General features: G+C 37.4%; 1 protein-coding gene, 2 long non-coding RNA genes and 1 pseudogene across 4 annotated transcripts; 2 read left to right on the top strand and 2 right to left on the bottom strand.

The window, feature by feature from the left end:
- Positions 1-66,747: 66,747 nt before the first annotated feature.
- LOC140846576 (uncharacterized) lies at positions 66,748-248,322 on the top strand. 2 transcript variants are annotated; one of them, XR_012125814.1, is made up of 3 exons: positions 66,748-66,913; positions 106,838-106,936; positions 248,264-248,322. It is a non-coding gene; the product is annotated as an uncharacterized lncRNA (long non-coding RNA). The 2 variants fall into 2 exon arrangements; XR_012125813.1 differs by lacking the exon at positions 248,264-248,322 and adding an exon at positions 125,161-126,384.
- On the bottom strand, positions 158,002-159,209 carry LOC108386733 (cullin-1 pseudogene; annotated as a pseudogene).
- On the bottom strand, positions 203,800-216,293 carry LOC140846638 (uncharacterized). Its single transcript, XR_012125973.1, has 3 exons — positions 216,189-216,293; positions 205,664-205,908; positions 203,800-204,881 (listed from the first exon to the last, which is right to left on the bottom strand). It is a non-coding gene; the product is annotated as an uncharacterized lncRNA (long non-coding RNA).
- An 11,412-nt stretch (positions 248,323-259,734) lies between the features above and the next one.
- LOC108398423 (dol-P-Glc:Glc(2)Man(9)GlcNAc(2)-PP-Dol alpha-1,2-glucosyltransferase) lies at positions 259,735-277,822 on the top strand. The gene is made up of 3 exons (XM_017662414.3): positions 259,735-260,048; positions 261,107-261,304; positions 270,555-277,822. Exons 1-3 carry the CDS (start codon positions 259,878-259,880, stop codon positions 271,608-271,610), a joined length of 1,425 nt encoding a protein of 474 aa, XP_017517903.1. The 5' UTR covers positions 259,735-259,877; the 3' UTR covers positions 271,611-277,822.
- Positions 277,823-286,867: the final 9,045 nt, after the last annotated feature.

Genomic DNA, 286,867 nt, shown 5'->3' with positions numbered 1-286,867 from the left:
ATTCACCCCAGGAGGCAGTTGTCTGCTGTTCCCAGCCTCTTTCAGGCACTAGCAGAATCATTCTCACGTGTCCCCTCAAGGATACCACCACAAGCTTAGTGATGTCACTCTCTCTTCCTTAGATATCAGAACTCTCCTCCATGCACTTCTGGTCCTAATAGCACCCAAGACACTTCCTTCAAAATCTGAGCACCTATTTCACAAAGTCTTATCTCTGAACTCCTAATTTCTGAGAACCTCAATCTTTTCTTTTATTCCACCAGCTTTGGGGTGTTAGTTGATTCCCACAGTTATTATCACCAAGTTATTTTAGCATCTCTCATATCTCTTTCAATACTTCAAAATGTATGCTACCCATTTTCTATATTAAAGCTCTTTTGTGGAACTATGTAGCTCTTTTCTATTTTCCTGGTTGGATCCAAATGCATCTAAACTTTTTCTTAACAATTTAAATAATTTGGCTCTAATAGTCAAAGATTGAGTGGGAATTGGGGTATATTAACTTTTATCCTTGGAATACTAAATCAGAATTATGGGAAAATTTTCTCCATTCTCTCTCTCTATAATTTCTATCTCATCTCTAACTATATCTCTATCTCTATCTCTGTATCTATAGATGTAGATGAAATTCAGGAGAAACTTTACTTTGGAACTTGATTGTTACTTGTACCACCTTGCACTGCTTATTATTGGACATGATCACAAGCAATGAGTGGTGTCATAGTAATAAAAAATAATAAAGTATTATTTATTTTTCTACTTTAAAAACAGGTTATTTAAGAGATGGACTAAAACTGAGAATTTTTTTAAAGACTAGCATTAAGGGAAATAATTTGACAATGTTTTAAATATTCTGATCTAGACATTATACTTAAATGTTATATTAAACAGATCAAAAGAGGTTTGATGTTTTTCCCATATGGGAAATTTCAGTGACAAGTATTTTACAGTTTATTTTCTATGCATGGCTATTTAGGACTCATATAAGGAATAGTTAGATTGTTCGAATGTGATCAATACATTTCCTGCTTTCCTTGTTTTATTTTTAATACAAATATAATATGCCTGAAAACAATTGGTATCCATGATAACTATCTAAAACAAAATAAAATTGTCATTCAAGGGAAATGGAAAACAGTATCCATCATATTTCAGTATTACGGTATAACTTATGAGAGGTGAATAAATTTAAAATATTACACTTATCTCTTTTTTCCCCGAAAGGGCCCTCTGTGGTGGATATGGCACCTATCTGTAAACTCTATCCATGGTTTACAGTATAACATATTGGGGAGATTTGTAGTTAGATGAAAAACTAAATAAAGCACACACATGTCATGTCTATTTTCTACATGAAACATCAGGCTTTTAAATAACCACTGAAATAAATTTACTCAGAACTTTTTGGAAAAGTAATACATAAAAATAGACATTTGTAAAAAGGATCTCCACTTCCATCACTCTTACTTAACATGGTGTTGAAAGTCTTAGCCACAGCAATTAGGCAAGAAAAAAAAAGGCATTGAAATAGGAAATGAAGAAGTAAAACTGTCCCTATTTGCAGATAACATAATATTTTGAATACATTGAAAACCCTAATCCACCAAAAAACTCTTAGAGCTAATAAAAAAATTCAGTGAAGTTGAAGGATACAAAATCAATATACAGAAATCTGTGGCTTTCCATACTCTAATAATGAACTATCTAAAAGAGAAATTAAGTAAACAGTCTCATTTATAACTGCATCAAAAATGATGCAATTATACCTAGAAACAAAATTTAAAAAGGAGGAGAAAGACCTGTACACTGAAATCTATAAGACACGGATGAAAGAAAGTGAAGAAAAATAAATGAAAAGATACTTTGTGATCATGGATTGGAGGAATTAATATTGTTAAAATGGCCATACTATCCAAAGCAATCTGCAGATTCAGTGCAATACCTATCAAAATTCCAGTGGTATATATTACAGAAATAGAACATCTTAAATAAACAAATGGGACTATTAAATGAAAAATTTCTGCACAGCAAAGATAGTCAGCAATCAAAATGAAAAGGCAACCTACTGAATAGGAGAAGATATTTGTAAATCATACATCAAATGAGGATTAATATCCAAAATAGATCAAGAACTCATACAACTCAACAACAACAAAAACAAACAACCCAATTAAAAAATGTGCAGATGATCTGAATAGAGATTTTTCCAAAGGAGACATAATGATGGCCAATAGACACATGAAAAGATATTCAAAATCACTAATTATTAGATACATGCAAGTCAAAACCACAATGAGATATCACCTCACACCTGTTAGAATTGCTACTATCAAAATGACAAGAAATAACAATGTTGGCAAGGATGTAGAGAAAATGGAACCCTTGTGCACTCTTGGTGGGATCGTAAATGGGTGCAGCCCCTATGGAAAACAGTATGGAAGTACCTCAAAAATTAAAAATATGACTATTGTATGATCTAGCAATTCCACTCTGGGTATTTGCCCAAAGAAAATGAAAACACTAATTCTAAAAGATATATGCACTCTTTTGTCCACTGTAGCAATGTTTACAATAGCCAAGATAGAGAAACAATCTAAATGTTCATCAGTGGATGAATGGATAAGTAAGACATGATATATATGACATATATATATGATACATAATATATGTGTTAAACATATGTATATGTGTATACACACACAATGGAATACTATTCAGCCATAAAAATGGGAAATCTTGCCATGTGTGATAACCTGGTTGGATCTTGAGGGTATTATACTAAGTGAAATAAGGTAGAAGAAGGACAAATACATGGTTTCACTTATATGTGGAATCTATGAAAACAAAAAAGAGGAACAAATAAATCAAATAAAACCCAAACTCATAGACACAGAGAACAGACCAGAGGGAATAGGGAGAGAGGGTGAAAGGGGTGAAGCAGGGTGTTGATTGTTGAGTGATAGATGGCAACAGGCTTTGGGCGGGGTGATCACTTTGCAGTGTATACAGATGCTGAATTATAATGTATACCTGAAACATAATTTAAAAAAGTGAAAAAAGAAAGCTAGAAAAATTAAAAAATAAATAAATGAAAAACATAGTTATACTAATGGATTCAGAGAATTGGTGCTAAAACTATGAGACTTTAAGAGGACAAATCTCTGTAAGCAAGATAATTTAAAGGAAACATATAGTTATGTATTTTATGAAAAATGTACATAGTTGGCATTCTTGTGCACATGAGTAACAGTATATAGAGTCACAAAGAGACCAAATACCTTTGGAGAGGAAGATAATAAAATACAAATTTAAGACATATATATTAGTGGCAGGTGCTTCTTGTATAATGAGTGCCACCTCTTTCCTAATAAAATTCCTTAAGTCATCAGCATTATTTCTATTGCCCATATGATAAGACTTGGTATAATGAAATTTCTATAAAAGCTATGATTTACTACATTTTGAATGCATTTTACCATTTTTGTTAAACAAATAACAACTTCACCTTAGCTTTCAGCAGAGGGCACTGGAACACATCAATATTATTTTGCTTTTCAAAATAATCTTAAAGGAAAATAGTAATCAACACATGCAACATGGTTTGAGAAAATGCCCTGCAGTTAAATAAGACAATTATAAATGGACAACTGATAAACGTATGGACATTTTCTGTCAGTATTTTACACTATAATGAATTTGTAGAAACTTCCGTCTGTGTTGCAATCTTCAAAATATCTACTTTGTTCTTTCACAACATGATGTAAGTAACCTATTTTAATTTGGTGACAATGTAGCTTGTTCATTTATATGGATTAGGTATCTAGGTATAAAAAGTTGAACAGCTCTTTAATGAACTAAGTCTTTCTGTCTCTACACATAATAAATGGATTTGCCAGACCTCAGAAACTGACACTTTTTTTTTCTGTACAAGTTCGTTAAAATATGTATGATATGGAAGCATTCTACCTTTGTTTCTGCCATAAGCCAGTGAAAAAGATAAAGCTCCTTTATGTCATTACACTGAATAGAGATGCCAAAATATCTCATGGCTTTAATTAAAGCTTTTATGAGTATTCAAAGGAGGCAGCCTTTCACTTTAGTGAGGCAGCTACAAGTTACATAATATTATAAAATAGGGACTTCAGCTTCAAATTAAGACAAAATAGATGATTATTAAAAAAAGACAACCCAAATAATAATAGTGAATAATTATTTGGATATTTTACCTTTATCATGAGCATGTTTTCAATGAAAGCAAGCTATATGGTTATTTTAATTATTTAATTTTGTATCAGTCTGTACAGGATGTAAGAATCAGTGATCTTGTGAAATAATAATTTAGAAGAAATTTTAGTATGGTTTCTTATTCATTCTCAGGACTCCACTGATGAAATGGTATGGGAAGTCTAATTTTGTTTATGTTGTAACAACAGTGTACATTTCATAATTTATTATCCTTCATTGAGTAAATACTAATGAGTGCAACTTCCATGTTGTGTGCTCTTAAGGTTTGAAAAAAAATGGGCATCTGTAAACTCAGAATGATGCCACACATTAAATTAAAAAAACTCAAGCAGACATATTTCCTTATTGGAAAGGGACCCAATTTATGCAAATGTACAGCAGGGAAATGTATATACAGCGAGTTTCAAATGTTATTTTTGCTTTTCATAATGGATGCAGTGTGATCAACGCACCTTAAGCCAGGCTCCTCACGTGCTTCTTACTTCACTCCATGGGAATAAATTGCTGTCTGGGGAGCAAGCAGGAGAGAGAGAGAGCAGAGAGGTAATTTCCTTTTAAGTTGCCAGCCAACATCAATCCCAAATAAACAATTACAGTGTAGAAAAAAATACAGAAGCATTGTTTGATAAGACTGAAGGAGAGGTTTTCTGGCACTTTGAGAAACCATGGAAATAAAGAGGCAAAGATACCCTTTTTCTAAAATAACTTTACTTTTTTAGAGTAGTTTTAGGTTTACAACCAAATCGGGATAGAGGTACAGAGATTTGCCAGAAGTCACCTGCCCCAACACTTGTATAGCTTCTGCCATAATTAATATCACTTACCACAATGGTACAATTTTACCAAGGATGAACCTTCACTGACATCATTATCCTTCAAAGCCCATAGTTTATCTTAGGATTCACTTTTGGTGGTGTGCCTTCTACGGGTTTGGGTAAATATATAGTGACACATGTCCATCATTGTGTCATACTGAGTATTTTCACTGCTCCAGAAATCCTTTGTACTCTGCCTAGTCTTTCCACCCTTAATACCTCCTGCAAACACTGTTTTTTTTTTGCCTTTTCTAGAATGTCATATAGTTACACATTATGCCTTTTCAGATTGGCTTTTTTTTTAACTTAATAATATGCATTTAGTGTTTCTCCATGTCTTTTCATGGCTTAGTAGCTCATTTCTTTATAGTTCTGGACAATCCGTTGTCTGGATATACTGCAGTTTGTTCATGCACCTACTTAACATCTGAGTTGCTTCCAAGTTTTGGCAATTATGAATGAAGCTGCTACAAAACAGCCATGTGCAGGTTTTTGTATGGATATAACTTCAGCCACTTTGGGTAAATACCAAGGAGTGCAATTGCTGCATTGCATGGCAAGAATATTTTTAGTTTTGTAAGAAACCTCCATACTGTCTTCCAAAGTGGATGTACCATTTTGTATTTCCTCCAGCAAAGTATGAGGTTTCCTGTTGCTCTACATCCTCACCAGCATTTGATGTTGTCAACGTGTGGGTTTTGGCCAGTTTAATAGGTATATAGGGATAGCTCTTGGTTGTTTCATTTCCCTGATGGCATATGGCTGTAGAGCATCTTTTTGTGTGCTTATCTGCCATCTATGTATCCTCTTTGGTGAGATGTCTGTTAAGGTCTTTGGTTCATTTGTAAATTGGATTGTTTATTTGAAGAGTTTTATGTGTATTTTGGGTAACGGTCCTTCATTAGATGTATCTTTTGCAAATATTTTCTCCCAGTCTGTGGTTTATCTTCTAATTCTCTTGACATTGTCTTTCACAGAGTGGAAGTTTTTAATTTTAATAAAGTCCATCTTATCAATCATTTCTTTCATGGATAATGTCTTCGGTATTGTATCTAAAAAGACATCATGATACCCAAGGTCATCTAGGTTTTCTCTTACATTGTCTTCTAGGAGTTTTATAGTTTTGTGGTTTACATTTAGGTCTGTGATATATTGTGAGTTGATTTTTGTGATGGGTGTGATGTCTCTGTCTATATTTATTTACTTATTTAGTATGTAGATGTCTAGTTGTTAGAGCATCATTTATTGGAGAGATTAGATTTGCTGCTTGATACTGTAGATTTATTGTAAATCTGGAAGTCAGGTAGTGTCTGTCCTCCAACTGAACTTTTCTCCCTCAATATTGGGTTAGCTATTCTGGATTTTTTTGCCTGTGTGTATAAACTTTGGAATCAGTTTGTTAATATCCATAAAATAACTTGCTGGGATTTTGTTTGGGATTGGGTTGAATCTAGAGATCAAGTTGGAAAGAACTGATATTTTCACAATATTGAGTCTTCCTATCTATGAAATTTTAAATGACAGAACAAAAGTACTGATAAATTTTGTAGCGGACTTAGAACTAGCTAGGTTCTTTGCTTCCTAACCTGGGTGACCAAAAAAAAAAAAATTTGTAAAAGTAATTGAAATGCAATAATATTCAACATAGAAAATGCTGTTGTTGCTTTAAATTTTTAACTTGGCCTGTGATTGAGTTATATTAGAAAAAAACCAGTGTTATTCCTAAATTAAGCCCTTATCTCAGGCTTACAGAAAATAAATCTTTGATCTTTTTATAATTTACCCTGCTCAGAGAGCCATGTCAATATTTTGGAAAGAATGTATGTATGCCTGGGAAAAGAGTTACTGCTTCCCATTTCTAGCGTTTCTTTCTTATTCCCTAGCTGAGTGCATAGAAAGCTAAAAATTGCCTAGAGTCCATAAACTTGAGTTGTCCTTAGAACAAGTGCAAAATAACCAGAAAAAAAAAAAAAGCCAAAATGAGATGGAAAAGAAAGCCAGAACACTTGAAATTTTCTTTTTATGTCCGCTGACTCATTCTCATTAAGACTATCTTCTGATTGTTAATAAGACCACTGTAATTTTCTTTTAAGCTCTGCTCAAGTGGTCCCATGCTTATTTTTATAGCTAATGTTCAGTGTTCCTTTAATAGGACTCTCAAACCAGGTTTGAAGTCAGTGGTAATTTACAAAATTTCAGGTGTGAAGGAAAATGGGGAAGTCCAGAAATAGTTGGCATTGACTGGGTATTGTCTTATTATACAGTCTTATATTAAAACTTAATTTTAGTAGAATCAGGGATTGAGCAATATCAAAAGAAGATTATTAAGTTGTAAACTCCTTGAATGCAATGTTTTAATACACTTATTTCACTCTTCAGGAAAATTTGTTTATTCCCAAACTATAGATTTAGGTAGATAGGTATAATGAAATCAGCAGTGATTTTCATTTTCTTTACCTACTAAGTTTTACTTTCAAGTGAATTGGGTTATTATTATCAAATCAGAGAAGGACAAATGTATTCAGGAATTTAAAAAAGCATCATCTTTACCTCCTGCCCTCACATTACACCATTCCTCATCATTATCCTGCCTAAAGGAGACATTCTTCTATTTTCAAATGTCTCCAGACTAAAAAAGTTCTTTATTCTCTGATCACTTGTGTATTGGCTTGGCTAAGCATAAAAGACACGTAGAAGAAAAAGTACCTGTTTTCTGAGACCTTATGTTTGAAAAATGTTCATTAGTAGAAGGCAGTATCAGGAACTGTTTTGTCTCTATGCATTCTTTTCCTCTTGATGTAGCAAGATCAAGTTAAGCTGGCTAGCAGGTGAGAAAAAGAAAAAGCACAGCTAGCTCAACAAAGACCTGATCCGCTGTCAAATATCATTCCTGTTACCGGTTCTCCCTAACCCTTGCCACGCCCTGCTCCTCTGGACTTACCTGAGAGGTGACTGCCTTCTTGTTCAAGAAAAAGTTCTATCCTAACTTTTTTCTCCTCTTCTATTTGCCTCTTTGTTCTTTTTTATCCAAATCTCAGCAGGATCTCAGATGAAAAAGAAATTAAATATAATTTGGCTTTAAACTTTAGGGGAAATTGCCTAGGACATACTAGACAAGTGAATTAATATGATTTACCTACCTTATTTTCTTTTATTGTGGTAAGAACACTTAACATGAGATGTATTCGTTTAATGAAATTCTGAGTGTATAATACAGGATTGTTAGCTATAGGCACGATGTGTACAGCAGATCTCTAGAATTTATTAATCTGGCATAACTGAGGTGTTTTTACCCTTTGAATAGCAACTCCCTATTTCTGTCTCTCCCAGCTCCTGACAACCACCATTCTACTCTCTCTTTTTATGAGCTTGATTATTGACTATATATGATACTTCATGTAAGTGGAATCATGCAGTTCTTGTCGTTCTGTGCCTGCCTTATTTCCCTTAACATAATATCTTCAAGGTACCTCACTTATACATATACCCACCTTTGTATATCACAGCCTCTTGGCTAACTTTCCTGATAATGTCTGTAACTCTCACCTTTCAGATGTCTGAAGGGTACTTTCAAACATTCACTGCCTCTTTAGATCTGTGGTCATCCCTGTAAGTCATCGCTATTCCAGGAGTTATTAATGGTCTCCGTTGTTAGGCTAGTGACTGGTGTTCAGTCTTCATTTTCCTTGACCCTGTAGTAAGTGGCACCTCCACCACCCCATTCTTCATGACCGCACTCTATTGTCGTTCTTAACCTTCCTGACTTTACCTTATTCTCTTCTCTGTTCTTTTGACTAACGCTGTTTCCAGATCCCAGTCTTCAGCCTGCTGCTCTTATTTCAGTCAGAGTGCATGTCTTGTGATCATTAAGACTGTAGAGAATATCATAATATACTGGAAAGACTACAGGACTTAGAGTCAGACGGAGTTCCAATTCAGGTTTCTTCAGTCACTGCGTATGTCATCCTAGGCAAATCAATGAACTTTTCTGGGCCTTCATTTTCTCATATTTTAAATTAAAGTAATGGTAGTAGTATCAGTCTTGCATATTTTTTATGAATTTCATGAGTTATCATATGTAAAAAGAATAAAAAACTTTATTTTTAAGTGAAAACTCTTTGAAGACAAAGATTGTGATTTATTTATCTTTTTACAATAGTTGCCTAGTAGACTACATTTCTTAAAAGAAGTGATAAAAAGTGAATGTTTATTATACATGGATTTCTAGTTTTAAATGCTAATTAAGATATTTTAAAACCTTTCCATTTCACTCAGTAGACATTGCTACAAAAGGTACTACAAACAATGCATTCAACTATATGTTGTAGGTAGTATAAGACGAATGAATACTTTTTTCCAAGGAGCTCACAGTCATAAAAATCACAGAATGTTACGGCCCAAAGAGACCAGAGACCTACCTTCTAGCTCAGCCTTTCCATTGTACATACATGAGGAAATGAGGACAGGGACATTAAATAACTTTCCCAAGGTGAAAAAGCTATTAGGAAGCATAGATCTTGAGCTCCAAAATACAGTGGAAAGACAAGCACGTGTATGGATAACCTAAGTACCTGGGAGATTGTGAGGTGTGCTTATGAGAAAGACGCAAACACTGCTCCGTGATTTTACGGGACTCCGTGTGTCATGATGAAGAATACTCCACCATAAGACCCTCCCAGATCACCGTTCCCTAAGTGACCTTGTCAAAGTTGTGTAAAGACCGAGACTACACATTTTCCCACTTGTAGAAATGGCAACATAATAAAGATACTGTATTATTGTGTGAGTTTTAGACACCAAAAAGCACATACTAGTGGTAATTATTATTTTTGAGATGAAGGTATAGTGTTTAATAAATTAAAACAAATAATGAGATTTTATTATATCATAAGCTAAATGCATATGTGTATATGATATGTAGACACACACACACACACACACACACACAGACTTAGTATTAATTTCTTCAACTTAAAAGTTCAATATTGTGGTTTGGTAACCTAACGGCAGTTGAGGTACTTCTTCTCCCTGGAAATTAGAAGGCAGCATCTCCATGACGGAGGAAAGCCTACACCAGAGATGGAAAACTAGACTTCTGCTTGGTAAGAAATGTTTCTGGGAGAAAGAAGGGAGGTGAAAGATGAAGCGTAGGATGGTTCATTTCTTCTCCATCACCAGACGTAAGTCTAACTCGATGCATTCCAAAGACCAAAAGAAAGAAAAGCACTTGAGCTGAATAACAATGTAATGGGAAAAAAAGATCAGCTAAATGAGGAATGAAATTGAGGTCATGCCTTAAAATTGCATAAGTTCAATTGTACAATTTCAGCTTCCTGAAATCGGCAAAGTAATGCATCTTAAAGCTTTATGTAAACTGTATTACAAAGTATATTTTAATTGTTCAAAGGATGACAAGTGGTAATTCATTCTTTCGTGGAATTAGCACCATCTTTTCTTCCTCCTACAATTTTTTTATTTGTATGGTTGGTAAGACGTTAATTAAAATTACGCAGCTTTTAATTAAAGAGGAGGGGGCGAGGCGCGTAGATTCTTGCTGGCTTTGGGTTTTTAAACAAGAAATAGGCAGTTAATTTTAGACAGGCAGATGTTAATTTTTCACAATTCTTCTTATGTCTGAATGATAAATTATTCTCAAGATACCCAAGCTCTAAGATGGATGCTTCACCGATTAAAAATAGCAAAGAGTGATATTTCTAAGGCACAATCATCAGGACTTGGTGATGCATTGAGTAAAGTGTGTGTGAGAAGTGTCAAAGATGACCTCCAGGCTTCTGATGAGTGACAGAGCCCTTCACTGCTTCTGGAAACATCGGAGGAGTCAGTTTGATTTTTGATGTGGCAGATGATTTTGAGACAACCGCATGGAGCTGCCAATGACATGGCCGGATGGATCCAGACGTCTCAAACTCAGTGAAATGGAGAAGGGAGAACGTAGATTAGAGAAAGCTGTGAATTTGTTGACACTTCTTTGCAGGTCTATTTTCCCTCCTATTGTATCTGGGCAGGCTCTCTACTTTGACAAATAGAACATACTGGGAGTGTTCTGTGGTCGTATCCAGACCTGAGCCTTAAGAAAATGGTACCTTCCAATTCCTGTCTCTTAGAATATTCTCTCTGGGGAAGACAGCTGCCACGTAAGTTTGACTATCCTGAGATTGCTGTTCTAGTAGGATGCCTGAGTCCCATGTGAAAAAGCCGTGAAGAGAGGGACTGCTCTTCAAGCAGCCTCTGCTTTTCCAGCCACCCCAGCCCAGCTGCCCAGCCCATGAGTGAAAAAGCTATTTTGGACATTCCTTATTACATAGCTGTAGAATGCACGGCTAACTTACCATCTGTGTGACATGGAAAATAGGAAATTCATGTACTGAATGGATGGGTCTGGCTGAGGAAATTGCAGACAGCGTGTCCCCAAGAATGTCAACTGCTTTCTTTTAGTTGATAATCATAAGATAAAGATGGAAAGCAGTGATGTAAAGATGTAATCATTCACCTGTTACTAGGAATTTAAAGACAATATAAAGGAGCCATGGCTTTCTGAGTTAGAAAACAAAATGCATTTTATCCCCATGCTCTTCTGGCAGAGGATACTCAAAGTAAGAAAGGGCATCAGAGCGAAGATTGAACCCAGGGTGAAATCAGGAAAAGGTGGTTTGCAGGTGAAGAGGAACCCGAAAGTGTGATAAATGTGGTCGTAAAAGCCTTTGTCAAGAGCTCAGGAGGATGTACGAGCGTGTCCTGTCACCAGGCAGGATGGTCTCTAACAGCCTTAGTGGGCAGCCTGAGCATCTACATTTAGTGCACATATTCATTTTTGAATGAATGAGCCAAAAGATCAGAAACTACAGAGAAGTGCTTGACAAACATCTCTGACAGGTGGGAAGTGAATCACTGTTTCACGAGGTGCAAAAAGTCAAAGGAGGTGGGGCGTACTCAGCTGTGACGGACGTCCCTGGGTGCAGGGTCCAGCAGGAATCTGGTCTTTATAATTAACGAGAATGACTAACACTTCCAGAAGTCTATTCTTAGCCTGGCAGGGTTACAAATCAAAGTCTGGAAATGGGCAAACATTTCTGAACCTACAGGTGTGAGAAGAGCAAACACGCTAGTCCCCCTTACTGGCTGTTTTGCTGTCCACACTTTTGTTTACATGCTTGATGTGGGGCACTTCACCTGCATCAATTTCTGAACTTCATCTTATCATACAGGTATTTTCTCCTCTGTCAGGAAGGATGGGTACAGGACAATTAGGTGTTTTGAGAGAAAAAGACAGAGACCACTTTCACATAACTTCTATTAGAGTATATTGTTATAATTGTCCTATTTTATTATTAGTCATTGCAGTTAATCTCTCACTGTCCCTGATTTATAAACTAAACTTTATCGCAGGTATGTATGTATAGGAAAAACATACAGTGTTTAAGGTTTGGTACTATCTGCAGTTTAGGTATCCCTGGGGGTCTTGGAGCATATTCCTCCAAGGATAAGGGGGGACTAATGTATAACTTTTGACCTAAACGAGCTGAAGAACTATAGTTTTGGTGAATGTGTAGAGCTAATTGGGGGCATTCAGCCTCCAGGGGTCAAAAGAAGTTTGCTGCAAGTGAGCTTCTAGTCAGGATCAGTTGCATGTGTTGAAGAATAAGGCAGAAATGGTCAGAAGTAATACCATTTATTGAACTCAGGTTCAAATTCTTACTACTTTTTGTGACATAAAAGACAAAACATTCACTTAATGATCATGCAGTAAAACAGCAAGAACGAGAGAAGTCGACCTAGTGTTAACCCGTGGGCCTCATGTATGTTTTTATTTGACTTCCCTCCTACGATTTAGAGAGTCGACATTATTTACACAAAGTATAAATGAATTAATTCCTTAGTGGGTGTTTCCTTCCAAGCCTTAATGTATATTTGGTGTCAACAATATTTAGATGTTGTCTTGGTAACTAAGTATTTTGTTCTTTAATGTGTACTAGCCTTTGTGATTGAACTTTACTCCCTCCTTGCTGTATTTCTAAGAAAAATATCAAATGATTTACAATCTTGAAACAAGAGTTCCCCAGTATATTCATTTTATGCCATCATATTCAACTACATTAATTTCTTATTCCTATGTCAGGGGTTGGCTCTCTAAGACCGTGGCTAATGCCTGTCTTCAATTCGAAGAAATACCAAAGGACTGAAACTGGTCTAATACTGATGAATGCAAGCTGGGGGAGGTAAGAGATATGAGTACGCCCTGAGAGATATAATTGCTATTTTTTCTTCTATATGGTGGGGTCCTTACTTGTTACGTTCTTGTTAACAGGCTGTCCTTGTTACTTCAGCCATTTTCAGAATGAGTTTCCTTCATCCTCGGTGTAAATAATTACCTCCTAGTGTCTTTTCTTTCTAGAGATGAGGCTAGATTGGGTAACTTGAATAAAATACGCTGACACAAGAAGAAAAAGGAGAGTAAATGTAGAAAAAAGCCACTGTTCTAAGTTTTGCACTGTGTGTCATTTTAAAGTATAACACATTTTAAAGCCATGTAGGAAAGTTCACAGTTCGTTAGAGTTCCTCAGATGGAAGGATTTCTTTCAGTGCACACATCAATGATATGATAATTTTAATGGGAACGCCTGAGCCCATCCAAGCCCATCACAGTCTCTCCCTTCCTTCTCTTCTAATCCTATTTCCCCTTTTCCAAGCTTCTCCATTTACGTGGGTTTGCTCCTGAATAATCTGTTTTGCTTTGTTCTCCAGTATATTCCTGACCCCAAGTTTGCACCAAGGTACGCACTACCTCAAGGCAGTGTGATTTCGTCTTGGCTGTGGCGTGCTCAACATGCTTGGAAACATTGTATTTCATGGCACATTATTTAACTAAAATTTCTCTACATTTTTCATTTAGTATTTTATGAAATATAAATAAACCTTGACATAGAATCAATGATTCCTTGTAATCTGATCCAGGTTTTCTCCTCTTCCATAAATCTTCCTCTATTTTTTTTTATTGAAGTACAATTGATACACAATCTTACATTGTTTTCAAGTATAAAACACAGTGGCTCAACAGTTACCCGCATTATTAAATCCTCACCCCAACTAGTGCAGTTACTGTCTGTCAACATGGAAAGATGGTCAGAAGTATTGGCTCTATTCTCCAGGCTGCACTTTCATCCCTGTGACCAACTTGTATTATGATTGAGACTTTTATGCCCCTTTAGCCCCCTCTTCCTCCCCACCCTCCGTCATGGTTACCACCAGTCACTTCTTGGTGTCTGAGTCTATGAATCTACTGCTCATAAACCTTCCTCTATTAACAGCCCACACTGAGTTATCACTTTCCTAAACATTAAAGAATGTCTTCCTTTTGACCTTTCATGTTCCTGGTCTTACATTCATTTCTCAGCCCAACATGCACTAAGCATCTATGATGTGTAAGATACTGTGTGTAAAGAACTCTGCTAGACCTTGGAGATGCAGAGAGAAGTAAATTGAAATCCTTTGCCTTCAAAGGAGCTCCAAGTCTAGTGGGGAAAAAAATACCAAGAAAATCCATAATCATAAGCTTCCAAAATAAGGCAGTGGGTATTAAAATGGAGATATGCTGTATTTTATCACATTCTTTCATTAAATACCCTAGTCCAGTATTGGCTGGACTAAAGGGTCTTTGAACTAAATGCACTAAAACAGCAAGACTAAGAGAAGTCCATCTAGTGATAACCCGTTGGCATTATATATGTTTTTATTTGACTTACCTCCTAAGATATAGAGAGTCGACATTATTTACCCAAAGTATAAATGAATTAATTCTTTAGTGGGTGTTTCCTTTCGAGTCTTAATGTATATTTGGCTTGAAATATTTAGATGTTGTCTTGGTAAGTAAGTATTTTGTTCTTTAATGTTTACTGCCTTTGTGGTAATAGGTAAGAAATGAATTATCAGGAGCAGGTACTTCATGCTCATATTTAAATAAATACAGTAAATACACTGCATTGAAAGGTGCCATTCTGATCTAGGCCCTGTTTTATAATGGCACCTCTGCTGCTGTGGCTTTTCTTGCTCCCTCTTAAGCTATGTTCCCTCCCTCTGTGCCCTTCCATTCCTATCCAAAGGCAAGCATTGCTTACTCAGTGTCTGTCACCAGTTTTTTCCTTCCAAGGAAGATTCCAACTCTGGGATCTCAGTCAATGAAGTACACATTTTCTGAACCAATTGGTAAAGAGGAGCAGGTTCTGTAACCTTTCCCCTGCCCATGTCTCCCATTTCTTTTCCTGCTCCATTAGCACAGATGCAGGGGAGTCAACCCAGGGCTTCTGTTCCTTAGGGGGAGGAAGCCAGGATGTGATCGCACCCCATCTGGCTCAAGAATCTCTCTGTGCAACAGCAGTAGTGTGTCCTGCTTCTGTAGGTAGAAATAAATGTGTTTCTGAAAGAAAGTAATTACTGCTTTATTGTTTTTAATATTCCTTATTATATATTTAAGCAGCTTTATTGAGGAGTAATTGACAGACAATAAACTACCTACTTAAGTATAATATGATGTTTGTCATATGTGTATACCAGTAATATCAACACAGTCAAGACAATGAACATATCCATCACCTGGAAAATGCATTCATGTTTCTTTTAATTTGCTCCTGTTATCCCTTCTTGACCCTCATCCAGTTCCCAGGTAGCCACTGATTTACATTCTGTCACCTTAGCTTACTTTACATTTTCTAGAATTTAATATAAACAGAATCATACAGTATGAACCCTGCTTGTCCGGCTCCTTTCACTTTATATGATTACTCTGAGATTCATTTATGTTATTGTGTTTTAATAGTTCAATCTTTTAATTGTGTATACCGATAATTATTGTGCATAGAAATAGTCAATTTCTTTATTACTCAGTATTGTATAGATATAATTATTTCTTTATTTTCCTGTTGACTCATTTGAGTTAGTTCCTATTGTTAGCTATTGCAAATCAAGCTGCTATGAACATTTGTATATAGCTCCATTCGTATGCCTTCATTTTTCTTGGATAAATATTTAGGAGTATAATGGCTGGATCTTATGGTGATATATATTTAACTTTTGAGAAAACTTCTAACTATTTTCCAGAAGGATTGTACTTATATTATGTTCTCACAGTGATTGAGTTTCTTTGATATAAGTTTCATTTGATGAGTTCAGCCTTTTTAATTTCAGCCATCCTTACAGATATGCAGTGTTATCTAATTGTGGGGCTGATTTGCATTTTCCTAATGAGATAGATGTTCAGCATCTTTTCATGTGCTTATTTTCCAATCACATGTCGTCTTTGGTGAAGTGTCTGTTCAAATATTTTCCCTGATTTTAATAATTGGGTTGCTTATTTTGTTGTTACTGAGATTTAAGAGTTGGCTTGGACACAATCTTTTACTAGATATGATGCAAATATTTTCCTCAAGTCGTTGCTTGCCTTCTCAGTCTCTTAACTGTGTTTCAAAGAAGTTTTTAATGTTGACAAAGTCCAGTTTTTCAATTTTTACTTTCATGTGTCATGCTTTTTGTATTGTATTTATGATATTTTTGACTAACCCAAGATTATAAAGATTTACTCCTCTGTTTTCTGAAATGGATGTTGGATTTTATCAAATGCTTTTTCACTATTGAGGAAATCATATAGTTTGTATCTTTTTTAGTTTGCTCATATGGTGAGCTGCATCGATTGACTTTTGACTGTTAAATGAACTTTTTATTCAAAACGTAAGCCATAATTGGTCACAACGTAAGTTTTATATACATTTTACTTGGCTTACTACAACTTTGTTAATGATTTTTGCCTTAATGCGCATGAGTATTGTTGGTCTGTTGTCTTTTTGTAATGTCTGTGCTCGGTTTTGGTGTCACGATGATAAAGGTCTCTCAGAATGAATAGGAAAGAATCTATTCCTCTTCAACTTCACAGAAGTATTTGCGTAGGATTATATCTTCCTTTAACATTCATTAAAATTTACCATTTGGCCTGGAGGTTTTCTTTGTGGCACTGTTACAAAGTACAAATGCGATTCCTTTATAGATGCAGGACTCCACAGAATGTTGACTCTGTGTCAGTCGGCTTTGGTGGTTACTGTCTTTCCAGGAAATATCCATTTCATCTAAGTTGTGGGATTGATTGGCATAATGTTAATAATATTCCCTTATTATTCTTTTCATATTTGTGGAGTCCATAGTGGTGCCATCTCTCATATCTCTGGTAGTGTTGTTTCTTCTCTTTTTTTTTCCTGATAATTTTGACTAAAGGTTTGCTAATTCTTAGTGATCTCGAAGAATTAGTTTTCAGTTTCATTTATATTCTCTGTTGTTTCTCTGTTTTCAATCTCTTGATTTCTGCTCTGGTTTTATTTGCTTTTATTTGCTTACTTTACATTTTATTTGTACTTGTTTTTCATAGTTTTGTTTTCAAAGTAGAAGCTGGGGTCATTTATTTTCTTTTTTTCTAATGTAAGTATTCAGCGCAATGCATTTTATCTTACATACTGTTTTAGCTTTATAACACAAAGTTATAAATTATTCCACTTATAAAAGGAATCTAAAATAGTCAAACGCATAGAAGTAGGGAGTAGAATGGTGATTGCCAGGGGCTGGGGGCAGGTGAAACGGGAGTATTCGTTAAAGGTAGAATATTTCAGTTATACAAGATGAGTTAAGTCCTAGGGACCTTCTGCGTAGCATAGTGCCTGTAGTTAACCATGCTGCATTGTTTACTAAAGTCTTTGCTAAAAGGATATATCTCACATAGAGCTCTCATCAGGAAAAATAAAGAGGATAGAAGGAAACTTGGAGGTGATGGCTATGCTACTTCATAGATTATAGTGATGAGTTCACAGATGTACACTTATTTCCAAACATCAAGTTGTATATGTTAAAGATATACAGCTTTTGTATGTCAGTCACACCACAGTAAGGTGGTTTTAAAACAGTGTGTAAAATAGTTGTTCATTATTTCTTCAAATATCCTCTCTCTGATGGTGGAGGGCAAGAATTCATATATTGGACCACATAAAGTTGTTCCTCTGGTCACTAATACTTTTATTTCTTATTTCTTGTTTTTTATTCCCCTGTTTTTCATTTTGGAATGAAATATTTCCTTCAGATTTCTGTTTGCTGGGCCTTCAAGCTCACCAGTCTTTTCTCCTACAGTATCTAATATGCTGTTTATAACGTCTAGTGTATTTGTCACCACAGGCATAGTTTTCATTTCCTGACTGTGTGTGTGTGTATATATATACACACACTCACATTCTGTATCTCTTTTTAACAGGCTCACTCTTTCTTCTGGGCATTTGAACATATGGGATTATAATGAGTGTCTCATTGTTCCTCTCTGTTAATTCTATCCTTTGTTCGTTCTGAGTGGATTCTGTGAATTGGCTTTGGAAACAAAATTTCTGGAGACATGGCCAAACACGTTAGATGTTACAGAGAGCTGACCGAGGCTATGTGCTGAAGAGAGGCCATTAAAAACAGCAGTTGGAAATTAAGATGCCGGGGTGACAAGATGAATAATTTCAGTGACTTGAGGAGTGTAGAAACCACATATGTAGCAAGATTCAGAAATGACTGAGAGTTGGAAAATCTGAACAGAATATAGGTTCATCTTTCAAACACTATTATATGATAATGAATGGAGAGAAATGGGGCTGGAGCTGGGGAAGGAAAGATGATCAAGGAAAACAGATCTAAGGACTGGGAAGACTTGAACCTGTTTGTAAATGGAATTTGAGAAATTGTATTGAGAAAGATTACAGATTCAGAAGAAAGAAAAGGCAATTGATGAAATATCCTGGAGATGGAGGTGGGGGGCAGAGTCAGGAGATGGGGAATAGGACCAAGAACACAGAGAGTCACCTTTGCAGAAAGGAAGAATTTGGCAGCGTCGAGGTTGGGTGGGAATTGAGGGAGTGTCACGGTATTTGTTTCTCAGGTGAGCATGGAGTGAAGAGAGAGGGGGTGGGCTGGAGACAATGGCATGGGGGGATGGTAAGTGACTGGGATAGAATAACAAGGAAGCCTGTGATGAAAACAAAGCTTAGAGAGGGATATTGATATGAATAGTCCTCTCTACATCACCACTGTTAGCAGAAAACAGCAGAGTCTCAGTTTTGGGATCCATTTTTGTTTATTTGCAAGTACAGTGAATTTAGATACTCTTAATTTTTCTTCTTGATTACATAAAATGAAAACATAATTTTTAGAGATGTAAAACATTCATTTTCTAGTAGGCATAACAGATTTTACAGCTTAATTATGCTGGAGAAGAGTAATATTCTCATGATAATAAATTTTAGTTATCTGCCTTCCAAATTTATTATTCAAAGCAATTTAAATGAAAGTATATAAATATATTGAAACATTTCTAGATTAATACCTGGAGAAAGTTAAACCTTGTGAGGAATCAACATATAACTTCTTACTTTACGGCATCTATTATCTAACATCTAGTTGCTTGCATTTTAACTAAAAATAACATTAGACATGCAAAAGTCAACAATTACCTGTTGAAAACCTCTAAATGTTCATCTCAATGGGACCTTAGAGTGGGAAAATGGTCACATATTAATGATGAAAATGATAATAATAATAATAGCAATTTTGAGGCTTTATTGAAGTTGATCTTTTAAACTCCATGAAGTTTCTGGGTTGGGAAGAGTCCCAGAAAGTAATCAATTCATGAGTATCTGGAGTGAACATTAGCTGGATATTAGCTGGATAAAGCTGGTAGAGGTAAGGAGCTGGTACATAAAGGTGTAAAGAGAAGAAAACATATCCTATTTTCCCAGAGGAGTGAGGCAGGGCGTGCAGGAACTCAGTCTGATAAACATCAGGTCTTAGCTTCAAATGTCATCCGAAGGAACTTGGGCACTTTATACATGATGGGGAATCTTCAAGGTCCTTTGGGCAGAGATATGACATGGTCAGGCTTGTATTTCTCTGGAAACAGAAGTTGAAAATCATATAGAATCAAGGTAAAATATATACAAGGAATTTTTCAAAGTTTGGTTCAAATATTTGTTGTGGAAGTAAAAATTTAGCCATTTGTACATTTAATATTTTATTTCTAATTCAAATATTATGGTTTTCTGCAGCATTGGTAGATCGCTGTAGTACAATCACCCACACCAGGATCATCTTCTCATTGGTTGGGAATACGATCATCTTCTTGTTTTTGAGGCAAAGAGGATTATTTTTTACTTCTTTGGTTTGTTTTAAGAGAAAATGAACTTGGCAAGCGCTTCATAAAACTCTTATTTGGTTATACATGAATAAATTTTAATACAAATGGAACACTGCATGACTACTAAAATTTTCATAACACTTTTTACTACTAGTTTTGCTAAACATGAAAAAAGAATTTGAACTTTGCTCCCAATTGACGTGTGTTCTGGGCCTATGTGCTGCGTTGTGACTCACAGAACCCTTGGTAGAGAACTGGGCCCAGGTGTTCCCATGGGCAGTATGCCTGCCTGCACGTTGTCCTTCCTTCATCACCCTGCTTGTTTCTCCCTTTCCCTGGTTCCCCTTCTGTTTTATAATCTTCCTTTTCCTCCGCCCTCCATTCCTTCCAAAAATTCTGCTGTTGTTTTTTTCCATCCAGTTAAACTTCCAAACTTTAAAACAAATCCTAATGACAAAAAATAGATAACAGTAAAAAATAAATAATAGATAATAGTAAAAGAATCAGTAATTCCAGCCTTATAAATGTATTAAGCATTTTATGAAAATTGAATTTTGAAAAAATATGTATTTATCATATATTATTCTTTATACCCTCTAAAACTTGGCAATTCATTCTTTTCTTTTGTAGAAGATGTCAACTTTATGCAAAACAATTTGCTAAAGTACAGAACAGGGTTCTAATGTGAACACATAATTGATTCATTTTTTTTCAAGCTAGTTGATACTTGGTACAAGATAGGTAAGGACTATGCTTTCTGGGAGCTTGGGTTCTGCTGCAGATTGGGAAGTGAGATAAACAAGTGAATAAATCTTAAAATACTAACTAGGTAATGATGATTTATTATCTTATATTGCCTAGCAAACATCCCACTTTCACTTGTGCAGTGAATACAGTCATTGTCACCAAACGTTACTCCAGGTATCCCTCCACCCCGGCTCATTCTTGCTTCTGGCACAAATTCAGGAGCTTCCCAAACACATTCCCACTTGGGACTTTGGATATCTTGGACCATTAGAATAGTCAGATGTGGACCACCAAACTATGCATCTTGCAGAGTAGACAACAGCTGAGGTCTTCTCCAGCTTTGACACAGGCAGAGATGATTCCAGTGGTTAGTGCGTGTGTCAAACTTCCTATGTACTAACCTGAGTTCTTGTTATTCCTTCCAAATTTTCCGTGTATACCATCTTCCTAATCCTTGTTAAAGGAAATCCTATCTTTTAGCCCAGAAACCATGGATTTATGTTGACTCCTCTATTTCTCTTACATTCAATTAGCAAATATTACTCTGCTTTAAAATATATCCAGATTTTGATCACTTTTACCACCCCCTATCACCATCCTGGTCCCTATCATTCTCAACTCTTGCTTTGATGCTATAAGGGGCTCTGAACTGGTTTCTCCCTGCTTCCGCTCTCCCCCCACTGCTGTCTCCCCTCAGCAGAGCAGCCTGAGAGATCCTGTTAAAACTTCAGTTATATCACATCACTCTGTTCAAAACACTGCAGTTGCTGTTCATCTAACTCAGAGTAAAAACCATGTCATTTCCTTACTCTACAGGGCTCTTCATAATCTCACACCATCTTGCCTTCTCACCTCTCTGCTCTTCTGTTTTTGTGCTTCCAACACAAATGTGCCTCTAATAATGGTTCAAGCTCCTCTCACCCGGGGCCCCTGGACCCGCTGTGCCCCCCAGGCTGGAATGCTCTTTCTCAGATATTCACACGACTCGGTCCCTCATTCCTTCCTGTCTTTGCTCACATGTCACATTTTCTGTGAGGCCTTCCTTCACCCATCTCAAATGTCAGGGCCCTTCCACGCCCCATTTTATATTCTTCTCTTAATGATCATCATTATCTACTATATAATTTACTTATTATGATCTGGTTTATTGTACTTTTTCTCTGCCATATATTTTCCATAGTAGTTGCGTCTTTTCTATTTTGCTTTTCTTTATCACCATTGTCTAGAACAGGGACTGGTACATAGTAGATATTCAACAAAAGGTGCATGCTGTTTCAGAATAGGCCCTGGTGGCAGGAAGGCGGACAAGGACTAAATGCTTTTTTTTCATGGGTGTCATGTAGCAAAGGAAGAAAAACAAAACAGCTATTTTTCTGCATTAAAGACTGAATGATCACATAGGGTTTAATTCAGACCCTTGAGTGCTTAATAAATCTCATTCAGATGAAAAACAATTTGTGGAAAGGAGGCATTTGTTGCCTTCGACATATGGCCGTCTTCAGCATTTCAGAGTCATCAGAGATCATTCCCAATCACATAAAACCTGAACTTGAATGCTGATGAATTGCTCCTGTTTTTTGCTCTTAATCATATTTGACTTACTTTACTGTGATTTCAGTTTTTACTTATTTTTCCCTCTCTTGGGGCACACCCTTCCCTTAGAACCTCAAATCATATTTTGACCCTGACATTCAACAGCAGCTCTCTTTCTTGGCTTCTTCTGGTCATCCCTGCAGTGGCCTTGAATAAATACCTCACCTGCACAGCTGGGACCCTGGTACTGCATCAGAACATGGTCAGTGCATAGGGAAACACTTCAGTATTTCTCCATCCACTTGTCTTAGAACGGGAAATCAAAGAGTTCTTTAAAAGCATACCCTAATCAGCAGGTAGAATGCATTTGTGGAAAATCAAAAATTTGTGCTAATTACACAACTAAAGTTTCAGAAATGGAGCTAGTATTTTTGTCCTGTCAGGTACACACACAGAAATAAAAGAAATAAAGTAAATAAATGCAGTTCCACTGTTTGCTGACCTCCTGAATTTTGATAGAAGTGAGAATTCTGTCGTTCCTGCTGTCATCTGTTGCCAGCATCCTTCCTACTGTGCTACACGAACTTCCTGTCCTGTGTCAGGGCACCAATTACCTCTCTCACCATGGCTCTGCCTTCCAGTCTCAGCTACTAAAAATAAAAGCCCAAATGAGGCAATGAAATGATGGTTTTGACATATATGAAGAAATGCTTATTTATTCTCCATGTTCTTATGAATGAATTTTTGACAGAGAAAACTTCAGCCATCATTTATATCAGTAGGCAAAGTGCCAGGACTATATTTATATCTTTAAATACAGGGAAACTTACTTAGAACAATGACTGACAGAAGTTCGAAGGAACCATGGTGGTGCCAGGAGAGAGGAACAGAAATGACAGGAAAGGTACTTCCCTAAAAGAAATACAATTAAGGTAATTTTGATTCTCCAGTATTTTTCACATGCCTTCTCAGTTCATATTAATATGTTTCTCTACACTTGATTTTTATCAACTGAGAGAGAGTAAACTCATCTTTTCAAAAGGGCCTAATATTTGACAATTCTAAGGACTATGGAGCTATCACACTTCTGCATGTCTGGCGAGTTTTGCTGCTGAATATTACAAGTGAGTCATGTACAGTGCGACCATATACTGACTGACACACTCCTAACTGACATGCTCTTGAAATTGAAAAAGTTGCTGTTAATCAGTAAGCTCAGGCAGCAGGCAGAAACTGGGACTGTCCTGAGGAAATCAGGACATGTTACTGTTCTAACATTTCATGGGGCCTGTACCGATAAGGAGTATGAGAAGCTATGTTTAAGAGCTTATTTAGTAAAGTGCTTTTGGACAAATACATGTTATAATTATATTTTGGGGTCTTAAGAGAGACACAGAAAAATTATGTTGCATTAAATCATTGCTAAAAATAGATACCGGTAATATCAGTGCCATCTGTAAAAAGCTCTATTGCATGGTGAGCTCTTTTAGATATTTGCAGATAAAAATCCCTCTTCTAAATTTGAGGTCTACTTTCCTGATGTAATGAGATTAAAACTGTCTTACTTTCTTTGTGATTTTGAATGTCAGAAAACAGAGATAAATTTTACATTCCTCTGCTTAATTTCAGTATAAATTATAGGTACATGATAACATTGGAGTTGTTTCTGTGCAGAGTATATGCCGAGATAAAGTCTAGGACTCTTGCAGGACGTACAGAATGATTCTGATGTCAAGTCCTGGTTTATAAGTCCAATCATCATTCTCATTCCCACTCCCCACAAATAACGAAATATATGCTGCTATCTCATCTCCTTAAGTCTCTTTGTTTCTCCTCAAATGCTAATGAAACAGTGACTGAATTATACCTGTACATTGGCTGATGAGAAGGTTAAGCCTACTATGTATTATATTCTACATTTTTCACATTACTTTTGAAATATCTATATCTTAATGGTTGTTCATAATTTTCTAGAGAAAGGGCCCAGATTATAAAAATTATTTTTATTAGAATGGACTTATACTTTTATTTATAACAGTTAGTGGTTTTTACATAGTTTTTTTTTGAGGTATAAATGACATACCATAAACTGCCCATATTTAAGTTTGGTTTTACGTTTTAGCGCATGTATGCCCCTGTGAAATTATTACAGTGTGCACGTGAGCATGATGAAGGTATTTACTGCCCCCAAAAGTAATTCTCCCCACCATTCAAACTTTCACCCTAACCCCAAGCAAACATGGATCTTCTTTTAGTCACTATGGATTTTTTAAAATTTTATTTACATGCACTCTGATTATCTGTCTTCTGTCACTCAGAATCATTATTCAGAATTTATCCATGTTGTCATGTGTACCAACAGCCTGTTCCCTTTCATTGCTGAATAGTATTTCATCATATGAGTGGTGGGGACTCAATGTGATCCCCCCACCCCAACTTCATATGTCGAAACACTACCCTCTTCCCCTCACTGTCCTATGTGATGGTTTTAGGGGGTGAGGACTTTGGGACTTTATTAGCTGTAGATGAAATCATGAGGGTGGAACCCCCATGGGTGGGGTCAGGGCCCTTGTAAGAGTCAGGAGAGAAATTGCTTCTCTTTTCCACCTTCTGCCACTTGACACAATGAGAAGATGGCAGCTTGCAACCCAGAAGAGGGTTTTGGCCAGAACCGGACCTTGCTGGCACCCTGAACCCAGAGCTCCAGCCTCCAGAGCTGGGAAGAATAACTTTCTGAGGTTTGTGAGGCGCCTCGTTGATGGGATGTTGTTGTAACAGGGTAAACCGAGGTGACGAGGGTACCGACATTTGTTAATCCGTTATTCTCTTGCTGGATATTCGGGTGGTTTTGGCTAATATAATATTATAAACATTCAGATTCAAGTGTCTGCGTGTATGGGTGCTCTGTTCGCCTTCCTCTTAGGTAAATATCTGGGAGTAGAAGAGTGTATATTTAAGTTTTAGGAAAATGACAAATTATTTTCCAAATTTTCGGTACCATTTCACATTCTCATCAGTGGTGAATGAGTGAGTGCTCCACTTCTCACATCCGGCTAAGATGCGGTATAGTCACCCTGTTCCCTGTTAGCCTGGGCAGTGTTATCTCATTGTGGTTTTAATTTCCATTTTCCTAACGACTACTCATGTTAATCATTTAGTAGGTGCCTATTTACTATTTCTATGTCTTCTTAAGAGAAGTGTCAGTTCAAATTGATTGGCTTTTGTTTTTATTTGGTTGTTTGCTTTCTTATCATTGCATTTGGAGTATCCTTTATATACGCTAGATACAAGTTCGTCAGCATCTGAGTCTTTGGCTTTTATTTTCATTCTTAACTCAGTCTTTTGAAGATTAAAGGGCTTTATTTTGATGATGTACAAATTTGGTGAATTTTTGTTATATCTAAGAAATCTTTTGCTAATGCCAAGTCACCTGTATTCACCAGCCTTTTGCAATGTAAATTTAAATAGTCAGAACCAATACTGTTTTAGTAAGGAAACAGATTGTTGTCTAATATGGTCCAGCCTTAATGTCTAAGGTTATTTAATTTCCTTGATTTCATTTTCTTTAATCTAATTTTGCTGCTCTTTCATATTAAAACATGGACTACTGCCTGAAACACTAAAGCCCATAGAGATGCCAAGTGAAATCCATCAGAAAAGCAGTGTGAGACACAATAACAGTCCATGCTTCACAAGGGAATTCCCTCAGAAAACAGCGATGCAAAGGTGATTCATCCTGGGAAGGTAGAATAGATCAGAAGCAGTTTTCTTCACTTGTTTTTTAAGTCGTAGAATGAAGATAACAAAACATTTTAAATGTTAGTGACTTCATTTTTGGGAAATTTTCTCTTTTGGTTTACTTTTGGCACCAATGCTGGATGCATTTCCTTTTGCAGTTTTGTGTTTAGTAATAAATATGGATGTTTGAGCCTCTGCAGAGCCCAAACCAAAAAAATCTCCAAGGGCAGTCTTGAGTGAGCATCCCTACCATACTAATTTGAAGACATCATGTTTGCTGATATAATTAGCTCATTTTAGATGAAGATTTAGGCCATTTAGATTATTGTTAATATTTATTGACAAATAGTCAATGTTCACCAAAACAATGCATTAGGTATAAATTTATAATCAGTGTTGTTTAGACTATAAGCCACTGAGGCTTCATTATGTCAACAAACATTCTAATTTTTTAACATCATAAGTACTATTTATATTTCTTATGCATTTTATACTTTACTGTAGCAAATTTAGTGTCTCTCTAATGGAAAGGTAATATTTACAAATAATAAAGAAGGTTGCAGTCAATGGCAAATATGCAAATAATCTAGTTTGTTTACTGTCTTGGATGGGAGTGAATGGACATGCCTCCCACTGAGATAATTTCCAGAGGAAGGCAAGAACTCTGAGTTAGTTTGTTTGTTTGTTTACTGCTTTATTTTGCATGTTTGGGTATTTCAGATATGGAGGACAGAGTAGAGTAATAGAGCCTAACATACTAAAATCATTAACAATCACTTTGTTAAATTGCTTTCTTTTTCTGCCTTGTCTTTTCTTTACCTTCTCCTTCCCAAAATTCTTAAGACACAAGAAAGAATCCCCTTAAAGGGCAGATACCACCACAGGCAAAAGAATTGGTTCTGTATTCAAATCGTGTATGTGGTACTTACTAAGAGCATGACTCTAGGAAAGATATTTAATTCTTTGTTTAATCCAGTTTTCTCATTTGGAAGATGGGTTGGTGATAATATCCACTTTTTAGGTTGGTTATGGGCTACAGACATTGGGTCTGTCCTCCCAGAATTCATATGCTGAAAACTAATCCCCTAAGTGATGGTATTTGGAGGTGGGCCTGTGGGAGGTGACAAGGTCATGAGAGCACAGCCATCATGAATAGCTAGTGCTCTGATTAAAGAGACCCAGAGAACTCCACTGTCCCCTTCCACTGTGTGAGGACACAGTGAAGTCCGTGTGTGCACCAGGAAATGGACTCTCACCAGACACTGAAATCTGCTGGCACCCAGATCTGCGACTTCTCAGCCTTCATAACCAGGCAAAATAAATCTGTGTTGTTTATAAGTCACCCAGTGTATGGAATTTCATTATAGCAGCCTGACCAAACTAAGATACATGAGAAGGAAATATTTTATACAAAGCATTTAGCACAGTTACTCATATATTATAGGGATTCTAAAGACTTGAGCTGTCATACAGATGCTTTGTGTAATTAGGTTAATTAATGAAGATGTAAATGAGGAATTCAGGAATGGAGGTGTTACAGAAAACTGGAAAACCTGGACTGGATCACTGATGGAAGAACCAAGAGGCACTCGGAAGTCTTGGAGGGCGGAGGTTTATTTTATGCCAGCGGGCTCAGGGGAGAGTGATTTCCGAAGGTCTGAGCCCTGAGTCCAGCAGGGTTTTGCCTTTTATACATTTACTACAAAGCTAGGGGGCGTCAGCACCCAGAAACTGTTGCAGTAGGAACTATTAGGTCACTATAGGTGTATTCAGGATGCTAATTATATTTTAATCTATTTTTGTAAAGGTTACCTGGATACCGTATTATAAACTAATGGGCTTCCATGACTATGATTAACAAGTTGTTCCATTCCACTGAGTCCTGGTGGGGGGTGGGAATACACTGTTACATTGTTTTAATCTCAAGCACCCAAGCACCTTGTTAAAGCCTTAACAGAAACTTTGTGACCTTGTCTTCCCTGGCTTCCTACTAAACTCAGAGAAGGGGAGGAATTTGAGAACTTTCTGAATATTTCCTCATCAGAGGAAAAAGGAGAAAGCAAAATACTGGTCCTAAGGGATAACAAAGTTGCTGTGTTTCAGAATAAAAATCAACTCTGATATTCCTGACAACTCACACCCAAAAGGAAAAAGATGCATTATAATCACCCTCCTTATACAAAAGGTGGAAACGGTGTATCAGAAGAAGGATAGTTATTTTTGATATCATATTCTGAAAAAACTCTCACCCTAGATTTTCTATTATGGACGTTGAGTGGCACAATGGGTATTTGTAGTATGAATATAGAAGTAGATCTCATGAGATTGTTTTTGAGGGATAATTTCTTTAAAATTGAAGCCATAGCATGACAGAAAAGAGGGTGTTGTGAAAAGCTAGGACCTTGTGCTTCAAGACTAACGCAATCTAGAGTTTATTGTGTCTGGAGAAGGATATCCACCGGGGTTTCCAAAGGGATGCTCTCAAGTATGACTGATCGTCAGGATCAGCTGGGGAACATTAAAGAGAAGAGATTTGCAGGTCTATCCCAGAGAGATTCTAACTTTGTAGGTGGTGAGTGACTTGCCATGTGAGGCTGAGAATCAACTCTTTTGGGAACTACACATTTCTTGAATGTTATTCCTAAACATTCTTTCTTTTTGGTGGGCTTTGTTGGCATTAAAAAGCAGACATGAGATCTTATTGTCTGGTTGTTTACATAGTATGTTGCTGCTTAAAACAACATTGTTCTGTTACGGAAACAGAATAAGCTGGGTGGTGCTGATTCTGCAAGATGAGAACTGAGCCACCGAGATCACGTTTTTTGCTGGACTTCACCAGCAAACGGCAGCGCACCTCTTCGGTAATGTAGGCAAAACCGAGATTCTTTTCACAAAGGGTGTTGCATGTAACCTGCCATCACCTATAATCCTCAGTACTGCCCCTGTGGAGGGTCTGATTCTGCCTTGTAGAACCTCCTGAGGGGCCTGCCAAGATGAATTAGATGCTAAAATTAGATGAATTCATGAGCCACAGGAGTTAACTCAGTTAACCAAAGGAGTCAAAGGAATAATTAAGTTTTTACCATGGCTGAGAGAAGGGTAGTTAGGTCACGTCCTTGTTGTGACATGCTGTAGTATTACAGGAATTTAGAGTTCATTTAAGGAGTCAATAAACAGGCGTGGAGAAGTCACTGCTCAGCGGAAGGAGCCTAAAGAAAAAAAATATTTTCTCTGATCTGTAGTGTAACAGAGGGAAAACTGTAAAGTAGGCAAGTAGAACAAGTTCGGCATTTAATTGGCAAAATTAAAACCAATACATTGTATGTTTACTTGCATCTGTCAAATGTAAATTCACAGATCATACGAACACTTTCACTAAAAAAAAACACCACATGCATATTAGTCTTGTAGCTCTTGTGGCTGAGCCAAATGTTAATTCTGTGTGTTTCCAATGCCATTTGACAGTCAGAGACTGCCTTGCTTTGTACTTAAAATGTCAGCGTTTGAGACCAAAAGTTGAAAAATGGAAAGAAAATTTGGGAGGAATATATTATGTTTTGTTGAAATTCAATTTTCTTCTTCGATGTCCTTCTATTGAAAGCATCCCTCAGAAGACAGAGGCTTTAGTGTGTTGTCTGTATGCGCAGTTTATTCTCAGAGTTGCATCATTTTGTGTCTGCAGGGGCATGGTTATTTTGAAAACTTGGTGAAGTGGAAAGAGCAGGGAATTTGAGTCAGACCAAACTGGCTCCAGAACCTGTTCTGACACTTATCAGGTGTGGAACGTTCCCCAAATTACTGCATCTCTCAGTCACTCCTCTGAAAACTTGAGGAAAAATATGCAACTTTTATAGTTGCTATGAATATAAAATAAAATAATGTATAAAATGCCTAGAATTGTGAGTGATTAATGAATTGTTTCCTTTAAGTTCATGGGAAATTTTCAGAAAGATCTCCAGAGAGTTTTGATCCAAACAATATTAAAATCTTACCTAGTGTTTATCTAAATATCTATACAGTATTTCTTCCATTCATAACATATATGATTTTCACAGTTATGTTCTATTATTTTAGGCAATCTCTTCTGATTAGAGAACATAAAACACTTTCTATTAAAACTAATCGATCTTTTGAAAATCCAACTTACTGAAGCTTCCTATGCAGGTTGCATTTCTGGAGCCCTGCAATGTGCAAAGCTCTATATCTATTCCCTTCCAGAGACATCAATGCAGTTTCTTTGTCGTTATTTTTATCTGCACTCTTGACCCTAGGACCAAGGAGCAAGGTGATCTCTACTTTGCTATTGCTCTTAACTGGTCAGATGACTATCTACCCATAGAAGAAATTTAGCACCTCAAAAGGACACTATTCATTAGCTCACATAGGGCAGAATTCTGAGCATGGTGTCTCCAGCTCTCCGTCTGGAATCAGTGTTGTGTGTGCCAAGTTCTCATCTGGAACCTGGGTTCTGTTTCCAGGCTCACTTACTGTAGGTAGAATTCAATTCCTTGTAGTGGTGTGCCTGAGATCTCTCTCTGTGCCGACTGTCAGCCTGGACATCTCGGTCTGTAGAGGCTTCCCACAGTTACTTGCCATGCGGCCCTGCAAGCAGGATACAGCAAGGGTGTTAGCATTCTTCCAGGCCAGCCTGAGCATCGCTGATTTTCTCTTCTGTGATTAGCAGGGGAAAACTGTTTTTAAACGGCTCATTTGAATAGGTTGTGCCCCAGCCCTGAGATAATCTCAGTATTTTAAGGTCAACTGATTTCATTCTTTAATTACATCTACAAAACACCTTCACAGCACTACTTATGTTAGTGTTGGTTTCAACACCTAGGAGAAGGTGTATGTACACCAAGGGTGGGAAAATTCAAGGGCCATCCTGGAATTCTGCTACCAAAGGACCTACATTTGAAGTCATTTTCCAGAAGCAATCATTCAAATTCTCAAATTTCTAGAGAGCAAATGTGGCTTTTGATTGTCAAGAATAGAAGTTTATAGAATTATTTTTTCCTACTGAAGTAATTCAGGATTTAAATTAAGATTAAGGAAATCTAAAGTCTGTTCAAACACTAATTCTGTAGCTCAGCAGGTAAACAAAAGAAACCTGTATGGTGTTAACTGAAATAAATGGTGGAAAATAAAAGGCAGCCTCTGGCTAGGTTAAATCCCTGATTAAGCTAAAACATCCATTATTTTAAAAATAGTTTACGTATTTGGTTATTACTCATAGCATGCTTTTATATGAATGTTCCCCTTTCAAATGCATTGATTTCTTAAATGAATCAATTATCAAGTTGGTGTATTTCTTTATAAATTTATATGCTTCTTTAAATTAAGCATTTCCTGTTAGTGGCCTTTCAGTAAATTTTTTTTGCATGTATGATGTAATGTTTTAAATACATGAAGCATCTTTATGCATACTATATGAACTATCATAAATATAATAATTAATTTTAAAATTCTGGAAGAAAGTGCACCAATAAGCTACCTAAGGTTTTGTTAGGATGGTGAGAAAACTGGTTTTCTCAAACACTTAAAATATTTAAATGAATTTTTGATACTTCAGAGATGGAAGAATTTTGAGTAACTCTCTTAAAATTTCCTTTTTTTCAAATAATCTCCCTTTTCTCTGTCAAAATGATTTGTTTGGTATTATACTTAAAATACTTACATGTTCAACACATCATATCAAAAATTTGTTTGTTTTTTTGAAGATATAAAACTCAATTTTCCTTTCCTACAGTAATATTCCTATCCTAAGTTCATTTAAAGAGAATCATTGGTTGTTAAATTTGAGACATTTTTTTTTCTGATTCTTCTCACATCTAGTCATTTCCTATCTGATACTGAGTATTATGTATAATACATTGAAGAGGCTCTGGATTCTGGATTTTCAGTGTTACTGAAGATTTTTTGTTATTGTGATTCTAGTAGGCAATTTGAGTAGATTCATTCAAACTCTTGTTTTTCTTGCAGTCAGTACCAGCTGGGATCTTCATTCAGATATACAGCTTCTAAGGGAAGTTCTTCCAAACCCCATAGGCAGCCCCATGGTTTCCCCAAGTATGCATGGTTTATTGGCCAGGGAAACATTGATTTGGGGGGTTTGTCCTGTCTGTGAATCTCTTCTCTTCCAGGACACCTTCACCTTAATTCTCGGTGCCTTTGCCAGCCCTGAACTCTTTCTTAATATACCACAAGTAAAGATGTGACTTTTCTGCCACCTGTCAGGGTGAATGAATTGATGAGTGACCTAAAGCAAAATGTCGCACAATCTTAAATCTCCCTAAGTATAATTCTTGTCTTTTGAAGCTACGTGCCTATATTAGTCAGGGTTCTCCAGAGAAACGCAACCAGTAGGCTGTATACATGAGAGGAGGTAGTGGAATCGGCCCACACAACCGTGGAGGCCAAGAGGTCTCCTCATCTACCAAGGCGCTCAGTGTAGTTCAATCTGGGTCAAGGCCTGCGGACAGGGGAACCAACGGCGGAAGCCTGAGTCCAGCGGCCCCAGAATCAGGGGCCTGGTGGTGTGAGTCCTGGTCTGACCCTGAAGTTTTGAGAGGTAAGAGAACCGATATCCTGGGACTCAAGATGGGTTTCCCACATCGAGCAAAAAGAACAAATTCGCCCTTTCTGCATATTTCTGTTAGGACCTTAATAGACTGTATAATGTCCCCCCACATTGGTGAGGGTGCTCTTGATTCAGTCTATTACTTCATATGCGATTCTTTTCCAGAAGCACCCTTACAGACACACCCAGAATTAATGTTCTCCCAGTTACCTGGGCATTCTGTAGCCCAATCAGGTGACATATAAAACTAACCATCACAATTTCCCTCCAGGTTGTGCCTGTTTCAGTTCATTCTTCATTGCCTTCAAAAGGCCGTTTATTTTTGAATATTTTATCCAATTTTATAATTGTGTTTTATGGGAGAATAATTCCAATCAAATGACTCCACTATTACCTTAGTTGATCTAATGTTTTATTTCATATATATATATATATATATATATATATATATATATATATACTGATGTATATATTTTTTTCATTTTTAGCATTTCCATTTGTTCACTTGGTCTTTTTTTGTTTATTTGTTTGTTTGTTTTATTAAGGTATCATTGATATACACTCTTATGAAGGTTTCACATGAAAAACAATGTGGTTTCTACATTTACCCATATCATCAAACGCCTCCCATACCCCACTGAAGTCACTGTCCATCAGTGTAGTAAGATGCCACAGAGTCACTTACTTGTCTTCCCTGTGCAACACTGTCTTCCCCATGACCCCCCCATACCATGTGTACTAATCATAATACCCCTCATCCCTTCTCCCTCCCATAAATTAGTTTATGGAAAGCAATATGGAAGTTCCTCAAAAAACTAAAAATAGAAATACCATTTGACCCAGGAATTCAACTAGAAATTTACCCAAAAAAAACAAATTCTCAGACTCAAAAAGACATATGCATCCCTATATTTATTGCAGTGCTATTTACAATAGCTAAGGTGTGGAAGCAACCTAAGTATCCATCACTTGGTATTTTTTAAAAAAAGGTTCTTCACACATACTAAAACTGCCAAAACCCAAAACACTAATAAAACCAAATGGTGGTGAGCATGTGGAAAAACAGGGACTCTCATTCATTGCTGGTGGGAATACAAAATGGTTGAGCCACTTTGGAATAGATTTAGCAGTTTTATACAAAAATAAACATACTTCTACTGAGTGATCCAATAACTGTGCTCCTTGGTATTTACCCAAAGGAGTTGAAAACTTATGTCCACACAAAATCCTGCATGCATATGTTTATAGCAGCTTTATTCATAATCACCAAACTCGAAAGCAACCAAGATGTTCTCCAGTAGGTGATAGATAAATAAACTGTGGTACCTCCAGACAATAGAATATTACTTGGTGCTAAAAAGAAATGAGCTGTCAAGCCAAAAAAAAAAAAATGACATGGAGGAAACTTAGATGCATATTACTAAGTGATAAAAACCAATTTGAAAAGACTGTGTATTGTACAATTCCCTTGTGACATTCTGGAAAAGACAAAACTGTGGAGACAGTAAAAGGATCAGTGGTTGCCAGGGGCTTGGGGGCAGTAAGGGATAAGGAGGTGGGGCACAGAGCATTCTTAGGGCAGGGAAATTGCTCTGTAGGATGCTACAGTGGTGGCTACATGTCATTATACATTTGTCCAACCCAAGTAATGTACACCGAGAGTGAACCCTAATGTAAACTGTGGACTTTGGGTGATTATGATCTGTCACTGTGGATTCATGACTTGTAGGGTCAGTGTGGATTCATAGTGATGAATATACTACACTGATGAGAGATTTTGATATACTTATGGGGCAGTATATACTTGATATACTTGTGGGGAAAGATATACTTATGTGGGGGCAAGGAGTGGGAACTTGTAAATTCCACTGTTTTGTTGTGAGCTTAAAATTGCTCTAAACAATAAATTCTATTTAAAAAGTTTCCCTTTTTCTTTAAATTTCCATATCTTAACACATTATATTCATCTTATTCTGTGTAGACTCTTTAATATATATATTGTAGTCATTTTAAAGCTCTTCCCATCTAATAATAAGATCTTGGTCATTCTGGGTCTGTTCCTATTGGCATTACTTTCTCTAATGGGTCACATTTTCCTATTTATCCACATGCTCAGCAATTTTTAAATGATATAGGGGCATTAGGAAATTACATTTAAATACATTTAGCAAGTTATTGGCAGATCACCTTGATCATGTGAAGACTTGGATTTTGACATCTTTAGCGCAGGTCTATTTTTTTATTTTTTAACTGTTATATAGCCATTACTGCTGGTACTTGGACATGGTTGCAGCCCCCAGATTTCGACGGAAATCTTAGTTGCTAGCCAATCCCCTGTATACCTTGACAGGAATTGAGCTACACACTTTATCAGCTGCTAGAATATCTGTTCAACTCTTTAATTCTTTCCATTATTTGTTTCTGCTAGAATCCTTGAAGGCTTTTGCCATTTATGTATAGTTCAAGAGTCAGCCACGGAATTAAGGGAATTAATACCCAGATTTTTGGTCTATCCCTCTGTGCTTCCCTTTCTGCAGTTTCTCTTCAGTTTCTTGTTTCTTTGGTAGTCCCAGAATAACATCATCCTCACAGGAAATCTGGTGCTCTCCTTTGGAGCTCCATTACCATTAACTGCATCTTTGTGTGCCCTCGGGGGAAAACGTGGCTCAAAGATCTCACACAGTGGATTCTCCGTCAGTGGTCATACTTCTTCTAGCGTCTGGCTTCTCTTAGTTCTTTTCCAGTGCCTTTCAACAGAATTCATGGGTGTGTGTATTTTGTTTTGACCACTTTATTATTGCTGTCAGTGGGAATGTTACAAGCTGTTGTGCCAAAAGCAGACGCTGGAAGCTTATAGAAGAAACAGATTTGAGACAATGTTTCTGCTTCTTTTAAGTAATTGTATACAGAATATGAACTCTTAAATCTCACCAATTTTTCTGGAAATTAATAATGGATATGATAAGATTAAGTTTGAAATGGTCATAGATGATGTTTGAAAATCCCTGGGCAGTAGATATACACATTGTTTGGCAAAAAATTCAGGAATAACAGAAGGTGATTGTAGGTTTGTCATTATTTCCTAAAGTAATTGGTAAATAAAATTGATATTTATGTCATTCTTAAGTGAATAGAGGGAAATCACAAGTCATATAAAATAATTTTAAGTTACCTATCTTGACTCTAAATTACAAAATGAAATGTACTAGGCAATGAGGGGACATAAAATGCTGTGTGTTTCCAGGGGGCCTGGAATTAAAAAAATTTTTTTTAATTGCCACAAGCTGGATGAAGACATTCTACCTAACTCACTGGGACCAGGTATACATGAACTATAATGTAATTCATCACCAGTCCAGCTTGTCAATGTAGGATGCCCAAGGCTTTAGTTTTTGCAATTTACTTTTTTATCCAGTCTCTCTCTCTCTCTATATATATATATCTTATATTATTCCATGTCTTTAAATGACATTAATGTGCCAGTGACACCAACATTTATCTCTCCAACCCGAGATTCCCCCATGGACTGCCCCGGTAACATCTCTTCTTCAGTGTTAATAAGTATTTCAAACCTGATGTGTCTAGAAATGGATTCTTGATTCAACCCTTTCACCAAAACTTGCTTCTTTCCTATCCTTCTCTATCTCTATAAAGGTTAAACCCTCTTTTAGCTCCCTGATGAAGTGCCTTGCCATCACTCTCGGCTCCTCTCGGTCCTTCTCCTAGTTTCTCAGCAGGTCTTTTTGGCTTTACCTTCAACAAATGTACAGAGTCCAACCAGTTTCCATTGTACTGTTATCCCTCAGTTCCATGCATTAGTTCTCAACAGTTTTATTGCAATAACACTTTTATGTGTGACTCTTGTTCTCCCCTCGCTCCTCTCTGTTCTTGTCTCCATAAGAATTCTCAGAGACATGCCCATCTTCAGACTTCTTCTGAGTTTAAAGCTTCACATATTTTGTTTCCACTTTGCTGTATTTCTTACCTCTCCTGCTCTAAGGTGACTTGGTTTCCCTCCAAAGTCCCTCTCTAATCAGATCTGTTCTTCCAACCTCCTACCAGGCCTTTCCTACAATTTCTCTATTTTGATATTTTAAAAAATCCTTTAATCATCAATAGGTGGGACTACATTTTTGAGCTTTATAACTTTATGGAAGGGTACACTAAGATTTTAAATAAATGAATCTTTCTTTTGCTTTCTCATAATTTAAAAAGATGACTTGAGAATCTTGCATTATGACTAATTCTTCTCAAGCTCTATATGTATTGCTTTATTGTGTTCTGGTGATTAAGGTTACTGAGGCCAGAATGATTTTTAATTTAATTTAATTTTAAATTTTTTGTAACTTTGTTTCTCCTGCTTTCGTGCTGGAATCATTTGAAATTGTCTCTACCTTAAAAAAATCAGTATATATTGTGATATAGATCTCCTTTCTTATATTTTCTCTAAACTTTCACTCTGATTCATGTACATGGCTATTACACACTGTTCATACTTTCCTCAAGTCCCTTTTCCATTGACATTATTAGCAAATATCTTCATTTCTGCTTCACAAAGAAGAAAAGGATCATTTTTAAAACTTTCTGAATTCTTGCCAGACTTATCTTTAAACATTTATTTCTGCACTTTACCAACTTGTATGAAATCACAGAAGAAAAGTATTTCCCTATACAAAGCCAATATTTCTTCTTTTAAATTGAAGTATCATTGATGCACAGTATTATATTGGTTTCAAGTATACAGCACAGTGGTTCAGCAGTTATCCATGTTATTAAATCCTCAGCCACACTAGTGCAGTTACATATGTCAACATAGGAAGATGTTACAGAAATCTTGGCTATATTCTCCATGCTGCACTTCCATCCCTGTGACCAACTTATATTAAGATTGAGAATTTTTGGAATACTTTAAGAAGGGTGGGTATTAGCTCTTCTTTAAATGTTTGGTAGAATTCAGCTGTGAAGCCATCTGGCAATGGACTTCTGTTTGTTGGAAGTTTTTTTATTATGAATTCAATTTCATTGCTGGTACTCGGTTTGTTGAGATTATCTGCTTCCTTGGCTAGTCTTGGAAGGTTATATTTTTTTCAGATTTTATTTATTTTTTTCTAGCTTGTCCAATTTATTTACATATAATTTTTCATAGAATTTTCTAATAATTCATTGTATTTTTGTGTGTCCATTGTGACTATCCTTCTCTGTTTCTGATTTTTTTTTGTGTACTCTTTTTTTTTCTTGATAAGTCTGGCTAGGGGTTTGTCCATTTTGTTCACTTTCTTAAAGAACATGTTCTTGATTTTGTTGATTTTTTTTTCTGTTTTGTTTATTTTTTCTCTGATCTTTATTATGTCCCTCCTTCTACCAATTTGGGCTTCAGTTGCTCTTCATTTTCTAGTTTCTTTAACTGTGAGTTTAGACTGTTTGCTTGCGATTGTTTTTGTTTCTTGAGGTAGGCCTGTATTGCTATGTACTTCCCTCTTAGAACTGCTTTTGCAGGATCCCACAAATTTTGGACTGTTGTATTTTTGTTTTCATTTGCCTTTGTGTATTGCTTGATTTCTGTTTTGATTTGTTCATTGATCAATTGATTATTTAGAAGCATGTTGTTTAGCCTCCATGTGTTTGTGGGTTTTTTGTTTTTATTGTGTAAGTTATTTCTAGTTTCATACCATTGTGGTCTGAGATTTTGCTTGACACAATTTGAATCTTTTTGGATTTATTGAGGCTTTTTTTGCCACTTAGTATATGATCTATTCTGGAGAATGTTCCATGTGCCCTTGAGAAAAATGTGTATTCTGTTGATTTTGGGTGAAATGTTCTGTAGATATGTTAAGTCCATTTGATCTAATGTGTTGTTCAGTGCCTCCAATTCCTTATTCATTTTCTGTCTGGTTAATCTGTCAATTGATGTAAGTGGTATGTTAAAAATCCCCTAATATGAATGAGTTGAGTCAGTTTTCCCCTTTAGTTCTGTTTGTATTTGTTTTACATATTTAGGTACTCCTATGTTGGGTGTATAGCTTTTTATAATGGTTATGTCTTGTTGTTGGACTGACCTATTTATCATTATGTAATGTCCTTCTTTGTCTCTTGTTAATTCTTTGTTTTGAAATCTATTTCGTCTGATATAAGTACTGCCACTTCTACTTTTTCCTCCCTATTATTTGCATGAAATATTTTTCCATCATTTCACTTTCAGTTTATGTATGTCTGTGGGTATGAAATGAACCTCTTGCAGGAAGCATGTGGATGGGTTTTGTTTCTTTATCCATTCTGCCACTCTGTGTCTTTTGATTGGTGCATTCAGCCCATTTACATTTATGGTAACTATTAATAGGTATGTACTTATTGCCATTTTATTGTTCCTGTTTGTTTTCACAAGTCCTTTCTATTTCTTTCTTCATCTCTTTATTCTATTATTATTTAATGGCTTTCTTTAGTGTTGTGATTGGATTTCTCTTTCTTAATTTTTTTGTGTGTCTATTATAGGCTTTGGGTTTGTGGTTAACATAAGGTTCATGGATAGTTTCCAAACTATATAACAATCTATAATAAGTGCATGATCATCCTATTTCAAGCACAGTCAAAAAGTACTTCCTTTTTATTATTATTCCTTCTCTAAACTTTTATGTATTAGATGTCAATCTGCATTTTTTGTGTATCACTTGACTGATTTAATGTATAGTTGCTTTTTACTACTTTTCTTTTGTTTTAATTTCATACTTGACAAAGCTAATATTTCTACATGATCTCATTCTTACTCCTGATCTCCTGATTTCATTCTTCCTAACTCAACTGGCTGTAAGTTTTTATGATTTTAAAACTTCATTATTGGGCCTTCCTCTCTGTATCTTATAAACTTCTCTATTAAAAAATACTTTTTCCTTGGAGATTATACTTTCTTGGAGATACTTGTTTATCACTCTCATCCTTTCTACTGTCATCACTTTGAAAAATATCCTCACCTTTACTTCTTCATTTTTTATTTTCTTATATACTCACTATAGTCAAGATTTCATTCTACTGCCATTCAACTCATGTCTGCTGTTACCAGATATTTTGTTAGTAATCAGTCCAATGAACATTTTATTTCTTCAACTTCCTGTATTCATTCATCAAATATTTATTAAGCAGCATGTACAGATACTATTTGATGCACTAGAAGTACACCAGATTCTCATTATGACTATTTTTTAAGTCATTCAAAATATGAACTATATCTGCTATATAGCTCTTATTTATTCTGCTATATAGCTCTTATTTATTAATCACAACATCTGGGTCATTTTTGTGTCTGTTTGTACCAAATATTTTGTTTTCAGATTAGGGTAATAATATCTTGCTTCTTCATATATATATATATATATTTATTAGTGTATCCAGGACAATGTAGGTGATATGTCATAGGGAGTCAGGGTCATATTGCCTTTTTTAATGGTGTTGAGTTTAGTTCTGGCATACAGTTTACTTTTCCTGGGAGCCTTTATGTTTTTCCCGATTCGGTGGGGCAGTCAGGTTTTGAATTAACTGTATGCTGTGGCCATTGCTCTGTGCTATGTTCCTTACTCCGAAGGTAGACTTTCTGGAGTCTAAGCTAAATGTTCAGCCAACTTGTTCTTCCCTCCCTGGGCTGGATTTTCAGCATCTCCCATCTCTGTGCGATCGCTGCTATCACTGTCTGTGCTCAGCCTCAGGGTAGGTGATCTCTGCTAGGATCATGAAGTCGCATTCTGTGCATGTTCAGTTCAGCCCTCAGCCAAAGAACTCTGGTGAACCCCCGTGCATGCCTCTTGTACTCCCCTCTGAAGAGCTTTCTCTTCTCCATTTCCTTGCTTTGCCCATTCTAGCTGTTCAGCAGCCATGAGCTCTGATCTCTTCCTTTTGAGCTTAGTAATACTGCTGCTCTGCTTGGGCTTTACCTTCCTGTGCCACTTCAGAAATGGCCTCTATGCAGGAAGATGGAGTGGATTCCGATAACCTTTCTTTCCTCTTACATAACACAGGCCCATACTGCTGACTTCCTAGTACCTAAAAACAATTGCCTCATATATTTTGTTGAACTTTACAGTTGATTTTTGGCAAAGGAAAAGTCTGGTAGTAGTTACTCTTGCCTGATATTAATTAAAATTTTTATGCTACATTTTATAGTAAAAATACATACCTGAAATTTAGAACTAGGGTACAAATCTAAAGTCAGTCATATTCTGTCTCTGGGACCTTGAACAAGTTGTTTATAATATGTAAGATTCAGTTTCTTATCAGTACATCTTTTACCTTGATTTAAAAAAGCATTACTGACTCTTTGATAATTGTTTTGAGCCATAAATGGGATAAAACTCATAAATCGTTTGTAGAAATTCAGGAGCTCAGCAAATGCCAGCACGTTCTTGGCGTACTCCTTCTTTCTTCCTCTTTCAGGACCCATAGTCTGGAGGTATATGAGAGCTGTAGCCAAAGGCAGAGTCATACTTTTCATAGGTCATAGAGTCATGGTTTTGTTCAAAGAAGGAAAGAAGAGTTGATGAAGCATTTGTGCTTGGTTCTCTGTTTATGTCTTCTGAAACAAAGGGAAGTTTCTCCAAGATGCTGTGTCCTTCACTCTTGCAACTCAGATGAGATAGATAGCATTCACTGCTGCTTCAATGGAGAGAAATTGTGGAGGAAAAAAGCAGTCCTTTCATTTCTTCTTTGTTCTGTACCCATCTAAAGCCTTTTACCCTACATTCCTGCCTTCCCTCAGTGGAGCGGGAAGGCGGGAATATTATTTACTAAGGCATAAACTTGATTGAAAAATATATCTTTCTGAAATTATTGAATACAATGAAATCTGTATTTGCATTACCTGCTTTTAGGTGCTTTAATTGTGGTTTCAGGAAAAAAGAGAGAAAGAGAAAAGAAACACTAGACACTAAAATGTAGCTTGCAGTGTGAGAATTCTACTTTCTCAATAAGCCCTACTCTGCATTCTTTGATATTGTCTGACATTCTTCAATGTTACTTAAACTGCTGGGCAAACACAATCTCATAGCCTTGCTACTAAAAGATAGATGCCACTAAGCCTCCGCTGCCAAGAAATGTGCCAAAATGTACTGAGCTTCAAAACTGTTTGTATCCATGCTGGTTGGAGTTCTTTAGCTTTGTGCAGTTTCTATTATAACATTTTAGATTTATGTATATGTCTTTCAGATTTTACAGAGAGATATTTGTTTTAATGAGACAGAAAACTGGTAAATATAATTATTTGTGCTCTATGGGGGGGAGAGGGAGGGAGTTGTAGACTTCATAATTATTTTAATTGAATTCTGCTGCTCTCTTTGTGCTTCTTGTATTAATGAAGAATTGGGTAATTATGTTTAGAACACAGCACATTTGCTTGTCTACATACTGAATTTTAGTGATGTCTTCTTCTCAAATGGATTGAGAATAATGCTGAGGTACTGAAATCTTGTGATATATAGATGGAATGGCTGAATTACATCATGTAATCTTTTTTCTTGGCCAGTTGTAAGTGTGTGTTTGCATATATGCGTATTCTTATATTGGGAAATGTGTAAATATATAAATATTTATATAATTTTATATTTATCTTATTGATATATAACATTCATATTATATATTTTCTTATAAATAAAAATAAATATGCACACATATATATATACATATATATATATATATAAAACTTCCTATGTTTAGAAGAGTATATCATTCATTGATATGCTCTGATGCAAGTACATATCCAGTGAAGACCTATGATCTCCTAGAAAATGTCAGTTATATTTAAAACTAATATTTTATTATATGGTCTATATGTTTTGGAGGTTGGTTAGCTCTACTGTAAAAAGAATGACATTAGTATATATAAAAACAAAGTCATGATTTTAACTCCCAGAAAAACTAGAATTACATGAAAATGGTTAATAATCAGTGGCTATTAAATCTAATTTCAACTAATTAAGTCCCAAAACTAAATCATTTACTCATGCATTAGTCAATCATTCAGTTATCCATTTGGAAAAATAAGCAATAGCTCCCTTTTAAATGGATCCCATTTGGAACTATGAAAAAATTTGTAGTTCCTATTTTTCGTGTGCCACCTTACATCAGCCATGTTCATTTTTGCCACCACTATTGGGCTCTTCCTGCAAAGGATGCATGCAGAGGACATCTGTTCCCTCTCTGCCACAGGATAATGTCAGGAGGCAGACCTAGCTATAGTGGGCTCCATTCCTTCCCATCAGACTCCTAGAAGCCTGTGGATTAAAGTTGGAACCAACTTCTCCCTGTATCCTTGGAACACTAAGCTGTGCAAAGGCTTTGATTAATTTTAATCTAATGGCCTTAGGGTGCTTCTATACTAAAGCCTTGAAAATGTTCAGAAATGTTGAAACAACCATGATCATCTCTACAGTTTATTTTTGTCTCTTTTGAGGCTTTTCAACTCAGTATTTTTTTCTGCAAGACAGCAAACTTTGTAATGATGATTAACAAGAACTTTGTGATACTTACATGGACCTGGCAAAGGATGGAACATGCTTTTCTCAAAGCACACTGATCTAGACAGATGGAAGTTCAAGAGCTCATGAATTTGTAACCAAGTCAACTTATTCCTTTTGATTTATTGAAAAAGACAGGAAATATACCTAGACATGTGCGTAAGCCTTCCTTTTTCTATTTTGCAATAAAGAGTGAGGTGGCATGCGGCCAAGAGTCCCAGGTGTCTCTGAACCGCAGTCTTTTCCTGCCCCTCATTTCCCCTGCTCTCTTTGAGGGATCTGATCAACTACAATGATCTCAGTCTTTCAGGGCAGGCATTTCCCCTCTTTCTCCTAAGAGGAACCCAAGTCGTAAATTAGATGAAATTATGTAATTCATCTATCATAAATATTCATCTTGGATGACTCTTTTCTGTAATCTAGTGCTTTATTATACTAAGAAATTGAGGGTAATTGTGCTTGTCCTAACCTACCTTGAGGAATGTATAAAAATATACCTCCTGACTGTAATTAACCCTTATTTGGTATTTATATGGAACTCTTAAAAACTGTCTCATAAATACAAGTTATTGTTCCATGAATCTGGCAAGTATCAAGTCTTTGCATTATGTATAATACACACAATTGGCAAACGATTAGTATTTAAATATATTAAAAATACCTACATATCAGTAAGAAACACAACAGAAGCATAAATATTTACTGACCTTCCTTATCCAGCTAAGTTGCTGATAGTGGAAAGCAAGTGCTTTGTGCACCAGAAAGAAAAATGTGCATTCCATTCTCTGACCGCTGTTATCAACTGCAATTTCAATCAAGGCAAAACTAAGGATATTTGTAATTTCCATAAGCATAGTTTCCATGTCTTTAGCTAATGCATTTATATGAGATTCTGGAGAAATAATAAGTTGACAGTGTAAAAATCACACGGTCAGTTTTGGACATGTAAAGGTTGATTCATCACTGTGATACTCAGTTGAGAGAATGAAGTCAGTTTTGAGTAGAGGGCTTTGGAGCTCCCTGGAGAGGTCTGGTTGGTGAGACAGATATTGGAGTGTGATCTTAATATGGGTGGTAATTGAATCCACTCAATTGAATGAAATCATCTTGGGAAGAGGAAGGATAGAGAAGAAAAAAGGACCATGGACCAAGCCTTGAGGAGCTAAAACATGTTAATGATCAGGGAGAGGAAAATGACCTTGCTAAAGAAAACAGAGAATGAGAGGTCAGGGAGTAGAAGAATTAGGCACTTCATGTTTCTGTGCACCTACTATGCGCCAGGCACCAAGGTGAAGAGATAAAATGATGATTCCAAGCTGACAAGGTCTCTCTCTCGAGGTTTACAACCTAGTGAAGGAGTTGGACCTTAAACTAATGGTCGTACTACTAAATATGCAATTATAAACTGAAGCACATTCTCTAAAAGACATAAACATAGTCTTGAAGGAAGCTTCTCTAGGCTGCGGGGCCAGGGACAGCTCCCCTTGACAAGTCAGGTCTTGAGCTGAGATTTGATTAGGGACACAGGGCAATAGATGATGGGGACGGATGGAGGAAAGAGCATTCCAGGAAGAAGTTGTATAGGAAAAGTGATAAGAAGCCTCCTTGTAGATAAGAGGTCACATGGGGATAGTTGGTGGATTTAAAAGTCCAGTATGGCAGAATGGCAGAGAGCAAGGTAGAAAGCAGGGGGAGACAGGCCTTCAGAGAGAGTCAGGGGCCCTATCAGTGAGGGCTTCATAGGCTCTAAGAAGGATTTTGATCTTTGTTCTAAAAGCAGTGGTAAACTATGTATGCTCTTTAAATAAGCAGCATCCTGTAAAGGGGAAACTGAAAATCAGAGACCTAGGCTTGTAGGAAGGTACATGTGGGCTTGGTGAAGAAATTGAGAGAAGACAGTGAACGGTGGAGAGAGCAATCAACATTGAGAAATACCTTAGACTTACAGACATGAGGTTATTGCTCTCCTTCACGGAGCTATGTCGGGGATTTAATTGGAGAGGATGGAGAAGTGAGTGGGAGTGTGGAAAAATACTAACAGTTACTGCCTGGGCTTCAGCTAAAGAAAACCATTTCTAATTCCTGTATCCTTATGGAGGAATAAAACCTAAATATTACCCTCCCTAGAGAATCTATATCAAAAGCATTAAGGAGCAAATGGGAATGTATGGAACATTCTATAGGATTGCTGAAGGGCAGAATTTTCATCTCATATTGCATAGCGAACAAATACATATCCTCCGTGGATGTTCGTAGGTCCATTTGACAGGAGGGATAGGGGAGATTAGATCATGTAGAATTTCTTGTGCCTTAATAAGAATATTGGATGTTTGTAGGTCCTGTGGGAAACTATCAGAGGATTTTAACCAGAACAGACACAAGATGTGCTTCATTTGCTTAAAGGACTTCCTAGGCTGTTGGGAGGTCCATGAATTGTGCAAATGTGAGAACAGGGACTGTGATAAATTGGCAAATATTTGTATCTGCTCTCCAAGTCTATAAGATTCCCAAGAACTACCAAGACCTCACCTTAGGACTCGCAAGCTGATACCTGTAGGTCAGATCAGGCCCAAAGTCATGCTATGTCTGGCCTTCAAGTGCTTTCCCAAAGCTGAATGAATGACATTTACAAATAAGAAGATTTCAGATAAAAATTCAAAGTCTTAGCTTCTTTTGCAGTAGCCAGAGTTTTGGGGCCAGTCAGTCTTCTTGGTAACATCTGCCTGGACACAGGCAGTTGTTCTTGTCTTTCATCATCCATTTATTCATAGTTGCTTCATTTTCTGTTGGCCCTCTGATGCCGAGGGTGTGTGTCCGTTGCCATCTGCTGCCATTCTTCTGCTACTTTGTCCCTTACATAGGTCTGCCTCCCCTACTTGCCTTAAATGCCTGAACTGTCCAGGCATTTGAGTTTTTGATTCCATTTTACTTCTGTGTTTAGTTTTGACTAGTGGATTAAATATTATTCATAAGACAATCTCCATAATATGTCATGCATGTCTTCCATTTGTCCCATAAATACCCATTATTTGCTTTGCTCTTCTCTGCTTTCTGCTGTGAAATCTCTTTTCCGAGCCAATCCTTATTGGCGACATTAAATTACTGACTTGGAAGAAGGGTCAGGAGAAGAGGAAACTAGCACGGAAAGTGATGGCATAAGATATTAATAATGTTATAATGTGTTCATTCCCTTCTCAGTTGTATCAGTTAGCCTATAATCAGGAGACAGAAGTCACACTGGTTATTTTAACAGAGAGAACTTATTATAAAGAATTTTAATTATTAGAAAATTATAAAGGCTAAGTGTGCGCATTAAAATATCACAAACTTAGCAGCTGCAGGGAGTCGTTAATCGTTCATTTACTGGGAAGATAAGAGAAGAGGTTGGAATGATCTTGAATTATTAATACTTTGAGGCACGGAAGCAAGTCTCTGAAACCCAGTACTGGTTGGTGCCTTGGCACTCAGAGGTTACCAAGGGGCCGGGACCAGACCTCTGGGGAGGGGGTGCCAGCCCTCTGGTGCCAAAGTCTTTAATTGGGGGATAGAAAAATTTGGTTATAAGTGTTGGAAAAACTGCATACAAAATACAGCAGGTGACAGTGGAGCACATAGGTTCTGCCAGATGAAAAGAAAGGCATTTTTACTAGAATGACACTGATAATAACAGAAAACCAACAGAAAAAGGAAATATCGGTGTCTGGTCCCTCCTCTGGCTTGGAGTCCCCAAACGGCTCCTTTGCGAGGCGTGACGTGGAGCCAGCCGTGCAACAGGAGAAACGTGCCTTACAGAGAACCAGCAGGAGAGCAAAGAGTGTGTACAGGATGGGCTTGGGGTGAAGAGACAATAACCTAATAACTAATAAAATAGTAAGTCTTTTGTCCTCACCGTAGTTTTCCTCTGTGTCCACCCTTTCAGCTGTCACAGGAAGTGTCCTAGGTCTCTGTCCAAAATTTTAACGTTCATGACAGAAGGGAACCCATGGCTCAGCAAACAGTTTGTATCCTAGGCTGTCGAAGAATTAGTGAGTTAGTGAATTACTTAGGGTAAACACTAAACAACCAAAACAAATACTCCTCTAGGATATAGAAGCTTAAACATGATAGAAGTTTATTTTTTCTCTCCTGTCATAATAGCCTCAGGTTGAAAACTTCAGCTTTTGGGGTCAGGAGATGGCTGTGCTCCACTTGATCATTCACAGATTCAGGGACCTTCCTCCTTATCGGGTGCCATCCTCTGTCCTCTTACCTTCCTGATTGAAGCTGGGTTGTGGGCTCAGCCATGTTCTAGCTCAGGGAAAAGGGGAATGGAAAGGAACTGCAGTCAACGCTTTCCTAATAAGCTAGTAAAGAAGTTTACACGTGCCATTCTTCCAACTCATATGCTACTGGGAAAAACTTAGTCCCCCAACTAGGAAGAGCTGAAAGAGGCTGGAAGTGGAACCTGGCGACCTAACTATCCATGAAGAAGGGGGAAAAGGATTGGGCGGATGACTTGGAGTTTGCCCTGTAAGTGTAGATAATCAGTAACTTTCCATTTCCCGCAGAAAGGTTTCTTTCCTAATCTCCCTCCACCTCTTTCCCTGGACCTTAGGATCAGGGAACTGGTATAAATGTGGTAGACCCAGAATCAGAGACTAGCTGTATATGTGTTTGAACAAGTGTCTTTGCTTAAATGCAGCAAATGATGATGGCATCTCCCCATCTTAAACTCTTGCCATGATTTCTCTCTCTATAAAATTATTATGGAGTGTTTGAAACTTCTAACAAAGAGAGAAATGGATGCAAACAGGACCTTTGCTTCTATGGTTTTATGACTACCAGGGTTTTCCTCTTGGGCCCCTTTTTCTGATTGCCAAAAATATTCCAGTCCTGGCTTATCTTAACTTCAGCATGATGAGCCACAAATTCTCTTTGCAGGTATAGCCTAACATGTAACCTTCAACTTAATCATTTCATGATAAGCGAAGCCAAAATAAGACCATTCTGCACCTTTATACTCTGAAAGGCTACATTAGAACATGATGGTTCAGAGATGGCAGGCTCTTTCCTGTTTCCCTTTGGAGAACAGCCTTCTCCAGGCTCAAAAGTGCTCAGGCCACCACGTTTCTGGCATGTAAGATGTGGGCCAATTTGGTGACTGTGAAGGTTTTTCCTCTTCCTTGGTGACTACAGGTAATAATGTAAGAACTACTATAATTACTAATTCTTTTTTAAGTGAAAGGCCATTATTAGTTTTTTTTTTTAAAGAAATGTAAAGTCCACAATGATGACTTTAAATCACCCTTCATTTTTATTCTCTTTTTAGCTGTTCTTCTGGGAACCAGAATTTAAGTCTGGCCCTCAAATGCTAACAAGGCCACAGCCGTCTGCTTGGGGGAATGAACAATGTTGTATATTACCCTTTTAAGGGCAGTCTGTATGGGTGTGCTGATATCTTTGAAGTCATCAGTACCTTTTAAAGCTCCTTTCCTCTCAGTACACCATTTCTTCCACAGATTCCAGCTGTTCACTAAAGATCACTTGGCTTGAGACGAGAATTTTAATCAGTTCATGTTGCAGAGAGAGACAGACAGAGAGAGAGAGAGAGACAGAGACAGAGACAGAGACAGAGACAGAGAGAGGAGAGCACACAAGAGTTCCCTACAATCTCTAATTCATTTCTTCTTTGCAGGAGATAAAATCTCAGGCCCATAACACAGATATGCAGGAAATATATGACTTTACCTTTACAGAACCTTTCTATCCTGAACTCCATCCTTCCCACCATTGCGTCCTGAGGATGTAGCCCAATGCCTCACATAGACTAGATATTCTATAAATATTTATTAAACTAATGAATACTAAGAATAGCTATACCTGAAATACTAGTTGTCACAACTAATCTAAATAAGTTACCTGTATTTTTCCCTGTAATTGAAATAGATAAAGTACAATGGTAAAACTTAGAATAGTAAAAGTCCTTCTCTAAAGGGTCACAGGAGTAATAAATGACCTCAGTAAATCTTACCTGTAGCTAATAGATCTGTATCTGGAAGCAATTCTGAATTTATGTACATGATTTCCTTTGGCTTAAAGGTGCTAAAATTACTATGATCTTGCTATTTTTAAAAGATTACATATTCCACATACCTCCCCCCCTTGATTTTTTTACATAAATAACAGAAACACCAACAAGGAACAGTCTTCACTACTCTGAGGACATGTGTTGGGATAAAGATGTTGTGTTTGTATTTATGAAAACACAGCTATGATCGTCAACAAACTTTGCAATAACAGTATTTACATAACTAAATGCAGCAGGGACCTCCTTAAATGACATAAGAGGGAATCAGAGCTGAATGTCTGCATTTGTGATTTCCCTAACCAGGAATTAGTGAAACTCCAGGTACAAGATGATAATTCATTATTGGCCAAGACTAGTAAGTTCTCATGACTAAAGGGACTGCCATTTCCGCCATTCTCCCACCCCAGTATTTAGAAAGGAAGGACAAAATGGGGTAAAAGGGGAAGAAATGTGAGGTTTGGGGTACCTGGCTTTATATTTCCTTTGTATCCTGACTGATTGGAAGTTTTATTGTTGCTGTTTTTATGATTGTTCATACTGAAGGGACAATAGCTGTAAACTTCAGACGTTATAAATTAAGGTTTGCAAGAAATCTCTCTCCACTTTTTCTATAAATCAACACACTGTCTCTTTAAAAGCCCCATTTTACTAGGTACAGAAACTTAATTTCAGTCAGTTCGGGACTTCTTGCCAGTTCTCCAGGGCTGTGCCTAAGTATGGGGAGCAACCTCCGGGGGACGAAGCTTGGAGGGCAGGTGGCACACCGTCTGCTCCTTGGCACCCGCATCTACAGAGGCACCAGTGGGGCTTCTTCATCCCCTCTGGTCCTCACTCATCTGTCCATGTGAGTCGCTTCTGGGTCGCCTTTCGTGCCTGCTGGCTGCATAATCTCCTTCCCCTGGAGCCTACATGTACATTTGGGAAAAAAGAGAATCTAATAATAACACAAGTAATTGTAAAATTCACAACTGTTACAAGAACAATGAAGAAAAAAATACAGGCTCCTATGGAAAAACAATGCCAAGGTCTACACTGATTTCGGGGAGAAAGGAGTGCTTTCTTTAAGAGGGGATCATTGAACTGACATCTGAGGATGAGTAGGAATTCCAGTTAATTATATGGAGGACAGATTAGTCAATGAAAAAGGAGGTTATGTATAGAGGGAAGAGCACGTTCAAAAGTTAGTGAGGGAAGAATTTGAGAAATTCAAGAAAGTTTAGTGTGGCTTGAGCCTAAGAGTATGAATTGAAGGGAAGGGTATTTGCTCCCAGCGATGTCAGCAAGGTATCTAGTAAGTAATATAATTAATATACAAGGCAAGAATTAGAGCTATGGCTAATAAAGCATTTGAACATCTCGTAGAAGAGAAATAGTTTTGCAAAGCAAGAATCCCCCACAGCATTTTAAAGGAACACAAAATTGTTATTGTTCATCATACTGATTTACAATATTCATTTCTACAAGTGATCTCAACAATGGGTGTGCTTTTGGCAACAGGTATGCCTATTATGTTCAACACGGAGCAAATGATTTCCTCTACCATATTGAGGCCTAAAATAGAGCAATTCTAATGTTCAATTAATGTCACAGTCAGAACTTGAATGCAAGGCTGACTTTCAAACCAATGATTTTTAGCTTCGCACGCTTCGACCACCAGGCAGGAATAATCCAGCACGATCCAGGTAACGCGCAGTAGGAGGCCCTGGGTAGAGAGATGTTTTGATTAGAAATGTTGATTGCTGCTGCAGTTTGAATTGTGAAGAGCCAGCCCCACATACATTTTTCATAGGCTCAGGCTAATCAGAACCAACTGTAAATACTGCAGTCTGAGGTGATAGACGTGCAATTGTAGCCCAGCAGGGGCGGAGGGCGTGGGTACCTCCCCTGACACCGGAGTCATCTCTCTGTTGAAAATCAGCCCCATGGGCTTTTAGCTGGCTTTGCGAATCAGCGGGGAGGAAAGCATTTCACTGTGAACGTAGTTGCAGAGTAAAGATAGAGTTGTTTTGTTAAGAGGTCTGGGCAGTGGGATATTGTGGTTTCAGGGCAATGGACAGTTGGGGCTTGTTCAGGGTCAGAGCTAGTGCAAGATGGATTTCTGGGAGAAAACGCAAAGACAGACCTGTCTGTACTAGTTCTCTGCTGTGTTAAGCACCCCGAAGACATCAGTTCCCTTCCCAGAATCCTGTAGGAAATGCTCTTGTAGGAAATCTACAAACCCAGCTGCCTCCCATAGGGGTATGTTGGACTCCAAGATCTAAGGGTCTCTGGGGCAGCATTTCTTATATGTCACTAGTCTCCGTATGTCCAGTCTTACCCAACATCCCATTAAAACTATTTTCCTCATTTCTCCTGATTGGACCTTCTAAGGAAAAAAAAATGGCTGCATCCTTTAGCTGTTTACTGACCCTTTAATGATGCCTCAGCAGCCACTAGATGAATCAAAGGCCTTTGGTAATCATCTGATAATTTACCACCACTCTTCTTACTCTAATGTTAATTTTGTCTTGCCTCCAGTCTTTGCAAATGTTGCTACATTTTCTAAACCTACCTTTATCTTCCCCCAAGGTCTACAAAAATGCATGCCTTCTTAAAATGCTGGTTCAGCTATCCTCTTCTCCATGCAACTTTCTTGTTCTCCTCTAGGCTGGTTTGTTTTGTTCATTAAGCTCTGTGGGTACAGTGTCAGACATTCAGGCTTCCTGTAACTCTGGGGGGAAATATGTTCCCAGCCCGGAACAAATGACCTTTGAAGCTGAAATCAGTCAAAGGGAGAAATAAAGTGGGAGAAATCTGTTTACTGCTTACAAGCAGTTGTCCACTTCTGCTCGCCTATGTCTCTTGCAACATGGCTGCAAAAAAGTGACTCCACCAAACCTCTCTGGTCCAGATATTCCTTTGCTCCTCCCACCCTTGTAATCACCTATTGCTATGGAGATGCACTAAGGGCAGACGAGAGATTCTGGAAATAATTACAATTTTACCCACACTTCCAAAGGCCTGTGGAAAGTTGAGTGGGATGTTGTTACATTTTTAACATGTTTGATATGATTTGAATTGGGGTTTTCAAAAAAGAAGAGTACCTAGAACCCACAAAATTCTCAAAATGGTCTCATTAAAGCCAGGGCTAGGTAGAGCCTCTTCTCAGAGTGCAACAGTTTGGAAACATCTTTACTAGAGCTCTTGATCACAGTCATCTTGCAGATGTTTCAGACATTTGCCCAGGTATGTCTGAACTACGCTGTTGAAATTTCAGAGAAAAACGATTCCATTTTCCTGTCTCATTCTAAATTTTCACTACTATTTCGTAAGTTGTGTTAATTTCATGAGCAATACATTGGGTCTTTGAGCTCAGAATTACTACACACAGTAGACACAGAAACCCGGAGCCGCCAGGAGCGAGGAGTAGCGAAGAGTCCTTGAGTCTCCCAGCCTCCCAGGAGTGGCGTGTGGGGGGCAGTGGTGGTGGAGGGTAGGGAGAGGTTTGAGAAGCATCATTCTTTCTGTGCTTTTGAGAAGAAAGGTCCTTACAGGACATCAGTCAAGCAGGGTTGGTGTTCTGTCAATGATAGAAATTTTAAGTCATATATAAATTCTTTTCTTCAGTAACTGCGGATGTTTATGTTCAACACAAATCATCCATGCTTGCAAACCTTTTATTTAGAAATGGCTTCCTTTTTTCTAAACACTCATGCTAAGCATTTCAGAAAAATAAATATGTGCTACTACACTTTTGAAACACTCCTATATGGGTCCTTCAAGTCTCCTATGATATATCATACTAGTATTCAATATGTATATAATCCTGTAAGATTTCTAAGCAAAGCATGTTAGTAGGAATGAGACTTGTGCTGTATTTACAGAATAATCTCTTCATCATTTCCCGACAGAGTATCACCTCCAAGTGCACGGTAGTCTATTCAAATTGGTGAGAAGACAATGTGACATTTATACTTCTTTTTCCTTTTTGAGGAAAAGCATTACAACTTGTCAGCTAAGATAAAAATGTGACAAGACATGACCTTTCTTCGATGTATAAACAATACTGCTATATGAGGACATGAATAGGAAAGTTCATGTAGTAAGCTTTTTTTTTTTTTGCTTTCCTTTTTATTTTATTTTTGTACATATGTTTCCAAGTAATATTTGAAATGATGGGAGCAGGGAAAACTACATATAAATGCAATGGTTTTAAATAACATGGAAAACTATTTGGGACTCCATTTTACCCTAGATCTGCTTTTTTATAGCTCCCTGAATGCATTTGCCTCAATATATTACTTTTGGCAGTTATAAAAATGTTATGGTGCTCAACATAGTATGCTGTCAGGGAAAGGCAAATTCAAGCAGCAGTGAGATACCACTACCCAGCTATTAGCATGGTGACAATCTGCAACACTGATAGCATCAAATGCTAGCGAGGATGTGGAAGAACAGACACTATCATTTATTGCTGGTGGGAATGCAGATTGGTAATTGGTACAGCCATTTGGGAAGAAAGATACTCTAATGGTTTTACAAAACCAAATATGCTCTTACCATGTAATCCAGCAATTGGGCTACATGGTGATGACCTAAAAGAAACTTGTGTCCACACAAAAACCTGCCCACAGATGTTTACAGCAGCTTTATTCATAATCACCAAAACTCGGAAGCAACCAAGATATCTTTCAGCAGATGGTGGATAAATAAACTGTGTACATCCCAATGCAATATGATTCAGTGCTAAAAGAAGTAGTGTGAGCTAGGAAGTCATGAGAAGTTACGGAGTGGAGGGACCTTTAATGCATACTATTAAGTGACAGAAGCCAATCTGAAAAGCCTATATAATGTATAATTCCAATGATTCTGGAAAAGATACAACTAAGGAGACAGTAAAAAGATTAGTGGCTGCCAGGGATTGTGTGGGGAGAGTGTTCAGAATGAATAGGAACAGAGACTTTTTAGGCAGTCAACTACTTTGTACGTGTATGTGGTGGATAGATGGCATACATTTGTCTAGACCCATAGAATGTTTATCACCAAGACTGGCCCAATGTGAACTATAGCTTTTGGGTGATTATAATGTGTCAGTATAAGTTTATCATGATTTTTCCTTCTCATGGGAAGATTACAGGATTAACAATGACGTAAGAGGACCTTTGGAGGTGGTGAATATGTTCATTGTTTTGATTTTGGTGATGTTTCATATGTATATGCGTATGTCAGCTTTTCAAATTGTCAATTTAAAATGTGGATAGTTTTTTATATGCCAGTTTTCCCTTTTTAAAGCTATTAGAAATAATTTAAAGAAAAGAATTTGTGAGTCCATACTGATATTTAAATAGGGAGATATATACATAGGGAGAGGGCAGATCTCTTCCTCACAGTTGAATGCTAGCTGGTAAATCTTGAGGGAATGATGGAATTAGAAAATCAGCATTTGATCACAACCATAGAAACGATTGTTTCAAACAAAAATAACAAATGGATGCTGCAGTTTTGTGAGAAGCAAGATCTTATACAGCATCAAAGTGTTCTTTCATGAGGCTTATTAATCACAAAGGTAAAGAGAATAACTTTACAGTATGGAAATTTGGGACCACACCATTTTAACCAAGTGATCAAAGTTGGAATCATTAGTAATGGGACTAACAGGCAGCATTTGCCCCCTTATATGATGCACCAAGAAGGAAAAAACAGTGTCACTTCTGTGGTAACTCTGGCAAAATATTGCATAAGTCTTATAATGTGCAAATGTCAGAAAATACATCCTGCAAAATATCTAGTCTGTCCTCTTCTAATACATTGAGATCATTAAATGAAAGGGACTTAAGAATATGCCAGATTTAAAAAAACAACTAAGATGATATGGCAATTAGATGCAATCCTGGACCAAAAATAATTGTATATAAGGTATTAGTTGCTCAATGACAAATATAGAACAAAGTCTGTAGATTAGATATTGCATCAAAGTTAGTTGCATGATTTCTGTTAGTGTACTGTGGTTTGCAAAGAATGTCCTGGATTTTAGGAAATGTACACTGTTGTGTTTAGGGGAAAAGGAACATCATGTGTAAATCTTTTTGATTTCTCCACTTCTTAAACTATCTTAAAGTGCATTGTTGAACCCGAAGTAAGCATTTATGTGCTACTTCTAAAAGGTTGAATATACCATTTTCTATTCTTTATTATGCCTTCCTAAAAGCATTTCTAAAAGTTCTGAAAATTGTTACTGAAACTAAGTTATATATCCAAATGATATCAATATTGACAACTAGATTACATCTGAATATCATACTAAAAAGTGAAAGAAGGATATTTTACAGTTCTATAGTACATTTTAGACATTTGAAAATATGAAGCATTTAAAAAAAGAACTTCTAAAAACATTCTTTTCTAAACTTGCATATACTAGTAAGTCTTCTCGAAACAATGTTTTTTCTTGTTTTCTACTGATATATGGAGAAAGAAACAAGTCTAAGAACATTTTTGATAGTTTACAAGAAGATATTTAGTGAGTTGCATATTTGCAGATACGTCTATCTTTAAAGATTGGCTGAGACTAGAGTTATTTTTGTGATAAGATACGAATTTTAAAGAGACAAAAATCTGACTGTCCATATTCCCTCCTCCAAATATTTTGAATTTTAAGCATTAAATAAATTTTTCTATGGATGACTGTGATGTTGATGAAAAACATGAAAATCTTAAAAGAAAGTGCATATTAAGGACATATTGATAAACATCTGAGAGTAAATGATTATCTTTTTCCATGTCTTCAATTAGCATCTATATGTTAATAACTCTCTAAATGGAAGTTCAGTTTAAGCTTCTCTTCTGAAGTTTGATATGCACGTCTTCATCTTCAACTGCCTTTTAAACAACTTCTACATGTTCTAAAGGCACCTAAACTGAATTCATTGCCTGTTGTTTCCTATACTGCGCTTTTATCAACTTGAATATTCCTTCATTAATAACGCTAACCTACACTGGAGATAGAAGGAGGATTACACATCTTGTAATAGAAGCATTGCTGTTGCCTCAGCTGGCCTCAATGGGAACCTAAATACTAACGTTTATGATGGTAAAGGTTTTGTGCACTTGGAGTAAATAACTACATAGAAGAGTTTTCCCCTCAGTGAAAGAAGAAGATTGTAATTAAGAAGATGGTTCAGAAGAGAGAAAAAGGAACCCATTACCTCCAGATATCGGAGCTAAGTGTTTCAGTGTGGTAGAGGTGAGTTAGAAATAACGGTAAGATTCAGTTACCGTGACTTCGAGTTTAAGTCTTGCAGAGTTATTATTGCTTCTCTCATGTGGTGACCTATGATGGTTACTATAGTGGGGAAGCATTATCTGAGTTTTGATCATGCATATTGAGGCTGTGGTAGTCAGGTGGCCCTCATAACTTCCACTGGGCCTGACTTTTAACTTAAGTAGCTCTTCCTGTCCTTCCATGTAGAGTATAGATAAGTGTGTAGAAAGCTGGATAACTGCTGGCAAGATTGTAGTAACTTCGCTGTTTTCTGAAATTATAGGTCAGCTAAAAACCATTCCCATCATAAATGGCACATGGTATATAGAAAACGTTCTGTCAGGTAGAAGATTAGGAAAAGTTCCGGATAGCAGGAGATAACCTAGGTCATGTATTAACCTTGTAGAGGGAGGTAAAGGAGGGAACTGGGAATCATCGAGACACGGAACAAGTAAGAAAGAAGAAAGACGTGCTAAAAAGGAGAAGGTTGGCTTTTCGTGGAGATTTTACCTCTAGCACCCGGAAGACTGAGATAACTCTCATATTTCTGCACCCGCTAAACACAGAAATTTCACATACAGTATAATGCAAATAATTTAAAGAGTTAAAAAGTAATATTTGAGTTCACAATAAGAAAGGAATCTCCAATGTCAGTACCAAAAAGTGAAAGTTGAAATAATAAATAATAAAACAATAAAATAATAAAACTACTTCTGGAACAGCAAGACTCCTGAGACCCCAGGAGAGAAAAACACAACATCAGCCTACTCAGATATTTCCACATCTGAAGGTGAACAAGATCATTTTGTGGGGACTGGGGGAGAGAGAGTGTGTGCATGGTGGAATATCTGCTAAAGACGGGTTCCCAATAAGACAATGACAAAGAGATGAAGGAATAAATGGTATAAAGGGAATCCCACAGGGAAAATGAATAGGATATTTAGTACTTGAATAACTTAAAAATAATGAAATAGTTTTAAAGAGGCAATGAAATATGTTAAAGAAATAAAAGAAGAAATCAATGCAATAATGACAGAACAAGAGAAGTGGGAAATAAGATAAAAAAAGAACTTGGGAAAATTAAAGCATAATCACTGACATGAAAAAGAATGGACTTGGAAAACTCAAATTACCTTAAAGGCATCAAAGAGAGGGGTATAAAAACAGAGTAGATTGAGGAAAGAGATACAATGTGGATTTGGTTGAAACTCCTCAAAGAGAGAGTAAAAAAAAAATGGGAGAAAGTCTGCTTCAGAACCCAAGAGTTGAAGTAAATCAAAACAGTGGATAAGCATCTACTATGTACTATGAATTTTACCTTCTTTTTATTTTTTATTACTTAGTACTTAAAAGAACCATATGAGTCATCATCATACTTTTATCCCTATTTTATATAGTACACAATCAAACTCAGAAAGATTAAGTAACTTGTCAAAGGTGATTAATTAACAACTAATGGTAGAGCCAGGTATCTACCTACGAGTATTTTCAGCAAAGCATTTATCACTTGGGAGCATCTGTGGCCAAATTTATATGAAATTCTTGGTGGACAGATTTAGAAGACACGATTCTATCAGGAGTTTCCAAATGTAATGAAGCTACTTTATTAGTTAGGCTCCAGTTTCAATTAACAGTGACCCATCTTAAATAAACTAAGGATAAGAAAATTTATCAGAATGGAATAGTTGGGGAATTGAGGTGTATCACAGTAATAAAGGCCATTCTATAAAAATCAGGGCTGCTTTAGAGCTTCAGTGTCTGGGCATAGAGCATTCGCTTGTGCTGGGAACTCTCCAACGCTTTCCCTCCACGCTCCGCGTCGGCTCCCGACTCCCCTTCTCTCTGCCTGCCTGCACCAATTCCTTAGTTTTGTTTACTTTCAGCACATAGGAGTACATTCAGTTTTTAGGTAGTGTTCTTATAGTTCTCAACTCGAGAGAAAAAGGGTCTTTCTGCCCAATCCTACCAGGTAGGTCCTGGTGAATGACTCTAATTATCTTGGAGTGGATCAAATGTGATCTAGGTCGGTCCCTAGCAGCAGAGCCTGAGATGAGGATTCTTGTGCAAGTGATTTGGTGAGGGGATGCTCTAGAGGAAGCCTATAAAGGATGAGCCTATCAGAACAGGGCAGAGGAAAAAGCCAGACAGAAATGTGGGTTCAGCAGGAGCCTAGCCTTAGTCTAATTCCTGGAAGAGCTTAAATGATTCTGTACTTTTCCCACATGACGTAACTGGTCCAGGCTTCTGTGTTCCTTCAACATTCAGTCATGGGATGAGAGTCACCTCTTGAGGGAGGTGCTGTGTGCCTCCCAGACATTTGCAGGTGTGGTGGTTCCTGTTGGCCAGGAGCAATTCTCTGGATTGGAAATGATATAATGGGGATTGGTTGACTGGTTGAAAGAAATGGGGGATGTTTTAGCAGGAAGGATAGAAGAATCAACAGTGATTTGATACTAGTTTTTATGTATGAAGGACTATATTGTGGAATTGTTCCAGGTAGCTTCAAATGTCAGGTTAAAACATACTCTTTAAAGAATGATCCAAATGAGAGAAAGATTTCAGAAAATTCAAGGGCCAACATAACTGGCTCAGATCTATCTTTTTTTCCCATGTCTTTTGCATTTTCTCACGGGCATGTCTTTTGTTAGGGTATGTAGTTTGGGATGCATATATATATATATATGTGTGTGTGTGTGTGTGTGTGTGTGTGTGTGTAGGTAGATAGATAGAGTAGATTCCCTCATACTATGGCTGTGTTAATTCTAATAACATTTAAATACTTATTCCATGTCTATAATGTCTCAGATGCTATGCTAAGTGGGAAGATAAAGAGATGATAAGACATAATCCCTGTCTTCAATCTAGCAAGGAGATTAACATTTCTGCAAAAAAGAAAAAAATTATGCTGAAATATGAAAAGAGCTCAAGGAAGATACAAACAAAGCACTGTGGGAAACAAAAATTAGGAAGCCAGTTAGGGACCTTGGGGGAGTCAGCAAAGGTTTCAAAATGGCAATATTGACCTGTCTTAGAGATTGAGTTTACTAAGTGATGGAATGGGAGACTACCTCAGATGAGTTAGTGGTATGTGCAAATGAATTAAAGCACAAAAATCACACAGAATACTAAACCTTTCAGTATTGCTGGAAATTAACGTGCCTGGAGTTAAGCAAGGTAGAAAGGCTGGGAAGGTATTCCAGGGGAAGATAGGGACACAGTTTGAACCCTGTGGGTGATATGCAGATATCCCATCTTTCGACCCACTGTATTTATGACAGACTGGCTGGCATTGTGTATGTAGAGGTGAGAAGAAATGGGACAAGCTGCTACAAATTTCTGAATATTACCTTTCCCCATGCCATTAGTATATAAATGGAAAGTCATTACAGAGAAATAGAATATTGCAATGTAAGTATAGGAAGAATAGCTTTGCTATATTTTCCAACTCTAAAAAACTCAATAAAAAGCCTATTTGCTGCTTTGTGATGAATGAAAACTAATCTGGAATTGTTTCCAATATAACAGATTCATTTATAGTCAGATCAAATAAGGCCATGGAACTATGAATAAAAGGTGAGACAAACGATTCTAAATAATCACCGCCTTCCCTAAGTTCTTCCTTTCATATTCGGTAATGATGGAAACCAAAGGGCTGTGATATTAGTGGATCAAGAATACTAAATACATTTTAGAGTCCCTAAATAAGAGTGATTTTGATTTTTTCAATACTTAATTGTTCTTAGCCTTTTAACAAATTGCTACTTAAAGTACAAGTTCATAAATTAGATTTCAAAGAGAAATTTTTATTGAAGAATCAGAAAAGTCAAAATGATTTAATTCTGAGGACTCATTAGGCTTTTATTTCAAGTCTAACTTGAATTTTGTAGGACTTTCAGTGCAAGCACTGTCAGGTTACCTTATTTTATAACCCACTCTAAGAAAATACTTGCCTACATTTTATTTCTAACTTCTACTAGAATTGGTAAAAGGTTTTTAAAAATCAGATTACTAAACAATGGTTTCAGCTTTTATTAACATGACTGGCTTAAGAAAAGGAAATTAAAGGAGGAATCAATTATATTATGTGTAATTCTAGGCAATACTTTATGGTGTATCTTAGACCTCACTTAACATCACCTCCATGTAATTTCAATTAATGTAAGCTCCTCCAACTCTGCACTTAATATCACTTCTACACAGTTCATGAAGGAAAAAGAAAAAATGAAAAACTTAAGGAAAATGTTATCCTTGATCTTCATAAAATTCTAAATGCAGCCTACATTGCTCACTGAACTTGCTGCCTGCCGTTATGTATTCTTGGGAAATTGTGCATATGCTGTAAAATCACATAGAGTGAAAGGAGAAAAGTAATATTAACTTGCATAACTTTGTTTCAAATAAAGTAATAAATATATGCTGTCTGAAATATGTCACTTGAAAAAAATTAATTTCATAGCCAACCCAATCATTATGTCCAAAGGAATTATTTATAGATTAGGAATAATTGCTTGGGAATGCCACATTCTCCACTGACAAGATGCTACCCATAATTCAAAATAGTTTGCTCAAAATCACTTCACTTACGTCTTTACTGTATTTCTTGATCTAATCCCATTACTCTCTGTGCTCCCAGCAGCATTTTAAAAAATACACAAAAGATGTTTATTGGGCACTTTTTGTTTGTGTGCTTTGCTGAGAACTGATGTGTTTTACCTTATCTAATGGTCACGCTATGTTAGCTTCATTTTACAAAGGAACTAAGCTACAAATAAGGTGTCTCTTGCTCAAATTTCTAGTGATATTGGGATTCAGGCACAAGCAGTCTGACCTCACTTAGTCACCATACAGTGATACCTTCTATTTGTCTTTATAAACAAAGTAGAGTATATAATTCTTTGCTCATCTAGCTTGAAACATATTCCACCTTGGATATCTAGTATATCAAATGTTACGCTGTACTAAACACGTGGAAAAGACATTTTTAACGTAGTTAAGGTTGTTTTACTCTTGAAATGGCATGCATTTCCATCTTCTAATATTGGGCCAAAGCAGATGTCTGTACATATGGCCACATGCCTGTGGATATAGTCTGCCTGACATGATAATATGGTGTTGAACAAAACTGGACATGCTCCCTGGCCTCACTGAGCTCAGAATGACCTGGAAGTGTATACACATCGCTGTGCTCTGAAAGAGAGGCATGGTCATAGGAGAGCGTATGTGGTGAGAGCTGTGATGGGGGAGACAAAATTGATCCCTTCCTTCACCACCATTAGGACTGAGCATGAGTATCACAGGTCACAGCACCTCCCACCTTCCCCAACACAAGCACACGTGGAATGCCTCATACTCACCCTCCACAAGAATGAGGCCTTGATTTCCTTCCCAGTAAGTTTCTTCCCATATTAATAACTTCATTATTGTCTTTTTCATTATTAACATCTATAGACATAGTCCTAATATTTTAAAACGATCAGGAAGATATGGATTTGCAAGGGATATCAGCTAGAAGCAAACAAGAAATGGAGATTAGACATGGCACCTTTGAAGGCAGATGTGGGGATCAAAAATGTTTTTGCTGGTGGCATTTTGCACAGTGTAGCTTGTACAGTCAGAAAATTTTGTAAGAATAAAAACTAAAGCAAGTAGGAAGATTTTCTTCACCCAGAAATACTTACATATTTTAATAGAACTATTGTTAAATGATGTTTAATTGGAATAGTTTGTTGAGGGTACCAGATTGGTTCATAGAACTTTCTCTTTTAGGCACTGAACAGACTTTATTCTAAAGAGTTAATAGCACAGAAGGCCAATTTATTTATTATACTAATCCATCAGCCAGTATATATTTTGGGCACAGTGGATTTCATTATTATCACTATTAGCAATGGATTCCCATATATAGATTATATATATGTGTAAAATATAGTAATATATATTTTATAAATTTATGTAAATGTATAAAAATGTATATAAAATGCATATGTGCACATTTATGTATGTAAACAGAAATAAAGTTACATATATATCATATATATATATATATTTAGGTGCAGCTCTTTGCAGGAAATGGCATGACATAATTCATATTTGTGCACCAGAATGGTGAAAGTTGTAATAATGGGCTTTTTTTAATAGAAGAAGCTTGTGAAAATCTAGGTTTTCTTCAATAATAATATGAACAGATTAGAAAGTGGCTATAGAATTTGCTTCATTGAAAAATGGTCCAGTAATGGCAACCTTGAAAGAGCAAATTGTGCACAGTTATTTAAAATGGGACTGAATTTGCAAAATATTGTCAAGCACACCTGTATTGTGGGGAGCAAAGTGTACCGGTCCAGTGAGCAGGAGAGCAGCAGGGCTACGCTTGTCTCGTTCATGACTTAGTAGAGAGCAAATGAATCCTCCCAGGTGCTTAATATGCACCCCATAGAGGTATTTGAGCATGTCTTTTCCTGAACAAGGGTTCAAATGCACTTTTCGAAAAATGCTAGTAAGTGCACCAGAGTACTGTTCACCTATGTTAATGCGCAAATTTCATATAGCTTGTGTTTTATAGATGCCTTTCTTCTGTTCTGGCATTTGTCATATTAATCATTTTAAGTAAAACTATGTGTTAATTAAGCAAACACAATTATCTGTGATAATGGAAAAAGTTTTCTTGTATAAATCAATAACTTAATTCAAAGTCAACCTATATCAAATTAGATGCTTCTATAGTCAGATATCTGCTATTACACAGTAAAGGTATAGTGGAGACTGGCTGAATTGTGTTCACATTTTATCTGGCTATGGTGATTTTTATTTGTATTCTTAGGCACAGGGAGGAATTCTCTCAGTGCGTGGTTCCTCACTTGACTAATTTAGGAACTGTCAAAGTTTCTGCCCTCCTCTAGAAAAATTAGGTGAGGAATTTAAACAATTGTTCAGAAGATAAGTGGTTTCCCACAAATTTTTATTGAAGACAAAATGAGTTTGGGTCCAAATGATCCTATTTGCCACCCTCATTGGTTTAAATCACAAGCTAAAACTCAAAATCCCATTTCATATTTCCTTTCAGCAGACAGTGGGAAATGATTGTTGACTTCCAAATACCAAACACTGCTACTTAATATGTCAACAACCAAATGGTTCCTAGAATTTTTATCAAAACAGAATGCTTTAGAAAGTCCATATTTTAAGGTAGTGAGACATGGTGATGAGCTCAGCATCTTCCCCAGAAGTTGTTTAGTTGAAAATAATGATTTATTCAAGGATGACAGTACAATTCATCTTAGAAACATGGAAGTCCTAAAATGAAGAACATTCAAGATATAAACAAAAATGACAGCACAGGAGAAACCAAATGAGTATTTTGTTCGGAACATGTGTTTCTATACACTGATTTCAAAAATATTTTTCAGAGAGAAAGGAATGGTGTAATTGTATTTGCGGGATTCTAGTTCTTCACAGAACTTTTCGTTAAAGTCTGCTCTTTCTCATTTCCCATTCTCTTCTGGTCCGGCCCTTGTTTCTTCATCTAAAAATAAACTCAAGTTCCAAATCTCTAACATATCCTCCCCTGCTATCTCCCTGAACTCCTGCCCTCTGTCCTCTCTTAAACCCTGGGAAGAGTATTTTACAAATATACATTTCCTCCCGTTTCTAATCCCAAATCAGCTTCCTGACCTCCTGTAGTCTAATTTCTGCCCTCACACTCTTCTCTTTCACAGTCACCAAGGGCATTTTAGTTCGTAAAGCTAATTGCTTCTTTGTAATACTTGTTTTTGAGCCACACCTCACCGATTCAGTCCTTCTCCTTCGATTTTCATCATGCAACACACTTCTGGTTCCCTTTCCATCTCTTTGACGTCTCTGTAATTATTTCCTCCCCCTATTGCCTATCAAATTGACAACAATGTTAATGAAATTATTTAATTCTGATATAAAGTAATGTAATGGGCATTCATACATTTTATGTTTGTAAGAAGAAATATAATGCTGCAGACAATTTGGGAACTGAATTATGAGATGACAGTAACTCATTCCCTTCAGTCAGTAATACAGTTACTGGAAATATACTTTAATGCTATAATTATACCCATAAAATATTATCTTTTATGTTATCTATAATCTTGAAAAATTAGAAATAAATACCCAGTAAGAGGGCAATGATTTAGAAACTTGTGCAATTTAAACCTGATGGAATATCATGTTTTCAAAAATATTTATAAAAGTATAATGACAAACTATTTAAAATATATAGTATACAAGCAGAGAACTGGCTTTTATACACACAGAGTTATCATTACTGTACAAAATTATGTAGAGGGAATTAAGGATGGAAACTTACATAAAAATATACAAATTGATCATTTTGAATAGTGGCTCTGAGAATCATTAATTTCCTGTTTTCCTCTATACTTATTTTATAAATTTTCAAAATTTTTTGCATGGTTTTGTAATCTCATAATAAATGTAGAAATGGTATAGATGGCATTTATGATTTCATACAAGACTGAAATTCTGTAATGTATGTATGATTACTGGATAAAACATAATTCAGGAAAGAATGATATGCCAGGAGTAGGTGTCCCTGTGGAAAAAAAAGGCACCCATCTCTGGAAAGTGATCTCCATTTTTCTTTCTTCCAAGAGGAAGGGGAGCATGATGACTATTTTAAGCATATTTAGAAATTTGCCTTCAGTTCACTCTGACTTCCTTGAGACTCCTTAAAACAACCCAGATTCTGTAGTGTCGGGGATTGAATCAAACAAGGAGGCTCTCAAACTGGCCATAACCCACCCAGACTTGTTTGAATCTGTCTCCCCAAAGCCAAATACGCACAAATTGCTGAAACTTAGACCTTTCAAGGATCTACCAGTTCGCTAGAGACAATGAGACTGATGTTCTTTACAGGCAGAAGCTATGTTTTTGATGTGGTTCATTATTTTGGTTTGTTGTAGAAACAATGGGGTTTCATCACCGCAGCAGGTGTTGCGGTGAATCATGGCAGCCGCCTACAAGGTCCATGAAATACTTGGCTTCTTCCAAAGGAATTGGCTATAAGTAAATATGAGAAACGTAAGAAAACAGACTCTAGGAGCAAAGGGTAATGCTTTCACAGATTGTAATACTAAGCCAGCTGCTTTAACACACTCCCAGGCTGTCCAACATGTCCAAAAATCAAGACCAACGTGACCTTCTGACTATTGACATCCAGTCTTGAGCCAGCGTCTCATGTGTCTGATTCTGAAGGAACATGCTAGAAAACATAAGGTTTTTCTGCACTCCAGTAACACCAAGACGGCTGCTCACTTCTCCCTGAGAGGCTGAACTGGGAAAGCTTCAGTAAGATTGCAAGGAATTTCCCTGTAATAGTCCATCTATTAATCACACAACCACAGGGAAGCTACAAAAGTGAGAGACAGGAACCAAAACTTTAGGCTCTTTTAAACATTAGCGAATGGATTTTATTTAGTTACCCTTTGTGTGATTTTGATTATATTACTAATTTTGTACGTCTGGTTTTTTTTGGTTGGCTAGAACCTGTGAAGCAGAAAAGAAACTTTTAGACTGTACTTCTCAGGTGAGAGCAACCTAGGTGTTTGCCTGGTGATCGAGGGCCTTGTTTCAGCAGATGAGCTATAAAGTGATTCAGGAGCTTCACCACCCCTACGACCTCCCAAGGGAAACTGAACAAATGGATGGCATTTTGAAGTTGAAACTTGCCAAACTATCCAGGAAATTTCAGTTCCTGTGACCAAAGTCTCTTCCCTTAGCTCTCATGCCTATTAGGCCCACTCCACCCGAAATACAGAGCCACCGGGAGATGTCACCAGTCACCCTCAGAGTCGAGGTCAAATAGTGGAGAACTTTAATACAAGATACTCCACTTTGTTATCAAGCAGCTTTTCCCTGGGACAAACCACAAGGACAACTGTGTAACCTTCAGCTAGTAGTCCTGGTTGTCTGGGAATGACCCCTGAATGTTGTTCTTGAACCTCACTGGGAAGTTTCTTATCAGGGACTGTTAGTCACAAACACCGCAGCAGAACTCCAGGGTACCAACCCTTTTATTCATATATCACAGTGAAAGGAATACTGTATCCACCTCCTGAACTTGCATGCCCTTGGGAGACTGTAAATTGAGACTCCTTCAGATTGGGAACAGAAGGCAGCATCAGAAAGGAGACATCATCTGGGAGAACCTCACCTCAAGCAGCAGATTACGAAGCAGGCACGGTTTCCACACAAGACTACAGATCAAGGTGCGCAGTGCCCAGAACCACTGAGTGACGGCCCCCTCTTGTGTTTTGCTTTCTTTTCTTCACTATCTTTTTCTCTCTCTGCTTCTAATTGTTAAGATGAGATTCTTAGGATTCTTGCCCTGATCTTGTTCCTTTGGTAAAGTCTGGGGTATAAAACAGTTAGTACACAAGTCACATCTCTATAAACTCTGGGTGGGATGGGATGGGATTTGTTAGTCCAGGTGATCCCACAAAGAGCAGGACTTGGCTCAGAGATACTGTCCCAGCATTCTGATAATTCTTAGGTAAATACTTTTAATCTCAGTGTTTGTTTGCTGCATTCTGTCCAGTGTCTTAAACATGTCCATGTCTAACCCCTTGCCTCAGGACTGAAATTCAATTTCAAAGACAAGAGTTATAAGAAACCTTTTGGCAGTCAGCAAAGATTATGAGATGGAAATGGACACAGTGGATCCGATCTGACAGATATACACAGTTAGAGTCCACCAGTGTGACCCAATTTCCCCTTGATGAAAAGGAGAGATTGTGAGAGTCCTTGAAGGACTAAAAGTTTTCTACCGTGGTCCTTGTGTCGTTAGATTCTGCATCTATTCCTTTCCTGTCCCTTTTGATAAACCTAAATCATTTAGCCAATACTGTACTAAACTACAAAACTATTCATCTCTTTTCCAATTACTTTTTTGACAACTGTTCCAGAAAGAACTGAACTTTGACTGACCTCTTTCACTAAAATTCTACAAAAATACTTCCCCTCTTCCTAAAGGCAGAACATCCCTTGGGGCTGTTCTCATGACACAGGCTTCTAAACAAAGGTTTATTTTTAATGGTACGCTGGTTAATATTCTTCCGTAATGTGAATTAAACTGGATATGTCAATTTGGTAATTTTTAAGGTTTTCTTTTTCTGGTGAAGCATTTTATACCACCATTTATTTATTTTTTGGTAGGTAATCAATGTTTCTCTGTCATTAGGAGTTATAAAACAAATGAAAGTACATATTAGAAATTATCCAAAAATTTAGCCTGGTTAACTGACTATTATAAAAATTACTAGATTGATTTTTCACAGATTAAAATCATCAGATAAATGTCAACTGCTCTCTTCAGTTTTAATAGGGAAGAAAGATATCAAGAAAAGAGAATGAACTTAGAGATGGACACCAAACTCTTCCATAGTACGTTTTTTACCTTGGACATGATTTTCACTTCTTTGACCTAGAATTTGATAGCATTAAGATGACTGTATCCAGAGAGGTGAAATGACTTCCTTAAGGTCGTAACAATAGAGAGTATCAATACCTAGTCTCTTAATTCCTGGTCTGATATTTATTTCTCTACATTGTGGATTCCTACAGCAGGGTATCTAGTCTGCCAATGATCAAAAGATACACAGTAACAAATACGTTTCAAATAAAAATCATGATTTATTATTTACCAGCTAAATGATCTTATTAATAAATTGATGGCTCTTGTCCGAGGCAATTCTTAACAGTCTTTGCCAGAAGCAATTAACTAATAAAACTTTTCATTTCTGCAACAAAGAAAAGCCACTGTTCCAGGACATGGGACAGCAGCAGAGAACAAAAAAATATAGAATCCCTGCCCTCATGAAGTTCATAATCTAATGGGGAGTCAGAGAAGTAAATGTACCCTGTAATGACAGTAGGATTCAGTACAATAAGTTAGTAAATAGAGTAAGGGGGTAGAGGTGGAGGTGTTAGTACAGAGAGGCAAAGAGCCGCTCCGAGTTGGTCCCCTTTGAGCCAGCTCCCAGAGAGGTGACAGGGGAGCTTGTCAGCAGCCAGGGGAACAGAGCCCCACAGTAGGTGAAGGCAGAGCAAAGGCCCTGTGAGGAAAGCACGGTGCGGAGCAAAAGCGGGAGGAAATGAGGCCAGAGAGGTCGCTAGAGGACAGATCATGTAGGACCTTATAGGTCATGGGAAGATCTTTACATTGTATTCAAAGTAGGAAATTAAGCCTGGAAATATGTTACTAAGAGAATTTAGTCAAATGAGTAGTGTTTGTATTGTGGGATGATGTGGTAATGGTTACCATTTGTGATGTATTGCTTAATCAATCAGAATGATGTTTTAATGATCTCATTTAAATAAGCCCCCATTTTAATAGGCACTTGGGTCCATGTACATCCTGAGAACCGTATGGATTGTAGAATGAGAAAACCCTGAAAATTCAATTATTTTAGTTCCACTCAATACAAACAAGTTATTAAAATTGCATTTAGCTTAAATGTACAGTTGTCTTGTTTAAGATGGATTTTTTTTCCAAGCAAGTGGTAAAAATGATATATGAGGGAGTCTAAAATATGCAATAATAAACTAGAAACCAGATTCTGCTTTTTATCTCTTTATACCATTTACTAAATGTGTACATTGGCCAGGTTATTTAACTTCTCTGAGCTTCAGTTTCTTCATCTTTAATATAGTGATAATACCCCTCGTAGGGGTTTCCGTATTTTTTTGAGTTGATATTAAAATAACTTTATATCAATGAAAATGAAAAGTGCTAGTGTATATGGAATTCCTTGGGAGACTGACCAGATAGTAGTGAAATAAATACTCCTTGTAAAATGTCTAGAACAGTATTTGACATAGCAAGTGCTAAATAACTGTGAATGGTTTTTTTCCTCACATGGGCTTTTCTCCTTACACTTTGTATAGGAAGGTATAGTTGTGATTCTACCCTTTGTTCTAAAAGTAAATGAATTCACTCCTAAATGAAATAATTCTTCTAAAAGGATATTCATTGAAATACAGCCTGTGCAATTTAAGTCATTCATTAAAACTTTTGTTTGAAGCAACGAACAGTGAAATAATTGATCTACACCATTATTAATTTCCTGGTATTTTGTCAGGTAAAAAAAAAACCCCCTCCAGGATATAGCATGATGAATGCTTAAAAAGTCACTGCACAGAGTAGAACACATGTTATGGAAATCCACTGAATTTAGCTAAGATATGTATCACTTTCTTATGCATAAAACATTTTTGCTATCATTAATAGTATATTATGTAATCCTCAATCCCTTTGGAATAATGACCATTTTATAGGTAAGAAAATGAAGAATCAGAGAGGTTGGTGAACTGCTCTGGATGGTAGTTAGTGGGTAAGAGTCAAATTTTGAAGAAACTGATTCTCAGGAAGTTCACAGAAATGTACTGAATTTCAAAGATGAGGCTGTAGCCATACAGAAACCTGAAGTCTACTTAGGAGAAATGTGAAATTACAAATGCAAATCAACATTTGGATAAAGGAAGAAAAGAAAATAAGTGATTTTGTTTACCAAGATGTCACTCAATTGAATACAACAAGGATTCACAGTGGGTCTATTAATATGCAAGAACCTCTTCACAATTAACTAATGATCCTGGAAAGCTAAGACTTTTCTAACTTTGGATGAATATCATTTGAGTCAATATTGTACCCGACTGTGTTTCTTACTATTACCAGTGTCGCATTCACCTACTCTCCATAACGCCGGGCACAATCTTTGAATAAATGTGATGCCTCTTTTTAAGTAAAAATTTAAGCAGCATGATTTTTGATTCATTATCATTACAAAAGTCAGAATACCCAAGAATGAACAAGTTCTCAATTTATTTTTATTTCTTATATCAAGAAAAGATCATGGAAAGAATTTTATTTTTTTCAGTTAGGAAAAATACAATGTTAAATTTTCCAACTGGTTCTCGGAAGAAGTGTAGATCTCTTTCTTGGTTTTTTTTTTTTCCCCCCATTCAGAAACTAAGTGAATATAAGAAAAGAAAAAAGAGTAAACAGCATGAGAGTGCTATCATTTCAGGAAATAACTTGCACAAGCCCACTGAATGGCAATAAAGTTGTGTTATTGCATTCTCTGCCTTTTGGGTTAATGGCGATGGTGGAAGTTGAGATTTGGGCTTTAAGAGTGGGGTCACTGTAATTCATTTATTAAAACATTTTTCATTCTGTGACTATGAGGGCTTTTTTTTTTCTTTAGCTATTGTTCCAGAGAACATAATGTAATGGCTTTCTATTTCCTTTATTTTCTTCTCTTCTACTTCAAATGATGTCTAAAGGTAGAGGCTGTGAAGAAATTGTGATGACCCAGGTCACTGTAGCAATTTTAAAGGACTGTAGTAAACCAAATGGGTCTCCTAATTTACAGCAGCCTTCAGTGTGGACTGTGGTAAACGGAAGGCTTTGTCTCCACCCTTGAGCAATTCTTCCAGGAGCTTGATTCCTCTCGAAGCCAAGGTCCTATAATTTTAGGCCTTCTCTCGTAGCCTTTATGGTTCCACAACATATAGTTAAAAATAAGTCCATCTTTTCCTGGCTCCGTTACCTGCTTCTCAGAAAAGTGTGTTCTGTCTCGTAGGGGTTTCCGTATTTTTTTGAGTTGATATTAAAATAACTTTATATCAATGAAAATGAAAAGTGCTAGTGTATATGGAATCAAAACTTGGTGGCACTCAATAATCATTTGATCTAATTCTTTTTTATATGTACACCTTTCTGAGTTCTCAGTATTTTCTTTTAGCAATGATTTATCTATGTTTAGAAATATTTTCAATTTTAAAACTTCATCTTCCAAATTCAAATAATCTGAGTCTCATTAACTACACATTTAAGAAAAAAATATTTGAGGAAAATATCCAACCAGTTTTTGATGATGGGATTTGCATATAATGTCACACTTTAAGCAATTATAGTAATGGTAAAAGTCTTATCTTACTTGAATATGATCTCTCAAGGCTGATGTGCAACTTTTCGAATGTATGATATCAAGGCTAATTACAGAGGCATATAATGGAAGAAAAGATAAACGTCTTTCTGTATGCCAATCAGCTATTATTAGTGGGGGACCTACTGTGAGCAGGGCACTGTAGCACTGTAATAAACACAGAAATACAGGTGCTTAGACATTTTCTCTCTAATTTAAAACATATGGGCTAAAAGTAATGTAATAAATACAGATATTATGATCAAAACGTAATACTATGCCTCTTTTCACATATTTCATTCAGGTCTCTGTATCATAATTTTTTTATTGAGATGCTGTACTATCACTGCTCCCTTAATAAAATGGACCAATTTTAGGGAGGAAGTGATAAGAGAAATTCTACATGGTAACAAAGATAAGATATTATTTACTTAGATTTTCGTTCTCTGGATACCAACCATTATAATGTTTTCCTGGTTCTTTTCTGCACTGTTTTCCCATAACAGATAATTTGTTCCCTTTCTTGTCAGACTAGATAAGCCTTGATTTTGAAAAGATTTGTAATCCCTTTAGCTTACTCCTTGTTTTAAAAAAATTAAAGCAGCCTATGACACCTTTATTTAAGCAACTTCTCATTTTGAAATAAAGGAAATGCTTCAGTATGAAAGGTTCCTCAACCTTCTTGAGAGGAGTATTTAATCAAATTAATGCTAGTAGGACTTTTTGGGCTGAGGCATTTCCCCCATAGACATTTAATATTGTGTGTGTGCAGTGGGAACACTTAAGATCGGCTCTCAGCAAATTTCAAGTCTACAATACAGGATTATTAACTTTAGGCATCACGCTGTACGTTAGAGCCCCAGAACTTATTTATCTTAAAACTAATTATTGTGTATTGGACTAATGGCACATCTTTAGCTGAAGAGTTTATGTTATAAAGGGTACACAAAGCATGCCACATGTGATATTATAAAGATGAAAAATTAAGCTGCAGCCTGGTAGCTGTAGGGAAAAGATAGAAGCAGTAAAGCGAATCAGGAGTGTATTTAGCCTGAATGAGTATTGAGTGGAGAACGCAGTGCTGGCCAAGGCAGACCATACTGTTTGCTTTAGCTGTCAATTAGGAGACCTAGGTATTTCCACAAGCAAGCCATGGTTATTCTCTACCTTCTACTCCAGACTGAAGTTTCACAGTACGTGTCACGGGTTTGCAAAAGGCAGAGGCGTCAGAATCTCTCTGCTTCCGTTTGCATCCCAACTCTGACACTTATAAATGACGTGACTTTGAGCAGATTTAATTGCCATTCTAAGCCTTACTTCCTCATCTACAAACGAAGGCTGGAAATAAACACTGTAGGATGTTACACCGGTTAAATGATGACATATACGTGAGGTTCTTTGAGTATTCAGTATGTACTAAATATCCGATGGAAGCTGCATTCCTTTCACTATTAAACTCTGGTTTTAGCTGTGCCATTTTCTGATGAGGAGCCGCTATCTCCTCTAGAAATCTGGTTTACCATCCTCAAAAGTTAGTATTTTAAAGGTGAACCTTCCATTTCTACTCAATGAGTTTCTATCACAATATTTTTCCAATTTAAGGTATATCATCAACAAAACACTAATTTTCAAATTAATGATCTTTAAGTTAATTTGGGAATATGGGTTATACAGGCCAATAAATAATCAGTGTATTGTTTAAAATGACTGTTAAATAATAAAATAATTGAAAGCCACGACAGTGGATCTGACCAAAAAAACTTTGGTGTTTTGATCATTATTTAGTAGCACAAACAAAATCAGTTCAGAGACAGATTGTCGTGTTTTTGTAATCTCCACCTTGGAAACAATAAGATTTTAGTTACACTAAGTAAGTGGGATGGGAGGCATAATTTCAGATCTCAGCTTTTGGCAGACAACCTTTGTTGATCATTTTATGAGATCTTGTTCTCACTGGCCGTTTCCCAGACAGTATGAGTCAATGCCAAGCATCCTGTGACAGTTTTAGGTGGGAAAATAATTTAATATCCTTGGAATGCACTGTTTATGCCCATGAAAGGAGGTTGGCTGAAATCCTAATAAGAATCCAAAGGACAATTATTTTTACGTTAGCCATCATCTCTCTTTTTTTTCAAATTAAAGTATCATCGATATACACTCTTACGAAGGTTTCACATGAATAACATTGCGGTTTAAACATTCCACCCATATTATCAAGTCCCCGCCACATACACCATTGCGTAGTGAGATGCTGTAGAGTCACTACTTGTCTTCTCTGTGCTGTACTGCCTTCGCTGTGCCCCCTCTACATTACGTGTGCTGATCATAATGCCCCTTAGTCCCCTTCTCCCTCCCTCCCAACCCCTTCCCTTTGGTAACCACTGGTCCCTTCTTGGGTTCTGTGAGTCTGCTGATGTTTTGTTCCTTCAGTTTTGCTTTGTTCTTATGCTCCACAGATGAGTGAAATCATTTGATACTTGTCTTTCTCCGTCTGGCTTATTTCACTGAGCATAATACCCTCTAGCTCCATCCATGTTGCTGCAAATGGTAGGATTTGTTTTCTCATCAGCCATCATCTTTTAAAAACTGAAATTAAATATCTGTTCAAATTTTCTTTAGTGACTGCTTCATAAAATTGTGATTAAATGGATATTGATTATTTGTTCTCACCAATCCTTTAGTTTCTTTCAAAATAGAGATGAAAGCAAATTACCATATTTAATATTTGTGGAAAGGTACATATGAATATGTATTTGTATGTGTGGCTACATGTAAGTATTTAAATGGGAACATATTCCTTATATAAGGATAAGAGGAAAAGTTATAATAGTAATACAAAGTAGGAAGCTGTACCTCTTACTTTTGGAGGCTTTGATGCTTTAGACAGAAAAATAGGTTTGTTGAATGTTCAAATGACTCTTACTGATCTAGGCAATTAAAATGAGCTTTGCAGGAGAACTTTCCATTCCAGTCATAACTGAGTCACTGATTTCAAACTTACACAATTTATGAAATATTTGTTTCCTGTCTTTGAACAGAAACCAATTCAGGGCTAAAATTCTTAAAGGAAAGTCTTCAAAGAAGTGAGCTCCATACTCATCCTGGTGTTCTTTCTGAAGCTATTTTCTGAATTGCAGAATGTTAGAATATAGTCCAAGCAGAGAATAAAAATCTCACTGGATGTAGCAAGGAGAAACAGGGGTTCTGGGATAGCAACAAATATTCTTGGATGCCTTTTATGCTATACATGCACAGATGACAACTCCAGGAAACTTAGAAGATCCTGGGATGCTGGGGAGAGGAGATCTCAGATGTTGCACAGTACTACAGAAAAACTGGAGTTACAGCTAAGTTTGAAGGGAATATCTTTGTAAATATCTCAGCCTTTTAGCTGAGGCCACAAGAATGAATCAAATAAGATATGCCCACCATAAAAATAAAGCCTACAAATGATCAAGGTAATTTTCTGATAATTTAATTGCCTGCAAAAACAAAATGTAACACCCTTTAGTGGATGAAGACAAAATCCAGAGCCTCTGCAATATAACAGCCACACAATAAAGCATATGATAAAAAAAATTCTGGAAATGCAATCAGGCAAAAAAGGTGATCAATAGTAAAGAGATAAAATAATCAATAGAAACAGAAATGAAGTGATTCAAATATTAGGATTAGCAGATAAAGATTTCACAATTCCCATGATTAATATGTTAAAGAAAATAGACAATAAGATGGACATAATGAATAAAGAAATGGAAAATGCCAACAGAATATTAGGATCAATAAAATAATTAAATGGTTACTCTAGAACTGTAAAATAAAATATCTGCAAATAAGAAATGATTGGGGTTAACAATAAGGACACAACAGAATAAGAGAATAATAAAGACAAAGGCATATTAGTAGGAAGTTTCCAAAATGAAGCACAGAGAAGAAAACTAATGGGAAAAAAAAGTATGTAACATGGAATATGAGAGTAAGGGAACTGCGCAAAATGTCTAACACACATGTTATTGGAGGGCCAAAAGAATAGAACACTGGGACAAAGGCACTAATTTTTTAAGAAACAATTGCCAAGAACTTTCCAGATTTAATGAAAGACCTTCCACAAATTCAAATAGACCAGTAAACTCTTAGCAGGATAAATGCAAAGAAAGCCACACTTTGGCAGATTGTTGTCAAGCCTCTGAAAAAAATAAGCAAAGAGAAAAATCTTAAAACCAGTGAACCAGTGATATATTACCCTTGAAGGAGCATCAATAGACTTTCAGCTAACTTTTAAATAGCAACTATGATGGGTAGAATACATAGAATGATATTTTTAAAGTGCTAAAAGAAAACCTGCCTTCCAACAATTTTATTCGTAGTCAAGTATTTTTCAAATGTGATGGCAAGATAACAATCTTGCCTTTAAAACAAAACTAATAAACGAAACCTCTGAATCAATTCATTGCAAGCAGACCTACACTAAAAGAAACACTAAATCTCTTCATGCTGAAGCAAAGTAATCTCAGCTGGAAACACAAAACTGATGATAGGAATGAAGAGCACAAGAAAGAGAAATTAACATTGATCATTTTTAAAACAATAATAGCATCAGTACTTGTATGATTCATTTAACATATGCAAGAATAACATATATGAAAATAACACAGGGATGGAGAAACATAGAATCGAGTTTTTGTAAGCGTCGTGAATTCTTTGGGAAGTGGTAAAAAGTGTTCATTTAAAGTAAAATAAAAACATTTTTAAAAATTCAATAAAATTGAAAGCGGTTCAGTGGCCTCATCCAAATTGAAAAGCTTTTACTTTCCCTCTTAGACAATATTTTTAAAACACTGAGATACTCCTACTTTTGTGGCAATTCTAGAAATGAGTTAGGTGAACGCATAGAATTATTTTTCTTCTCTACCTTGAACCTCAAGACCATATCCTTTGAGGATACTAGCATAGACTCATGGTGTCTATAGAGGATCCTGAGATTGGGAGATGATTCTGGAATATCCTAGATCAGCCAGTGTAATCACAAGGATCCTTGTAAGAGAAGCAGGAGGAAGAGCCATATACAGAAAAGATCTGAGGATGGAAGCAGAGGTCCGAGAGGAGACATTACACAGCTGACTCTGAGGCTGCAGAATGGGGCCATACCGAGGGAGCGCAGGTGCCCTCTAGAATTCGGTAAAGGTCGGGAACAGATTATCCCTTAGAACTTCTAGGAGGAAAATAGAACTGCTGACAACCTGGCAGTAGACTTCTGACCTCCAGAACTGAAAGATAATAAATTTGAAAGCCAGTTTTTCATTTCTGTCTAATATCAATTACATTGTTAGTCTGGTATTAAGTGTTCAACCTTCTTGATTCCATGACCCTAAACTACCCTCAGATTAAAGCTTAAATTTCCAAAGTAAATTTCTCTGTAGGTAAAAATGTACTGATCAGAGTATTTGAGTGTCTTTTCTTCTGAGCAACTAAATTGATCACTGTGAATTAATATATTTGCCATGTTTTAAATTGAATTGACCTTTGTGTAATTGGCTAATTGAGTTCATGCCTATGAAACATGAATAGAAAAAAAAAATCAAGTTTCCATGCCTGCAAAGAACAAGGCCAAGATGTGTCTACCAATATTATGTCACCTGCATCAATTTTCTCACCATATGCCACCCTCACTTCACAAACATCTAAGCTTTTCTAATGCTAAAGAGAAAATACTTCTCACAGTTTTATAAGCGTCATTGTTCTTCCTTTAGTCAGCTTAATGAAATTTTATCATGTATCCATTACTTTAACTATTTTTCTTTCTTTAAGAAATTGTATAATTAGTATTAAATAAAAATAATAGGCATTTGAGAGGCATTATGCCAAACTTGTTATTAGTAGACTGAGGTTCAGAGAGGTGAAGTGGCTTCCCAGGGTGGGGGAGATCAGAGGGAGGGTGAGAGCATGGCGCTGCCCACCCCAGAGCCCGACTGCTCCCCCCGTTATGTTGTGCTGCCTTTCTGGGTGCGGAAAGCAACTACCAGAGTAAACTTGGGCAGGTGATCGTTTCTACCTGTCCCTGGTAAAATTGTTTGGTATATACGTTGTATTTTAGTCACATAACTCAGAAAATCATTTGCCAGAAGAAAACTGACCATTCATGTTACCTACAAGAAAATAACAAAATCTGTTAATCCTAATTTTCATTATAGTCAGAATTGATGAAAATACTGGGACAATAGTACTTGAACTTTCTTAATACCTGAGTTTAAGCCACTCCTCTCTCAGAGAGATTGTAGAATTAAGCTTCATGAAGTCGGAGATGGGTTATAATTCACAGGACATAAGTTCAGGGTAACTGTCAGCAGACCAGTTGTGCTCCTTCCATGGGGACATTGGCAGGGGACAAATACAAATACAGCCTCTTCTCTTGAGGCTGCAGGTGCCAAGTTCTTGGGCACAAGATACAAAATACTTGTAAATTGAGCAGAAGGGAACCTTCACCCCAACAGAAATTAAGGTCTTTATTCTTTTTAAAGCAGTTTTCTTCAAAAGAGCCCCAAGCTGTTATCCAGATTTAATTAGGTAAGAATGGCTAGCTCAGAGCCTCACAGCCCTCAGAGCACCTGTGCAACAGGTGCTCAGGGTCCTCCTTAACCGCTGATGAGGACAGCTTGAAATCCCTGCTATTTGAAGTGTGGACAGTGGGCCAGCAGCTGGCATCATCTGGAGCTTGTTAGAGACACAAATCTCATCCCTCCATGCAAATTTGGAAACAGAATCTGTTTTTTTTTTTAACTCAGGCAATTGGTATGCACCTTAAAATTTGAGATTTCAGTCTCTGATTTTAACTTGTTGTACAGCCTGGGGTAAATTTAAATCCATAAGAAGAAGGTATGATTTGATTTTTTTAATTATTTAAAAATTTGTACTGCAGCTTAGGAAAGAGGCCGAAGAGAATTCTTATAAAATGAACAATTGCCACTGGAAGAACACTAAAGCAATATCAGAACCTGCTGAAAATCTTCTTTCTCTTCTATCAAATTTAGAATCACCTGAATTATTTGTGTTTATGTCGCAGGAAAATTTGCATTTCAGTGGCCACATTTCATGTTGTTTAAATGCAACTCAGGATCATTCCATTTGGCAACTGATTCATTGGGAAAAAAATCAACTCTCTCTTGTCTCTAGAAAGAAAAATACATTAATCCCTTCCAGAAATTATTGAAATTATTGAAGAGTATGGAGTCCTGAACTCCATATTTCCATAGCACATTTCTCAAAAGTGGAAAGTGAAATAAAAATAAAAATAAATTAGCTAGGTGAGGCTGTAATTGTCCCTCATCTGATCTCAGAGGTAAGGAATTACTTTCTCTTTATGAGCTTTGGTAGGGGACAAACACAGTCTCCTCTCTCGAGGCTACGAGTGCCAAGTTCTTTCCCAGCCTCCTTGCCTGTAAGGCACAGGATGGCAAAGGTTCAGCCGACTAAATGCACGCTCATCAGAGTTACTCTCCGGAGCTGGTGGCATGAAGATGCAAAAGAGGGCAGACTTGACTTTTGGGTGCAAAGGTGGTAACATTGAAAAACCAAACGGTCTACGCTCAGTAGCAATTACAATAGTTTCTTTATAAAATGGTACTACAGGGCAGTTTGGGTTATTTGCTGTGCCCAGAACGTTAGCCTCAAGTCTCGTTTGCCAGTTTCCTCAAACTTTCTTCCCTTTCCATCAGCCTAAGGAAAATTCTACCAAGAGAGGCTGTGGTGGCATTTGAATTGAAGGTTTCAAACAGTGCACACCGTCACTTTACTCGAGCATATCTGGCTGGGCCCACTGTGTAGTTCCTTGGCGTTTGGACAGTTTCCCTGCTGTGAAGGGCACCATCTCATTCCTCTGCCTACGGGAATGTATTTTTCTGGCATGGGAGGCTTATGTCAGCACCTGTCTTCCATTTCCAGCTGTCGAGCCTGATATGACTAATGGTGTATTAACACTTGCTAAAACTCCATCACTCACATAATAGGTATTTTTCTTCAGGGAGGGGAGGATGGGGAAGTGTGGGGAAAGGACCTCGTGAAGGTGTTCAGAATTGGAAAGGAACATTCCTCTCTTTAATATACTGCTATTAAGGCAAATTTGAATGTTCTTTTTCTAATTGATATTGGTGTCCATCACTTCATTTAAAAAGTTAGAGTGTTATCATTGAGATTTTAAATGGTCTTCCATAAAGAGATTTGAAAGCCTCTCCTATTTAATGTCATTATAGATCTTATTAATGATTTTATCTGAGAAAACCAATTCTATAACCAAGAAGATACAGGTCAGATGCTGGGCTTTGAAAATTAGAGAGAAAATTGGGATATAAAGCATATAGAAACAGAGTTAGTGTATCATCAGCATTACATGTTAGACTTTGCCAAAATATTTCCTCATCAAGCACAGTGAGATATTAAGTAACCTAATATAAAACAACAATATTTAGAGAGCTTGGAAATATTAAAAAGACTGATGTTTAATTCTGCAACAACCTTTATGCTAGAATTTCTTGCTGAATGGTTAAGTTCCACAAAAGCAAGCATTTTGAACTGTTGTATTCCCAGATATATATAAAATAAAATACTAGTGGCAAGCACTCAAAAATACTTGTCGAGTGGGTGTTGCTTGTTAAAAATATTGACCATGGAAAGTCACCTAAGAATTTCTTAATCAGAATCTCTGTGAGCAGGGCTGGACAATCTGCAATTTTAATCCTTGTGCCTGTCAAAACTAGGACATGGTTCTTCCGCTGAGATTCATTCAAACCTGTTCTCTGAGGAAAACAATTCATTTAACATTAAAGTTACTAGGTTTTTTTTGCCTTTGTAAGGTCACCTGTAGCTATGCCATCATTAATATAATGTTCTTGCAAAAGAAATATTTTGGCACAAGCTGAGTTAATTGGAAATGTTTCTAGTTGTGAAAGCTCTGTGTCATTGCTCTAGCATTTTCTTGAAGACAGCAAGTCATTATAGCAGAGGAGTGGCTTGGTTTTTCCCCTGTGTGGAAGGATTTTTTATTTCTTCATCTATTATCATCAACATGGATTAGTTTAGTGCTTACTGTATCCCTGGCACAGACTGAGTGTAAATGAAAATAGATTCTAGTATTAGCAGCAGGAGTTTTAGGAAAAATGAGATGAAAACAAAAAGTGCTGTCATGTGTAATCAAACAAATTCAGACAGAAAATGTGAACTCCCTTGAAAATTTCTTATGAATTGGGGGACAGCAAGGTGGGAGATTTTTTTATAATATATTCTTTATATTAATAAAGAACCCAGTAAGAAGAAAGAAGAAAGTGGAATTGTTTTGATGTACGTTGAAGACGGAGGAAAATTAATATCTGAAGAATGGATGAGGGCACAAAAAACATCATTTAGTAAAGCAAATAATCAGAAAGGGGAAAGTTGGAGTGCCAGTTTTAAAAGGAATTTAAAGTGGTCATAATATCATTAACTTTAGTGTGTATCTCTGGTACTTGGCTTAAGAGATGAAGAGGGGGGAACTAGTTCTTAATTTCCCCGAATTATTAATCATTGTCCTAACACAATTCTTGAGTATTTTATCTTTTCCCATTTATTTGAAATGCTACTTTATATTACACATAAATGTCTCATGAGAAAGTCATTCAATAGCTGCATTCTGCAAATAGCTATTTTTTGGGGGGATGGTGTCATACTTTCAAAAGTGCTGCTTTAATTTAAAAATCTTATGTGGCAAGTCACTCCTCTTGAATTTTCCTGATCATATTTTTCTGGGTGGTTTCCCTATGTCAGTTTTTATAGATTGATTTGGAATTATTTTCAAATCTCTTTGGGATTCTGATTGGGATAACATTGAATTCACTCATTGAACATAAGGACATTCAGTGAACATAAGCTCACTGAATAAACTTACTCATTAATCACTCATTAGTCGTGTTCAAAACTTATTCTTCTATAATTTGAAGTTTTTTCTTCCAATATGAAATCTCTACATTCAGGTATTTTAGCTTCTTATCATGAGAGGGTAATGTTTCCTAGACATAGATCCCCAATACATTGTGATATATTTACTACCATGTATTTTATATTTTATTGCAACTATCAATCTATTTCAATTATATTTTTCCAAATAGTTATTGTTCTTATGTAAGAAACTGATATTGATATTGAATATTAGTTTCATACATTAACATGTATCTGAGCTAATTGTCTTTTGTCTTTTGGTGTTGTTTCTGAGTACCATCCCATGATGTTACAAATACCCATAATCTACTCATTTTCATAGTTACATGGAAGCTCATTAAAAGGTTACTTATGGAGAATCCATAAGTGTATTGTTATGAATTCTCCATTTGCTAGGCTTTTGTTTCTGACAATGCTTTCGCTTTAACAAGCAGTGCTGTTATGAACATTCTTACATAGGTATCTTGATACATACAGATAAGTCCTTGTGAGGACATATACCTAGGAATGGAATTGCTGCATAGGAGGGTATAGTGATTTTCCACTGAAATAAATAAAACCAAACTGTCTTATAATTCAGTTTATATTCCATCCAGCAGCGTTTGTGAGTTTCCTTTGCTGTACGTCCTTGCCAAACTTTGATGTTATCATCTTTTCAAATTTCTGTCAATTGCAGGATGTACAATGATACATCATTTTGGTCTTTATGTTCATTTCCTTGATGACTAATATGGTTGAGCAATGTTTCCTATTTTTATTGGCCATTTTACTGGCCTTCTTCAAGAAGTACTGACTCAAAACTTTGTTTTTTTACAATTAATTTTAAAATTCAATTTGTAGAGGTTCCTTTAATATTCTTCTACCAAGCCTTTGTAAATAATATGAATTACAAATATCTTGTCCTGTTGCATGCCTTATCCGTCTTCTATTCATACTGCGATGAAAATTTCTTAATTTTAATGCAGTTCAATTTATCAATCATTGGACATGTGGAAGGGGGAGATAAGTTTTGAACTTTGTTCAGGAAATCTTTCTAACCTCTAATTCTGTATTATGTTCTAAACCTTCTATACTTTTGCCTTTCATTTTTGATCTTTGGTTCATTGGAATTGATGTTTCTATACAGTATAAAGTAGGGATCTAATTTCTTTTTTTTTCCCCGCCAATGAATATCCAATGATTTCAGCAATATTTATTGAAAACCCTCTCCTCCCTGTCTGCTTTGTTAACCCTGCCACGCACTAAGTGCTCATATGTTCCTGACCTTGTTTTTTCCCTGATTCTCTCTGTTTAGATTTCCTTGGTCTCTTTATTTATCTACACACAGTCTTAATTACTAGAGCCTTATAATGACTTTTATTATCTGATAGCATAACTCCATGTGTCGTCTTTGATTATTCTTGGCCCTTGGCATTTTTATATAAATTTTTGAATTGGTAATTAGAAGAATCTACTTACATATATTAATTTGTAGAGAATTAAAATCTTTAAGATATCGAATCTTTGAAACTACTATGGTAATAATATATCTTCATGTAAGTACTTTCTCTTTTAATAATTCTCAATAAAATTTTATAATTTTTTTTCTGAGATATTTTACACATCTTCACATTATTTGACACTACTATAAATGTTTTACTTCTAAATTTCACTTTCTAAAATTGTCAGTACTATATAGTAACAGACTGTTTTTCAGGTAGATTTTTTTATATATTGCTAGACTGTCTTATTAGTTCTATTAATTTATCTGTTGACCCTCCAGTATATTCTACTTATATACAATTAAATTATCTTCAGATGATGGCAGTTTTATTTATTCCTTTCTTATCCTTAACAGTACTTACCATTTTTCTTACTTCCTTGTACATCCAATACTAAATGTGGCAAATCAGAAACTCTAGAGACTGAGAGCTCTCTGGAATAAAAGGGGTTACTGAGCTTTCCTATATAAGAAAGGAAGGAGGGAAGGAACATGTTACAAAAGGGTGAAGTCAAAAAGACGAAAGCCCATGCCATCGTCATACTCCTCGTATTATTCTTTCTTTCTAGAGCTGTACACAAAACTCAGAAAACATTTAAGATTCCCTTTAAGTAAGAGGCTTTCCTCCATTCTGACTTCTGTTAAGTTTTTTTAAAATGAATATATATTTTATTGCTTGCTTTTTCTATAGCAATTGAAGTTATCAAATGGTTTTTCTGTCAATGTGGGAAATTGTATTATTAGATTTTTGGAGTTATAACAACTTTGTCTTTCTGGGATAAATCTAACGAATATATTTACATACACACACATCAATGATTTTGGTGTGCTAAAATTCTATTTAAGACTTTTGAGTTTATGTTAAGTTAATGGGAAAGATAACCCATGGATTTTCATGTTAATATTTGTCCTTGCTGTATTTTAATATTAAGGCTAAGCTAGATCATATGAGTTGGGAATCATATGAGTTTCTTGTTTTTTCATTCTCTGAAAGAGATGATGTACGTTCAACAGTTTTATAGAACTTACTGGGAGGCTTCTGAGATTGGAGGGATTTTTCCCTTTGGAAAGGTAATGTTTGAACATATTGATATGATGAATGTATTGAAATGTATCAGTAGACTTCCTTATGCAAACAATTCTTACATTTGGGGAATTAATACCACTTTACCAGTCAGTGTTGGGTCAGGGACACAGAACAATCACAAGCAACATGGAATAAAGGATTTATTATAATAAGGATAGATAAGGGAGAAGTGAGGAACCTAGAGGTCTGAAAGGGGATAGTTGGAGGATCAGATAAAAGTCAGTGACTAGGGTTCGCAAAGGACAGAGCTGGGAAAGGAGTCTACAGAAGACGCCTTTTGTGTTTGATGATGGTTCAGAAATAGCTCTTTATTGACAGGATTGACAGTCCAGAAGAAACTCAGGCAAGAATTAGGATAAACTGCAACCGTGAGGTACACACATTGATGGTTTTCATATACCACCTTTAACCTTGATTATAAAGGGATTTGCTGATAAAGCTGCATCTGGCCCCAGACTCAGAATCTGTGGAAAGAGGCCCTGTTCTTGCTGAAGGAGCTGCAGGCTTGGCTGCTGCCTCTTGGCAACAAAATGAGCCAGCAGACGACACCCAGGATGCAGTGGTACCTGAGTCCGCACACTGGCTTTCAGGGGGCGTGACTGCTGCTTACTTCTGCTCCCCAAGTCTCACATTTCTCCTGTGGCCAATCCTGGCCCAGAACCATACAGAGCACTGAATTCTGGGAAATACAGTTCCCGTTTAACTACATGACTAGTACAAAAACACAGCATCCCCAATTAGCTTGGAAAATATATATGCAAATGTTTCACTTATAAATTTTAATTTATATTTAGCAATAATATCTGTGTAATCTTAGACATTTTTTCAAGTTTTATTATCAATATACACTATTTAAAAAAATAGAATAAGGTGGTTTTATTTTATCATGTGTCTCCAACTTAATTTGCAAAATTAGGCTAAATTATGCATGCTCCTTCAAAATATCAAATCATTGTTTAAAGAAAAGAAAATTGACAGAACAGTGTTGTCTCTTTTGAGGACTAGTCCTTTGACAGCATTCTCAAGTTTGTAAATTGTTCTCTTTGGCTTTTCGATAATCCATTTTGTTCTTAATCAGTTTTGTTAACTTACATTTTCCTTAAAAATCGACCATTTCATCTGGGTTCCAAATTAGTTAGCCTAGAAATAACAAATTCAAAGTAATCTTATGTGCCTTTGTTAATATAATCTTCTATTGTTAATTTAATTGTCTTTCATCTCTTTTTTCTAGATTAAGCTAAGAAGTAGCCAATTTGTTTTATTGATATTTTCAAGGAACCAGTTCTTGAATTTGTCTAAACCAATTTAATTTCATATTTTTCCAGTTTGTGAACTTTTCACTTTGATCTATTCCTTCTCTTTCTGTATTTTTTCTGTATTTGGGGTTTGGGAGAAGACTGATTTTTTTTTTTTACAATCTGATGGTTTATGCTGATTTAACTTAGTTTTTTTAATAGTAATTAAATTTTAAGTTAAAAAAAGTCTTTCCTTTTATTTCAGTAATCTCTACATCTCATAAATTATTAAATGTAATATGCTCATGGACTCATGTCCTAAATATTGTGAACATAAACTTTTTATTTTATTTAGCTCTTTATCCTAAATTGTTAAACATGTATTAAAATTATTTGTATTGAGGCATAATACAGATAACGAGAAATGTGCACATCTGGAATGTACAGCTTCACATAATTTTTAAATATGGATACAGCTGTGTAATCATCCTCCATATCAAGGCATAGAAATATTCAGTATCCCAGGTTTTTCATATCCCTGCCTAGTAAACCACTGCCACCTCTCCCTTAAAGCAGTCGGTCCACCCTCATTTCCTGTCACGTGGATTAACTCAGCCTACTCTCGGGCTGCTTACACAGGACATAGAGCACCTACTCCTTTTTGATTTGAATTGTACACTATTTGTTTTTTGGCCTGGTTTTCTTTGTCCAACATTTAACTTTTTTTTTCTCCTTGCAGTAGTAGTTCTGTTATTATAAAGTGTGATATTTCATTGTATTAACTACAACTTATTAATGTATTCTCGGGCTGATCAGTGTTTGAACAGTTTCCAGTACTCAGCTATTGTGAATAAAGCTTCAGAGAATATTACTATGCGTATTATCAGGAGGCTGTATGTGCTCACATCTCTTAGTTCTCTATGGAAGAGAGGAACCTCTGTCACAGAACAGAAGTATGTTTTCCTTTAGCAGATACTCCCAAATAGCTGTACCATTGTTACTGCCAGCAGCAGTTATATCAGATTTCCAGTTGCTATAATTGTATTGGTATTGTCAGTCTCTAACTTATTTCCCCAACATCTAATATTTATTGGTGGTCATTGTAGTAAATGCACTTTTATTAATTATCCTTTCCATTCAGTCCCCAAAACAGTCTTATAGACAATTACTATTATGCACCCAGAATTTATTTTGGTTTTGTTCCTGTTTTTAGTGATATTTTATTGAAATGTAACTTATACAGGTTATACTAAATATTTTGTAACATATAAAATGTGTGTTCTCTGTGAAGTCAGAGAACGTTTCATCACATGGAAGGCTTCCTTGGCTTCCATGTTCTGTGCCTCCAACCAATCAGTACCTAATCAACCCTGCAAGCACAATGATTATTTTGATGTCAATCACTAAGTATTGGCTTTGCCTATTTTTGAACTTTATATAAATGAATGCATACAGTAGGTGGTCTTCTGTGTAAAAGACTTTTACTAGTGCCTTTTACTGAACTTTATATCTTTGAATTCAACAATATTGCAGTGTTCATTCCCTTATAGTATTGTGTATAGTAGTTCATTCTTTTGTATTGCTGTGTTATATTCCACCCATTGCACAAATGCTATTCTATAATCTATTTTATTTATCCATTCTATGTTGAGGGGATCTTGGATTCATTCCATTATGAGGCCATCACAAACAAGCTACTCTGAACATGCCTTTCAGTCAACATAATTACTTACTCTATGGTGTGTATAGTGAGCAGGGCAATTGCTCAGTAGAGGCATATATAAGTTTGATTGTAGTAGCTAGTACCAAAGAGTTTTCACTACTGGTTAACCCAATTTGCACTCCCATTGACATAGGCTTCCAATTGCTCCAAATCTTGGCCAACACTTGATATTGTCTTCTTTTTAATTTTAACAATTCTGATGGGTATATGATGATATCACATTATAGTTTAATTTCCATTTTTTCTGATGACCCATATTATTTATCATCTATTTATGTAGTGACTGGCCACTTTGATATAGTTTTTCCTGAAATACCTGTTCAACTTTTCTGCCAAATTTTAATAGACTCTTCTCTCATTTTGTTTCTTGTGTTTTTGTTATATTGAGTTCTATGAAAAGTAGTTTGCTGGTCTTTTCTTGTATGGCTAATGTTTTTCATACAATATTTAAGAAAACTTTGACTACTTCATGTTTGTAAAGGTATGTTCCTATGTTTTCCTCGGCAAGTTTTTAATATTTTACCATTTGCTTTAAGTATATCATGTCTCGAGTTAATTATGTGTGTATGAGGACCGTTTTTTCCCATGTGGTTATCCAGTTGTTCCTGTGCCATTTATTAATCAGACCCTCTTTTCCTGACTGAATTGTAGTGACATCTTGCTGTAAATCAGGAAAATGTATATGTATTAGTCTTTCTCAACACAAGTCCATGCCATTAGCATGTTATATTAGTGTTACAGCCACAGCACATGGGCTTACTGTCTACAACTTTTTAGTAAATTTTGGCATTTGCTTGCATGATCTGCAAGTTGCTCCTTAAGATTTTCTAGACTATTCTTGACTATTTCCAAAGATAGTTCAGTATATCAGCTTGGCAATTTAAAAAATATAAAAGAGATCTAAATAAATAAACATTTAATTTTTTTTTGAGCTGAATAAATTAACAAGATAACAAGCTAAAATCTAAGTTGGATTTTGAATGGAATTACATTAAATCTACAGATCAACTGGGGTAGAATTGAATTTTTAACATTACTGAATGCTCCAACCCATATGCATGATATGTTTTTCAATTTAGGTCTGTTAGAAACTCTTTCATTTAATGTTTTGTAGTTACATATTACATATTCTTGCTTGATTGTTCTTAGCTATAGAATTAAGCTATTGGATTCTTACCTATAAGATTACAGTTTTTCTATACTATTGTAAATGCTTGTTTTTAAATTTTCCTTTTGTTTTTTCTTTTATATAAAGATACAGTTAAGTTTTATACATCTATATTCTTTCCTGTGGTCTTGCTATACTTATTACTCCAAATAGCATGTGTAAAGTTTCACTTCTATTTTTAAGATACAAAAGCACTACTCTTCCTTCCCAATCTTTATCATTTCCATTTCTCCTTTTTTGCCTTATTGTGCTGTTTAGGACTTCCAATACTTCATTGAATAAATGGCTGACAGTAGACAACTTTAGTAAATGGTCCACATGAACTTGAAAAGTTGTGTGTTCTGCAGATGTTCATATAAATTAGATCAAGTTGTTTAAATTGTGCTACATAAATCTTTCTGTGTACTTATTTTTATATCTGCGTGCTTGTTTTACCTGAGCAAGCTATGTTAAAGCCTTCCACTATAATTTAAGATTTGCCTATTTCTCTTTTTGTTTTTGTTAAATTCTTTTCTTCATCCAATGAAAAAATAATGACATAGGTGTCGGGCTGAGATTAAGGCATTATAGCTCCAACCCTGTGGCTTTAGTAACCCGTTGATCTGAGATACAAAGAGAGGCATCAAGTGAGGAGCTTTTCATTCTATGGAGTGCTCAGATACCCGCCCACTGGTACCAATACCATTATTCTAAACTGGGGAATATTAGTACTGCTTTTAGAATATTTTTTAAGTAATAAGACTTTCAGTGAATGTCAAAATATATTTATTATAGAAAAAACTAGAAGAGGAGAAGTGTTGATGTTATCCGTTAGGAAGTGATTGCCAGTAGTAAAAAAATGGTAGTTATTTAGTCTGTAATGTTGGCAGTGAAGAAAGAAAGAAACAGATGGTTTTAGTTAAAATTTGGAGAAGACAGGGACAGAATTCTATAATGAATGAAAAGTAGAGGCCAAGTGGATGAGAAAAGGGAAAATAAAGAATGAATCCTATTAAGAGGCATAAAGTTTAAGAGTCAAGATTTTTTTAGTTCATTCTGATTTTCTCTTGTGAGCCCTTCTGAGGGGTCTACAACTCTAGGACCTCTTCAGTAAGTTTGGAGAGTTTTCAAAATTTCTTGTTTTAGTGGACTCTGTTGAATTATACCCCAGATCCTTCAATATTCAATTATGTGAATGATATGTATATAATATCACCATTTTTTATGATATTAGCCACTAAGAAGTGTTTTAGGTGTCCTGATAAATGAAAGTTGAATATTTATACTGTGATATGTACCAATACTTATACACTTCAACAAAAACACTTCCAGATAATTAAATTACATTGTTTTTAAAGTTTAAGATCTTTCATTCAAATGAGTATCTTACTTACATTGTGAAATTATTCTGATTTGGATAGCTGCTAATTACTTAGGATTTCAAACCAAGTACTAAAAAATTGATAATGATATACAAGTGCAAAGTTAATTAGAAAACATATCATTGAAGATCAGGTTAGACTGTAAAGCTTTGACATTTTGATATTTAGATGAAAGATAGGGCCACACAGAGTAGTAATTTATTTGAACTAAGATATGATTGAATGGATACCACTCTATCACAGGGCATCAGGATGGATATCCATAACTACAGTGTTCAATACTGCTGTGGTTGAATATAAAGGCTAAATAGTTGCTTTGACTAATCTTCTAAATATCAATTTTCAAAATCTTTTAATCACTGACTAACATTCTTAATTTGAGCTATTTTCATCTGGATCCATGACATCCTATTCTGATAAATAGCTTGAAATGCCAAATGCAAATAACTACCTGGCAGATCACAGTGAACCCTTATGCACACATTTTCTTCGTAGGTGACGTTGGTAATATGAGCATCATATTTTTAAGTGTACACACTGTTTAAAATATCCAGTAATGCCATACCATTAGCAATGAGTAATTTTTGTTTTGTATAGAACATCCTGTTTTGAGATATTTTTAGAATAAAAAATGCTAGTGAACAAAGATGCTGGTTGACATAAATGACCCTACCCTGACATTCATTTACTCAACAGGTTGTCATATGAATGTGTGAGTGGCTGTTCATTTATTTCATAAATATTTGTTGAGCACTTACAATGTGGAAGCAAAGGAGTAAATCATGGCCAATACTCTCCAGGAGCTCAGGTCAAGTGGAGAGTCAAAAAGCAAAAAAAGAAAAAAATATATCATGATGAAAGGGATAAATGCACCAAGATAAAGTGAAATGGCATGAAATCCAGAAGAAGTTAGGAGGACTTATCAGAGAGATCCTAGGACAAGAGATACGGAAGTCGTATCTTGAAGGAGGAAAATGCATTTTATAGGCCAACAGTTTGAAGAAGGGCATTTCAGACAGAATAATCAACTTAATAATTATAATAACTACGGTTTGAATTTACCATTACGAGGCTGGATAGAAAGTGCTCTCTCTCCCTCATGAATACCTGTAATTACCATCATTATTCCCACATTGCAGATGAGGAAACTGAGTCTCAGAAATAAGCTAGTAAAATACTGGGTTAGGATTCAGACTTGGCCTGGCCCACTCCAGGTTTCTTACACTTGGGTAGACAGGAAAAGGTGAGGGCAGGGTACAGAGCTTTGGGTAATGGAGCTTGGTACCCCCATGCCAATTTTAAAGACCAGAAGTTGTAATTCAAAGTACTTCCTATCCCAAGAATATAAATACTTTTCGTATGACTATTATTTAATGACCAAGTGGCTCAGAATTTAAACTTAGGGATTCATTCTACTGACTTGAAAAAATGTGGTACCTGAACCAAGAAATATGATCATGTCCAAAATTTTCCAAAATGACCTGCTTCCTCTATATCTTGTTATAATTTCTGCAGAAAGAAATAATCACAAATAGCCCCTGGTGGTCTTTTCACCTCTTAAAATATATGGAGCTCTTTTTTTTTTTTCTGAGAGGCTGTTGGGATTTTCGGTGCCTCTTCCTCACCTTTAATAGCATGTAGTCAACTTGTGTTTGCTTATAACCCAGGCTACCTTTTTTTTTTCTCTAAGTGAGTTTTTGGAAATAAGTCCTGGAGAACTAATAATGGCTAATAATGGTCCCGAGGCAGGACGATGTACCCAAAATAACATTCCAGCTGGCTTGGTTTTTGTTTGTTTTACAGGAATGTTCTACTTGAGAAATGCCCGCTATGTAACCCTTAATTTGACTATATATATATTTAGGGCAGTAGTTGGTACAGTCACCTAATAATTGACTGCCAACTTTACTCATGAAGAGGTGTTTCCAAGCCAAGCATCGAAGTTGGCAAGGGGTGGAGGGCACACTAAGTGCAAAGCCGCGGTACAAAAGCCAGTGAGGACACCTAATTAAAATGCCTTCTACCTTTTATTCTTGCTTGTGAGACGAAACAGTAAGTGAAGGTCGTGATGACGGGAGCAGAACTGGGTGTGGCCCTCATAGCCGCTGCGATGGTTGCTAGGGATCTACTAAATTTCTTCTTAATTAGCACAACGGGATGAAAATGGCTACAACTGTCCTGTCTAAGATGTTTCTTCTACTCTAAACCCACCCAGCTACTTATAAAGGTTGCTTATCTTAGCTCCCATATCATCCATTCATCATGTAATATTCAATAGGCTCTCTTTTTTTCCCCCTCCATCTAAATCAGGTTACCTAAGTTATTACAGGGCCTCTTAGTGTCCGAGGCCGGCACCTCCACGTGGCGCCTAATGATTCCTACCTTCTGGCCTTCATGCCTTCAGACCATCCTCTCTCTTTGAGTTTGAGCTGGACTTGGGCACCCTCGGAGGATAGGATACGAGGAAGCCCTCCGACGGCAGTTGAGGCTGAACTACAAGGACTGGGGCCCCCATTCTGGGTGTGCCCTCTCGTGCCATATCGTGAGGGAGGGAGACCCGGGCCCATCTTGTGAGCTGCCCTAGGTAGAGGCCTGTGCGCATTTTCTACGTTTGTCATAACAACTTACCAGCGACTGGGTGATGTAAACAACAGAGATTTGTTTTCTCACAAGTCATGCATCAAGGTTGGTTTGTCCTGAAGTCTCTCTCCACGGCTTGTGATAGCTGTCCCCTTGGTGGTCCCTTCCTGAGGTGATCCTCTGGTGCGTCTTTTTGGATCAAAGTTTCCCCTTAGAAGGGCACCAGACAGATTGGATTTGGGTCAACCCTAACAGCCTCCCTTCAACATAAAAGCCTCTTTAGAGGCCCTATCCCCAAAGAGGTACATTCCTTGGGAGTAGGGGTTAGTCTTCAGCATGTGAATTTGAGGGACACCCATTTGGACCTATAACAAGGCCCACATGGCAGGGGACAGAGGGAGGCCTCAGTCCTATAAACTGTAAGGATTTGAATCCTGCTAACAACCGTGTGAGTAAGACTGGAAGTGGATCCTCTCCAGTGAGGGGAGATCAAAGCCTTGGGATGACATCAAAGTCTTGGCCAACTGCGTGACTGTGATCTCCTGGGTGAACTTGAGTTAGAGACACCCACGTGCATCACGATGAGCCACATTCATGACCTGCAGACACTCTGAGGTGATCATCTTCCTTCTCTTAAGCTTTCACATTTCAGGGTGGTTATACAGCAAGAGATAACCAAAGTAGTGTCTACACTATCATTTCATTTGGTGGATCTGTCCTTTTTAGAGTAGAAGAAAGGAGTTTTTAAAAAAGTTAGGACTAAGGAGCATGGTCGCTGCTGTGGGGCGCCACCCAGTTTTCCACGTCAGGTCTTAAGTACCCATCCCCCCAACTACTGAGAATGTTGCCGACAGCAGATACTGTATCCCTCTGAGAAATTGCGCTGAGCTGAAAAGCGATTTGTCTGGTGACTCAGATGCTATACGTATTCCTGTCGAGGAGTTTGAGCTTAGTGAGAACTGATGCATCTTCATAGAAACTCTGGCTTGTCAGAGTTTCCCAAAGGGGGCCTCAAAAATGGGACCAGATCTAAGGAAAATATTATCATAAGCGGTATGTCCTCTTCTCCTAGTTTTCTATACTCCCTTTGGGAGTCATCCTTGCTTATCTTTCAGCAAGATACACAAGACTTGGAGGGGGAAGGCAGAAGAGCTACTCCTAGAAGAGAAGAATTCTATTCCTTGCTCTCCTTAAGGTAAAATACCCCACCTAGTTTGCAGTAACTCGGGCATTTCTCTGCTGTAGCTTCCAAGGGCATTTCAGCTGCCTTGGAGAGGCAGGTAGGGAGCAGTAAGATTATAGGGCTGCTTTCCTAATCATCCCTTGCAAGGACAATATTCAAAACAGGTGAAATTTAGGGAAACTGGAATCCTGCCATCCATGTCAGTGATGACCCCCTAATGTTGATTCTCTTTTCCTAAAATGAAACAAAACAAAACATAAATGTTTTTTGAAGATCAATGAATTATATTTTCTTTAACTGGAAAGAAACAGACTTTTTAAAAAATGCCATGAGAAATTGAGAACTGAAGTCATATTATCTAATGTTAGAAAAGCTGAACCCCTTGAAATCCACACCTTTATTCATGTGCTCAGTGACTGTCAGAGATCCCTAGTCTCCAGTTCAGAAATGTCAAGGTAAAATGTTCACATATTAGAGCTGAATTGCAAACACTTAGCTACATCAGAGAGCTGCAATCTAACCAGGAAAACTGAATTTTAATCACACAATCACCTGATAGTATAATAGATCAGTATATCTGAGAAGGTCCTCATGTAGTGCTAAGTGCTTCTTTGATGCATTTGGTGGGGGGGAGTGTGGGAATGTGCACATTACACAAAATAACTCTGGGATTTGGAAAGAAAAAGAGTATGTTTAAATATGTTCAACATGAAAAAGCAAAATGCAATTCTGAAACTGTTATCTTATATTCATATTTTAGATGCTCATAACATTTATCTTACCAATCTACAAACTGGTTTTAAACTCTGTGTAGTGACCAATTTTCTTTGCAATTTGTATTAGGCCAAAATAAATGACAAGCAATCTGAAAGTCTTCTCTGTTCCTTATTGGAAAGTGTATTAGTGGAAACTCAGGTCACTGGGGCCAAAATTTAATTGAATGCTTTGGAATTGAGTCCAAAACAATGGTGGTGGTGGTGGTAGTGTGTGTGTTTGGGGGGGGGGGGCATTTGGCTGATTGGCAGGCAAAGATGAAATTATTGTCCAGTGGAAAAAATCACTGATAAGAGGGTCATCTTCTAGCTCTAATTCTGCATAAGCTAGCTGTATAACCTTACCTCTGTATTTTTTACTTTTATTTGTAAATTGAAACAATTGGAAAAAATTTGAAGAATCATTCCTTTTAAGATCTGTATTTTCTGTTTTAGGCAAAATAATGGTAAACTGACTAAACATTTTGTTAATTTAACTAGATCTTGGGTTCATATACACAAATCTTAGGCAAACTGATAAGTAGTTGACCCTTGAACAATGGGGGAATTAGGGTGCTGAACTCCCATCTGTTGAAAATCCATCCATAAATTTTGATTCCCCCAAAACTTAGATACTAATAGCCTGCTTAGATTGGAAGTCTTACCAATAACATGAATTGTTAATTAACATGTATTTTATATGCTATATGCATTATATACTGTATCCTTATAATAAAGTAAGCTAGAGAAAAGAAAATGTTATTAAGAAAATCATAAGGCAGAGAAAATATTTTGACAGTACTATTCTGTATTTATTGATACTGTAAGTTTATGATGCCTTTTCACAAGATGAATTACGTTAGTACCTACATCAATATTGTCTTACATGATACAAAACTCTGTAGATGTTATGTATATTACTAACACTGGACATCAAAACTGAAAGTATGTAAAAAAGAAATTTGTATTTATTTACAGGTATAACAATTCATTCATTGATAATGAAGTAGCAATATGATTACTTTGTGGGAGCTTCATATAATCAATATGATGGCTTCCTGGTAGCTGAATCTATACACCAATGAATGAATCATTAGGAAATATTTGTGGCATCCAGTATTACAGTCATATTCATAACATAGTACTGGAAACATTGTTACATTTCTTAAAAACCACTTAGCCAGTGTTGATGGGCTGATATGCAGTTTCTCAATTATGAGAGAGGCATCCTGTGCAGTAATGTAATTCTTCCTGTCTCCAAAGAAAGGTGATTTTGACACAGATAATCCACTCTTTGCTCGTAACTTCCTTGTCCCACTTCCTGCCTATGAAATCTTTCATTTTGTACAACTCTTTGTAGCTTTCTGTTTGCTAAGTGGGGTGATGTCCAATTCATGAATCACTGAATGAAGCCAATAAGATCTTTAAATTGTACTCAGTTGAATTTGTTTTTTAATAACTTCAGTTCCCCATTGTGAGATTTTTGAGCAAATTCTAGAAGAGAAGTAATAACAATTGGACTAATGTTAAAATAACTATTAAGTGGGATAACTTTGGAAAAGAGCTTAGTTCAGTATCAGGCACATCAGAGTCACCTAAAAATTGTAGCTCCTAATAATATTTCATCTTATACCTTAAAGTTACATAGCCTGATATTTGTTCAGGAATTCTGGCTGCCATACCCATAGGTAAAATTATTTCATAAGTACCAGAAAATTATTCTGCTTAGTTTTGTTCTTTGACTATTACTTAAACAACTTATATTATTATTGCTTTTAAATGTATTTGTTTGTGAAGTAACTTTAATGTTGAATGTTATTTGCAGAGAAAGGGTTTGATTCTGTTTTAGGCATCTGATAGAATGATGAATAAACACTTTTCTGATACAAAATGGTATGACACCCCACTAATACTAGTATAGAATTATACTGAATGATTTGCTGAATTTATAGTCAGCCTATTTAAATTTAATGCAGAATAGCATGAAAATAGGAATAATCTAGTACAAATAAATTAATCAAAGACTGTTTTGTTTTGGGATATTATAAGCATTAACAATACTTTAAAAGTTGCCTAATTTATAACCCTAAAAAAATAAGTCATGTAGCAAAAAATAATAAAATGACATGTTGTGTAATGTATCAATGGAACATCTCATAAGCATATAGGTATATATAACAACTGCCTATAATGAAAATATCATTTGTTTTGGCTAAGGTAAAAGGTTCCCTGTTAACTTTTTCCATCTTTTAAATTTTTTTTCTTATTTTTAAAAATAGGCAATATAATTTTCCATATATGGAAATAGACTCACAGTAGTCGGAATTTTAGCATGAGTTTTGGTTTTGATTTTGAATCATCTACTGGGTTATATAATGTCTATGGAGTTAGGGGGCAGGTCATACCTCAGTGAAACTACACAAAGTCTATTTTACTAGGAAAACAACAATCTGTGGACTGTCCTATCTCTGGAGAGTGAGCATTTTCTGGAATTGTATTCTACGAAAGTAATAGAATGAGGAATCAGTGATGGGAACTATAACAGGGAAATGATCCTAAATCGGATTCAGGATTTCCCAGAGAGGGACGGAAGCAATCTCAGAAAAAGCCAGAAGTCCAAACCCAGACAGTAAAGGAATTTAACATTTCTGGTGGTAATACTAAACTGAACTTGAAAATAGGTGCTTCAGTTTTCAAATATATATAGTTGCTTTTTTTTTCATTTGTGAAGTAAATGAGTTTTATTTGTGAAAAGCAGATGTAATTCATTCAATATAAATCTGAAAAATCAAGGCTAGAACAGAATTAGGTGATTAGAAGTAACCATGGCATGTTAGATAAAGCAATTCACAAGCCATCAGCTAGTTCAGAGGGTGAGGAGGCTGATGTTTCCCTTCAAAGGGATTCTCAGCAAACTGTACATTGTACTTCTGTTATGGAAAGAGGAGCTGGGACACATATTTACAATTTCCATGATTATTTGTGAGCATGCTCCTAGATCACACACACACCCAAATGAGATTCTAGATTATCTAAAGCACCTAGATTAAGCAAATGGCTTTAATTTACTCAGGGAGTGTGTCTTCTGGCCTTGTGAATAGTTGCTTTTTTTTATTGTCATCTGCATGTGGTCATAATACTACTCACCTGCCTTAGAAAATGTTCTCTCACTTGCACAGTTTCGTCAGTGAATTATCAGTTTGAGGTCCTTAGCAAGTTGAAGGCCCACCCTTTTGTGTAAAATGGATGAATAGAGGCAGAATTTTAAGTGTACCATTGCCTCCGAATTTCAACTGGAAGACTATCCAGACACGCTAACATTTTCAATCTTAGCTACTTGGCACAATATTTGATTCTTGGAACTTAAAACAATGAAACCCTAAACTTAAAGGACCTTAGGCAAAGCAAATTGCTTAGAAAAAGAATCTCAAGTATTGGAGACTGTAAGACGGCAACATTTAAATGTCTTCTTCTAATTGATCCTTGAGAAAAATGCCAGACCTGAATTATGAATGAATTTTCTGAACTTACTTCATGAATGCAGAGAAGCAATTCTGGGTCTGTGACTGCAGTTAGGTGATGGGAAATCATCCTATTCAGAGCTCATGATTGACAGCATCAGCACAGGAGAAGGCGAGACATAGCCCAACACCGATGCATTTTAGAGAAAAGCTACAATTTTTAATGGATCATATTTGTGAATATCAATCAATTTTATATGCAAAGAATAAAGACATAAGACATTAATTCAAAGCATGCATTAAAAACAGTTTTAGAATTTATTTCCACACCTTATCTAATCTTGAAAAAATTACATTTTCTTCCTCAATAATTTGTAAATTTGTAGAAGTCTATGCTAATCCCATAGCCCCTTTAAGACTTGCTATGAGTTCTGAAGCTTTTCAGTGTTTAAAATTGTTTCGTATATGTTTGGTAATTTAGAACGTGCATTCAAATTAATTCATTTTGATAATGTTTTTGCATGTTGGTTTTTCAATTTCAGAGGTCATTGGAGTCATAACCTTCTGTTGTGTATCCCATGCTCAACTGAAAATGTAGCTGAAAAGTAATGATCTGAGCCCAACAACTATGTGAAATGAAACCTCTCTGTTCTTTTGAATGTATTTTTACCCACAAAGGAAGACCTTTCTTCTTCCTCTAACTCAGTGTTTCTCAGACTGTGTTATGTACACATGCAGTGCTATATAAAATAATGTTAGACAGTCTGTTGATAATCATTTATACTTGCAATATTTCTGTATTTCAACAATAATTTTAGAAAAAAATTAATATATTGAATTCATGACTTCAAAGACATCATTGCTTAGGAGAAAGATAAAAATTTTAAATTGGTTATTTTAATACTGAGTTACACTTTAGAATTTAGAAAACAAATATGTATAAATAATATTTATATAAATGCATATACATGATACATAAAAATATATATAAAATATGTAAAAGTAATATATAAATATGACAGTTCTACATAAATAATAGTACAAGTGATATTCATTTATGGCAGAAAAATCATATAGATTTTAGGAGAATAAAGACTGAGAAACATTATCCTAACTGTCTGGACTATTGACAGTTCTATACTAATTTGTGTTCATCCTTTAGTTCACCCCTTAGAAAAGATTAAGTACCATTCTACTTACGCATAACTTGGAGGGCCAGAATGCTAATGAGGAAGGGGATTCCATTATAATTCCAGCTGTGAGAGTTGTAAGATGTGTGTAAAATTGAAGGATCGTGAAAGCTTTCAGAGCCATTTTTGTAAATTTAATAAATCAAACTTATAAATGAAGTAAATCAGTTTGTCTTAAGTACTCAACTACTATGTACCAATAATCAAATTATCTAATCCCTTACAAATTAAAATATCATGTCTTGAGTCAATTACATATTTCAAATTGAAATTATTATTCTTGTAGGAAAAAAATTATACTTCAATTACAGACCTCTAGAGAACACTCGTGAGATTGTCTGAATCTGGTCTTTCATTGCCTTGGAGCTATTTTGCAAATTTCACATTGCGGGTAACTGCTATGCTCTGAATATGTGTGTCCCCGCAAACTCCTATGTTGAAACCTAACCTCCAAAGCTGATGGTATTATGAGATGATTAGGTCCTGGGGGTAGAGCCTCATGAATGGAATTACTACACTTACAAAATCAGCCTGAGAGATGCCTTTGCCTCTTATACTACATGCAAAGAACAGATGGGACAAAGAAAAAATGGTACAGGGGTGGCCCTGTATGTGGCTGGTGTCTCAACATGGGACTTCCTAGACTCCAGAACTGTGAAAAATAATTTTCTGTTGTTTATAAGCTACCCAGTTTATGGTATTTTTGCTATAGTAGCCTGAAGGGACGAGGACAGTAACTGATGGCAATGACAGATAATTCTTTTCTATGGACAAGCAAATTCTGTCCTGCCCTATAAGAGGTTCAGCCACCTTCCCTTCCTCCCTGGAAAATACAGTTTTTATGCTTTCCTGTTGTATAAACATGTTTGTCTTTGGATTCTCTTTTGAACTAACTATAACCTCTGACTCCTTCCCTCCTGATTAATGATTAGAATAAAATCTCTAACATGAGTCTTTTTTGTATCTGTGTGAGAGTTCTGGTTTTACCTGTTTTTTGAAAATTAACTTTTATTTATTCATTTTTATTGAAGTATATTTGGTATACATTATTGGTTTCAAGTATACAACATAGTGATTAAACAGTTATGTACATCAACAGATGCTCACCTCAACTAGTGTAGTTACTATCTGTCAACATAAAATGTTACAAGACTATTTAATATATTCTTCAGGCTGAACTTTCATCCCCATGGCTGATTTATGGAATGATCGAGATTTTGTGCCTCTTTATCACCTTCACCTATTTTGCCCACTTACATAGTCCCTTCCCCATGGTAACCACCAGTCACTTCTCAGTGTCTATGAGTCTACTGCTGTTTTGTTCATTTTGGTTTGTTTTTAGAGACCACAAATAAGTGAAATTATATGGTATTTGTCTTTCTCTGCCTGGCTTATTTCATTTGTCATAATATCCTCTAGGTCCATCTATGTTGTCACAAATGGAAAGATTTATTTCTTTTTTATGGCTGAATAATATTCCATTGTGTGCATGTCCCTCCTGTTCTTTATCCGCTCATCTACTGATGGACACTTTGGTTGCTTCCATTTCTTGGCTATTGTAAATAATGTGGCAATAAACATAAGGGTGCCTCTATCTTCTAGAATCTGGGATTTTGTTTTCTTCCGGTAAATTAGAAGAAGTAAATTCCTAGAAGTAGAATTACTAGGTTGTATGGTACTTCTATTTTTAGTTTTTTAAGGAACTGAAAAGTATGTTTTACAAGCTATTATCTGATTGTTTCAAACAACCTCAAAATCACAGAAATTGTCTCCATGAATATAAAATTTACTCCCAGAAATTAAAAAAAAAAAGCATTTAAGCAATGGCTTAGATCAGTGGTTCTCAAATTTCAGTGTGCTTGAGAGTTATCAAGATGTGTAAGGGTGAATACAACTAAAAATAAGGGGCTTAATTCCCTCTTGTGAAAAGAAGGGAATAGACTTCTCTCCCCTCCCCTTTCTGAGAGCATTTATTTTAGAAAACTTGTAAGTGTAAATGCAATCTCTATCTTTTTAAATATACAGACATTTTTTTTAAAAGCTGAATAAGCCTCTTACTAATTTTAAGATCCAGGAATGCCTTTTTAAAGAACTGGGAGCCATCTCTGAAATGCAATCTTCAAGGAAGGTGAGTGTCCGTATCTCCCAGTGTCTGTGGGAGAGGAATTGACCGGATTTGGCAGAGGCCTTACTCCAAGACTATCACCGATCATGGAAGATATAAGAAGTTTCCCTCCTTTTTTCCCTTCTCTTTCTTCTTATCCTCCCTTATAGCCTGACTATGAGCTTCTAATGGGAACAAGCCTTAGAATAAATTTCGATGCATAGGGGGCATTTGTTAGCAAGCCAGGAAGACACAGTTACAGAATCTGTCTTGCCGTAAGCTTAATGAGGACCAAGTTCTCCATCATTTTTGGCTTCTTGGGTAGCCTTGCATTAAAGGCCCATCTGAGGCAACTGTGACAGTGGTCTGGTCATAAGATTCTGCTAACCAATTATTGGAGTCAGATCCTCCCAGTCAGCAGCAGGGACACACATTTGTTGGAATAAAAGTACCCCAGTTTTGCCAATGAAAGGTCCTTTCTAAAAACCTCTACGCCAGCTGACAAACCACTAATTTTACCAATGGATCAGCATTCTAGCTTTTCGCTGTGGTTGTTAGGACAGCTCCAGGTGCTGATGGAAGAGAAAAACTAGCTGCAAAACCTACAGGAGCAGCCTTTGGGGTGGCCTTCTAGATTGAAGGACGAGAGAGGCCCCAGAGTGTGAATTCTTGATTAAGGCCACCGCTGCCCTTCGGGTGCAAATCAAAACTAACTCACCCTCTAATCACAGTCTCCAGGCTGAAGTATTTTAAAGAAAATTTCTTATATGATTATACTAGTTCATCATGCTTCCCCAGGACATTTTTTTAAGTTCAGCACTACTCAATTTTTATCTTTTTCAACTTCTTATTGCTTGATTTTGAATAGATGGTATTAAACATTCCTTAGTTATGAGGTACCTACTTTTCTACTAAACTCTTTACTATTTTCTCAAATTCTGCATCCCCTCACCCCCCATTTACTTAGCTCTTTGGCCATGACTCTGTTGTCGTACTGATCTCACCAGGCCACTTGCTGTTCTTTGGCCTCGATAAGCATCTGATTCTGTCAGGCCAGTGATCCTTCCCAGTGGCTATAGTGAGAATCTATATTATAGAGGTTTCCAGCTTCATGTTTAAAGAACAGGTTTTGTAAAGGGTAACGGGGGGAAAGGAGATCACTGGGAGATTTAGTGTAAAAGCAAAGGGGATCCACAGAGACTGGCAGTCAGAAAGGGAGGTGAAAACGGGCGGAAGAAGGGGCGTGGCCGAGCCAGAAGTGCCGGCGGGGTGGACGCCAAGAATGATTTTGCTTATTAAAGAAAATTGCTGACCACTGCTTCTAGGTACACATTTCAATTAGGGACATAATTGTTTTTCTTTTAAGTAAAAGCAGGAGACAGAAATTAGATAAGCAACGAAGCTTTCAGAGAAGTAGTGTACTAATACTTTTATATCATAATTATGCAATTATGTCATTACCCTTGTATTGTATTTGATGCTGGACAAAATAACATTATTTTGTGGGTTTATGGCCATCTTCAGTACAAAGGAATAGGCCCTTCAATTTTTTCCTTTTTTTCTTTATTGTGTGCCTGGTAAAAAGTATTTTTTACTGCAGCTTATTTTTTAAAAAAGCCAAAATGGCATAAAGGCTAATCCTTGTTCACTTAATGCGAAAAATTACAACTGATTAAAAGGTTCTTTGTATAAAAGATAACACACTATGCTGGGAATAATTCGAATGAAAATTAATGTAATTTTTACTAAGTTAAATTTCTATGTAACTTAGGATTCTTATTGAAAAGTATGTGTGGCAAGATCAGCTTTTATAAACCTAAATAAGTAGGATTATTTATTAATTCTTGTGGTACTTAACTGAAATTAAAAGAGGAATGAGTGCTGATTTTTCTCTTTTGTCGCAAATTAAAATAATCACAATTTTTTTCTCTAATTATATAAGTGACTTTTAGTATCAGGTGATTAAAATCTGACCAAAAAAAGGGAATATTTCATAACCAATTCTATTAAAAATAGCTTTTTGTTGGGAAAGGAGGAAAAATCATGGGAAGTACTAAAGTCAGAGTAGGACTTTCTACAGGATGAAGCTAAGCCCCAAACCTGGATTCCCATTAATTGGGGGGCGGGAGGGGGGGAATCTCTTAAACCAAGTTGCCCAAGACTCAATTGCTTTTATCTAGAGTCCTTCCTCCAATAGACAAAGATCATGTTGGTCCATTTATCTTTTCCTTGTTTCTAACAGATGTGATGACACATATTCCTGAAAGAAGATATTATATAATAAAAAAATGTTTATGTTTTTTTCCTGGACCCTGAGCAGATAGTACAAAGGCAAATAGTTGGTTTGCATAATTAGTGCTGAAATAATATAGAAAGGTCCGTGAAAAATAATGGATTTAAAGAATAGGTAATATGAAAGAATGACATTAATTTAATTAGAGATCAATTCTTTTAAAGTATGAAAGAAATAATTGCATTATATAGAAAATTCATATCAAAGGTACAAAAAGAAGATATCAAAATTACAATGTTATTTTGATTTTTTTTGTCAAGTTATTTTCTATGCATATGAGTGTGTATTGGTAGAATATGTTTATATATACAAAATTCATATCACATACATGTATATGAGATATATATATACACAGAAACATAAGCACACACATGTGTGTATATATATTATATATATTACACACAGCTTGGTATGTATATATAACAAACATACACACAGTGTGTGTGTATATATATATATATATTTTTTATATGCTATATACAGTTTTGTATAAAATATTTTTCCATTTCTTTTTCTTACGAGCATATCAGTATATCTGAGAATTTTCTTGTTTTTAAGCAGTGTTCAAAACCATGATTTTGTCTCTGGTTGTTTCTTTCATATAGCTTCTTCAAGCGAAATAACTTTTTGAGCCTATGAATCCATATTGCCAAGTTACTTCCAAGAGTGGGCATTGGTTTACTGTCAACCAGCAGTATCTGGGAGGGCTAAAGAGTCATTTTCACCACTTTAGTCTTAATATTACCTGCAAAGTATTTCAGAAAGCCCAATGTACATAATCATCCTCTTCTGCCATAGCAGATCCTTCAGAGAAAAAACATGCAATTTTCCTTAGAAAAGTTTTCCATTATTTAAGTATCCTATTTTTCAGGAAATGCTTTTTAATTTGCCAGGAAGGAATGCTAATGATTATTTCTTGACTTTCTTTTTAAAATTATATATCCAGGTAAGAAAATTTGCATAAATGTATTACATTTGAATACAATTAAAATTGAAATTATTCCCACTACTACATTTGCCGTTGAATCGCCTTAATAAGGCATCAAAATACAAATTACCAAATTCTATATTATAGATGTTATCACTTAGAACTCTTTACTAGTCATTCGTGCTGTTCAGTAAATATTTCTAGTTCTCCTCCTTATGGGACACAAAGTAATGTCTTTGCTCTGTGATTTTAGGTGTGCCTGTGTACACTGGCACACTTGATTGATTCAGCCAGTTACATGTGGGTAGAACTGAAGGATTTGTCTCAGTTTAGAGACAGACACTTTGAACGTCAGCACTCGATTCCCTATATACATGAGGTCTCAGCGTACCTCCTGAGCGACCATCATCCCCAGAGCTTCCCTGCTGACCTGGCTTGGATAGAAGCTATGAGTAGGAAATACAGTTTTATGTGGATAATTCACTGAACTTTGAGTTATTTCCTACAACAGCATACCGTACCTATCCTGACTAATAATTTTGGCCCTAAAGTGACTTAAAATGTGGGGGATTGGCTTAGTAAGTGGGTTGGAGGGACACTGAAGAAACTGATATGGGTAATCTAGAAAAAATATCACAATCTATTATGTAAATGGCAATATAGTCAGCAAAACTCTTACAATTATTTGGAAAGGTTACTTCCTGTGAGAAGTGGTCAGAAACATAAATGTTAGTAAGCATGTTTTCGTTGCTCTTGGTAGCATTTGGACAAGGAGCTGTGAGAAATGCGAGTTTAGCAAAGAAGAAAATGAAAGTTCAGAAAGTTGGTGGATCGAGGTGCTGGGATGCACCATTCTTTCTCAAATCTAGCAAGTAAAATAAAGTAGAGAAAGCCTTTAATGACAAAGGCTGAGGTGAACTGAGCTTTGTCACAAGAATTAAATCAAGGATATGTGCAGCAGTTTTAAAATATGGTCTCTAATTCTTTGATGCTTCTACTCCCACTGAAAGGTAGTCTACTTCCCCTGCCCTTGAATCTGGATGGGCTCCTGATTGTTTCAGCGGATAGCGTGGCAGAAGGGATGTTAGATAGCTTGCAAGCCCAGGTCAGAAGGCTCACTGTCTGGAGGCCTTCTTGTAGGATGGACCCCTTCAGATTCCAGCCAACACAGTATAAGAAGCCCAAGCGACACAGAGATGTGCCAGCAAAACAATTCCCCTAAGCCTTCTTTTAAGTCACTCCAGCCCAGGCACCAGCCATATATATATTTTTTGACTGTGGTAAAATGTACATTCCATACAATTCACCTGAACCATTTTTAAGCATACAGGTGTACGGCATTAAGTACATTCACCCTGTGTGCAGCCATTACCACCATTCATCTCCAAGCCTTTCTCACCTTTCCAAATGGAGACCCTGTACCCATTAAACACAAACTTTCCATTCTTGCACTCTCACAAGCCCCTGGAAACCACCATTCTACTTTCTGTCACCAGCCATCTCAAGTAAAGAAGTTACCTTGTCAGTGCGCCCTTCGGCTCCAGTTCCTTCCCCTAGTTATTTGAGTCTTTCCACCTGTGGCCCCAGAGACACCAGCGTAGAGAACAGCCAGTCCTACTGTGACTTTTCTGGCTTCTGACCCACAGAGTCCATGAAGATAATCAAATAGTTATTGTTTTACTACCAAAAAAGGGATGATTTGTTATATAGCAAAGACAGTTGGAACAGTATGGCTGTCACAACTATTGTTAAAATCTCTGAAAGAATTAAAATGTCTCATGGTAAAGAGACATCTAAGGGTGTCCAGTAAGTGTGTTAATTGAGCAAATGGCTCAGTAAAAGAGATTTAAAGTCTGATTTTCTTAAAACATCTGCATTTAAGTTAAACTTGGGGGACATGAGACACGAAACATTTAAGAATAGTTGGTATATAGAATTCCCAAGAAGCAAATAGAGGAGTTCACTGAGCTGTTAAGGAAGATTTTAAGGGGAATTCTGAGATTTATGACTGAGATTTTCCATTGAAAGTTTTTCCATTTCTCTTGGGTCCAGTCATTCTGTAGGGTCCTCAAAGACGGTCCATTCTCCAGTGGCCATTTGAGATGTAGCCTGGTGCCATAAAGGAAAGAAAGAACCCCCAAAGGTGGAGAACCGTGGATGTGAGGACCCGCTCACAGAAGAGGGGCTTCACTGCAGGCCGTGCTCCACCCACCCAGCGTGGTCTCACTGTCTGTAGCTTCTGTAGCTCCGTCTCTCCTTCCCTGAACACAAGTGTTGACTGCATTATCTGGCCCTGTTATAGGGGGGTAGTTGGGGTGTGGGGGTTCGTATAACTTACCCTTGCAGTTCTTGAATGAGTGGGAGCCACAGCTGAACCTGATGTAGAGACCCTTTCTCCAGAGGTCCCTAATGCTGTAACTGAAAGAAATTTTGGTTTTCTCTCTTGGGAAGACAGTGAATGTATTTTGCAGGCGAAAGGAAGTGAAGTGAATATTTAGGGACTAGAAGGTTGAAGCATTGCAATGGTGTGTCTGTTCTCCCTTCAGAACACCCGATAGGAATGTGCTTTCTTTCCTTTGTATTTCAACTTGCCTATGTTGACTTGTTTTGGCTAGAAAAGGACTGGAAGTAATGAAAGTTTTAGCTCTGGCATCTTTAAGAGTCAGTATGATTTCCCTCATTTTTTTCCCCTTACAGAGATGCTAGGGGAAGCACCATTCGAGGAGGAGACTCAATCAGCCCCTGTAACTGAAAACTGTGCTACGTGCAGCTCCACTCTTCACCTGATGCAGACAGGTAACAGAAACAAGAACTGAATTTCTGTTGTGTTGTGCCTCTGAGATTCAAGGATTTGTGTTAATATGGAGTAACCTAGCCCATCTGAACTTAAGCAAATTCTTACTATAAATCACACTTCATTTCTGATTTAGTTCTTTCAAGATAATATTTAATATTAAATATAAATAATGTTGAACAATTAAAATGCCATTTTGTTCAAAGAAACTAATTAAAATTCTTCACTGTATTTTTGTTATTCTTCTCCAAGTTCAATGCTTATAGTATAATCTATTTTATGTCACATAGTGTTGTTTCTTAGTACCAGTTTGGTACTAATTTAGAAGAGGTCCAGGGTATTAAGGCTGTGTTTTCAAACAAATATTGCTTCAGCTATTATAGTCAAGTCATTTTAAGAATTAGGGTTATATTGCAAAAAGTACTTTAACCTATGGGCTGTTTTGACCTCTGAAGCAGTCACGTCAGTTGGCTAAAGAGATAAAGGAAGAAGATGAATTGTTATATATAGACATTCAGCCCACTAGAGAGTACTCTCTTTTGGTTATATAGCCATGCTTTATTAAGAACTACTTAGGAAAAGTAGCAAATAAGTCAATGAATTTTTCAATATCTATAAATCCCGTTCTTCTTACTTCTTACAATTTCCTGGTCTGGTCTTTTAAATAAGATTGCTGATAAACATCTGATATTTTGGCATTTGTACATTGTTCCTTAGTTACTATTTTACTTCTAGACTAGTTTTTAAGTTATTTGTGAGAGAAGCAAAGCAATCCCAACTCCTTACTCTTATTTTAGTTTTGTAGAGTTTTATTGTGTGTGTGTGTGTGTGTGTGTGTGCACAAGTGCACATGTGTTTGTATGTATTTCTGATAGTTTTGTAACCTTACTTTATTTAGTTCCTTTAAAAGGAAAATATTTTCAGGGCCCTTTTTTTCTAAGTGGATATATACATTTATAATAACGTTCAGGTTACATATTTCATCTTTGGCAGAATGAGCTTCCAAACTGGATGAAATAAATCCGACTGTTGTTAGGATTTCCTTAACAAATATACTATTTGAAGCATTTCTTGGTTGATATAAAACTAGTACTATTTAACTATTTGAGAAATTCTTCTGTGAATGGAGTCGACACAATAACAACTATGACTTCATTTCTCATACATGCACCAAAGAAACAGAATAGAAAATGAGTGAAACTAATTTAGGAAATAATTTTCTTTGGATTCGAACAAAACTTCACAAAGTAACATGTAAACACAGCTTTTGCCATTGCAGCGTGCTAAATTGCCAACTTTAATATTTGCTTAAGATAAAAATAGCATTTGAAGTAGATGTGCTTGTTTCTTTAGCAGAAGGTTGTATTCTGGTCTTCATGTGGTCAGTGATGTAACTATGGTCCTCAGGGTGAAATGGTAAATAAAGAAAACCATTTAGTAAAGTTACACATTTCTCAATTTTCTTGATGCACAGAAATTCGGTATTTATTTCGTCCTTAGGAATTTGCCTGTTTTTTGTTTTTGTTTTTTAGATCATGCTTCTGTAAGGGCTTATTGCATATTTTTAAAGCAGTGAATAAATTTTTGTAGATTTGCATCATGCAATAATGTCAATACGAGAGCAGCAAGTGTTCAGGCAGTTGTCTACACACCGTGGCAGGACTGCTTAGCCTTTATTTCTAACATGTATTTCGAATCCACTTCACCTATCATTTCCTATGTTACCCATTTACCTCACTGATTGCTGGCATCATGCATCTTAAAGGATTCTGTTTTTTTCTTTTTAACTTTTTATTTTGATATCATTAATCTACAATTACATGAGGAACGTTATGTTTATTAGACTCCCCCCATCACCAAGCCCCCCCCCCCCACATACCCCATTACAGTCACTGTCCATCAGCGTAGTAAGATGCTGTAGAGTCACTACTTGTCTTCTCCGTGCCGCATCTTCTTTGTCCATTCATGTACTGATGGATGCTTAGGTTGCTTCCATTTCTTGGCTATTGTGAATAGTGCTGTGATAAACATAGGGGTGCATATGTCTTTTTCAAACTGGGCTGCTGCATTCTTAGGGTAAATTAAGGCTCACTCTTAGTAGGGCTAATGCAGCTGGTGACTTTAAGTCAAGGCCAATGCTCATTTACCATTCTGAAAATCCTAGGGCCCTGATGAATCTACCCTGCTTGTGTTCTGTGAATGAAACAACAAAGCCTAGACACCAGCACATCTGTTTACAACAGGGATTACTGAATATTTTAAGCCTACTGTTGAGACCTACTGCTCAGAACAATGGATTTCTTTCAAAATAGTACTTTTGATTGACAATGCATTTTGTCACCCAAGATCTCTGATAGAGACAGACAAGATTAATGATTCTTTCTTGCCTGCTAATACAACATCCATTATGCAACTCATGGATCATGGAGCCATTTCAACTTTTGAGTCTTATTACCTAACAAATACATTTTGTAAGGCATTAACTGCCATAGATAGTGATTCCTCTGTGGATCTTTCAAGTTGAAAAGTAAGTTGCAAACCTTCTGGAAAAGACTCACTATTTTAGATGCCGTTAAGAACATCTGTAATGCAAGGGAAGAGGCAAAACTATCCTCATAAACAGGAGTTTGGAAGAAGTTGATTCCAGCTATTATGAATGACTGAGGGGTTCAAGGCTTTAGGTGCAGTGGAAACAGCAAAAGGTCTCGAATTCCAAGTGAAGCCTGAAGATGGGACTGAATTGCTACAATCTCAGGACAAAACTTGAATGGATGAAGAGGTGCTTGTTATGGATAAGCAAAGAAAGTGGGTTCTTGAGATGGAAACTACACCTGATGAAGATGCTGTGAAGACTGTTGAAAGGACAAGAGAGGATTTAGAACATTATATGAACTTAGTTGGTAAAGCAGCAGCAGGGTTGGAGAGGAGGTCTCCAATTTTGGAAGAACTTCTGTGGGTAAAATCTTATCAAACAGCATCACCTGCTACATGGCAATTGTTCAGGAAAGGACGAATCAATCAATGCAGCAAACTTAATGTTGTCTTTTTTTAAGAGATTGTCACAGCCGCCCCAACCTTCAGCAACCACCACCCTGATCAGCCACATTGTTTCATTCTTTGCCTCTCACTGGATAATTTTAAACTTCCTGTCTTCTGGGTCACAGATCTTTTCTTCTCTTGATTAATTCTGTCATTGATGCTCTCTACTGCATTCTTCATTTCATTCTTTACATTCTTCAGCTCCAGAATTTCTGTTTGGTTCTTTTTTAGAATCCATCTTTTTGTTGATCTCCTCATTTTTATTTTTCCATGTGCTATTTTCCTGATTTTGTTGAATTGTCTTTGTGTATTTCCCTGTAATTTGTTGAGCTTCCTTAAAACAGCTATTTTGAATTCTTTATTTGGTAAATTTTAGAGTTCCAGGTCTTTAGGGTTGGTTCCTAGAAAACTATTGTGTTCCCTTAGTGGTGTCATGTTTCCTTGACTTTTCATATTCCTACTTTATTGTTGATTTTGCAATGAAAGGAACTGTCACCTTTTTCATTTTTTTTTCTTTATTAACTGACTTCAGTTAATCAGAGAAATACTTCCCTTCTGTCCTGCTTGGTGTTCTGAGGCTTTCTCAGACCTTTTATGGACACACTTACGCTATGCTTCCTGCTTCCACTTGCAGCAGAATTCTTAAGCTTTATTCCTTCTCTTGATCCTGCGATGCACCAGGCTTGGTGCCGACAGCCTTCCTTCTGCTCGCGTCCATGGTCCCTCCCTGGCCTTTGGGTTTGGGCTGGCTTTCTGCACACGCTCGCCAGACATCTGTCAAAATGTTCTTGGCACCGTCAGTAGCTTGCACAGAGAACCCAACACAGGATGCGCTGGGGGTGGGTGGGGGAGGTGGCTGTGCTGGGGGTGCCCATGGGCAGGCTGGGGGCATCTGTGGGCAAGGCATCCCCAGTGGCTCATTGTTGGGCTTCTTGATGGAATCCATGACACAGTTAGTAGGATCCATGTCCTTTTACTGCCCTCTAAGAGTCCTATCTGCCATTCTCCCAGTCTCTTCCTGCCCACCAGTCATGCAGCTCATGACTCAGTACCCTTGATGGTTTAATGGCAAAATGTGCCTTGTTGGAACATTCTGGAGAGCTGGGGAACCAGGCACTCACTCACATGCTCACTTTTCCCTCTAGGTGGAATCATGAGCTGAGAAGATCTCTCTTGGCTCTGAGCTGTGCCACCCTGGGGAAGCGGGTATGCGCTTAAATCAAACTGTTCCTCTCACTCTCTCCAGTGCATGCAAACTCAGATTTTTTGCTCCAATCTGTGCTGGAACTTCTCCACTGGAAAAGTGGACTTCCATGAAGGCTCTGTTGTGTGTGACTGTCAAAGGCAATGTTCTCCAGCAGCTCCCTGACTGCAGCCAAGAGGGGCAGGAGCTGATTCACGGGCCTATGCAGGGTCCTCAGCTGGGACTGAGGTCCGTCTGCTTTTTACCTGACACACAGATGGGCAAGACCCCTCCCAGGTCCCTTGCTGTGGGGTGCTGGATCACACAGCTCCCAAGAAGGCACTTTTGTCTGTGTATGGATGCTAAATTGTCGTTGTCCATGATGGGGATAGGGGTGTGGGTAGGATGAATGATGTTGTATTCAGTCATGTTGCTGATGTCACTCCTTAAGCTAACATTGAAGAATTAGAAGAGTCACATCATATTTTCATGTTCACTGAAAAATATGATGGAAATCTGGCAACCATGTGCCCCATTTTCTGCCTGGCAGCAATCGAGTGGAGCTGAATGCAGCTGTCTGATGTCTCTGTGGTTTGTGGGCTCCTGTTTATCACAGCTCGTCTTCCTCTTAAGGCCTCCTCCACTTCAGATGTCCATGTTTTTCTCTGGCCCTTACATGCATCTGATTTTGACTCTTGGGTTGGACACTGATTTACTTGAAAGTGTAGAATCTCTGAGTCTTTGGAAAAGCGCAAGAGGGTGAAAGTTCAATCTTTAAGAAGACAAAGTGGATTGAAAATGAATAGAGACAGCGGAACTGAGAAGCAGACCTTGTTTTCTTAAGTTTAACACCACTTACTCTGTATGAAAAGGCTCAAGTATCAAAGCTAAACTGAAATTGGTACATTGTGCTTTCAATTAATTATAATGTTTAACTTAACTCCAAAGAAAATTCAGTTACTAGTTTATATAAAGTGTGTGATTACATTGTTCCCAAGCAACTATCTTTTTGTTATATGACTCACTTAACGATCTAGAGACTTCCAGATAAAAATGGCAAATTAAAGCCATTGCTGTGCTTCTCCCTTCTGAAATCAACTGAAAATTACAAAAAGAATGATCCACATAGGCTACTCAATGAAATTAGAAACCAGCTGCCATTCCAATACTTAATATGTGAAATTAAATTTCATAACAAATATTGAGAGGACATGAAGGGAACCTGCACTAGCAGACACTCACTCGAACTGTGTTCAGGGTTCTCACAAGTTTGGTGACACATGTGAAAAGACAGGAAGTTGGACAAAATAAAAGAGACATGATTTTGACATCTTGATAAGGAGCTCTGCATCTACTGATTTCAGTGAATGGAGATAAGTAAGTACTAGAACACCTCATAGAAGATAATGGAAGACAACGATCTCCCTGGCAACCCAGCAGCCTCGTTGTGATCATGAGTACAGACATGGAGTCAGGGCGTATATGCAGCATAACAGTTGAGAAGTGGTTTATGACAACTGAATCGAGTGCACCTACTCCCAGGACATATTTCCCCAATCCTTACTCTGTACGTTCTCCTGCAAAGACACGGCTCAAAAACTGATGATACAGTTATTTTCAAATAGGAAAGAAATAAGGGACTATAACATGCATTGCCTCCTCCTGGAAAACTACCTAATGATGAAGTTGTACTGACAGATGAACGGAGAAGTCAATGTAAAAAACTGGTGGTGAACATGGAGTCTGTTGACATATAAAACTAAGGGAAACTAACTGGAAAAATTATGAGCAAACACAATATCTGTAACTTGTGGTGCAGAATATGCAATGTCGGTTAACAAAAATTGGAATGTAGAGTATGAGAATAAGAATCTGTAAGCAGTGTATGAATGCCAATTTTCTGATCTCAGAGTGGAATGTGGGAGGACAACAAGTAATATTAAATGTAAAAAACTCAAGTTTTAAGCAAATTAAATAAAGTTATAATAAAAGACCCCATATGAGCTAAAAATAGATTATAGAAACAATAATTATTTCTGAAAGAAGGCACAGACATGCAAAATAACATAAAGATACCCTAAACTGAACAGTGAAGGAAGTGGCAAAGATGAAAAGAATAAAAATGGAAAGAATTTTGAAAAAATAAGAAATTTAAAAATTAAAAAAGTATAACATTAAGTGATATAAATAAGACTAAATTTATTTGTCAATGGAATAAATGTGAATGAACTTACCCTGTTAAATAAAACATCTTAATTGGATTTAAACAATATAAAAGAAATATTTGCATAATTAAAATATGTTTGGAAAACAAGTGACTCAGGTTGAAAATAAATAGGCAAGAAAAAAGATGGATAGGTAAAAAAATAAACAATACCAGGTATAAATAAATAATTAGTTTCCATGAGTCACGTAATTAATATTTAACAAATTTTAATTCAAGACATAAGGTATTAAGGATATAAGGAATAATTTTACAAAGAAAGTAAACAAAAGTAAATTGAATATTTTTTTAAAAATTTATGTGCCATAAATATTTCCATGGAAAATGGCACAAAATAGAGAATAAATAATTGAATATATCTTTGGGCAAAATCAGGTATAGTAGGAAAAAATATCTAAAAAAGATTCAGTATCTATAAAATACAATTATTACTGTAGCTAGTCAAAGGATTGTGTTGATCTAAATGTTTGATATAAAGGAGCTTGAAAAGCCATCATTAAATATATAACAGAATATACTTAATTATTTTTTTGCAAATATATAAATGAGCCAGTTAAGAGTTGCTGCTTCTGCAAAATAGGACTGGAAATCAGAGTAGGAGAAATAGTTTATTTTTATTGTATATCTTTGATCTATTTAAGTGTTTATTTACCACATCACTGTATTAGTTTATAAAGACTATTATTAAAAGATAAATTGATGTTTTTAAGGACAGAAAGATCTCTAATATATCATTAAACTAGACAAGTGAAAAAAATAAAACAAAAGGAAGAACATTGGGGTAAATTTTTATTAAAAATTATTTAATACCAGTGTTTCCTTCCCATCCTCTGATTATTGTATTCCAACCACGGCCAGTTCTCAACTCAGTGTGTGTCTATGAGTGCCTGCCTACGAAGAAAGAAAGAAGTTTGTAAAAGTCACTCAGGAAGGAGTAACTATAGAAAGGTCCTTACTAACATCCCTGGGAAGATGGATGTGGGTGACCAGTTCCTGAAGCAGCTAGTGGGGGTTCCGAGCTCTCTCTGAGGACACGTGGGAACGACAGATCAAAAGCAGAAACCACTTGTTCAAAGTGGAAAGCCACTCCCCTTCTTCAGTCGATAATGCTCTCACACAAACTTGCAGTAATGTTTTTTAACTCATCAAATACATGCAGAGAAGCCTAGAAACATCACTGTAGTTTTCAAATTATTTTTAAATAAGGGTTATCTTCTTAGTATGTCAAAATTCAAATTGTATGTATTTTGAAACAATCATCATGATCATGCACTGGAGTGTTTCCTGCTTTGCTCATAGTTCTGATTTCCCCCTTCTGAATCCTAAAACCTTCCCTTCTGTCTTAGGGCTTCTATGCTCATGTGCGGCCAACTTAAATTCAAAAGTGTGCTTGGTGTCAGACTGAAGCAGCAGATATAAAAAGATCCGCGAGGAAACAGGTAGAGGGAGGGGTCAGTTGGTGAGGCTAGGAATAGAAAAGTCCCAAATTTGATTAGAAGACACTAATAACCAACCATGAAGAATGAGGGGAGGAATAAAAGATTACTTGAAAATTACCCTTAATATCAAATCTATATAAAGCACATTAGGAAGCAAATAAGTGTTAAAAATATCCAGATTTATATTCAGTGTCTTTCCGGTGATTACATGGTCTCCTATAATTTTACCTTTCTTTTTTTCACATTTAAGTGTACAAAGCACATAAACACTAAATATTAAGGTCAAACCCCATTATCCATCCACCAGCTTCAATAACTATTGATATAATAGTAATCTTGTTTTATTTCTGCCTCCCAACATCTATATGCTCTGGATATGTATTAATTTTTATAGCTTTATGGAGGTATAATTTTCAAGCCATAAAACTTACTGATTTTAAGTTATTAATCTTAGTGAATTCATAGAGGTGTACAATTGCATTATGACAATCCAATTTAAAAATATTTCCATTATCTCCAAAAGTTCCCTTGTATCTGTTTGTAGTCAATCCTCAGAGCTATGTAAACACTGAACCGATCTGCTTGCTTTCTCTATAGATTTGCCTTCTCTGGACATTTCATAGGAATGAGATCATAAAAGGTGTGGTCTTTTGCACATCCCAATTAATTTCAACCATTTAGCCTAACTGCATAACTTAAAAAAAGTCACAGTTCAACATGACCTTGGCCCTAATCAAGATATGTGGTGGGATTACTCAGCAAAATAACTCATCAGGTCATCACTTTCCTATAGAATAGGGTTTTGATGCAAGAAAAGAAAAATAACATGGCAGAGAAAATGTAGAAACAGAGCACAGCAGAGCTCAGAGTCAGAGATCCCGGGACGATGATCAACAATCAGGATGGGAACAGGAACGTGGCCAGGATGTTCTAAGCTTCCCCTCTCCCTGCACGGCTTGACCAGGGGTTGCTCTGGTGTACATCAGAAGACTAGCTCTGAATGATACTTAAAGGCAAGGATAGGAAGGTATTTAAGCTGTGGCAAGAATCAGGCCAATATCTGGTTTCTTTCTGGATGAGTAAGTAAGGGGGCAGGACCTCGGGAGAGCAATTATGACTAGTTCGAGCATCATTGACTCAACAGGATCAGGGCTTTAGTGTTCCGCCCCACTGCCTTGTCAGTGGCGTTAGGACAGAGGCTGTCCTGACATAAACACCCGAGTCTGGCTGGAACTAGAATAAGAGTAAGCACTTACGATTAGGAGCTGAAAACAGAATGAAGATGGGGAGACCCGGGATCCCTGGGGGCGGTACTTGGAAGGATTCTTCTGTGTGTTTCCATTGGTCTTCACAAAGCATGGATGGGTGGACTAGAAAGTGTAGCAAGGTTTGGGCAACATGTTACCATAGTACATACCTGGGTATTGAATTTAAATGGTGTATCTGTATGGTTTGAAATGATGATAAATAATGAACAAAACTACAGCATTTTAATGGTGGATCTGGGTCACTGAATATAAAGCTATTTCTGCCTTCCTCCTGTATGCAGATTATAGAAAGCTCTGGAACCCAAGTTACCTCTGAATCCATGGCAGTCACTAACACCCAGCAACTGTTACGGTTCTAAGCAGAAGTTGGGCCACTTGATTCTTTCTGGTGGGTGTTCCTGCGTACCAGATCTTGACAGGAAGCCACAGCAAGTGAGAAAGCAAACAGGCTGGGCTCTGGGGGTCCATCTGGAGAACACTGAAAGGGCAATGTCACCAATTTTATAGAGTTCTCTTACTATTGAAGACCTGTGCTCCTTAAGGAATTCAGGAACTATTGCATTTGTAGGGTTCTCTTTTATTCTGCCAGAGGCACTTTCCTGACTATCTCTTTCTAAATAAGCCGACCTGACAGTATCAATCACGGCATATTGAGGGATGCCAAAATAGCTAGTCAATTCACCTAAAAATATAGTCAGATTGATTATCTCAATCTACATAGACAACATTTCCCATTAATTAATTTACTGCACCACCTTTATCAATATAACCCAAAATGTGAATGAAGAAAAAAGGAAAAAAAAGGATTAATTAAGGTTATTATGATTGCCTTACCAAGGAATACGTTAGTTTTAATGCATGTTATTAAATTTAACCAAAGTCATTTTACACCTCACCTTTTCTATGGTAGATCTGAATCTCTAAAGGGTGCTCATCAAATAACCAAAAGGAATTAGAACACAGTTATTATGGATTCAGAAGTAAAAAGAGATGAATCAAACACACACAGGGTAGATATGGGAGCCACAGATGTAATATCATATTAAAAGAGAAGCAATGTTTTCCTTATTTATGGAAGCAGTTAAATCACTGAGCATTCCTCGTAAGCTTTACTATACAAGCTTGGCAGGTAGGAATGTTTTCGATCCTTCAAAAAATTGTGATTAATTTATGCTCTGGAACTTTTTCAACTCTTATTTGTAGCATATGACTTCTACCTCAGCTCGGGAACATACCAAGAAATGCAGAATGACCATGTCTGAAGTGTTCAGGCATGTTATATTTAGCAGATAGTAGTTGGAAGTTATTACAAACTTGGATAATCCTCATAGAAAGGGAAGTGAAATCCTTTATCTGGCGTCACTCAGCCTGGTAGAAACTAAAATGCTATTTTTCTCCAGACAGAATCCTCTCTAGTGTTCCGTCTCTTATGCTTTGTTGCCTTGAACAGATTTAGAAACCATGGTTCATAATTTTTTATACAGTAATGTTTAATTGTATGTATATATAATTACATATAAAAAATCCTGATATATATATATATGTATGTATATATATATATATATATATATATATATATATACACACTCACACACACACAGATATATATAAATTTAATGTTTGTGTTTTGTCATGAATTAATTTATAAATAATTAAATAATTATGGGGCCATGAATAGGTGCTGGGAACTATGCAAGGTAATGGGGGAAAAGAGATGAACAAAATACAGCTTCCTGTCCGCCATGATCCAGGGCTGTGATCAGACGTGCAGACATAGAGGGCAGTGGTTGATCAGACTGTGATCGAAGACTGTGAAGTGCCTCGGATGCCATGTTCAGAATTTTCAATTTCATCTTTTGCATAGCCAAGAGCCACCAGAAATCTAATTAAGGGCGAAAACAGCAAATTAGGACTGTTATTTATTTCAGAATACAAAGCTGCCAGCTTTGTAGGAAATAGATGGAAGGAAGAAGAGAATGCTGACAGACGAGAGGATGTCACCGAGAAAATCCGTTGCTGTTGAACATCACCCGGACCGAGGGAGGGGCGCTGGGGGCGAGCAGGGCTGTCCTGGGCAACGGGTCTGAGTTACGGGAGTGGAGGTACAGTCTGCAGGCTCTGCTGATTTATCTGATGGGCGTGTGCGCAGGAGGAAGGTTGCTTAGGGATGGTCTGCCTTTCAGCAAGGCCATTGATTTAATTTTTCTGGTCCTTTGCTCATTTTCTATGAAATTTTAAAGGATGGGCAGAGAGTAGCTGACTTTGTTCAAGGCTGTTTTGTTCAGCATCGTCACATGTGCATTTAAGTTTGTCCATTTCTGAAGGATTCATCTGTGCCAATTTTATATAAACTGATTTTTAATTTTAAGAAAAGCAGAAATTAGTATTAAAAGGAAAAAAATAAAAGAACCCCTGTTTTTCTACCTTTAATTAGATTTGGGCACTTTTTAGAAATAGTTTTTGTTTATTCTGTTGCTATGTCTCCCACCGCTGTACTTCATAAATTATTACTACTGTGACACAGGGTCACACAGCCTTCCTGCTTCCTAGATTTTATTCTCTATAAAATTCTTTATGTCAACATGGAGTAAACCCTGTCTGTCATAGCTAGTCATTTTTACTATTGGCAGTAATCTTTCTACCATTATAATGACAAAAAGGTAAATTACCATGACCTTGAACTGGTTAACTTAACTATAAAGACAGTAGCCGTGTTACTAATTAAATCTGATGGAATCATGGAGTAACACCATGGTTTTTAAAAATTCTAGAAAACACTACTGGAAATGAACAAAAGGTAATAGAAAAATATAAGAAGTGTTTGCCCATTTCTGTCAGGCATTTTTAGAAATCAAGCCACACTGGTGCTTTATTATTGCCAGATGGGAAAAATTTTGAGGATAAAAACCTCTTATCTTATTTTTAACCAGGTGGGGTTTTTTTTTCTTCCCTTTTCTTCCTAGGTGTTCATATAGAGGAGTTGTGTTCAATGAAGTTGCACTTACCCAATAGCTTACATAACTCTCCATCTATTTTCAGTAAAAAGGCATTGGCGTCCCATGTGTGCTTTCATTATGAAGTACTAATTAGTACCTTTGAACCAGCCCACGGCTTAGCAAATCAGCCGATCTTGAACATGGTCTCCTGGTCCTGTAGATTGAATGAAGGCAAGGTTCAACAGGAATTACAGAATAGAAAATGCAAATCTCCCGACACTTCAACAAAAATGAAACTTTGGTTTCCATGGTTGTACCTCAAAGAAACTGATGTAGGACGCAAGCATCAGGACAAATTTTAATTTCCAAGTGAAAATTGTAAAATGAAACACCATGGAAAGGACCCCCTTGAAATATATTTGGAGGACATGTATTTAGGCAATTGAAAGAAATACATACCAGACAGTTTTTGTCTCAACAGACAGAATTATGGATACTTTTGGGTAAAATGTCATTTCCTCACTCCAATTGTGTGCATGGCCAAAGAAACATAACATTTCAAAGATATTGTTATTTTTTATGATATTCGTGTATATTTTATCCTCAGGTGCAGAATCACCAGTTTTCTTGACTTGGTGATTTGAGGTGTGAAGGATGCATGCATGAATGATGAAACTGTTGATCAGTTTCAGGTTTTTCTAAAATATCAGGGGTTAATGTGTAGGATCTAACAATGTCAACAATGTCAGTTCCTGAAAAGGGATGTTAAGTATATTGTGGCATAAGGGAAATACATAGGAACATGTATTTTTGCTCCCCAGGGAAAAAAAATGTGCCTACACAGATCATGCAAGAGATTTATGAACTCCTTCCCATGTGCCCTTTAGGGGCCCAGGCTGAGAAGGTTCTGGAGAATGTAGAATATATTACTAGCCAAGACCCTCCAAACCCTTATGCACTAGGATTAATAATTGGGTCCTCTCTGAGCTAGACGGGCCATGATTCCTAGGTGGACAGTGAAAGCAAAAAGACCAGTATTCTCTAGTATGAGAAAATTGTTATCTTCCTTAAGTAACTCATTCATTTGCTCACTCATTTACTTAACAAAATTATCTTGAGTGTCTAACATGTTTCTGGTCACTCTGTTAGGTACAGAGAGAAAAAGGTCTCAGTCCTCAAGTTTCCAATGGAAAAGAGTGATACTAGAAAATAGATCGTAATTATGGTGTCACAAAAAGAAAAGAAAAAAAGAGAAAAGAAAAAGAAGAGAAAATAATGCAAAGAAGACTTGGAGTCTATTATAGTGAAAGCAACTTGGAATTTCTAACCAACAGAATTAAAAAATGAATCTCAAAAGGCAGACATTCATAAGGAAGGTGTCCTAGGGTGTTTTGTTCACCCTCTGATTTGTTTAGTTAATTTAACAAGTGTCCCAGCAGTATTTCAGGCTTGAATCTAATTATTCCGAGAATCATTTTGAACAAAATAATTTCAATTCTTTATTTATTGAGCAACTGATGAAGCTTTGTTTTCCCATATTGTAGAAGCCAGTGTCGCAAATTGATTTCAGTAATACTTAAGTTCTTTTGCTATAAACAACATAAATTGTCTTTGACTGACTTAAGCAAAAACCAAATAACCAGCTAGCCAAAAACATAGAGGATAATACTGGAATATTCCAGTAAATATTTACCTTGAAGTAATAAAAGAGGAACTTCAAGGCTAGCTCTTTATTAATGTTAACGCATGAACTTGCTAACCTAAGATTCAGACAGGAGCTGGCAGGCAGAGGAGATAAAGCACGGAGGTGAGTGGGGATGGAGAAAGTGGGAAGTGGGAAGAAAGGCCGGCGAACACATTCTCTGGTCTGCATGGGTGCATCTAACTGGTACACGAAGCTGCTCAGAGGAGCACGACTCTGTGAACTGGGTCAAGCCAGTAGTTCATGGGGCTTTTTCAAACTATGTTTAAGAATTATTGCAGAGGGAAAAATCTAATCGTAACTTACTCACTGTAAGTTGACCTCTAAAACTGATGGTACATTTAGTAACAAACATTTCTACAGAATGAGACATAATCATAAAACTAAGAACAAAAGCCCTACTTTTTAAGCTATGATTTTTTAAAAACAAATTTACTTTTTTTCAGTTTTATTGACAGATAATTGACATATATCACTACATAAGTTTAAAACACAAAACATGATGGTTTGATTTAAATAAATTGTGGAATGAATACCACTATAGGTCAAGCTATGATTTTATAGCACCATTTGGCTAGACACTACAAAGAATAGCTTAGTGAAGTTTCACACACACACACACACCAAGTTACTAGATCTCCTGAAGTCCTCTGAACAGCTGAATATGAATTTCTTCTGAAATAAAAACATTCCCAAGTCTCATTGATATTGTTTAGAGAACCAAAGCACACCCAGGCATGCTTTCATTTTAGTTCGCTCTTAGCCTGAGCATTTTCTCTAAGGATAGAAAAATGTGAAATTATGTTCAGGCTAAATCAGAAAAAAAATTCTAGTCCTATAACCTTTTCTAACATTTTATCTCTAAAGAAGATAGAAATCCTAACTAAAAGGTACCATTTTCATTGTTTTATTTAAGTATCATTGATATACAATCTTATGAAGGTTTCACATGAACAACACTGTGGATTCAATATTCACCCAGATAATCAAGTCCTCACCCGCCTCCCCATTGCAGTCACTGTCCATCAGCGTAGTAAGATGCTAAGAGTCATTACTTGTCTTCTCTGTGCTGTACTGCCTTCCTATATTGACCTACCTATATTGTGTTTGTGAATCATAGTGCCCCTTAATCCCTTTCCAATTTCATGTAATGCTTTAGGGGCATAAATGCAAAAAAGTAAATTTACTTTGTGTGCAGGTTTGCAGAAGTAAGACAATATCTGAGGGCCATTTACAATGTCCTGTTTGCAAAGTTATTAAATAACATTTTTAAAAAACAGCTAAATGTAAAAGCTGCAAATGAGAATTGATATTCATAATTTTAAAAACGCACTAATGGAGTTCTTTGTTTATTAACGCTGATATGTTTATGGATTCAAATCCAATAAACCACGATTGCTTACAATGCGCTATTACAGAAATAGTTAGGCAGTTGAATGAAGCAAAATAACATTAAGAAATAGAACCAAGCTCACAGAGGAATGTAAGAGAAGATATGGGTGCAGTTGAATAGGGGGACATGTAGATTATACAATATCAAAGTCTGGGAATATTGACTAGTTATTTGTAAAGAAAAAGTTTTATTTTTTATATTATTTCTTATACCACAAGAAGTGCAGATAGATCAAAATTGGATTATTTTTAAGTGTATTACTTTTGTTAAGCATTCTTTTCTCCCTTTCCCGGTTCAAGAGAAACCAGAAAAAAACAAAACCGTCTTTGATTCAGGATTTCTTTTGGATGCATTTTGAGCGGTCTATAAAATATCATGTGGTTTGAACCTAATATCTTAAATGGATGACTTTTGTTATATCTGCCAAGGAGCAGGGAATTTTTCTTAGCCAGAATTTAATACTTTGCAAATTAGAGCAGAGTAACAAAAGTAGAAAATGATCTTCAAGATGGAGTTTTCTCCCTTATGTTAATCTTCCTAAAACCTGACCATCTCCCTATCTTCTTCCTCTCTTCCTATTTTGGAGAGAGACTAGAGGTTTCAGAATGGAACTCCTTCAGTATCCCAGGGCCACCTGCTCCACCCGTGTCCACACCTGTCTTCACGTGCCTTCATCCTGTTACAGTAAAGCAAGCATTTCACCACGCCTCTTTCCTTCCCATTTTCTCAATAATTTTACACAAGCTATTGTCCTGTAGTTCTCTTATATCTGGATGTTTCCCCTTAGCATTTTAAGATCCCCAAATCTCGCCTTTCTCTAAGACTAAGCCTTTCACAGTTCCGCCCTCCTTCCTTATGACGCGCCTCGTCTCCAGCTTCTGTCCCATCGGTCCAGGCTCTTTACTGCTGCTGTTATTTAAATAGCTCATCTTTGCTACGGTCAACTATGACATCAATGACTGAATCAACAACATTTTAGCATTTTTCTTAGCTGGCGTTTCAGATTGCCACTCTTCCAGAGTCACTATTTTCATCAGACTTGACTGTTTTCTTCATTTCACTCCAGTTTCTCTTGCTGATTTTTCCAGTTGCTTTGCTGACTTTCTTTCTTGTACTCAACTTTTTAATGTTGAAATACTTTATTAAATCTTGGATTAACCAACATGCTAAACTTTCTCCCTAGAGGATCTTATAGCTTCAACTATCATGTATATATAATAATCCCCAAATTTTATGTCTGCATCTCAGACCGTCCTTCATATAAACCTCAGACTTGCATGTTTAACTGAAACATCGCTCACTGAAATGACCAACTTCTAATGAAATCCTGTTTTCTTCTTGGGAGAAAAGAAAAGTCGTGATACTTGGGAGCTGCTCTGACAATCACAGCTTGGCTGTAGGGGTGTTGAAAACAGACCTGGCACTCCCAGCTAGGCCAGGTCATTCTCCCATGAACACCGACTCAGACAAAGTCACTCTGAGATACAGTAGACAAAAAAGACCACTTTATATTATTTTCTAAACACGGGTAAAAGCAGTTACTATGTGACTCACAGAATATCAAAGACTTCTCTGCCCCAGTTAATATAATGGTCTATTGCTTGTTTGCCAGTTCCGACTTCAGCCTGGTCTAATTCTGTTTTCCTCATACTAAGATGCATTGAGATACACTGCCATAGAATTGTCCCTAGTTTGTGCCAGTACCCAATATGGAGTGAATCTGATTTCTTGGTCTGTCCCCCAGATCACCCAATCAAAACCAATTCTTTCAATAAATCCCTCCTAACACCTTCCTACAGAGATGTCCTAAGAGTCTCTCTTGCCGCTGTGAGTAATACAACCACTTTGTTCATCTACTGGTATTTTCCTGTGGTAGTGTGTTCCTTCGTCATAGAATTTATCTCAGTAATAAGTAAACACATGAGTATGTAAATAGTTGTTTTATGACTTTCTCTCACTAAAACACAAGCTCCTCATGGGCAGGGACCATGCTGGCCTTGGTTAAGTGCTCAGAACAGCACCTCGGGGACAACGGGGTCCTGTGTTACCTATCTTCATCTATGCTTATTGACTGTGTTACACGGGGCTGTAATAAGCACCTTAATTGCCAATGATATGAAACTGGCTATTAGATACTACTATATTCTTAATTGCTGTGTCAGTTCATCAGGATTCTCTCTTCAATTAGATATCAGACTTCGCAAGAGCAAGAATTCTCTAGGCTACTTCTTGATGCAAAGGTGTTTATAAGCACTAGACCCAAAGCCTACACATAATAGGTGGCAATTGGTTAGATGTTTCTTGGAGCTTATGCAATGACTGAAGATGATTTTGCTTCAATGACATCAGTAGGGGGAAGTTACTTCCTAAGCTTGGGAACAAATCCAGGAGATTATTCATAAAAAGGTAAGGAATATGGGTTCACTTTTGCTGTCTCTCAAGTATATACCAGTGACATTTGACTGGAAACACTTCCTAATGTAAATTAGAAAGCTGACTGGTCAATGTGCCCTATAAGGATACCTCTTGCTAATCAACCAATTCCTATTATTAAGAAATTATTGCATATACCCCAAAGCAATAATTTTTCATTAGATTTAACCTTTGTGTCCAAGCTGTATGTTGCTCGGAAATATTATAGTTCAAATTTTCTCTTTAAAATATTCTTAGAATCTTTTCACAAATGTATATTCATTTTTAGTTATTACCCCCACAAGAATTGGGGAAAATGTGAAGAAATCCTGCACATTCCTCTGGGAAAATTATTCCCCTACATTCATGTCCTAGTCGTATCTTCCCTTGACCTTCAGACCCCTGTTTATAATATATAATGGGTATTTCTTTTTGGACGTCCTAATAAAGGCAACTGATAGAAGAAAATCATTGTCTTTCCCAAATATATTCATTTCCTCTTTGATCATATAAATGTACTACTGTATATCTGGCTGTAATGCTATGGATGTTTTTGCATTCCCCACCCCCCCATTAATATAGTTTAATACACATGAGTCACTGATTATTTGTCCTTTTAAATATCTCTAGAATCGACCCTCTTCTTTCCAGCTGTCATCATCAGCCACGGTCTTCTGCTCGGACCATTGCTAGAGTCGTCAGACAAGTCCCCGCCTTGAATTTCACACTACCAGCTAGGAAGGCCTTTCCCTTCACAGGCTGTCCTCTGGCTCCGTCACACTAATTTCAGCTCCTCCAGTGGGTCTTCCTGTCACACACCCCAGTTTGTATGAAATTTTTTCCTTCTGCCTGAAATGTTCTTCCTTTGTTTTTGTTTTTAACCCCCAAAATTATTCATTTTTAGCTTCCTTAAATTACTGATCTAAGGTGATTACGTCCTACTTTGTGATAACTTGCTCCTTCTTCCTCCACTGAATTGCACTAGTTTATTTGTATCTTAAATTCTTGTAAGAGTAGATGCTGCTTAGACACAGGGTCTATGAAATATCTGAACATCCCAGTACCAAACAGTGCCTAACAAACACTGGCAAATAATGTGTTGAATGAGTGAATGAATTCTGTCTCTAAATATGCAAGAGAAATCCAGTTTTAATTTGGACACAGGCTACTTTACCTCCCTACATCTAAAATACTGAATCACACAGAGTGAACACCGGAGTTCGACAAGGTAAACGACCCCTCTCCTTTCTCTGGCTCCTCTTTCTTCTGCTCCACCTTCCTTCTTTTCTTCCTTTTCCCCCTTTCCTTTGCATGTTTTCTTAAGCACATGCTATGTTCTAGGCTCTGGCGATACTACTGAGGAATTTTCTAGAACATTTATTGTTTGAATTCTAAAACTACAGAACTGCCATAAAAAGGGAAATTTGGTGGACTTTTTAAATACTCATACCAGTAACTTCTAGTTACTCTCCATCCAAAAAAGGGAGTGTTCTTATATCTCTGATGAATTTCTTGAAAAATTTGGTATGTGTCATTTGCAAAATGTTTACATAAAATCAATGTTACAATATATTGGAATCACAAGGCTTGTAAAACCTTGAAAAGTCATTAAATAAATATTTAATGGATGGATCTGACATATTCTGCTAGCTATAATGAGGAATATATTTATAAAGGTAAAGGAACATGCCATATACAAGTAATCTATAGGTGGAGACCTCTCCAGAATTTTAGGGATGCTTTGAAATACTTCACAACTTTTATAGTCTGTATTTTTAAAATAAAATATGTAGCTGAAATAAACTTTTCTCATTTTTATTGCAAGCATTTACTTTCTGTTAGAATAATATCACTTTACATATATTTTAGAAGGTATTAAGCAGTTTTTCATTTAATCTTTTTCTCCTTCTTAAGCATCTAACCTTCCCTAAGAATAAATAAAGCACTTAGACATGAAGTTTTATTTATCTAATTTTGTTCTGTAGTATATGTTTTTCTATTTTAAATTCTATGTATCTGTAGACCAACTGAGTAACAAATGGGATTCAAGATTTTAATAAATGTTCCTATCAACTTGCATTTGGGTATTATTACTCACAATGCCTCTCTGAGACATGTGGCTATCATCACAGAAATTTCAACAGTTGCCACAGAAACACAGAAGGGAACTGATACACAGGCGCACATTAATAGGCAGAAACAAAGTCAATGGTCTTACAGTTTCTTGCTATATACAGGCTTTGGCAGTAACTAAAGGGAAAGATCAGAGAAAATTGTTGGTTTACAGAAAATGTACTCTTGAACTTCTTAGATCTCAGGTTTCGTGTCTGTCATTAATTTTGGAGATTTCTTTGCCATTCCTTATTTAAGTATTTCTTCTGTTACAATCTCATTCTGGGATTTCAGTCATACACATGTCAGACTGATTGATATTGTCCTATAACTCCTGTATGTTTTTAAAATTATTTTTGTATTTCAATTTGGGAATTGCTATCATCCTATCTTCAAATTTACTGATTCTTCCTTGGCTGTGCCAGATCTTCTGATGTGCCTATCAGAAGTATTCTTCATGTTTTTGCTCTGTATTTTATTTTTAGCATCCCTAGATTCTTTTTTTACAGCTTTCATTTCTCTGTTGATATTATCCATATGATCATGCATGTTTTCTATCTTGTCAGTCAGAAACTTTTATATATTAATTATAACTATTATAATTGTCACAAATTCCCAATCTGATGGCACCAAAATTTGAGTTATACCTGAGTCTGATTTTATAATTGCTTTGTCTCTTTAGAGGGTGTTTCTTATCTTTTCATATGCCTTTTTTTCCCCTGAACAATGAATCTCTTATGTAGGACAGTATATACCAAGGCAAATATAACTTTTTATTGTGGTAAGGCATTTGCCTATTGGAGAATATTTACCTATCTAGTAGGAATTTGCCCATTCGAGACATATATACCATCATATAATTTTTGTCTTTTTGTGTCTGTTATATTTCACTTAACATAGTGTTTTAAAGGTTTACCCATGTTGCAGCATATATTAGAATTTCATTCCTTTTTAAGGCTCCCAAGGGAAATAAAAGAAGGCAGGTGACCCCATCTAATCCTGTCAAATGGAGGTCTTGGTAACAGATTGGTGATACTGCTAGAAGGAAAACACCTTACCTCTCAAGTGCCCTTAGCAAGATGTACTTGGCTAAAGGATTACTTGTAGCAGACAATTCCAGAATCTATGTAGTGTAGCTCCCTGGAGATTGTCAGGAGGGGATAGAACTCCTAGAGTATAAAAATAGAAATGTCTCATTATTAAAGGTGATTTGTGCTGTGAGGAAACCTTGTAAGCCTCACTTGGTGATCTCCTCTGTTAAAGTGCGGCAGAGGGTCTGTGCCCAGTGCGGGGTAGAAGGACCCTAGGAGTCGCACAGGATGTCCTAGGAGCTTCTCTGCATGGTCTGTTTTTACCCTGATTGCCTGTGTGTCTTTAAAAATGCTCGATACTGGGTAATTAGCCTAATTTGACAATCTAGTCATGTGCATCAACTCGATTTATAACTGCTTTTTTAAGTTGTTTCAAACATACTTGTTTTGCAATTTCTTTCATATTGTTTGTGATATTGTGATTTATAATAAGAAATGTCTATTTGGTCTTCATCCTCCGTCCTGGCCTGGAGCTCCTAAGACTCCTGGAATTTCCCAAGTCATGAGAGCACCTATAACCTTGTCTTTTGTCATTCTTAACAAGTACCTTTTGTCCATACCTCAGTTCCTGTTAATTCAGTGACTTTTGGAAAGGCCCTACATAATCACAGGATGGGGCAGGTTGCCAAGGAACCAGTCATGTGATTAGAGGGTTGGAATTTTAGTTCCACCTCTCTGGGGAGGAGAGAGAGGCATGAGGTTGAATTATTCCCCAGTGGCCAGTGATTTACTTAATCATGCCTATATAATAAAGCCCCATGAAAAAAAACCCATTAAAAAACAGAGTTCAGAGAGCTTCAGGTTTCTGAATACATGGGGTGCTGGGAGGGTGGCATGAAAGTCCCATACCCCTTCCCTCATACCTTGCCCTATGCATCTCTTCTGACTATTCACCTGTCTCATTTAAATATCCTGTACAATAAGTCAACAGTAATAAGTAAGCTGTTTTCTAGAGTTCTGTGAGCCATTCCAGCAAATAATTGAAACCAAGCAGGGAGGTGTGGAATCTCTGATTTATAGCCAGTTGTTCAGAAGCACAGATAACCTTCTGGACTTGAGATTGCTGTCTACAGTCTGCATAGAGGGGACAGTCTTGGGGGACTGAGCCCTTATCCTGTGGGACTGGTACTATACGTAGTGTCAGACTTGAATTGAGTCATAGAACATCAGTTTCTGTCTACCAGAGAGTTGGAGAATTGCTTGGTGTGGGGGAAAAACCCACACATGCAGAGTATAGAGTTCAGTAAGTAGTGTATGTAGACAAAAAGTAGAGAATATTTTCCTTTTCCTGCTGCTTTTTTTTCCTTTGATGTTGCAGAGTTGTAATGATGCTCTTCAGTGGATAGTTTTCTGAAGCACTGTATTTGTGCAGGACCTAAGCCAACCGCAACTCAATGAAGAAATACATGGTTTGTGGGTTTCTTAGATACAACACCAAAAGCTTGATCCATGAAAGGAAAAAAAAGGTAAATTGTACTTACCAAAATTAACAACTTTGTGTTTCAAAAGCTACTATTATGAAAATGAGAAGACAAGCCACACACTGCAGAAAATATTCACAAATTATATATCTGATAAAAGATCTGAAATCAGAATATAATAGAAGAAAAACAAAATGGACAAACTACTTGAGGGAAGGTTTGCTAAAGAACATATATGCATGGCTAAAAACCAAATTAAACAATATTCAACATCATTAGTCATTACAGATGTGCAAACTAAAATCACAATGAGATTTCACTACACATCCACCAACATGTTAAACAAATGTTTGTATTTTAAGAAATCAACAAAATAAATGCCTAAAACCTCTGCATATACTCCATTGCATACAATTTTGCAAGAAAACTATGATCAAACAACCAAAAAACTATGTAACAGGGAAGTATGAAAAGTAATTGTTTTATTATGTCAAGAAGAACATATAAAAATCTCCCCAATGTCACTGTTAAGATGATTGTGAATACCCGCTTGTGAAGTCCTCTTGAGAAAAAGTATATATATATATATATATAGTTTTAAGTATGTAAATAGAAGCAAAAAAGATCAATTCTAGCACAAACCAGACTGCATAGTTTTGTGACATTTCTCTCCTTAGCAAGGCTTAATTGCTCTCACTTCCTAGCGGAAGCATTAGCATATATTAATGGAAAAAGCCCTCTTACAATCAATGAAGGAGATTTACTCTCAGTTCTGTCTCACACGCAAGTAGGTCACACTCTTTACAAGTCAGCGGGACCTGAACTCAGTCTCCTTTTCTGTTTCAAAAGTAAAAAATGGCTTTGCCTTTAAGGCTGTTTTGTCTTCTCTGGTTTCCATAGCAATTTTACTCATAGGTCTGTAGATTATTTGTGGAACATTTTTCTGACCTAGTGGACTTGGAAAAGATAACTTTGTTCCTGTTAACCGACCAATTTTTATTCCCGTCAGTAAAAGTGACACATGTAAGTTCAAACTACATAGATCAATATTGGCTTAGAAAGATCAAGATCATTTTTAAAATGAATATTTGGTACTTAAAATGATTAATCCACCAGAAATGTGAAATACTGTTCTAAGGCTTTCAAAAGCAAAATTACCTGCTACCTAAATTCTATCAAAAATGCATTCGATAAAAGTCATACAGTATGATTTTTTTGAAGACCATGCTATTTATATTGCAGGCACTAGATACAAAGTTAGGTATCAGACTAATGTACTGCAATCTGAATACCTTACATATCTGAATATATTTTTAAAAGGCATTCATATTCAAACAGGTTAAAACAGTGGGCCAATTTTCTGGGTGCTTTGACAGATCTATTAGAATCACTGGTAGTTAGGTACCAGCCTCATCTTATCCTCCCATCCAGAGAATCAACTTTAATAAATTAAAATTTATAGTATTTACCATTTATCAAATGACTGCTATAGGCCAAATACTATAACCGTTATCTCCCAACATTCCCTAAAGTAGTTACCACCGTTATAAACCAGAATTGAAAAAAAAAATCTGGATCTTCACCTGAGTTTGAAGAACATAACTTTGTAATAAAATTAGTTGAAAATGTTGTGCCGCATTTCCCCAAAAGAATTCACTGTCTAGAAGGGCTAGATGAATAGGGACATACTCAAATTTATCTGGTGTTGAGGAAGCTGGATAGGTAGACTTATGAGTGAAAGAAGGAGAGATGTTGGTATTGAGGGTGGATGGAGGGATGAGCTGTGTGGGCCCGCTCAGATCCTGATGGGTATGCAGTCAGAAGAGACCGAACAGGAGCGGGGAACTGATAGACTCACTAGCAGTGCATTAATGGAAGGAATCGGCCTAAATCCTTAAATACGAACTATGATGAGAATATCTTTGGGTGCATCTACAAAGGTGCTGAAAGAGGCCATACCCTGTTAACAGTTAATTTGAAATTCATTATTTTCAACATTTGCTATTCAGAATCTAGAAATCAAATGGGGTTTTTTTGAGAAAATCCAAACATCTGAATTAGAATTTGTCATAGAAAATTATGTGAAGGTTATACAGACTGCAAAATGCAGGTCTCGTCCCTAAATCATAGAGTCAATCCCCTATATAAACACTGTAAAGAACTTTGTTAAGTGTTATAACACAAAAGGAAGCAATAATCTATTTAATAGGCACGTGGATATTGAACTGACACCTCAAGCTAACATAGTCAAAATCCCGACCCACTGAATGCCTTCCCATCTTAGATTTTTTCAATTTATATTATCTTGCTTCTTGAAAGATCATCTATCTGCAGACATGGCTGTGACCCTTGCAGTGTTCTCCTGTGGCAGAGTTCTACTTTCCCACCCAATTTATTGACCAATAAAATGGAAACATAAAACTGACCTATGCTAGTTCTAAGAAGCCAGCAGTCTTGTTATTTTTCCTCTGTAACAAGAAAATCATGATGGAGATGAGGGCAGTTCCTCCTTTCTGGGTGCCAGAGTGGAGAAAATATTGGTTTTCTCTTATTGGTTTATTTAAAAGATCTATTGATTGTCTGAATGAAATGTTATAACTCTATTCTGGAGGTTAGAATATCTGTAGGCTTAATATACATGGAAATAATAGCATAAATAAAAAGCGACAGGAAAAATGGAACTCTTTACCTACAACATTCTTACATTTGATGTGAAATAATACAATAGCAAATCTAGGTTTATGTAAATTGGATGTTACATTATTTGATTCAGTAGAAGTAAGGTATTTTCACTGTCATGGAATTTTATAAGTTTTGAATCTTGGAGATTCAATTCAAATCATTCAACAACCAAGACAAACTAAAGTAAATCAGCTTTCGTGCACCTATATAGTCCATACAGATGACCATACACAGGCCTACTGAGCAGGCTGCATTATCCTGGAGAACCTGAATTTGATATTTACACTGGCCTGTGCTGCAATCTGCAACCAAGTTATTTATCAATGACCAATCCTTGGACCTGACTGCACATACTGGACCACAACCATTAATTTCCAAATATGGCAAAGCCCTGGACAAAGCACACCACAGAAAAAGACTGGCTGGGGACAACACCCTCAGTCTATGTCACATTCCCATTAAAATACAAACACAGTCCAACGAATACAGTCCCTAGAGCATTTGTTCTTCATTCAGTCGACTGACTTATTAGTCAGCACCTGTTTTATGTAGAAGGTAAAAGTTCCTTTTCTCAACAAACTTTCAAACCATGACTCAGAGACAGCAGATAACTTTATTTGATGAAGTATAACATTCTCAGGATTACAGTTTTCCTGGTCGGCTTTGAAAGGAGCGGAAGACCTGTGTAATGCGACTTTACCTTTAATAAAGATCTGTTATGGCATTTCTCTACTGTTAATGATTAATATTGATCGTCATAATCTAGTGCTGGTTTTATTTGGGTGAGGGTTATTTTCAAATGCCATATTTATTCAACTAAGGAGGAGAATCTATGCACTTCCTGTGATTAGGACTGCGCTAGGCAGTCCGGCACTCATTCAAGCAAGAAATGATTTTGAAGAATTTAAAAACATTGGAAGCTGCAGAGTATGTACGTGATCCTGCTCGGTAGGCCTGTATCGTCCTCGTGGGTGCAGCCTACACAGGGGCATGGACGCCGGGCAGGGGAGATTCCCCAGATGTCTCAGCGAGTCGTGCTGCAAAGCTCTAAAACCAGCTACACGGGTCATTCTTCAATTACCCAACTCAAAATGGAAATAAAATTCATAACATACAAAACAATGACCTCCTTTCCTTCCTCATTTGTATGCATCTTATTTTCTACTGAGAAGAAAGTTCGGCAATTGTGCGTATTCTTCTTGGTGACAACCTGAGGGCATCAGACAAGTTCCTTTCAGTGACAAAGGATGGAAACCAGAATCAATGCAATTTGGGGGAGGTGGGAGAAGATGACATCTCTTATAACACTAGGAAATTCAAGATATAAAGGGACCTCACAGACTCCATGAACTCAAATAGTATCACTAGATGTTTATCTTTCTCTTCTGGCTTCCAGCCCTACTTCCCTCCCTACATTTCTGAGGTCTCTTCCTTCTGGGGGTTTTCTTCACTGTTTACCGCAGTGTGTGGCCTCCCCCAGGTAGGCTGAACAACGAGGAGTGGGGCCACAGCAGCAGGAAACATAGGACAGCCACGCTCAGCAGACCCAGGGCTCAGGGAGCGTCTTTCTTCCAGCAGCTAAATAGAAAATCCCACAGGGCTCCTGCCCGGTCTGCTGCGCTTCCCAGGTCTTCTCTGGGCCGGTCGCAGTGCACAGAAGAATGGAGAATTTTAAATGCCCAAACCACCTCCTGTCTCAAGGTGTCAAACCCGTGGTGAGGAAGGACAGTGTGTGTAGGCTGTTCCCCAAATTTCCAAAGCGGGAAGATAAAAGCGAGAGCCCCATTATTCGCCCACTCTTCTTTTCATTCACAGAATCCATGAAGGTTCTTTTCTTACATTACAAAAAACAAAACAAAACAAAACAAAACACAAAACACAAAGCCAGCCCGCTTTCCTCTTCAAAGGGGAAAAGCCGTATTCCCCCACCGCCTCTGCAGCACATCCAGGGTCTCCGAAAGGTGGTTCCCTCTCCTTGACGCCCAGATGGTCACACTGCCCCCAGCTGCTTATGCACCCCTGCGATCTGCAATGACTAGTGCTGAGAAAACCCAGAGCAGATCCTTAAGGAGACCCTGTCTGCGCTCTCGGGCACAGGCGATACCAGGAAGCGAGGGCGTTGGAGCCAGTCCCGCAGTCTGTCTGGAGGCCGTAGGTGTTGCTTTCTCATAGACTCTCCCTGGTCTGTTGCCGTCTGTCTGCTCCGGAGAGAAATGCTGGAGAAGGTTCCTCTGCTGGGGTCTGCGCAGTCTTAGCATCCTGTGCTTATTGGCATGGATTCTAGAACCTGAGCATTGACTGAAGAACTGAAGAACAAAGGCTTCTCACTGCCTGAGCAGGACTTCTCCACGACTCGCTCTGCCCCTGCAGACGGAGCGCAAGTGGCAGGAAGCATTTAGGAATGACGGGGGGCTCACTCGGTTCTTCATAGTGTCTTCCCACTGAATTTTGATATGAAGTCTTTGTCATCCTGGGTCCCTGCATAGTTGCTATGAGCACCACTCCTGTAGAGTCATCCAGAAACGGACTTGCGTTTATTTAATAAGCTCCTCGTCCTTGGGAGATTATTACCTTTGACGGCCTAACCCAGGCTGTTGTAACTCATACAAGGCGTGCTGCTGTCAGAAAGGAGGGTGGTAGTGTGTAGAGGAAAATTTAACAGGTTGATAAAAAACAATTTATAAATTGGACTTCACCAAATATTAAAAACTGCTCTTTGATAGACACTCTTAGGAGAATGAGAAGACAAGCCCCAGACCGGAAGACACTTGTCATTCATGCGTCTGACAAAGGAGTTATATCCAAAATACATAGAAAATCCTCAAAATTCAATCATAAGAAAACAAACAGTCCAATTTAAAAATGGCTAAATATCTGAACAGGTATTTCATCAAAGAAGATTATATAGACAGCAAGTGAGCATACAAAACAATGCTCAATATCTTAGTCATAAGAAAATTTAAATTATAACAAAATAGAACATTATATCCTTCATAGAATGACTAAAATTAAGAGGACTGTGCATTGGTGAGGCTGTAGAGGAACTCTTATAAATTATTGGTGGGAATGCAAAATCATGACACTAATTTGGAAAAGCTTTTTTAGTTTCTTGAAAGGTTAAATATACACTTATCCTATTCCATAGCCATTTCACTCCTAGGTATATTTAACCAAGATAAATGAAAACATATGTCCTTAAAAAGACTTTTGTGTGAATATTCATAGCAGGTCTATAATACAGCTAATCAATAATGAACAGATTGTAGAATATCCATACAGTGGAATATTACTCAGCAATTGTTGCAGTTGATAATTGTGATAACATTGATTCATTTCATTTCAAAATACTTAAGCTGACTGAAAGAAGCCAGACCAAAAAAAAAAAAAAAATCTACATAATGTGTGATTCCATTTATAGAAAATTCTAGAAAGTGTAAATTATAACAGAAAACACAGTAGTGGTTTCCTGGAGGCAGGATGAGTGGGAGTAGGAAGGGACAAGAGAGATTACAAAGAGGCGTGAGAAAACTTTTGGGAGTAATGTATATGTTTGTTATCTTGATTATAGTGATAATTTCATGGATATATTCATGTCAAACTTATCAAATTGTACACTTCAAATACATGCTGTTTCTTATATGTCAATTATACCTCCGTAAGGAACTTAAAAATCTCACACAACCATATACTTTTTTTAAGAAAGTAGACTTTACTGAATGTAAGTTATACCTCAAAAAAGTATGCCACTTGACCAATGGAACAAATATATATAAGTAATAAAATCTAATTTAAAATAGTAAAAGAAAAAAGAGGAAAATACTATTCAGAGGATGAAAACAAAAGACGTTTACCCGCCTAGCAAAACTGCTGCCCTTCCCAGATCTGGAAAGGTGCCTCATTGCTCATCACACCGTCTTCTTGCTACTGAACTTCCTTCGCCTGTTCCTCAGAAACAAGCATGACCATTAAAAATAAAAGGTGGTTGGGTTAAAACCCACACACACACACAAACACATTCCTTATCCCATGTTAAAATAGAAGTACAGGTCTCAAAAGTGACTAGAAGTGAGGAGAATCAGTTTTGTATCAGTTTTTGATAAGCTTGTGTTTGCATAGTTCAGAGGAAGAAAACAGAAAGGCTCATTTTCCTTCCAGCTCCACCCATATGCTTTTAAATTCAACGGTGAGTTAATGTTTCATTGCTCTTCTGATCACTTTTCTGTCTGCCAAAGACTGCACCTGACGGGGGGTTTAAACATTCATGCATCATTTGGTGAATATATATAAAATAGCTTTGGGGTTTTCTAACTAAAGGCAGGAAAATTGAGATGAGGAAGCATGGGTTTTATGAGGTGTTTCAGGATTCATCACAGCCTTGTCATAAAGGTCATAATTTAAGCCTTAGCTCTTCAATCAATTTTGGTCGATTTAAGGGAAATATGATTTAGACCAATTCTGAGTTTCTAAATTTTTTCCAGGTACGTATATATTAGGGGAATTACCTTGTTGGAACTGAATCAAACTTAAATGAGTCTTTTGGCCAAAAAAAAAGTTATGGATTTATGTCCTTGCCCCTACATAAAATACAGTATTATTATTTAGCAATAATAATTGGATTTTACCAGGTTCTAATATGAGGCTGTTGCAACATAGAAGAAAGAATGGGACCACTTACTCTATTCATAGGAGATTGTAAAGAAGGAAAGCACCGAAACATGGTTATAGAAAGAAAGGAGGCTGGGAGAGCCAATAAAATGTATCTTCACCTAGCATTGAAAAAAGATTTTGATTTTGTCACTAAGCTGCAAGAAAATATTTATATGCTAGTTTTTAAACTGGTGTGGGTACCTGAGTATTTATTTTATTATCCATAATAGTATTATCTTTAAACAAATTATAAAATACACATTTTTCATGTGTTAGTTATGTCTCATTATTTTGTAAAGTGCACTTCAATGATCAGAGGCAGATTACTCAGTGCCTCTGAATTACATCTTTATTAGAATTCTTAAAATGATTGTTTTGGAGCCAATAAAGGAAGTAAAACTCCACAGTAAGGCCACTGAAAAGACTCCACGAGAGAACATCTTATCTTGGAACTTTAACCCCAATTAATCCTCTTCACTCCCTTCCTCTGTGTGTGATTATGAAACTATTTCCTGACTTTCCTTGACTCTATAAGGGTTTCAGTTCATAAACCTAATTGAATCTCTCCTTAACTCTGAAAGGTCAGTGGCAAAGGTTTGCCTTAATGCATTTTCAAAAGCACAGATCATGTCCAATTGGGAAAGTATTTTCTTTATAAATTACTTATATAAAGGGAGTAGCAGAGGTTTGAAATTTTGCTTCCATTATTATTCTAACTGTATGGTATTATTGTATGCACTAATATTCCTAGGGGAGTGATTTTAGAATTACATTCAAATCATCACACACGAAAAACAAACCTAATCAAACCAACAAATAACAGTCAGCCTCTTTATGTGTTTTTATTGCTCAGTGGAGTTTCTAATCCCAGTGATGTCATATCCAGCGCTATTGCAACAACATAGGGCATTTCCTTATCTCTGAAAAAGTTGTAATTAACAAATTTAGATCTTTTGCATTTCCAAATACATAAGAAGGAATAGTTCAAAGCACATGTTTTTCATAGCGAAATAAAAAAGTAGACAATGATTTCTGGGTATCTTCTCTTTCCTTATGTTTTCTAAAACTATGATTTTAGCATAATGTCTCCAGGCTGCTTATTGAGTGACGCATATAGCCTGAAATAATCCAGAAAACTCTAGTGGTCCAGATCATTCAAACATTTATAGTTCATAATTGCTGTTTGTTCTTTTTTCTCCTTCTTCTTATTTTGATTCCATCTCTTTGTTGAGAATACAAAGAGCCACCCATGCCCAATGAATCTACACAGGGTAGATTCTCTTTCATTTCTCAGGGTCTTGTTTGGTGCTGAAAAAATTAATAAGTAAATCAACAAACCCATCTATAAATGAAAACTTGGGGCAAGTTATTCATACTTTTCATCTTAATAGGAACCTCATCTAGATAAGTCTTAACCTGTGAATAAAATCTTGACAGTTATTCTCAAAGGCAGTGTTTTATTTATAATTACATAAAAATTACTAACCCAAATTAAACTGTAAATGATCTTTAAGATTACTAGATTTCCTTCTCAAAAGGTAAAATTCCTAGTCGTCGAATAATCCAGCTGATTCCATCAGACTGAGACTCTCATTGGGCAAATGAACTTCGCTGCACATCAAAAGGAACAGTGAACAGAAAACAGGGTCTTTTAAGAACCTGTCATCTTTCTCTACACAAGTGCCTAACGATTTCACAAAAAGGGTTCGAGCTGGGTGCCGCTTCCACAGGAATTTCCATCTTGGAGGAACCCTCAGAGCAGAGGCCTCAGAGCTAGAGTTTCATGGTGTTCAGGGGTCCGGAGGGAGCTGATTGTTGCTTGGAAACCAGCGAATATGCCATGTGAGCACCGCAGAGCATCCCAGGAGGAGAAGGGAAGTCCGTCTTCGGCCTGCTTCGCAGCGTTGGCTCTGCCGCACTCCTCTCTCCTCTTTTTTTCGCAGAATTGATTCTTGCTGTGTGAGGGAGGAAAGCAAGAGCATTATTTCAGAATAGTCAGGGCTGTGTCTGCAGCTGATGTGGTGGCTCTTGGGACCTGTCCCTTGTGGAGGAGAGAGTGTGGTCAGAGAGCAACTGTCCTAAGGAAAGGAGTGTGTGGCCATACACCCTGAAGACAAGTAGACCCCAGCACTGAGGCTCACAGACCCTCCCACGCAAGTGATGCTCCACGTACACCCGCACTGTGCTTATGGCAGGACACTGCACAAAGCAGTAATCAGCATCTTTTATGTATTTCTTTTATAAAACACTCTCTGTTTAATTCCATGAAGTGCCATCTACTTTGCCCATCTCCAGAGCTTCCACTCAGTTTGAACTGTCGGACTTGAAGTATCCATGGCTTTAGAGAAATTTTCACAGCAGAACCAGACAATCAAGACACCATCCTCTTCTTGATTTTTCAGCCTGAAAGAAAGACAGGGAGGGCATTTTGGAAAAATTCACACTATCCCATCCCCAACCAGAAGATGTTCTCTGAGGCACAAAGGAAAAAATTGGAGATGTGGCACAAAAGTGAATTATTGTGCCCCAGAAGAAGGGATCTTTGTGCCCCAGCCCCGCTAGAGACGTCATCCTGGTGGCACCTCCAGAAGCGCATGTGCCTCTGAGAATACGGAGTACTTTTGCTCAGTTTTTGTGGAAACCCCAGGCGTAGGAGGCTTCAGAAGCTCCCATCCCGGTGGGCACGGCTGTATCAACAGCCGAGGGCACCTCAGGTCTTCCACAGTCCTTCAAGTGGTATGAGAGAATGACACAATTTTTCTGTGCCCTTGAAAATGGTACGAAAGTTAGGTGAAAAGATTTGTGGGCTCTGAGAACGTTTTGAGATGACAGGAGAAAGCTGCTGCAATATAGATCAAACAGCCAGGGACCGGGTAGGAACACAGACACTTCAGGGGGCGGTCAACAAAGGGAGAGAACATTGCTGGAGGGCCAGATGGGACCGTTGACCTCCAAAGACACCAACACCAAAAAGGAGGGCTGCCGTGAAGCAGTTAGCCCACCCCCAGCCACCTCCACAGAGCCTCTCAGAACTTACATAATACTTTGGAGATGAGGCAAAAAGGAGGGCAGATCTTGAATTGATTGATTTTTAAATCTACTGGGCTTTACTTTCTAACAATAAAATAAACTATATTCTCTGATCGGTATTCTGATTGACCCTCCAGGTTTAAAAAAACTGTCTATCTGTATATGTGGCATGACCACACTTTTAATTATATTGGTGAACACATAGGGATGGAGAGAAATTTCAAGTACCCATCCACCACCCACTGGTACAAATTAAAAGGTTTGTTAATAGTTTTTGGTGAAGAGAATGTGTGTCAAGAGTAATTGCTATAAACCACTGCTGGGAGAATGGCCACTAACACTTTGGAAAACAGTCGGCATTACTGTGTAAAGTTGAATAAGCATGCAGTCTGACTTAGTTCTCTTGTGAGTATGCAGCTCTAGAGAGATGCTTAGAGAAAATCCATGGAAACATTGCTCATAATAACTACAAACTGGGAGAAACCAAAATGTTGATCATCCAATGTACATAATGTATTATTTTCATATAACAGAATGCTATTACAGTCCATTTTATTCAGTAAAAACAGAGGGCTTAAAACTAGAATATGGTGTTTGTTAACTTATTAACTGAAATATAACACTTAGGGAAAGTATGCAAGACATTAATATTCACTCTAATGGATGATAGTAAAGTGAACTATGTAGTCACCAGATGAAGGGACAGAATACTGCCAGCACCACAGACACCCTCATGTGCCTCCCAAAAGCTCCTCCCCAAACATACTATATGGATTATTAACTGTAGAATTGTTTTGTTAAGATTCATTTTGATACAGAATAGCACAAAGAACTCCCATACATCATTAACCTACATACACTGTCTAAATTTCCAAAGGCCCAATTGCTGGCTCAAAGGCAAATCCACATATAATTTTGTCCCATAAATGGCAAATTACTTCCTTAAATGTTGAACCAAATTTCATTCCCACCAGCAATGTATGAGAGTGCCTCTGATCCCAAGCCTTGTGGCAGACACACAATTATACACATGTGGCAGAATTACTGATGTTTTATTACTCTGTTATTTTCCAGAACATGTAATATCCACATATTACTCTTCCACTCTTATCCAACTTTGGTTTTAGTTCTTAAAATTAAATATAGTAAGTGCATCAGTTATTTTGCTGACATTTTCCTAGTTTTCTGTTTTTTTGTGTGTGAAGTTCATCCTGTTCATCTCAACAACAGCCTATACGTAAAATATTCCCTTAGTTCCTGCACGTTTAAGATTGTTTTTCTGTAGCCTTGACACTTGACACATCTTGGTTGGATATAGAGTCCTTGGTGCCTTTTATTTAGTTTCTGGAAATTGCCTCATTTTATGTCTGTCTGCTTTTACTCAACCTTTTATTTCTGAGTTTCATCTTTACTGCCAGAGGTAGTAATTCACATCATTGGAAGGTATTATTATATTTTGTGAATGTATCACATACCATTTTATTCATGGGCGATGGACTTGTTTCAACTTTTGAACGATTATGAATAATGCTGCCTTGTACGATTTGATCTGTGTCCCTTGGTGCCTAGGTTTATACCTTCTTTTGGTGTATGTAGGCATGCAACTGATTCATCACAAGGTAGGCAGATACTCGATTTTAAGAAACATTGAAAAACTATTTTCCAAGTGTTTGAACCCATTTAAAGTGAACAATAGAGGATGCACGCAAGAGTTCCCTTTGCTCACATCCTCCCAACCCTTGCTTTTAATTTCCAGCCTTCTGGGGCGTAGCCAGTGGTATCTCATGCAGTTTTATATACATTTTCCTGATTACTAATGAGAGCACACACTTTTCATGTTTATCAGTCATTCTGACTTCTCTTTTGTGAAGTTGTCTGCTCAAATCTCTTGCCCATTTTTCTGTTGTTGTCTTTTTACTTTTTAAAATTGACTTCTAAGAAGGTTTTTACATGCTCTAGAAGCAAGTTCTGTGAGTAGTATGTATTCACCACAGCTCCCTTATTCTGTGGCTAGCCTTTCACGCATCTTTTACACTATGAAGAGCAGCAATTCATAATTTCAGTGTAGTCATTTTATCATTTTCTTACACTAGGTCTTCTTTTAAGAATATCTTTAGCTATTAAAATGATGAAGGTACTTCTCTCTGTTATTCTCCAGAAGCTTTGTTTTGCCTTTAACACTTAATCTGCAGTTAAGTAGTCAAAATTTGTTTTCCTTTCATAGTTATTTGACCCTCTAGAATGATCTGTTGCAAACTTCCCGTTCCTCAATGCTCTGGGCACCACCACAGACATAATTCATGTGATGGTTTACATGTGAGTCTCTGAGTAGTTCGTATTTTTCCATTTACCACTACTGTACAGAGCAGAGAGAAAAAGCCTATTTTCTACAAAATGCAAGGTGTTAAATTCCTAGACATATTTATTGAAGCATATACAACCTTGTTTGTCTAATACATGCATAAAAAAAGAAGAGAGTAATTTTCCACAGTGAAACTCTGGCATGTTCATTCATTCAAAATACATTCTTTTAAGCCAAACCTTTAACCCTGGAACAAGCTCAGGTTGGCCAAGAGATATTGTCTTTTGTATATGTATGGCTCTGATGGGCTCATATTTTTTTGTATCTATTTCAGTTTTTTTAAATCTGTGCTTTTGGTAAAATTTGCCTGTAATTGCCCTTTCTCTCATGTCATTGTCAGGGTTTGGTGTCACAAAGGTTGATGTCCTATCTTTTAAAATATTTGTGACCATTCACTGGTGGAGTTCACTTCACTGGAGTTTTCCATTTTTGGAGGGTGGATGAGTCTTAGAAACAGTATGACCAAAAAATAGTAAGTTACAGAAGACTGAATAAATATGACATCATTTGCGTCAAACTCAATAAGCACAGAGGAGCAATACATACTTTAGGGACACATAATATGTTATTAAACAATAGCTCCATCTTAACAGGAGCATATTTTCAAAATCAAGATTGTGGTTACCCAGGAGGTGGTGTCAAGGGACAGGTATGCAATATTCTAGGTATTTAAGTATTTAAGGATTCCTCTAATTGTAAGGCTTTATAATTTAAGTATATATGATACATATTACTTGGTATGTATCAAATATTACATGCTAGATAGTTAAGAGTATGTCCATATTCATAGGGAAACCTTGCCTCATCTGGGAATTGTTTTTTCCAAAGAAATTTTAAATTGTCAATTTTTTCAATAATTGACTAGGTTAAGGATTCCAGCCATCAAGCAGAGTCTGACCTCCACAGTCTGTTCAGATAGGAAAATAAATCATGTTTCATTTTTGTGCCCTTGAATATTTTCATCTGGGATTTTCACATTTGCTATCATTGCTTAATAAGCATTTGGTAAATTTAATGAATAAAGTAGTTGATTCAGTTACGGCCTGCTTCTGTCTTTGGCGAAATCATGGATTTAAGTCATTCTTAAATAACCCCTGACCTGAAGGAGGAGGATTTTAAGAAGAAGAAAGGTGAAAACTTTTGCTAGAGGGACAGAAATTAATCTTATACAAGTGTGTAAAACTTTACAATGTCCTTGCAATGAGTAAAGTAAGGTCTTTGAAATATCTAGAGGAACTCATTTCAGGGAGAAAATTAGAATAATTCTAGGCATAGAATGTTGCCTAGTGACTTATTAAGCATTTTCCTCTTGATTTAAAAGATCAGCCAAATGCTAAAGTGCCTAATGGAACTTGGCCCAGCTTCCTGAAATTGCTAACGATTGACAGCCACCATAAAAATAAGAACACAGATGTAACAGCATTAAAATAAGGGCTGAAAAATCATTTCTTCACTCATAAAATTGAGACAAGTGGCAAACATTTCCAGACACATTATTTACATAAGTAGCTCTGACAATTAAATGATAAATTGCTTGTTTGTGTTTTACCCATTGGGAAGACAAAGTAATGGTATAAATGAACAAAATATTCAAGACCAGGGCTGACCCAGCCCAGGAGAACTGTTGCAATGAGCAGCTGCATGTAGGAGTCATAGGAAGATCCACGCGAATTTCATAGTCACAATGTGGGTCCTTAGAAGAGATCATCAAAGCTCTAACTGAAAGGAGCAGCTTTCAGGGCTTTATCCCTTCACTTTAGGAGTCGAAAACGAATTTGTTATAAAATAAGAGCTTGCACAAAATCTAGGCTGAGGTAGACTTGTCTACTACCATCTCTTCTACTTACTAGAATGTCTGAGATAATGATTCCTTCTTCAATTGCAGTTTATAATTATCAGTAAGATAGAGCAATTCGGCTCTTTTTCAGAGAGCTATTGTAAAGATCAAATGGAACACATGAAATCTAGAGTTATAACAGTCAAATGGAATATATTATATAAACATATGCATACTTTATATATACATTAAGGTATAGATACATATTAAACCATGTGGCATATTAAGAATTGTTCACTGCAATGTCTGATAAGCTGTTGAGCTGTGTCTGCAGATTATCCAGTTATCCAATGTCTCTTTTCAACATACCAGGTTGCAGTATTTCCAGACTATATAGCTTTTGACTGAATGCTTGTTTTGCTTAAGAGATCAAATTGGATTTGTTGTATGAAAGCCAGGTTTTTATATTCAAGGGCTGAGTTCTGACTGTTCTATATATTGTAACCGAGTGAGCTCTTGACATGGGGACAGTTATCCTGTTGCTGTGACACTGACACGATAGTGTACAACTAGGCTTGACTTGCGCCCAACTCTCATCGCGCATTCGTATTCCTTTTCCTGAAGAAGTGAAGATGCCACTTTTATCTAGTTAAAGACAGGTGCTAAAGTTTTAAAGTCAAAAAGCTTAAGTTTAAATGTGTCTGCCATTTAGATCTGTTTAGGTTACTTGATCTAATATCTTTAGCCTCAGTTTTCTGTCTGTGAAAAGGAGAATGTGCACACAACCTCAATCCCTTCTCTGAAGTTCAATTATTAGAGATTCTGAAGGACAGAAACATTTTGTTACTTAGTTATTGGAAAACTGAGCTTACGTGAATTCATTCATCAACAAAGTCTGACTTGAACTGATATAAGACAATTTATAATCTTTACCTTGTGGTGCTTGGTGTTAATATATAGACATTTAGCAGTAGGAATAGTGATGCATTTTATCAGGTGATTTTACTCCAGACCCCACTGGTAGTGTTACAAACGTACGGCACAGGCTCTTGTATTACTTTTCTGAAATTCCCCAAACTCACAATCTCACAAAAACTGACCGTGAGTTTTAGATACCATGGACCCAGATTGCTTTCGTTGTCAGTGTTCTTACGAGAATCCTGGTTAGTGGGTATTGAGCAGCTGGCAGGCTCTCAGGATGCCCTGATGTAGGGTAACACTGAGTCCCTGGAGAGTGAGGTCCAGAACTCGTTTCCTCGTGGCTGAGAGAACATCCAATATCCTGGCCACTAAGCCTGTTAGGATTTTATCCTTCTAAACAGCCATCTAATTGGTCTGCATGCTTCTACTCCAACTTCTAATAAATATTCCACACTGTGGCTGAAATTATCCAAGTGAGAGAGAAACCTGATAGTCACTTACCTCTTTACAGCCCTTCAGGGGACTTTAGGAGCAAACACCAAAGCCTTCTGTCTGGGTCACAGTGGCCACGCCAGGCCGGTGCAAGCTGTGGGGCAGCCCTCATTCTCTGTCTGCTCCTGCAATGCTGGCTCTTGAGGCCCTCACAGGTGCCTCATTCCTCCCCATCCTGGGCCCTGGCTCAGGCTCTTCCCAGGACTTGTCAGGCTGTCACCCGTCTCCTCTCCGCTCTACCAAAGCCAGCTCCAGCGTCATTGCCCGAGGCAGGCTGTCCAAGACCCTCCGTCTCCTTCTACCTCCAGAGCTGCTGCGGGCAAGCTCAGCCCTCCAGCAAGTGGGGCACCCAAGCCTGGCTCCCGCCGTAAGCGTCTTGCTGTGTATTTTGCCGTATGTATGTGTCCAGCCTAACCTGAAGCGACCAGTTTACCAGACAAGGCTTTTTCCTTGGTTCTCCATTTGAACTTTAGTAACCTGCTCTAATTAAGAGTCTTGAACTCCAGACTAAGCGTTCCTGCCAAGCCTACTCCATTCTTTCCTGGTCTGGAATCTTCCCTGGAATAGATCAGCCTAAACTAAATGGGCTCCTCCCTGTTGGGAGATGACTCTCAACTGGTCCCTTGCATTTCTGCAGGGCAGAGGCGATGGGAACCTTTGTTCTGGACTGTCTCTTCCAGGATATGTATGTAGCTCACACGCTTGGAAGACAAAGAGAGTATCTCCCTCAGGAGCAGGTGCGTGTTTCTTATTTCCAGTATAATAAAGAGCATATGTTGGGATTCCCAAGTTGTGACATGAACCCACTACATGTACCATATCAACCTGACCTGCTCTGTATCGCACCCAGGGGACTTGGTAACGAAGGCAGGCGATGCAGATGTGGAACTCAAGCTGCTTGCAGGGCTGTGAGTGGTCAAATCCTTTACCTCTGTCTTGAGTCTTGTATTTCCACCAGCATCTATGAAAACTGTGGCAGGCTAACATGTTAGCTTGCAGACAGGGTAAACCTCACACAGATCCTTTACAGTATTTGACATTATCCTACCCTGCTGTCCTCCTGCTACTAACAATCTGCTCACGAGGCACTTTCTTCCACTCCTTGTCTACATTTTACAACTAACAGTTTAGAGTCAAGGTCTCTTAGGTAAGACCCGCTATACCTCAAGGAATTTGTGATTTGATGGAGGGGCATCGTTGAGCCAGGCTCTCCTGCTGGTCCATTTAGTTACTTAGCTTTCATATTTCCACTTTTAGCTACAATCGGATTGATCATTTTCTCTCCCACTGGTTGGCAATTTAAATTAAAACGATGTTACATTATGCGTATCCCCACCTAGATGACATAATGACTGGAGCAGTGTATTTAATGCCGGGATGTCCTCAGACAGGTGAAATGTGAACACTTTTCTACACTGTAAGACAGTAGTGTTATTTCTCATTAGCTGCATTATCTATTACAGTTGGTACAGTAAATGCTGAAATTAGATGCTTAATGAATGAAATATTTAAAATTTTCATTATTAATGACTAACTTTTTATGGTGGAAAAAACATGTAAATGAAATCTACCTTCTTAAATTTTTAAGTGTACAGTATGGTATTGTTAACTATATGCACTTTATTATACAGCAGACCTCTAGGACGTTTTCATCTTGTATGAGTGAAACCCTCTGCCCATTGAACATCAATTCCTCATTTTCCCCTACCTGCATCCTCTAGCAACCACCATCTTTTCTGTCTTTGTGAATTTGACTAAGTAGTTCACATAGGTGGAACCGTACAATATTTGTCCTTTTGATATCATAATATCCTCAGGGTTCCTCTATGTTATAGCATATGACAGGATTCTTTTCTTTTTTAAGGCTGAATAATATGTCATTGTATGCCTATACCACATTTTCTTTATCCATTTATCCATCAGTGGGTATTTAGGTTGCTTCTGTCTCCTGGCTATTGTGAATAATGCTGAAATGACCACAGGAGTGCAGACATCTTTTCAAGATCCTGTTTCCAATTCTTTCAGATAAAGACCCAGAAGTGGGATTGCTGTATCATGTCATAATGCTAACAGTTACTTTTAAGTAAATAATAAATATATTTTCAGTTTAATTCATTGACTGGTCAATTAATGTTTATTTCTAGATTTCTTATCAAAATTCTTGAACTTATGAACTCCCATGAACTCTTGCTATAATTCAGTGAAGCCTGGTGAGGTCATATTTTTCTGAGATGCCCATTCCATCTTTGCAGAGCTAACTTCGCACCTGCTATGAAGGTCCAGTGAGGAGCCATTCTTTATGCTTTCTTCTCTGCATCATATTCTTGCAGTTGCCAAGCACACAGCTGACTTGAGATCTCTCTACCTCCTGAGACTCTTTCACCCAGGTTTTCACTTTAACTATTTCTTCCCTGCTAAATAGTTCTCTCATATAGTGAAGTAGAAAACCATGTCTAAAACCCTTCACCTTTTCCTGAAATTAAGCTACAGATTTGCAGTTAACCAACAGAGCAGGCACTTGTCTGTAGCAGAATCCTAACATCCACTAGAAACGGACTGAACTGAAGGGTTCACCTCACTGGTGCTCATAAATTCTGGATCCAAAGTCAGTTTGTGATCCCTGGTCCTTCCCTTAATGAATACCCATGTTTGCTGTCTATTTACTGGATTTATAGGTCTTGGAAAAGTCACTTCTTAAACTTTGCCTGTATTTTTAGGACAGGTGGTTCACTGGTTATTGGCTTTAGGAATGACTAAGCCCAACTTCCCTTACTGAATGAAATATCAAAATTATCTGCCCCTTTCACCCTTTGCTGGATGACAACATTCCTCAGTCTTTCTGTTTTCACCTTGTTTTTTTAACCTCATTTCTAGGGGTTTGTAGTAGCATTTAAAATGTCTTCACTTGGTTTCAAACATTCTGTTTTGTCAGTTCTGTTTTAAAATCCAACAGTGTTTGTCAAAGAGTCCAGTTGCACTGTGCTGTGCAAGAGGTTGTTTTTAAAGTATCCAAGGAAGCGCAAAGCATCCCACAAATGGGAACTCACTGGCACTGTCCCTTAGGCAGTCAGGGGAGCCAGGATGCATGTGTTTCTGAATGCCAGGAGGACGGGTTCCCCGGCTCTATCAGTGGGGTGGATAAGGTCACTGATAATTATACACTCTAATCATGGCTCATTTTTATTGGAGTTTGTAAGCATATCTGGTGACCGCTCTGCCCCTCTCAGTCAGCCTTCTTCTCATGACTTTTCCTGGAGTTATCACATCTGTCACACATATTAATGTGCCTGAAGGATAACTACCCATGAGTGTCACAATGCATTTGATGTTTGAGAGATAATGAAATGTCACTTCCATTATAGAACTATGTGGCATTTATTGGACCTATGCAGAGTTATCTGTGTTACTCTCCCACTGTAATGATGTGGCATGCAGTCCCAGCTGACAGAAATATGGCTGAATGTTAATTCAGGTGAACTTTAAAGGCAACCACATGGGGTCTGACCTGAAATGAAAGTTTCTGGTCTTTGCCTTGAAAGGAGCCTGCCCTGAAGGGTGTCATTAGAGGTTTGTCTTAACCTCCTGGGCTTCAATGTTGGAAAAGTATGTAAGAAGAGGAGACAAAGAACATGGGCACGTGCATGCACCTGCCCGCAGAGCTAATGGCTTTCTTCAAACTGAAGGCATGATGATGACCCTTATTAATCAGCACAAGTCTATGCAACCTCAGTCCTGACAGAGATGTTAAGCAGACTAATGTATAGAACACATGTATGGGAGCTTAGGCCTTGCTTGCAAACATTTTTATTTTGAGATAAAAGCTTCTTGAAAAGCTCCTCAAGCACATATTCCAACAGGTATCTTTACATATTAAAGAGGGAAATCTTCCCTATATTTTTACAGATTAACAAGCTAGAAATATTGTCTTTATTGTCCAGCTCCTCAAAATTCAGAAATATTCATTCAAACCAGAATGTATCAGAGTATAGTTTTTTTTGTAATGCATACTGAAGAACAACAACAACAACAACAAAAATCCCTGATTTTGCTGTTATACTAGAAGGAATTATGGTCTAAAAAATTTTTTTTTAATTTTTGTTATCAATCTACAATTACATGAAGAACATTATGTTTACTAGGGTCCCTCCTTCACCGAGTCCCCCCACAAACTCCATTACAGTCATTGTCCATCAGCATAGTAAGATGTTGTAGAATCACTACTTGTCTTCTCTGTGTTGCACAGCCCTCCCTGTGTTACCCCCACATTATACATGTTAATCATAATGCCTCTTTTCTTTTTCCCCACCCTTATCCCTCCCTTCCCTCCCATCCTCCCCAGTCCCTTTCCCTTTGGCAACTGTTAGTCCATTCTTGGGTTCTGTGAGTCTGCTGCTGTTTTGTTCCTACAGTTTTTGCTTTGTTGTTATACTCCACAGATGAGTGAAATCATTTGATACTTGTCTTTGTCTGCCTGGCTTATTTCACTGAGCATAATACCCTCTAGCTCCATCCATGTTGTTGCAAATGGTAGGATTTGTTTTCTTCTTATGGCTGAGTAATATTCCATTGTGTATATGTACCACATCTTCTTTATCCATTCATCTACTGATGGACACTTAGGTTGCTTCCATTTCTTGGCTATTGTAAATAGTGCTGCGATAAACATAGGGGTGCATCTGTCTTTTTCAAACTGGGCTGCTGCATTCTTAGAGTAAATTCCTGAAAGTGGAATTCCTGGGTCAAATGGTAATCCTATTTTGAGCTTTCTGAGGAACCTCCATACTGCTTTCCATAGTGGTTGAACTAATTTGGAATTGTAGTTTTTTAAACAGTTGTGTTTATGAGAGCTTAACTGAAAGGTAGTTGACACCTACTTCAATTATCCTCCTTTAGACAATTTTGGCCGTGTTTATTGTTCTTGCTAATGACTATAAATGGATTCATAATGTTAATACTATAATCCCATTATAACTATCTCATTAAATTTCTATTTCAAAGTTCTCCATCCAAAAAACATATATAAGACTATAACTAAAAGGCAATCTATAAAAGAACATGTTCAACAATCTACTTTCAAATAATTCATGAAAAAAAATTAGATCTGAATGGTCACAGATCCGCTGGTTTAGCCGTCTGATCCTTGGACCTTTCAGTTTCTTTGCATCTTTAGCGCCAATGATCTTTGCTCGTAGTCTACCGCAGCCTGTGCTTTACGGCCACATCCTAAAGCTTCTCAACATGTGAAATGCATTACGATTAAAGTATGTCACTCTCTGATTACAATCTCCATCCTTTGCAAATTGCTGGCTCATGTTCTTGTGTTACAGCTGGTGTTTCACCACTTAGAGATGTTCGATCCACTGACACCTTTACGCATCGATCATCATTTTGACTGTACTTCCTTTTTGCTCATGTCAGATTACAACTAGTCCCTTGAAAACAACGTCCACTCCCTTGCTTGTTTGTCTCTGCCTCTGCCGTATACACCAGACTATGGTTTAATCCTAAAGCACTTCAATCCTGCCTTCCTGTCTACATCTCAACAGCTCAACATTGCAAGAAAGAAAAAAATCACACAGGCTAGCACACTGGTTTCACAATGAATTTATCACAATCTGTAAATGCCTATCATATTGGAGAAGTAGGGTCGATATTCCAAAAATCAAGACCATTATTTCCTGCATGCTCTTTTCTTCTAAATCTTCTTTCTTTTCTTCCTCTCCCTCTAAGATGCTTCCCCTTTGCCTCACACTTCAATGATAGATATACGTTTAAAAAGGCATATTAAATGCCTTATCTCTTTCTCTTTTTAAAACCACTGGAAGGTAATTAAAAACAAATTTTAAATAATAAAACAGTGTAACAACAACATGAGTGATGATTATAATTTTGGAAGATACACAATGGATAAATGAGTGATAAATGACTTAGTAGAATGGAGAAAGTTCTCTGCTACAGAAAAGCTTTGGCAGAAGGTGACAAAAAAAAAACAAGCACATTTTTAGCCTAAGAAAGACTCCTAAGTTGGAGGCAGCAACTATCTGCAAGTTGGGAAACCAGGGTGGGTAGAAAGCAGAAGAATTGGTTGAATTGTAGTCAGGTCAATAAACAAGCATTCAGACACACAGATCCCACAAAATACCCTAGAAAGAGAGATGACCATTCATCTCCTATCTCAGCAGGAAACAAATGATTTAAATTACCATGATTATAACATAAGAAACTATACATAAAGTAATGGACCCTGTTTAAAAGAGGGGGATCACATGGAAATCCAAAAATTGAATGATGAGATAGCCGGCTCCATTCCTGTACTCTGTCTCCAGAACATGTGCCATTAAACTTTAACTGCCAGACAAAAACTTGGAAGATCTCTGAAAATAAAAGTGGCTCAGAGAAAAGACTTTTAGATATATTCTTTGAAAGTCCACCTATAAATCTGATCCCCATCGTAAGAAAACTAGCCAACCAGAAAACTAGAACACCGGTCAACTATCAAACCCACAAGCTGAAGCTCTCAATCAACTTCTAATTGCCACTTTTTCAAATTTGCATTGAGAGTTACAAATTCAACAGACTTGAGTCTCCAACACAAATGGCAGAGATGAAGCACCACAAATAAAGATAAAAAGAACACACACACACAGAAATAGAGCAAATAAAGAAAATGCATGAAGGATAAAAATTAACAATATATAAATATCATGATAGAAGAGATATATTGCATATATAGCACAAGACAAGGTGTTCTTTTAAGAGAGATAATGGAAGTTAGATATTATAAACAAAATAGAAGTATTTTAGGAGTATTAGATGATAAAGTTGAAGAAGTATCTTTGAAAGTGGAATGAAAGGGGAAAAATAGAAAGGGGAAGTAAATCTGAGGGGTAATAAAGTCAAACATAGTATTTTAAGTGCAGTTCCAGAAAAAGATAAGAAAATGAAATTGAAAGAAGGAAATTAAAAATAACTCAAGGATGCTTTCTGTAACTGAAGATCATATTCTAGGTTCATAGAGCCCACAGTGAGCCCTGCCCAATGGAAAAGGCATATCATTCCATTTCAAAATTCTATAGACACACAAAAAATTAAAAGTTTTTTATATGGAGAAGGAATAACAGTCTATGAAGAAGGGTTATAAATCAGAATGAAATTAGAATTCTCAGTCGAACATCTAGAGAATAGAGGCCAACAGAGGAAAAATAATTTCTAGTGCAGAATTTGAAATCCAATCAATGATAAAATTTTTCAAGGAAGGCAATCTCTCAGGAATATTACAGAACTATTTTATAACTTTTAAATGTAATAAAGGAAAAGGAAAAGAAATAGAATCCATGAGCAAGACCTCTCTCAACTCCTCACTAAGTCTTCAGAAAGTTACAATTTGTCTTTATTTTTCCTCCTTTCCCCTGATTACAGGTGATGGCATTTCTTCTTCTATCAAAGACCAAATGTTAAGCTACAGACTCCGTTGCTCCTGTCATTATCTTCCTTCTGTGTCACCAGTCTCTTGATCTTCATTAGATCATTTCAGTAAGCAGAGAAGCATTATGATCAATGCTGCCCTAAAGTTACTTGGGGAAACCATTTTAAATCCCCCTGAATTCTTTATTCTCTAGTTTCATTCCCATTTGCCTCCTTACGTGTACAACCAAACCTGTTGAAGAAAATTCTTGTCCAATATATCTCCATTTTCCCTCAATCCTTTTTAACCTTTAAACAGTCCAGTCTGGACTTCTCTTCTCCCAGTTCACCAAAACTGATCCTCACAACATTAACAACAGCTCTCTTTTGTGAAATAGAATATGCATAATTTCTGTCCTCATCTTACTTAACTTAGTTATGTTTGACATAGTAAAATACTTGCTCATTGTGGAAACACTCTCCTTACTTGGGCATTGTGCCATCTAATACTTTTTTTCTATTGTACTTTTTGGATAGATATTCCATTCACAACCTTCGATATTTGGCATGCCCAGACCTTGAACCTGAGTCACAGTACCGGGCTATACTTTTCCTAGATGAGTCATCCATTCCCATGTTTTTAAATACATTTAGAACATCTGTTCATGATTAAGATGATTGAAAATTACTCTCCCAACATGAATACCCAGAAAACTGGAAAGCTATAAAAAAAACAGCTATTTTCAGATATTAGGTAATAGGAAAGGCGATTCTGAAGTAAAAGGAATAAATCAGATGAGCTCTACCATCTTTCAGAGACTCGGCAGTTGCATAAAGGTAATTTATAGACTGTTAGCCATGGAAGGAACTTAAAATTGCATATGGAAATCTTACTGTGTTGAAGAGATAAAGATTTAAGTTTGGGGATGACAGTCAACTTACATTTGTGATTGAAACTAGGGGCTACACAAATAGTTACAGAAGGACTGTATCCCCTAGATTATTTATCTGAATCATCTGTGTTTGGATGGATTAAAAACTTCATGAGGTTTGACAAAAACGGTTTGTTAGGAAAGAATAATTATCAACGAGCTGTGAGAGCAATAATTCTCAGAGCTCACGCAAAGGAAGTACTCAAGTTCCTTCCAGGCAATAATGGAGAGACTTTATTGAAAAGAGGAGACAGGCCTTATACCTAGAGCCCAGACACTCATCTCTTGGAAGCAAGGAAAACTAAGACCTAGATAATGCTGCTCTAGAACTTCCCTAAAAACAAGACGTGAATAATGATTAATAAGTAAGTTGATTGCTTTGAAGAAAACCCCCAACACTTTAAAGGAAGAAAATTACTATACACACAAAGGAAGAGGAGAATGTGTCTGATAGCCAGGAAAACTGCCAGTCAATGGGGCACAGAACAACCAAATCATGAGGCTCCTTTAAATATCTGTAAATGTGTTATGAGTATGTTCTGGTCATTATTTTTTTTTCCAGGATGGGCAGAGGAATCTCCTTGCTAGAGAATTATGGCTATATGATGGAGAAAAATTATTTGATTTTTGTATTCCCAATGTAGGAATTTCAATTTCTTTCTCCAGTAATGGGCATGTATTTCACCAATACTGTTATTAAAAGAAATCTCTAAATCTTTAACTTTTACTAGGCATGACATTGTCCTTATCATCCATAAACTTCAGGGAAAAAAGGTGAGCAGGAATAAAAAAATTCTATAACCAGTATTAGCAACGCTGTCAGAAATACTTAAACTTCTATGACTTGAAGTATTAGCATTACCCATAATGTGACTAATATCACATCCTGGGACCCTCAGACTGTTTCCTCATGAGTTAATAACAGATTGCCCTCTGTGTTTGGAAATATTACTTCTACCCTTGGATTCTTCTCTGTTGCAAGTGGCTAAAATGAATCCCTGCAGGGCACTTTTATGATACCAACAGGTACCAGCTGATGTTTCAAAAACACTCACCCAACTGGTCTTTGCATGATCGGAAGCCTAGAGTTTTCATATTCTGGAAAAGACATCATATCAATCCTACCTTTGAGACACAATGAAAGAACTTCTATTGTTGACAAAGTAAATTAACAATAAAATCCTAAATGATGATCCTTGAATTTATTTTTCCCAAATAAAAAGAAATACATCACTTTCTCCTCAGTAACGAATGTTCATTTCATAGAGGAAAGAATCCAAGCATACCGTTCTAATTATTCACACCTAATTGTGAAAAGATAGTTGAGGCTGGTTTTGAGGAGAATCTCTTGCTTGGAAGAAGAAAACCAAGACAAAAAAATGAAAATATATTTGGAATCAATAGATGTAATTAAAGGGAAAATTTCAAAAGAAAGCTATGATTTTTATCAATAGAAAGGCAGAAACACTGCATCTATGAAGAAAACTGTAAAAGGCTAAATAAATAGAAGTTTAATAAAATAACTCTTGGGAATTGTTTTAAAAGAGCAGAAATTTAAAAAAAAGAAGAAGGAAAAGAAAAGAAAAAGAAGACCTTAAAAGAGAAATTTAAAGGAATCTTGGGAAAAAAGATAAAAAAGGGAGAGACTAAGTAAAACTGGGAGAAAACAATAATAAAATCGAGGGCCAGATTTCAGGAAATCCAGTAATCACACGGAGTCCTAGAAAGAAAAAAAACAGGGGGTAAATTATCAAGGAAATAATTCAAGAAAGTTTTCCAGAACAGAAGGATATCCATATTGACCATTTCTACTAATTGGGCATCTGTTATTAAATAAAGACTGACAGGCAAGGACTTGTTTTGTGAAATTTAGACAAATTGGGACTATCAAATTGTAAGCGAATTGTTATTTTGTTCACAAACATTTATGTTTCTTCTACCAATAATAAATAAAATTCTGTGATTATGCCAGTAGCAAAATGCTGATTGGAACATACATCCTCATTTAGAACTGATGCTTTAATCTTGACATTCCAAAATGAATCACATGGAATTGGGAAACTGAGTTTTCAGCTGAGGAAGACATTACATTGGATGCAGTATCTGATTGCATCATATTGTGGTGGTTTTGAGATAGTAGTTCTTTATTATCTACAATGAATTCTTCCTTCCATCTGACCTAGTGTCTCCAGAATACCTGTGTAAGGCCCATTGTTTACTCCTGGCTAAACTGTCTGCTCATGACACCTGTCTGCTCTTTTTCACAGATGATAAATGCCTGGCAATGGAGGATCTGCTAAATTCCCTTTTACATTTTTCCATGAGATCAAAAGCAGAGCTAAATCCATGCAGCCAGGGCCTCATTGCAAGCCCTCTTTGGTTTTGCCCCAGCTCTCAGAACACTTAACCCTCTTTAAAGATGAAGGTAAACCCTGGCTCATTTCACCACTGTGGTAGGAAAGGAGGATGACAGTATAGCATGAATTCAGCCATGTTTGGTCTTTTTCCTTCTCTTTCATCTCTCGGTGATTCTTTCCCGCAATGGTTGGGTACCTTGCATGCATTTTATTATTCATTAATTCATGTGGTAAATATATTCATCATATATGCCTACCACAAGCCAGACATTTTGACTAGATGCTGGAGAGTCAGAGGGGACTAAAATCATTGTCTCTGTCCTGCTAGAGACAAGAGAAGGGCAAAGACATAGTCAAATAATAACACAAATATTTAAAAATCAGTGGGAGTGCTGGGAAGGACTGTCCAGTCTTCACTGACTCCTTAGCACAAATGCCACCCCTTTTCTGAAGCTAAGACTGTGAGGAGTAATAGAGGCTTGGGACTGGGACTGGGGTAGGTTCAGTGAATACATGCACATACATGTGGGGAATGAGAAAGCAGAGGGAACAGATAATCAAGAAATATGCCTTTGAAATAGGGAGTTAGGTGGTTTATTAAACTTTGGGAGAAATTTGCATTTTCAGTGTAATTCTAGGTTAATGAGTGCTTTAGACTAAGGTTTTTAAAAGTCAGTTGGGTGAGTGATGGTATTGTCAAGCTCACCTGTGCAACAGGCTTAGGGCAGTGGGATGTTGAACTGTGAAGAGCTGAGAAACAGTAAGTGGATTTTTGGAACCGGGTCTGGTCATTGGTGATTTGAGATGCTCTAGTGTTTCCAAAGGAGACAATTCAACCTTCTGTGCAGAAATGAATGACTTTCCTAGCCAACCTCCAACAAGGGGCCTCGAGGGATCATCACAGTAAGAACAGATGGTCTGTTTAGAAAAGAAGAAACCCTAACCATAGAGAATTTCATCAAGAGGAACCTTAGGATAAAGTTGTGCCAACAGTCTCATCAAAACAAACCAATTTGGCGGGGTGTGGTGAGGGTAGACTGGTTGTTTCTCACTCTTAAGTCATGAGCTTATTTTAAATTAACTAGTTGAAATGCCTATTAAAATTTATGAACTTGTATTCCTTTTAAAGTCCTCAGACTAAATTTTTATTGTACTGCTTTCTGTTCAGTGAAAGGATACAGTAGAATCTCAGTGTTGATAGATGCAAATATTACATTTGTGTCTCCAACTATTACTGCCTTTATGATGTTTGCATTTTGTTTAATAAATTTGAGGTTGTAGCACAATTGTATTGTAAAACATGTAATTCTTGCATGAAAAGGAGTGGATAAAGTGAATGAAAAGGGTTGCAGAGCATTAAAGGTGAAGATCTGAGTAGAAAAATTGAATATGACTTTTTGGATTCAGTAATGAAGGACCCATTTATGGTACTTGTAACTTATTTTTCCTTTCTAAAAATGAAAATACAAATGTTTGCTTTGCTATCCTTTGACAAAAACCATCCAGATATAGGTTAGTCACATATTTATTAAGCTGTGACTGGAAAGTTCATAGGTAGTCAAATGTGTCAAGTGAATGTCAAGTGAAGTCGCACTGTTCTTTGATATAATAAAATTCACCTTCCCCATCTCACTTCCAACGGGAAGTCTCATTTCATCCGTGGGATTTCAGTGAATCCCTGTACTCAAAGAATATATGAAAATTTGTATACTGAAATACATATTTATATGAATGTATATTATATAAATATACATCTAAGTAAATACTTCTAATTTACATATAGAAATTAGTAAAACTTAGAACTACATGTGGCTTGCACAGAAATTCTCCCATTTTCTTTATTTTCACACACTAAAAAATGAAATTTTACACAAATGGCTTTTCATAGTACATACACATAGGTTCGTTCAGACTTGTTCTCAAAGTGCTGCCAATATCGTAGGTATTGTCTAAGATGACAGCTGCTAATCGCACAGTAGCCAATTACTGATTTAAATGCAGTAGCATGAAGCCCTCAGCATGGAAGTTTTGATTCCCCTGTTTTTAAATTAGGTTAAATGGTGTTGGTGTCCATATGTATAGATTTAAAATGCGTCAGTCTTGAGCAGTTCTGATGTACATCTGAGACTAGCTAATGGGGCTCTCGGTCTCAACTTTAAAGTGAGAAGTTCACATAGTGGCAGGCTGGCTGCTATGAAGTTGAGTTGTTTTTGTTCTTTCTCCCAGGAACTATTTGCTGTGGGTCACATAGTCAGACCCTTCTGGAAGGGTTCAACCAGGTAACAGTAGGTGTCCTTTTTGCCATCAATTTGCTCCAAATATTCTTTCTCGATCAGAATGTCAATGCATTTCTTTACTGCTGGGACTCAAGGTTTGAATCGTGAGGCCCGCTGAGGTAATACCTCTCCAAGCCACTGGTGGTAATTTAGAACCTTCCTATTTTCATAATTCTCACAATAGCTGCTGGAATCGTAATTTGTGGTCTTCCTCAGTATTTTTGTGTGTGGTTTCTTATTCCTGCCTCTGTTCAGTTTCCACTGGACATTGATGTTAACCCTTAACTTCCTATATTTATAACCAAGATGTAATTTTATTAGGCTATCTCGCTCCAATTCTACCTCATCAACATTTACATTTCTGTCTTCCGAGACCAACAACGTTGACTACAGTAAAATTTATAGGACTTGTGCCAAAACGTCCATTTTGATTTGAATGCTGTCAGCCACCAATCTAAGCCTCTTCCTGTTGAGCTAAAGCAGGAATAGTCTCTGGGAGGCAGATGTCTGGAAATAACATCTGTTTTTGAAGTAGTTTGATACCAATTCCTCTTTACACAGTTGATACAATCACCTTGATTTTCTGGTGTTGGGACAATAGCATAAAAAGCTGTGAATCACTGACCACTACTTTCCAACTCTTCAAGGTAAACACACAAGATTGCTGCAAGGCCCGAGACCCACCGCTCAGCGCTTGAATGCAGAAATCCAATTGATGGTTCTGAATTCTCTAGGTGCTTTCTGAACTGCTTGTTCCAATCCGTGTTTATGCTAACGTCTTGAAATATCGGCTGACGTTCAGAGGCATACTCAAAACTGCTCGCTCTACTTTAGACGCCATGCCCACCCTGGCATCACACTCACGCTGTTCCATCAGAGGAGTCTTTAGGCCAGCAGCTCTGGGCAGAACTTCTGAGAACATCTTTATTCTCCATGTCCTTGAGGTCAACCGTCACTCGATTGAGCATATCTTCTAGTCCTGCTTCTGCTGGGTTCTTGGAACTTTTCTTCAACAAGGAGTTGCAGGATCAGGCCAGGAACTCGGGGAATTTCCCGGACGGGACGACTGAGCCACTTTGGGGAATAGGCTATTGTTCACAAAGCACTCAAGCCCTCTCAGGTCCAGCCACCAACCCAGCAGCATTGTTGAATGCTGACCTTACTAGAGCATTTAGATTATATATAATTTAAAATGAATCTTCAAAATCTAAATTATTAATGATAATTTTATGTCAATATTTGTGCCGTCCCGTAGAGTTAGGAATAGGTGCGTCGTTCTGTACATTATATGTAAGTACGTCTAAGTCGTAATGGAAATTCCAACTCCAGCCTTCAGGTTGCTTATCTTCACTCTCACCTTTCCCTCACGTGCTGCCTTTGGTCCTTTAGCAAGTCCTACCTGCTCCCCCGCCTGAATATATTCAAACTTGGTCCATACCCAACACCCCTTCTGCTGCCCCACTTCAAGCCCTCTAACCGTTCCTCCTCCCTTAGCCCTTTAGTCTATCCTCGCCCAGCAGCCAGAGTGACTCCGTGTAAACATAACCTGTCTGTTTCTCATCAAAACTCCCATGGCCTTCAGCTCACTAAGAGTAGAACCTGCAGCCTTCGTGGGATTTGACACCCCCCTCCCCACCCATTACCCCTGGGACAACCTCCTTATCCTCATTCCCTCATTTTCCATCTCCAGCTTCACTGGCCTAGTTGTTTCTTAAGAATGCCAAGCACATCCCCACCTCCAGCTTTGCACTGGCTGGTTTCTGCCTGAAATGCTCTTCCTTCCAGTGCATTGACAGCTAGCTCCTCATTCCTTTAATTGAAAGTCGTCTTTGCAGTTTAGCCTTCTCTTCTGACATTAAATAAAATTCAACCCCTAAACAAATGTTTGATGCCAGAACATTTTCAGTATCTGATGTTTCTCTTCTCTTTCTTTCTCCCTCATCCCCTCTCCCCTTCTCATCCCTGAATTTCTCTTCATGGTTTAAGAAGAGCAGAATATCTCATTTATTCTTTTTTCAAATTATGCTCTGAAATCTGCACTTTCTTGTGTAATGCAGCCTGTCACAAAATTTAGCTAAACAAGAGATTGTTCAATCAAGGAAAGAAGCTGAAACTTTAATTTGAAGTCATTTGTGCTGTACAAGGAAGCTCATGTCTAGAACTAATCTAACTGGGGGTCATGGAGGAGAAAAGAAACGTCAGGGCGTTTTCCCTCTGGCCCAGTCCTGCTGTTGTGTGTTTTGGAAGTGTCTGCCTCCTTTGATAATTGCTCATTTCCAAAGACTTTCCCTTTCCTACCTGTCAACTTGTGACAACTTTTCTGTCCTGACCCCCTTCAGACCCAGAGGTAAGATAATGCTCAGCTAGAGCCTAGGACCCCAGCATCCCTCTGTGGTTCCCCTAACCTCAACTGCACCTTTCTACATAGTCTCCTTGTTAAAGTCTTTTCAAAGATCCTTGTTAAGGTTGTCACTTCTTTCTTTTAGGGACCCTAACTGACATCATAATGATTTTAAAAGAACAGAAATAAAGTTAAGTATACAAATAGCAACAGTGAAGGTGTTTTTATTTCCTAGAGGGGTTTGTGATATTGTTAACTTGAGACCCTGTTAAATGAAATACTCCAGGTAAATTTCAAGGGCAAAAGTTCTACATATATAGAAAAAGACAAATGTTTAAATTCCAAATAAAGGAGATGGGAAAATAATAACATCAACAACAAAAAATGCAGCAGCAACAGGCATGGGAGGAGAAAAGGGAAGCAAAGAAATAGAAAGATAAGTGGCAACTGAAACCTGTACGGTAGAAATTATTGCAGTATATTTGTAATTATAATATAACATGTATTACAACATGATAAATAATTTAAATATATATAGGTAGACTTTAGCCAGCTAAAAGAAATTTTCTGATTCTATAAATAGTATCCTGCTCTATCCTGTTTACAAACTGCAGTGTTGAAACAAAAAACCTTGGGAAAGTTGAAAGAATGGGAAAAGATATACATGGTAATATTAGCCGAAAGAAGTATGGGATAAGCTGCATTAGTCCTAAGACCAGAAAAACATCAAGAAAGATCACTACATAATGGTAAAGGATTCAATTCACCAAGAAGTTATAGCACTACAATATTTTTACCCCAAATCTTGAGGCAAGATGTTTTTCAAAATTTAGAACTTGCAGTTTTACGGATGATTCAAATTCCACACTTGGTAATTAATTGAAGCAGCTATACTTACTACAGTTTTTAAATAGAACTGATAAATGAGGAAACGGAAGGACAAATGCAAAGGAATTAACTAAGAATCACAACGATTAGCCAGAAAGCTTAGACAAGATCTCTGCATCTGAGAAAGAAAAACGGAACAGGGAAAACAGGTCATGCCAATGCAGCAAAGCCTCTAACCGTGCCAGGTGCTACGAATGTCCTGGAAATAGGGAGGCATGTCAAGTCCTATCTCCATGTCTTTGTTTTTCTACTTTTGTTCCTTAGCTTATTTGGACATCAGATAGAGAACTGAGCTCATCACCCTGCTTGGTTTATGGCACATATTAATCTTGAGGTGAGGAAAGTCCCCTCTTTTGTCTGATGGTTTGATTTTCTCCCATCTCCATGCTTTGTGCTTAATCTGCTTGCTGCTACATAGGCAACCATTCCAATTTTTGAAATATTCGTCTTTTATTTGTTTGTGCTCTTACAAAATGACTATTGCTACTTTATATTTATGTATCTTTAATTACTTAAATGATGCTGTTATACATCTCATTCTGTTTCTTAGAAACAGATACATTTAGCAGAGATGAGATAACAAAGAGCCCCTGTGGAATACAGAAGCACCAGAGAGAATTGCCATTTGATTAATTTACTTCCCATGATGTCTGACTAAACTTCTTTCGACTGAGTCCTTTGAGATATACCTGTGTCCAATAAAAAGAAAAATTCACTTTTATTTGTGTGCTTAATAAGTTTCTCATGTCAAAACTAGATTCAAATGAAAAAAGGGAGGATGATTAATTTTGTGATCTTTTATTCTGAGTAAATATGCACTGTGGTTATTAAAGTGATAGATGAAAACTGGCTATTCTTTTCATAGTGAATTATATAAGAAATAATTAATAGAAGGCAAACTAATAGAATAACACATTGTTAACTGCAAGCTACTTGGTCTGTTAGGTCATTGAGCTGCTTTGATAAATGGCGCTCTGGAGTAAAGATGTGACTGAGTCTTTAATAAACCAAAGGATTAAACGGGTTAGTCTTCTCTGGGGAAATCTCAGATGAGGGATATATTAGCTAACTCCCCATCTACATCCCAAAGGTACATCCTTAGGGAAACTGCATATTTGCTGGCATGAAAGACCCCTGAGAAAATACTGCATGGCCAAATATTGCTTTTACAGACCTATTTTATAACTCAAGAATAATAGATGTATTGCCCTTTCAGATACATTGGAGAAGCTCTATGTTGGAATTAGGGAATTGCAGAGAATGATTAATTTTGGAAGCATTTGTTCTAAGCAATGGCAGAAGCTACTTATTAGGGACACAAAACATACTGTCAAGCGATACTAAGCACAAAACTGAACTTAAATGTGAAACAGTCCATTTGCAGTATTTCCAGTCTTGACGGATGCAAGATGTCTCTCTCTCCAGTATTGCTTGAAAGTGTGGGAACAAGAGGGCAGGGCAGATTCACTGGGATCTAGCTGGGAGGCAAGGGCCCTCAGGGCATCGGCATTAGACTGGGCAGAGTGATGGGCTGTGTGGGCAGAATAAAGGGAAGGGGTCTAACGTGTTGAGAGCCAAGAGGGGAGTTCAGATCACAGGCTTTGCTGGGTCAAAACTCTAGTCAGGAAGTGATGTGACTATATGTAGAAGGTTAGTTTTCCACTTTACAAAGATAAAATGCTTGTTAGTGGTAATGTCCAGAATGTGGCTATGAGCATGAATTTCTAGGGCAAAGTGGGGTTGAATGTTCTTAGAGTCACAGAACTGCGGTAACCTACTGCTGCCCTACTGATAGAATTTGAGAACAAAAATGAACAATGTGAACCAAGATGTCAAAGTCATTGATGAATGAATGTACAGTTGACCTTTGAACAACGCAGGTTTGAACTGCACAGGTCCACCTATACATAGATTTTTTTTCAATAAATATATTAGAAAATATTTTGGAGATTAGTGACAATTTGAAAAAGATTTTTTTCAAGCTTCTTTATTATAGGAATACAGTATATAATACATATGATACAAAAAATGTGTTAATTGACTATTTATAAGTAAGACTTCCAGGCAACAGGAGGCTCTTGTTGCATTTTCGGGGAGTCAGAAGCTATACATGGATCTTTGACTGTGAGGGGCCTCGGCACTCCTAAGCACCTGCATTATTCAAGGGACGACCATACATGGTTTTGGTGATGGGTTCCTACATGAGAGCAATGTTGAGGGATACAGAAGTCTGCCTAAGTCGCCTAAAGATAGAAGGAGTGGGATCATTTCTGCAAGAGTGAAGTAGTAATGGCTTTATTCCAGTGTTAGGAATTGAGAACACAGCCGCATCTACCTACTGAGTGCCTTTGGGTAAATCCATTGGCCATGTCATTGTATCTTGTGCAAAAGCCTAGATAGAATATTGGCTCCCCAAGTACATTGATGGGGCCAGTTTCTCTTTCCATAATCTTGGTAATGGGTCATGTTACTGACCCTGTGCTTGTAGTTTAAATCACACCACTAGAAACCTAAGTGACTGTAGGGCCAGAACACGCACCAGCTTCGCCTATCATCCTGCTTCTAAAACAAAAAGTTTTGTTGAACATTCATTGTTCCCTCTGGACTTAACAGACTGGCCTAAAATATCAGGTCCTCCCTGGCTTCAGTGGATAACAGAATGAACAATTGTAGGAGCCTCATTAGTGCCTGTGTCCACGGAGCCACACGGCCACATGTCCCCACTGGATTGCATTCACAGGACACCAGCGTGGTTTCCCCGTCTCTGGTACAAATAAGAAACAACAAAAACATTGCTTTGAGGCAGCTTGAAACTTTTGCAACTTTGTCTTAAACATGAAAATAACTGAAAAAAGTAAACACTTTTCTCCAACATGTGGTGGCTGCTAGATGTGGGTGCTCATGTGATTTCTGCTGTCTCTCCACACACACGTACACACACACACTCATCAATACCTCCATGACTTTGACACTCACACATCATGTGTGCACATAGGAGAGACGAAAGATCCCAAATGCTGACTTTATTTAAGCACCAGGGTGGTAACATGCTTTGTGAAGAATCCAAACTGGGTTCAGGAGTGGACGAGCACATAGCTAAACAAGAGGATACGATCCTATCTGAAGACATTCAAATCCAAAACCCTTAAATCCTGATGATGGAAGATAAAATGTCTGCACAGTAAATATGCTTGTCAGATGGCAGTTTACAGCCTTTTAAATAAGGAAAATTATGAAGAAACTGTCCCATATGTCCTACTGCTTTATCAGATGCATGTTTACTTAGTGCTTTTAAATGTCATAGTTGCCCTGAACGTAGATCATCTAAGTATGAACGTGGATTGTACAATGGAATTCACAAACATAAACTAGCTTAAAAACCCTAGACCAGTGTTTCCCTAAGTGTGGTCTTCAAGTCATTGCTAGCTTCCGGTCATAAATCAAGTGTTGGCAGGGAGGGGCAGTTCCAAAACAAAAAGAAATTACTGAAGAAATTGTGTTACATACACGCCACAACCTTGAAAGCTATAACATTAATTATGCCTTTTATGGAAACCCTTTATACATGATTTGCATGAATAAAGATTATTCTTGCACAATAAAGCCAGTGCAGTTGGAATTTTCACAGTGCCTTTTAGTAAATACATCAGTCTCTTCTGGAGTACAAAGTTTTAACATTTATCACTCTGGAGTATTTTATGAAATTTGATTTTTTTTCTTATAATTAAGTGTTGTGTTATAACCTCAATGCATATAATACATTAATGGCTTGAGAGTGGTTCATGGAAATTAAAAAAAAAAGTTAAAATAATAGCATAAATAGACAAACTGTTAGGATATTTGCTCTTCTGCTTTAACTGAGACCAAAGAGGATTGATTTAAATAGGATAGAAGACTTTTATCTCTCTCTTGTAAAATTCTTAGCTAGTAAGCAGGCCAGGGAAGAATGAAATCTCTGTCTGCTGAGGTCATCTGGGGACCCAGGCTCCTCTTCTCCTTAAAGCATCACCGTCTCCTAGGTCGTCATCGTCTCCCACAGGGTGCAAACTGACTCATTACCACCAAATCTCAGTCCAGCTCCCAGTGGATGATTGGAGGACGGGGAGTGGAAAGGAAAGCAACTTCATTTAAATGGCATGACCCCAAATATCACACATTACACTCACTCCAGTGCCATCAGACAGAATTAGTCCCCTGATTACATTTATATGCAGGTAAAGTCAGAAATGATAGTTGGGCAACTGTGTGTCCCTACACAAACTTAAAAGTAATGTCAGAAGCAATATTAAACAGCCTCTATTACAAATAAAAAATATAAGTTCATAGTACAAACACAAGTGAATCTGGGATTGTGAGAACTTTTTCATAAACAGTTGCAAAAGTAAAGGTTGAATAAAGATGACATCTTAAATCAAGATTGTCCAAGACCAATCAATGACCCTTTTGCCCTGGTCTCTAACAAGCTAAATAAATATAAAGTTGGGCTTCCAGTAATTAAAATAATTGAAGGCTTTCTATCAATTTAAAAACAAGCACAGTTACTACTTTGATGAACAATTGACTTTTAAGGAAAAATTCAAATTACCGAGTTTTAGTATAAATTCAAGGAATTTTGCAAAAAGCAACACAAACTAGATATGTCAGTCAATATTGTACTTTTTAAAAGCAAAAATGAGCCTGTTACATTGTTGAGGAGAAGCTTAAAAACTAGCCTAAAAATTAAATAATAAGTAACAATAACCAGAAACAAAACAAAACAAACCACACTCAAAATATCTTTATCAAATAACGTAATAGCATCTCATAGTGTATTGAAGTCATTCAACATGGATGAGCAAATTATTTCATGAATATCTGCCAACAGATAGTACAGTTTGTAAGGGGAAACCCTTAATATGTGAAGCTTCTATAGCACATGTGTGAGAGGTAGGTCCATGATAGGTTTCCTATTTATTGCTCATATTCCCTGCTAGAGAAGTTTTTTTTCACTTAGTAAATGGTTATTTTGTGAGTCGTGATGCAAAGGGAATTGAAGCCACATGTAAGCACCATTATTTGATCAGTGGAAGAGAATGTTGCTAGGTGTGGTTGAATTTCAATGCCATTTGTACCTGACTTACCCAAACCTGACAGAGATGGCTCAGCATGCCCCCTGACACTGGTGCGTGGGAAGTTCAGAGGTCCTGAAACGGAGGTGGCCTCCTTCAGAGAAACCTTGATTCTTCTTCTGGCAAGACCGTGGTCAAAGTGACTTCCAGCTTACTTTAGATTTTCGACCTGGGGTTTCAGTTCACATTGGTAAGAGAATCTGTGCTGTCGAATTCATGTGAGGATTGATTTCTGCTTCAAATTCTCAGCAGTTTTTGTTTCTTCTCCGCTAAGCATATGCATTAGGTTCAAAAGGCTGATTTACCCAGCAGTTCCTTAGGCGTGGGGATGTGGGTGGGGAGGTATTCATTAATCACTTTTCCTTTCGTGGTACCTGGGGAGCTCCAGAGTTCTAGTGAGAGCATCTCCTTTTGGATTCCAGACTCTGAGATTTTTCTCCTGGTTCCAGAAGTATATAAAAAGTAAAGTTCACATTAGCTTGTTTCTCCAAATGCTTCCAGTGTGTAACTAGCAGACAGTTCCCATTAACTTTCTGGTAGGCAGTCTAGATAAGTAGCTAAAAAGAAATTCAAATAACCATATTAAATGAGATGGTGAAACCAAATTACATAGCCTTTATTTAACAAGAACTAGAAAAGGTGAAGTCCAGAAAAGGTAGCTAGCAAATAAAATTATCAAAACTGACATTCCCTTTAGAAAGACCTAAAATAGTTTTTTACCTTGGCTTCATTCAAACCCACTCAAACTTTGACATTTAACAGATTTCATATGCTGTGTTAAATGCTGAAGATAATTAAATAAATGACATAGTCTCTGCTTAGAAGGGATTACATTCTAGTGAGAGAAGCAGACATAAATAAATTAGTATTATTCAATGTGAAGCCCTATGATCAATTATAGTAAACAGTCTAAAAACAGAAACAGGGAAAGATCTTTAAACTTGTGGTAGGTCAGGGGAATGTCAAGGTACAGACTTATGTTATAATGTGGTTTGAGGCTTTGAGGGTTTTGTAGTCTAGAAGGCTATTAAATAAATTATTTCTAATGTGGGGAATATGCACTACACATGATTTTTTCAGCTTACCAACATATATTACAGATGTGCCCCACTTGGGCAGTTACAACTAGAGAAAAAGAGTGGAAGTGCTACGGCACAATAAAGTCCTAACTGTCTTTGCTTTTCAAGATCAGACAAGATCACAAAGTGTGCCAAAGCCTTACAGTCTCTGCCAGAACTTCTCAGTGGTTGGCCTGAGCCCCTGCTGCATCAGCTGTAACTCAAGGGCTGAACATGGATCTCCTGATCCTACCACAGATGAACGACGTCAAAACCTCCCCAGGCTCACCTGCTACACACGACTGTTTGAAAACCCCTGCTCTACGGCTGACAATCATTACCTCATTTCTGCATTCACCTGTTCCTTCAATTAACAGAGTTTGGAAATGACTACAGTAAGAAACCATGCACATTGCTGAAGAGGAAACAGATTAAGACACAGTGACTAGTTAGTGGAGTTTATATTTTCACAGAGGAGACTAGAAATACATACAAATGATTGTAATAGTATGAAAAGCCTAAAACATACAGAATTCTGTAAAGCTTATAGAGTATTTGCATGTGAGATACTGCATTTTGAATGTGTAGTACCCTGTTAGCTATGATTAATGTTGCACTTATAGGCCATATGCTACTTATCACTGTTTGTATACCCAAGACCAGTAAATCCCCCAGCATGGGGGCTTGAGCTTATTCACCTGTATGTCTCTTAGCAAAGAACACCAGGGCACACACATCCCAAATTTCTAGTTGGTTAAATTGACTAAAATTAATTGTCATACCTTATAGTACATGCAGCTTTAATATGTTGAAGAAATTCTCCTCTATCACCTTCTAAAGATCCATTTTATCTCCTTATTACCCTCATGTCCTCATTTGTTCTAAAATTATTTTGGTATCAGCTTCATTCAAACCCACTCAAACTTTGACATTTAACAGATTTCATATGCTGTGTTAAATGCTGAAGATAATTAAATAAATGACATAGTCTCTGCTTAGAAGGGATTACATTCTAGTGAGAGAAGCAGACATAAATAAATTAGTATTATTCAATGTGAAGCCCTATGATAAATTATAGTAAACAGTCTAAAAACAGAAACAGGGAAAGATCTTTAAACTCGTGGTAGGTCGGGGGAATGTCAAGGTACATTTCATCATTTTGCTTTAATTTTAATGCACAATTTATTTTTAACAGGCTTTCAAGCATCTCTTAATGCATGTGTAGACATACATATTCAAATTTATATAAAAAGGATTTGATTACATATGCTCTTTCTGCAGAGACATGATTTTATAAAGTTTTTTCCTTATCTTCTACCCTCCTCTTCTCTTCACACCAAAGTAACCAGTGTTAATTAAATTCCATCCTCACTTAATCTTATTTTATAGAATATCGTATATTTTATATAAATTTTTCTGCACATTCCTTTTCTCTTTTAATAACACATCACAAAAATTCTTCCAGCTTAACTAATGTAACCCTAAATAATCTATTTTAATTGTACCAAAACAATTCAACATTATGGAGAAAACATAAATTATTATAGGACACTTATTTTTTTGTCCTGATTTTTCTACAGTGAACAATCCTGCGATGTAAAGAGGCATATATATGTTTGGTTGCTTTTGTTTTTAAGGGAAAGGTCCCCAGGAGTGGGACTGTGAGGCTGGAATGTGTGTGCTGTGTCAAAGCAAAACTGCACTGGGTAACTTTAATCAGATGAGAAAGACTTTATTCAAGGCTACTGCGATAGAGGGGAGAGAACGTGACTCAGTCAGCTCAAGTCTGGTGAAATAAAAGGAGTTTTTAAGATGGGGTGGGGTGGGGTGGGGTGGGGGGTATCAAAGGACCTCTGCATTTGCTGATTAGCTTTACCCAAAAGAAAAGTAAGTTTTCTCATATCTCATTGACAGGAGATATGAGAAACTTTAAACAAGGCACTCCCTGCAGTTAGGGTTCTACCATCCTACAGAAATAGGGGGTGGGGTACCATCTGCCTGGATTATTCCATTTCAGATGGATGGTTCCCAGGTCCTTGGAAAAGACAGTCCTGGGTTATAAAACTGACAAGAGACTTTTGAAAAGATTTACATCTCAAAGAGACAGAGAAACAATATACAATTAGAAGTTTTCTAGAGTAAATGCTCTAAGAAAAGGGAGAGGAGGTACCTCTGTAGTTAGGATGTCTGGATTCAGTGAGGGCCACAGTGAGAAGGGGGACAGGGACCAGGGGGCAGGAAGACACGCGTCTGAAGTTTAGTCAAACTCACGGAAACATCAAGGCCACCTTAGTCAGTAGATTTAACTTTAATGACCATCACTAGATGATTATTTTATCGAAAGTGTGTAGCAATTCACATTTCACCATTTTCCTGCCTTCTCCAACTTAGAATTACTACTGATTGTACGTTTTTACAGTATATTGGTAAAAAAGTGATATTTTATTGCTGTTTGAGGTTGTATTTTTCCTGACCACTATGAAGACGAAGCCTCTTTTGGTTATTTTATTAGCTATTTTTTGTGTATTTCCTATCTGCCCATTTGTCTTCTTTTTGGCCAGCCTGTTTTTCATTTTTGTTAGTATTTTTCCTAATCTATTGTTTGTTTATGGACTTTTATCATGAGCTATTTGCTATACAACTACTTATTGGCTTAATATTTGGTCGGACTGTTCTGAGTGGTTGCCTGGGCCGGTGGGGAGGAGAAAGGGTCCGCTGCAAAGGAGCAACAGGGAACGTCTGGGATGATGGAAATGTTTACGTTTTAACTGTGGTCAGGGTGACATGAGCGTTACATTTGTCAAAACTCATCAACCTTACACACTTAAACTGGATACATTTTATAGGCAAACTACCACCATAAAGCTGGCGGCGGGGAATTAGGGAAAATCCTTAGCAAACGTACAGTTAAGGTTTGTGCATTTCAGTGCATGTAAATTTATACAGGCAGCGTGGTAAGATTCTCCCCACAGCTCATCTTCTCCCGTTTATTCAGGAATCTAGTTGCTGCTGTGAAGGGATTTTGTCGATGTCATAATGTCCCAAGTCAGTTCACGTTCAGATGGGGCCGTTATCCTTCATGGACCTAAGCAGACGGATCTTTTTAAAGCTCTTGCTGCCTCTGGCGTCGGCTCAGTTGCTCAGCAACATCATCAGGACCCATTTCCCCGCTGCAGCATCCTTGGTGTGCTGGCTCCATCCGGCACAAGGATGAACACGGACGTAAAGGGCGAGTCCAGTTTCCCTCGCCTCCTTTGTCTCCTTGTCCTCCCACTCCCACCTTTCATGTGTGTATTTTTTTATTCCCGCCCTTTACCATGAACATGGACAGACAAACGTCAAGGCTTATAAAAGCGCCTCTGACCTTGTGTATAACAGAAACCAACATAAGATTGTATATCAATGATACTTTAATTTAAAAGAAAAAGCAGCTCTGAAAAGCATCCTTCTTGGATTTCACCGATGATCACAAGCAGGAGACGTTAAAAATTAAAACAAAAGACAGAATAATCTTCCACCGTCCAGTGAAAACTCCTACCTGAGCCAAACCGCCAGGATCCATACCCTGCTCTTCTCAGCCTGTAAAATACAATCCCTCTTGGACCCACAGACTCACTGGTCAGATGCTTCTCCATGTTTATCCGACGAATAAAGTCTCTGAACTCTAGTTGAATCACTTAAACTTTCCTTTCATTGACAATCTCCGGGCTCAGCACTTTATAGTTGAAGATGGTCGCCACACTCTCGGGAAGGGCAATATCCAAGGGCCAGTGACATTTTCCTCCTATTTTATTAAGAAAGACATTTTTCCCCCCAGAAACTGAGCCAGACTTCTCCCTTAGATCCCAGTAGCCTGGACTGTGTCACATTCGAATTTCCTACTGCCCTGGAAGCTAAAAAGGTGATTATTCAATATGTTTAGCTTCTCTAATGGGAGGTAAGTCAGCAAGAAGAAATCTTGAGGAGGGAAGAACGGCTGCAGCGTGTACACAGCCGACGGCGCGAGACATGTTCCAAATACTACTGCATGTGTCATATCATTGAAACATGTTCCAAATACTACTGCATGTGTCATATCATTTCAAGTAGTTAGTGTGTTCAATTTTTCAAGTGTATGGATGTTCACAATTTTGTGACACTCTTTCCTAATATTTTGATTGTAATTAGAGGCGTTCTCCAGTAAAGCCAAGCTGTTTCAATGTACTTTAAGTAATACAGTAGAATATTTTCAACTGGAAAACCAGTTTGAGGCAAGTCACAGAACGATTCTTCCTAAGAAAGGTAAATGCTGGCATGCAGCTGCTGGAGTGAAACGATCAGTGTCCTTGCAAACAAAACAAGCCATCAAAGGTGGAACAGAATGTTTGATTCGTTTCTTAGTATCGGTGATGGTAAGGGCCCCGTGCTGGTCGTGGAGCCAACCTAGGGCCCCAAAGGCTCCTCCTTCATGTCCTCTTGTTTAAGGATGCGATTCTGGTCAAGTCAATATCCATTATGGGCACCTTGCTAACAAAATAAGCAGTGTTGCTAAGTGACAGAAAAAAAAAGTGATGTTTGAGAAACCGTCTCTTTGAAGCAATGACCGACTAGAGCGATTGCTAAGTGTCATTTAACATGCGTGTAAAACAAAACCTTATGATCGTCTGCAGCCGTGTCCTGCCACCGTGTGCCACTAAGATTTTAAAAGCTGAATAAAGTAAGGAGAAGGGTGAAATGTGGACCCTTCCATCATGCTGCAGGTGCTAAAAGGACAGCCAGTCAGTGATTCCCATGCGTTTGTGTGTTCTGAGGCTCAAACTGCCTATCAGTTTTCATCACTGTTTTTTTTTTTTTGTCAAGGTGGCGCCGTCTTACTTTACGGGGGTGCCTACATTTCAAAAGACTGGTCTTTACAATGTGTAAAGAATTCACAAAACTGAAGGATAAGGAAAAAAAAAAACAAATGAAAAATAGGCAAAAGATTTAAAACAAATCCTTCCCTGAAGAAGACAAAGAATTTTAAATATGGATGGGAAATAAATGAAAGGACGTTCGACACCATTAGTCACTGGGGAAATCCAAATTAAAGCCACAGTGACACAGTCTCCACACCTGTAACAAGGGCTAAATAAGCCCAAACAAGGACAGCCAAATACCTCAAAGCTGAAATTAGAGCTCTGGAAGGTGTGAAGCAACTGGAACCCTCATACATTGTTCATAGAACGCAAAATGGTTTGGTCACCATGGAAAACAGGTTGGGAGATATTTATACAGGTAAACATACATTTAACAAACAGCCATTCTGCTTCTAGACATTTACTCAAAACAAATCAAATTGTGTGTCCACATAAGAACATGCAAGTAAAATATTTATTAGTTATATTCTTAATATCTAAAAATAGAAATAATCTAAGTGTCTGTCAACTGGTGAATGGGAAAACAAACTGTTAAATGCATACGATGGAATACTGCTCAGAAATACCGTTCTTCCAGAAGAAGGATCTACTGATTAATGCCATAGCGTGGATGACTGTCAAATGTCCTATGCTATGTGAAAGAAGCAAAATTTAGAAAAGAAAAAGGCTTCATACTATATAACTCCAAAATCAAAACTGCAGAAAAGAGATCACTGGCTGCCAGGGACTGAGGGTGAGGGAAGATAATTGTCTAAAGAGACCACAGGGGATCTTTTTGGGGGATAGAAATATCCTAGATCTTGAATGTGATGGTGATTATGTGACTGTGTACATTTTCCAAAATGCAGAAAGGCCTACACCTCAGAAGAGTGTATTTGTTTACTGCAACAATGTCACACCTCAATAATCCTGACTCCATAGAGACACAAGAACAAAACTCAGTTACTTACAATCATTTATTCTCAGGGATCTCTGGGTCCTCTGGGGAAGCTACATCTCAGGTTGATGTTACTAGGCAATTCTGCTTTCTACTGCTCGTTGTCCTGGACCAATGGATTAGCTGGAGTATGTTTCTTCTTGTGGGGCTGGCATTGGAAACCCCTGGCTTTCCTAAGCTCTTCCAACATCTCACTGGCCAAATCAAACACTTGGTGAACCTAAAACCAAGAATAGGGGATCAAACTGTTGCAACTGCAGAAAATACCCAGCACAGGGCCTGACTACAGCGAAGAGTGGAGGACTGGGGCCAAGAATCTGCACTATTACACTTCCTAAATCAAATTGGCCATGCACAGTTTTAAGGAGCTTTTAGTGAAAAAGGATTTTCATCAATAATTACAGGAAGGTAATGTTGACGGCTGTCCCACAGCCATACCAGCAGGTTACAATAAAAGCCAAGATCAGAGCAATTTTACCGCATACGAACAGTTGTTGAATGAATATTCTTTAGAAGAAAGAAGAGTAGTTTATATGACCTGTTCTGTCATTTCTATAAATTTCCATCTTTCTGTCTTTCTTTAGGCACTGACCTGATCTTGCATGAATAGTTTGAGACAAGTCAATTATATTCTAGATGCAGAATTCTATACCCATAGAGATGGCTTACAACTATCATTAGCCAGCGAAAACCCTCAATGCCAATAGATGCACCAAGGATTCTTTAGAATCAAGTCTCGAGCACCCCTCTGAAGCACACATGCAGGGCTTGCTAGATGCATGCAGCCTGTTCAGTTAATGTGGAGTGTGTGTCTGAAGTGTTTTAGCTAATATTCTTATCTTTATTTTCACTGATTTCACCAATGAGATTCCATTTCCAACATTCATTATGCTCACTACCAAGCCATTAATTTCAGCAGTGAATCGCTGTGTTGAAACTTGAATTGTACAATGTATGACCAGAAATAATGACAAATGAAATAATAAAGTACATGTACTTCAGAAGTAGCTGGTTCTAAAATGGAGCTATTCTGACTAAAAGGCAAGGGACAGTTTTAGGGATGTGAACAGCAATTGCCAGCACCTGACGTGTGAACAGCCTGACACTAATTAATGCATATAAAATATCACAAGTCTAGGCGGCTGTTGGGAGAAAGAAAGTTCCTCTGCACCTCGAGGGTCTTCTAGCTGGTCTAAGAATCAAACTGACACGGGGCAGATTAACAGGAGAAAAAAGGCCAGTCTAATTACATAGGTATGGGGAAGACATAGGCACGGGTTCCAAAGACAGTCAGGGGGAAGGAGGGCTCTGTGTTATCTTGAAACCAGGAGAAGGGAGTAGGGGTCTGAGACGTCAAAGGAAAAGGGAAGTAATTCACAAGAATATGAAAAAGTAAATGATAAATACTCGATGGGCCTCAGAGAAACAATGGGGGTGGGGGCGGCACAGAGGAATTTTAGCAGACTTAGCCACGCCCCTCCCTGCCTACTGCACCCCGTGTACGTGGCAATATAGCTGTATGTCCTGCTGGCCTCCTGGGGTACTTCCTGTATCGTAATTATTTTTATGCAGTTGTGGGAAGCAGGGGTTCAAAGTTTCTTCAGAGTCTTTTGGGCCTTGATGCCTTTCAGCTCAAAATAATCTGCATGTCACAATGGCACCTCTGGGGGCAGCCTGCCCTTGGTCTCTGCACTGGAATATTTAAAACCTAGTAGCCCAAAAGACATGTGTAAGTGCTTAAATGTTACCCAAAAAACACCCTAAATGTCCAACTGGGGAATAGATAAATAAGGTTATACTATATTCCCATAACAGAATACTACAAAACAAGAAATATGCATAAAATCATGCATGACTCTCACAAATGTTATGTTGAATGAAACAAGGCAGACACAGGAAAGTAAATACCACTTGTCTGATGCCATTTATGTGGTGCAAAAGTTGGCAAAAGTAACATGGTGATAGCCTCCTATGTGGTTGGGCAGAAATGGTATCGACTGCAAATAGGAGAGGAAACCTTCTGGGTGATGGAGATTCTCTGTCTGATGTGAGTGACTGTACCAGCCGGGCATATGCACGTGTAAAACATCACCAAGCTATGATCTGCAGACTATATGCTCCTTATGGTGTAAGTTTTATATTTTTACTTAAAACATGAGTAGCCCCCCAAAATTTTTAAGTGAACTACATCATAATACTAGTATAAAAATGTTTGCTGATAATATTATCAAACCTACTTCTGATTTCAGTGGCCCCAAATATAAAGTATATAGTAAAATATAAAATATGAATGATAAAGCAGAGAAATATCTAGCTGTTCTTCAGGACCACACCCTGGAATTTATGGGCAGCCTGGAGAGCTGTTCTCAGCACCCACCCACCAATTCTCCTCCTCGGCTCTGCCGCACGCTTGAGTGCATTTCTGTCCAGTGAACTGTCACCCTGTAAGTAGCAATGCAAATGTAGACCTCTGGGTAAGCTATGCCTGACCATCCCCGGGCCTCCTCCCCATCAGAACGGACTGCCTCAAACTCTGTATCCTTGCAATGATTTTTCTTAACACGATTTTGTCAGGCTAATTATTTGAGAGATATTTCATTTTGTGGCACTTCCTCTGTCAAACAATTAGGACGGTCTGGAATCATGTGTGATGTGGCATTTTTATTCTCAGAAACAGAGACAGTGCCTGCACATATCAGAGCCTGCTTGCTTGTATTTAATGAAGGGGTCATTTCTCCTCCCACCTTTCAGAAGCTCACAGAAAGGGTCTCTCTTTGTGGTCATAAAGTGTTCTCTGCTCTGTGGTGAGGGAGAACAGAGCTTTTGTTTTTTAATATTTACTTTGGTTATTAATGTTTTTATTGCACCACGGTAGGAGTCACTTAATAGGCCATTTTTTTGTCTTTCCTGGATTCTTTGCATTTCTTGGTTATCCCATGACTGCCTTACTTCAATCTTTATCAACTGCTTGAAAAGCAGCCATGGGCTCCTAGTTGGTTGCTCTGTATCTAATTTAACTCCAGCTCTCCTACCCCTCAAGAGCTCTACAAGCTCTCAATGCTACAGAGCAAAGGAACCTCCTAAAATGCTGCCTGAGCATATTCGGGACTGAGTAATGTTCCCCCTTACTCTCTAACCAGCACTTACAACAACCTAATTTCTTGTTTGCATGTCTACCGTCAGCAACATATCATGTATCAGGGGAGGGACAGTTTTCTTGAATGTTCTTTAACTAGCTTCTAGGACAAGGCTGGTAACAGAGTAGATGCTCACGAGTTAAATAAAGGAATAAGTAGAAAGTTTTTATAGTTTCCACCTAGAGTCAGTCCCACCTGTTACCTAGATCTTTCCAGAGATGTCTTCCTGTATCACTTCTACATCACTGAGATTCATATATATATGTATGTATTATATTTATAAATACATTTAATATAGTACCTATTTTCCCAAAAGGATCTCATCATTTAAAGAAGAAAACAACTCTTTTCATTTACATTCCAGGGGATGGTTTGATGGCCAATTTAGCAAAGAGGCCGAAACCACATCAGGAGAGCGAATACATCTCATTCTGGAACAAGAGAAGATAAGTGGAATTTGATGTAGTTGATCATAGGGAGAAACAACTGTTATTATAACGTAAAACTGTTTCATGCACACCATTAAAAATTCAATACCAGAACTCTGGGAGGAGTAATAAAATGTCTGCGGAGCACAGAGACCTGCTTGGCAGTGGGGCTTGCATGACCCTGAGGTATGAGGAAGGGCACAGCAATGCCAGAAAACAATCTGATTTCAAGGAAAAGACAGTTCTTCCGTTACCTTAATGAAACATGAATAGCCCCGACCTGAGCACGAAGCCAGGCTTTTCCAAAAATGAAACCGTTCTTTGACTCAAGCTGTATTCCTCTAAACAGTGGTTTGGGAGAAAGCGTGCTAGTCAGGAGCCCATAGCTACAGGAGAAGAAAAAGGAGAAGCCACAGAATATCCTAACTCCCAAGGAAATGGATGATATTCAGTCTCCTTAAACAGTTTCTACTTATAAAAGAAACATTTCGCAGTGGCTGTCAAACAACAGATACAAGTTTGGAAACACACATGACATTCACTTCCTCAAAAACAGCCACTGATGTTTTTTTCAAATTCTGCAGCCATCCTTCCACAGAATTCTGCTTGAATTGACTTCATTTAGAATAAACACACTTGCTGGCACATGTTTTCACAGAGACAAACACAGACACATTTTAAATAGAGAAACATTCACTCTGCATAACACCTCCCTTCTCATCTTTGTACTTTTTGACATTTCAGTTTCTGCATGATTTTCAGAGCAGAAAAGGCATATTTGGCTTTGCTGAGAGACACACACAGTTAAAGTAGAAGAGCAGCTGACTACTTTTCAGTGACTGGTAGTAAGTAGAGCTGATTAGCAGGCACGCTTTCTTGGTCGGCCTGGGCTGGAGGTACACAGCTGTCCGTCACCCCAGGGATCCCCCTTCCACGGAGAAACTTAAATACTCTGGAGTAATCACAGTAGTTGTCTAGTGATTCTGCCTCAAAGTCAGACACAGAAGTGCCAAACATAAACTTGAAAGAGAATCATTTCCAAATATTGCCTCATTTTTTGTTCACAAAAGCAGAAATGAAACCTCATCTAAGTGGGTGTTTCGTTGCAAGTACCCTCGTAGGACATGGAGGTTGTGTGGAGACAGCAGTCGTAGGGACAGTGCCTCGTGCCATGGGTGAGAATGTCCACTCAGGAACCTCTCATCTGCGGGACCTGCACAGAATACCTCTGATCCTTAGTTTTCTTCTCTGAATCAGCATTACTGATGGCCCGAGAGAGTTTACCTTCCCACTCTCTCTTTTCAGACCCAGAACCTCCACATCTACACCTACCAGAACTCAGGAGATTGAGTGTGAGCTGTTTGTTTCATTATTCACTCCTCCACTACTTTCCTGTGCAAACTTGGGCAAAGTAACTTCTCTGTGCTTCAGTTTCCTTATTGGCAAAATGAAAATAAAAATTGCACATTTAGGAATATAAGCAGTGGTAAGGGCACAGGTTCTGGAGTTAAACTGCTTGGATTTATATCCTGGGTCTGGTATTTATTAGCTCTGTCACCTTGAACAAATCACTTAACCGCTCTCTGCTTCCAGGTTTATTCCATGTATAATATGGATGATAGCAATTGTTATGAAACAGAGATATTACAAGTATGTTACTAAATCTGTAACATTTTAAAGTGATACTTGTCATCTAAGAAGTATGTTTGATATATATTAGCTAATTCTTCTTATTACGATTGGTATTATTGCTGGAATTTCTGAGGGGCCCACCAGGAAACAGAATTCCTTACTGACAGATTCTTAAACAATGAATTATGAAACAAAAAGTAAACACAGAAGGCGAAATATTCCCTTTATCACTGGCTTGTGGCCTGAAACTGTAGAATTAAATTGATTTCCCCCACCCCACAGCAGGTCCCCTCTGAGACAGCCCTGAGCAGCAGACCACGGGGCGTGGAATAGGACTGGGGATTCCCGTAGCTGGCAGCGCCCTCTGGCCCACTTATTCTTCCCAGATTTACCTTTATGACAACTCGTTCTGGTTTGCCCTCCCAGAGGCAGAATGAGTGAAGAGTAGAGGAGAAGCCCTGAGTCACAATAACTGAGGGCCATTCAGAGGAAGGAAGGGAGATAAGGAGGCAGTTTTCCCAAACACCGTCAACATCATCATCCCCTCATCACTGAAGATGTGCTCTTTATAGAGGCATCCAGAATAGGGCACTTCCCCCTTTCTTAATAACATTTTTAAAAATAATTTTTACTTTTTTAAGACTCATGTATTAACTAAAACTTGGGGAATTTCAATGGCTGTTTCCTTAGCCATGTGGCAAGCCCCCTTTTAGCTTATGTGTTTGTCAATATAAATTGGATTGGGAGTTGTTTGGTGTCATTCAAAAATAATTGTTTAATGTATAGTTACTGTCTTGTGCCAGGGAAAAGAATTTGCCTTCTGCTGTACTGAAATAAGGATGTGGCTATAATTCATGAGTTCAGACAGTGGGGAAAGGGGCTTTCCACCTACTGTGTTAACAAATGCCATGGATAGAGTTCACTGTATGTGAGAGAGGGAGGGAAGGAATAAGAGAGAGAGGGGGGAATGGTAAAACCATTAGAAACAGGGCAATATCAATCAAGAGAAAGGGACATTCACTAGTATTGAAAATGCAATTTTTTTTACATTAAATTAGGATAACAATTCCATTCACAATAGCTTCCAAAACAATAAAATACTTAGAGGAGTAAGTGAAATAAAAAGTACAAGTCATGCTCATTGCAAACTATAAAACATTATCAAGCAAACTAAAGAAGATCTAAATAAATGGAAAGGAAACATATGTCTCTGGATTAGAACATTTAATATTTTTAAGGTGGCAATACTCTCCTAATTGGTCTACAGATAAAATACAATCATTATCAAAATTCCAGCTGACTTTTTAATGGAAATTGAATAGCTAACCCTAAAATTCCTATGGAAATTAAGGAACCCAGAAGAGCCAAAACAATATTTTAAGAGAGGAACAAAGTGGAAGCACTCATAATTCTGAATTTTGAAACTTACTACAAAGCTACAGTAATTAAGAGAGTGTGGTTCTGACATAAGGATAGACAAAGAGATGAGCGGAATAGAATCGAGCCCAGAGGCAAGCCTTTCCATTGGATTAGTTGATTTTCATCAAAGGTATCAAGAAATTTAGTGGGAAAGAAATAAATCAAAAGCTGGTTCTGGGGCAGTTGGCTATCCATATGCAAAAAGGTGAATTTGGACACGGCAAATTACCCAATTTAAAAGTGAGCAAAGGATCTAAATAGACATGTCTTCAAAGAAGACATACAAATGACCAATAAGCACATGAAAAGATGTTCAACATTATTAACCACCCATGAAATGCAAATCAAAACCTCAGTAAGCTATTATTTCTCCCCCAGTAGAATGACTATAATCAAAAAGACAGATAGCAAATGTTGGCAAGGATATGGAGAAATTGCAATTCTTATATGTTGCTGGTGGGAATGTAAAGGGTACACCCACTTTGGAAAACAATTTGGTAGTTTCTTGAAATGTTAAACAGAGTTTTCATATGATCCAGCAATCCCATTACTAGGTCCATACCCAAAAGAAATTAAAACATAGGTCCACACCAATGAAAGTATGGGGATATTTGCAGCAGGATTATTCAAAAGAGCTAAACATTGGAAACAACCTAAATTTTCATCAACTGGATAACAATATTTGGTGTACCTATAGAATAGAAATCTACTTGGCAAAAGAAAGGAAACAAATTATCCATGCATGCTACCACATGGATGAACCTCTAAAACATTATGCACAGTGAAAGCAGTTAGACACAAAAGAACACAAATTGTATTATTCCTTTTATAGGAAATAACAAAAAAAAGGGCACAATTATATATAGAGAAGGTAGATTAGTGAATATCTAGGACTGGGAATGGGAATGTGAAGTGATTATAAATGAGTACGTGATGTATTTGCAGAGTAATGAAAAGATTCTAGAATTAGATATAGTAATGACTATGTATATGGTCTTTACGTATATTAAAACTCTTTGAATGGTACACTTAAAATGCATGAATTTTATAGTATTTAAATTGTGTCTTGAAGATGGTGGCATGAGTAGGACAGTGGGAATCTCCTCCCAAAAACATATATATTTTTGAAAATACAACAAATACAACTAATCCTAAAAGAGAGACCAGAAGACACAGGACAACAGCCAGACTACATCCACACCTGCGAGAACCCAGCGCCTCGCGAAGGGGGTAAGATACAAGCCACGGCCCGGCGGGTCCCGAGCGCCCCTCCCCCTAGCTCCTGGCAGGAGGAGAGGAGTCAGCAGGGAGGGAGAGGGAGCCCAGGACTGCTGAACACCAAGCCCCAGCCATCCCAACCAGAGCGCAGACACAGTGCATGCGTGGGGTCCTGGATACTAGGGAAACAGGACAGTAAGACCTGTGAGCAGGTCCTGTAGCCAGCACCCCTGTGACAAAGAAAAGTGAGTGCTTTTGAAAGTCTTAAAGGGACAGGGATGCCGCAGCTGGACGGAAATAACCCAGGTCACAGTCCAGCAGCTGGAAATATCAGGGAAATCCAGGCTCACTATCCCCCTGGGCAACAGCTCTGAGTCACGGAGGTAAACAACCAAACAGCCTCCCCCCCGTCCATTACCCCTCTGGGGCGCAGTGAAAGCAGAGAAGCAGCCTAAGGCTGGCCACGCCCTCAGCAAGGGAGCTTCCTCCGTACCAGCCGGGCAAGATACTGAGACCCAGTCTACACGCAATTGCCCAACACAAGCCACTAGGGGTCGCAGTTGTCCCAGTAAAGAAAGGCCAGGAGCCAAGTGGAAAGCTGATATACGTGTCAGTGACACTCAACTGCACCTATCAACATGAAAAGGCAAAAAAATTTGATCCAGACAAGACTAACCCAGACAGCTTCGGCATCTGCCCCATCTTCCCCTGAGAAGGAACCTGGGGAGATAGATTTAACCAGTCTTCCTGAAAAAGAATTCAAAACAAAAGTCATAACCATGCTGATGGACTTGCAGAGAAATATGCAAGAACTAAGGAAGGAGAATACAGAAATAAAACAAGCTCTGGAAGGACTTCAAAACAGAATGAACAAGATGCAAAAGACCATTAATGGACTAGAAAACAGAGAACAGGAACGCAGAGAAGCTGATGCAGAGAGAGATAAAAGGATCTCCAGGAATGAAAGAATTCTAAGAGAGCTGAGTGACCAATCGAAACAGAACAATATCAGCATCACAGGGGTACCAGAAGAAGAAAAGAGAGAAAAAGGGATAGAAAGTGTCTTTGAAGAAATAATTGCTGAAAACTTCCCCAAACTAGGGGAAGAAATGGCTTCTCAGACCACAGAGGTACACAGAACTCCCATGACAAGGGATCCAGGGAGGGCAACACCAAGACACATAATAATTAAAATGGCAAAGATCAAAGACAAGGACAAAGTATTAAAGGCAGCCAGAGAGAAAAAAAAGGTTACCTACAAAGGAAAACCCATCAGGCTATCATCAGACTTCTCAACAGAAACCCTACAGGCCAGAAGAGAATGGCATGATATACTTAATGCAGTGAAACAGAAGGGCCTCGAACCAAGACTGCTGTATCCAGCACGAACATCATTTAAATATGAAGGAGGGATTAAACAACTCCCAGACAAGCAAAAGTTGAGGGAATTTGTGTCCCACAAACCACCTCTACAGGGCATCTTACAGGGACTGCTCTAGACGGGAGCACTCCTAAAAAGAGCACAGAACAAAACACCCAACATATGAAGAAGGGAGGAGGAGGAATAAGAAGGGAGAGAAATAAAGAATCAACAGACCGTGTTTATAATAGCTCAACAAGCGAGTTAAGTTAGACAGTAAGATAGTAAAGAAGCTAACCCTGAACCTTTGGTAACCACAAACTTAAAGCCTGCAATGGCAATAAGTACATACCTTTCAATAATCACCCTAAATGTAAATGGATTGAATGCACCAATCAAAAGACACAGAGTATAGAATGGATAAAAAAGCAAGATCCATCCACATGCTGCTTACAAGAGACTCACCTCAAACCCAAAGACATGCACAGACTTAAAGTCAAGGGATGGAAAAAGATATTTCATGCAAACAACAGAGAGAAGAAAGCAGTTGTTGCAATTCTGGTATCAGACAAAACAGACTTCAAAATAAAGAAGGTAACAAAGGACAAAGAAGGACATTACATAATGATAAAGGGCTCAGTCCAACAAGAGGATATAACCATTCTAAATATATATGCACCCAACACAGGAGCACCAACATGCCTGAAACAAATACTAACAGAACTAAAGAGGGAAATAGACTGCAATGCATTCATTTTGGGAGACTTCAACACACCACTCACCCTGAAGGACAGATCCACCAGACAGAAAATAAGTAAGGACACACAGGCACTGAACAACACACTAGAACAGATGGACCTAATAGACATCTACAGAACTCTACACCCAAAAGCAACAGAATACACATTCTTCTCAAGTGCACATGGAACATTCTCCAGAATAGACCACATACTAGCTCACAAAAAGAGCCTCAGTAGATTCCAAAAGATTGAAATCCTACCAACCAACTTTTCAGACCACAAAGGCATAAAACTAGAAATAAACTGTACAAAGAAAGCAAAAAGGCTCACAAACACATGGAGGCTTAACAACACGCTCCTAAATAATCAATGGATCAATGACCAAATCAAAATGGAGATCCAGCAATATATGGAAACAAACGACAACAACAACACTAAGCCCCAACTACTGTGGGACACAGCAAAAGCAGTCTTAAGAGGAAAGTATATAGCAATCCAGGCATATTTAAAAAAGGAAGATCAATCCCAAATAAATGGTCTAACGTCACAATTATCGAAATTGGAAAAAGAAGAACAAATGAGGCCTAAGGTCAGCAGAAGGAGGGACATAATAAAGATCAGAGAAGAAATAAACAAAATTGAGAAGAATAAAACAATAGCAAAAATCAATGAAACCAAGAGCTGGTTCTTCGAGAAAATAAACAAAATAGATAAGCCTCTAGTCAGACTTATTAAGAGGAAAAGAGAGTCAACACAAATCAACAGTATCAGAAACGAGAAAGGAAAAATCATGACGGACCCCACAGAAATACAAAGAATTATTAGAGACTACTATGAAAACCTATATGCTAACAAGCTGGGAAACCTAGGAGAAATGGACAACTTCCTAGAAAAATACAACCTTCCAAGACTGACCAAGAAATAAACAGAAAATCTAAACAGACCAATTACCAGCAACGAAATTGAAGCTTTAATCAAAAAACTACCACAGAACAAAACCCCCGGGCCAGATGGATTCACCTCAGAATTTTATCAGACATACAGGGAAGACATAATACCCATTCTCCTTAAAATTTTCCAAAAAATAGAAGAGGAGGGGATACTCCCAAACTCATTCTATGAAGCTAACATCACCCTAATACCAAAACTAGGCAAAGACCCCACCAAAAAAGAAAACTACAGACCAATATCCCTGATGAATGTAGATGCAAAAATAATCAACAAAATATTAGCAAACCGAATTCAAAAATACATCAAAAGGATCGTACACCATGACCAAGTGGGATTCATCCCAGGGATGCAAGGATGGTACAACATTTGAAAATCCATCAACATCATCTACCATATCAACAAAAAGAAGGACAAAACCACATGATCATCTCCATAGATGCTGAAAAAGCATTGGATAAAATTCAACATCCATTCATGATAAAAACTCTCAACAAATGGGCATAGAGGGCAACTTCCTCAACATAATAGAGGCCATATCTGATAAACCCACAGCCAACATCATACTGAACAGTGAAAAGCTGAAAGCTTTTCCTCTGCGATCGGGAACAAGACAGGGATGCCCACTATCCCCACTGTTATTCAACATAGTACTGGAGGTCCTAGCCACGGCAATTAGACAAAACAAAGAAATACAAGGAATCCAGATTGGTAAAGAAGAAGTTAAACTGTCACTATTTGCAGATGACATGATATTGTACATAAAAAACCCTAAAGACTCCACTCCAAAACTACTAGAGCTAATATCAGAATTCAGCAAAGTTGCAGGATACAAAATTAACACACAGAAATCTGTAGCTTTCCAATACACTAACAATGAACTAATAGAAAGAGAAATCAGGAAAACAATTCCATTCACAATGACATCAAAAAGAATAAAATACCTAGGAATAAACCTAACCAAGGAAGTGAAAGCCCTATACCCTGAAAACTATAAGACACTCTTAAGAGAAATTAAAGAGGTCACTAACAAATTGAAACTCATCCCATGCTCTTGGCTAGGAAGAATTAATATCATCAAAATGGCCATCCTGCCCAAAGCAATATACAGATTCGATGCAATCCCTATCAAATTACCAACAGCTTTCTTCAATGGACTGAAACAAATAGTTCGAAAATTCATATGGAAACACCAAAGGCCCTGAATAGCTAAAGCAATCCTGAGAAGGAAGAATAAAGTAGGGGGGATCTCACTCCCCAACTTCAAGCTCTACTACAAAGCCACAGTAATCAAGACAATTTGGTACTGGCACAAGAACAGAGCCACAGACCAATGGAACAGAATAGAGACTCGAAACATTAACCCAAACATATATGGTCAATTAATATTTGATAAAGGAGCCATGGACGTACAATGGGGAAATGACAGTCTCTTCAACAGATGGTGCTGGCAAAACTGGACAGCTACATGTAAGAGAGTGAAACTGGATCACTGTCTAACCCCATACACAAAAGTAAATTTGAAATGGATCAAAGACTTGAATTTAAGTCATGAAACCATAATACTCTTAGAGGAAAACTTAGGCAAAAACCTCTTAGACATAAACATGAGTGACCTCTTCTTGAACGTATCTCCCCGGGCAAGGGAAACAAATGCAAAAATGAACAAATGGGGCTACATCAAGCTGAAAAGCTTCTGTACAGCAAAGGACACCATCAATAGAACAAAAAGGTATCCTACAGTATGGGAGAATATATTCGAAAATGACAGATCTGATAAAGGGTTGACATCCAAAATATATAAAGAGCTCACACACCTCAACAAAAAGCAAATAATCCAATTAAAAAATGAGCAGAGGAGCTGAATAGACAGTTCTCTAAAGAAGAAATTCAGATGGCCAACAGACACATGAAAAGATGCTCCACATTGCTAATCATCAGAGAAATGCAAATTAAAACCACAATGAGATATCACCTCACACCGGTTAGGATGGCCACCATCCAAAAGACAAACAACAACAAATGTTGGCGAGGTTGTGGAGAAAGGGGAACCCTCCTACACTGCTGGTGGGAATGTAAATTATTTCAATTATTATGGAAAGCAGTATGGAGGTTCCTCAAAATGCTCAAAATAGAAATACCATTTGACCCAGGAATTCCACTTCTAGGACTTTACCCTAAGAATGCAGCACTCCAGTTTGAAAAAGACAGATGCACCCCTGTGTTTATCAGTGCACTATTTACAATTGCCAAGATATGGAAGCAACCTAAATGTCCATCAGTAGATGAATGGATAAAGAAGATGTGGTACATATACACAATGGAATATTATGCAGCCCTAAGAAAAAAACAAATCCTACCATTCAGAACAACATGGATGGAGCTAGAGGGTATTATGCTCAGTGAAATAAGCCAGGCAGAGAAGGAAAAGTACCAAATGATTTCACTCATATGTGGAGTATAAGAACAAAGGAAAACTGAAGGAACAAAATAGCAGCAGAATCACAGAACCCAAGAATGGACTAATAGTTACCAAAGGGAAAGGGACTGGGGATGATGGGTGGGAAGGAGGGATAAGGGCAGGGAAAAAAGAAAGAGGGCATTACGATTAGCATGTATAGTGTTGGGGGGGCACGGGGAGGGCTGCGCAACACAGAGAAGACAAGTAGTGATTCTACAGCATCTTACTATGTTGAAGGACAGTGACTGTGAACGGGGATGTGGGGAGGACTTGGTGAAGGGGGGAGCCTAGTAAACATAATGTCCTTCATGTAATTGTAGATTAATGATAATACCAAAATAAATAAAAATATAAAATAAAATAAAATAAATTATGTCTTACTAAAAGTGTTACAAAAATGAAAGGAAAAATTTTCTGGACCGAGAAGGAAACATACTCCTGAAAATTATATGCTCCAAGTTACACATTTGCTCAGCGATTATAATTTATAAAGCAGTTTCATATATATATAATGTAGTTTAATCTTTACAGGAATTCCATGGAGTGGAAATTGTTATTTCTGTTTTACCGAAGAAACAGAGAAGTCAGTTTAACGGGTCATGGTCTTACAGTAGGTAGGGGGGCACCTAATCCACCCCCAATGTGTGTCTGCTTTTTTTAATGCCAAGTCATCTAATATTTTGTTAGGGAAAGTTGTACTGCAAATTGTCACAAGTATATTCAGTGGCTCAGATGCAATGCAAGTGTGTTTCTCTGAAAGGCTTCAAAGCAAGTGTTCCTGATGAGGGACTAGGATATGAGACTCTTCTCCTCTCGAGGCTCAGCTATTCCCTGGGACCTCAGTAACACCTCCTTTCCTGGCAGCAGAGGAAAGAGGGATTCTTTAAATGCCTCCTTCCTCCTCCCCAGGGGAAGATACACCTTGTCTCCTCACATTCTAGTGACTAGAATTCAGCCTCCCATAAATGAAAGGACAGCAAGAAAGTGTAGACCAGCTATAGGCCCTGAAAGAAGAGGATAATGGATTGTGGTGAATAGCCAGCCATCTCTGCCACAGAAATATAACTTTAAGAAAATGTGTTATTTGTGACCTGAAAGGGCAAGTTTAAAGTCAAACCAATCTAATGCATTCTCAGTCTTGTAAAATTAACTGAGGATGTAATTTTGCTATGAAGAAGCAAACAGAATGAAACCTAAACAGTCAGTCTAGGTTTCTAACTTTGCTTATCACCAGTATGATACAAATCACATTCCTTTCTCAATTGCCCGGGTAACCAAGAGTTACATGATTCTGAGCTGACAGCAGTCAAGCACCGACTGAATCACCATGGATCAGGGCACACTTCAGCTCTGTCATTTACAGCTATGCAATTTGGACATGTTATTTAACACCTCCGAGTTTTAGATTCTCCACCTACAGAAAAGGAATAAAACACCTCAGTCTTCAAGGGTCATCAACGTAGATTAAACACACTTAGACCATTAGCTGATGCAGTAAACATTTAATGAATGTTGTTTTTCATCAGCCTTTCCTTATAAGGTCCTGTAAGATGCTCTTGGTCTGTGGTTTGGTGACAAAAGATCTAAAACAATTTACTTTCTTTTACTTTCTCAGTATCATCTTTGTCAGATGCATCTTATTGTGTAAATATGGACGACAGTAGTACATTCTCTCCCTCTGCTTTCTCCTCATCCTCTGAGTAACGTACTTAGTATGTGCTCCTTTCTGCACACTCCAAAATGACAGTTTCAATCACATCGCATGAAAAAGAAGTCACGTGTGGGTCTTGGCATGTGGTCACGTGAGCGTGACTCTTCAATTCTCGAGACAGTCCTTGGAGGGTGGGTGTGTGGGGTCCTCGTCTTCAGTTTCTCGTGGTTTGCAGGCGGCCCTCTCCTCCGTCTCACTGACCCAAGAGGAGAAGAGTACCTTAGCTTCCTGTGCTACAGCTTTTTCACCTGCTTCCCCTCTTCTCCCAAGAAAAACGTCAGGGAGAAACCTTTCCTTTTTTTCCCACTGACTAAGGTGACAGGAACAAGGGGGCAATGCACTGCAGCTTGTCAGACAGAAAAGGGAAGATGGTAATTGACGGCTCTGGAAAATTTTCTTCTGTTTTGATTTAATTTGGTTTTTCCAAAAATTCTTAATAAGCATATGAAGTACATAAATAATGGGGAATCAACCTGGAGCCAAAATAATGGCATGAACCAGTGCTCCCCAAACATTTGAAGCGCTTCTCAAATATCTAGGAAACTCCTTGAAATGCAGATGTCCATTACCCTCCCGTACCCAGTGAATCAGAATTCCTGAGCATTGGACTCCAGTTTGAGAGCCCAAACTGGCATTTTCTTGTGTTCATTATAATTGAACCATATGAAAAGGGCGATATATGGCAGTTTTGTACCTATAAAATGGCCCTTTTAGATATTCCAACCTAATATTTAATCAGGTGAAATTATTTTGTTTCTTGATCACCCTGGGTAGCGTTTTGAAAGGTATATATTCCCAGGTTTGCTTCCAACCTTGCTAAATCAGAATTCGAGAACAAGTAGATTCTGCTGCTCTAGAAGCTGCAAGAAGCTGTCCTTAGAAAACATAAGATCCTTTCCATTTGTAAAGTTGCAGAGGTCGGGCAAAGAGAACGTCTTGGTGGTACCTCTACTTGTGAATATGGAATGGTAAATTTTAGCACTCTCTATATTTGGAATTAGAAAACAACAATTGCTTACAAATCAAGTTCTTTTACATAAAGCTGAATGTCTGGAAAATGAAGCACTAAGGTGAAATTTTAAAATCTATTGTATGTTTATGTATTGGATCAGCATATAATTTTTATTTCATTAAAGTTGTTTTATATCTCTTATGAATTCAGGAACACAAACCTAAAGAAGCATATTCCCTGTTAATTCTTACAGCTGCCTTGGCATTAGATGTGTGAGAAGGTGTCTGTTGTGAGTGGAGGGGTTGGGGGAGTGCGTAGAGTCTGGTCTGACAGGAGTTGCAAGTAGCTGGCTGTCCAGCAGCCCCTTGGAAGGCCCAATACTTGTTTGACTCACTGTGTCACCACGTTTTGACCCTTGGCTCTCTGCTGTTGGCACACATACCCAGAAGGAAGAGGAGGAGAGAGAGTTGGTTCCGCCTGACTCTGCATATCCAGCCCTTTCTCTCTGTTGGCTTCTATTTGTGCAAACGCTTTCAGAATATCTGCATTGGAAATCCAGAAGACTAGAAGCTAATTTGCTTAAAACAAATTATTTGTGCAAAGAGCAGGTGCATCCCTGTCTAGATATCTGGAATGTTCTTTTACTTATTCAGTAACCAGTAGTTCATTTCCACATTCCAACTCTACCTCGGACAGTGGTGTTGATGGAGTGTTGGACTTAAAGTGGCGGGGTAACATGCTTGCAAGTGAATCCAGTTCTATCCCCAAATAGTTTAGTTTCATTTGGAATAAAGTGGTCTCATTTCAGGAGCATGTTCCATAACATTCAGGTGTTTCTCTGCTCAGTTAGTATCCTGGCTCAAAGCCCTGTTAGGCAATCCCAAGCAGAGGTTTGGGGACGACCTACAGCAGCCTGAGACCTTGGGAGTGAGTGTGGGGAGACTTCTCATCCCTCTGTTACCCAGATCTCTTCAGCCTGTTCTGTTCCATTAGCCATCTGGGGATGGGGGTGTAGAAGATTCCCAGGATGATCGCACTACATCAGTGTGTGTGTGAATTTGAGGAGGGTGGGAGAGGTGTGGCCTTCCTCTTAAGATTATTGCTGCATGAAACAAAACCAAAATCCTCTGGCCACCATCGTCCCAGTGCTGCTGGTATTCAAATGCCAGGCCCTGTCGTGAGAGGCACTAGATGTTCTTTGGGTGGGGTGGGGTGGGAAGCACCACCCGTTGTCCAGACACAAGCCTTACTCTGCATTACCCACAGTGTGTCGTCCATCCCTCTGGCGCAGCCTCCTAGGCAACTCACGCTCTAATAAGCAGCCTTGTAAGGACCACTGCCTGCTGAAGTAGTGATGGTCCTTAGTGATTTGGGGAGGAAGAGCCTCTGTGAGTGGTGACTGGAGTGAGCTGGCCTCATCAGGAGAGGTGACGAAGTGCAGAACCTGTGAGAAAGGGTTTTAAAGAGCTTTTCTGTAAATGGGGAATGGAAAAAATGAAGCAGGAGAGAGAGATGGAGGAGAGAGCACTTTCTTTCAAAAAGAGGTTCAAAGACATAGTTGTAAAGCAATAAGAATGAAGAGGAGGGGGTACAGATAGTGAACCTTTAGTAACCCCTTTGTATGTCCCAGGTGCTGTTCTAAAGTTTGCTGCATTAACTGTCATCCTAGTTACATCCCATGACACAAATCCTATTATCAGCCCATTTTTCAGATTGGGGTTTTGACTCAATATTTAAGTACCAGGAAAACAATCAAAGCTTGAACAGGAGCGTGTTATGATGAAAGTGATGACTTAGGAGGATCAACTTTTAATCCTGAATAGCATACATATAGTGTGTGTGTGTGTGTAACAGAGTACATATAATAACCCAGACACTTACAATACATACACATATAACACATAAATAACATAATGGGAAAATAAAAATTAATATCCTTTGAAACAGTTCATACCAGGTCAGATGTCTGGCCCCCTTCCCTCTGCTAACAGTGCTCAAAAGAGCAAAGCAGAGCACACAGGTATCGACAGTGACTGTGGACTCCAACCCCAGAAGCAGGATTGTTGGTGTTGGGCAAGGATGGGGAGAAAAGACACTTGAGCTGCATTTCCCAGAGATTTGGTTCATTTCTTCCCAACCAATGAGCTCTAGTCCGGAGAATGGAGCTCTAGGACAGGTCAGAAGCTGCCTCAACTGCCTTAGCCTCCCTGACCCTGCCTCCTTCTCCAGGCAGTTATTAACCTTTGCACTCTCAAAAGCACCAGTGTCTGAAATTACTTTCCTCTGGCTTCAGGAGGTAATTTTAGCTGACCTTAGGCTTTTAAAAACATTCTCATACACTGCTTATCTTTCAAGCATTACCTTAAAAATTTTACCTATTACCTTTAACTTCTTAAAATATCACTAAGCTGAACTTATTCATGGTTTATATTGCTATTTTATTATGTTTCTTAAATAACATTTTCTTTAATTTGTTTTTTAAGTTTTCCAGATGGTGGTATTTCCACCTGTTATTTATTCTTAGCTTATATTTCAAATGTTTGTCTTCATCTCATTTTCTGATCATTTTATCTTCCAGGTTAAATTAGCCAAGGGACATACTTTTATGTAATTTCACCAAGTTAGTTTCCCTGGTCTTTTAAACAGATTACACATTCTTAAATGTTATTAACTATACCTATTTTTCTATAATTCTCATTCATGTACTTATATTAGCTAATAGTGTATTCTCTTTACTAATAACTATTTGTTACTTGTAAACATCTTCCTTACTTCTCCCCTAAATATATTTCACCTATCTTCAGTCATTAAATTATTAGAAGTGGGAAATAGTAAAAATAAGAGTTTACTCTCTGTTTCACAGAATGTCAAGATAGCTTTCAATGTTAACTCTTTATGGTATCATAACAGCACTAGAAAGCAGGGACAGATAAGTTAATATTCTTCACCCTTTTATTTAATTTGTGCAACCAAAAGTCAAATTAATCCCAAAGAGAAAATTAAGACTAGCTCCAGCCATCCTAGGCTGCAATATAGGGAGTTTAAATTCTCCTAGAAAATTCTATGGAAAGATAACTAAAGAGACATAATTTGAATAGTACATGAAATATCTACATATTCTGGGTTTATAATATATATCAATGTCTAGCTAACTGTATATCTTTGTAAAATGTACATTAAACATTAATGTGTTTCAATACCATGGAGAAAATGGATAAATATTTATGGGATTAATATTTGACTGAAGGACAGATTCCCAGGCAAGAGGTATTTGTTATTTCACTGTAGTTCTGTGGATTAGATACTTGGTAGCAGGCTAAAATTGGTTAATTTTTTTTTATTAGGGATGGAGACAGGTTGACCATTGCATCTTAGGCTCAGATTTACATGGCTTCCAGACTAGCAGCCTGTATTTTAAAAATGTTTGAGATTCAAAAATTCATCTCTGAAAACACCCTAAAAATAGGTGGGTCAGGAGATTATTAATACAGAAAATTCTAAAAAATGATTCAATATTAATGAACCTAAACCCCTGTTCTGTAATGTGCAGTGAAGCTAAGGATGGAAATAGAAGAACTGGGGAGTGTTAGTAACAATAGCGATGGCTTTGTGAAAGCTCACCTGTTGTTCTATTCCATAAAGTACAAGGAAAGTGTGTCTTAATCAGGACAAATAAAAATATAATAGAAAGGGCTTCTGATAGAGGGTTTGGGTAACTAATCAGAGTCCTAAAACTCCAGTCATTATCTTTTCTATAAAAGATCAAAATATGTAATGTTAGCAACAGTAGAAGTGTTATCAGGTACTTCTTTGTCTAATAAACAGAAAAGAAAAAAGTGACTTCTTAGATTCAATCCTACATTGATTGCAACAGGAAGTACTGTTCTTTTGTAACATGGCCAAATATTTATGATAATGTGGCTCAGTGGGGCATAAAGGACAGAGAGAGGAAGCAAAGGTCCTTAAATTTGTCTCTTAAAAATTAGAAGGTAGCAATAATCCCAACATCTGGACCAGAAAAAAAATCCTTCAAAGGCCTTCTCCATGCCACCCAGTGCCGTCTCCTGGATGGCCTCACCATCGGGAATCTGTTGTCCCAGAAGTCACGGTAGCATCCTTACCATTGCTTCAGCTCTCTCCTCATCCTCCTCTGTCATCAATGACAGTTCTCATGGGGAATTTCAGAATATTGTACAGGCACCCAGGGTGGGATGAAAGACCTGGAATTCCAGCACATAGACTCATCAGAACTCTAGCTTCCCCACCACTATCATTTAAAAATATTTTTTCCTCTCAAATCCTTACAGTTAAAAAGAAAATCTTCTTCTCTTCTGCCTTCTACAACTCAGAAAAACAAGTTTGCTTGTTTACATCTTTCCTTGGAGAAAAGGAAGGGGAAATTACCCCTTCTTTGAAATTACCAAAACTGGCTTCAGATTTCTCATCATGTTTTCTATTCCATATGAACTGCAAATATTTGTAAATGATCAGGGGCTTGCTTTTATTAAAGGACACTCATTGTACATTCATAGCAAATTAATTGATTTTCAAATATTTACCCACCACCTATTATAATCCAATCACATATATTTTGAGGCTATAAGTGTGAAAAAGACATGACACTAAATTTCAGGATGTTTTCAATATAATAAAAAAAACATAAGGATGGTATTTATGCATATTAATACTTCAGAGTCCAGTGCGTGGTATATAGTAGGCATTCAGTGAAATATTTGTTGATTGAAAAAAATAGTAAATATGTTATTTTATAATTTTATAGTGTAAATAAGAAGTAATTACCTTTAAATTTGAAGCAAGACCATGAATATAAAAATTTTTGCAAAGAAAAAGAATAAGGCAAGTCTCCTTTTAACACTTCTAATACATTAAAACAAGAAAAGGAAATAGGATGTACACAGATTGGGAAGCAACTAATAAAACTATCCTTTTTCACACATGACATGATTGTCTCTGTAGAAAATCTAAGAAAATTGACAAAAAATCTCCTGGAAAAATAAAGGATTATAGCAAGATTATAGGATACAAAAGTCAATTGCTCTCTTCTATTTTAGCAAAGAACAGGTGAAATTTTAAATTAATACAATACCACTTAAAATAGCATCCCCAAAATTAAATTCTTAGATATAAATCTAACAAAATATATGTATTTTAAAAAAGTGGTCATAATGAATGAACAGATGGACAGATGCGGGAGTATTAGCAGTGAACTAGAGCTTAAGGAGAATCAAATGGGAATTCTGAAAGTAAGAAAGAAAATTTGTGAGATGAAAACTTCATTGAATAGCCATAATATAAGACTGTACACAGGAGAACTCACTGAATTTAAAAATCAATCAATAGACATTACTTGCCCTGAATGAACAGCAATATATCAAAAAGAGCATTAATATGCAGTATAGTGTTATGCAGTCCATCGTATGTGTTATTAGAGTCAAGAGGAAGGAGAAGAAGAAAATTGGGATAGAAAACATATTTGAAGAAATAATGGCTGAAAAGTTGCCCAAATTTTCTAAGAAAAATAACAACTTATAAAGGTAAGATATATAAATATAAAGAAAAAGAACCCTAGGCACAACTTATGTCAAGCTGTTAAAGCCCAAAAATAAAGGGAAAATTTTGAAAAGAGAGAGAAAAGGTACATTGCATACAGGGGGAAAAAATCCATGCAATGACAGATCTTCTGTGAGAAATAATGTAACTCAGAAGATAAAGGAATGTCACCTTTAAAGTGCTGGTGGGGTGGGGTGGGGCATTAGCAATGAGAATTGTGTATGCAGTGAAAATATCCTTACACTATGAGGGAAAATTTAAGATAGCTTTCAAATAAAAATTGAAATAATTTTTTACTAACAGATATGCAGTAAAGGATATATTACTGAATGTTATTTTCACTTAGGGATGCGTACTTTATAGAAACTTGAATCATCATGGAATATAGAATACTAGCAATAGTGAATATGTGAGTAAATATGAAAACTGTTTCTCTTCATTTCTTTAAAAGCCCAATGAGTGCCTAAAACAAAAATTGTAGCAATAATTACAGAGATTATAACATATGGACAGTAATACATAGTTGGCCCTGGAAGAACAGGGGTTTGAACTGCACAAGTCCACTTATATGGGGCTTCTTTTCAAGAAATGTATTGGAAAATTTGGGGGACTTGGCAACAATTTGAAAAAATTGTTTTTATTTTTATTTTCTCAAGCTTCCTTTAAATGACACAGTTTTAATACATACAACATTATAAAATATGTGTTAATTGATTGGTCCAAGCAAGGCTTCTGATCAAAAGTAAGCTATTAGTAGTTAAGTTTGGGGGAATAAAATAGTTATATGTAGATTTTCAGCTGAGATGGGGGATTGCAGCCCCAACCCCCTTGCATTGTTCAAGGGTCAGCTGATTTGAAACTACCACAAAGTATAAATTAAACTATAAAGCAAACTCTACAATTGCCATGTCTTACATTTCTTGTGAACTGGCATAATATCAACTCTAAGTACACTGGGAAAAATAAAGGATGTGTGTTATAATCCTTAGGGCAGCTAATAAAATATAAAACAAAGAGATAGAACTGAAAAACCAAGAGAGAAATTACAGTGGAACAGCAATAAACATTTGATTTATTAGATGGCAAAAAGAACTAGGCCTTCCAAAAAAATGATGAACAGATGACTTTTCTGATGAGCAGATGGGGTAAATAAAAGATAAACAACAAAATAATAGTTTTAAATCCAAACACATGAGTTCATTACATTAAATGAATAAAACATTATCAATTACATTACATTAAATGTAATGAATTTAAAACTCCAATTTTAAGGCCAAGATTATCAATCTGGATAAAAACAAAACAGAGTTATGGGCTATCTAAAATCTAAAATCCCTTCTTTGTTTTACAGATACCAAAGCCTGACAAATGTGTGGTAAGAAAAGAATATTCAAAAAACATGTCATTTGCATAAATGCAAACATTCCCCAAAAAACATGAGCAAATGAAATCCAGTATTACAGTAAATGGATAATGTTATTACCTGGCATTTAAACAGGAATTCAAAGCTGTTTTAACTTCCAACACTCAATTAGGAAATTCATTATAGAGTTTATTACCAGAATAAAGGAGAAATGTAAATGTGATAGTTTCAAGAGATGAAGAAAAAAAAATAGCTAAAAAATATTTTATAAAAATTCTCAGAAAATGAGGAATAAAAGGGACATTTTCCAGCCTAATTAAAAATATCTGTGACAAAACTACAGCTAATGTCATATTTAATGATGAAATACTTGGGGGGGAGTCAAAGCCAGTGAATACAACAAGGCAAAAGGAATAAAAAACTCATAAATAGAATGCATAAATTGGAAAGGAAGAAGTAAAATTCTATTCACAGAAGCAATCATTAAATATGTAGAGAAATCTTAGGCATGGATTGGCAGACACTTTCTATAACGAGCCTAATAATAAATATTTTGAGCTCGGCAGGACTTATGGTCTCTACTGTGTTCAACTCCTGTAGAGACAACTATAGAAAGTATATAAATGAATGAACATGTCTGTGTTCCAATAAAACTTTATTTACAAAAACAAACAGTGTACTAGATTTGTTCCACATGCTCTAGTTTGCTAACCCCAGAACATAAGATTCTATAAAGCAATGATGAAATCCACTAGGTAAATATGTCAGGGTCACAGGTTACAAGAGCCAAAACTCATTGTATTTCAGTATAAATGCTAGAAACATTTGAAAAGGAAATTATACAAATTACCATGAATAATAATATGAAATAACAGGAGTAAATTTGAGAAAAAGGGAAAGGTTTCTACTTGAAAGTTGCAAAATACTGCAGAAAAAGAGAAGTGGAGGGTTATACTATTTTCATGGGTTAGATAACTAAACATTTTTTAACATTTCAGTTATACCCAAATTGATTTATAAATTCATTACAACTCCAAACAGAGTTTTAACTGCTCCTGAGACATTTTAAAATATAGAGATGGATGAGCTCTTTCTATATTTTCTTTTTATTGAAACTTAGTGGACCTAGAATAGTCAAAAAATTTTAAGAAGACTGTAATTAGAGAATTTACACTACCTGATTATTACAATACTTCACCAATAAAGCCAATATGATATTGGCATAGGAGAATAGGTCAAAGGAACAGAATAAAGAGTCCAGAAATAGAGGGACCCATATATGAGCAATTGATTTTTGATCAATATCATATAGATCAATAAAGTTAGACATGTATATCCTGTTTCTCAGCAATGCTACTGCCAAGGATTTACCCAAGGAGAATGAAAATATGATTTATAACAGCTTTACAGAAAACTACCCAAATGTTGGAGAAATGACTTTTAAAATATGGCATATTCATGCAATGGAATATTAGTAAACAAGAAAAAGAATAAACTACTACACTGATACACACAGACACATGCATAAATTTCATAGATGTGTTGAGTAAAGAGAAGTCAGACACAAAGTGCACATCTTATTTCGTCTACAATAAGTTCCAGAACAGGAAAAATTAATATATGGTGAAAAAAATTAGGAGAACTGGAACTTTTTAGGCTGATGGAAATATTCTGTATCTTAATAGGATATGAGTTACATAAGTGTGCTTATTTGTCAAAACCTATCAAACTGGACAAATAAGGTTTGTGCCTCTTGCTGTATGTAAATATTACCACTAAAAGAGAACTGACAGTAAATACAGACTCTGGTTGAAGTTTTATTGTTCACAGTGGTATTCTGTACAAATAATGGAAAGGGCAAATATGAAAATACTCAACTCTGGGGTTTTGGATTGGAATTGTATTAGCATTTACTCATGATTTTTAATATACTGAATATAAAAATATCTAATTTAGATTTATGTAGGAATGTACCATTCTATCTTTTTCTTTGCTCTTTCTAGAAACAATGACATAACAATTGCAAACAGCACACACCTAAATACCACTTGGTTTCTAAATACCACCCTCTATTAAAGGGACCCAGAGCTACTTGAAGGACTGAGGCAGGGGAAATAGAAAGTGAGCCTGGAATATTCTACTGCGGCAGAAAGTGAAGAATTTCTTTACTTTCCACATGAGCCAGTTGGAAGGGATTCCTACTAGCCAGATCTTGAATTTGAGCATGAGGATAAATAATAATAGTAAAAATTATAGCCCATTTCATAAAGTAAGAAATAATTAGTTGACCCCTATGTGTATATATAAGGTAAATAGATAAATAACTAGGGGGAAAGGGGAAGTTCTTCCTTATAGTAGAATGGATATTAATAAATATCTAACACATGGTGAAGTTGGAGAATCACCAACGGATGATAAATGCGGTGGTGAAATACTTGATGACACACAGGAAACTTGCATCATCTTAAAGTTTCACCACATGTATTAATAAAAAGGAAAGGTAGAAAATTTATAATAGAGAAACCTGCCTGGCAGTAACCATTCTCATCAAGAAATCAAAGCTATTATCATCAAAACTGGGAGAAACTGACATCATTGGTCCCAGATGAGGCATTCGGAAGATAAAGCCTTACTTTGGTGATATTTCTGACCAAAACATTTCAAGGTTTGACCCTAAGGAAACACTGGGTGATAATAAGGCACATTCCACTATGTCCCATACACTTCAAAAATATCAAGGTTACAGAGATAAAGAGAGGCTAAGGAACTATTCCATATAAAGAAGATTGAAGAGACTTGATAACTACATATAATATATGACCCTGAATGGAATTCTCTTTAGTCTCTTTTGGAGAAAAAACAATAAAGAAAGAAAATTATTGGGACAATTGAATAAAACTGAGTGGACTCTGGATTAGATAACAGTAATGTATTTGCTGTTATATTTCCTGATTATGATAACTATACTCTGGTTATGTCAGAGAAGGTCATTTTTCTTAGGAAAAACACACTAAGATCTTTAGGGATAAAGGTGCATAATTCCAAAATACTTTTGTTTTTTAAAAAAATGCAGAAAGTTAGACATATATAGAGAAAATAAAACTGAGACAACGGGCAAACTACTGATGAACATGGGATTTCCTTTGTGTTATTCTTGTAGTTTCTCTGTAAGTTGGAAATCATGTGAAAACAAAAGTTACCAAAGAGTATTTTACTCATGCGTAGCTACTAGAAACATGTATTCAGTGTTTTTTAAGGTGTGTGTGAAGCTCATAGCTCTCTGGCTTTTCTCCAGGGTCCCACACCCAAGTCCAGTCGGAGAATTTCTGGCAGTCACATCTTTTCTGTGCAAGCCTGTATCCCAGCTACTGCTGATAGAACGTACTAAAGACACCTGACCCAAACTAAGTCACTGTGATATTTTTCCTCAACAGGTATTTTAAAAATAAGATGAAATTATTTATTTGAGAAGAAATGCATGCCCTTTTGTTCTCACAGTTGCCTTTTCCAAGAGTAAAACTTCCAGTCTCTCTCTCTCTCTCTGCAAGTTACTCAGAACTGATTTATCTGGATGGTTAGATAGTGACACTCTCACCTTCATCATTCCTTAGTTTTCTTAAGCTTGCACACAAATGGCTCCTCTCTGCAGGATCTGCTTGCCCTGTCTGTTCCCCATGTTGTGAGTTTCCTGGGGAGACTTGGTCCCTGCAGGGGTAACACCTGAATATCTGAGGATTTAAGTCAGGAGGGAAAGTATGAGTAAGTCCATTTTGCCTTAATTCCTACCCACATTGTCCAATCCACTCTTACTAGGAATAAGGCTGGCATTTTTATCCTCATCTGTCTGATTCCTTCATCTCTAAACTTGATTCAGAGCCCATGGTGGGGAGGGAAGGGAAGAGATGTGAAATTATTATTTCCCTCCCACAACAACAACTACCAGGGGCTGGAAAAGCAGAGGAAAACAGCCTTATAGGAAGAGAGAGATGGCACAGACTTGAAAAGATAAGCATTAATGAATAGCTTTTTAATTTATTATTCTAGTTCCTTCTAAATTCCAGTTACATTCATCTCTTCCCTTGAATTCCAAAAGATACACATATTTCTTTAGAACAGATCCTCCTTTGGGACTCAGACTAGGATCCAAAGAATCTGAACTGACTACAGGCATTATTCTTTCTGCCAGTGTGGAAAATTCTTAGGTTTGTATTTCTGTACATTTGACAATAATGGTTATTTTACCTGTTGGATACTTGAAAATCTAGTCTCCTATTCTTCCTAGAGAGATTTAGATGCCAAAACTACAGAGAAAGACCCCATTTGGAGGCAGGCTGGTTACAGACTTGTGCTCCAGTATTGATGTTTCCCATATAAGCTTCAGAAATAAAGAAAAGCAGATACAGGAATATCAGGGAAGGAGGGTGCAGACCGGGCTGCCACTGGGGAAATCAGCATCCTTTCTCTTAATCCCACTGTCCGAGTTCTAAATGTCAAGGTGGAAGGAGTGTACTTCAAACAACTTGTAAACAGCTGTCACACAATGATGGTACTGGGGGTCATTTCAGCAGAGAGTTGACAAAGAGGTTGAAAATAAGTTAAGAATGAAAAACAGGGGACAAAGGACATGAACAGACAGTTCTCCAAAGAAGAAATTCAGATGGCCAACAGGCACATGAAGAGATGCATCACCAATCATCAGGAAAATGCAAATTAAAACCGCAATGAGATGTCACCTCACACCAGTTAGGATGGCCACCATCCAAAAGACACGGAACGACAAATACTGGCGAGGATGCGAAGAAAGGGAAACACTCCTACACGGCTGGTGGGAATGTAAATTAGTTCAACCATTGTGGAAAGCAATGTGGAGGTTCCTCAAAGAGCTCAAAATAGAAATACGATTTGACCCAGGAATTCCACTTCTAGGAATTTACCCTAAGAATGCAGCAGCCCAGTTTGAAAAAAGACAAATGCACCCCTGTTTATTGCAGCACTATTTACAATAGCCAAGAAATGGAAGCCACCTAAGTGTCCATCAGTAGATGAAGGGATAAAGAAGATGTGATACATATACACAATGGAATATTATTCAGCCATAAGAAGAAAACAAATCCTACCATTTGCAACAACATGGATGGAGCTGGAGGATATTATGCTCAGTGAAATAAGCCAGGCGGAGAAAGACAAGCACCAAATGATTGCCCTCATCTGTGGAGCATAACAACAAAGCAAAAACTGTAGGAACAAAACAGCAGCAGACTCACAGAACCCAAGAATGGACTAACAGTTGCCAAAGGGAAAGGGACTGGGGAGAATGGGAGGGAAGGGAGGGATAAGGGTGGGGAAAAAGAAAGGGGGCCTTACGATTAGTACGTATAATGTGGGGGGGGGCATGGGGAGGGCTGTGCAACACAGAGAAGACAAGTAGTCATTCTACAGCATCTTACTGCACTGAGTGACTGTAATGGGGTTTGTCGGGGGCACTTGGTGAAGGGGGGAGCCTAGTAAACATAATGTTCTTCATGTAATTGTAGATTAATGAGAACAAAATTAAAATATATATATTGCAAATTCTAGGGCAACCACTGTAAAAGAATGAAAAAAGAAGTAAACTGATATGGTAAGAAAGGAAAGAAGATGCAATCATTTAAAATGCTCAATCAAAACCACAGAAGGCAGGAAAGAAAAGACAAAAATAGGAATTAAAAAAAAACAGAGGCAACAGAGAACAGGAACAAATACAGTAGATATGAATCCAATTGTATCAACAATCACTTTAAACAAAAATGTACCAACTAAAAGACAGACATGGTCAGAGTGGATCCAAAAAAGAAGACCTAACTGTATTTTGTTTGCAAGAAACCCACTTGAAATATAAAGACATAGATTAAAAATAAAGGGGTGGAGAAACATATAACCTAAAAAGAGTAGGAGTAGCTGTATTAACTTCAGACAGGGCAGAGCAAGGGAAATCCCCAGGCATAAAGAGCAGCATTATGTAAATCTAAAGGGGTCAGTTCTCCATGAAGACATGACAGTCCTTCAAGTGTGTACGCCTGAGAAAGGAGCATAAACATACATGTGGCAAAACTGATAGAACTGCAAGGAGAAATAGAGAAACCCACTATTACAGCTGGAGACTTTAAGACTCCTCGCTCAGAATGGAAGAGATGCAGCAGGCAGAACTTCAGGAAGGACACAGCTGGACTCATCAGCTGCGTCCGTGGGTTTCATTGACATCTATGAACTACTTATTCCGACAGCAGAAGATTACACCTTCTTCTCAAGCTCATGTTGAACATGCACCAAGTTAGACCACATTCAGGGCCATAAATATACCTTAAATTTAGCAAAGAATAGAAATCATACAATGTCTGCTGTCACCACAAAGGCATTGAACTAGAAATTAATAGCAGAAAGATAACTGAGAAAACCCCAAATGCTTGGAGATTAAACAACACACTTCCAAATAACACATGGGTTAAAGAAGAAATCTGAAAAGAAATTTAAAAAAATAAATTTGAACTAAATGAAAATGGATACACAACTTTTCAGAATTTGTGGTATGCAGCAGAAACAGTGCTTAGAGGGAAACCTATAGAATTGATTGCATAGATTAAAAAGAGAAATTTAAAATCAGTAATATAAAATAAGTTAATTCATAATTCATCTAAAGTAGGAAACTAGAAAAAGAAGAGCAAATTAAATCCAACTTAAGCAGAAATAAAGAAATAAAAAATTTATGGCAAAAAATCACTGAAATTGAAAGCAGGAAGTCAACAGAGAAAAATCAACAAGGCCAAAAGCTTTTCTTTGTAAAGATCAATAAAATTGATAAGCCTCTAGCCTGGCTAATGAAGAAAAAGAAGAGAAGACAAAATTTACTAATATTGGAAATGAAAGAGAAACATCACTACAAATGCCATGGACAGTGAAAGTATCATAAAGGAATTATAAAAGAATACTATGAACAAGTCAATGCCACAAACGAGATAACCTAGGTGAAATGGGATTTTTTTTTGAAGACCCAATCTGCCAAAATTAATACAAGAAGAAATAGACAATCTAAATAAGCCTGTTATCTATTAAAGATACTGAATCAAGTTACTTGCACTTAATGGCAAAAAAATTTGGTTATAGCCAAAGGAAATATTTCCATGGTATTACTTATTTAGTCTTATATTCTCAAAGGCCCATTTCTAAATTGCTATACTTATTGTACTAAGAGTTCAAAGCAAAACAAAAAAAGATGGCGATTCATCCAGAATAATGGAAATTGTCTGCAGGTAAGATGGCCCACTGAGGACCTATTCCAGTCTTTTAAGCAGTGATGAAAATAATAAATCAAGAGTTAATTTCTTTTAATAGCACCTTATAATCTTTGGGATGGAAAACTGATGGGGAAGAAATCATATTTATTTTATCTCTAGGATCTAGAATAGGACTCTCCTGAAAGCATTCAGTAAATATTGATTTAATGAGTGAACTTAATACAAGCATTATAGATCTTAACTACGGGCTCACAATCAGTCATTTTCTCAATACAATGCCTCTGTTATTTTTGGTTATTTCAATATTTGCATAAACAGTTCCACCATCCTGCCACCTTCTTGACCTCCTCTTCTGTCCATTCAGTGGGGATCAGATAACCAGATTTTGACACTCTTGTTAGCTCTGTACACACTCAGGCCCTTTGAAAACCTCTGTATTCCTGGGGTTAGCTTAGAGGTGTGTGTTTTTATAAGCTCAGACGATTTGGAGGAACACTCACTTTGAAGTGTTATAGTATTTCTTCCATGAGCTCAATCCTCTGATGAGGGAAGGGGACCAGGCTTCTGGGACCCTAGAAGGGAGGACGCCTGTGGTTTCCACAGGGTCCTGAGCCACCGCAGTCCCCACTGGGAAAGCAGAGAGGTTCCTGGCTCAGCCACTCTGGGCTGAGGAGTCTGTTTGGCCCATCCATGCACCTTCTCCCAGGGTTGCAATCATGCCCCCCAGATGGCAGGTTATTTCTTTCTATTGTAATATCTCAAATCACTACAGAAAAACATATGTTGTGCCCACAAGTGTACCTACAACGATGTATGTCTTCATGAGTGTTTCCCCTTGAGGAATTTTTAAAGGAGAAAGCAAGAGAGAACTGTTAAATCCTGACCAGGACAAAATAAAGGGAGAGAGAGAGAAAAAGAGAAACAGTATGTCTTTCTAAAATAAGCTTTCTTTTGACCTTTCAAATTCTACTCTGTTTTCCTCTGTATGTCCATTAATTTAACTTCCTTTTACTATCACTAAAAAACTGCCTTCCCAGCACCTGCTTTTTGAGAAGTAATTACAGTTGCCCTTTCTTTCTAGCCATGGCAAGAAGCAGTGACAGGAGGGAACAGTGGGGCCCGGCCGATCTGAATATTGCTGGACCCCAGGGCCCCACCATCCTAACTAGGTTAGCTGGGTCCAGTGATGGCATAGACTCCCTGGGCGGTACCACGGTTAAGGAAGTTATTTACAAGGAACACACATCTTATTATGAAAAGAAAACAGAAGCAAGAAAAAAAAAGTCAATTCCCCATTGTAGACTCTCAGCCAGTTCCTAAAAGTCTTCTGTCCAGTTGATGAATGTGATTGTTGAATGCCTGGTGAGAGTGGAAGCCAAATGCCAGTGGCCAGGATCAAAGAATCTATTCTGCAAAAAAAGAAAGATAAAATCACTTTATTGGTTCCAAATCAAGGGCATGAAAAAGAGTCATTTCTCCCTTGAAAATATAAGTACATTTTAGCAATTTTTCTTCCTAGGCTATAATTAGCTAACAGCACTACCCTACTACAGAGATGTCTGACTTTGTTACACAGTCAAGTGTTAGTGTGTGTACACCACACATACGAATTCCCAGTCCCTACTGTGAGAAGGCTGGACTCGATTTGTTATGTGGAAGGTGGACATGACTCCAATCCCAGAAAGTGCATTTATTCATACTGGTCTTTACCCATGATGCCCTATTTCAGCGTATTAATAAAATTGAACTTGAACAGTTCCAATTCATAACTAATTACTTTCAGCTTTCTTTGACACCCGCTAACCTAATCTTTGAAAGTGAGTTGCACAGCTCCCCTTAAAGTCTGACTTTCACAACACCTAGACAAAGATTCGTATGTACTAGCCAATGAAGAAAATGTTTTTTGTTTTAACTAAAAAATGAGTTAAATCAGACAGATTGTGTTTTCGATGTTCATACATTAGTAAACACCTATTATCCATTGTCTCCTTTCCTCCCAAAGGCATCAATCACAGAGGCACAATCTGGTAAGGGAAGAGAGGATGTAGCAATGAGGCTGGGCTTGTACACCTATGTTTTAAATTTCCATTTTAATGAAAGTGTTGCAGGATTCGCTCTTGCAAACAAAAAGCTAATTTTTATTTTTATCATACTTTGTTGGTGTTTGCCATATTTCACAGAGCCCCTTTACCTTTTCCTTCAGAGATACTTGGGCACTAAATTGTGATGATGGGAATGGTCATATATTTTCTCCATTTTCTCCAAGTTACGGTACTGCTTCGACTGATTTTCCAGGGAAGCAACATGTTTTGTTGCTCTTTTTCATATTTTCATGCTTATGAAACATTGTATTTGTGCAGAGTACAGGCTCGCCATTTACAGTGACTGATGGATTCGCAGAGAAAGAGGTTAACATAATTTTCTTTTCCTTGGGGGCTGAAAAAAAAACAAAGCAGATGCTAATATATTATGTGAGAGCATAAACACTACCATTTTTTCAGGGAAACAAGGACATTGCTAATGAAAACAATTAACATTTCAGAACTGACTTAAGGTTCTTGACTATTAGATAACATTTCTACTAAATTTTAGAATTCATATATTTTTAGTAATTGCAGGTATATTTGCCACCCTAGATTATTATTATTAAGCCTTTGTATATACTCTAGCACAGTGGGGTTTTAATTTGACTTTATGGCTTCAGGTTGATTTTTTTTTAATTAAGTTGGAGAGACAGATGAGTAGAACTTGTGTTTTGTGCTAGTCGAGGAGAAGTAGTGAGAAGACAGCAATATTGTCTCTCCCACATTACTTAAGAAAAACTGATCAGGAAATAAAATAATCCTTAAAATCTCAACTCCTATGTACAATATCATTAATTAAAAACTTTGGGGAATTCTTGGGCAAGGATTTGAGATACTGCCTTTCATGGGTTGAATTAGGTTCCCTCAGAATTCATAAGTGGGGGTCCTAACCCCCAGCACCTCAAAATGTGACTTTATTTTGAGATAGGGTCTTTATGGAGAGAGTCAAGTTAAAATCAGTGTGGGTAAAATTGCAGTATTTCCAGAATGTCCCACCTGGCTTTAGTTCATCTCCATACAATGGGTGTTTCCAGGGGACGGAGAGAAGTAGGTAATTACTTGGGGGAGCAAGGGCTTATCTGGACCGGAGAGGCTGAGTGAGGGTCTCTTCTTCTGCAGCCGGGTTGGAGAACAGAAGTGAACTGCTTGTAAGAAATAAATGGGTTTCATAAACTTTTTCTCCCTTTGACTGATTTTGGTTTCAAAGGTCATTTTCCCTGGGGGATTTCCCCCCCAGAGTTTCACTGGTGTCTTTCTAAGAAGGGGAAATATGGACAAACATATGCATAGAGAGAAGGCAATGTGAGGAGATGTATGAAGAAGATGCCACCTGTAAGACAAAGAGAGAGGCCTGGATCTCTTATGAGAGTGGATTACAGGGCACAGGGGCATACGAGTGACACAGGTGGCATTCTGTGCCTGCCATTTCAATCAGACCGTTCAGCTTTCTCTAGTTCATGTGTCGGGTTTCACATTTGGTGGACCAAGGTTTGGGTACCATTATATTATAATAAAATTTGCATATAAAGTATTTCAGCTATGTCATAGACAGATGGCTGTCCCTAGGCACATGGCGATGGCTAGTCAGAGTACAGACTTCATTTCCAGCTTCCTTCACAAATAGGTGTGGTCCCTTGGCCGAACTGTCATTAAGAGAATGTCAACGGAAGTGGTGTGTAACATGGCTGGACCATGTCCTTAACAAGAAGGGATGTGCCTGAGGTGACCCAAGTTCATTGTCTTGTTGCTTGAAACAGGTCTGACTCCTGGACTTCTCTCTACTTTGAAAGTTCAGCATGAATGTCACACCACCAACGAACTCTAGAAGCAGATTGGGTACCTGTTTACTCTTAGACCACGGTAACAGCTTTGAATTATCTAATTTCAGAATTTTATGAAAGAGAGAGAAAGACACTTTGATCGTGTCTGAATCACTGTCATTTGGGGTTTCTGTTAGATGTGTCCAAACCTAAGTGAAATACCATCTTATGGGCTTTTAGGATATTACTACAAATGATTATTAAATCGAAGTGGATTTTCGTAACTAGATATGCAAATCAAATATTGTATCATTTGCTTTTTATTCATTTATGGGTTTAGCAAAGACAGAAGTTGTGTGAAAAAACCAGACATCTGCTTGTCCAATAATTATTTTCCTATTAGTGCAAATAGACTAAAAGAATGCTGTGGCTTTCAAACTTTGTTGATTTGGTAAAACTGAGAGCTGTCATCTCTGCTTACAAAAAAGAGGGTATACTCCACAATACCATTTTCAATTCAACGGGAATCGCAATACTCAGAGGGAGAAGAAAGATGAACAATCTGAAAGAAATATGTGTGCAGTATAAGCATATTTATAGCCTGAGGTTACAGTCTTTTAAGTAACAGTAAACAAATGTTTCTAAAAGCTTTTGAAGTGAATAATATTTTATTCATTTAAATCAGAAACACCATTACCCTGAAGAATCCGCTGGAACTTGTAGACAATAATGAAGTGAATTGTCTTGCTAGATTAGTCAGTAAGTAGGAATGTTCAGGATTCACTACTCATAAGGAAGAAAAACAAAAATGGCTTTAAGGAAAATAGGTTTTTAGTAGTGTTAGGAGCATTAGTGGTCTCATTGAATTAAGGAATATCGAAGAAATTTCTATATGCAATAGAGCAATAGAGTAGATTTCTGCACCAAGGACTGAACACTGATAAGACATGCCAGAGAATCAAAAGAAGGGGATTTTAAACATGTCAACAAAGATGGGATTTTGTTATTCTAGGGATAAATCTAAGGGAACCAAGAACAAAACCTCCAAATACAAGAAACTGGAACTGAGATGAAAATCAAGCTGTTCAGTAAAGTAGGGATAGAGCAATGAAGGCCAAAAGTCTAAGGGGCAGGAAATCAGCCAAGGTCACCCTGAGTGGCTGTCCTATTGTTATCAGCTGGGGCAGGTAGTCAGAGATGGAGAAAGAGGTTATTTGAGGTGAAGCCTACTAGGCAGAATTGAGAAGGCAGGCAGAAAATGTTGTCAGTGTAACAAGAAAATGAGGCAGAATCTCAGTCCCTGTGAACTCGGAATACAGGAAAAGAACGCAGTTTACCAAGACAGTCTCTGGAAGCCAAAGTCAAAGACATAGAACTACAAGTGGAGTGCTCAGTGCTTTTAGCTGGAACCTGCTATGTGTATAGGTCTCTTAGCCTAGAACTCGTTGACCTTGGGAGAAGGAGAAGCAGGCTCAGCCTGAAAAGATTTCAGGTAGGAAACCAAACCATGTTTCCTTCTAAATTTTCACACTGCCACAAAAGTGAAACAGCCCTTCAAGACAGGAAACAAAGGATAGGACAAAGTTGCAATCAAGAGTAACTAGCCAGCACAGTGAGGTGAAAATGGGATTCAAGTAAATAGCAATGACAAGGGGGAAGAAATAAGTAGGATGGAGTGATGGTGGCAGAGGCTGGGTGTCATACTGGGTTGTGGACAAGAAAAATCGGGAATCAGAAGATCTGGAATCAAGAAACATCTTAAACAACTTCAAGAGAAATCTCAAAGAACACTAGAATTTGAGGCAGCTGAGGAGTGAAAAATGCATCATGACAACGTGGAACAAAATGAAGTTCAGGAGATAAATTTTTAGTATTTTTAAAGGAAAAGTTTTGTTTAAAACCAAATCATTGTTGGTTAAGACCATAACTCACATTAGCAGAGAAACAAGTATCTGGTACTCCCTTCTGCTTACAGAGAATGGTTGAGGAGAAAGCGTGAGATCTAACAAACACGGTAGGCATTCAGCATGCAGGTGAAGATGCTGAAATGTGTTTTGAAGCAGAAGGTAAGTCTGAATATGCTGACAATTAAAAGAGGAACAATATGTATGTATTTGTTATCATTATTTTAGTATCTGGGAGTCCACAATAGAAGACACAATCACATACAAATCCTTGCTTTTGTACAAACCAGAAACACTCACTTTTTGGTATGTGCCCTTGCCGTCTGCTCCAGGAGGAGTGCTTATGCATCCCTGTGACAAACCTATAACATGACTGAAAATTTTGGTGCCCCTTGCCCCCTCACCCTCATCACCAACCCATCCTGTTTGCCACAGTGGCTGCACCAATTAACATTCCCACCAACGGTGCAGAGGGGCTCCCTTTTCTCCACATCCTTAGCTACACTCATGTCTTGTCTTTTGGATAGTGGCCATTCTAACTAGTCTGAGGTGGTATCTCACTGTGGTTTTGATTTACATTTTCCTGATATCAACAATGAGGAGCATCTTTTTATGTGCCTGTTGGCCTTCTGTTTTTCTTCTTTGGAAAAGTATCTATTCAGTACCTCCACTCATTTTTTAATTGGGTGATTTGTTTTTGTTGTTGGTTTTTTTGTGGGTTTTTTTTTTGGTGTTTACGCATCTGAGTTCTTTATATATCTTGAATGTAAACTCCTTACCAGCTAAATCATTTATAAATATATTCTCCCATACTATAGATTGCCTTTTTGTTCTACTGATGGTGTCCTTTGCTATTTAGATGATTTTAAGTTTGATGTAGTCCCACTTGTTTATTCTTGATTTTTCCCTTCCTAGGGAGATGTGTCCAGAAAGAAAAGTCTTATACTTATATTCAAGAGACTTTTGCCTATGTTTCTTCTATGAGTTTTATGGTTTTGTGTCTTATATTTAGGTCTTTAATCCATTTCAAGTTTACTTTTGTATATGGGGTTAGACAGTAATCCAGTTTCACTTTCTTGCACCTGTCAGTTTTCCCAACACCATTTATTGAAGAAAATGTTCTGCATTGTATTTCAAGGCTCCTTTACTTTATACTGGTTGACCATATATGTGTGGGTTTATATCTGGGCTCTGTATTCTGTTTCACTGATCTATGGGTCTGTTCTTGTGCCAGTGCCATACTGTTTTGACTATGGTAGCTTTGTAGTAGAGCTTGAAATCAGGGAATGTAATACCCCCAGTTTGTTCTTTCTCAGAGCTGTTTTGGGTATTCAGTGTCTTTTGTGGTTCTATGTGAATTTTAGGATTATTTTCTCTACTTCATTGTAAAATGCCATTAGTATTTTGATAGGGATTGCATTGAATCTTTAAATTGCTTTGGGCAGGATGGCCACTTGGACAATATTAATTCTTCCTATCCATGAACATGGGGATAGATTACTTAATTCATTTTTGGTGTAATTGTAAGTGTAATTGTTATCCTGCTTTCTCTTTCAGCTGGTTTATTGTCAGTATATAGAAATGCAACAGATTTATGTGTATAGATTTTGTATCCTACATGTTTGCTGAATCCAGGTATTAGTTCTAACAGTATTTTTGGTGGAGTTTTCAGGATATTCTATATATAGTACCATGTCATCTGCAAACAGTGACACTTTAATTCCTTCCTTACTAATTTGGGTGGTTTTTAGCTCTTTATCTTGTCTAATTGCCATGGCTAGGACTTCCAGTACTATGTTAAATGAAAATGGTGAGACTGGACATCCTTGTCTTCTTCCTAATCTTAGAGGAAAAGCTTTCAGCTTTTCACCATTTAGTATGATGTTGGCTGTGGGTTTGTCATATATGGCCTTTATTGTGTTGAGTTATGTACACTATGTACCCAATTTGTTGATAGTTCTTATCATGAATGAATGTTGAATTTTGTCAAATGCTTTTTCAGAATCTTTTGAGATGATCATGTGGTTTTTATCCTTTTTTGCTAATGTGGTATATCATATTGATTGATTTTCAAATATTGTACCATATTTGAATCCCTGGAATAAATCCCACTTGGTCATTTTGGATGATACTTTTGATGTATTTTTGAATTTGGTTTGATAATATTTTGTTGAGAATATTTGTGTCTATATTCATCAGGGATATTGGTCTAAACTTTTCTCTTTTTTTGTAGTGTTTTTTCCTGGTTTTGGTATTGGAATGATGTCGGCCTCAAAGAAGTAGTTTGGAAGTATTCCCTTCTCTTCTATTTTTTGGAATACCTTAAGAAAGATAGGTATTAGCTCTTCTTTAAATGTTTGGGAGAATTCAGCTGTGAAGCCATCTGGTTATGGAATTTTGTTTGCTGGGAATTTTTTGATTACCATTTCAATTTCATTGATGGTAATTTGTTTACTCAGATTTTCTGTTTCTTCCTGAGTCAGTCTTGGAAGGTACTTTTTAAAGGAATTCATCCATTTCTTCTAGGATGTACAATTTATTGGCATATAATTTTCATAGAACTCTAATAATTCTTTGTATTTCTGTGATATCCATTGTGATTATATTCCTTTTTCATTAATCATTTTGTTTATTTGTGCCATCTCTCTCTTTCTCTTGATAAGTTTGGCTAGGGCTTTTCTATTTTGTTTATGTTCTCAAAGAACCAGCTCTTGGTTTCACTGATTTTTTTTCTAATGTTTTATTCTTCTCTATCTTATTTGTTTCTGTGCTGAATTTATTATGTCCCTCCTTCTACTAACTTTGGGTTCATTTGTTCTTCTTTTTCTGGTATCTTTAATTGTGAGTTTAAACTGTTTATTTGGGATTGTTCTTGTTTCTTGAGGTAGGCCTGTATTGCTATGTGCTTCCCTCTTAGAATCCCTTTGCAGTGTCCTACATATTTTGAAGTATTGTATTTTTTTGTTTTCATTTTTTCTTTCTATATTGCTTGATTTCTTCTCTGATTTGTTCACTGATCCATTGATTATTTAAAAACAAGTTGTTTAGCCTACATGTCTTTGTGGATTTTTGTTTTCTTTGTGTAATTTATTTCTAGTTTCATACTATTGTGATCTGAAAAGATGCTTGATACAATTTCAATCTTTTTAAATTAATTGAGGCTCTTTTTGTTTCCTAATATGTGATCTATTCTGGAGAACATTTTTGTACACTTAAGAAAACTATGTATATAGCTACTTTTGGGTGGAATGTTCTGTATATATCTGTTAAGCACATCTTACCTAGTGTTTGTTCAATGCCTCTGTTTATTTATTTACTTTTTGTCTGGTTTATCTGTTTGTTGATGTAAGTGGTGTGTTTAAGTACCCTAATATGATGAGTTACAGACTATTTGCCCCTTTAGTTTTGTTAGCATTGTTATACATATTTAGGTGCTCCTATTTTGCATGCATAGATATTTAGAATGGTTATATCCTCTTGCTGGACTGACCCCTTTATCATTATGGAATGTCCGTCTTTGATTCTTGTTACTTTCTTTGTTTGAAGTCTATTTGTCTGATACAAGTACTGCTGCTCCTGCTTTTTTCTCCCTATTATTTGCGTGGAATATCTTTTTCCATCCCTTCACTTCAGTCTATGTACATATTTAGGTCTGAAGTGAGCCTCTTGTAGGCAACATGGAGACAGGTCTTGTTTCTTTACCCATTCTGTCACCCTATGTCTTTTGGTTGGTGCATTCAGTCCATTTACATTTAAGGAACTTATCGATAGGTATGTACTTATTGCCATTTTATTGATTGTTTTCTGGCTGTTTTTGTAGTTCTTCTGTGTTCCTTTCTGCCTGTGTTATACTCTTATTATTTGGTGGTTTTCTTTAATGTCGTGATTGGATTTCTTTTAATTTTTTTGTGTATCTAGTATAGGTTTTTGGTTACCATAAGGTTCACAGATGGTTTCCTAAATATATAACAGTCTATATTAAGTTGATGGTCTCTCTATTTCTAACACAATCTAAACATAAAGAAGTATGTTTATGGAAAAGGGAAGAAACTTATGTTAAGTGAAAAACAAGGGGTACAAACAATATACAATAGCTTTGAATTTTTATGTACAGGAAGATGCACTAAAAATCTGAAGAATATATACAGTATAGTAGACTAATGGATGGTTCTTATGTTCTCCTTTTTATCTAAATTTTTATAATAAATATATGCTATTTCATACTAAAAGGGGAAACAGATTTATTTTTTAAATAAATACAGTTTATGATATTCTGTTTAAAATTTTACATTTAAAATAGAGCAATTTCAGGTTAAGAGATTGACAGCTTTTTAATTGATAATATCAAAGAAATCACCATCCCTAATATTACCACCAAAGTGATTAGGGTAAATCACATGTAGAAGAAAAAGCAGAAAACTTGGATGCCTAAAATAAAGAAAAAAGATAATTAAAAGTGAATCAGAGAGAAAGACTTCCTTTGACTAAACAAAGTGTTCTCCGTAGCAAACAGGTTTCACAATTCCTAATGAAGAGAAATTACCATTAATATCAGAACCCACATAATAATTATGTAGTTTGTTGTATATAATTATGTTCGAGTTAACTGTAAAGTAGATTTAGTCACCATTAAATATGTCCCTTACCGTCTTCATAAGTCCTCAGTTTAAAACCCTTTCTTGTTCATTTTCAGCTGGATAACTAAGTCAAGTAAACTCCAACCAACTTTGTAATCAAGATTCTGTTGTCCAGATAGGAAAATTCCTTATAGAAAAGGAATTTATTAAATCAGCCTTAATCCAGGCTGGGTTTGAAGCTTTATATAAAAACAGCTACTGAGACAACTGCAGGGTCACTTCAAACTGGATTTTCAACCCGAAAAATTTCAGGAAGTTTTTCTAAAATCAAACAGCCTCCACCTCCATTCTCTTTAGTAAGTGACAATAGTAACCAATTGAGAGGAAAGCCTATTTGTCATGAAATGGAATAGTGATTGCATTTCCGCAGGAGAAATGCAGTCTTCTCAAGAAAGTTGCCTGACAGCTGCAGGGAACAACCCAGCATAGGAGGCCCGTGGTTCTGCCCCGGGAAGGGACGTAAATCCATCCTTATTTCCTCCATGTCTTCCACGCAGCTGTTCTTGTTCCGATCTGCCATGACTTCTATGCAGCAGGTTCAATTCAAGATATTTCCAGTCCCAATGAAAGCTGCCCATCTCAGGTAAGGTAGTTTTCTTTAAGCTAAGATGTTATCATTTGATACACTGAGATAACTGATAAACCAGTCCACACCAAGTTACAATGGGCTGCCTCTCAGGTCACAGTATTCCCTTTTAAGGCCCTAAATTCTTTAACAGGAGGAAATTAAATTACTGAATGACTCAGGCACTGAAGGCACTGATAGAACAGAATTATTCTTTTTTATGGGGAGAAAGCTTTTGTTCAGTCTCCATGTACTCCATAAATCCATGAATTTTCTCCACTTCCAGGTTTCCTCCCCTTCTAGGGTTGACCATGTTTATTGGTCTGCCCTTTGTCCTCATGAGAGATGCTCTTAAGTTACCATTCAGGTTTTTGCTTTAGAGAAAACAAACATATAAACACCTTTTCTTGTAATAGATTAAGTCATATACCTTGTTTAGTTCTCCTGAAAATAAATCATAGGAAATGAAAGGAAAATTTTCAAGTTCTTTTGATATTTTTCTATAAACATTCAGTCTGCCTAATATAATTTAGAAAAATTAGAAAAGAGAAAAGAACAATGTACCTTTGAAAACTTCAAATCATAGGATAAAAATGCTAAATGGGTCTAAGGAAATGGCTCTAAGGACATTTGAGGTAGCAAATACTTTTAATTAGTTCTCATCATGCCACCAAATGTGACTTTGCAGTTAAGCAGTGACTTTTTACACTCAGCCTTTTAAACTTATATCTACATTTATTGAGAGGAAAGGCTTTAGTTTATTTCTGAATAGAAGGCTGTGATGAATGATATGCCTTTTTTTCTCCAAAGTCTTCCAGTAATTATTCCTAAAGAAGGGCATGTTATATTTTTATTTACTACAATATTAAGCCAGTTAATAGCAAATGAGTCTTTTTTCAGAAAGGCAAATTCTTTTCACTCTCTTGCTGAACTTGTTAGTTATCTTGTGAAATTAGGTTTACTGCCAAACTAGAATTCAGAGCTGGGTATAATGAGTTTTTTGACCAATCTGGTGATCAGACCCCAAATCAGCTACTAGGAGCCAATTAGTGGACTTTTGGTTATATTTTTAACTTCCTAATGGCAGCCAGTTACATTCACGGAGAGAAGAGAGGGGAAAAGAGCTTTGTTTCTAGAACATTTCCAATTTCTAACTTCAGTTCTGAGGCTTGCCTACGCTTCGTGACCTTTGGTTCTGATTGATATCTTATGTATCCTATTAAATTCAGTTTTCATGAAATCTAGCTTAAGGAAGCCTCTGTTACTGCACCCAAACATCTCTGACTAAGACAGCCATGTCTTAAATCATAATAACAATTTGCCAGCTATGTAAAAAGACAGGACAAGACAGTCCAACACAGGGAAAAAATGACCAAAGATACGGAGATTTGAAGTTTATGTTTGAGAACTATTAAGTAAACCAGAGTAGTTAAAGCATATGATGAGGGAAGGCGATGATTGAAACCCTAGTAAAAAAAAAACATAAACATCTAATTATTAAGGCATTTGGACTTTATCCCAACAGCAGTGAAAAAGAGGACAGAGAAGTACTTCACCCCAGATCATAAGGGAGGCTCCAATTAAGAGAGACTGAGCTTCCTGCCAGTCACATGATGACTGTAGGTGACTTTCTTCCTCTTTGTCTTCTTTATATTATTTATACAAATAATAATAACAGTAGCAGTACTAGTAACTACTAGTAATGGGGAGAGGCAGTATTTAAACCCAGACAGTCTAATACCAGAGTCTGTACATAAAATACTCACAACATTCCTTTGCCTCTCAGAGTTGCAGTTTCCTAACAGTTAGGGTTTATTCAAAGATTTTGAATCATACGTTGAAATGGCGTCGCTCCATCAACAGCCGCTCATACTGATCACCACTCCGAAGTGCCTCCAGGAACGGACGTCCGGAGCCCTCATGCACGTGCCTGTATTGACTACATATCATGATCACTTAAGGTAATTCTTTCAGACCCACTTTTTCACCATTTTACTGTGGAAATGTTTATTTAAAAGCAGGTAAAAAATATCCAGAAAGAAAATCAATAAGGAAATAGGGGACTTGAAAACACTGAAGATCAAAAGGACCTAAAATGTCTTTTAGGTTGAATATGTTGAATATTCAACCCAACACCAGAAGACTTTTTTTTTTTTCAAGAATGAATGGAACATTCTCCAGAATAAATCAAATTAGGTCATAAAACAAGCCTTAGCAAATTTAAGAAGATTAAGAATGTGACCATACACAATGATACTAGAAATCAAAAGCAGAAGGAAAACTGAACAATTCACAAATATGTGGAAAAAACACACTTTTGAACAATCAAAGGATCAAAGAAGAAATTATAAAATATCGTGAGCAAATGAAAATGTGAACAAAACATACCAAAATTTATGGGAAACAACAATAACGGTACTGAGAGAAGTTTATGATAAACACACACATTAAAAAAGAAGAGAGATCTCAAATAAACAACCTAAATTCACACCTCAAAGAATCAGCAAAAGAAAACAAACCAAACTCCCAAGTTAACAGAAAGAAGGGGAAAAAAACATAAACTCATGGAACATGACAGAGAGCCAGAAACAAACAACATGTGTACAATTGACTGGCCTTTGGCAAGCATGCGAAGAGTATATAATGGTGAAAAGATGGTTTCTTCCACAAATGGTGTTGGGAAAACTGGATATGCACATGCATAAGAATGAAATCAGACCCTTATCTTACATGATTCACAAAAATCAACTCAGAACAGATTAAAGACTTAAACCTAAGACCTGAAATTGTAAAACTTCTAGAAGGGAATATAGGACAAAAGCTTCTTAACATTGGTCTTGACTTTGATTTTTATTTTTTTGGATATTAACTCAAAAGCACAGACAACAAAATCAACAATTGAAAGAGAGGGACAGAGAGATAAGACAGAAGAGAGATTCCAAGTGTGGAAGGGATTTGACTCAGCATTGCTGGCTTTGAAGATTGAGAACAGGGACAAGAGCCAAGGAATGTGGTAGCCTCTAGATGCTGGCTCAGCCTTCAGCTAATAGGTGGCAGGGAAATGGTGATCTTAGTCTTATGAGGAACTGAATTCTACCAACAACTCAAATGACCAAGGAAACGGAGCTTCCTCTGGAGCCTCCAGAAAAGAACCCCACCCTGTTAGCACCTTGATTTTAGCCCAGAGAGAATTATGCCAGACTTATGTCCTACTTATGAACTCTGTGATAAACAGTTGTTCTGTCAAGCTGCTAAATTTGTGGCGATTTGTTACAGTGACAATAGATAACTAATAAGAATACAGGTACTGAAAAGATCTATCAATGTCAGTTAAGGAATTTCTCAGTCTATCCCTTTCCATATCTAAAACTTAGACATTAATGAACTTATAATTGGTAATTTACCAACCATTTGCTAGGTAGTAGTTTGAAGGGACCATGACCTCCTATATTCTCTGATACTACTTTTTAAGATTCAGAAAAAGAGTTATATATATTTGACATAACTGGGCCATGAGCAAAAGTCCAGGGCAATTCTTCAGTTCTCTCTGGGAATTGATTTCTGTATTATTTAAGCAATATGTGTTGAACATTTTAAGATTTATGTACTGTTCTTCATGCTGGGAATAAGGTAATGAATAAACTTTCTGCCATCAAAGTGATTACGTTATAGTACAGGAAGTAGGTAGAGAGTCAGATAGCAAACCAATAACCTAAGCAACATACAACGTATCAGGGATAATATGTGTTATGAATAAAAACAAAGCAGAGTTTAATCATTCAAGGTCACAAATGAAAACATCCACCACAATGAAATTAGAATAATTTTTTAGAAAGGAACGGAGATCCCAGGAGAACGGGCAAACTTGTGCTCCTTGTTTTTCTCACTGGGTCCTCTTGTCACGTGGACACAGACATGGGTGTGGCTGCGGGAAGTATTCTGCACAAAGGGGCAATTAAATCCCCAGTTTTATGTTTGGAGGACCTAAAAGGGGGGCCTCCAGGGAAGCAGAAAGGACCAGGAAAATCCTGGAGAAGAAAGAGCTAAAGCAAGTGACCCTCTGAATGTGCTTAAGTACTTTTGAGCTCAAATTTATAATTCTTACGTTTATTTTGGCATAACTATAAACTAAATGTCCTGTAACTCACCAGCTTAGGGCAATAAGATGTCACACTTTTTGTTTATTCCTCAATTACAATAGATCACTTGGTTGTCTTTCATTGACTTCACCTCCATCCCCTGCTATGATTCTCTCCAAGTACATTCCCCCACATCTCCTTCCATGTGTGATTTTGGGGTAACATCTGCCCATGAGAGGCCTGCTCATGAAAGTTAGAAGGTGGGACCAAAAGGGACAGTTGCAGGCAGACAAGCGGCCTGGATGGCAATTAGTGATTTGCAGCAGTTTCTGACAGTCTCCTGAGAATCACCCACTATAGTATAGTTAGGACAGATGGTAGTAAGTTCTTGCTAATTACCTGAGTTGGTGCTGCAAAGTGAGATAGTCAGTAGAAGGTTCCCAGAGGGCCTTAGATTCCCAACTGTTTCTAGGTGAACTCTTGAGAATCACCCACCTTGGTGCTCAAATTGAGTTTGTCTTCCCTGACCTCTGATTCCTCAGCCCAGACAACACTTAATATAAGCCTCCAATGTCATGTATCAAGATCCTTTACAATCAGAACACATAAAGTGATTTCTGTTTTTATCTGGAGCCTGAGGGTCACACTTAGACAGGTTTCAATACCTTGACTACCAGGAATTAATCCGACGCAAAATTTGTTTCGGTTATTTCTGGGAATATCTAAGGCTGAACCTCAAGATCACTGGATACGGTCACTGTGATGTATCGCATGTAACACTCTTAATCCAATTTTTGTATTGTGTAATGACACTTGAAACTCTAAACCACTGTCACTGCCCATGAGGCCAAAAATTATTCTCCATATTAAATGGATAAAGATGTAGAATATATATGATGGCATATTACTCGGCCATAAAAAGGAATGAAATCTTGCATGCACAGCAACATGGATGGACCTTAAGAGTATTATGCTAAGAGAAATAAGTCACATGGGAAAAGACCGATGCCTTAAGGTTTCCCTTAGATGTGGAATCTAAAAAATAAAACAAATGAACAAAAAAAACCAGAACAGATTCATAGATATAGGAAACAAATGGTTGGTCACCAAAGATGGAAAGAGTTGAGTAATGGGCAAAATAGATGAAGGGAATTAAGAGGTACAAACTTCCAGTTGTAACACAGTAAGTTAAGGGGATGTATTACATGGCATAGGGAATATAGTCAGTATTGTAACAACTTTTATGGTGGCAGATGGCAACTAGACTTTTTATTCAGATCATTTTATAAAGTATAAAAATGTTGAATCACTATGATGTATACCTGAAACGAACAGGACATTGTATGTCAATTATACTTCAATAAAAAATTGAAGATTCAATAGAATCAAAAAAAAAAGAGAGCATTTTCCATCCTAAGGGAGATTTTTATGCATGCTCACAACTCATTTATCATTTCCACTCAGAGAGAGGTAGAAGAGCAGCCTCCCTAAATCTGGGCCATCCTTTGCCTCTTGGGCTCATATTGTACCTAGAGCTTCACAAATCTTTCCGGACAGTGCATGAACCTGTCGTCTAGACATTACTCTTTGCCAAGAATCTCACCCGTTCTCTCCACCAGAATGAATCCCTTTCACCCAGGCACCAGCAGTCCTTCCATATGAGTCCATGCAAACACCTCCAGGTTTAAGTGGTGCCCCTCTTCTCTCCATTTCAGCCAAGGCAGAAAGATAATATATGCCCTTTTCAAACCGACACCGCTGTTTTGAGGTTTGAAAGCTAACAAAAGGGAAAAAGTGACAGAACTCCATCATTTCTATTGAGCATATACACTCAGTGGGGTTAGAGGTTTATGAGAACATTTATAAGGAGGATTTTTTGAAATGGTTTTTGTGGTGTGAGAAGTCCCAACTGCCACGGTGAGGCAGAAGTATTGGGTCTCCATTTCCTCATCCCAGCCTGGTATGAGGGTCTAAGGATGCACATTGCAGGGGCCTAATTTTAGGAAGCAAAATTAAGGGCCCCGGTTGCGGCATGCTGAGATCCATCATGTCACATGCAGGCCGCAGCTGAGCATGGCAGGTGCTGCAGCCAGCCGCATTCCTGGTGGAGATGGAAATCCTCTGATGGCCGCCTTTGGCTTTGCTGAACCCTCTCAGTCAGCAGTACCTTCTAGAACCCTTCCAACTTGTCTGCCTTCCTCTCTTCTTCAGTTGGAGACAGGCTTTCATTGCAGTTTAAAAACTCTCCCAGACGTCTCCAGCTCTCTCCTCACAGCACCTCACCGGCATCTCTACGGATGGATCCCTTGTAGGTTTAATCCTGCTTTCGCATCAGCTTCTAGGAGACCCACCTAACTCAGTGGCAGTGGTAACAGACAGACTAGCTCATCTACTGCCTGGCAGGGGAGTTGGATTTTGTCCTGGTTGGAGATGCAGCATGGATAGTCCCTCGTAAAGGCGGTGGTTCAGTTGCTAAAGCTTCTCCAGCCCCTGATGACCTGGGAAAATATCCCAGTGGAGGCGAGAATGTTGTGACAAGTACAGTGACGCAAGCAGTTCACCAATGTGGGAGGAACAATGCCTACAAAAATAGTGGAGTTGGCTGGTTACTGCTGTCGAATGACTCACACAGAAGGATAATGACTTGTAGGAAGCAGTTCTGTGGCTAAATATGAAAGCCAGTGAGTGTCCCCTGCAGTGGGAGAACAGACGCACTCGAGCAACAGGCTGAAGCCTTAATTGTTAGGATTCTAGAGCTTCTGAGATGTCAGAACGCTCACCAAGGCAGGTCTGTCATGCAAAATTCAGATCGCTGGTCAGGAAAGACTGGAATATTGGAACATGGTATATTGAAACACACTTTACGTAGTATTTCCACAATGTTTTAATGTAATTGTTTAGTTTTTTTATATTTGAATTTCAGTTATTTTAATTGGGCTGTTAGAGTCTCACATACAGAATATCAAAAATTAAAAGTAGAATATATGTTTTAGTGAACATGAAATTTATTTTACATTGTATATAGGTGCATATAATTTTACATTTTACATGCCTACAGAAGCTTTAAAATGAAAATTGTATAAAATACTACAAGTCAGACAACATTGTACACATAAAAGATGGACATAATTTCACCATGATTTTAATATGCAAATCTGAATCTGGATGCTGAAGAACAAATGAATTTATAAATTTGATGATTTTATATAAACTGCTAATATGAAATGGTTAAGGAGGAAGATATTATAAATATCTAAAATTTCAATGTTAACTGAATTCACGATGCATTTAATCCTAGTTCCCTGTCTATTGCTTGTACTTAATTATGCTATAATGCCCTTTGAGACTTTCATGTCATTTTCATGAATGACATGAATTTTGAAGCTTTGTGTCACTTTCAAACACTGTACAGCAACTTTGCTAATAAGCTGATTATTTTTCCACAAAGTAATCCTTTGCATTATAAAGTCAGGAAAAGTGTGTCAGTAAACAAAGAAAAAAGCCTGAAGTATAGGACATCTTTCAAGGTTACAGCCTTCATAGCAAAAATTAGTATTAATGCTGAGAAGCATGTCAAATCAGCCAAAAAAGTTAAAGGCAAATATGTTTAGAGAAAAAGCAGATCAAGCAGTCAGCAAAATTGCATTTATGAAAGATATTCTTTTTTGTGGCAGAATATCTAAGACATGTACCTTCTTCCCTTTATGTGCACTAACTGCATAATTTAATAAATTTGTAGAGTTTGGAATATGAATCGGTTCTTAGTACATATGAGAAAGGAGCCCTCAAACACTGTGTTTCGTTGTTTGTTGATGAAAACCAATTACCATGACAAAATGGAAGAATATTTTTTTGATCAATGCTATGTCTTGAATTGTGTCCTTGACAAAAATTTGTAATCTGAAGATGTAACCCCCAGTTGTGACTGTATGTGGAGAGAGCGTTTTTAGGAGAAAAGGTTAAATGAGGTCACAAAGGATAGACCCTAATCTGATAAGACCATATCCTTATAAGCAGAGGAAGGGCTCTGTCTCTCTCTCTCTCTCTCTGACATACACACATCACCATGTGAGACTACAATGAGAAGGCAGCCATCTACTAAACAGAAAGATTGCTCTCACCAGAATACATTCATGCTGTCAGCCTCGTCTCAGATTTTCAGGCTCCAGAACAGTGAAAAAATAAATTTCTGTTGTTTAAGCCACCCAGTCTAGGATATTTTGTTATGGCGGCCAGTGCCTATGAAGACTGCTAACAATCACCTTGAGATTTATGATGTTGCTGTGGAAGAGCCGGTATATGGGGTATTGGCTGCATGACATGGACAGCAGTGACAGTTTCATTAAAAGAGTAAGAAATGTTGTATCTGAAATCATTCCAATAACAATTTTAGCTACAGAGAGTTATCGGCAGTAAATAATACACCTCTTGATCTTGATTCAAGATTGAATCAAGAGTGCAATTGGAAGTCTTTAAACAGTGCAAATTGTGACTTTAAAAATCACAGCCATTAAACATGCATCATTTGAAGTTGATGTGCCAAGAAATGAACAGCAGGCACAAGATTTTGTGATTCTACATTAAATACAATGAACAATAATGGGTTAAAAAACTTCAAAAACAATAATTTTGAAATTAAAAATGAGATTTACAGTGACAATACTTTCATGAAAATATTAGTAAAGCTAATTCAATAATTCCAAGTGTATTTCCTCAATGACACTTTTCAGTAATGTAATCAGTATTTCCACTGGTGCAAATCTATTACTTTAGGGACAAAATATCACCAATTTTTAAGAAAATGAGAAATCAAGCCATAGACTTAGAGATATTTGCAAAGAAAAAGTCTGATAAAGAACTATCATATAAAACATACAAAGAACTCCAAAAATCAACTATAAGAAAACAAACAACAGCATTAAAAATGGCAAAAGACCTGGACAGACGCTTCAGCAAATATAGATATACATATGGCAAATAAACATATGAAAATATGCTTGGCAGTTTCTTACAAAACTAAACATGCACTTACCATGTGATCTAGCAATTCTGTGACATGGTATTTGCCCCCAAAAGTTGAAGATATATGCCCATACAAAAACTAGCACACATATCAATTATAGCAGATTTATTCATAATCGCCAAAACTTGGAAGCAACCAAGATGACCTCTAGGATGAGAATGGAAAAATAACCTGGTAAATCCAGACAATGAAATATTATACAGCACTGAAAACAAATGCACTATGAAGCCATGAAAATACATGAAGGTACCTAAATTCACATTGCAAAGTGAAAGAAGCCAATCTAAAAAGGCTACATACTGTATGATTCCAACTATATAACATTCTGAAAAGACAGAACTATGCAGATAATAAAAAGATTGTTGTCAAAGGTTAGATGGGAGACACAGAGGACTTTAGGGTGGTGAAGATAGATACATGTGTTACACATTTGACAAAATCCACTTTTAGAATCAATTTCCTGTTTTCATGTGCCTGTGACATCATTATGTTTCAACGTGTTTCTTAATGCCTTCTAATGGGAATAGAGGTAACAAGATGTGTATTACACATAAGTGCCTTGAAGGTGAAAATGGAAATTGATGGAGCATTACCTGACAAACTCAATGGTTGGGTTAACAGGTGACTCTCATTTTAACAAACACCTAAGGAAGATTAAAATAAAACTCTGAAATAGACTCTAGTTAGAAGATGTTTTTGTTTCATTTTAATAGCAGAAACTAATGTAGACTGTTGCAAGAAGACATTATGTTACAGTGACTAGCAGTGTCACTCGGTGGCCTGGCAATTGAGGGTTTGAACAGCGGGTGATGCAAAATAAACGGAAGTTCCAGAGGTGTGAATTGGGCTTATCCATTTAATAAACCAACTCCTTAGCCTGGAACATTGCTTCTTATTGTAACGTATACATTTTCAATATAAGATAATGATATTTGAGTAAAATTAATTTTCACGGATTATCTGTCATGCACATACTTGTTTATGATTTAATGCTGTTTTATTATGGATAACATTTTTTTCCTTTCTTTCAAAAGTAAAATCATTATCTCAACCCCAAATACCTAAATTTCATTTTTCAAATGTCGCTACAAATAATGTCACAGTAACCTTATGAGTCCATGCTGATTCAAAATTGGCATTTTTTAAACAAAAAAAATTTTAAATAGAGCAGTTATTGAATTGTTTCTTGCATTTCCAATTTAAGGTCACTACATGTAATCATTTAGACAGAACTCACTATGACTCAATGGAGCCGCCTTTCTGACTCCTCTTTCTGGATGTACTGTACATATTGAGAGTATAACGGAACAGAAAGTGCCAAATAACAAGTCTTTCGAGGGGGTTGAACATTCATTTCAAGAGTTTACTTTCACAACTTTGATTAATGTTAACATCTAAAATAATAATAATAATAATTCCAGAGCTAACCTTTAAATAAGTTCTAAGAATTGTAAAAGACCCATCAGCTCTGTATCAAACATAAGGCACAGACTTCTTTAACTACATACTTATTACTCCCCAAATTAAATCAGCCTCAGAGAAATAGAGAACATTTCTGAAATGTCATTCTCCTGTGCTACTGTGTCATTCTGTTCATTGCAGTGAAACAAATCTCATTTTGAAAGGCCTTGAGTAGAAAGCTTGGACAAACTCTTCTCTATCCCTCACTTTAAGAAATATTTGATTTATTTTGGCAGGCAATTCTAGTCATGCAGATGGGAAGAATGGTAATATATTATTATGAATTAATTGGAGAAGTGAGGAGGCAAGACATCCTGTCAAAAATATCACCCCTTCAAAAAAGACTTATTGTTGATAATATGGCACAACATCCTTGGTCAATTTAGAATCAGAGTCAGAGAACATTTTGTCTGAAGGAAAAGATAGGTGTAGATAGATAGGTGGATAGATAGATAAATAGATGATAGAAAGTTTCTTAAGAGCACTGGGTTTAAGTAAAAGAATACACTTTTAAAAGAAAAAAATTTCAAAATCACTTGCTACACTGTGCTGTATCTTCTTAAAAATATGAAAAGTTGAGTATATTTTCATGTCAAATAAACTTCCTAAACTTTACCAGGCCCAAAATATTTCCTTGGTAGATATTTGAAATTTTCAGCAGTGCTCCTAAATATTTGGTGGAAGACAGAGGTTTGAAAAATGAATAACCTACAAACACATGCCTGTATTGTTTAGCCTAAACTGATCTTTATGTATCAATTTAGGAACTTGCTGAGAAAAGTAACATTTAAATACACTGTAGGAATGGTTGGGTGACTGGAGAGATAAAATAGAGTACAACAAAAAAACTAGGATTATCCACAGACATTGACCATTTCCTTCAGGATCAGTCTTTTATTAAATCCTATAAAGGGCAGAAAAAAAAACAGAAGCCATAACAATATGACTAAATCTGACCCTTTTGAAGGATTGCCTAGGATAACTTGGATTGCACTGCAACCCACTTCATAAAGTGGGACAAAACATGTAACTCAGATTTCTTTTGAGGACAATTCTGGTGAAAGACTCGTGGTCATACAGTCACATGAATAGCATTAATAATTATATTAATAGTCAACATTGTCAATGGCTGACTCTGTTAGGCAATATCATAAAAAGCTTTACATATAAAATTACCTCATTTAATTTCCACTTCAATTCTCTGAGAAAAGAAAAGGTGAGTCCTTATTCAAGTCAAAAGAATTCTAGAGAGAATTTTATTTTAAAGAAGCCTAAGGAATTTCCTTTGGATCTCTACTTCTGTCCAAGATGGAGTAACAGAAATGGGTTTGCTCGCCTGCCAACAACAAGGGGAAACAAATGGATGTAATATTTAGAACAACAGTTTCAAGACACACTAAACACTAGACAAAAATGACAGTGATTCCGAAAGATGGAAAATAGAAAGTTGAGCCTATGATTTCGCAAGCTAATCGCACAACACAGGGCAGGAGAACCCAGCAGACAGAGCTGAGAATCCAGGCAGAACAAAGCAGCTAGACTATGAAATTCAAAGCGCCTAAAAGAGACAAAACATCTTTGAAAAAGAGCACAGTTGGAGTAGTAACCCTATGTGATTTTAACACTTATAAATTACAGTGATCAATATAGTACAGCATTGGCCTAAAGATAGACCAGTATGTGTTGGGAACAGAATGGAGATTTCAGAAACAACCCAACACATGTCAACAACTGATATTCAACAAAGGTACACATGTAATTAACTGGAGAAAGGGTAGTCTTTCTCCACAAATAGTGTGCAATTAAATATCTATGTAAAAAATAATGAACTTCCATACCTACCTTACACCATATTAAAAACTAACAAAAAATAAGTCATGATTCTAAATGTAAAACCTAACATTTAAAAAGCTTCTGGAAAATAAACGTGAAAACATTTGTTAGTTTGAGTTATGCAAAGATTTCCTAGATATAACACAAAAGGCACAATCCATAGAAGAAAAGATTAATTGAACTTTTATTGATAACTGAAAGCTTCTACTCTTCAAAAGACGGTGTTATAGGAGACAATACTTGTAAAGCATTTTTCTGAAAAGGTATCCGATATATTCAAAGAACTCATGCTCAATAATAAAAAACAAAATAAGCAAACCAATAAAAAAATGTTCAAAAGATATGAGAAGACACTTCATCAAAGAAGGTATCTGAGTGGTAAATAAGCACATGAGAAGATTCTCAAATGCATTACTCATTACTCATTAGGTAAATGCATATTAAAACCATAATGATATACACCAAAACATGCATATTAGAATGGTTAAAATTAAAAAGGCTATCCATATTCAGTATCCGGTGAGAATCTGGAGAAATCAAAATTTTCATCCACTGCTGTTTGGAATATAAGATAGTATTCCCCTTTGGGAGACATTTTGGCAGTTTCTTATAATGTTAAATATACACTTACTTTATGATCTATCTGTTTACTCTTAGGTATTTACTCCCCTGCCCCCAAAATGAAAACATGTCCATACAAATGTTCATAGCAGATTTACTAAAATATCCAAAAACCAAAATGGCCATTGAGAGGTGAAAGAATAAACAAATGATGGTACATCAATTCAATGGAATGCTACTCAGCAATAAAAAGGAATGAACTACTGATACACACAAAAACACGGAGGAATCTCAAAATAATTATACTGAGTTACAAAGCTACACAAAAATAATAGTACATACTGCATGATTCCATTTATATAAAATTTAAGAGAATGCAAACCAATCCAGTGACAGAAAGCAGAATAATAGTTGCCTGCAGATGTGAGGGAAGGGTAAGGAGTGGAGGGAGGGATTTTAAAGGGGTACCAGGCAACATTTAGAGGGGGTTGGATATGTTTATTATCTTGATTGTGGTCATGGTTTCGTAGGACATATGACATATGTCAAAACTTATCAAATTGTACCCATCCTATATATGCAGGTTATATGTCAATTACATTCCATAAAGTTGTTTAAAAGGAAGAAAGGAAGGAATAAAGGAATGAAGGAGGGAAGGACGGAGGGGAGGAAGGAAAAGAGGGAGGAGAAAGACTCTAACATCAACTATGTCCTGGCAAAACTACATTGAAATTGCAGTTTGATCATGAAGCACAGATAAAGCTCAGCAGCTATTTTGTAATTGTTAATTCAGTGTAACTTTACTGATTTTAGTATATTCTGATCTTAGAAAATGCCTCTATTAGGCATATTTCTTTGTGTAAAAGAACTTTTTGAAAATAGTTCCTCTTGTTTATATCTAGAATTGTCAAGTTAAATTGAATTGAAACCAAAGGTTTCTATGTCTATCTTCAAACTCAGAATCAACCAGGTTATAATTGATCCCAGTTATTTTTTTTTGCAAGGAAGTCACCTAGACCTTCTTCTGGAGCCTACTGAGATACAAATTAACCAGATATTTCCAAGCGTGCTGATTACACTGGCTTGTCAATTTCAAGTGCTTTATTAACAATTTTTTGGGCTGACCCTTCTTAGACTCCCAGAATCTCAGAGAAAAAAAAATGTGCAAATAAGAAAAGGGTTTTAAATTTCTCATATCTCAGCATCAATTAAGGAAAATATCATAGTACTTAACTCTGGACCTTTTGAGAAGTCTTGAATATGGTTAGTTATCAAAACAAATTATTAATTTGAGAGTAAAGAAATTCTGAGATATAATATCCTTGAGAATTGCTGTTTCCACAGGGCTCTTGTGTTTCATCCCCTATTCCTCCACCTGCCCTTTCCCATTAAAACACTATCCTACACAACCCTATCCCATTAACCACAATCCTCTGGTGGTCACAATCACAGTACAAAACAATGTGAAGTCCACCACCCTCTAAGGCATGGAGGGTCATACCTTACTAAAGAAGAAATTTTGGAAGGGATAGGTCAATTTGTTAAATAAAGGATACAGGGAAGGAGGGCTTTTGCAATATTTACAAGGATCTAGAGAAAATGCAGCATTGTGATGTAACAGAAAGCACTAAGATTGCCAAGTAGATGATACAGTATAATGTGTTCCCGTGGTGCTCAGGCAAATCATTCACTTTCAATAGACAATGTCCTTTGCCTGTACAAAGAGCAGATTGACAGAAACGCTAGTGCTTGTAATTTAGAATGCCTGCCCATGAGATTTTTATTGCATATTTTGTCTTAGAATTTCAATCACTGTTTTTCTGGGCATGGGGGTTTAACACATGCTGTCTGTCAACATTCCCACTTACCTGCTCTCACTGTACAGAAAAATGTCAGTCTAGCTCTCTGAGGGCCTGTCCCTCAGGTTGAATTCACTATGCAACCTAAATTTAAGTGAGACTTTTGAAACATACCATCTAAGTCTGACGAAAAATTATCCAGACATATTTTCAAACATTTTAGTACAAAACAGAGAGAGACAGAGTTTATTTTATTAAATACACTAGGCTGATAGCAAAATCTGAGGCACCTAAGACTTGAGGGATCAACTGGTCTCATGTGTGGCCCCCATGCAACATTACGGTGGGGAGGCAGGAAGAATAAAGCACCATAGACGTGTAATTGACACCCGCAGAGACCCACAGGGGTGCAGATGCATATTCTAGGAAAGCATTAGTAGAGAAAGAAAGGGACGGAAGGAACTCCCAAGCTTCCCATTTGTCACGTGCCCCTCGGCTCTCCTTACTCAGTTACCCTGCGTGTGAAGAGATTCCGTAGCCATTTGCATGGGTTGGCCAGGGCTGTCATATCCAAGTACCACAGACTGGGAGGTCAAATCAACAAAGATTTATTTCTCACAGTTCTGGAGGCTGGATCCCAGATCAAGGTGTTGGCAGGGTTGATGTTTTCTGAGGCCTCCCTTCTTGGTGTGAATGGCCACTTTCTCTCTGCCGTCTTCACACGGTCTTTCTTCTACCTGTGTCCGAATGTCCCTTCTTATAAGGGCACCACTCGTACTGGATTAGGGCTAACCCCAATGATCTCCTTTTTTACCTTAATTACCTCTTTAAAGGCCCTATCTCCAAATTCTGATATTCTCCCATTCTGAGGTGCTGGTGTTAGAACTTGAACATCTGCATTGGGGATGGAGAGTTATCATTCAGCCCACGGCACCATTCAGCAGGACACCCCATCCTAAACATAACACACACTACATTTTAGGCCATTCACCTATCTTCCTCTCCCAACTTCAGACCTCAGTCCTGGTGGAAGCCAGAGTAGGAATCCAGTGAGATGCTGGTGTGAAACGGTGAGCTCAGGCAGTCTGATAGTTTTCATTCTTGAGCAGTTTCTTAATGCTATCGCTAAGCTTCTGAAAAGTAAAATGACATTATCAGGATGTGATTGATACAAAGGAACTGATCATGTATCTCTACCAGGATTATATCTGTCAATAACAAATTCTGTTAGAATTCTGTTTCTGATACCCACGCTTCTTGGGGGAGGAGAGTTTCACGGATGCTGTTGATGGAGAACGTAAATGATTAAGTTCACGCCGGGTGCTCAGATTCATTCAAACTGTAGAGTGACGTGAAAGCCTTGAATATAGACCTTTATCTCTCCACTACCTAGAGCATGTTTCATTTTTCCATTTTCATGATAAATACTATGTAGTAGATACTGAATGGATTGCTCAAAATTAGTATACTGAATGATTTCAATTATTTCAGTAATCATTTATTGTTATTTATGCTTGTGAATTTCTCCCTCATTGCATCATTACAACTCAGAGAATGTATCAACTTACAGAATATAGCGAGAGGGAGTGTAGGATTTGGGAACATCGGGTAGTGGAGTGACCATATTTATAATAATGATCCTGACCTCAGCTACATTGCACTCACCCTCAATATTAAATTATATCTATTAAAGTTACAGGCCAAAACAGAAATATTGATTTCCTCTGCCTCTGAAACCTTGCCCTACCTCTGCCTTCTCTTTAGAAAATAGATCTACAGCTTTTCTTAAATCAGAAACGTTAGGAGTGGTCCTGGAACCGTTTTATTTTCAAAGCGCCTACATTCATTTTATCAGAAAGTTTGACCAACTCTATATCCCAAATGCATCCCAGATCAACTTATTTTTCTCTATCTCCTTTCCACCATTCTTGTCTAGGTCATTATCATCTATCACAGGGATTATTGTAGGAGCTCTCCCCTACCCAAATACATTCTTCATCCAGGAGCTAAAGTGATCTAGCTAAATGTAAATTAGGTTACATCACTCCCCTATTTCAAGTTCTGTAGTATCCTAGAATAAAATCCAAATTCTTTATTTTCAATTAAAAATAATGTCATGATTTGGTCTCTGTCTACCTCTTAGGACTTCCCTTCCCATCATATGCTACAATCATACCATTCTTTCTCTTATATAACATACACCGTTTGCTCTCTCCTTGGGGTCTTAGTTTCAGTCACATAGATCAGAAACATTTTCTGCCTAATATTGTATATCAGTGTCTGTATGCCATTCAGATCTTCACTCAAATATCACCTCCTGCAAGAGGTCTTTGCTATCCTGGTCTCAAGAAGCCACCAAATTACTGTCTGTTACCCCATTTCAATTCTCTACACGTCACGTACAGTTGTCTAATATTTTTTCTTGTTTATTTGTCTTTATTTTCTGTCTCTTCCATTTGCCTATATGTTCCACGAGTATTTAGACCTTGACTGTCTTGATTGATCCTATAAGTGCGGAACACAGAACAGTGCATGATATAGAATGGCACTCAATACATGTTTATGGAATAAATGAGTGGCCAGCTCCTCTTCAGGATGATAATGTAGGATTCTTGAACTTACAAGATGACCGTCCAAAGCCACCCTATCACTCTGTTTATGTAGCTGCCCTGAAGGTTCTCCAGATTCTTGCATCTGGAATGGACAAGGCCAAATCTGCCTATGTCTTCATTTCTTTTTAGTCTTGAGTTAATGGCTTACAACATACATGAAGACTGTGTTTTATATTTGCCTCTCAGAGCACCTGATTAGACTCCATTATCATCTGATTCACTAACTGAGTCATTAAAGACTTTTGGCCACATAGGAAACAGTCCTAAAAATAAAGACACCATCTCCGTCACATTGAGTAGTCATGAGTTGCTCATACAAGTAACTATTAGCAGCTGAACACCATGAAAAAAACTTTCTATACAAATGCACTGGTCAGCACAGTAACAATTCCAAAATGGAAAAAAAAAGATATGACTATTCTGACTCCCTACAGCCATTTCTCCTAGAACGTCACTGTGGTGCTGTATTAATAAGACTGAGGGGGATGGGAGGAATCCCAAAACCTTCTAGTTACATCAAGTTCTGCACAGTTGCATAGATTTACTCCTTTTGAAAGGAATCAACAGATTTTTTTTTCCAAAGATAAAATGTAACAGATTTCAACCTCATGAGAGACAGCAGTCACACCTCTCCGATAATCACCAAGCACCTCTCAGGGTACGCAGCGTATAAGGAGCACTTCGAGGGTCAGGGAAGAGTCAACCACTATTGTATTTGAGCAACAAGCTCTCAGGTCATTCAAACTGGCAGTGTATTTCTTGAGGAACAGCTGGTGGTTTTTAATCGGTGCTGGGTTTTGAAGTACACAGTTGAAAATACTTTAATGTTACTGTTCCTTTTGCAACTGATACATCATTTCCTGTTTCCGACCACTTCATTGTGCATTGTCTTGATCAAGGTCCACCAATCTCAAGTAATAAAAGATTCTAAGATCTTTATTTGTTTTGAGGTCCGAATTATGATCCTAAAGACTGTACTTTCTAAGCCAGTCAGTCATTACTTACTATCCTACTGGCATTTTTGGTATTAAATCACTATCCACTTTCAGCTTTCCTGCTCTATTCTTAGTCACTCTCTGCTTCTGCCTTCAAGAGTGACCTCCTCCTTTCTCTAATTGTCTATTCCCCTCATTCACAAAGGAGCAAATCTTCCGCTAGAAGATGTATGTATTGAGAAGCATCTTTATCACACATCTTCCAAGAGAAGGATGGATTTTTGTTGGCAAGAAAGAATGTTAAAGTGTTTATTTCTTAGAAGTTCTTGGATTTTTAAACTTAAGATATGTTTGAGTAAAAAAATTATAATTATTCATTAAACTTCTGAAATCAAAGCAAGGTGCATGAAATTTATGAATGACACTGAGTTCTTTAGACCCATTTTATACTTCTTTGGGTAGTCAGAGGAGGTGGCCTTCAATCATGCTGAGAGTATAAAAAAGTAAAATACAAAGGCTTCCGGGTCAGTTTGACTGGAAATCCAGCTTTGACATATATTAACTATGTGACATTTGGAATATTACATAATCTTTGAGTTTAATTTCTTCATTAGTAAAACATGGACACTAGTAAGAGTGCTTACTCCCTTGGGGCCTTAAGAGGATAAAATGAAATAATACCAATAATCATGTGTGACACTGAAGAGTTTTCACACATATTATTATACCAATAAAATATTTTGTATCAACATTATTATACTGTTCACTAATAAGATGTTCACTAATAGTTCAGCAAGCCACTCCATGTTATAAAATGGAGACTAAGGATAGGGGAATTAAATAATTTGTCCGGCTCAAATCTGCTTAGTAACAGTCCAGACCAGAGCCCACATTCCTAAATTCCAGAGCTGTGTTATTTCCATAGCTATGCTCCTCCTTTCTCACATTACTTCAAAAGACAATTTTACTTTAGAGTTAGAATCATCAATTCACTATCTCATGCAGCTGGTAAAGGGGGCTTATCCTGAAGAAGAAAGAAGGTGTTTATTTGTTGGAATAAGGAATCATGAATATATTTCGAAGGTTAGAACAAAGTCATTCTACTGCATTGGGGTGTGGGTGGGGACTTGATAATATAGGTGAATGTAGTAACCACATTGTTTTTTCATGTGAAACCTTCGTAAGAGTGTATATCAATCATACCTTAATAAAAATTTTTAAAAAAAAGAACAAAGTCATTCTAGAAAATCAAAATGCTTTTAATGGAGCCTATTCCTTCTCCACTGTTGTTTGTAAAGGATCACCTTGAAATCAGAAGTGATCGTGGGATACTGAGGCTAAGGAGAAGTTCGGGTAGGAAGAAAGAGTGCAGCTAGTTGTACTGTCGCTAACAATAATGTAATGTGCATTTAGCTACGACGCACACAAAACTGGAATGTCTAAATGGAGGCTTCTGCAATGGTGTTCAAGAAAGTCCAGGAAATACTTTAATGGATTTTATTGTGGATGAGTTGTTATAAAGGGGATACCTTGAAGTGAAAGAAAGTAGAAGCATCTCCTAGACCAGGTTATAGTTTGTTCCCTTGTAGAGGATATCTGCTAAGTTAGTCCTTTGCCTGCCCTCAACTCATCTCCAATAGAAAGACGAGTTCTAAAGTAAAAGAGAAGCACGTAGGTTAGTATAGAGAATAGTTCAAGAAACAGAGGCAAACAGGAAAGATAACTGAGGATCAAGAGAGAAAGTAAGGATCAGAAAGCCATCGCAAGCAGCGTGGAGTTCAGTGGTACAAAAAAGAGTGAGTAGAGCCAGGAACACAAGGGGCAGGACAGCACAGCGAAGGAGAGAGACCAAGGACAGGTAGGCAAAAGCAGATGAAAGGTAGCTGGTGAGAGAGGGCGCAGAATAGAGGGAGGAAAACAGGAGAACACCCTGATCAGCAGCCCGTCCACGAGCTCATTTTAGCACATCTTAACTCTCGTTGTGGTGACCGTCCCACAGTGTGCAACTTCTGTGCAAATACCTGAAATACAGCATCGTTATAAGCTGCCTAATCCTCTTGTTATGGAGTTACCAAAACAGATGTTTTATTTATAAGAAAAATTATCATAGTAAGTCAATAAATTTCATGGGTATGCTTAAATTCTTCTTATCACCCAAATCCCAGGCATTTTGGTTTTAAAAAATAGAGGAGGCGATTATCTGTGTTCATAGGGTCAGCTGAGCTATTCAGATCAACCATGTCACTTCACAGAAATGCATAGCTTCAAATTTTTTAAATAGCCTTACAAGAAATGTTAAAGGGATTTCTTTAAGCAGAATAGAATACCTACTAATTACAAAAAATACATGCAAGTAAAAATTTCTCTAATAAAGGTGAATATATAATAAAGGTAGTGGATTAACCACTTATAGGGATTGTATGTAAAAGCAGTAAATTAACTACAACTACAATAATTGGTGAAGAGATACACAAAATAAAAAGATACAAAATATGACACAAAAAACACAACATATGGGGTGGGGGAAGAGCAAAATGTAGAGGTTTTAGAATACATTTAAATTTAAGTTGCTATCAATTTAAAATAGAAGGCTATGTATAAGCCATTATATGTGGACCGCATAGTAATTAAAAACCAAAATCCTCTAGTAGATACACAAATGATGAGAAAGGAATCTGTATATAATGCTGAAGAAAGTCATCTAACAGAAAGGAAAGAGAGGAAGAGAAGAAGAAAGGAACAGAGAGGACCTACAAAAACTGCCAGAAAACAATGAACAAAATGGCAATATGTACATACCTATCAATAATTATGTTGTTGGACTAAATTCTCTAATTAAAAGATATAGAGTGGCTGAATGGGTAGAAAACAAAACTCATCTCTATGTTGCCTACAAGAGATCATTTCGTATCTAAGGACATAAAGACTAAAAGTTAAGGGATGGGAAAAGATATTCCATGCAAATGAAATCCGGAAGAAAGCTGGTGTCGCTATAGTTACATAGTATGTCAGAAAAAATAGACTTTAAAATACAGACTGTGGTAAGAGTCAAAGAAAGGCACTGCATAATGACAAAGGGGTCAATCCAACAAGAGGATATAACATTTATAAATATTTATGCACCCAACATAGGTTCCACTAAATGTATAAAATAAATATTAACAGACTTAAAGAGAGAAATTGACAGTGGTACAATAACAATAGAGGACTTCAATACCCCATTTACATCAATGGTACATCATCCAGACAGAAAATCGATAAGGAAACATTGGCCTTTAATAACACACTAGACCAGATGGACTTAATAGCTATATACAGAATTTTCCATTCCAAAGCAGCAATCACACAATCTTCTCAAGTACACATGGAATATTCTCTGGGATAGATCACATGTTAGGCCACAAAACAAGTCTCCGTAAACTTAAAATTGAAATCATATCAACCATCTTTTCCAAAGAAGACATGCCAATGGTTAATAGGGACAAGGAAAGATGTTCAGCATCCCAAATCATCACGGAAATGCAAATCAAAACCACAATGAGATATCATCACACACCTGTTAGAATGGCTATTATCAGAAAGATAAGAAACAACAAGTGTTGGAGAGGATATGGAGGAAAGGGAACCCTCACACACTGTTGATTGAAATGTAAATTGGTGCAGCCACTGTAGAAAACAGTGTGGAGGTTCCTCATAAAAACTGATAATAGAAATACCCTGTGAACCAGCAATTTCACTTTTGGGTATTTATCCAAAGAAAATGAAAACACTGATTAAAAAAAATATGTACCCCTATTTTCATTGCAGCATTATTTATACTAGCCAAATATGGAAACAACTTAAGTGTCTATCAACAGATGAATGAATAAAGAAGTGAGATGTATAGATACAGATATTACTCAGCCATAAAGAAGGAGGAAACCTTGCCATTTGTGACAACCTGGATGGACCGCAAGGATATCATTCTTAGTGAAAGAAGTCAGCCAGAGAAAGAAAATTCTATACAATGCCACTTACAGGTGGAACCTAGAAAACACAACAAATAAAACAGAACTCGTAGATACAACGAACAGATTGGTAGTCAGAGATGAAGGCAGCCAAGAGATGGGTGACATCCTAGACTCAACAGGAATCATACTGATTCAGTAATTCTAAGCTGGTGCCAGAGAGTTTTCATCACTAAAACATTCCCTGGTAATGCTGACATGACTGGTACTGATTCCAGACTTTGAGATCCACCCCTCTAGTGTGTAGGATTTGGAACAGCTAATAGAAAACGCCAAAGAAAAGAACACAGCAGGCAGTAAGTCTGTTCATCACCCAAGGCTCAAGCCAATCAAGCTTCTGGTGAGAAATTACCACAGGGAGCCTGAACCAGCCTATTCAGACGCCTCAGCCACTCATTCGTCCTCATGACTGCAAGCGCTCCCTTCGTATGGTGGACCTCTAGCTTCCTGAGCCTGGTCAGCAGTAGGGTTCATCAGATGGATATTGTTTAAAGTTTATCATTTTGTTATCACGCCAGGACCTGAATATAATTTTAGTCATATTTTTTCATGGGGTCAGAAAACTAAGGGTCACCTAGTTTCCATTTCTCAGAAAAGCAGCTGAGAGCAGGAGTGATTGCTGGAGATTACACAGTTCGTTAGAGGCACAATTAAAATCAGAAGAGGCTTCTGACTTCAATAGTATAAAATGGGAGGCTCTTCTCTGTGCATCACGATTCCACCCCAATTATTCCTCCTTGAAGATTATCTTAGAGGTGTAAGGATTATACTGTGTTTGGGGGAGGAAAATTCACTCAGTTGGTTTCTGAACGTAATCAGGCAGCCTGACAGGATGTGTAGCTCCGCTTGACTGACAGCCTAAAAACCAAAACCAAAAAGTGGAGGAAACTAGCTTTTATTGAACACCAATTACTTTCAGACACTCTGCTACATACTCTCTCCTACATGCAGATGGTCCCCAGCTTACAGGTTTGACTTATGACTTTTCAATGATGGTGTGAAAGTGATAGGCATTCAGTAGGAAGTGTACTTCAAATTTTGACCTTTTGCAGGCTAGAGGTAGGCTGTACGGCGCTCCCTCGTGATGCTGGGAAGCCGCCGTGAGCCGCCGTGAGCCGCAGCTCCCAGTCAGCCGTGCCATCGTGCAGGTAAACAACCAATGCACTTAGAATCAGCTTGTTCCCATACGGCCATTCTGTTTTTCACTTTCTGTACAATAGTCAATAAGGTACATGATATCATTATAAAATGGTTCATATATAATTGTATCATAAAGTGGTACATAAATTATTGTAAAATGTATTATAAAATGGGCTTTGTGTTAGTTGATTTTGCCTAACTGTAGACTAGTGTAAGTATTATGAGCATATATAAGGCAGGCAGGGCTAAGCTATGATGTTCAGTAGGTTAGGTGTATTCAATGCATTTATTGATGTGATATTTTCAACTTCCAATGGGTTTATTGGGTGTAACACATAGATCAAGGAAGGCCGGTATGTATGTTCGATTCTCATAATTCCCTCTCTGAAGATGAAGACCCTAGACCTCAAAATTGAAATCATTATTCCAAAGTCTAATACTTAAGAAATAGTGCAGTTATTTATTCTTCTGTAATGGCCAAGCTTTACCTATTGTGACATGCTGTTGGCAAGTGGACTATTGGAGGAGGAAATGAAATAATGCCAGATGGAGAAGCGGTCCAGTAATTTAGAGGGAAAACGAAAGACTTAGTTCACTTACTGTATAGGACATACCATATAATCAGCACGTATATTGCGTTTGGGCTCATGTATCCTACCATGTCTTAAATTGTCCATATAGAAGTGTCATAGGCAAGCTAAACCCAAAATGTATAAAGCTGAAACTAAAACTCCTCTATGACTTGCTCCTTCTCTCTTAGACCTTATTTTAATAAACGGCAACATCCTTTATGCACGGCTGAGACCTGGGCACCACCGTTTACACTCCCCTCCCCCACACCATCATATCCATGCCTGTAGCTAATATCTTTAAAGTCACTCTTCTCACTATGTCTTAAAACATCTTTTCCCCTCCTCTGACTTCCTTGGAGAGAGTTCTGAATTAACTACATTTCACCTTGAATATTAGAATGTTTTTTTGCTAACAAACCTGGTTTCTAGTCTCACCTTCCTGAAACTCCAGAGCACCGCTGGGATAGTTTCATGTAAAACACATGAGCCCTGAACCCGCCCCACCAGGATTCCACAAACAAATTGCAAACACCCTACACAGCGTATTCATCCTTTCAGGATCCTGTCCCTTCTTTTGCTCATCCTTGATTTTTCTCCTCTCCTCCACGTTTACTGAATCACACTAGCACCCTGAACACAACATGCCACTTCATGCTTGTGATGCCTGGCAGGAACAGGAGCGTAATTTATAGGTACTGGGTACGTGGCTTGTTACCCTCTGAAATAAATGGACACTAATCAGATGCGACAGAATGACTTGATAGATTTCTTAAAAGTTTTAGTTTCCAGATTGCCACAAACCCTAGTAATGGATCCAGGTAACAACTTCGTGTTAGTCTCTTTATTTTATTTTTTTATTTTTCCTCTCTTTGTTACTGGAAAGGCATCAGCATGCTGTGTCCTCAGCCATGAAGCTGGTACTAGGATTTCAATAGTTTAGAAGGGCCTCAGGATAGAAAATAAACACATATCAAGTGCCTACTATGGGCCAGGTCCTCTAAATGCATAAAATTTAAGGACTTGGCAAAGTTTTATATGCACATAAATGACCCTCAGTCAGTCTGTGGTGGGGCTGAAGGTCAGCTTTTCTATGAGTGACATGTCATTTTAGAGGTGAATCACTTACCTATTTGCATACTGATTAAGGACTAGAGCAGCTACTACTGGGACAGGCGCACTTTGATTGGAGGGAGTAAATTGATAGGATGGCCAAGTTGGCCTTGAAGACAGCAAGGTGGCTGCACATGCATCACTGTGAGAGTGTGAGGAATGCAAGGGGGAAGGGTGTGGAGCACCAAAGAGGTCAGTGTCATCATGTCTAGCACTTCATGAACATTTGTTGCCTGCCCACATGTGTGCTTTGCATGCAGTTAATAGCATGCAAGTGTTTTAGAAAATAACTATGTTGTCTATTTTGCAATAGGCCCATGATGGGCTTTGATTAAAACATGTATGAATTGTTTCCTTTTTCTGCTTTTACTTGGTGCAGAAAAAATGTACATTATTATAAAATGTTTCTGTAACAAACAAACAAAATTATTCCCGTCTACAGAGGCCGAGCCACAGGCACAGGGTATCATTCTGCCTCAGGAATGCCTTTCATCGGCTGACCTGAGTGTCAGCTGTCTGATTCACTTTCCGGTTCAGGCTCCTTACAGCCAATGTCTTGGCTATTTTTGCCCACAGGCTGACACACTCTGATCCCGAGGAAACATGCTGCGCTTGGGTGGCATTTCACTTGTACTCGGAGTGGACTGAGCCCAGGTTCCCTCTTCAGCTGGTGTCCTGCGCTCCTCATTTTCCGTGACACAGATTAGCTTTGACACTTGGGCTCCAGTCCAGCAAAGATCACCATAGAGATGGGTGCATTCTACCCCAGGCCATTATTAAAAAGCATACATCTACATGCCCAATATCTTTGTTAAGAGTGTCCAGAAAGCTTCCTGGAAAATGGACCACTGGCAGGTACGGAGCACTGGAGAGAAGCAATAAGCTAGCCTAGTGGCCAGAGTATCTTCTAGATGCGCTTCCTGTCCTTCCAGCTACTCGACAAATATTTAAAAAGATCTAAGGCTGTGTGAGACACTAAATCCTTACCTGCATAATTATTCACATGCACATATATAACAATGCATGACCCTCTGTATAGCATGTTTTGTATTGCAAGTCATGAGAATACCCATTAAAATCAAAGTATCCAAAACTAGAAAATGAAAACCAGCATTGTTCATCTGCTATAAGGCCGGTGGCCGCCTGACTCCAGTTTACCTGTCAGAACCCCTTCTGTGATATGCATGCTGACCCCTCCTACAATGTCCCAGCAATATGGAACTGTTATCCCTTGAGTGTTTCAGGCAGTCTTAGACTCCTGTCCTTTTTTGTGTAACCTGTTCCTTTGCCTGGAATGTCTTTCTCCATAATTTGCCTCCTAGTGAACTCCTATTCACTCTTTAAAGTCCAATTCAAATATCACTTCCTCCTGGTACCTGATTCTCTTCCAGAATTAATCCCTTCATCCTTGCTCATAATGTCATACTTTGTATGAGTTTGTCTATGACACTGCTCATACATTACCATGTAGCTATTTGTTCACATGTCTGTAAGTCACCATCAGTAGCTTATGTTCTTTAATATTTATACTTTCATCCCTAATAAAGTCCTCAATAAATGCTTGTAGAGTTGAAATTGAATTGAGGGACCTAGTGGAAAATTCACTGTTGACAAAACATATTTTAGAATGGAAAGAGCTCTTAGTGATCATGCAGTCCGGCAGTCTAATTATATGAACCAAGGCTTGGGGAAGGTTTGGTGACTTGCTAAAACTCATAGGTGGTTAGTGGCATTTTAGAGTAGAATTTAGTTATAGGGCATATTCATGCCGTCACAAATATTTTTTGAGCCTGTAAACAATGCAGGGAAATGCCCCACATTTTCATGGATTTGGCGCTGTCCTTGGTATCTTTCCTTATCTAAGCAATGACATCCACGTGGTAGAGATAGGAATTAAGCCCAAGTCTAAGTCCAAAGTCTATAGTCCTAACCATTATGCAATTCTAGTTCCAAAACAACATGACTTAGTGGAACTTGGCAATCAGCCTGAAAGTGTCCTATGGGTAACATAACAAAGGTACTCATTAGCGTTCTGGGGCAATCACCACCTTCCACTCGCCACACTGAAGTCACACAACTATCATCAGGCACACGTGCTGAGGACAGTAGAGGGGCACGACGTACAGTACCAGCTCCATTCGGCGACATCTGACTGCTGGGAGGCCAGTGAGCACAGCCCCTGACAGAAAGCCATGTGCTATGCAGGGGCAGTCTCCAAATGCCCGTGGTACCTTCTGTAAATGCCCTTTCAGAAATCAAGAAACTCTCCATTGTTCTACTCCATTACAAAGAGGGAAGGGTAAGCACAACCATGGATGATCTCACGCCATCTCCATATATAAAACTTGTCATTTAAATGAAGAAGTACAGAGACAGAAAGGAAGTGAGCAGTCATTGAGCCTCAACCTGAGAAAACAAAAAGTATAATCTGAGACTGGCTTGAGTTTTAAATGTTTATACAAGAACTGAGTTTTGCTTCTTTTCTAAAAAGTCTCCTTTACCAATTTATAGATGTTGTCCGGTTATGTGATAGATAGAAAGGAAGGGGTAAACAAACATAACCCCCTGAACTGGGAACCAAAGCCAAGAATTCTTAATTTTTGCCTAGATTTCTAGCTTCTGTGTAGCCCTGGTTAAACCATGTCTTTTTGCTGGACCTCATTTTCATTTATAAAGTAGGGAGATCAGACGAGATGACTTGTAAAGTCTTTTTGATTGATGCTAAAAGTAGGTGGTATTTTCGTGTGTTAAACAAATTTGATACACTGAAGGCTGCTCACACACAGTGATTTATTGATTCATTCATTCAACAAATACTTATTGAGAGCCTACCAGGGGCCAGAGACTATTCTGTATGTTGGAATCCATCAGAGGATGAAAGAGACGATATATGTGACTGTGACCTTCACTTCCAGGTAAAGCACAGAAACAAGAATCGTTCATGTTACTTTTGGGAATGGAAATGAATCAAGTAAATGAGCTACTTTCCACAGCCTCTGGAATATTCTATCTCGAGAAACTGGTTTCAAACATACCGCTCCTCCGTCTCCTGTCTGTGCCTTGTTAAGAGAGTCCCTCTGTAAGGTTCGCCTTCCTCTAGAACTAAACTCTGCTTTCTGGTTCCCCTCTGTCCGCGGTACTTGGGCCACTGTCTTGCCTGCAACGGCCTCTGGGCTCCCCGGCTGGCTCTGAGGTCATCTCCATCAGGTCACCTTAGGCCCTTCCTTTGTCCACTGTTACGGCTTCAGTTCTTTAAAACACTGGTATTGCTTCTTATCATGAGGAGAGATCACTCACAGTGGTCAGTAGCTATTACTTAGAAGAGGACTTTCTATTGACAAGCAATGAAACATGCCGTCTGCAAGGGACCTTCTTGTACTTAATTTGCAGGGATCTATCATCAAGGGTCAATAACTCACTTCCGATTCAGTGGCAGAATATTATCTGGTGGAAAGAATGCCTGAGATGGTCACTTCCTTGTGTAAACCTGGGCAGGGCATCCTGAGTCTTAGATGCTAGTGGAAAGATAATATGCAACTCAGAGTGTTGCTATGAAAAGTGAATCAGGAAGGATACCGAAATATGCGAATGAATAGCCATTTACAAAGTACGTAAGAACTTTCAAATATGAGGACATTTTCAATGATAGAATAAAACCTAAGGAATGGACTTCTTAATCAACTAAATTTCAAAATTGGTATCTATGAAAAAAAATTGGTATCTATGCCTTCTAAGTTATAGCACAATAAATGCTCATTTCCGTCCCCCATATCCTACCCAGGGTTCTGTAATAAAATCAGTTATTTTTCCAGGTGACCGATTCTAATTTCCTATGTTTTAGGAGTACTTATCTCACTCACTGGAGGGCCCACCAATGACCAGAAAAGCAATCTTGATGGAGGAAATGCCAAGAACTGGATTCAAATCACAATTTGCCACTTTATATCTGCATGACTTGAGGCATGTCAACATTTCTAGGTCCAAATTTTTTCATCTGTAAAATGGCAATCTATAGCTCCTTTACCAATCTGAAGATTTTATGTAAAGATCAAAAACTCATACTCTTCAGCTTTGTAAATTTAGGACTTTTATAATATAAATGATATTATTATTTCCCTGACAGATAAATTTAAGTATATTCAAATAAAGTAAAAATATTTTTTGATTATATACATTTACAATGAATCAAACCAGATTTCTTTTCTGTTTTTAAAAACTATACATTAGAGAGAAATTAAAACTTTAGACCTGTGGAAAGGCAGCCAATCTTTTTCTCTCCTAGTTCTGAAAAAATAGGAAATAGCACCATCATGAGACAAGCAGGGTGATTACATCATTTACCAAATTAAAAGTATGTGGTGGGAAGAAACAGCTCCTATCCCCCAATAAAACACGAATTAGCAAACTTTATGCACAGAGCATTATTTGGGGGGTAGTATTAAATGGTATTTATTTTTCAACCATTTCGTATATATAAAGTCATTATCTGTGGTACTTAAATCAACATGAAAATTCTCCAGCAACCTATGAAAGATATGCATATTTTTGTATGTATTCATGAGTTACATGATGTTTTGATATACATATATCAAATTGTGAAATGATTACCACAATCAAGCTAATTAACATAATTATAAACTCACATAGTTATGATTATGTTTGTTTATGGAGAGAGCATTCAAGATCAAATTTCTTAGCCAAAAAAAATCAAAACTCTTAACAAACTTCAAGTACCATTTTACGTAGTAGATCTCCAGAACTTATTCATCCTATATAACTGAGCCTTTGAACCATTTGATCAACATCTTCCCATTCCCCTCACCCGCTAACAGCCCCAGACAGCAATGTTCTATTCTCTACTTCCATGAATTCAACTTGTTTAGATTCCACATGTAAGTGGGAGCATCCAGTATTTGTCTTTCTGTGTCTGGTTTATTTCATTTATCATGATGTCCTCCAGATTCATCCATGTATGTATGTACCATCCGTGTATGTATGTAAGGCTGGAAAACATTCCATTGTATGTATGTACCACACTTTCTTTATCCATTCGTCTATCGACAGACACTTCGGCTGTTCCCATACGTTAGCTATTGTGAATAACTCAGTGAACACGAGAATGCAAATCATGTGTGATTTTTCTCTCAGTTGGTTATCGTGGTCTATCCCATTGATTTATTTGCTTGTACTGAATCCCACTTGGTCATAGTTTATCATCCTTTTAATGTGCTATGGAATTCAGTTTACTAGTATTTTAGAGAGCATTACTGCCTGTGTTCATCAGGGATATTGGATTGTCGTTTTCTTTTAGTGTGTTTTGTCTGACTTTGGTATCAAGGTGCTGCTAGCCTCATAAAAGGAATTTAGAGCGTTCCCTCTTATATTTTGGAAGAGTTTAAGAAGTATTAGTATTAATTCTTTGAACACTTGCTAGAGTTCACCCATGAAGGCATTTGTTTCTGGGGGGCCTCTCTTTGTTGGGAGATTTTTAATCACTGATTCAATCTCCTTATTTATTATTGTTCTGTTCCCACTTTATACTTCTCCTTGATTCAGTTTTGGTAGGTTATATGTTTCCAAGAGTTTATCCATTTATTCTAGATTATCCAATTTATTGGCATGTAATTATTCATAATAGTCCCTTTGATCCTTTTCACTTCTAAGGTATCCATTGTACTGTCGTCTCTTTCATTTGGTTTCACTTATTTGAGTCTGTGTCAGACTAAGAATTTGTCGATTTGGTTTATTTTTTTGAAAAAACAACTTAGTTTTACTGATTTTTTCTATTGTTTTTCTATTTTCTATATGATTCATTTATGCTCTAATCTTTATTATTCCCCTTATTCAGCTAATTTTGGGCTTAGTTTGTTGCTCTTTGGTGTCTTGAGAGGTAATGTTAGGTTGTTTATTTGAGATTTTTCTTCTTTTTTAATGTAAGCATTTATTGCTATAAAATTCCCCCTTAATGATGCTTTCACTGCATCCCATATGTTTTGGTATGTTTTGTCTTCATGTGTTTCAAGAAACATTTTTTTCCCCTTTTGATAGCCTCCTTAATGCAAAGGTTGTCCAATAATGTGTTGTTTAGTTTCCATGAACTATTTAAAAATTTTTCCACTTTCTTATCATTACTTGTTTCTGGTTTCATTCCAGTGTGTTTGGAAAACATACTCAGAATAATTTCTGTCTTCTTGAATTTGTTAAAATTTGTTTTGTGACTAGCATGTGATCTATCTTAGAGAATGTTCTGGGTATATTTGAAAAGAATATGTATTTTTCTGCTGTTGGATGCAGAGTTCTGTGTATGTCTGTTAAGTTCTTTGATCTGTAGTATTTTTCAGCTCTGATGTTTTGTTATTGATCTTCTGTCTGGGTAATCTATCCATTAAAAAGTGGAATATTTAATTATATTGCTATTATCATATTTCTGTCAATTTCTCCTACAAGTTCTGTCAATGTTTGATTTACTTATTTGGTGCTTTAATATGGGGTACAAATATATTTATTATTTTCTATCTTTCTGTTGAGTTGACCCTTTTGTTATGGTGTAATGACCTTTGGCCATGGTGACCGTATTTGACTCCAGTCTATTTTGTCTATTTTAAGTATAATCATTTCTGCTCTCTTTTAGATACTATTTGCATGCAATATCTTTTTCCATCCCTTCACTTTCAGCCTCTGAGCATCATTAAAGCTAAAGTGAGTCTCATGTAGACAGCTTATCCTTGGGTCTTGTTTTTAGTCTATTCAGCCACTCTATGTCTTTTCATTGGAGACTTTAATTGATTTACATCTGAAGTAATTATTGATAAGAATTTACTCTTGCCATTTTGTTAGTTGTTTTCTATTTTATAGTTCTTTTGTTTCTTTCTTCCTCTCATGATGCCTTTTTTTGAGATTTGATTTTTTTTTTGTACTGGTATGCTTTGATTCCTTTCTGTTTATCTCTTCTGTAATTACCTAGAGATTTTTTCCTGAGGCTAACATGAGACTTACATAAAACATCTTATAGCTGTAACAATCTGTTTTAAGCTGAAAATAACTTCAGTAACATATAAAAACTCTACAGTTTTATTGCCTTCCTGTATTTTGTTAGTAATGCACAATTTTTAATTACATATCCATTAATGTATGATTGTATCTATAGTTATATTTAATACTTTTTTCTTTTAACTTTTTTCTAAAGTGATAAATAGTCTAAGTATCACCATTACAGTATGAGACTATTCTAAATTTGACTGTATGCTTACCTTTATCAGTGAGTTTATACTTTCAACTATTTTCATGTTGTTAGCATCTTTTCATTTCAACTTGAGCAACTCCCCTTAGCATTTGGTCTAGAAAAGCAGCCGGAAAACCTAGGATGTTGTAAAGAGAAGGGCTCTCAGAATTATCCACTGACATACTTACCTCTCTCTTATACTAACACTGGAAATTCTTGTCATTTTCCATAAATAAACCAATTTTACTTTGAAAAACAAAATTACAAGTGCTAGGCTCAAAAGTGGAAAAAGCTAAAGAGAGGGGGTGGATCACTGCATTTTGAAAATTATGGTTTGTGGACGTACTAAAAGAAAAAAAAACTGTGAAGTACCTTTTTCCATATAAGGTAGTGTATTCACAGGTTTCAAAGACTAGAAAGTGACTGTCCCTGGGGAAAGCATTAGTCCACCAATCACATTGAGTATGCTATTCTGAAGAAAAATGAAATGGATTTATAAGTTGAATCCACATTTATTAATTATAAGATTTGAATAAAATTGCTAAAGTTGTAAGCTTCTGCTTCCAAAGATACAAAATTGTAATTATAGTCGCATCTCCTCATAGGGAGGTTGTGGTAAAATAGGCAACATACAGAAAACTAGGTGGATAATGCTTGACATATAATTTGCTAGTTTAGTACTTCTAAAATTTGAGTGATTAATGGTGCCTTTTAAAGAAAAAAAATGGACTTTTGATATTGACAATAAGCTTAAATTACATTGTTATTTAAAAAGTTGCATCATAAACTAGGTAAACTTTTACTTAGAGCTCTTATTACATAAATATACAAAACAAATTTGTAAGTTAAGTAGTATAAAAAATGCATATAATTAAATTTATTGATACTAATTTAATTTGGGAGCTAATGCTATTTTAATAGATATAAATCACTGCTTGTCACCTGAATTGCACATTTGCCACTATGCATTGGACCTTCTGAGTAAGACGTCTTTATTTAATACAGTGTTGTGATGCCTGAAAACTCCCACCGTCTTTCAATACTTAAGTTGTTTGGAAACCTTCATTAATAGGATGGGAGACCAAGTTATCATTTGGTTTCACATAGTCATGCCTAATTAGAAAATAAATAAAACGGAACAAAATAAAAAAACAAAAGGGGGTAAGTTCAAATGGCAGCGTTGAACTCCAAGATTATCTAGAACTACACTTCCTAGTACAGTAGCCACTAGCCATATGTGAATATTTACCTTTTAGGTAAAATGCCTTAAAATAAAATAAAATTAAGAGTCTCTGTTCACCAGTCACACTAGTCCTATTTCAATACTTAATAGCCATACATGGCTAATGGATACCATATTAGCATAAAATCAGAAGTTTTCATTTTCATAGAAAATCCTGTTGGACAGCACTAATTTAGAATATAAATGTATTTTTCTACATATATTTTTACTTTAAATAAAAACACAAAATTTTAAATTCTTACAGAGAACGTTGTATCCTTAGCAGACATTCACGAACCTTCAGGGATTGAAAGACACATGGTACATGGTAAGCCGTGATTTAATGACCTATTTCTACCTTGTTAACTGCTTTCCCCCCAGTCTCTGTGCCTAAGAAATGCTTGTTGGCAGATAGAATCCCCCATGTAAGAAGGAAGCCATATATATTAGTTATGTTTGAAAACTTAGACATTTTGTGGTGGAGTAAACACATTAAGGATGGGGGATTAGACTTATCTTTTGCTTATGAAACATTACATTAACCTATCTAAAATAAATGCTTTTCACGTAGCTCGTTATTCCCCCACCATGGTTATTATAAATAATGATTAACTTGAGTTAGGAAGTCTGCCTTCTTGTGTGACTCCAAACCTCACTCTTCCAATTTGTAACACTATACCTCACATAATGGCTAAAAGGGACTTCACGAGAAGCCACTACGTAAATGTGAAAGAGGACCAAATTATAATATACTATGAATAACCTTTAATTGTTACACTATGAATAACCTTCAATTATTAGGTTAAGATTATTTTGATATATTATTCTTACCGAATGGGCACTAATGCAATAAATAACTTCATGGAATTTAGAACGGGATCAAGGGTTTAGAACATGTTATTGATACTGACTCTTGACATATCTACTATTCTCACTGAGTAAATGAGTTTCTGCAAAGTTATATACAAACTGAAATTTTCAATGTTGAACCCTCTTTACTTAGACTAGAGCATTTGAGTATAAAACTATTCTCTTTTTTATTTTTGTGGTTGTTATGTTTTCACAAAGTAGAATCATTATTTAATTTGAAAAAGTACCCCTGTGTTGTTTTTGTTATATATTTGTGAGGTTTTCTTTTAAAAAAAACTTTTATTTCTAAGACTATATTGAGAACAGTCTAAATATTTCATCTGTTATCTTACTGTATAAGCTTAAAATTCTCCTATAATAGAAACAACTTTGATAGGTTACTGACATCCTTCCTGGAAAAACGAAATGAGCTTATCAATGATGAAACAGATGCATGTATCCTACTTTATGGAAAATAAGGTATTTCATTACTTGGTTGTTTGATTTACAAAAATTATAGATTTTATTGGAAGTCCTATAAATGTGCCTACTAAGATATATATTCTCTTGAGAAAACTCTAATGTATTTGTATTTCTCTGAATTGAATTTGAAGGGAACAGCCTAAAACTGTGTGTTATCAAAATGCAAATGTAGCATCATATTGCCAGGAATCTACTCTCTCCAGCAGGCAATATAGAGGCAATAATTTAATTCATGCTGAAAATTGATGCTTCTCATTAGTACAGATTTACTTTCAAAAACAGAATAAAGTGTTGACTTAAAAGCAAGCTCAGTTCTCATCTTTTAAAAAATTCCATTTTTCTTACTTAGAATGCAAGTACTTCTAAAGAGTATGTAAGTCATAGCTATATTTCTGTTATCCACATTGATTTTGAACAAAGTTTGAGGTGAAGTACCTTGAAAGATTGATTAAGTGGGCATGACTGTGGACTATAAAACATGAAATATATAAACGGTTTGAGAACCAATGGCTGGTATACCTTGTCACTCATCTTGGAACCTGGAGCAATACTGATGTCCTTTACACAAAGTGATGTATTAAGGCAGGTGACTGGCGGCTGCCATGGGGTTTTAAATGATGTATGATAAAAAGCATATATATGTTTATATGTATGCTTCTCTACTCTGTAGTTTTCATCTGAAAGTAGAATTTAAAAATGAATTGCTTCAAATCTCCTGCGTTTTTATACATCCTTTCCTTCTCTCATGCTGCTGTCTCTAAATGGCATGCTCATCCTCCTCTCTCATTCATTTTTTTCTGACATCTACTAAATTATATTTTTCCTTATTATAAGCCTGAGCATCTTCGATAAACTTTCTCCAACCCTAGGAATAGATGAATCTGGTTTATAAGTATTTTCTTGGGTGCATCAGTTTTTCTCAAAAACTTGTCAGACAAATATTTTTATTTTTTATAGTTAATATATCAATCACCATTTTATTGAATCACTATGTCTCAAAAATTCACCTTTTTACTTTACCAAATGCTATGGATGGGATTTCTATACCAAGAAAAAGAGTTCAAGCTTGGACTCTGTGTTTTATACTTGCAGTAATTCTTTGATTTTGTAAGCAAATATTTGAGTCAATCTGAAACCTAGAAGAACATAAAAAAGATCAAAATGCAGTTATAGGGTCTCCTTAGAGCCACAGCATTTGGTCCAGTTTGCACTGACTAATTCTTTTAGGATTGGAACAAGTATAGTATGTAGGAAAACCTTCTAGGACATAAATAAAAGATGTCATTCTGCATTTCACTATTCTTCTAAAATTTCAGGTGTGAAATAACTGAATACCACCTGCCTGCAATACTAAAAAAGGAGAAAATGGTAGCAGCCCCAAGAAGAAGGCTTTTATATCAACTTTAGCTCTTCTGGATGTAAATGATTCATCATATATACGTAGAGTTAAAAGTCGCTAGAGGAGATAGGCAGTGATGTGGACTAAGCTATTACAGTTCTCATTTTCACAATGTGCTTTCAGATTTACCCTTAAACATTAATAATATTAATTAATATCTCCCAAAGCAGAGATTTAATTATACTGTCCAAGCAAGGCGATAAATTTGTGAGCATACTTAGAACTCTCAAAAATAATTAAAGCTAAAATTTGTTCTTCAACATAAATGAACTAAGTCAATTTGTGTTGCTGTGGCCTTGATTTAGTAACATGGAATTTTTAAAGCACTCATTGGCTAATCAAGGAAATATTATCATCCTGATGGGGTCTCCCTGGGTTCTAGTTTATTTCCTGATTTAAAAAGACAGGGTACATTTTCCATGAAATGCTATTTAATATGGCATTGTGATAACAGGTTTTACTTAATATTTAGTAGGAGCATATCAAGTACAAGACTCATTACTCAGGCTTCACTAAGCTGTTTTCTAGATTAAACTAGTTACAGATTCTTGGGCAAAGGACATTGCAGAGTTGGGCAAATGGCTGCACGATGTTTCCAATTTCCTAGGACCCAATCTATTCTCATCTCCTCAAGTAATTCCCAATGACTATTTATTCCGTGACTGGGTATAGTCTCTGTTATTAATGGTATATGAGAAAATAGGGTGAAGTCCCTCCCCTTCTTCAGATGGTTTGGAGGGGAACTCTATTGAGGATAGGAGATTCTTGGTGTAATAAGGGAGTGAGTTGGGGCAGGGGATCCCCAGCACCTGAGGGCCTCTCTGTGTCTCTCCTGCTTTTGCTGGGGCTCGTTGCCAGGAGACTCTCACCCCTTGGAGGCTATGGTGACCGTAAGGTCCACCACCCAACTGCCTCATTGTCATGCCAGGAACTGAGCTTGACAGAGTGGGCATCAAGCACAATGCCAGCCCTAATAATGAAGGTGGAGTAGTGGACATCACTGTTAAAGGAGGAGAGAATTAAAAAAAATTTCTAAAAGCTTTAGTTCTATATTTATCTGGTTATAAACCATTCACATGGGGTTCTGGACAATCACCAGTTGACAGACCGCATGTTTGAGTTAATACATGTACAAATGGGTTTTCAACATTAAATAGATTCAAAAACATATTTTTTTTCTTAAAAACGGCACAACCCTTACCAATCTTTATTAGTTCTTCCCAAATTTAACCATCTTCAGCTCTCCAAGCTGTTCCTTCTGACATTTACATTTATAAATTGAAATAATATACAGTTACTATTTCTTGATTTTCTTTAATGTTAGATGTTCTTAATCAACAACATACAATGAAATCTGAGGATGTAGTTTATTTGCATCCCCCACTTTATATGTAACAAGAACATCACATATAATGTTCTTCCCACATCCTCCCAGTGAAGGTCTATCAGAGTTTTTGTTTAAATTTATAGAATTGTTTAAAAACAAGATCCTGTCAGATACACCGAAAAGAGAAGAGGAATGACAAATAAGTAATGTCAGAAACTAAAAGGCTAACGGAAATACCTTATATGGTGTAGGGGCCAAGGGCAGGCTTGGACAAGACATGGAAACAAGACGTGCAACTCAGATGTGCAGATTATACTGAGCTGAAATCAGTCATGGCTCAAAATTCTGAAGGAAACTTTGACCACCATGGCCACTCCCCAGAACCACCTTCATAAAAGCAATTTAGATGGAAATTCTGCTCCAGGAGGAGCGCTATCACCATAGATGTGCTATATTATAATGTGGAGTAGTGGTGACTGACTAGAAGGAAAGTTAGCAAAGTCTGTTAAAATTTCTCTCTATGTCCCATTGTTTCTGTGTAGCCTAGCAAATATTTGTTTGCCAAACATTTACTCTTTCAAATTTCTGTGAGTCGCTTTCCTTTCCTTTGAGGTCCCAGATCCTTATTCCCTTTTCCTTTGGTTCAAGATGACATATATACTTAATTTTCCCTGACTGTGACTGTCTTTGGAATCTCATGTCTACGGATTCCCCACATAATTAAAGTTTGGTTTTTACTCCTGTTAATCTGTCCCATGTCAGTTTGATTCTTAACTGATATGAGAACCTTAAGAGTAGAGGAAAATTCTTCCTCCCCAACAATGGTAAAAAATCTACTTTTCTCCCCAAATAATTATATAAATTCAATACAAAGTTAATTAAGATAGCAACTGGCTTTTTTGGGGGAGGATTAATAAAATGGAAGTGGATACAATCTCCAGGGATATTCAAGATACTCTTGACAAGGCAAATATTCAAAAATGTCCTAAATTAAGTGACATAAGGACCAGAGGATGAAGGAGAGAGACATGGGAAGGTCATCAGTCAATAGCCACAAAACCAGAAACTCCACATTCCTGGATGAAGTCACTTCAGCAAACATCTAGAAAGTCCCCAGGACCTCCCTTACAGGTGACAGTGTCTGACCATCATCAACAACCAATCCACAAGCCTTCTCCGTGGACTAACCGCCTATCCCAGGGCTTACCCAGCTTCACGTTAGCCCACCTTCTTATCTGAAGCCAATGTGAATTCAGTAAACTTTCTTTCCTTGATTATCTCTCATAAATGTGGCCTGTTTCTTGCGTCTGGCAGATGAGTTGTTCTGTTAACTGGCCTTGCTGATGGTGAAGCAGAAACTGCTTGTCTCAGGACTCAGCCCTTATCTGGCTGCATCTATAACCCTTTGATTTCAGAGATCTCTTGGTCTCTAGAGTTTTTGATTTGTCACTCACAAAGAAGAACACAGAGGAAAGACATGCCTTCTCAGTTGTCAAGATTTATTCTAAAGATACTGCAAAGTCATATAACAATCCATTATAGGTGGATTATAGATCTAAATTTGAAAGGCAAGCTATTGAGATTCTCTAAAATACTATACAAGAGTACCTTCTTGACTTCAGCGTGTGTGGAAACTTCATAGATGGAACTTACTCTAAGCGAAAAGTCTGATAAACCCGAGCACATTAAATTTAGTAGCTTTCACAATTTTTTTAAAAAGGTGAAAAAGTCAGAGAGCAAGAGAAGACATTTTCAAATTCACCAAAGCTGTTGGGAAGAAATTCAGTGCAGAGATGCAGGGAAGTCAGAGTGAAAAGCAAGGAAGGAATTCATTGAAGTGAGAATAGCAGGGAATGGCAGCTGCCGTGCAGGCAGCAGGGCACAAGGCAGAGCAGAGGCAGGAAAGGGAAGCTCATTAACTCCTGCTCGGCACAGGGCGGGTCCCCTGCCAACTCCCAAGGCCAGGGTCACCTGGCGTCCAGTGTCTGCTTGAATCTGCATGGCGTGGGAACGAAGTCCCTACCACCCCAGGATTTGCCATATTTAAACTAGAAATACACGGGTTTATGAGGCTGCAATTACAATCCTAGGTATATATAGAAATGTATGCTTAGGTCATGTGATCAAGATGCACGCACATGAAGACGCACCACAGACTTCGGTTCAAACAGTGGCCTGCTTTTGCCGTGCCGAGCGTGGGTGCCGAGGGTTTTCTCGCGGTGTTGCTGCTCCACACCCAACTTCCAGCAGCCAAGCCTGCACCTCAGGCTCCCTCCTCCAAGCCTCAGCCTCAGCACAGCACTGAACTGCTGTGTCTCTCGGCACTAGGCTCATAGTGGGAAGGAGGAGCTCGGGTCAGTGCAGTTGACCGAAGCATCCAGGAAGGGGCGAGATGTGTTGTTGTCCCCTAGTGTCAGCCAGTCACCCTCTACACATCTGCATCTCTGTCAGGCTCTTCCCAGCCTCTCACCTGCCCCCAATATTTCTTGCATGATAATATGACACTTACATGATGCCTCCAATACAAAAAATAATAGTAATGGATATTAACATTGAAAATAATGAACTTCCAAACCTGCAAATACAACCATCCTGAGTGGCAGTCTGGTTAGGGGATATCTGAGTGCTGATGGGGCGGCTAAGACATTACTGGAATCAGTTTAGGAAAGAGAACACATTGGTCCTGATTCTGCTGAAGCTGTCAGCACCCTCTAGTGGAAATAAAGTTTTGAGACATCACTTTCTTACTGCACAGAACTATCTCAAATGTTTTTGCACAGATGTATTATCAGTCCCCAAACCTTGACAGTTACAGAAAGTACAATTTTGAGACAGTAATAAACATTGTAGTATTTCATTTAATTGTATTAAATAATTGTAAATCCTTTACCATAGTTTTGTTGTCTCGTTCAGGAAACAATACTAAACAAGAACTGCATCTCCTCTTTGCCTGGTGCAAATGAAAACTGAATGAGGTTTCTGCATTTAAATTTGATGAATGAAAATTCAGGTTGTCTCTGGTCTCACTAAATTAATATCGTACAAATAATTCAAGAACAATATTTGAACACATGCCAACTTTCACCTGGTACAGAGCACCCAATGATCAGCCTTAGGGTGCCCATGCCCCCCTCTGACTCGGCCTCTCACACCAACAGGGAGATAAGAAAACTGAAACCTTTTTCAGTATTTCACATGAACTTGGATGAGCATCTCTTCAATAATAATACAATTATAATACAAATCTCAGTCCAAAGCCTGACATTTTTAAATTAGCAAGATCATATTACTATATGTATTAGAAACATAAAATTATAAATCGATGTCTTCTTTTCTAACTTTTCACTTTAGTTGACTTATGGGACTGCAATTTCATTGATATAATAGGCAATTCATTCAATAATCAATTTGTGATTCTCTTAAATTTTATATAGTATAAGGCAATGGCCGTCATGACATTTATTTTCCCTGGAATGTTTCTCACTTAACTGGCAGCAGCAGATGTTAGACTATTGTTCCAGCTACTCATTTCTTTCAAAAAGTGAAGTTTCTCTTCACATTGATACATTTTAAAGGACAAATTCGATGTGTCTGAATATGAATATATATGACAGAAAATGTTTAAGGTAAGTATTTAAATTCCTCCTCTCCACCTGCTGAGGACGAAGGAGTTTCCTGTGTTGCTTTGCCATGAGCTTTGCGTTTTTCAAAAGGGTAAAGCCTGGAGATGAGGAATTGGAGACACCAAGTTCTCTCCATGAGAAAAAAAACATGAAAAAAAACAAAACAAAACAAAGAAAAGAGAGGTGACAAACAGCACAGGTGGCCAGAAAAGCAGGGGCATCGCAAAGAACTGCAGTGTTCTCAGATTTTAACGTGCACCAGGTACACCTGGGAACTTAAGAGCATCATAAACTGATTAGTAAATGAAATGCTGAAACACAGGTTGCTTGGTCCCATTCCCAGATTTCTGTTTCAGTAAGTCTAAGGCACTGCTGAATAATTTCTATTTCTGATAGGTTCCCAGGAAATGTGAATGCTGCTGGTCCAGAGACCACACTGTAAGATCCACTGTTATAAAGGATATTTACAAAGTTTTGCTTTGGGTTACATGATATAAATTGGGTCTAAGTATTTTCCAGGAATTTCCAAGGCTAAAACTGAGTTTCCATCAGATCTGAGAGATTAGTCATTCTACATCAGATCTCTAAGATATTTGCTGTAAAAAGCTAAAACACCAGCTAATGCTTTTATGCCAAAATTTTGTGTTTGTTTTCTTTTTCATTAATTGATTGATTAAATCTTGGTTAGTTTTAAAATTTATTTGTTTTTCTTCATTGATTGATCGAATCAAGGCCAGAGTTGCATATTGGATGTTACCTGTTTTTCCCCCAAGGTGCAAGATCCTTCAGGAAGGAGCTAGAACTAATTGTCACCACGACCTGATAAGCGATCATTATGACTCTTAAGTGGTCAGTGTTTGGGTTCAGCAGCAATCGAAAAAGGGCTTAATAGGAGAAGGATGGTGTCTGGATTATCACTTCAAAGTCAGAGAGTACTTAAATTTCGCAGTTATTAGGATCATGACCTTAAGGGAAACTCACTGTTCAGAATGGATGTATTATGTGAGTTCATCAAATTAAGAATGTCAGAATTAATCAGAATGGGCTATGACAGTAATAAATACAAAATCTTCATGGTTTAAACCAACAAAGATTTATTTCTTGTGCATACTGTCTTCAGAACTCTGGCAGAAATTGCCCCCCATCCCCCACTTTTTGCCGTACCTGCTTATATCGTAATTCAAGTAGCTAAACACAAAACAGTGAACTTAATTCATGTTCAGTGGTGATGGAATTCCCCATTATAGTGCTGACTCTTTTTCACAAAATAAACATCTGTGGAATATTGGGATTCGAATCCATAACACAGAATATAAAGCGAATATTAATGGTGATGCAGTTTTAAAAGATAAACCTAATAAAATATAACATATTTCATTAAAATCCCCAGAGATAGCTATTTTATTGTGAGGTCTTATTTAGTGGCAAACCTTGGAAAAGCGTGTGTAGGTTGTTGGAAATGTGGTCATCTAAAAGTGGGCAAATGACAATGACCTCCTTAATTTGTAGATAGTAAAAGTAATTCACCAACAAAAAGTTCTCTGTGAAGACCTCTTTTGGACCAATAGGGTTTCTCAGCATTCTTAGTCAATGGTTCCCACTGATGGTGTCCAAATCTGAAGATTATTATTATATAGTGGTTTGAGATGGTACCTCTAATCTAGTGTTTTGTTTTGTTCTGTTTTTTACAAAGTTCCCAGCAGATTTTGATACAAGTAATCTGCAAGGTAAACATTAAAAATAACACAACTGTGTTTTCAGTTTGGTGGATAGAAACACAAGGACATAAAATGTAAATATGAGGTTATTGGGACTAACGAAACCTTCTGTATACACTGGAGACTGTTTTAAACCATAACGCAGTAGGGCTATTTTACTACTCTTAGGCTGATGTTACAATTTCTACCCAGGGTTTTGTTACTAATTGCCTATATGTTTTCAGGTAAATCACTTATTTTAATTTCAGGTTCTTCTGAGAAAAATGAAGTAGATTATTAATGAAGCTCCTTAACAGTTCTAAAATCCAAATTCTCCTTGAAGTTTTTCAATTACCTTATGGGGGTGTGTGGGATAAATGTAGGGGTCAGATATTTAAGGTAAGCTCTTGGTGGCTACTCGTATGGAGAGAAACGTAGAGCATAAATGTCTGGGCTTCGACTACCTTCAAAAAATGCCCATATTTCTAGGGAAGGTTAGTAGGCTGCAGGGCACACTAGCCCAAAATACGTCACCATGGCCTATTGAATGTTTCAAGCTGAAGGAATCTGAGAAATGACCTGTGCAGGACGGTCTTCTGATCTTACAATAAAGCAGGTTATAAAACCTCTCTACATGCAGAGGATGGAAGCATCCTTGTTTCTGAACTCAAAGGGATACAGAGAAATCTGAATGAACAGGGCTCGCTGAGTTTCCTCCAGTTCAGTACACAGATCTCATACCTTTGTCCCATATCCTTCCTCCGCTTTTCACTCCCCCTCAACCCTAGCATAAAAATTCTCAGGTTGAATTGTTTCTGCGGGTCTTCACTTCCTTAAGAAGTCTCCTGCCTCCGTAAAACATATTAAATAAATTGCATAGTTTCTCTTGTCAGTCTGTCTTTTATTACAGAGGACCCAGTTGAGAACTTAAAAGAGTAGCGGGAAATGCTATTTCCCCTCCTCTGCAGCTTGTGTATCACAACCGAGCAAGTCATGGGGTCTGGGGCCAATTATCCGTAGAACTTACAACCTTCTAGAAGGCTGACCATCTGGACATGATCTCAAATAGGTAAGTACAGCATGGAATCAATAATAAAATGGGAAATAACAAAGAAAACAAAGATAAACATCACAAAAAGCACATGACATGCTTTTTGTTTCCAGAGCTTTAAATATGCCCCTCCCCCTTATTCACCTGCTGCCCTTCTTATTAATGAGGAAATAGCAGAGACTGAATAAGGAGGCAGTCAATTTAATCTGACAGTCCTGCCCAAACTGGGAGAGCTCTTACCCAGAGAAAGGGCTGAACTGAGAACCCTGAGATTTGCAACTTTAAACAAAACCTGACTCTTTCTGATGTAGCCGCACCAAAGACAACCTCAGTCCAATAAGTCATTTTTCTACAAAACATTGCCAACTCTGCTCAAGGCAAAATTACAGGACGTTATTTATCTTCTGTGTTCTTCAAACACTTATTCTCACCTCCTTCCCTTAACTTCCAATACAGGAAATGTGTGAAGTCTACGCCACCTGTAAAAGTCTACAAATTTAAGAACTTAATATGTGAAAGCCGTTTTGGGGGACTGCAAAGAAAAGTGATGCATCGTGCCACCCAATAAGATGCTTATGACTTAGAAGGAAAAGCAGAATGCTGCAATAGGGAGATTAACGAGAATCAAATTTACAGGCACAAAGCAGCCTTCCTTATCTCAAATACCCCAAATCCTAAAATAATTAGTCCCCAACTCCCATACCGTACCGTGGCAATCAGAGTGGACTATGAATGAGGATTTAGCTAAAACCCTATTCGAGAGTATCGACATTTGAAAGCATATGCTTTCAACGCAAAACATCCCCTAATTAAATTCATTGAGCAGTGAAGAATTTCTCTTGGTTTGCATTTTACCCTGAAAGTCTCAATCTTAGCCTCCACAATCAATGCTTCCCTCCCACCCTCCAAAGTTAAAGAGATCAAATGTTTTGGAATTGCAGGTTTTAGTAATTTAGTTCACTTGAAAGAAAACCAGTAACCGGGGGTAAATGTGCAAATCTAAGTGGCCATTGCAAACGTGGGGAGATGGCGCCCTCTGCTGGTAAGGGATGGGGACGAGCAGGAACAAAGGCGAAAGTGCTTTGCGGATGTAAACCGCGGTTTTCCTTTCAAAGCGTCCGGCCAAGCCTCTCCCTAGCCGCGGGCCGCCGGAGCCCGCCCCTCCCTGCGGCTCTGGCCACTCAGTGCGCCCCGCGCCACATGATTGACAGCGCAGCAGCCCGGTCCGTTACCTAATCTCGTCCTCGGGAAACAACGACCCGACCCTTCCGGAAGCTCGCGGTCCGCGCTCTCCCGGCAGCCTTTGCCTTCCGGCTCAGCGCGGTCCCGTCCGGCCAGTCCCGCCTTGCGCGCCCATTTCGAGCCAGTTATAAGCTCGACGATCCAGGCTCCGGAAGCTGGCACCTTCTCTCCAGGACTGGGTTCCTGGGCGGCGGCTTCGGGGTCGAGCATGGCGCAGCTGGAGGGTTACTACTTCTCGGCTGCCCTGAGCTGCACCTTCTTGGCGTCCTGCCTGCTCTTCGCCGCCTTCAGCCGCGCGCTGCGGGAGCCCTACATGGACGAGGTCTTCCACTTGCCGCAGGCGCAGCGCTACTGCGAGGGCCGCTTCTCGCTCTCCCAGGTGGGCGCCCCTCGCCCTGGCCTCCCTGCGCCGGGATGTGGCGGGCGCTGCGGTCCGGCTCCCGTCGCAGCGCCGACACGCTAGCGAGGGAACGGAAGCAGGTCTGCCTGCCGGGAATCGGGGCTCGAGGTCGGCCAGCGGGGAGCTGAGGGGCCGCCCCTCCGGGCAGCCGGTAGCAGCTGCCCCAGGTTTTCGTCCCTATCCCGGCATTAGAGGCCTTGGGCTGCGCCCACGAGCTGTCTGCGAACCCCGCTGCGGGTGGGCAGGGCGGGCAGGGCGAGTCTTCAGCCGCCAAGAAAAGTTACACGAATCCTGTCCCTGGTGGTCTCGGGAACCTTCTGGATAAACTGACAGAGAAGTGGGCTCATGTTTGAGTATATAATTAACACATAGATACATAAAAAAGTAGACATCCTGCCTTTTCTGATGGAGCAATACAGAATAGTGGTCAGAAAGAGAGTCTGGTTTGAGAAAGACCTGATTTTAAATCTTGGCTCTGTTACTGACTAGTTACATGGCCTAAGACGTTTTCTGAGTTTCAGATTTCTCATCAAAAAATGACAGTAACAGTAGGATCTACTATAAGGAGTGTTGCAGGATTAAATAGAGGATTTAGCCCAATTCCTGCTCGTTCATATTACCTGTCACTCTGGAGCCTGTGGTTTAAATTCTTTAAACACTTGTTTCTCTCCAAATCTGCCAGAGTCCCAGCTGAAGCGGATGGTTTCATCAGTTTTAAAACTGAAGCATTTGTAATTTTAGAACCAAAACACAGGCTCTCTGCAGAGGAAGTCTTGGAAAACGGATATTGATTTTAAATTGCCTTCTGGTTGCTGGTATCTTAATAATCACAACGCGGTGCAGAGGCAAAATTATAAGCAAAACTTTCCTTTAGAGAAGAATCTGATCTGCCTGGGTCTTATTTTCCTGTGTCACAGAATAACTTCTTGAACTGCCCCGTTGCTGTTTTAACGGTCGGTGTCCTTTGAGATCTTCGTGTTGGTCCTGTCGTATTACCTCTTGCTTTGCTTCATTGGCGGCCTTTGATTTTTTTTAAGTGGGATCCCATGATTACTACGTTACCTGGCTTGTACCTGCTGTCGGTTGGAGTGGTCAAACCTGCCAGTTGGATCTTTGGATGGTCCGAGCATGTCGTTTGCTCCATTGGAATGCTCAGATTCGTAAATCTCCTCTTCAGCGTCGGCAACTTCTATTTACTGTATTTGCTCTTCCGCAAGGTGCAGCCCAGACACAAGGTAGGTTTTCAGGACAATTGGTTATAAGTTTCTGTGCAGTCAGGTCCACGACTTTGATGACTTGCTTTTGTGAGATTTGGTGAAAAGTGTCTTGACGAAAATGTAATCTACAAAAACTGAATTCTACGTTTCCAAACTAAGGAAAGAAAAGCCTTAATTTTGATAGGACGCAGTAGGTTCCACACCCACAGTTTAGAAGACATTTGTATTTATTTATTTATTTTATTTTATTTTATTTTGTAGATAATTATTTTTTATTGAAGGGTAGTTGACACACACTATTACATTAGTTTCAGGTGTACAACACAGTGATTCAACATTTATATACATGATAATTCTAGGTACCAGCTATCACCATACCAAGTTGTTACAATATTTTGACTATATTTCTTATGCTATACATTATATCCCAGTTACTTATTTATTTTACAATTGGAAGTGTGTACTTTTTTTTTTTTTATGAGGGCATCTCTCCTATTTATTGATCAAATGGTTGTTAACAACAATAAAATTCTGTATAGGGGAGTCAGTGCTCAACGCAGAATCATTAATCCACCCCAAGCCTAATTTTCGTCAGTCTTCAATCTTCTGAAGCATAACGAACAAGTTCTTACATGGAGAACAAATTCTTACATAGTGAATAAGTTACATGGTGAACAGTACAAGGGCAGTCATCACAGAAACTTTCAGTTTTGATCATGCATTATGAACTATAAACAATCAGTCCAAATATGAATATTCGTTTGATTTTTATACTTGATTTATATGTGGATACCACATTTCTCTCTTTATTATTATTATTTTTAATAAAATGCTGAAGTGGTAGGTAGATGCAAGATAAAGGTAGAAAACATAGTTTAGTGTTGTAAGAGAGCAAATGTAGATGATCAGGTGTGTGCTTGTGGACTGTGTGTTAATCCAAGCTAGACAAGGGCAATAAAACATCCACGGATGCAGCAGATTTCTCTCAGAACAGGTGGGGAGAGGTTCTAGGCCTCACCTCTGTTGATCCCCAATTTCTCACCTGATGGCCCCCCTGCGACTGTGCCTGTCTTAGGTTGTTCCTCCCTTGAGGAATCTTACCCGTCTCTGGCTAACCAGTCATCTTCCGGGGCCATACAGGGAAATGTAAAGTTGGTAAGTGAGAGAGAAGCCTTATTGTTTGAAAAGGTTAGTTTTTTACTTCTTTGCAGATTTATGCCCTGTGGCTTCTATGCCCAGCATTTGTCTTGAGGTATCTTTACCACCTGGAAGAATTATGATACATGGTAAATTTGATATGAGGCTCGAATTCTATTTAAGGGTTGTAATTAGGAAGGAAAAAGAAAAGCTATAGAAGTAGCAGGCGTAAGAAAACATGGGAAGATTATTTCTTTGACATATCTTCTTGTAGAGTAACATAAGCATGTATAGGTTTTAAACTACTAATTAAATTGCGCCCACACATTAACATAATACGAGTACAGTTACATAACCAAAGCATACCTATAATTACCAGCCATCTCCAGTGAAACCAAGAAAACCAGTTAGGCACCTTAGGCATTTGTGAAAACTTATCTATGATACAGTGGATATTGTCCAACTGAACTTGAACAGTCTGAGAGAAATCAGACAAATTAAAACAGCCCATTCCTGGGGACTGTTCACATCCCATATGTTCTTTTAACAGTAAATAGTCTGTAGTTGTAAGATTTTGGAGCGCTACAATTTGCACTTCTCCTAATTCTTGGTTGAGTTCCAACAGTATAGATCCGGTCGAATTTGTTGTTTTACTGTATGCACAGGCCAGCTTAGATATCTCCTTCTTCATTCCCATGGCAAGTCCAGGAACCGGTGGGTGAGTGCATCTACACCTGTAGCAGTGCATGGATCTTGTTGGGGTTTTTTGATGATCATCTTCTGGCATGAGTCTTCCAGAGAGTGCTGATGTTGGAAGTTCTTTTTCATATCGTATCTTAGTTCATTTTCCGGGTAGCCAACTTAGGCTTTGGTCCTCTGTATAACCAGGTCCCCCCTATAAACTCCTTTACGGTCACTGTCCATCAGCATAGCAAAATGTTGTAGAATCACTACTTGTCTTCTCTGTGTTGTACAGCCCTCCCCTTTCTCCCCCCACCATGCATGCTAATCTTAATACCCCACTTCTTCTCCCCACCCCCTTATCCCTCCCTACCCACCCATCCTCCCCAGTCCCTTTCCCTTTGGTACCTCTTAGTCCATTCTTGAGTTCTGTGATTCTGCTGCTGTTTTGTTTCTTCAGTTTTTCCCTTGTTCTTATACTCCACAGATGAGTGAAATCATTTGGTATTTCTCTTGCTCTGCTTGTCTTATTTCACTGAGCATAATACCCTCCAGCTCCATCCATGTTGCTGCAAATGGTAGGATTTGCCCTTTTCTTATGGCTGAGTAGTATTCCATTGTGTATATGTGCCACATCTTTTTTATCCATTCATCGATCAATGGACATTTAGGTTGCTTTCAATTCTTGGCTATTGTAAACAGTGCTGCGATAAACATAGGGGTGCATCTCTTTCTCAAACTTGATTGCTGCGTTCTTAGGGTAAATTCCTAGGAGTGGAATTCCTGGGTCAAATGGTAGGTCTGTTTTGAGCATTTTGATGCACCTCCATACTGCTTTCCACAATGGTTGAACTAATTTACATTCCCACCAGCAGTGTAGGAGGGTTCCCCTTTCTCCACAGCCTCGCCAGCATTTGTTGTTTGTCTTTTGGATGGCAGCTATCCTTACTGGTGTGAGGTGATACCTCATTGTAGTTTTAATTTGCATTTCTCTGATAATTAGCGATGTAGAGCATCTTTTCATGTGTCTGGTGGCCATCTATATTTCTTTTTTAGAGAACTGTCTGTTCAATTCCTCTGCCCATTTTTTAATTGGGTTATTTGTTTTTTGTTTGTTGAGGCGTGTGAGCTCTTTGTATATTCTGGATGTCAAGCCTTTATCGGATCTGTCATTTTCAAATATATTCTCCCATACTGTAGGGTTCCTCTTTGTTCTATTGATGGTGTCTTTCGCTGTACAGAAGCTTTTCAGCTTGATATAGTCCCACTTGCTCATTTTTGCTGTTGTTTTCCTTGCCTGGGGAGATATGTTCAAGAAGAGGTCACTCATGTTTATGTCTAAGAGGTTTTTGCCTATGTTTTTTTCCAAGAGTTTAATGGTTTCATGACTTACATTCAGGTCTTTGATCCATTTTGAGTTTACTTTTGTGTATGGGGTTAGACAATGGTCCAGTTTCATTCTCCTACATGTAGCTGTCCAGTTTTGCCAGCACCATCTGTTGAAGAGACTGTCATTTTGCCATTGTATGTCCATGGCTCCTTTATCAAATATTAATTGACCATATATGTCTGGGTTAATGTCTGGATTCTCTAGTCTGTTCCATTGGTCTGTGGCTCTGCTCTTGTGCCAGTACCAAATTGTCTTGATTACTATGGCTTTATAGTAGAGCTTGAAGTTGGGGAGTGAGATCCCCCCTACTTTATTCTTCTTTCTCAGGATTGCTTTGGCTCTTCAGGGTCTTTGGTGTTTCCATATGAATTTTTGAATTATTTGTTCCAGTTCATTGAAGAATGTTGCTGGTAGTTTCATAGGGATTGCATCAAATCTGTATATTGCTTTGGGCAGGATGGCCATTTTGACGATATTAATTCTTCCTAGCCATGAGCATGGGATGAGTTTCCATCTGTTAGTGTCCCCTTTAATTTCTCTTAAGAGTGACTTGTAGTTTTCAGAATATAAGTCTTTCACTTCTTTGGTTAGGTTTATTCCTAGGTATTTTATTTTTTTTGATGCAATTGTGAATGGAGTTGTTTTCCTGATTTCTCTTTCTGTTGGTTCATTGTTAATGTATAGGAAAGCCACAGATTTCTGTGTGTTGATTTTGTATCCTGCAACTTTGCTGTATTCTGATATCAGTTCTAGTAGTTTTGGGGTGGAGTCTTTAGGGTTTTTCATGTATAGTTTCATGTCATCTGCAAATAGTGACAGTTTAACTTCTTATTTACCAATCTGGATTCCTTGTATTTCTTTGTTTTGTGGCTAGGACCTCCAGTACTATGTTAAATAACAGTGGGGAGAGTGGGCATCCCTGTCTAGTTCCTGATCTCAGAGGAAAAGCTTTCAGCTTCTCGCTGTTCAATATAATGTTGGCTGTGGGTTTATCATAGATGGCCTTTATTATGTTGAGGTACTTGCCCTCTATTCCCATTTTGCTGAGAGGTTTTATCATGAAAGGATGTTGAAGTTTGTCAAATGCTTTTTCAGCATCTATGGAGATGATCATGTGGTTTTTGTCTTTCTTTTTGTAGATGTGGTAGATGATGTTGATGGACTTTCGAATGTTGTACCATCCTTGCATCCCTGGGATGAATCCCACTTGGTCATGGTGTATGATCCTTTTGATGTGTTTTTGAATTCGGTTTGCTAATATTTTGTTGAGTATTTTTGCATCTACGTTCATCAGGGATATTGGTCTGTAGTTTTCTTTTTTGGTGGGGTCTTTGCCTGGTTTTGGTATTAGGGTGATGTTAGCTTCATAGAATGAGTTTGGGAGTGTCCCCTCCTCTTCTATTTTTTGGAAAACTTTAAGGAGAATGGGTATTATGTCTTCCCTGTATGTCTGATAAAATTCTGAGGTGAATCCATCTGGCCCAGGGATTTTGTTCTTTGGTAGTTTTTTGATTACCACTTCAATTTCATTGCTGGTAATTGGTCTGTTTAGATTTTCTGTTTCTTTCTGGGTCAGTCTTGGAAGGTTGTATTTTTCTAGGAAGTTGTCCATTTCTCCTAGGTTTCCCAGCTTGTTAGCATATAGGTTTTCATAGTACTCACTAATAATTCTTTGTATTTCTGTGGGGTCCGTTGTGATTTTTCCTTTCTCGTTTCTGATACTGTTGATTTGTGTTGACTCTCTTTTCCTCTTAATAAGTCTGGCTAGAGGCTTATCTATTTTGTTTATTTTCTCGAAGAACCAGCTCTTGGTTTCATTGATTTTTGCTATTTTATTCTTCTCAATATTATTTATGTCTTCTCTGATCTTTATTATGTCCCTCCTTCAGCTGACCTTAGGCCTCATTTGTTCTTCTTTTTCCAATTTCGATAATTGTGACATTGGACCATTTCTTTGGGATTGTTCTTCCTTTTTTAAATATGCCTGGATTGCTATATACTTTCCTCTTAAGACTGCTTTTGCTGTATCCCACAGTATTTGGGGCTTTGTGTCGTTGTTGTCATTTGTTTCCGTATATTTCTGGATCTCCATTTTGATTTGGTCGTTGATCCATTGATTATTTAGGAGCGTGTTGTTAAGCCTCCATGTGTTTGTGAGCCTTTTTGCTTTCTTTGTACAGTTTATTTCTAGTTTTATGCCTTTGTGGTCTGAAAAGTTGGTTGTTAGGTTTTCAATCATTTAGAATTTACTGAGGCTCTTTTTGTGGCCCAGTATGTGGTCTATTCTGGAGAATGTTCCATGTGCACTTGAGAAGAATGTGTATCCTGTTGCTTTTGGATGTAGAGTTCTGTAGATGTATTAGGTCCATCTGTTCTAGTGTGTTGTTCAGTGCCTCTGTGTCCTTACTTATTTTCTGTCTGGTGGATCTGTCCTTTGGAGTGAGTGGTGTGTTCAAGTCTCCTAGAATGAATGCATTGCATTCTATTTACTCCTTTAGTTCTGTTAGTATTTGTTTCAGGTATGTTGGTGCTCCTGTATTGGGTGCATATATATTTAGAATGGTTATATCCTCTTGTTGGACTGAGCCCTTTATCATTATGTAATGTCCTTCTTTGTCCTTTGTTACTTTCTTTATTTTGAAGTCTGTTTTGTCTGATACCAGAATTGCAACATCTGCTTTCTTCTCTCTGTTGTTTGCATGAAATATCTTTTTCCATCCCTTGACTTCAAGTCTGTGCATGTCTTTGGGTTTGAGGTGAGTCTCTTGTAAGCAGCATATGGATGGATCTTGCTTTTTTATCCATTCTGTTACTCTGTGTCTGTTGATTGGTGCATTCAGTCTATTTACATTTAGGGTGATTATTGAGAGAGATGAACTTACTGCCATTGCAGGCTTTAAGTTTGTGGTTACCAAAGGTTCAGGGTTAGCTACTTTACTATCTTACTGTCTAACTTAACTCGCTTGTTGAGCTATTATAAACGCAGTCTGATGATTCTTTATTTCTCTCCCTTCTTATTCCTCCTCCTCCCTTCTTCATATGTTGGGTGTTTTGTTCTGTGCTCTTTTTTAGGACTGCTCCCATCTAGAGCAGTCCCTGTAGGATGCCCTGTAGAAGTGGTTTGTGGGAGGCAAATTCCCTCAACTTTTGCTTGTCTGGGAATTGTTTAATCCCTCCTTCATATTTAAATGATATTCGTGCTGGATACAGTAGTCTTGGTTCGAGGCCCTTCTGTTTCATTGCATTAAGTTTATCATGCCATTCTCTTCTGGCCTGTAGGCTTTCTGTTGAGAAGTTTGATGATAGCCTGATGGGTTTTCCTTTGTAGGTAACCTTTTTTTTCTCTCTGGCTGCCTTTAATACTTTGTCCTTGTCTTTGATCTTTGCCATTTTAATTATTATGTGTCTTGGTGTTGCCCTCCCTGGATCTCTTGTCATGGGAGTTCTGTGTACCTCTGTGGTCTGAGAGGCCATTTCTTCCCCTAGTTTGGGGAAGTTTTTGGCAATTATTTCTTCAAAGACACTTTCTATCCCTTTTTCTCTCTCTTTTTCTTCTGGTACCCCTATAATGCGGATATTGTTCTGTTTCGATTGGTCACTCAGCTCTCTTAGAATTCTTTCATTCCTGGAGATCCTTTTATCTCTCTCTGCATCAGCTTCTCTGCGTTCCTGTTCTCTGTTTTCTAGTCCATTAATGGTCTCTTGCATCTCGTCCATTGTGTTTTGAAGTCCTTCCAGAGCTTGTTTTATTTCTGTATTCTCCTTCCTTAGTTCTTGCATATTTCTCTGCAAGTCCATCAGCATGGTTATGACTTTTGTTTTGAATTCTTTTTCAGGAAGACTGGTTAAATCTATCTCCCCAGGTTCCTTCTCAGGGGAAGATGGGGCAGATGCCGAAGCTGTCTGGGTTAGTCTTGTCTGGATCATATTTTTTTGCCTTTTCATGTTGACAGGTGCTATTGACTGTCAGCTGGGAGGGCCAAACTTTTCACTTGCTACTGGCCTTTCTTTACTGAGACAACTGCGACCCCTAGTGGCTTGTGTTGGATAATTGCATGTAGACTGGGTCTTTGTGTCCTGCCCAGCCGATATGGAGGAATTTCCCTTTCTGTGGGCGGGGTCTGCCTTAGGCTGTTTCTCTGCTTTCGCAGCGCCTGGAGGGGTAATGGACCCGGGGGGCTGTTTGGCTGTTTACCTCCGTGAGGGGTCTCAGAGCTGTTGCCCAGGGGGTTAGTGCGCCCGGTTTTCCCTGTAATTTCCAGCCACTGGGCTGTGACCTGTGTTGTATCCATCCAGCTGTTATGTCCCTGTCCCTTTAAGACTTTCAAAAAGCACTCACTTTTCTTTGTCACAGCGGCATCAGCTTTGGAACCTGCTCAGAGGTCTTGCTGCCCTATTTCCCTAGTTTCCAGCCCTCCACGCATGCACTGTGTCTGCGCTCTGGTGCGGGTGGCTGGGGCTGGGTGTTTAGCAGTCCTGGGCTCCCTCTCCCTCCCACTGGGAGCTGGGGGGAGGTGTGCTCGGGTCCCGCCGGGCCGGGGGTTGTATCTTACCCCTTTCACCAGGCGCTGGGCTCTCACACATGTGGATGTAGTCTGGCTGTTGTCCTGTGTCTTCTGGTCTCTCTTTTAGGATTAGTTGTATTGTATTTTCAAAAATATATATGTTTTTGGGAGGAGATTCCCACTGTCCTCACGCCGCCATGTTGGCTCTGCCTTCCCGACATTTGTATTTAAATACTTGAATACCTCTAATTTATTTGTAAAACCTGAAGTAAATATTTGTGACTCAAGTAAGTTCAGTAGATATTTATTGAACGTATTCCATGTGCTGGGCACTGAGACTACAGGGGTAAATAAGGCATTATTTCTCTTATGGAACTTTATCTTCTTTGGAGGAAACTGACTTTACCTGAGGAACTTTGATGTGGTTCAAGAATGCAGGCCCTGGAGGGGGGTCGCTTGGGCTTGGATTCTCTCCATGTACTAGTGTCTCTGTGTCTTCATCTCTTAAATGGGAATAATACAGATTCTACCTCATAGGCTGTTATCAAGAGCAGGGGAGCTTAATAAATGGCAGGTGCTTAGAATAGTGCCTGATAGAATAACTCAGTAAATATGAATTACAGCAATTATTTTTAACTCAAGTTATTTCAGTAGCTAAATTATAAGAGGGAGATGGGTATAAGGTGCTGTGGGGACACAGTGGAGGACAGGAATGGGTGGCGTTGGGTAAAGCTTCACAGAGAAGATAGTAACTTAGCTACTCTTGATGAACGGACAGGGCTGTCGGGGAGAATGAATCACAAGGGTGTAAATACAGGGACGCCGCAGAAGTGGGTGGGGCCCCACGAGCATTTCACCGGCAGGTGATGTACAGCTCTTACTTTTATTCAAGCAATCTTAAATCATCTGATCTGGTGATTTAGATTTAGTGGGTGGGGATACAATTCAAGGCAGTAAGAATACTTTCAGATTCTGAAATAGGCCAAAAAAACATTTAAGTTTAGACTGGACCTACTGTTTTCAGGGAAATCCCTGTGATTTCACCATGAAATAGTAAGGTCATTTGGTATAGTGGTGTACCTCTCTATACGCATTTATATTCTCTCAAGTGCTGAATTGTGAAGGGATATCTTTAAAAGAAATGGGTGGTAATGTTCAATAAATGCTTATTGAAGGTGCTAAGACTTAAGCTCAGGAAGTGGAACCATGTGCCCTATGTCCATTCATCTCCACAGAATTCAGTTCAGTGTCTTGCAAACAATAACTCCCTAACTCTTTGTTGAATGATTCAAAGCATTTCAGACCATAGAAGCTTTGGCACATACACGTATTGTCTTAATGGCTCCCAAACTGATAGGTGTGTGAGAAGTACCAGAAAGTGTCCTTATAAAAGTATAGTGTGTTTTTGCAAAGCTGGAAATAAGGTTAACATTGAATAGTTTTATTGAAAGAAGATTCTGGTCATTTTTGTTTTTCAAAGACTCTATTAGTTCAGGAGAAATAGCATATTTTTTTAATTGTGGAAAGAGTTTTAACTGTTTTGTCTTCCTTCTAGGCTTCCTCAAGCATCCAGAGAATCTTGTCAACATTAACATTAGCAGTATTTCCCACACTCTATTTTTTTAACTTCCTTTATTATACAGAAGCAGGATCCATGTTTTTCACCCTTTTTGCCTATTTGATGTGTCTTTACGGAAATCATAAAACTTCAGCTTTGCTTGGATTTTGTGGCTTCATGTTTCGTCAGACCAACATCATCTGGGCTGTGTTCTGTGCGGGAAACATCGTTGCCCAGAAGCTGACTGAAGCTTGGAAGACTGAGCTACAGAAGAAGAAAGAAGAGAGGCTTCCCTCTGTTAAGGGGCCCTTTTCAGAATTCCGGAAAATTCTTCAGTTCGTCCTGGCTTACTCCACGTCGTGCAGGAACCTGAGCGCACTCTTCTTCCTCACGTGGCCATACGTCCTCCTGGCCCTGGCGTTTTGTGCCTTTGTGGTAGTTAACGGTGGAATTGTTATTGGCGATCGGAGCAGTCATGAAGCCTGTCTACATTTTCCTCAGCTTTTCTACTTTTTCTCGTTTACTCTCTTTTTTTCCTTTCCTCACCTGCTGTCGCCTAACAAGATTAAGACTTTTCTTTCCTTAGCTTGGAAACGTAGATTTCAGTTTTTTGTGATTACCTTAGTCTCTGTATTGTTAGTGTGGAAATTCACTTATACTCATAAATACTTGCTGGCAGATAATAGACATTATACATTCTATGTGTGGAAAAGAGTTTTTCAAAGATACAAAATAGTGAAATATTTGTTAGTTCCAATCTATATATTTGCTGGTTGGAGTATAGCAGACTCACTGAAATCAAAGTCAGTTTTCTGGAATTTAATGTTTTTCATATGCTTATTTACTGTTCTAGTACCTCAGAAACTGCTAGAATTTCGTTACTTCATTTTACCTTATGTGATTTATAGGCTTAACATACCTTTGCCACCTACATCCAGACTTGTTTGTGAACTGGGTTGCTACACAATTGTTAACTTCCTAACTTTTTATATCTTTCTGAATAAGACTTTTCAGTGGCCAGATAGTGAGGACATTCAGAGGTTTATGTGGTAATATCAGGAATATCCTGAAGTCAAGAAATAGACATTATTTAGACTATTTCCACAGTGACCAACTGAACAGGGAAAATTACAGACTTTGTTTTAGCTGTAATGATGATCCTCAGATTACAGTAGATTTTTGTGTTTTAAACAGTAGATGTATGTGTTTTCAACATATATGACAAGTCCAAGCAAGTTAAATAAAAAACTGAGAAAAGTTGAAGACCTGCTCCATAAGCCTGAATAATGATGGGAAAATAAAATCATTCACAATTACTTGATGATATCTCTTTGATACTGCTGGCTATTCAAAAAGTCTAGAAACTTTTTATAGGTAAGAGTTTAAGAAAATTGGCATGCTTTATAGTACTGGAATTTGTTTATTTTCAGAAAGCAGTAGCAGACAAAATATTTGAAGAATATTTACAAATGATCGGGCACTCTTCTTGAGTGAACGTTGCTTAATATTTGAGTAAATAATTTTAATCAGAAGGCAAAATAGACTCATGTAGTTAGAAAATGTTACAAATAAGAGGCTCTTCTGTCTTTAGGAATCAAGTTGTTGACTTTTGTTAAAAGTCTAGAAATCAAGATGCTCTTAATGCTGATTCCTAATACGAAATAATGTGTTGGCCAAAGATACATTGTGTTGATGATAATAACCTTTTAAAAGATTTCCTTTCTGAAATATGTTACTGTATTAGTTTCCTATGGCTACCATAACAAATGGTCACAAGTTTGGTGGCTTAAAAAATTTCTCTCACCATTCTGGAGACCAGAAGTCTAAAAAATCGAGGTCTCAGCAGGGTTGTTCCCTCCGGAGGCTCTGCAGGATGGGTGGTGCCTCCGCCCAGCTCTGGAGGCTGCGCACAGTCCTCAGAGTTCCCTGGTTTGTAGATGGTGGTGCATCGCTCCCGTCTCCTCCTCTGTCCTCATCTTTCTCTTGTGAGGACAGTGTTATTGGATTTAGGGCTGCCCTAATCCAGGAGGGTCTCAGTCAAGATCCTTATCTACATCTACAAAGACCTTTTTCCAAATAAGGTCACATTTACAGGTTCCAAGTAGACATATCTCTTTGTGGGACACTTTTCAACCCACTGAAGTTACCAAAGGAGATTTTAGGAAAAACCTCATAAAATTTGTAGGAGATAATTTCTTTGCTGAGATATTTTAAATAAAAGTATATCTTTACTAAGAGGTTAAAATAGGGGACTTAAAAAGTCACATAATTATGAAACTAGAAGTAACTGCTATGATTTCATGTCCAAAAGAAGAATCTAAAGGCAGCTTAGAAGTCATCTGATCTAGTCTTAGCTCTGTAGAGTTGGACGCAGCAGCTCTGGTGGGGTTGTTCGTGTTGGTCTTTGGGTTTGGGTCCTGCTTGCTGAGTACATTCCCTGGGTTTCATTCCATTGTAGAGAAGTAGTGACGTATTAACTCAGACATGTAAGTTTAGGACTGTGACTAGAATGCCTCTTTCAACCTGATTTTATGTTTCTAAACTTCAAAAAATAACTGAACAAATTACTTTGTCTTCAGTGTTGGATTTTGCTGTCTCTGGTTTTCAAAGAATGAGTGGATTTGGGAAGTATTCTGCTCTTACAACCATAAAGTCATGCAAGTGAAAATTGCAAGTATAGTCTTGAGTAATAAATATAAAGCAGAGTTGTTGTACCCCATTCAGTAGTTAGAAAGTAGATTGACTCTAGTTCTAACAGTGGTTGTAGGACACATGTTCTTACCCAAGCCTTAAAAATAAAAAAACATATTAGGCAAGAAAGTACACTCAAAGAAATTATTATTTTATAATGCAGTTCTGAGTTCCAGGAAGTCAGAATTGAAAAAAGGGATGTGTAATGTAGGAAAGACAGCTTTCTTGTCTGATACTATTAATGTGAGGTTTTTGTGTTTAGGAATATTTCTGAGATGAAAAAAACCTTTTCTTCTCTAATCTGGTCTGGCAAAAATGAGAAAGCCATTCTCCCCCATACATTGGAGGAATTACTGTTCCAGTTCATTTTTGAGTGTTGAGTCCCTGCTGTTTTAAGAATCTTTATAGCAAATCACATTCAGAAGGAAAAAGGTTATGTGTTTTCCATGAAGTACATAAAATACAGTATTTAACATTTTAGAAAAGAATGCTGTGAATTAAAAGGTGCTATAGAACATTGCTTTTAGAAACACCATAAGTTAATGTTTTAGATGTTTTTCAAGGTATATTTTTTGACATGAATTTAAGAAAAATCATACTTAGTTGAATTTCTTGATTAAAATGTAATTGTAAAATAAAATATTGATAATCAGCTAGGGTGCCTGTGCAGCCTTGCAGTTATTACCATCTTTTGTTAGGATTATTTTAAACAATATCGTACAAAAAGACTTAGGCCATAAATGCTTAAACACAGTAAGAAATCTTTTTGAGCTGTTTTGATCTTATGTGAAATTCTATAAAGTGCTATCTGTATATTAATATTAAGATTCCAGTGTGCTGTTTCTTCACACATTATTTGTGTTTCCTCATAGTGGATACCCAGAAATCTTTTCCAATGCATCTGGATATGTATTTAAATTATTTTGAAATTCAATAATCCTGAGTTTAAACACAGGATGTGTCACTTTAGTGAGAGAAATTATGTTATTTCTCTGGCCCCTTCCTCCTCTTCTTGAAGTGATTTCTGGTATGTGCTTAGTCTGCTGTAAAGTATCTTAATATAAATAGTTTAATGCAATTTATTTCTGATCAATAGCTTAATGTAGTAATCTGCTAATTTGAATTTAACTGCATGGGGCTTGACCTTTTGTTCTTAATATTCTAAAGACAGGAAAGGAGATGAAAAAGAGAACCTCAATTTTTATTTATACCCCCTAAATAGTAGACTGTTATTTTAGACTCACTTTTAAGTAAAATGTTCATGTAAGGAATAAATTCATGTTTGGTAGGTTAGAGAGCATTTATTATCTTTGAAGCAATGAAAATTACATTAGAAAGTGAAAAGAAAGAAATATCACACAAATAGGAAAAAGTTTTTCTGATGGAAATTTAAATATGGCTTAGGAACCATGAGCTTGTAAAAAGAAGCACTTAACATGGGAGTTAGAATTTCTGTTTTTTTATTTATTTGATTGTGGCTTTGAAATCAGTAAGGTGAGTGTCTCAGTCTTTCGTCCTCATTTCAAAGGCGAATAGCGTTTGTCCTGACTGGTCAGCGCAGCAGGTGCGGGGCCTGCTGCAGAAAGAAGTCAGCCTGTCATGTATCCGAAGTCCATAAATATATGCCCAGTAATAAATACTGAGTAAATGTATCTTGAGTGAAAGTTTTAGTATAGAAAGAAGTGAATATGCTAGAAAAAATATATAACCATAAACTAATTTTAGGAAATGTTCATAGTGAGAGCCGTCATAAACTTTATTCTGCCTGAATTTTCTGACCTAGTTTTAAAATGTTTTATTTAATACAGGTTTAATACTTATAGTTACTTGTAAATATATCATATTACAGGATGTTCTTTCAAAATTATTGTTTATTTAAAATGAGTCCATTAAATTACAGTAGCAGAACTGGCTTTTAAGGGAAAAGAGATTTCAACCAGTTACAAATATTTCATGTTATTAGGCTACCTTTTACTATGTGAAAGATAATTATCTTTTATTTAGGATTTTAAAATATATTTAAATGTTGACAACAAGACAAACATTTCCAAATTCGTAAAACTTGTATAGCTGAAAAAATTATAATAAAAATGGATAGATTGAAGATATATTTTTAAACAATAGCCACAAATCCAACATTAAATTCTTTAACATTTGGAAATTATTTCTAGTGTAAGAAATTTTGCCACAGTGAAGTAATCCAATAATATTTGTATTGTGCTTTTCAAAATATGAGCATTTGATGAATTTGATGTTAACTTGAGCTCAGTGCATTACCATCACATAGGTGTTTTTCTGAGAAAAATGTTAAAACATTGTATTGATTTTTCACACTGACTGAAACTTCAGTTCAGTTGAACCGTGTGTATGAAAGTAATAGCACCAACCATTACCTGTGGTGGTGACCTGCAGCGCCCTGGGTGCGCACTGGCTGATTCACAAATGCCGTCCTGTTTGATCCTACTCGTTTCTTAGGAGGCAGATACTGATTTCTCTCTGACTGCTGAAGAAAACTAAAGTTGGGCAGGTCAGGCAACTTGCCGCAAGTTAGTGCTCTGAAGAACACAGATGGACTCCCAAGCCTGTGCATTTCTCTGCCTCACTGTGAGAGCTTTTCGTTAAGAGAGCTGTAACTCTGTCTTTACTTTGCATTAACCAGACCATTCCTGGCATGTTATTTTTTCTTGATGAATGTAGTCATTTTCAGATCTGCTAGAAACTTTAAAGGCTCATGAACAGATGAGTGTTTATAAGTTGTTGGAAGAAATGGCTGAAAGAATACGTAGGATGTTTAACTTGGAGAAGCAGAGATCCTGACTGGTTAAACTCTCATAATTGAATGATTATTTGGAAGAAGGATTGGACTATTCTGTATTCCCTGAAGTGTAAATCAAGGGCCAGCAGATTTCAACTCATGAAAACCGTACATTCTCTAATGTATCCAGAAAATTTCCCTGCTTCCTGGAGGCAAGATTTACATATACCAGGGATGCCTAGAAGAGATTTAGATAGCAACAGTAGACAAAATAAAATGGCCTTTTATGATGCCTCACAACTCTTTGATTTGAAATTCATAAGTTTGCTGCAGCTGATTTTTATTTTGCATTAATTGGTTAGTCGTGGTGAAGTATTTCTGGCGACTTGCATGCTGTCTTTGATACATTTTTAAATTTCTGAACAAAACTGTACTTCAACTGTTTTTAGCTATAGTGTCTGAGAGTACTTGCTAAGTATTTAATTTTTCTGTTTTTCTAATTCCTTTTACATTAGTGAAGAGAGCGTGCTCCTATTTGAAAAAGGGTTTCCTCCGACAGAAAAATGAACATGATCTATAAACTTTAAAAATGCAGTATCCACTAGGTGGTGGTGGTGTTCTATGTCCTTGTTCAAATGTCCCCGTAATTAAATTTTCCTTATTAGTCTGTGAAAGCATTTTTTATAGTTTTAAGTTTTGAACTACTAAGTAATTTATAGTCATCCATGTGTATTTATTAGATAATAATACTCAAAATATTTCCTGAATTGTATGAAGCTAAAGTATAAGTAAAACAATTGTTTTGTGTTTTGTAATCGTGACGTAAGACTTAACCTAAGGTGACTTAATGTATCTTTCCCTGTCACTTTTGTATCTCAAGCCTTTTTCCCACAAACAGTGGTGATGACAAATTTGAAAACTCCCATAGCGCGTTGTATGGGCCACTGTTTCAAGTGCTTCACCCTTTTTTTATGTCTCATAATAACCCTATGGGATCAGTACTGTTAATATCTCTGCTCTACGCATGAAGAAACTGTAAAGAGATTAAGTGTTTTGCCCAAAATCACCAAATAACTGGCTGAGCTGCAATTGAAACCTAGGCAGGCCGCCTCCAGAATCCGTGTCAACCACTGTCCCTTGGCTGGGGGAGCAGGGAAGGGAGGGCACAGAATCTAACCTCCAATTGTAGAATTTTAGAAAGAGAAATCATGGAGAATATGGTTATCCTCACTATTTTTATAAGTAAGGAGATGAGCCCACAGTAATTCTCACTCTTCCAATGGCAAGTGATCTTCCATCCGCCGTCGGGTCTTCCATCACTGTTTCTGCTATGGTGCCCCCAAAATGGTAAGCGTGTACATACGGATTTAAGGGAGGAAAAGCAGCGCAGGGTCGGAGTCGCTAGCCGAATGCATTTACCTTGAAATAAACACCTTTGTTTTAATGAGAACGATTCCAGCTACCAAGTGGAGGAACATAGTTGTTTAAAAATTAATACTTAGTTTCTCTAAAGAGACTTATTTGAAAGCAAACTTAGTTAAACATGACACTTTGGAATTTTTCTAAATTTTGACTGGAAAAGCTTAATCTTTTAAAAATGTGCTTGATGCTCTTAAGTTTTATATTTTATTAGATGATTGTAAAATGGAGAGGTTTATTTGACTTCTAAAATTGTGGGTGGATGCCATTTAAAACTGATTTTTAAGTAAACCTATTCTTTATAAGAATAAAAGACTTTTTTCCTTTTTGAAAAGTTTGTTCAAATATGGTTTCATTTTGCTTGTAAATAAATTACTGTTTTATAACATTTTATAATTTATCCTGTCTCTGTGACACTCTCTTATCCTAAGCTGGGTGCATGCTAGTGGCTTTTACTTTCACTCCGTCTGTATTAGCAGCCTTTTTATCCTGTTTTACCACCCACCCAATCCTATACTTAAAAGTTTTTGTCTTCCTGAAATAAATAAAGCAGTAATATTTTTAAGTATCTGTAATAAGTGTCCATACCAGCCTGGATGACTGTATATTGTCATGACAGTTATGCCAGTTAAGTCACTGGCTGCTCACCTTGAGCTTGGGGAGGCTTGGGTTTCTTCGTCCAGGTCTAAAGGCAGCCCAGAGCTTTTCCCAAGCACCTTGAACTCGGCAGCTGACCCCTGCCCTGTTTTCAGACTTCCGGCTCTTGCTCTCCCCTGGGTTTCTCCGTGTTTCGTTTGCATACCAGCAGCGCAGAGGTTGGGGACTTAGAGACAGATTTCGGGGTCCCTCCTCTGACTGCCTCCTTTCTGGGATTTCTCTTCATGCACAGCCACTCCAACCTGTCACACCTCAAGCCAGTGGTGTTATAGCCTCCTGACTAGGGTGTGTGCTCACAGGAAAAGTCATGTAAACATTGATTTCATTCAGTGAGATGTTTCAGTTATCAAATCCTGTCCCGTTTTCGTCTGCTTTTGTTTGCTGTATCTTCAGTGCCTTCAAATGGATTTTTTTTTTCTTTTTAAGTTGGTCAATCTGCAGAAGAGTTAGTATGATAAAAGTTCCTCACCATTACCTACCCAGGAAACTGGTCCTCCTTATAGTTGTCACGTGTTATGTATGGTCTTTCTGTTTATGGATAAGGCAGTTGGGGGTTATTTTTCCTCTGAGGACCTTAAGGGGCGTGTTCCTACCAACAGTCTGGGTGGGGACAGTACGTGTTTGGAATATAGACTAATAATAGATGGTGCCCCGCTCTAGTAAATCACAGTACCTGTGATAAATCCAACGGCCATTTGAGGGCCCCTTATGTGAAAATGGTATCAAGAAACACAAAAGTGGTGAACCTGTTCCAGACAAGAGGAATTCAACTTTTAGTTGGGGGCTAACTAATGACAAGTATAATATAATTAAAGAAGAATATGAGAATGAGGTGTTTTACTTTGAAATAAATATTGTATCCGGCTGGCGGGAAAAGAAGTTCATGGGAAAACTGGCCTTTGAGGTAATACTTGGAGGTGTGTGAAAGCCTAGTGACAAACATTCCAAACAGAATAAAGGGGTGACTGGAAATTGCACAGTAAAACTCTCCTACACTTGAGCGGGAGGTGATGGTAACAGCAGCCACCATTTATGCTGCGGGCTATAGGCACTAGTCTAAGTCTTAAATGTGGACTAAGTTATTTAAGCCTTATAAGCACTCTATGAGGCGGATAGTATTGTCCCCGTTTTACTGCTGAGGAAAATGAGGCACAGGGAATTGAAGCTTTGCAAACGGAATGTGGCTCCTGGACCTTCCCTGCTGCTGACCGTCTGAGCTTGTATTACCTGACAGCCTGTGCTTCAAAGGAACCAGGGGTTTTTTTTTAGGTAGAAAATGGATACAAAAAAGAACAATAAGCTGCTACATGAGGGAGGGGCCAGGAGGACCCACAGCCCACAAACAGATCCCATGATAAACGGGGTTGGAGTAAAAAAGCTCTTCTCTGGGAGAGGAGAGTCATATTTCCATTAAAATAAGATGAAGGGCATGCTCTGTGTGCAGCCCCCACCTTCAGTCCTGCTGTAAGTGGTCCAGGGACCAGGGAGGAGGGTGCTCTTAGTAAGGTACCTGCAGGTCGGGGGGCCCCTCTAACACCTTTGGTCCAACAGGTCCTGAGCCCAGGAGGCATGGTGGAGTCCCCTCAGGGAAAACCACGCAGCACATACCCTGTCAGTCTTCCTCATCAAGTCCCGTTGAATATAATTTTCATAGTTTCTCTTACCATCTGTCAGTCCCTAAAAATATGGTAAAAGAACCAAATTTAGGTTGAGAAACCTGGTCTGACTTGGACCATTCACCCTAATCAGGCCTGTGCCTCTGCATCTTTGGTCTTGTGCCTGGAAGACCATCGTCTTGCCAAGTTGCACAGGTGGACTAGAAGACCCGCAGGAAGGGGAGACCTTCCTGATCTAAGACGGTAGTTTTTAATTAACCCCACCTAGAAATCCATGCCTTACACACGGGATTTTGTCCCTTTTCGAAAAGCATGGAAAAATAACACACTGAGCCTAAACAGGCCTTACCTTTTTATTTAGTAGCATCTGAGAATATCCGTGGTGTTCCCTTCAGCCTTCCAAACACCACCCCCCTCAGCCCCACCTTGCTGCCTGCCCACATTTGTATAAGTACTTCTGCAGGTGATGGGCAAGGGAGCTTTAGGAACAGGGCAAGGAAAAGAAGGGAAGCCAAGTGGGAACACTGAAGACAGAAGGGCCGACAGGACGGCAGCCTGGAGAGGAAACATTTCTCCATGTATTGACTCTCAGTATCAATTTCTCCATTAAAATATTTCGTTTGTTTCTTAGGAAATGCTTAAAATGCTGATCTCTCTGCTTGCACAATAAAAATTCAGAGTGATGTTAATCCTTTACTGGATATAACTGTGCTGGGAAACTTTGAATACCTTTTTGCTAATCTTTTTTCAAAATGCATTATCCTAAATTTCACTCAAGATGGCAATCTTGGACATCTTTTCTAGTTGTTGGTCTCCCAGGAACATACCAGTTTATTCATAATGTCATAAATACGAATGATTTTTGTCATTGTTTTTTTTGCAATTCTTTGAACATGTTTAGCTTTAAGCAAATACCTTTGCTTAATTTTTAAAAAATATGTAACCAATAGGAACTTGAATCAAATCATTACAACTGCATCCCATTCCCCATTTTTAAGAATATGTGGAAACCTTTATATTTTCTACTTTTTCTTTTCACTTGGCATACCAGTCAAACCTGGAATTTATGATGTATATATAATGACAAAGTAGTTCCCAAAAGCTTCTCTTGGTGGGAAATTCTTTCCCTTCTATCGGCCATTCTCTGACAGCCATGCTGCAGAGCAGGTTACCTGATAAGCAAAGAAAGCCAAGTGATTGTACTTGTGATGCTATTTGAGTCAGAGTCATAGGAAGTGAACTTTTTAAATATTCACTCATTTTAGCTGAAATAAATGCAATTTGGAAGTTTCTGCAAGTCTCCAAATGGTTTTCAATCCTATATCATGTGACTTACCATGTAGCTTTTGTTGTGTTTGAATTCTATCACTGGATACTTGATAGACTGTTGGTCTTTTTGCATTTTATGTTTGATATTATAGATCTATCCGTATGTTAGTATACTTATATGTGTGTGTATGTGTGTGTGTATATGAAAAGTATGTATATACACATATGAAAAATTCTGTGGGCTATTGATCATCCAATAATAATTTCTCTGTCTCAAAAGAAAGGTAATTCACTTTGGAAAATCACAAGTGTACTAGCATGCAATCTATAAATCTCTAGATGCACTCTTATTTTCTTAGTAAGTCTCCACTTAAATGTTTATCATCATTTAAAATGTAAGGCATTTGTATAATTTTACTTTCTTTCTAATCCAATTTTCCTCTATCAGGAGCAAATTCTTACTACATGGAAATAGTCGCAGTTTATGGAAGAAAAGTAGCTTATTATGAGAACTAATTGGCAAGTATCTAAGAAGAAAACTCTGATCAAATTTATGCTTCATATTTCATAATCGTTTGATAATTTGGGCTTAATATTTGATAAGGGTAAATGAACCATGATCAAAATTAGACCTAAAAACTATAGTTTATAACTCTTGTTTTGTAATTACTAAAATAATTTTTCCTCTAAACAATAAGGGACCAAAAGGGATTAAATAAGATGAAAGTAAAGCAACTTTCCACCGCCTGTATACTAAATTTAGACAGCCTGTCTTTTGTATAAATTAGCAAAGCAGCTGTAAAATGTACACAACATTCAAGTGGTATCAGCAGACCAGGATTCAAGTCCTGCTGCCATTAACATGCTATGTGGTCCTGGATAAGCAAACCTGCCCAAGATCCAGTAAAAAAAGAAAATACCAGGAAATGACCTGACAGCTTTAGTCAAACGCCATGTAAGGGGTATGTACTGCTTTTTAAACGTGACTCGGGTTGTGCTCAAAATAGTTTAATTAACTTTGATCATAATTTTTGTGTAATGTGAAATAGTATTAGATAACTGAATCATTATTTACCATCTGCAGGAGTGTTGTGAAATGGTTTTTTACATTACTTAAAATGGAATTTATTTCTTCAACTTGAAAAGACGTGGACTTTGGTAACTTTTGTGAATTTTTTTGTATACTTGCTAATTATTACAGTTTATGAGGTTTTTGTCTTCTAAAAAACAGCATCCAATTTGATGTTCTAAAAAGTGTTACGTATGTTACATTACTTAAAATTAAGGTTAGTTGGGTTTTTCAATGATGTAAGGAAGTGATATGGGGAGTCACTAAGAATAGGGGTTAAAAGAGGATATTGTCTCCCCAGCTACATCTGACATGTGACTCCGAGGCTTATAGGACTGGAATGTAAATAGCAAGCCTCTGGGAAAAGTGAGACAACAACTCAGTACCAGCAGAGAGAAAACCTTAGTTCAAAATATCCACCTTCCCGTTGGTCTGCTCTCTCCTTCCCTGCACGAAAACCCACAGGTTCTGATTGATCGGTCCGCTTCCACTCCCGTTTACGACACACACAATAGGCAGGCTTTCACTCTGAGCCCTACTGGAACTCACTCGATATAACCCGTAAACATTCTCCTCTGACTCGGATACCAATTGCTGGCCCAGTCCCTTAGGCCAACACAACATGGTCGGTTAGATGAAGAACATAAATCACGTGTCACATCAGCCTCATTCAGAACTAACTCTCTTGGAGCTGTTCTCATAAGAACATCCATGGATTCATCTAATAGAGGAATATATCACGTTTTACAACAGACACATTTTTATCATAACAAATTTAGGTAATACATGTGGTTTTATTTTCAAAATTTTCTTCTTAAAGCCCCCATAAAAATGTAATTCCTGGATCAACCAATACCTATTTGCTAAGTATCCAAAACTCTTCATTTGCTGTGAAAGGATGTATAATTTAACATCAGATGTGAAGATAAATATAAGGGGGTATATTCAGGAAGCCTCCCAAGACACAGCTGTTCTCATGGCTGCGTATTCTTCTGCACTCACCGCCATTCCCACACCATGGGAATTGTCAGCTTCCTTCTCTATTCCTCACTGGACCGAAGCTTCATGTAGTCAAGGACTATGTCTGTTGTATTCACAAGTGTCAAGCACATAAACAACAAATATGCAATAAATAGTTTTTGACTGCTTAAATGAATAAATATGAATAAGTAGATGCCTAAGGATATCAGACTAGGAACAACTTTGCATTTTTAAAATATAGAACTCCAGTCCAATTTAAATCTAGCAACTTTCTATGGAGTTTTCATTTCCTGTTCTTTTATCTGAAATTCAACTACCTTAATGCTCAGAGGCCAATATATTTTTCTAGTAGATTGAGTCCCTAGTTTAATATGAAAGTAACATATAATTTCTTCAAAAAGAAATTCAGTTCATAGCAATATTTATATTATTAACGCTTAGAATATTCCTTTTATATACATGTTTTGAACTATTCATTTAGAAATCTATGTCTTTATATGTATTACTTAGGACCATATTTAATACTTAGTTAGAAATAAGTAATGTTCTCAATACACATTCATTTAGAAATATGTGTATTTGTGTATGTGTGTGTATAGTAGCTATAAAAAAACAAAATATTCTATTTTAGATATTTAGTATTATAGTAACAGTCTGGTGATAACAACATATATAGTAACAGTGGTAGAAAACATTTGACACATATCACTGGTGAATGTCTGATACTACTTAAAATATTCTTGCGTGTGAATATATGTAGGCAAATCAAGACACTGATTCACAGAAAGGGAACTAAGGCTATGATAAAAAGGAATCGATCTTTTCAGCATCAGCGGGTGTATGAGCTGCTCATTTCTCCTTCACTATTTACCCCATTTTAAAACAATATCCTCTGTGTTACGGTTACATTATTAAGTCTTTCAAATAGCCAGCGCCACAGCTGCCCTCTGAGAATGTGTGGAGCTCTGAGCCACTAGGGCTTAGTTTGAATATGACATACTTGATGTAGACATTGATATTTGTTAAATAGCCGACTGTCATACCTATATTTTTCTCTTTCCAAATCCAGGCATGTAAAATAATGGTAAAAAGGGAGCATTAATCTTATTCTCATTTGTTTGCATAATGATATTATAATGCTTAAATGGAAATGCAACTTTTTGTGTCATTTTTACTGATGTTAAGGGAGAAGTGGCTTTTAGGCACAGAAATAAATAGGGCTGTTGTTGGCTGCCATCTGCCCATAGTAGTCGTCTGAATGAAAAATATATATCTGTATATGTGAGTCAACTCACTCATATTTAGGTATGCAATTTTTCATTTATATTACCCACCTTGCCAATTAAAACAGACTCCTTATATTTAATGAGAAAGTTCTGTGCTTTCTGGAAAAGACGATTTAAGTTGCAATGACAACCCAGACATGATTTGACATAACAGGACATTATAATCCTTACTGAGAAATTCTGTAGATTTTACATTCATAATCAATACCTTCTCCCCCTACTCTTGTAGATCCCAACATAAAGTGAGTGTCAATAAAGTTGTAATCGTTAAAACAACAACTTTATTTTGCCTATAATTCTCTTGTTAGCAATGTGGACGGAGCTCAGCTGGGTGATGTTCTGCTGGTCTCAGCAGCTAGACTCACAAGTTCAGTTAAACCATTTTGTCCAGGAAGGTAACTAGCTGTTGACTGGGTTGGTCAGGATGACTGGGCCGTAAGACTGCAGCAGACTAGCCTGGACTCCTTCACATGGCAGCACTGTCAGGGCTCCCAAGAGCAGCAGGAAAGGGCAAGCCACACTGTACAGACAATTTTAATGTCCTTGCTTGTTTTATGTTTGCTACTGTTCCACCAGACAGCAGATCACAGAGCTAAGCCAGAATTTCTATCAAAGGTTACTACCAAAGAGCTTGGATGAAGGGAAGGGAAGAATATTACTTTTAAAATCAATCACAGATGGATTTCTGGGAAACTGATTTATATGCTCCTATGTGGCTATCTTTTTAAAAACAGTAATTTGTTAATTACACCTGATATTAACACCAAGTTGTTGGGGGTTAAGCAGCAAATGTTTCTGCTCTCCTATGCTCCCAAATCTGGCAATTTAGCTTACCTACATGGTGTTAAACACTTTATAATTATAAGTGAACTTACTTATTGTAAACTTTTCATTATCAGTTTATATACTATGTTGTGGTTCATGAATCGAGAACTCATTAGACATTTTCAGACATTTAGCTTGACTGCTGCTGTGTAACATTGAATTATGTGAGTCTGAATTTCTCAAGTGTATTAAAAAATAATGTCAGCAATAAGTCTTGAATTTTGTTCTAAAGGAGTGAATTGCAACTGTTACCAGAAGTCCCAATTTTTATCTTGGGATATTTTAAATGATTTATTATACTGCCTTCTTAGTAAATAGCTGATGTTTTATGTTACTAAGTAAATATCCACAGTACTCCCCTGTGGGACTACCTTTATTGAAATGATTAATCTGTGTGCTAAATATTCTGGAGTCCCCTTCCTTGGAATTATTTTTGGAATTTTGAAGCCACACACATTAAAAAAAAGAGAGAGAGAGAGCTGTTTTTATCATAGAGCCACAGACTACCTGTTTGTTTTCCTGTGGTTTGTTCCCTTCCTACTTCACTTTCCTGAGCTCATTCAATTCTGTCCCTGAAGCTGACATCAAAGGATCTTCAGGGAAAGGCCTGGTAGAAATGGACCCTGGAGCTAGACTGAAGGCGGAGAGCCTGGCAACCCTTAAATAACTGTGTGATGATCCTATGAGGGCCTATTCGTTGTTAAGTAACAGAAAAACAACCCAAATGTAAGCAAAACCACAATAAAACAAAAAGGAATTTTTTGGGAGATCCAAGTGCTTCATGAATCTGAGCCCTCCCTAGAACCTCAGTCGGGACTGCACCTCGGAATTTCACCCCCATCCTGTCTCTGGGCCCTGGTTCTCTTTGCCTGTTGACTTAGAATTTCCTTCTGCAGCCAGATTTCTCCACTCAGGCGGGAAGGAGGACCAGCAGGCACCCTGTGTTCCTGTTGCATCAGCTTAGCGATCGTAGAGGAAGGAAGCAGTCGGCCCGCCGCCTCTTCCATCCATTACTTTTGGCTACTCTGGCTGCAGAGCCGGCGAAGCTTATCATCATCACTAAATACAAATTATTGAATTTGAATGCATGCCAGATACTGTTCTATGAGGTCTCTGTGATTAGCTAATTTAATCCTCACAGGAACTCTTGGAGACAATCATGAAAGAGATATAATTTCATATTATGTGCATTTTTCAGATGAAACTGAAGAACAACAAGATTAAGCAATTTTTCCAAAGTTGCACAGCTAGGAAGTGGCAGAGTCACGATTCTGTATGAGGAGGGCTGCTCCCTGGTGACACCCTGGTAATCCACATTGGTTTGGATATTTTAGGCAAATAGTGGTTGAATGTTTCCCAAATCTGTACACAGACCCCTCCTGGGAAATGGCAATTCATATTCTGAAATAATTCTATATAACCAACTATGATTCCTCTTTGAAAAGACTGAATTTGAATACATTTGTAGGATGTTTTTTTTTTTTTAGCAATATACAATTTAGGACTCAGGGTTGGAAAACAACCTCAGGCTTATCTGGATAGCTGGGGAGTTAAAGAACTAAATATAATTTTGACTGGAGAGTAAATGATCACGGGAAGCAAAGATCTGTCAAAAAATCTTACAGTGGTTTCATTCCACCTTCATAATCAAAATTTGCCCTGTTTGAGCTTTGCATTATTTCTTGTTCTTTATGTGGGCATCAGTTATCAATTGTATAAAGAGTATCTATTTTACTATAATT

The sequence above is a fragment of the Manis javanica genome, chromosome 15 (assembly GCF_040802235.1).
Source record: "Manis javanica isolate MJ-LG chromosome 15, MJ_LKY, whole genome shotgun sequence".
Classification (NCBI taxonomy): domain Eukaryota; kingdom Metazoa; phylum Chordata; class Mammalia; order Pholidota; family Manidae; genus Manis; species Manis javanica.
The sequence above is the reverse complement of the archived record's forward strand: the minus strand, read 5'-3'. Positions and strand labels throughout refer to the sequence as shown.

Coding starts and splice junctions, on each gene's coding strand:
- LOC108398423 (XM_017662414.3), top strand. CDS start 259,878: ATGGCGCAGCTGGAGGGTTACTACTTCTCGGCTGCCCTGAGCTGCACC. Junction 260,049..261,106: donor GCCGCTTCTCGCTCTCCCAG/GTGGGCGCCCCT, acceptor ATTTTTTTTAAG/TGGGATCCCATGATTACTAC. Junction 261,305..270,554: donor AGGTGCAGCCCAGACACAAG/GTAGGTTTTCAG, acceptor TCTTCCTTCTAG/GCTTCCTCAAGCATCCAGAG.